The sequence below is a fragment of the Schistocerca gregaria genome, chromosome 1 (genome assembly GCF_023897955.1).
Source record: "Schistocerca gregaria isolate iqSchGreg1 chromosome 1, iqSchGreg1.2, whole genome shotgun sequence".
Taxonomy (NCBI): Eukaryota; Metazoa; Arthropoda; class Insecta; order Orthoptera; family Acrididae; genus Schistocerca; species Schistocerca gregaria.
In genome coordinates this window covers 518,673,019-518,961,376 of record NC_064920.1, presented here as the reverse complement: position 1 = coordinate 518,961,376, position 288,358 = coordinate 518,673,019, and the positions used below count along the sequence as shown (strand labels likewise).

The 288,358-nt window shown below is 43.2% G+C and overlaps 1 protein-coding gene and 1 non-coding gene across 2 annotated transcripts; one reads left to right on the top strand and one right to left on the bottom strand.

Annotated features, from left to right (window-relative positions):
* Positions 1-89,747: 89,747 nt before the first annotated feature.
* Positions 89,748-232,507, bottom strand: LOC126354677 (inter-alpha-trypsin inhibitor heavy chain H4-like). The gene is made up of 17 exons (XM_050004482.1): positions 232,404-232,507; positions 205,484-205,650; positions 205,273-205,383; positions 201,565-201,703; positions 199,861-199,975; positions 195,214-195,374; positions 177,394-177,597; positions 171,315-171,468; positions 156,364-156,707; positions 154,732-155,004; positions 142,311-142,404; positions 141,596-141,637; positions 129,187-129,249; positions 109,094-109,156; positions 99,878-99,996; positions 98,468-98,604; positions 89,748-89,973 (listed from the first exon to the last, which is right to left on the bottom strand). Exons 1-17 carry the CDS (start codon positions 232,482-232,484, stop codon positions 89,919-89,921), a joined length of 2,322 nt encoding a protein of 773 aa, XP_049860439.1. The 5' UTR covers positions 232,485-232,507; the 3' UTR covers positions 89,748-89,918.
* Positions 125,048-125,122, top strand: Trnal-caa (transfer RNA leucine (anticodon CAA)). The gene has a single exon. It is a non-coding gene; the product is annotated as a tRNA-Leu (tRNA).
* Positions 232,508-288,358: the final 55,851 nt, after the last annotated feature.

Here is a 288,358-nt window from a genome sequence, read left to right as displayed (position 1 = left end):
CTGAGACCAAAGAGCATTATTAACTGCAGTAGGAACTTGTGTAGCAGTAGCAGTAAGTTGTGGCTAGCGAGGGGTCTGGTGTATCGTGTTGGCTGGGCCGGTCGTGTGCAGCGATGGCGGAGCCTGAGCGTTGTAGGATAAGGTAAAAGCAGCCTCGCGCATATGTAGTGTTGTTACATCAAGTCCCATGCAAATGTTTTAAAAAAATCTGTTAATAATAATCTTTCTCATAAAAAGTAACTTTTGACATTCATCTCAATTTAAAGAATTCACTAATTTCTCCAATCCTTGGCCATCCCGATTATTGAAAAGAAAAATCAGTTCTTTCCTTTTATATAAGACAAATCTATCGGCCAGCATTGCACTTACCTGCGCCAGGAAAATTTCTTATAGGAGCAGATATATATGCGTTATCCGGCGATCTAATTAAGGTAAGATTTTTCAGTTTATTCAGAATGATGTATCAGGGCCATGACGCATTATTGCTGACGTCCAAAATTTACCAGGTTAAATTGACTGTCAATTATTGAAAGGTTATAAGTGACCCCCTTTTTTTATTGAGAGATTAGTCACATTTTATTATTGATACGTTACGCAATTTTCCTGTTGGTAGGTTATACTGAATGTGAACGACATAATTATATATTTTTTCTGTTGAGAGGTTTATGAATCTTTCTGTTTTTAGATTAGACTAAATGAGAATATTATTCATATTATTTTATTTTGTTGGAAGGTTACGGAAATTATTTTGTGGGGATGTTACAACGTCACTTCGCCGCCTCTCGTGTCAATGACGATGAGATGAAATGATTAGAACAATCGAAGATCTAGTCCAGTTCCCGACCGAAGAAAATCTTCAAACTTAAAGAAGAGCAAAAGGGGTTGGTGGAGTTGGGGGCAGTGAGCGTTCTTCCTGCCCAAATTCGCCTTCATCGGCGACGGCTTCAGCTGCCTTGTAAATGAAAATACCTTCTTCGATATTCCTTTGACATATGACGTTCTTGTCATCATCTGTTACTTTTGTACTATGTCCTTTGTCCTGCTTGTAATCCTCAAATTATGAACTTAAAAACAAAAATCGGGCACATACATAATAACTTAAAATTCTTCACATAAAAGAAATACATGTTAGTGTCTTGACTGGAGAGAGGCAAAAAAATTACGTCACTTCGTTAAATGAATGGAACGGCCCTTTTTATTTGTTTTTCTTTCTTAATTTTTTATAATGTGACGTAGTACCTAAACTAAATCATTTTCACTCAGTTATCATTGTCTTGTCTCTGTTGTTTCTGGGAATTATAACGAACGCAAGATAACGAAAAAGAAAAATGGTTGAAACACACCGTTCACTTACTTCCACACGAATGTTAATTCAACCTTGGCACATGTTTTACATAAACGTGTATTTTTTAAAAAAATTGGCTTAAATTTCCTTATATTTATTTCCCGTTGTTAGATGCTTCGTCGTAAGATATAGCCAAACGTTTTCCTTGCATCTGGTGTCTTCTGTCAGATTGAAATGGATCGTATGTCCCTTAAGCCAAAAATTGCGTTTGTTTTCGCACTGGGGTACGTAACTCCATCCGGATGCAAAGAGTCTGCTGATACGGTCTCGTCTTGTCCCGGGCACATGTGCTAACTTCTGCCGAATGGTTTGTCAGCTGCCCTTTAGTTTTTCACTCACAAATCTGTGTTCTTCAGTATCCGTTAAACTACAATTAGCACACAACGGATACACTGTTAGATGAACGGCGTGCAGTTTGGACTTGGTAGTGTTTTTGTACTCACCGCTTTGTTCCAGGTCGCTTTCACATTCGGAGGTATACTTCCGTGAGTAATGTTTTTCCATATCTTCTTCCAATGGTAATATGGGTATTTCTCTTTTATCATATTTCTATTCTTATATTAAAATAATTTCTGATACATATCTGTCATTTTTGTCCTATTTTTAGCAGCTGGTTTCATTATGATATAGCTAAATTCTATTAAAATTGCTTAAAATTATTAAATCCGTTTGGAGTGTGCCGCACATCCATGGGCGGGTGCAGATGAACAGCAGTGATTTCGCTCCGTAAATGGACCGTTGTGTGGCTTTGTCCACAGTTTGGAAGTGTTACATGCTTATAAAGGTTGTGATTTGAAACTTGCATGAGTGATGTTTAATCCATTGTTCTCTAGAGGGAGGGAGGAAAGGAGGGAGAGTGACGGGGAGAGACATAAAGAGAGAGAGAGAGGGGGGAGGGAGGGAGGGAGGGAGCGAGAGACTGTGAAATTTCACATTGAAAATAATGTCACGACTTAACACAGTGTCCTAATGCCGAAATTATTCTCATAGCTATATTCCTCGGTAATGGTAAAACTTGTGTCATATGAGTAAATTTGGATATTGTGCGTAAACTCGCAAGTCCTACTCTCTGAACCTCGCCCAGCTTCCGTGTGCTGTGTGCTTGGTGCAGAACGGATGGTCGTTAAGATTTTCTTGTAGTCAGCAGCGATGGTGTCTTTTAGGTTACACCTATACTCGATGCCTCACGTTTCCATGTAAGAGTCCAGCTTTATATCGCCGGTGGGTTTCATGGGTAAACCTTGCCCTATGTTCAGTACAGTCTACTTGACTTCGTCTTATTCAGATTTGCCCCTGAAGGTAGTTCAACTCTGCTATGTGCTGGCGCCAACTGATTTGCTGTACGGTGGCGAGCAGTGGCTCAATAACGATATCAAACAAGGTCATCAACATCAGGCAGCTGTGACACATGGAACCACTGACCTCAAAACTTCTCGATTTGATCATAATTCATTATGAACCGTTTTATAGTATTCTAAGTATCGTGTTAATAAACTGTGTTGGGAACGCTATTGCGCTCATTATCTCTAAAATGTTTACGTGACGTTTTACAATGTCGAATGCCTTTCCGATATCTAATGACAATGTTGGGCGTCGAAGTTCAAGATCATCTGCTGTAGCTATAATGTCTTTATAATAAAACTTGATCTGGAAGATCCTTCCCTATACCAGTTTGTTAGGATACGGGGACCACATGTTTTATCGTCGTGAGCCTTTCTACAAAGATACGATCCGTTATTTTGTAGTCATTGTTTAGCTCAGGGATGGGTGGCAGGTTTCCGAGTGCCACACTTTGCATGTTTCTCGGACCAAGTACAACGGTTCCTTCCAAGAAACCTTTGGGAATTTCGCAGCCAGGGAAGCTCGTTATAAACTATAGTAATTTATTAAATACGTGTAATATGTTCGCAGTTGAGCGTATAGACAATAGCGACTACAGAATGACGACAATGAAAATTTTACAAGAATGGTTTCCCAGCATTACAAAGTACAATATCTTAATTAGGAATGCTGATAACGAACAAATTTATGTACGTAAAAATTATGATCAAAGTTTCTAAATGAAACCACTTTATCTGCAATTAACTTTTATCCACTGACTAGAAATTACTGAATACAAGCAAGTAAGGAAATAATTTTGTGTGGGTCTGTTTTAGTTTTACATTGTAAAAAGAATAATAGAAAACTTCTTTATGTGACACAGGAAACAGGAAACTCCAAGATGCTTCTGATGTGCGGAAGAAGATCGGCAACAGCTCGTTTTGAAGGCGCCGATTGGGGATACGCCTTCGTAGAGCAAATGCCGAGCCTTTGATTCTCATGAGAGTAGAGCTGCACATATCAATGCCGCTCACTGGGAAGGCTCCAGCTGTGGGGCAAGTTGTAAAAAAAAATGCTTCCAAAATAGTTAGCGAAAGTGGACTGGTATTTGACGTGTCGTCTCATTATGCAGAGTAGTGTTAGCATTAACGTACAAAAAGCGACCACGTTCTTTTCTCCACCTCTGAAAACATAGATGGTCATTTCCCATTATCTAGGTGACCGCATTCGTCTTTGATGGTGGAAAATACGTCTCGCCCGGGCAGAGGAGCATACTGCGGACGATCAAGCGCGGTGGCACCGGGAGATAAAGGAGCAGTGTCCGGAGGAGAAGGAACCACACGTCCGCCGCCGCACCGCAGACGAGACGGTGTTCGTCCGTGTCGTCCACATTAATCTCAGTTTGAGGGGGTCACGGGGGAGTGGAGGGTGGGGGGTGTCTGCCAGGGCTGACAACGCTACATCGCAGAGTGCTGCCAATACTGGACTTCAACACGGAAGCCAGCAACAGTGTCTTTCGGGATCCACGTTCCTGTTCAATACTCAGGCGCCTTCAGGTGCTGAAACTTATCAAGGGTAGGGAGGAGATCAACTGACACACGATTTCCTACACCAGGTACACCTTGCATGGGTCGTCAAGGGTGAGCGTAGAATTCGGAGTGCAACCGAGTACACTCCTCAGCCAGCGCGAGAACGACTTCGCGCTGGGCAAACGCCGTGCCGCCAGGGTCGGTGACATCACCTCCTGGGACTGCAAACGGTGATCTGACCAGACAGACGTCAGCTAGAATCCAACACGCAGCTGAATTAGCAGCAGTCGACGCTGCTGCAGAATGACGACGACTTACAAACATTCTGAGTAACTAACTGAACTCTAATAACGTTTTATTGGCGTCGTTGACGCTTCACAGGTTCCCAACAGGTACACTGACGTCACGTAGAGGTATCTCCGCTCGGCCCTCTGTACTAAAACCTTCCACAACTTCTCTAAGAAAACCCAGCAGCAAGAGACCAGTCCTCCAAAGAAACTGATTTCTATTTTCTGTAGTTCGCTATAAGAATCTATAACAACTGAATAATAAACTCGTCCTAAGTACACATAGTTCCACCATCAAAATACTTCTTGAATGAAAGCGTACGCCAGTATCCATATCACTAAGCGACTGAAGCAGTCACAATGCCTATCTAATGGCTTTCACGGCCAACAAAAGTTTGATTTACAGTATTTTGTATGTTATAATTATTGACCGAATTTAAAAATTTAAAATTATTTAACAATATATTAATTAAGAGGTTTAACACAGTAATTCAACTATTAAAGTTAGGGACTGTCTATGAATGGGTGATAGAAAAAACAAGCTAAGTCACACTGATCTAATTTTAAGGAAAATTCGTACAGTGTTGCAACAATAAATGTTGGGTCTATTAGAAACCTCTAAGAGGGTGTACTATTTTCTTTTTCCGGCAGTATGTAAGGAGACAGGAACGTTTTCGTAAAGTGGCTAGGACTCAGCACATGACAAAACAGCTGCATTAATATCTAGTATATTTGTTTGTATATTTAAAAAATAAAGTAGCAAACCCTGTTGTATCATAACACATATTGTTGTTTGTTTTATGTCAAAGAGCTTCGGCAGCGCTTACATGGACTCTGGCGATGACCTTTTGATGGCAACGGCAGTAAAATGCGTGCGTCTCAGTTCCCCCTCTCGCTTCACGCCATTGTCATCTGCTGCACTCTGCCATGGAGTAGCTCACGTCACAACAGCAGCAGCATATCCACCGGGTAAAATGTTCGCCAAATGTCCCAGAACATTCCTGCTAGTCAGAATCAATCACTAGAACAGATGAGTTGAAGAGTGACCTTAGCGTCATCTACGTCCTTAACGTTGGAACTCGGGTAACTGTCACTGTGATGAGAAAGGGTGTTACGTGGACAGAATGTGCTTCAAACAGGAAGTGGTCGCTTTTGAACCACCTGCAGATTGAGTGGAGTAAGTGTGATTTACACATAGATGTGTTTTTGTGCAGTAATAGACGCTGTAGATGGTCGACTTACACTGGAAACAGTCTTTTTTTCTCCCTTAATAGGCACTGCATTCACTGCCTACAAGCAACCTAGAGATACAACAATGTAACAACATTTTCCTACCAATGGTTGGATTTGGATCTTTCAATTGGGTGGCCCAACAATTACTCCACAGATTATATATACATGTAGCACTTGCAGACGCTACCATCTCTATAATGCCTCTATACTGAAACAGTTGACGATTCCAACTCCTGACTGAGTTAATGAGCTGGTTTTCTGGTGGTGTCTTCAAGTTTCTAGGTGTTACAATCTGTTGGCGGAGGATATTCTGTCTCATGAGATCAGATAGGAAGCTGCTTCCCCTAAGTTAGTAACAATATTAGTAGGCATATTTCTACCATTGATCTGATTATGATGTCTTGTTAGGCTGCTCAGCGTTATCATGCCAATTGAGAAGTTGGCAACGCCATCAGGGAGGTCTTGTAAGCCAAATATTTGTGTTATAAAACTGTTCAATTACTTTAAGTAAGTTAACGACGTCATATTACGCTATACATAAACAGCAGCACTGCCAATCTTACAGCACTGGCATTAGTTGGTCCAGCTTCATTTCAATTTTTTTGTCCTATCGTAAAGTGTCAATTAATTTTTAACAGTTTCGTATTGTTACGTAAATAATGTGATCCCTTCAATCTATTATGACAGCAGCAAAATATCGTAAAGCAGATAAACCGTGTAAAAATGCTTTATTCCTTGTCACTAAAGTCAGTGCCTGTGCATGTTCTAGAAAAACCAGTAGTGTAACCAGCTGTACAAGGGTTCACCCAGAAGTGGTAAAGAACATCTATGCGGCGGTGTCCGACACCAGCAACGCGTGCCAGAGATAACCCTGGGCGAGTTGACCGCTATACAACGAAACGACAGTCACAAAGAACTATAAATTGATTCTTAAAGAATAATCGTAGCACCCTAAGTTTGTCTAGATTTATGGTTCAGCTATGGTTTTGTGGAAAGAAACAGTCAGTCATTATCGAGGTGCCCAGGAATAAGTAAGCTCGAGTCGGTAAGACGACTGTTGTGTTAGTGCATGTGGGTCGATACGCGTTCACGTATGTCATTATCGATACTTTGCTAGGAGCATCCGGTATCAAGATAGTTGGAGAGTTTCCGTGGATTTTGTCGAAAAGGTTTCGGAAGCTTGCAATGAGTGGATTTATATTTTTAAATGCCATGTTAGATAATGCAGTAACGACATTAGGGCACAATCAGTGGAACTGTTTGATGTATTTTATTTGAAAATAGCTCTTCGTAATTTTGTTTTTTACTTGACGCGTTCTAACATTATGGGTGGTGTCTGTTTGTTCTACACTCCTGGAAATTGAAATAAGAACACCGTGAATTCATTGTCCCAGGAAGGGGAAACTTTATTGACATATTCCTGGGGTCAGATACATCACATGATCACACTGACGGTTCCACAGGCACATAGACACAGGCAACAGAGCATGCACAATGTCGGCACTAGTACAGTGTATATCCACCTTTCGCAGCAATGCAGGCTGCTATTCTCCCATGGAGACGATCGTAGAGATGCTAGATTTAGTCCTGTGGAACGGCTTGCCATGCCATTTCCACCTGGCGCCTCAGTTGGACCAGCGTTCGTGCTGGACGTGCAGACCGCTTGAGACGATGCTTCATCCAGTCCCAAACATGCTCAATGGGGGACAGATCCGGAGATCTTGCTGGCCAGGGTAGTTGACTTACACCTTCTAGAGCACGTTGGGTGGCACGGGATACATGCGGACGTGCATTGTCCTGTTGGAACAGCAAGTTCCCTTGCCGGTCTAGGAATGGTAGAACGATGGGTTCGATGACGGTTTGGATGTACCGTGCACTATTCAGTGTCCCCTCGACGATCACCAGAGGTGTACGGCCAGTGTAGGAGATCGCTCCCCACACCGGGTGTTGGCCCTGTGTGCCTCGGTCGTATGCAGTCCTGATTGTGGCGCTCACCTGCACGGCGCCAAACACGCATACGACCATCATTGGCACCAAGGCAGAAGCGACTCTCATCGCTGAAGACGACACTTCTCCATTCGTCCCTCCATTCACGCCTGTCGCGACACCACTGGAGCCGGGCTGCACGATGTTGGGGCGTGAGCGGAAGACGGCCTAACGGTGTGCGGGACCGTAGCCCAGGTTCATGGAGACGGTTGCGAATGGTCCTCGCCGAAACCCCAGGAGCAACAGTGTCCTTAATTTGCTGGGAAGTGGCGGTGCGGTCCCCTACGGCACTGCGTAGCATCCTACGGTCTTGGCGTGCATCCGTGCGTCGCTGCGGTCCGGTCCCAGGTCGACGGGCACGTGCACCGTCCGCCGACCACTGGCGACAATATCGATGTACTGTGGAGACCTCACGCCCCACGTGTTGAGCAATTCGGCGGTACGTCCACCCGGCCTCCCGCATGCCCACTATACGCCCTCGCTCAAAGTCCGTCAACTGCACATACGGTTCACGTCCACGCTGTCGCGGCATGCTACCAGTGTTAAAGACTGCGATGGAGCTCCGTATGCCACGGCAAACTGGCTGACACTGACGGCGGCGGTGCACAAATGCTGCGCAGCTAGCGCCATTCGACGGCCAACACCGCGGTTCCTGGTGTGTCCGCTGTGCCGTGCGTGTGGTCATTGCTTGTACAGCCCTCTCGCAGTGTCCGGAGCAAGTATGGTGGGTCTGATACACCGGTGTCAATGTGTTCTTTTTTCCATTTCCAGGAGTGTATATCGTGTCTCCCTACCAGTTTCGCCCAACGACGCTCTGAGCGTGTTTTTTAGGGAATTGACTAGATTAAACCTGTGACCTGTTGCTGGTAAGGAGACTCCAGACCACACATGACATGTAGAATTCAGAAAAGTTCCGTGAGACTAGCGATGATATAACCAAATACTTAATGGTTTCAGCGTCAGCTCCACTGCACTCCCTGTAAAAGAATCTTAATACTAACTAAATTTAGTGGAAGGGGTTTAAGGCTTCCCTATTTTTAGTTAGCTGGTAAAATAACGTCGAAAAAGCAGTTAAGTTTACCATTGGAAATTTTATTCTACTCACAAAACATCGTTTATAAATTGCACTATTGATAAAAGGAAATGTTTTAATACAGGATGGTAAAAACCAACTGCGTTCAACAAAAATGTGAACGACTATTCCCTGAATGGGTTTCCAAGTTCTACAATGGATCGAAGGATGACCTATGCCATATCGCATCTATAATCTAGGTTTAATTTAAGTTTCACAAAAGAGAAAACTATCAAAATGGTCTACAGTGACCCTCAATTATCTTTAATTACTTATCTAACTTGTCCTAAATTACAGTGGCTGATGTGACTTCTCAATAACTATATAACAGAAAAATCATCGCGTTTCAGATTTTTACTTCAAGTGGCAAATGTGAACACCATGAGTTTTAATTGACGATCGACACTAGTATTACGTAAAAAGGGGGTGTAACAGATGAGACTTCTGCAGTTCTGAGTGAAGCTTTATGCGCTGTTATGCGGTATCGCGTGTGTTCATTACCTTGTCGTTGGTTAGGCAGCTTCAGGGGGGCAGCGGCCGGCGCAGCAGCCATCCAGCTCGCCGCCTCGGAACTGACTCTTCTCCTAACTTCTCCTTGCTACCATTTACCGAAGTTGGTTTTTAAAAAAACTATCTGGCTGTGTTTTCATCTGAACAATCAGGGTCTCAATGTTAACCTTAAGGTCCGTCTTCAAAAATTCTATCCATTGAGAAACGTTATACTTTTCGTGGTGGGGTAATGTTTTTAAAGTTTGCAACGTAACAGAGACGCGAAAAAGTCTCACACTAAAACTTGCAGCTGGTGTGGTCCTTTTAGCGTTATCATAATATCTATACTGTTCTTCTGGAGGGCTCTATCTTTTAACTTGGGCTGGGGGGTGGTCCTAACGTAACAGAGACGCGAGAAAGTCTCACGCTAAAACTTGCAGCTGGCATTGTCCTAGTGGTTAACTGGCGACGTGGGTGTCCAGTCCGTCCCTTATCGTAGGGCCTTCTAGCTTAACACGGTTCTGCTCTCGGCTTCTGTTCTCGTTTCTCCCCTCGGAACTGCGTCTGTCTCACGGTGGGAAGGTATGACATGCATTTAGGCATTCTTGTGTTAGTCTGTGGTATTCCATTTGCTCACTCGTTACTCGTATTACTTTGGTTAATTTAATGTTACGATTTATTCGGAGCTATGTGACATACTACTGGATTTGCTTATCATGTCAGGGTTTTTATGGAAGGTGTTGGATTTGCCTGATACCTCACCCTGTGATCAAGCGATCTTTGAGTAATAGGCTTAGTGTGACGTTCATGGTATGCTGTGTTAGTTTGAACATTGGTATTTGTGTGTTGTAGCTACGACCGTAAGTGGAAGTTTTAATGCCAACAATTGAGTCTGACGAGGTCCGGTTTGTTGCCTGTGATAGTTTGTTGCACGCGCCTAAGGATTTGGGAGTTTCGTATTGTCTGGAGATTTTAGATGGGCACACTCTAAGGTAGTTGAGCGTTAGCCTTTTGTATACATTTTTGGGAGATATTGTTATTATCAGGTAGTAATTGTTGCACACTGTGGAGTCCTTTATAATCGAGCATCGTTCTCGAGGTTTTCTTGATCATAGGATCATGTACAGTAACAAACAAACCGAAAGTGAATTGTGATTACCGGTGTATTTAGCCCGTACTCATTGTTAGTGACGCTACTACAGAGATTCCCTTGCCTAGTTGAACCATCGAAATACAGAAAATCCAGCAGATACCATTATTCCAGTAGTATGCAACAAGTGACGAATTGGATTTGTAGTGGGTATGCGGGAAGCCAACACCTGCAGTTGTTGAGTGTTTGAAAATCTAAATTTAAGTTGGGTTTCAAAGTGGTTGTGGCGCGTGGATTTTACGTCATGTTTTTCTTTTTGTTATTTCGTTCAGGTGGGGATTAGATTTGTGGTCACTCGCTCACAACAACTTGGTCCTACGCAAAGATTTGTTTCATTTTAAAGAGCTAGAAGAAACTCTGATTCGTCAGAATTAAAAGCAAGTGACCATATTATTATTTTACCCATTATTCTAAATAAACTGAAAGGGAATAATCCAGTTTTGAACGCTGAAAAGGGAGTAAAATAAATGTTGAAAGTTTAATGATCTGACTTATAAAAAGTTGAGCAAGCGTGCTCATGGCAGCTATGTAGTATAAATAAATGAATGACGAATCTTGAAAAAGAAAGCATACAACTGTTTTATAAAAGTTTAACGGCACGAAGTTTACTATTTACATAATTTCTTGTGAATTGGCGTTACACTTAAAAAATATTTTAGTTGACAATTATTAACCAATACTCATAGATTTACTTACGAAAGAATTTTAATTTAGTACAAAAGACTATTTTTAAACTTTATTAGCAAAGGTATTGCTAAAAGGGGTTGTAAATAACAATTGTCTATTTCCATAGTAACAAATGCATCTTTAGCCTGAGACGTCAACTGCTTTATAAAAATAAATGCAGAACATATTTATTCATTTTAAATGCGTAACCGTTGTAATTAGGAACTGGGATTAATTAACTGAAATAGTTTATTACCAATTGCAGCGTTGTTATTATCTGAGTAACGAGTTAAGAGGAATCAGTATTACGTGTAGAGTATGGCTGTCAAGTGTAGTTTTCATTAATAGTAATTTGTACGGGACACTCGCTTAAGGTGTGTTGATGATCGCTATACTTATGTATGAGCTTAAAAAGATCGGTGAGATTTTTATAATATTATAGTGTTCGAAAGCTTATTTACCAATTCGATGAGGTACACGAGCGCTGATTGCATACAGAATTGCTGAAACGGGGTTTCAAAGAACCTGTTGTCTTATGAGAGGTTAGACTGAGGTCTATTGCGCTCTCTACGGATTATTAGCAATTTATTGCATCTACATTTACTTTTACTGGGTTGGGGTGATGCCTGAACGTTTCTTCAGGGCTAGATACGTCGACGTTCGTAGGCGGAAATTCCGGAGCAGTGCAATATAAAATCTCATTTAAAGATAAAAATGAACGCTGAAAGATGATTCTCCATGTTTTCCACACCACCCTCCTCTTCAACCTCAGATTACTAAACAAAATCTATTTCAAATAACGTAAAGAAAAAGCTGAATTCAGTATCTGGTGTGTTAATAAATGTGCTTAAAGAAATGTATCACAAAAATATATTTTTGAGTTATCTTGGTTACATCAGCACTGGAAAAATCGACTTCAAAGCAAGGAACCTAATTAAGTAAGAAGTGGCACACCAAAAAGTGAAGCGAAACGTAATTAGTTTTTGTTGATTGTAAAACATTACTGCACAAACTGATGTGTCGCTATAATTGTAGATTGCCAAAAAAGATGAGGCAATAATGTTACGTGCACAAAGTATCTACTCGTCTTTTCATTTGGTTTATACCATCTGTAAAAGTTAGTTTAGTAGGGTTGTTCTATTCAAGCTTGTTTGTAATAACACATATGGAACATTACGTTTTCAATTTTCCACCAGTTTCGCACTAATACCTTCATTAACAAAAAGTTTATATTTTTCGCTATCTTGGTTTGTCTTCAACTGTTTTGGTAAGTGTGGTTTAAAACAATGTCAACCGCTGTAAAAGTCAATAACTTTTTATTGTCAATGCATTCATCGGCGTTAGCTAATATGTGTGCTACAATAAACATACAGGGCCGGTCTGTTTAGGTAGCCGACGTCTCTGTAGCTTAGACAACTTTTCTAGCCGTCATGTGACAACACACTGAGTACTCAAGTAATGAGAGTAAATGTTTGTTTGAAGAGTGTGGCGGTTATTTAAAGTAATAGCAATAAAAGCTAAGAAAGCAATTATAAGCAAGTCTTTTTCTCCAAGTTATAGTGTTCAAGAACTTGCCTACACTGTCGGCGTGATATTCTTACAAATGAATGAGGCATATAGTAAGTAGTAACACCAAATTACATATAACAGAATACTAATGGAAGAAATAAAGTCTTTGAAATTAATCATGATACTCTGTTAAAAGTTACTGGCGATCTACATTTGTCATGAAATTACATAATCAAAATTCAAGCATGACCACCCGGTGACAGTGTCACTGTAAACAAACAAAACAATGATAAAGTTAATTAGTATGTGTTATACGTTACTGGTGACATGCATTTTAATTATGGCCAAATATTTGATCAAGGTGTGTACGTATCAGCTAGAAGAGAACGTGAACGAAATATACATGTGATGATTACAAAACAGATCATTTTGCTACAGTAAAAACAGAACAAACGATGGGACCAAATGCAAAGTATGGATAGTGCGTGCAGAGTACAATTGTCTGTTATTGCCCTTGTAAACGTTGGACACAGTCCTTTCGTCGCTCGTGACATTTTCGCTCACGAAGATGTGAAGCTTTCTGGGACAGGGGCTACTGTTTTGGTGGCATATGTCACTAGAATCAGACAGGGCGTAGAGTTCGACAGCCGTGGTGTACGCATTCGCCCAGCTCCAAGAGGAGCTAATGCAGTAATTAAAAGTATTTGCATCTTTCTAAGACCTCAGTACGGCAGTTGTTCAATTGCTGGCGGAGCTATCGTACCGTCACAGGTGTCCTGTTAATTCCCAAAGTGGTAGCAATCATCAGAGTTCAGACACGGAAGACATAGTCAGAACGCGTGGTACGGTGGTAGGAGATATGTGAATTGCGCTTCTTAGCTACCTCATATTTGCAGACTAACTTCTGCTGTCAGTGTGCTAAGTTTCTCATGATTGCGGATGCATTCCTCCGATCTTAACAATAAAGTTTGTAATTTTTGGCTGCTTTGGTTTGTGTGAGTATTTGGATAAGCCGATGTGGCTGTGCAGAAGACCAGTCCCCTGTAAATCATCGCTCCTGGCGCCTGAGAACACGACCAGTAGCTCCCGCTTTCCATGGTGTGACGTCACTAGCAGACTTGCCTCGGGCTGCAGCCAAGCGGACGCCCTACTCCTGCTGTTAAACGATTAGTGCCCAGCTGCCAGGTAGCACGCAGTGTTAAGTGTGCCACCACAGAGGCCGTTCCGGAGACTTTACGTGCAGCGCCTCCCTGCTTCCTGGAACCTCACAGCAGTGCCAGGTTCCGCCCGGAACCACACGTCGCTCTCTACGTCATATGGACAGCCGTGATTACAGAGTCGATCAGGAGTTCTCTACGAAACTGCTTTGACGTCTTTTGCAGTTCTGTGTGCATGCAGTGTGACAACCCTGCCTTACGCTCTTCTGTCTTCCTTTGTTTTCCACTTTCATGATTCCCACTGGGTCTGCGTAAGTACTGTAGGCAAGCTAATCATTCGTCGTTGGTACTCGTTCACGAGTGAAGTAAATTATACAGCATCTAAGTATCACCAGCAGAACACAACACGTAGGAAACAATACGGCACCATCTCTCATGGGCTTTTTTATATGTTTTGCACTTCCTAACCAAGTAATGTAATCATTTTCAAAACATACCAGTACACAATATTTATTGGCTTCGTCTCACTGCAAAATAAGTAGATAGTGGCTTACTGCTGCTCTTTAAAACCCATCAGCATGCTAAGTTTCCCACTTGAGAAATACTAGCTGTTCATGTCGAGGCTTTGCAACTTTCACAGCACAGCAAAAACCGAGGATACTTGAATCTTAAAAGCGAATTTGTTGCTATGACGGAAATCATGACAGCAGGCAATATCCTTTGTAGCCCACCAATTCAAAATGTCCAGCAATGTGCCTAGAAGTTACATAATAGCATTGCAAACACAACCCCCCCCCCCTCCCCTCCCCTCCTCAACACATCTAAGATTATGGCAGGGAATTCCTGGCACTTTACAGAGACGTACATAGGAAATGTACTGATTTTTTACCCTCTTCCAGGGAAAGACAATAAATAGGTCATATATGCCAAAGGGGAATGCAATTAGTGATCGGACTGTTAAGGATATTAAGAGACCATTATCGTGGGCAATCATGGCTCTGCTGCACAGCTAAAGTGCGCGTCATTTATGACGGCGGCCGAGTTTAGGTTCGTTCTGCGCATCTGATGTCAGAAAACACAGTCAGCCAATGAACAGAGAACGACGTTGCCATAGCTCGACTGCAGTGCAGAGCACGGACAAGTGACTTCAGTTTTAGAAATGTTCAGTCATAAATAAAGTAATTGAATAAAAGCTGTGTCTTGATAGCAGACTTCCTTTTATAGAAAGTTTGGAAAAAGCATTCTTTATACCAATTGCTTCATATTCCATTCATTAATTAAACCAAACAAGCAATAAGCCTCTTAATTCAGGCGATAGCAAGGAAAGGTGTTTGTATCATTCTCACTAACTTCGAAACAAAATTAAGTCATTAATGGGGGGAAGGTATCAGTCATGAAGATGTGTAAAAATCGAATTTTTGGGCCAAATAATTTTTGCGAAATCAAATGATAAAGTGTGTCAAAACAGTCGAAACAGCACGTGTCTGCACAGGCGAGCAGTGCAATTATGACAAAATCGAGCACATCGCGGAATGCGGAGAGCACGTCTCTGTAGCAGCGAAAGGGTTAATGCTGCTGTGGTGGCTTTACTTCATAAACTGCGCGCTCCCCCCTAAACGTAAGTCTGCGAACTATACTATGGCGCTGCTTCTCTTGGCGCGTACAACTGGCAACGCAGCAATCTCCCGCGTCTGAGCGGGCATGCGCGAACCGCCAAGATAAAAGAATTGAACTATAGTCATGAGTGAGGTAATTCTCTGGCAAATGCCAACAGAACTTCAAAATCACAAAAGTCTCTGTTATTTTCCCGAAGTAATATTGCTCTCATAATGCTTCAATAAACTGTTCGAGAACTCCATTGAATTGCAATCAGTTTGGAAGTGAAACATTATCATCATGTATAAATTGAGAATACTGGAGCGACCACCATCGTTAGCGTCTACAAGACTTATGTTTCTACCTGCCCAAACACTTTGTTGAACTCCTGTCCCCATCCAACAGTATATCTCGGACCACTAATGTTGGATGAATAAAGATAACTGCGAAACTGGTATGTCTTGATTGGCTGGTCTGTAGAGCACTCCACCCACCTTGTGTTTGATGCTAAAGGTCGAGGTACGTTCCTATCGGCAGCTTAACAGGGAAGATTTCAGCGTTGTCCTCCAATAATAATAGGCAGCAAGCAGAAACAGCAGCACGTGATGTTCACTCGGATTTCCCACTTAGTTAGCATCGTCCAGTTCTCACAAGTATCCCAGTAATATGCTCTTTTTCACGGCCTAGGTGGAATCACAGAAAGCTGACTGAGAGCCATTCTCCATTAACTAAACCAAATTCATGAGATGGACGCCGCCAACAAGCAGGTACTCCCAGAGTTAAACTGAAGCAGCTATGAGTAGAGGAAAAAAGTCATTTCCAAGGCTACTGGAAGAAATACATCGCCATGAGACTGTCAGATGCGAGAACTTTTACGAGTTATCCCAGCAAAGCGGAGATCACCAATAGCCGATTAATTACTTCACAACACTGACACTGCGAGGCACGAAAAGTGGGCTGAGACTGTTCAAGGCTTGGATTTTAGAAAGTCAAGCAGAAAGGCTTAATCCTTGCTGAGGCCTACAGGATGGCAGTAGTCCAATGGAACATGTGTGCAACTCTCTACCACAAAATCAAGTAGCTAATAATATTGTATTAAACTCAAGAGCTCCACAAGGTCAAGAGCGTACAATTACGGTTAAGAAAGAGTTCAAGACCGCCGAAGCAAACAGCAACACGAAAACCAATTACTCGATCCCCTTCAGCTTGGAAGAAATTACAGTAACTTATAGTATTCTCAACCCGTTGAAGTGACGATCACTATCTTCTTGTAACAGAGTGCTGTACGCGAGGATTGTCATTCGAGATGTACTACGTCAGTTACAACTCCCAGTTTTTCTATAGTTCTCCTATATGGCGTCTTCTAAAGCTACTTCTCTCACTCAGCTGATGACGTTTCGTCATGTCGTCGTTGTTGATGTGATGCTGTAACTGTGGGCATTGTAGAAAATTCTGCACTATCTTTCAATAATGAGCAATTGATTTTTGTTTCTAGGGATACCACTTGTGCCCTGCTATAATTCGTAACTCAGCGTTGTTAACTTTACGCACGAAGTGTTATCCAACATGCCCTACGTGACACTTGTGTGTGAAAATACCAATTAGCATTGTTTCCCACACTATTCTTAATCAAACGTGGCCACACTACCGTTGGCAGTAATAACGCAATGGTTTTTAACAACTGGATAGAGCCTTAACCTGCAGGACCTTACACTGTGGCAACCGCCACTCCACTTTTTTCATGTACCTTTGTGTTTCAATTACCATTTAGAATGAAAGAGTTAACGCACTAAGGAAAGTCCTTTAGAATGACCTCACGTGCATGACTCTCGCAGAGGCCGCTGCCAGACAACTTTTCAGCGATGACATCAGAGTTTCTGCCTCAAACGTTTTGACTAATCATGGTCGAAAAGGTTCCCTGCAACCCAAAAGCGTCCGCTTCTCTCAGCGAATATGGAGCGGGGCGTTGAGACACCATAAACCCGCTACAATAACACCTCTATCTCGTACAATATCACCAACAATAGGGCTAGTTTTCCATAATTATTACACATTTCCACCCTTAATTTGTTTTTCGAAACGAAATTGTCTCGTTCAATAAAAATACTGAAAAATAAATGAGCCAGGAAATTCTTCGAAATGTCGTTTTAAAATCCTGATAAGAATTCTCATTTAGTAATTTTATACTGCTAACAAAAAAATTCGAAACCCCCAATATTCTACCATTGCGACGCATAAGCTTAAATGGAAAGAAGACAAGCATTTCTGGTTAGATGAGTGTAGGCTAATACCAACAGCAAAAAGAAAAAAAATGCTATAATGAGAATAGGATTCGTTACGATTAGGAAGGTAGGGCAAACAGTTCAGTGATAAGGCTGTCGTCATCAGAATCGACGCAAACCAACATCGACAACGATAATTCAGATATACATGCCGACTTCGCACGCGCAAGATGAAAAAATAAAGTTAGTATATGCAAATATTGAAAGGGTAATTCACTACTTAAAGGTAGATGAAAATCTAATCGTAATTGTGATTGGAATGAGTTCTTAGGGAAAGGCGCAAAAGAAAAGGTTACTTGACAATATGTGCTTGGTACTACGAATTAGAGAGAAGAAAGACCAACTGAGTTCTGCAATAAACTTCAACTGATAGGAGCGAATACTCGGTTTAAGAATCAGAACGAGAAGGAGCTATACATGCGAAAGGTAGGAAGATACTGGAAGTTTTCAGTTAGATTCAATTGTGGCCAGGCAGAGTTTAGGAAATCAGATACTGTATTGTAAGGCGTATCCAGGAGCAGATATAGACCCACATCACAATTTAGTAGTGACGAATAGCAAGCTGAAGCTTAAAAGATCAATCAGGAACAATCTAGGCCCAAAGAAGTGGAATATGGAAGTACTAAGGACTGAAGACATATGGTTGAAGTTGTCTGAGGCTATGTATACTGCGTTAAGAAATAACTCGATAGGCAGTTCAGTTGAAGAAGAGTGGACATCTCTAAAAAGGACAATCACACGAATTGGAAAGAAAACCGTCGGTACAAAGAAGTTAACTGTGAATAAACCATGGGTGACAGAAGAGATACTTCAGTCGATCGATGGAAGAAGGAAGCGGAAAAATATCCTGGGGCACTCGGGAACACACAGATAGCAGTCTATTAGGAATGCAATAAATAGGAAGTGCAAATAAACTAAAGTGAAACGGCTGCATGAAAAATGTGAAGAAATTGAAAAAGAAACGATTGTTGGAAGTATTGACTTAGCATATAGAAACGTCGAAATAAAAGTCGGTGAAATTTAAAGCGAGGGTGATAACATTCAGAGTGAAATGGGATTTCCACTGCTAAATGCAGAGGAGAGGACTGATGGATATAAAGAGTACGCTGAAGGCCTCTGACGGGGAAGACTTGTCTGGTGATGTGATAGAAGAAGAGTCAGGAGTCGATATACAAGGTGGGGCACATAAAAGTGGCCCGGAGAAAAGAGTTCCAGGGCATAAAGAAACACGGCAGACGAAAGGAAATATAGTACTAACCTGACTATATAAGATGTTGAATGTGACCATCTCTCTGCACATTTTGTCCCTGGTCAACAATTTGCTGATGATGGATCGAAGCTGAACTGCAAGAATTGCGGCATTTTCATCCGAAATGTTTTGCTGCAGTTCTGGAAGATCAAGAGGGTTGTTGCTATGCGCCGTAGACTTGAGGGCTCCCCACACAAACAGTCGCACACTGGCAAATCAGGTGACCTGGGTGACCAACTAGGGCCGCGACCAGACTGCCCTTTGATAACAACTCTGTCAGGATTAAAGAATGTGTAAATGTGCTCCAAGGTTCGGACAGTGGTATGGGGAGTTGCTCCATCTTGTTGGAAGTAACGGTAGATCTCTTCTTCCTCCATTAATGCTAGTATTCACTAGTTTGGGCTACTTTTATTTGTACAACCCTGCAGAAGAGATAGTGGATCCACTATTAGAATTTAAAGCGACTTTGGACGATTGAAGATCAAATAAGACAGAAAGGATAGATGGCTTTCCATTGGAATTACTAAAATCATCGTGGGAAGTGGCAATAAAGCGACTGTTCACGTCGGTATGTAGAATATATGAGTGCAGCGATATGACTTTCTGAGAAACATCATCTACACAGGTCCCAAAATTGCAAGGGCTCAAAGGTGCGAGAATTATCGCACAATCAGCTTAAAAGGTCATCATGATATTAACCAAATTGGTTGGGAGCGTCAGTGATATTACTTGTGAAAATTCCTTATGAGAAACAAGTCTCGATCGCAAAGTATCATTATTTAAAATGATTGGTTTCGGGACATACAGTAGGCTGTCATAAGACTGATTGCACTAAAGGTTATAAAGAGCATTGCAATTAAGGAAGTCAGTCTTGCGTAAAACGTACAAAGATTGGATTAAAAAGGAGTAATTTTTTACCCACTTACTAGAGCTAGCGATGTGATGAGCACCTGAATGTTGTCAAGACGATAACCCCTCCAAGTGGCTCTGCTTCCACGAGTTAAATAGTACTTGAAGGCGCGCCAATTTTCTGCAATACGTCAACTGGAACAAGTAGGATCTTAGCTTACAAAAAAAATTATCAAGTGCAAAAGATGTACAAAACTAACAATATAGTTGTATGTTCATGATCATATAAGTGCTGCTGTTTAAATAAGCAGTGCAGGTCGTTAAGAAAACTGCTTAACTTTAAACACAAGTGCACTAACACAAAGGTTGTGTGAGCGTCGAACGCCAACTGGTGCTGCTTGTTGGTACTTCAATGCGACGCCTTTTCCATGAGAATAGCGATGTGTTGGCCGTTACTTGGCAAAGATCGTGCTGTAGCACGCTGTTGTCTGGGCGACGTTGCATAGTGCCTACTAGCGTCCAGAGTTGTATGTATATTACGCCGCTCGCGTGGGCTTGTCAAAGTGTATGCTGTAGGACGCTGTTACCTAGGTGACGTTGTTAGCTGCCTATTGGCGTCCAAAGATGGAAGTACAGTATATAAACGTTTAGAGGCAGACCTCTCCCTAGTCCTGAATCGGTAGAAGTCGGTAAACGTCGGGAGGCTTCGGTAAGCACGCAGTTTCGACTGCTGCCAACATTACGTAGCTGACTGTAGTACAAGGTAGCCATTGTCATCTGCTTCGTTATTGTTTTGTGCTGTACTGTTCTGCGTGTTTTTATTGTGCAGTTGTGCTAAACATTATCAAAATCTCTGGAGTAGCCAACAACCCCTACCGGCAGGCCTACGGATAGAAGGAAACCAGTATTAAGAAGCGATACTCGCAAAATTATATTGCGTGTGATTGAATGCTGGGAAAGGAAAAGGGAGCAGAAAAAATTGCTTCACCCCATTTACAAATCTTCAGTGAGAGCTGCTACATACACAGGACAAAGCATGCTACACTGACCTAAATGTTGAAACATTGTCCATTACTCTTTTCGCGTGTTCGGAGAACAACTCACCAAAGTTTCATTGCAATCGGATGAATGGTTTGTGAGCGCATAGTATTTATACGAACAACATTTAAAGCGAGTTTTACTTCCAAACCTATCGTCTGCTTTCGTGTAAGCATGACGCGCAATTTGTAGTGCCAGCACTGCAACTGGTAGGCGTGCCTTGTGCCCCCCCCCCCCCCCCAAAGGCTCCACTCCCCTCGCCAGACAATGCTTGCTTCCTCCTCTCCCCGCACTCCCATCGCAACTCAACCGTCTTATAGTCAACGCACTGTAGATCATCTGTTCGCATTGAGACGTTGTCCTGGAGGCCGTTACTTCGGTTGGTTCGGCGTTTTCCTCGAAATTTTCAACGTTGTACTTATATAATACTGTGGTTTATAAAATGTTGGGAGAATAAGACAACATTTTCAATAATTATAATGTGTGAATCCACGCCCCCCCCCCCCCCCTCCCCTGTGAACCATGGACCTTGCCGTTGGTAGGGAGGCTTGCGTGCCTCAGCAATACAGGTAGCCATACCGTAGGTGCACCCACAATGGAGCGGTATCTGTTGAGAGCCCAGATAAACGTTTGATTCCTGAAGAGGGGCAGCAGCCTTCTCAATAGTTGCAGCGGCAACAGTCTGGATGATTGACTGATCTGGCCTTGTAACACTAACCAAAACGGCCTTGCTGTGCAGGTACTGCAAACGGCTGAAAGCAAGGGGAAACTACAGCTGTAAGTTTTCCCGAGGGCATGCAGCTTTACTGTATAGTTAAATGATGATGGCGTCCTGTTGGGTAAAATATTCCGGAGGTAAAATAGTCTCCCAATCGGATCTCCGGGCGGGGACTACTCAAGAGAAAGAAAACTGGCGTTCTACGTACCGAAGCCTGGAATGTCAGATCCCTTAATCGGAAAGGTAGGTTAAAAATTTAAAAAAGGGAAATAGGTAGGTTAAAGTTAGATATAGTGGGAATTAGTGAAGTTCGATGGCAGGAGGAACAACACTCCTGGTCAGGTGACTACAGGATTATAAACACAAAATGAAATAGGGGTAATGCAGGAGTAGGTTTAATAATGAATAGGAAAATAGGATTGCAGGTAAGCTACTACAAACAGCATAGTGAACGCCTTATTGTGGCGAAGATACATACAAAGCCCACTCCTACCACACTAGTACAAGTTTATGTGCCAACTAGCTCTGCAGATGACGAAGAAATTGATGAAATGTGTGATGAAATAAAAGAAATTATTCAGATAGGGAAAGGAGACGAAAATTTAATAGTCATTGGTGACTGGAATTCGACAGTAGGAAAAGGGAGAAAATGAAACGTAGTAGGTGAATATGGATTAGGCCTAAGAAATGGAAGAGGAAACCGCCTGGTGGAATTTTGCACAGAGCACAACTTAATCACAGCTAACACTTGGTTCAAGAATCTTAAAAGAAGGTTGTATACATGGAAGAAGCCTGGAGATACTGACAGGTTTCAGATATATTATATAATAATAAGACAGAGATTTAGGAACCAGGTTTTAAATTGGAAGACATTTCCAGCGACAGATGTGGACTCTGACCACAATCTATTGGTTATGTACTGTAGATTAAATTGAAGAACTGCAAAATGGTTGGAATTTAAGGAGATGGGACCTGGATAAACTGACTGAACCAGAGGTTGTACTGAGTTTCAGGAAGAGCATAAGGGAACAATTGAGAGGAATGGGGGAAAGAAATACAGTAGAAGAAGAATGGGTAGCTTTGAGGAATGAAGTAGTGAAGGCAGCAGAGGATCAAGTAGGTAAAAAGACAAGGTCTAGTAGAAATCCTTGGGTAACAGAAGAAATATTGAATTTAATTGATGAAAGAAGAAAATATAAAAATGCAGTAAATGAAATAGGCAATAAGAAATACAAGCGTCTCAAAAATGATATCGACAGGAAGTGCAAAATTGCTAAGCAGGCATGGCTACAGGACAAATGTAAGGATGTAGAGGCTTATCGCACTAGCGGTAAGATAGATATTGCCTACAGGGAACTTAGAGATACCTTTCGAGAAAAGAGAACCACTTGTATGAATATAAAGAGCTCAGATGGAAACCCAGTTCTAAACAAAGAAGGGAAAGCAGAGAGGTGGAAGGAGTATATAGAGGGCCTATACAAGGGCGATGTACTTGAGGAGAATATTATGGAAATGGGAGAGGATGTAGATGAAGATGAAATGGGAGATATTATACTGCGTGAAGAGTTTGACAGAGCACGAAAGATCCGAGTCGAAACAAGGCCCCAGGAGTAGACAACATTCCATTAGAATTACTGACAGCTTTTGGAGAGCCATTCCTGACAAAACTGTACCATCTCGTGAGCAAGATGTATGAGACAGGCGAAATACCCCCATACTTCAAGAAGAATATACTAATTCCAATCCCAAAGAAAGTAGGTGTTGACAGATATGAAAATTACCGCACTATCAGTTTAATAAGTCACGGCTGCAAAATACTAACGCGAATTAATTATAGACGAATGGAAAAACTAGTAGAAGGCGACCTCGGGGAAGATCTGTTTGGATTCCGTAGAAATGATGGAACACGTGACGCAATACTGACCCTACGACTTACCTTAGAAAATAGATTACGTAAAGGCAAACCTACTTTTCTAGCATTTGTAGACTTAGAGAAAGCTTTTGACAATGTTGGCTGGAATACGCTCTTTCAAATCCTGAAGGTGGCAGGGGTAAAATACAGAGAGCGAAACGCTATTTACAATTTGTACAGAAACCAGATGGCAGTTATAAGAGTCGAGGGACATGAAAGGGTAGCAGAGGTTGGGAAGGGAGTGAGACAGGGTTGTAGCCTCTCCCCGATGTTATTCAATCTGTATATTGAGCAAGCACTGAAGGAAACAAAAGAAAAATTCGGAGTAGGTATTAAAATCGATGGGGAAGAAATAAAAACTTTGAGGTTCGCCGATGACATTGCAATTCTGTCAGAGACAGCAAAGGACTTGGAAGAGCAGTTGAACGGAATAGATAGTGTCTTGAAAGGAGGATATAACATTAACACCAATAAAAGCAAAACGAGGATAATAGAATGTAGTCAAATTAAATCGAGTGATGCTGAGGGAATTAGATTAGGAAATGAGACACTTAAAGTAGTAAAGGAGTTTTGCTATTTAGGAAGTAAAATAACTGATGATGGTCGAAGTAGAGACGACATAAAATGTAGACTGGCAATGGCAAGGAAAGCGTTTCTGAAGAAGAGAAATTTGTGAACATCAAGTACAGATTTATGTATCAGGAAGTCGTTTCTGAAAGTATTTGTTTGGAGTGTAGCCATGTATGGACGTGGAACATGGACGATAACTAATTTGGACAAGAAGAGAACAGAAGCTTTCGAAATGTGGTGCTACAGAAGAATGCCGAAGATTAGATGGGTAGATCACATAGCTAATGAGGAAGTATTGAATAAGACTGGGGAGAAGAGAAGCTTGTGGCACAACTTGACTACAAGAAGGGATCGGTTGGTAGGACATGTTCTAAGGCATCAAGGGAATACCAGTTTAGTATTGGAGGGCACCGTGAAGGGTAAAAATCATAGAGGGAGACCAAGAGATGAATACACTAAGCAGATTCAGAAGAATGTGGGTTGCAGTATGTACTGGGAGATGAAGAAGCTTGCACAGGATAGAGTAGCATGGAGAGATGTATCAAACCAGTATCTGGACTGAAGACCACAACAACAACAACAACAATGTGTGAATATATGAGTATAGCATAAGGGCAAAAAATTTTACTGATTAACCGAAATTTGTAATAAGAACTATGCGTTTATGTCAGTTGTAAAATAAATAAAGTGGAGTTTCTAAAAGGTTTGTTTTTAAAATTCAAATTGTTTTTGCAGTCGTGACTATTTCTTCGTAAGTAATAACAAGTTCACGCATCAAAGTTGCTGACAACAACAATATACAAAAGATTGGAAAAGAAAATTGAGGATGCATTAGATGATCAGTTTGTCTTTAAGAAAGGCACCAGAGAGGCAGTTTTCACGTTGCAGTTGATAATGAAAGCAAGACCAAAGAAAAATCAAGACATGTTTATAGGATTAGTCGACCTGGGAAAAGCTTTCGACGATATCAAATGGTGCACAATGTTCGAAATTCTGTGCAAAAAAGGGTTATACACTCCTGGAAATTGAAATAAGAACACCGTGAATTCATTGTCCAAGGAAGGGGAAACTTTATTGACACATTCCTGGGGTCAGATACATCACATGATCACACTGACACAACCACAGGCACATAGACACAGGCAACAGAGCATGCACAATGTCGGCACTAGTACAGTGTATATCCACCTTTCGCAGCAATGCAGGCTGCTATTCTCCCATGGAGACGATTGTAGAGATGCTGGATGTAGTCCTGTGGAACGGCTTGCCATGCCATTTCCACCTGGCGCCTCAGTTGGACCAGCGTTCGTGCTGGACGTGCACACCGCGTGAGACGACGCTTCATCCAGTCCCAAACATGCTGAATGGGGGACAGATCCGGAGATCTTGCTGGCCGGGGTAGTTGACTTACACCTTCTAGAGCACGTTGGGTGGCACGGGATACATGCGGACGTGCATTGTCCTGTTGGAACAGTAAGTTCCCTTGCCAGTCTAGGAATGGTAGAACGATGGGTTCGATGACGGTTTGGATGTACCGTGCACTATTCAGTGTCCCCTCGGCGATCACCAGAGGTGTACGGCCAGTGTAGGAGATCGCTCCCCACACTATGATGCCGAGTGTTGGCCCTGTGTGCCTCGGTGGTATGCAGTCCTGATTGTGGCGCTCACCTGCACGGCGCCAAACACGCATACGACCATCATTGGCACCAAGGCACAAGGGACTCTCATCGCTGAACACGACACGTCTCCATTCGTCCCTCCATTCACGCCTGTCGCGACACCACTGGAGGCGGGTTGCACGATGTTGGGGCGTGAGCAGAAGACGGCCTAACGGTGTGCGGGACCGTCGCCCAGCTTCATGGAGACGGTTGCGAATGGTCCTCGCCGATACCCCAGGAGCAACAGTGTCCCTAATTTGCTGGGAAGTGGCGGTGCGGTCCCCTACGGCACTGCGTAGGATCCTACGGTCTTGGCGTGCATCCGTGCGTCGCTGCGGTCCGGTCTCAGGTCGACGGGCACGTGCACCTTCCGCCGACCACTGGCGACAACATCGATGTACTGTGGAGACCTCACGCCCCACGTGTTGAGCAATTCGGCGGTACGTCCACCCGGCCTCCCGCATGCCCACTATACGCCCTCGCTCAAAGTCCGTCAACTGCACATACGGTACACGTCCACGCTGTCGCGGCCTGCTACCAGTGTTAAAGACTGCGATGGAGCTCCGTATGCCACGGCAAACTGGCTGACACTGACGGCGGCGGTGCACAAATGCTGCGCAGCTAGCGCCATTCGACGGCCAAGACCGCGGTTCCTGGTGTGTCCGCTGTGCCGTGCGTGTGATCATTGCTTGTACAGCCCTCTCGCAGTGTCCGGAGCAAGTATGGTGGGTCTGACACACCGGTGTCAATGTGTTCTTTTTTCCATTTCCAGGAGTGTAGTTATAAGAAGAGACAGGTAATGTACAATATGTACAGGTTGCGGCAGAACCGACTACGCAGCTTCTACCGATTTCCGCTGGGGCTGTGGTGGGGGTAGGCAGTTGCACGTGGTCTGCCTTTGTTCAGTCGTTGACCCCATTTCAGTAGCCACCATGGTCGGGACGGGTGCACATCGTGCTTTTGCCGTTCGCGCTACACAACGAGCTTTTCGGTGACAGTTCAACATTTCACGCAACAATGCCGTTCCTAATGCAAACACAATTCGGTTCTGGATTCCGCAGTTGGAGGAAGCTGGTTGCATACTAGGCTCATTTCACACTGGGATACTTGTGACGGTCACCGCTGACGATCACTGATATACATTCGTTTGAATTGGAGCATTCACACCGGGACACTGCACTGAGTCACCGAGTCACGCTGACCCAGCAGTGACTCACCCTCGCCATATGTGACGCACACCGACACTGTGTTCGCTGCGGTCACTGCCGGACATGCATTAGCTTGTATTGGAGTGTTCACACTGGGACACCGATCACAGACTCAGCAGTGCAGAGTTGCCAACAGACAGGCAGCCGTTGCTGAGCCCAGTGGTTCTCCACACAGTGCAGCCATGAGTTTAGAGTTCATCAACACAGAAGATTTTATAAGTGGAAAGTGGTCCCGTTATTTGGGATATGAAAAGCGATGACTACAGTAACAAAGTCATGAAAATGAAAGCGTGGCAAGAAATTATCACGAAGTTTGTGCCTGATTTCGATGAAAAGAGCATAGACGAAAGAAACAAAATTGGTAAGTTCTATATTCTTTTTTCACTTTAATACCGTACTTTTCGGACCACAAGAATAGCGAAATATATTTTCTACCCCTGCACGAGGCTAGGAGGTTAATAACCTACAAGGAGAATGTTATCCCTCACCCCTTAAGTGTACTGTTATGCAGTCTCAATGCGAGAAGAATGGACAAAATGGGCGAGCGCAGAAACCATGTACTCACCCCTACAGGGCGAATGAAAGTAAAATAAAAGAAATAGTTTTATTTCAACATTTTCATAACAAAACTAAGGGTACGTCTTTTCGTAGTCTAATAAGGCGCTCCACATTATGGTCCGAAAAATACAGTAATATATTATTCAAAACAACAATAATTTACGCATATGTTGTTACTATAATAATGAATTTTATTTATTTACCATACTACTATTGACTTACAAGTTTTTGACACCCGAATGAGAACAGTGCTCGTGCCTGGGTTCTGTTCAATTAGGTACACACAACTGTAATACAAAAAAGTGCATTGTAATTATAATTTTAATTGCATGTTTCAATCAGTTCAGTGAACGCAACAGTATGGTTTGTTACAGTTAATATGGAAATAATTGAACACTGCACATTTCAAATACAATTCCAATGAACATTTAGGCCTAACGACATTAATGTTCTCATAACATTTCTAGCACTTACATTTTTTGCAGTTGCCATGGCACTTCGCCTTCAGGGCTGATGAAGTAGTTTGCGAAATCTTCTCTGATACCGTCCGCAATATTTCCTCCACGGACCAAGCAAGGTGACACGTCCTGCAGTCGCTAAATAGTTAACGTATCCTCAAACTGTATTCCGTCTCGATCACGCACAAAGTTATGGAGGAGGCAACATGTCTTCACAATGGACTCGCCCAAATCTGATTTAATATCCAGTGGACGATAGAAAACGCGCCACTTGTTTGCAAGAATTCCAAAAGTACACTCAATGTACCTTCTAGCTCTGCACAGTCTATAGTTGAACACACGTTTTTTAATGTCTAAATACTTTCCACCATAAGGGCGCAAAATGAATTTTGACAATCCGAAACCTTCATCTCCTGCTAACATGAATGGCATAGGTCTTTCAAACGATAATGGCAGTTGTTTTGGTGCATGTAAATCTAGCGTACCATCTTATAGATTATTATTTAACACTGTATTACGAAACACAGTTGAGTCGGACGATTTCCCATATGCTCCAACGTCTATAAATAAGAATTTGTACGTCGAATCACAAACAGCTAACAACAGAATGGAATTATAGTAGAGTGAACCACTGGAAGTGGGTTTTACAATTCTTATCTGCTTCCCGTCCACTGCACCCACACAATGAGGAAAGTAGGCCCTCTTATGGAATCCTTCAGCTGAGGCAAGCCATAGATCTTTCGAGAGGTCGGGAAAACATTTTGACTTCATTTTACGCCATATGGCAGAGCAAACGTCTCGTATAATATAAGAGATAGTTGATACTCCAGTTCTGTACTGAAAATGTAAGTCCATCATGGATGATCCGGCCCCCAAGCACCTGTAAAAAAAAAAAAGAAAAAGTATATGGAGCAAAACTACAAAATTATGCACTTTACACACAAGCATACACAAAAATGGTTCAAATGGCTCTGAGCACTATGGGACTTTACATCTTTGGTCAACAGTCCCCTAGAACTTAGAACTACTTACACCTAACTAACCTAAGGACATCACACACATCCATGCCCAAGGCAGGATTCGAACCTGCGTCCGTAGCAGTCGCGCGGTTCCGGATTGAGCGCCTTAACCACGAGACCACCGCGGCCGCCCAAGCATACACACGCACGCACACGTAGACATTATAGACAACCAGCTGAAACACCTGGCAACTATAATTTTAATAAATGTTAGTAATTGTACTATGCCTATAACTTTCGCGCAAGTGACAAAGTTTCATCGCAATCGGATGAACGGTACGGCTGTACATAAAATACGAACAAAACCAAACAAAAATTCATTTTTATATATTAGATATTACAATACTATGGTGGTTTTTGTTTGTTGCAGGGACAATGCTTCAAATGAAATGGAAGAGCTTAAGGGCCAGTTATACCAGAGAGTTATTAAGGCAAAAAACAGAAAAGAGTGGTTCTGCAGCAGCTGGTAGGAAGAAGTATATCTACTTCGATCAGCTGCGATTCCTAACAACTGACTGTAAGAACACTACTTCTAGTATTGATAATGATAATGATGAAGACAGAAATGAGTTTGATGAAGGGGAAAATTTAGAGCAGGAGGCACGTGAAAAAACTGCTGAGCGACGGCAAAAAAGGCCACGTGTAAAGAAGAGCCTTGAAGAAGAAGATATCCTATATAACATTTTGAAGGAAAAGTACGCCAGAAAAGACAATTCATCACAGCAAGCCGACGAAGATAGCTTGTTTATGCAGTCTTTAGTACCTGAATTAAAACAATTACCCAGTCATGCAAGACTGAAAGTGAAATCAGATTTGATGAATGTGATTATTAATGCCCAACAATATTACAGCGCTTCTGCTTCCTCTTCGTCCCAAATAGGATTTGCGCCGGTACCAAATTACGCTACGGGGGATCCGCATCACGACCGTGCATATCATGGAACAGTTCAAGGCTGCACTGGAGGACAGACGAGGTTGTCCGATCAGTTACCAGCTGTGTGCTCGCGAGCGGCCTCCGAATATAGTGACTTTTCAACAGCACAGGCAGAGAAACAATGAACTTAAAACTACCAGTGAAAGTTTTACAATATTTTGTAATGTATATTAACACCAGTTAAAATCTGTAAAATGTGCTTTCAATAAAATAAAATAATACTACAGTACCTACCTTAATGTAAGACCAAGTTTTTCCTCTGGTGGGATAGCCTTCCTTAGTATAGTGTCTTTTCCTGTGATTGCCTCTGTCACATTTTCTAGTAGTTCATCAGATGAAGTTTTTGACATTCGAAAATACTGAAAAAACTTCTTCTCAGATTGTCTCACGTCGTCATAAAGGATGTAATACAATCCTTTCTCCAGCCGATCACGTAGCAGTGGATGTATGTGTAATGAACGTTTTGTCTTCATTCTCCTCCTCCTCCTCTTCCTCATTACAAGTACTAACAACAGTTTCTCCTCGCTCGAGTCCATTTCACCAACTAATCAGTTGGCAACAGCTGCAGTGTGGGACACCAGTGACCCAGGAGTGTTCGACGAGCCTCAGCTCACTAAGAATAAATACATATGGCCAAGGCAGATCCATCATAGTGCCAGAAAATGGGCAGCAGGTGTGAACAGCAGTTCAACAATCGCTGCAACTGTTTGCTCGACGACATACTGTTGCATTGGGGATTTCAGACCGCAGTTTCAAAAGGATTCTGCGATGGGATTTGAAGTGCCATCCTTTCAAAATAATGATTGTGCAAGAATTACACCTAGAATACTTTTTCAAGCGTCAAATCTGGGTGAGTAAATGCCTGCTCGGGGCCCTCCGAACGCAGCTTTCTTCAATAGTGACGAGGCACATTTTCATCTTAGTGGGTGTGTGAATAAGCAAACCTTTCGCTACTTGGCTGAAAATAACTCCCTAATTATTCATGAAAGACCGAAACATTCTTTTAAAGTGAAAGTGTGGTGTGCAATATCACAATTTTGGGTGGTAGGCCCTTACATTTTAAGGGGGAACGAGTGACTGTGACAGTGAATTAAACACGTTATGTTTGAATGTTGCAAATTTTTCTGCAACCCAGAATGGACGAGATTGTCGAAGAACACGGACTGGGAGAACTGTGGCTCCAACAGGATGGAGCTACTGCTCGCACAGCTCGAATTTTACCTGATGTTTTGAGAGAAATGTTTCCGGACGCCTCGTCTCTTTGAGGGGTGGCCTGCGCGGTCACCAGATTTCACCATTTGTGATTGCTTTCTTTGGGGATACCTGAAGGAAAAGGTTTTCAAAAGCAGTCCTCACACCCTCCTTAAAACTGCTTAGTTGCTTCTGCCACACTCTATACAGGAGTCAAGAGGGAAATAGTTTATAAGGCAGGGATGTAGTCTTTCGTTGTTTCTGTTCAGTCTATACACCGAAGAAACAATCAATGAAATAAAGTGGGTATTCAAGAGTAGGATTAAAATTCAGGGTGAAAGGATATCAATGATAAGCTTCGCTGATGAAATTGCTGTGCTGAGTGAAAGTGAAGAATCACATGATCGGATGAATGGAATGAACTGTCTAATGAGTACAAAATACGAACTGATAGTAAATCGAAGAAAGACGAAACAAGTGAGGAGTAGCAGAAATGACAACAGCGAGAAACTTAACATCAGGATTGATGGTCACGAGGCAAATGAAGTTAAGGAATTCTACTACCTAACCCATGACGTACCGAGCAAGGAGGACGTCAAAAGCAGACTGGCACTGGCAAAACAGTCATTCACGGCCGAGAGAAGTCTACTAGTATCAAATATAAGCGTTAATTTGAGGAAGAAATTTCTGAGAATCTGAGAATGTACGTTTGGAGCACTGCGTTGTATGGTAGTGAAACATGGATTGTGGGAATACCGCTACCTGTATAGGGTGTGTGAACAAGCAAACCTTTCGCTACTTGGCTGAAAATAACTCCCGAATTATTCATGAAAGACCGAAACATTCTTTTAAAGTGAGAGTGCGGTATGCCATATCACAATTTTGGGTGGTAGGCCCTTACATTTTAATGGGGAACGAGTGACTGTGACAGTGAATTAAACACGTTGTGTTTGAATGTTGCAAATTTTTCTGCAACCCAGAATGGAAGAGATTGTAGAAGAACATGGACTGGGAGACTTGTGGCTCCAACAGGATGAGTTGCTACATAACGATGTTGAAAATTAGGTAAGAACCGATGAGGTCCTGCGTGGAATTGGAAAGGAAAGGAATATGTAGAAAACACTGACAAGGAGAAGGAACATGATGATAAGACATCTCTTCTGCCACAGAACATCTGTTCTGCAACATCACCCTCGCGGTCGGGACTGTTCAAACAGTAAGGAGTCACCACATGAGAAAAAAAGGACAGATCTCAGAAGTTGATGTGACGTGTAACAACCATTAGTAGTGTTACATCTGCATCACATTTCACCATAATACTATCAACGTGTCACATGATGGGAAGGTCGTCACACCCGTTCTTAGACACATTTCACTTTTCTTTTGACGTCTCTCCGATGGTGGTCAGAACCGCGACACCCAGCGTTGTTATGGATCGGTTTTTTTATTCGTGGCAAGGACCCCATTTCGGACATCCAGCGGCTCAGAATCGCTATGGAAGGGCCTCGGGAGATGGCAGTGAAACCAACCCATCCATTGGGGAGCTGATTCCCACACCGCAGTCGAAAACGACAGTACTAAGTGCAGTGAGGAACAGGACGACGTTCTTGCCAACGTTCGACAATTACCCACGCCGATCCCCCTCCCTGGACTATTAAACTCTCCTCTTAGGACACTGTGGGGCTACAACCACACTGATCGTGATGTAGCCTCTTTCGAGTGTAGTGCGACCTAACGTTTTTCTCTGGTAAACAGGATGAATTCACTAGCGAACATTCAAAACATTTGACTGAATTAGAATGTTTTTAATGCTTTCTCAGCCCTCCTTTTTACGGTCTCCTGTGGCGTGATCACGGAGGGGTGCTACATTGACGTGTGCTCGAGTAAAACGGCGAAGGGTTCCTCTAAGAAACCTGTCTGGCAACAGCCTCGGTGAACCCACGCACCTTTATTGAGCAGATTAAAACGTTTAGCTGACTGGTGCACTACCGCTCCTCTAGTGCCACCTAACGGATGTCGAAGGGGTTGCCTGCCCTCTCGCGCAGGAGCAGTCGCGAGGGACCACTCAGCTGAATGGGTGTTGAAGTCTGTGACATGTACATTTTTAATGTGCTCAACAAAGGCACGTGGGTGGCACCCTTAGGGCCCTTGCGTTTTATTCACGCACATATCAATATTGCACCTCTAGGTAATCACGCCACAGGAAGACGCAAAACAAGAGGGCTGAAAAGCAGAAGTATCCTTGGTTGCTTCGGATCACGTTCAAATTATATCGCATGCTTTTGAACCGTGCCTAGTGGATCCACCATGCACACCAGAACAAAAATTGCCGCCGCACTGCACTCCAAGGGGCGAAATCGCGATCAGTTAAGTTGTGGTTCTTTGCTTATGACGACGTGGTGCACGGTAAGGCGTTGAGTGACTGTAGCAAAACGCAAGACGACCCAGTACAATTTCCAGCTGCTGTGATGAATGACAGCTAGCCCTAAATGTGGAAGAATGTAAGTTAATGTGGATGAGTAGGAAAATCAAACCTGTAATGTTCAGATATAGTGTTACTAGTGTCCTGATTGACTGGGCGTAACGTTGCAAAGCGATATGAGATGGAACGAGTTTGTGAGAACTGTGGTAGGGAAGGCGAATGGTCGACCACCATTTTTTGGGAGAATTTTAGAAAAGAGTGGTTCACCTGTAAAGGGGCCCGCATATAGGACGCTGGTGCGATCTATTATTGAGAACTGCTCGAGTGTTAGGGATGCGTATCAGGTCTGATTCAATGAAGACATCGAAGCAATTCAGAGGCGGGCCGCTAGATTTGTTACCGGTATCTTCGAACAACACCTAAGTGTTACGGAAATGAATCGGGAATTCAAATGGAAATCTGTATAGGGAAGGCGACGTTCTTTTCGAGAAACACTGCCGAGAAAATTTAGAGAACCGGTATCTGAAGCTGACTGCGGAACGATTCTACTGCCGCCAGGTAAGGACCACGAAGATAAGATACGAGATATTAGGGCTCATACAGAAGCGTGGCAAGTCGTTTTTTCCACGCTCTATTTGTGAGTGGACAGGGTACCCTGCGCAACGCAGCGCATGGTGTCTTGTGGAGTATCTATTTTTATACAGATGTAGATGTACGGCCATGTGATGTCCGTCGAGAAGGGTTGAATCGTACAGGAGGTGTCAGCAACGTCAAAGGTTGTCATGAACATCGTCCTGTTGCTCACCTTACTGCCAACTCTCTTTTTCGAGTCAAAGTTAGTTAAGATTATCGCGGCTACGGATGGGGTGTTTGCACTGGCGCCCTTTGCGCTACTTAATCAGTCATTTTCATGTCGACTCTGAGCGTCAGTCTGTCTGAAGTGTTTTCCTCTGGTACCTGCCAGAAAATCGCATGATTTCAACTCCGGGTGTTGCGGTTCAGACCTCCATCGCAGAGGTGTCAAAAGATGGGGTGAAATGTGGATAAGTGAGGGGGCGTGCCTACCTTCTCAATGTGTGACACGTCCAGGATGGCGTTGGAAAGGCCTATCGTGAAATTTGGTGCCAGTAACATCATTAGCCCACCTTATGCCTCAAACGAACTTCTGCCTGGCGCAGTGAATGAATGGATGTTATTTTACAGGTTTCTTCCTCACTGTGTGTCAACACTTTTAGTCATTTTACCCACATTCGTTCATTTTAATACGTATAAGGGCGCTGACAACCTCGGCGTTGAGCGCCCGTAAGCTCCAAACACACACATACAGACACACACACACACACACACACACACACACACACACACACACAGACACCTACAGTCAGGACGTTTTACACACACACACTCAGACAAACAGACACACACACACACACACACACACACACACACACACACACACACACACACACACAGACACCTACAGTCAGGACGTTTTTCTGCGTAAGTAGAAACTTTGTTATTTGAAACGTCGCTGATCCCGCGGTTGGTATGGCAGGGGGCCACGCTTTTACTCAATTCAGAGAAAGATTCTAGGCACCTTTGAGGCAAATTTCGAATTTATTCATCACAATGGGTGCCAGTTATGTGTTTTCGAAAATGTGATACATTCTTTTTTGTGGATTCTAGTACTGATTGTTGATCCACTTTAGTACTACCACTACAAACAATAATGTTGTCACTTATTCTAAAATATCAGCTTTACTTTTATAAAGATTTAACCTGTCAGTTTCTGTATGGTATTTTTTCTAGCAACACTTTCCATTTCTTGACGCACTGTCGTCTTCGTTCCACAGACCATTTCCTGTGCCTAAACACTAAACACGATACATCACTAATCTTCCATGTATGAGCACCTTGAATCTAAATGAACACTCTTCGCATATACAGTAAAACTTGCTCAAAACGGAATCGCCTGGGACTAAAATAATTTTCCAAATTGGACAAGTTTCCGGATTACACAAAACTCAATGGGCTACGTAAAATTTGTCAGGTACCATGCACAAAAGTATCAGTAAAATATTTAATTATGCATCTTCTGTATTTAAGTACCTTCATTCCAGCACAGTAATGTTAATTTAGTGTATAGTGGGCAAGAGAACACTGTACTACTACACTAATTGATTTAATACGGCATTTCTAAATTTTTACTCGAACTTTAAATTCGTTTATTATTCTATGTACATACATATTACTCCCATGTTTATTTGCTTTGCATTTAACTGTTTTCGCCACATATCAAAGAGGGAAACTTGTTTTAATTTCCTGTTCAAAATTGTTTTCTTAGGAAGTATTTGGCACCATACAATAGTTCCAACAAGTTGGGAGAAATTGTGTATGCCGTAAATTGCATTACATCGTTTATGCATGCAATGGCTTCTCCGGTTGTATTAATTTTTCTAGGGGTAACATTCTGCTCCTCTTCTTCCTTTGTTTCTTCCTTATCGTCCTGTGTGTCGCGGATTTCTATTAAATCTGTTGCTGTAGTGAGTTGACAGAAAGTCATCCCTTCAAATGTAATCATCAGCATTACATGAAATGTTTCACATTTTCATTAATTCAGCAATTGCTGCCGTATTTTCTTTAGCTTCGATGGCCACGGAAGCGTTTTGTTCTTGAACCCCAAACCCCGCTTTGTTGAAGCACTTGGTGACAGTTTCGGGTTTTATTTCCTTTGCTGCCAACCCAATCAAATTAGAACTATTTGCAGACTATAGAGCTTATAGACGAAGTTTACGTTTTTCTCGCCAGCCATGTCTTACACAAAGTCAAGTGCATAGAAGATGAAATCTGGCTTGATACTTTAGCTTATCTGGTAGACATTTTCTCATGCTTTAGCTTATCTGGTAGACATTTTCTCAAAAATTAACAGCTGAAAATTATCTCTCCATAGGTCAAATATAAACGTTTATATTGTGCAACAGTGTTTCGAACCACTCGCTCAAAAACTTAATTTTTGCGAAAAGTGTTTCAGTAGGTATCAAATCGAGTACTTTGATACCCTTCAAGACTTCCTGGTGGAAAATAATCTTTCTGTGAACGAAAATATCAAAACCATGGTTAAGGAATATATGAAGGGACTTGGAAAAAATTACAGGGAATATTTCCCTATTTTCCTGTTATGTTCAATAATAACAACTGGATAACCAATCCCTCCGAAGAGTCAACACTTGTAGAATCCGCATTAAGTGTAAATGAAATCAGCAAATTCTCGAATTTTCCACTGATTTTCAGTTACAGAAAGGTTATAAATCTCGGTTATTAATTGGTTTTTGGTCAAGTTTAAAGGAGTTCCCAGTGATAGCGAATGGAGCCATAACGGATTATCACCGTTTTCATCCACTAAGTGTGCGCAAAGTCGTTTTATTCATATGCCTATTTGAAAAATAGATGTAGGAAGAGACTTTGTGCTGAAAGTGATCTGAGACTGTAGTTAACTTCTGGGGTTCCTGACTTCAAAGCTCTGTGCCACGGAAAGCAGCGCAACCTTCTCGCTGAATTCCAGGAAAGAGGCGAGTACAATAAAAACTTGTGTTTAATATTGCAAATAGGCTTACACATTATGTAACTTTTAAAACCTAAGTAGAATAACTTTAGGTTTTAACCGTTATAGGTTAAGTTAAAATAAGGTTATTAAACCTTTTGCTTGGAATTAAATTTTATGAATACCTGCTATATGTATATTTACAAGTAAGTGGTCCACCTAACTCGATCGTTCTAGAACAGGTACGAGAGTAGAAAAACGTTAGGAACCTCTGATCTAGTGGATTTAAATCCAATTTGGAGAGCTTCACAGATTGTCACGTCTGTACTCGTGCAGATCATGTTTATAATATATTTATTGAAATTGGCTGAGAGGAGATGGCAGGTTTAAAACGTAAATCACTTCAAAACTGGCAAAATAAAACTGTGATGTGGCAGTCGGTCATGTGAAGCTGTAACGATGGCCTAAGTCAAGACAGTGAAGTGGTGAACATGTGCCAGTCGATTGTACGGAATGAGCGTAGTAACAGTTGTCGACGTAAACGTGGGAGAATGACAGAGGTGAGCTATCTTGTTTGGTCGTACCATGACTACACCTTGAATGAAGGTATCCAGTATTTTCTTGTATTAACGCTGACTATCCAACGCTTCAGCTTCTAGCCAGGTAATGACACAAGAACGGTGGTCGTAAGAAGATTCTTACCCGCAGCTACCGGAGACGAGTGTCATGCATGGTAAACCAAATACGATTTCATGCCCGGCAGGAACTGTTGCTTTCACTGAATGTGGGCCCGCCTTAAACAGTTTCCAACCGAGTACTGCGAAGAGAACTGCATTGGACATGTGGCGTCTGGTAGCTCACAGAGGCCGTTGCTCGCAGCAGCACATCAAATTGCACGTTTGTAATGGGCCAAAAATCACAGAAAATGGACAGTGGCTGACCAGAGGTGCGTGGTGATGTCCGTGGAGTCACTATTATGCCTTTTTTTCAGTTGACTGAAGACGTCGAGTGCATCGATAGCCTAATGAGGCGTTTAACCTGCAGGATACAGTTCAGACCACAAGTGGTTCCGTGATGATTTGTTAGTGTTTTCCCGTACTATGACTTTGGCCCACTCATTCACGTTATGTGAACAGGAACCAGGACGTTTAGTTCAACATTGTAGGTGAACAAGTTGCCCTTTTGCTCAACACGTGATGAATATGCTGTGGACCCTTCCTTCTTCTAAATGACGAAACTCTTGTTTGTAGGCTTTCCTGGTTTTACGGTCATTCAGACACCATATGACATCTCATCAGGCCTAATAAATCATTCAATCTTAATCGCACAGAAAATGTTCAGGACCTTTGGTAACAGCGAATGAGATATTACGACGAACATCTCTGCGATGTTGTTGCGTTGTGCGACCTAATTATCAACGTTTTTAGCTAAGTATGGCATATCTGAGAAACTTGAGGTCCATCTTTTCTTCGCCGAATTGAGAAGTAACTGCAAATGAATTGTTAGAGAATCAGAAGAGAAGGCATAGTAGCTGCAGATATACACTCAAATCGTAATTTGGCACGATGACATGAAGGTTGGAGTTTAAGCGAATCTTTAGGAACAATGTCTCAAGAAGAGGGTTACAGAAGTATTGAATTTGTAATTTTCTGGTGTTGTAGATATGTCGATAATGAATGGCGTGTGCTAATTCACTTGAAGAGGAATAGACCTCCTTAAAAAAGAAGTGGACAAACAATCGAGGAAGGTAACTAGAAAGAAACCTTGGCTAACAGAAGAATTACTTCAATCGATTGACGAAGGAAGAAAAACAGTTCTTCAGAAGAGTAGTATACACGAGTGAGCCAAAACATTATAACCACTTTACTGGATATTGTCTGGGTGGTTAACTAGAAGTGGTGAAACAGCCTAAAAATGGCTCCGAGCACTATGGGGCTTAACATCTGAGGTCATCAGTCTCCTAGAACTTAGAACTACTCAAACCTAACTGGCGTAAGGACATCACACACATCCATGCCCGAGGCAGTATTCGAACCTCTGACCGTAGCGGTCGCGCGGTTCCAGACTGAAGCGCCTAGAACCACTCTGCCACACCGGCCGACGAAACCGTCTAGGAGTCACACTCAGACCGGCCGGTGAAACTGAAAGACAATATGCAAAACGACAGCGAACTGTACCGATTGTTTCCATTTGGCTGTTCCCATCACTATATTAGTGAATTTGTCCTACCATGTGCTCTTTAGAATTTCTCTTTGGTGGAAGCGTTCATGTTTCTCATATTCAGACGATAAAGTAGCCGGATCTCACAGCCATAATGCGAGAAGCAATGAAGAAATGATAACAGCTTCGTACACCAAAGCAGAGTGTTCGTTCAAATATCTATATTCATGACGACCTATTAGGATTACAAACGCTGTATGAACGCATGTTCTTCCCTTCACCATGTCTACATATAGCGTCCTTAGAAATTCTGAGCAGAGAGAAAGTTTTATATACTGATAATAAGTCCAAACCAACCATATGCCCTCTTGGAACTATTCACTACAGTTACACTACTTCACTGTATATGCCCAGAATTAGAATTTCACTCTGCAACAGAATGTGCGCTAATATGAAACTTTCTCGCAGAATAAACTGTGTGCCGAACCGAGACTCGAACTTGGGACCTTTGCCTTTCGCGGGCAAGTGCTCTACCAATTGAACTACCCTCGCACTAGTCAGGCCCCGTCTTCACAGCTTCACGGCTTTACATCTGCCAGTAGCTGGTCTCCTTCCTTCCAAACTTCACAGAGGCTCTCCTGCGAACCTAGCAGAATTAGTACTCCTGGAAGAAAGGATATTGCGAAGGCATGGCTTAACCACAGCCTTGGGATGTTTCCAGAATGAGAATTTCACTCTGCAGAGGAGTGTGCGCTTATATGAAACACGGCAGGAGAGCTTCTGTGAAGTTTGGCAGGTAGGAGACGAGGAACTTGCAGATTAAGGCTGTGAGGACGGGGCTTGAATCGTGCTTGGGTAGCTGAGATGGTAGAGCACTAGCTCACAAGAGGCAAAGGTCCCCATTCTCCGTCCAGCACACAGTTTTAATCCGCCAGGAAGTTTCAGTCTATATGGTTAGCTTTGGATCTAAGTCTGAAATATTTGAAAGGTCCTCCATCGGACCGATGTCTTAGTTAAAGAGCTGGATTATCCTGTGGTATTTCATGGCAAATGCCTGCGAAGCAAGGAGAAAATAATGCCGGTGCCAACACAAAGCCTAAATTCAGATTGCTCGCGACCAGAAATCGATTAGACAAATTATGTGAAAAATGAAGACCTTGCATTAGATAAGCAAAATGCTGTGGACAGCGAAGGCGTTTCAGTTTTGCCCAGAAAGCGGGTATTGGAATTGAGTCATGTGATTCTTTCAGATAACAAATATGAAGTGTGGGAGTTAGTGTTTCTCTCTGAATTTTTCTTGGATTTGACTCCCATATAACATCGTGTTGACTTTATCTCTGGATGTCCCCAAACCATACTGAAAATCTCCGATCATAATCTCCGAAATAACTTGGTTAAGGAAAAAAAATTACGTGCAGTGGATAGCAGCAATATACAACGATTATTGTCAAAGGCACAGACGTCACCATTCCTGAATATCGTTACAATGGTGGTATTTTAAAACGGTCCAGCTACTTCTGGGGTTCCACGATTAACAGGGGAGAGTTCAAAAGCCTCGCTCTTTAGGTAAGCCACGACACTTCACTAACTCGAGTGGAATGTCGACTGAAAGCAGGAGCCTCTCCACAAGGCAGTCTATTTAGAATTCTTGAGATCTTTAATTGTTGAGGATTACGCATCGTTGGCTGTTGACGATGTTGAGGGACCTAGAGGGAAAGTTAGCTGCAGCGAAGGAACTGTTAAAAGCACGGAGAAATGTTACTTCCAGTGTTCAACTGTTTCATAACTGTCCGTTAGAATGGTGAAATTGACAACTGCTTCCAATAGAACGTTGAATATATATATATATATATATATATATATATATATATATATATATATATATATATATATAATTTTTGCTTTCTTGTTTAATTTTGTAGAGCGAATATTGTTTGTATGAAGGTCTCCAGGAAGCTAGTTGAGTATACATATATAGTTTATATGAAGTAAGATTCGAATATAAAGATATAAAATATTGCCTCTTCGCTAGCAAAACACAGCTCAATCATCTAGTGTAAGACTCACAATCGCAGAGCAGAAGAATCGGAACGTTGAGTCGCATAACTAATAAAGTTAAGTAGGTGTGTGTGTGTGCATGAATTCCTAAAGCACCAAATTGCTGAGAGGTCATCGGCCCCTAGACTTACACACTACTTAAACTATTTTATATTAAGAACAACACACACATGGGAGGGGCCGCGCAATCCTTCGCATGGCGCCTTAAACCGCGCGGCCCCTAGGCACGTCTAGTTAAATAGGTTCAATCTCTTCTGACAATAGCTAGATTTCTCCTATTACAATCATGCATTTAAATTTATGACTTACCTGAAATCAAGTTGTAATTTCTTCAGTTCGTCAAAGCATCTCAAGTTGCTCAATTTCCATAAGTGAACAAAACTTTTTTTAAATTAGTATTACCAACAGTCAACAGGAAACTATATTAAACAAATTTATTTATAAAACAAAAATACTATTAGCTACAGTGTTATGACTTAACAAATATAAACGCATTAATTTGAAACACGTTTCCCATCTATGTAATTTCATAAATGATGATGATGATGTCCCATACTTCGAGGAGCGTAGGGCACAATGGGGGAGTTCCACTGTGCCGAGTAGGCAAGGTCCTAGCGGAGGAGGTTTGCCATCGCCTTCCTCCGACCGTAATGAGAATGAATGGCGATTATGATGACACAACAATACCCAGTCATCTCGAGGCAGGGAAAATCCCTGATCCCGCCGGGAATTGAACCCGAGACCCCGTGCGAGGGGAGCGGGAACGCTACCGCAAGACCACGAGCTGCGGATTTCCATAAATGAGTTTGTATTTGTTCTTGGTAACATGGTTATACAGCCCTTGACGCCAATAAACTCACCTACAATGTGTAATATACGTTGTCTTTTGTATGTCCTTTTAGTAATATCCTTGAAACGATGAGTCCAACCACCACAACTCGAACGAACTTGCAAATAAGGATAGAACATCGTTCTTGTAGCAAAATTTGAAGACATGATAAATCGCCATTCCACATATGAATCATCTTTATGCACAGATACATAACACAAAAGGGCGATCGCTAGCAGATTTCTAATGTAAGTATGGCTTTCAGTTCCGGGAATCTACGAAGAGATGTTCGGCTCGCTTTCGATGCATCTCTTTTCATTTAAAGAGAGGGGCTGCATCTTTACGAACTGGAATCTGTCAAGAAAGAAAGGAGTTTGTAATGTATTGGCTGTGGCCTGTAGTAAAGGACCAATCCCGGAATTGTTTCTAGCTTGAGAAACGGAAACCACAGAAAACCATTTTCAAGGTTTCCAGCAGTTGTATTAGAACCACTTCGCCTCCCGAATCCAGGGATTGCTAACTCAGAGCCTCACGGCGTAGAGCAGCCCAGCACGGTGGCGAATTTGGAAAAACTGGTTGTATATTGTTTCCAAATAAAAATAAAAGGAATCACAAAAAAAAGATAGAATTTTGATATTGCATGTTTTTCCTTTAAATCTACATGTTTCATCGTCTGATAGTGCATGAATATATACATATTTTAAGATTTAGTTGTTCCTGGGATTCATGGCTTCAGATATTATAGTATTATAACAGCGTAAATATATCTTAGACGAAATGGGAGGGGCACTCAGGGTACAGTCGGTTCGGGCGAATTGATTCAGCCCACTGAAAAAAATCACTTAGAAACGAACGAATGTGCTGTCATCGCAGAGTATTTCCGCTCTCCAGAACCCCCTTCCCATCCCTCCATATCGGAACCGGTTTACAGAATTGAGTACCGTCCCAGTGATCAGACTGTACGATAATTTTGCCAATAATAATAGAACTCTGAGCAAATTTTTAAGGAAATTCAAAAATCAAATGGTTCAAATGGCTCTGAGCACTATGGGGCTTAACGTCTGGGTCGTCAGTGCTCTAGAACTTAGAACTACTTACTACTTCGAGCCTGCGACCGGAGCGGTTGCGCGGTTCCAGACAGAAGAGCCTAGAAACGCTCTGGCACAGCGGCCGGCAAAGAAATGCAACAATCACCGTTTGGGCAACGTGTTTGTTGATCAACGCGATTTTTGGGCTACACAAGGAATCCAAGTGTATTTTTATGCGCTGATTTTAATTTAATGTTTGTCTGTAACGATCTCTAGCGCTCCTCTGCTTTGTGAAGTACTGAAATATTGCCACCCGAAAGTTCTACCCGTCTCCAAATAACGACTCTAGTGCTAGAGACACGTAAATTAGCTATGACAGTACTGCTTACATATTTTTAAGTTGCCGTAATGCTACTGTGCGGATCAAAATTCGTTTTCCTCTTGTTTCTTATTACAAACTTATCCATTATTAGAAACTATCAGGACGCCACAGAGCACGATAACAATAAACGGTAGCATTTACATTAACTTCAACTGCATGAACTAACACTAATTAACACCTCAAGTAAGGTCAACAATGGACCATATTTGGTCCTGACTAAAGTAGGAACAGGCGATATCAGATAGTGCTATCGACATATCGATAATTTAAATCTATCGATGGCCTTGGTGACTACCGATAGTGCGTATCCCTTTTTCATCGTATGATTGACAGTTAAAATATAAGAACGATCAGAAAGTCTCAGTTTGAAGACCCTACAGTCAAGAATTGATATGCCAGTCAGGCAAAATCGTCGTCGTCATAGAGGTAATCATCCCACAGAAACATCAGATTGAAGATACCCGTTTGGTAATCCGTAACTGCACATCCTTGTCCGACGGGACTCGTTGGTCCTACAAGGCTTTTTTTTTTTTTTTTTTTTTTTTTTTTTTTTTTTTTTTTTAAGGACAAATGGTGGGTGCTCGAGTGTTTCCTTGGCGTAACTTTTGCGTCACAACATTTGCAACCCCTTCGGATCGTTCCACAAAGTTACTTTTAGACATACTTGCTGCCCTATACATCAATTCACCCATAAATGTCTACCAGTGCTCTTCGGCAGCCAAGGCAAGAATAACAGCACGTTGGTCTCGTTTGGACGAATTTGGTAATATCGTCGCCATTTACGAATGTACGTTGGAAAGACAACAATGACACACTAATCCCTTACTTACATGTCAATGCTTATATACCCACATCGGGGTTGGGCTACGTTTCAGATGCGCTGCAGCAACGCCCTCAGACGGAAACTTTTTGACCTCTTCTCGAACCTTTCAATTTCACTACACGGCAACGAGGTCTTGTGTAATTTCATTTAGGTGATATGGGTTTAGCTAAGTCGTTAGAAGGACAAGGAATAAGCCAGCAACGACCGAAACGAAAGGAGTAAATGTCCTGTCGGGTATTGTTCATAATCCATATGTTAACATTTGACCTCCCTTGAATCTTGGAGCAATTTCCAAGTCCAGTCGCGCCTGACGTGGATGTAACACTATAGATTTCTTTGTCACCAAGAAATTTCGGAGACACAGTGTGCTTACCTTTCTTTCTTAATGACATCATTAAAGTCGAAAATATATGGTGTGTATCTTCAGGTTATTAGTAACAGCTCTGCAGATATTTTAGATGATCAATTTAACCAAACGATTCGAAACAAATAAAGGAAATCCGTCTGTTTCAGAAATTTTCGTTGTTTATTATTATTTCTCTCTTCACTTACGTTCCATACACATTACACGTCAAACATGGGCGCTAACACTGCGCAATACTTGACACACACCAGACTAAAGAAATAAATGTCTCATAATGCACCTAAATAAGCCTTACGCTTAGGGTTGCCATATTTACCTGGGACCTCGTCGGGCAGTCTCATATGGGGGCGTAGAACTGAAGTAAAAAGAATTATTTAATATATTTACTTTTTATATAGAATACAATTACATCGAACTTGTTGCGGCAGAAGTACTTGGTACACCATATTTTTCGTAGTATTTCACCTTTTTCATCAACTCTTTTTTCCCTTTTACGTACTTAAAAAAACTCCTTTCGAGTCACCTTGTGGTTAAACGGACACTGTAAGATTGATTCCACAGTCCGTGACAGCAGTCGATTTCTTTCATGAGCCCACTGAGCCGACACCAGTGAAAATACTCCTTCCACAGTGGCGTTGTGTCAGGTAATAGGAAACAAAAACTTACATAATTTTAGCAGTCGGCATTTGAGTTCCGGATTTTCGATTTCCTTAAGAAAGTAAATCCACCTTTCTTCGTCTGAGTGTTCAGACTTCTTTTCTTCCGAGTCAAGCTTAGTTTGTAAAAAGCTCTACAAATACATTTATTCCTGAAAACAATTTTCGCCTGAAATCTTCACACTATTTTTAATAGTATTTTGAAGCATCACCCTAAGTGGGATTTCAGATAGCATCTTCCAATCAAATACTTGATATTCATGAAAGGAAATGGCCCTTTTCTCTAAGTTATCAAATGTTATGGTATAGAAAGCCACTGTCCCTTCCTCAAATTTCGAAACCAAATTGATTATTTCTAGGTTAGGGTCCTCATTCCTTAATTTCTTCAAATTCGTCTTGGTTTGCAAGCCAGTGAAACTGGCAGTCTTCCCTTTATTCGAAAATTTTTGAGTGTCTATTAATATATTTCTTATTTCAGTTACCGAGGCTTTACTCTTCTCCAGTCTTTTTATATTTTTCCAAACAGGCCCAAGCTTGACTGTAGAAACACGAAGCAAAATTCACTAATCGGACTACTGAAAAATAGATGACATTATTTTAGGCGGCCTGTATTCGGCGTAAAAAAAAATTCTGATGGGCATCAACGACAGTCGCGTTGTTCTTGAGTGAGATAGAAGAGTCTAATGATTGACATCAACGTTTAAGCAAAACTCTTTCAGATTCTCTGTACCTACTCTGTATATTAAAAAATAGTTAAATATTTTTATGATGATTATTTCAATATAGACTGTTAAGATTCCAGCAGAGCGCTGTCATTCCTTCTACAAATGTTCCTAGTTCTTCTTTAATTTCGAAAAACATGATCCGTTGGCCGCGTCGATGAAACCCTCCTAAATTGGTATTCCTCCACAAAAAGCGATTAATTTGTATAATGGAATTTGCAGTTGTGTTAAAGCGTCTAGACAAAGCTTTGCAATTGTCTCCGACGTTTCGTTATTCAGCGAATCAAACTTCAATAGCGTCTGTTGGTTTCCGTCCGTTTCAGTAAAGTACTGAACAACGTTTCAGCTTTGCGGTACGATGCGTCGGTGCATGTGCCGTGAAACGATTCTTGCAGTTATTTTGTACATGCTGACACGGACTCTAGTGGGATAATATCTTTCACAATCCCTGTAGATTTGGTCCTGGCTGTAGACTGCTTTCCGTCGACTGTGGATTCAGGATACATTGTGGCATTTGGTTTCACGATACAGTCAATTTAAATAAAGGATTGATTATGCTTGACAACCTTATAAGCTGCTGTTAGTTCTGCAGGAGCAACGAACAATTCTTCCTGGGCATCATGTTTATTATGAATCTCGAAACAGGCTTTGATGTCGATGGTACCGCGAATCTGTTTGTATGATTCTTCGAAGAAATGCGATGGCTGACATCTGCCTTACCTCCGTGAGTTACTGAAGTGAAACAGCTACTTAGCTCGCACAACGTGATTGTGACACTTTTGCACCCGCATTTTTCTTTGACGATACGCAGGATTTTTCTTAAAATCATTCTGATAACTGGAGTATGATTTTTTATTTTCGTTGACTTTACTGAAATTGAACTGTGTGCACCGAATTATTTTAAATGTGACGAATAATTTCACTCTCTTTCCACAACAATGACTTGCTGACGAATCAGCAGTAGAATCAGTCCAATAAGAAATGAACTTATGCCTTGTGATTAAATGAATACGTGGACTGACACTACAGCGAGTGGGAACGTGTCATTTAGAACAAACTCCGTTCTGTTTTGAGGTCTCGGCTTTTTAACTATAAATGCCGAGCTTTTGACCGCTGTGATCTCCTCCATCGTTTTCAGAATTTAATGACCGCCTGGATTGCCATAGTGACCGGCTTAAGCCCAGACCACACCTTCAGCCAATGCTGTATCTGTTGCGCAGCTGAATCGAGCATGAATCTGCACTGCTGCGTTTCAGTCCCGCAACGTGTTCTCATGTCCCCGGAGTGTATTGTAAGTGTAAAGTGATACAAGATTTGAACCCCATCGAAAGGGCATTCTCTGAAACACTGTTGTACAACATTGCAGGTGTGGACGTGTTCAGGGGAAGAAGGGCTCAATTCGGCAAGCAGCCGTCAGTATTGCTGTCTTCGGCTGACGTGGCTGTATTTTATATTTTCCAATACGTGAAGGAATGAAATTACTTTGAAACTAGTTGTAGATATTCAAATGTACAACTGCTTGTGGCATATTACACATATTGAATAAGGAACTGCGGAAAACAAGGACATGCATAAAAATGGAAAAGAAATATACCTGATGGGAACACATGAAATTAAAAGAAAGCAAGGAGAGTGAGTCTTCAAAAAAAATTTAAAAAAATATCATGAATGACTCGGATATGAACCTCTCATGTTTCCCCAACCCGCCAATCGAGAGACAGTTGTAGAACTGATGTAGAAGAATATATGTTACGATACTAGATTATTTTTAAGTTTGTGGTAAGTTCCTATGAGACCAAACTGCTGAGCTCATCGGTCTTTAGGCTTACACATAACCTAACCTAACTTAAACTAACCTACGCTAAGGACGACACACACACCAGTGCCCGAGGGAGGAGTCGAACCTCCGACGGGGGGAGCCGCGCGGACCGTGACGAGGCGCCTCGGATCCCGCGGCTACATCTACATCTACATCTACATGACTACTCTGCAATTCACATTTAAGTGCTTGGCAGAGGGTTCATCGAACCACAATCATACTATCTCTCTACTATTCCACTCCCGAACAGCGAGCGGGAAAAACGAACACGTAAACCTTTCTGTTCGAGCTCTGATTTCTCTTATTTTATTTTGATGATCATTCCTACCTATGTAGGTTGGGCTCAACAAAACATTTTCGCATTCGGAAGAGAAAGTTGGTGACTGAAATTTCGTAAAAAGGTCTCGCTGCGACGAAAAACGTCTATGCTTTAATGACTTCCATCCCAACTCGCGCATCATATCTGCCTCACTCTTTCCTATATAACGTAAAATACAAAACGAGCTGCCCTTTTTTGCACCCCGCGCGATTTACTAGAAAACTGACAACTGTTACGAAATTCAATACGGAATAAAAATAAGGAAATGGGAGCTCTAAATTATTTCTGATTTCCTGTAATTCATTCGGATATCTCTGCAGTGTAGCCTGTAGGCCTAGAAATTGCGATTCTTTTAATTCTAATCTCTGCTCTCCTTGTATAAATGTTCCATCAGAATCTTCCTTGCCAAAACTGCCAGATCAAGTGCATTTTTTAAAATGGCATCATTAAAATTTATGCGAATAGTCACTTGGAAGAACCACTGTCCCACTTATTTGGGATATAGTTTCAGTAAAACACGAAATTTCGCAGCCCATATCCTAAAAACATTTTCAGTAATGCGGTGTGCATGACTTAAGACTATATTTGAATATTCTATCAGCACGTGATAATAATAGGTTGTTGTAGCTAGGATACAGTTTTATGAAATTTGATAACAGAGGAAAGGCATTATCTGGTACAAACACGAAAGGGACGGGGATTTTTCTCCTCGGCAAAGAGGTGATCTGAGGCAATCCCAGTAATCCTTTTTTGTAATGAAGCATTACATATTTAAATACTTCACCATCCTAAATTCTTCCTTGACACCCACATCCAAGTATAAGAAACTGTAGTTGGCATCAGCTACAGCAGGCAATACAATGCTGCAGAACCCGTTATAATAAAAACATGCTTCCGCTGAGTACTGGAGCCACAATCAGTACACGTTTTTCATCGACACTGCCAGCACAGTTATGAAAATTCTATATTATTGAGAAATCGTGAGTCACTGTGAACCATCCAGAGCTCGTGGTGTGGACGTAAAACGTGAAAAATAAGTTCATTCTTATCAGTCTTTACTTTTATGGACCTACCGAAATAAAAAGTGTGAGTGATACGATTTTACAGGGCACACTCACACATACGCTAGTTTTGGTGAATACCATTTCTCGCATATTTAGGGGATTGGACAATAATTATAAAAAATTAAGTTCCTTGCTATGTTCAAATATTTGTTGTTCTTGTGGAAAACAAGTTACCAACCTTCAAGTTTTATTTCAGGAGCTGAATGTTGAAACCAACGATGCGGAAGTGCAAACATAACAGTCTGTGGGGACTTTGTTGCAGACTCACTGAGGACGAGCTGGAGACCAAATATGAAAATAACAGCAAAAAATTATATTACCAGTATTCTATTCAAGTTGCTTATCAAGCGAATGGCGCGAGATACTTCATTCGACCTAATGACAATGTAAACTCTTTTTCTCTACACAACTTCTCATTCCCTCCCCCAATCCAACAGGTATTCAGTTTCTTGCGCGCCGTAACGGCTTCAGCTCCTTCTACCAATTCTGAAAGCGCTTCTCATAGGTTCCCAATCGGTTTGGTGGACATGGTTCATCACACTTGCGTTTGAAGTCCTCTGACTACGGTTTAGAGAGGTCTTCTGTTAACAATTGCAAGTAGATAGCGCTCTAAGACACACACAGAACACGAATTTGTATCAGAGTCAAACGCTGGCTATACCACACAACATGGTCCCGGTGGAAGTTCGAGTCCTCCCTCGAGCATGGGCGTGTGTGTTTGTCCTTAGGATAATTTTGGTGAAGTAGTGTGTAAGCTTAGGGACTGATGACCTTATCTGTTAAGTTCCACAAGATTTCAGACACATTTGAACATTTTTGAACCACACAACTGATACAAACCCAGAAAACAACGGAAAAAAAGATTGTGTCATAACTGATCTGTCGCAACATTCTCTAGACTGCATCATCAGTCTACGATTACATAAAACCTCGTTCCAACCCCTCTCAGATGATTAATCCACCTACTTTCTATCAACCATTAACGCAGATCCACAGATGATTCTTTTTTCCCAGGAAAGCATTAAAGACAGCGGTCAACATGTATGTAACCCTATTACCCTAGTACCCCAACGGCCATACAACAGAATGTTCTTAAAAAGCATACAGTAACTGTGCTGTAAAGTGTTTGTTAAGTGCCACCGCATGATTGTGACTGGTAGAGGGCACAGAGAAGCACATTATAAATACTGTTTTTAGAGTTTAAAACCGTAAACCCACTTTATAAAAATCTATAAGGTGGTTGCCGATAATTTCATGGTCACACCTGGGCTTTTGATGCGACACAAATTTATTTCTATGGATTTGGTGGTCACCCATTTAAACAATATTTTCCAGCTGTCTGATTGCCGTTCACGAGTAATGACTGTTTCCCTGGTTCCCGGTGCTTCGGCGTAAACTTTTTCTCGTATTCCTCTTGCTGTCACATCCTCGTTCCCACGTACAAAAATTTTCCTGCACTACGCAGACGACTGGCAGGTACTCCCTCATTCCCGCTCAATTTCCCAACATTTTGGCGTATTTTCTCTCAATTTAATGCATTTTCCATCAATTTTCACAATTTTATCGATTTTATGTGATTTCCACCCGTGTGATCATGGAATAAATTCTCGCGACGTAATTCACAATTGGAGAACAGTTCTTGGATGTGTGTATGCCTGTGTCGGTTTCAAGTGCCCCCTCCCCCCTCAGACCATACTCGAAACCTACCCCTGGGCCTCCCCGAGCGCTCTTAGGCGTCATGTCGTCACGGCCCGCGTGGCTCCCCACGGCGTAGGTTCCAGTCCCCCATCGGGCATGGGTGTGTGTGTTGTCCTTAGCGTAAGTTAAGTAGTGTGTAAGCTTAGGGACCGATGATGTCAGCAGTTTGGTCCCATAACACGTTACCACAAATTTCCAATACCTTCCAACACCTTCATACACTGCCCCAGACATGCAGTGAATGGATCACCTTCGAATCATACCCCTTGCATGGTTGATCCACCTTCGAACCCTATCCTGAACATAATGCGCGGAGGATCCACGCCCGACCTCTATCTGTGACGTAACGTGTAGTGGATCCACCTACGAGCTCTATCCTGATCCTATGCTGAATCTGCCCTGTACCATGGGGGACCACACATGTGCATGGAAGCATCTAAAGAGGTTGCGTGATGGAAGTGAAGTTGCTAACCAACAGTCTTCGCAGAACGGCAGTTACAGTACTGGAATGAGAATACCGGTCCACATCGTTAGCGTCCGTCGGTACAAGTTCGTAACACACGTTGAACTGTTTGCGAAAGCAAAATATCCAAGTGCATTGATTAAGTGGAACTCGGCTCGTTCTGTTCCTTCATGAGACGTCTAATGTAGCAGGTTTAGTACCTTCCTACTTCCAGTCAGTTACCAATTAAATCGGAGACAATGTTGAAGGAAGGTTGGTTAAAAACAAAGGAAGAATTACGGGATCCATAGAGAGAGGCCATCTAGAGTTTCCCTCAGGGTCCTTAGCCGATAGATTCAACAAAGGGGTAGCTCCTTTCAAAGTAGAGGCCAGGATGTTAGATCTGCGAATCTCTGACTTTATCCTACAAATGTGAGAATAATTTGTGATTCCGTTCCACATATGGGGAGATGACAAATCGTTATAAAATCTTACCGAATTTATACCTCCTCTCTGCTGATGGGTATTTGCTACACAAAGAAACAGTAATGCAGGCTATGTTCATACATATAAGACCCTCACAAAGTAATGGAGTTGGTGGTTTAGCAATGATACAGAAACTGAGAACAAGCTACAATGTCACTAACTGATAGCATCTAAAGACGCATTGTTGACGGGCCAATTCGTCAAGAGTGGTGGTTTGCACCTCGAGTAATTGAGTAAAATGCGTTGAAGTTTCGGAAAACCTGGTGAAATGGCGAAAATTGATGAAAATGAGACATAAAATGTAGATAGGGAGGGTACTTATATGCTCGTTTGGGTGTTTGAAAATCCGTCCATTCCTCCATCAGTGGGGTTGACAACTGATGGTGTGTACTGTCCGTGCTCTACGTGCTTAAGTCCTGCAGAAGACCCCCTCGCTTCACAAGTGGCTATGCATTGTAAGTCATAGAAATGAAATACGCAGCACCCAATGATTTCGGGTCCTGGTGACTACCACCTAGGACACCGAAACTGCAATTACATACTTGGCTGCAATATGCATCACTGATATCAGGAATTAATGGTCTTGGTCTTCTAAAACGTAGAACACCGAGACATATGCTACCCCCATCACTGTGGAAGACAAGATTAAATGTACTGTAGAGATGGTTCAAATGGCTCTAAGCACTATGTGACTTAACATCTGAGGTGATCAGTCCCCTAGAACATAGAACTACTTAAACCTAACTAAGGACATCACACATCCATGCTCGAGGCAGGATTCGGACCTGCGACCGTAGCAGCCGCGTGGCTGTTTGGAAACACTCTACAATGGGGCAAACTCTTGCAGTTTCCAGTTCAGCTGTCTTCCACATTTTTATCAATAAGAAACAGCGCCACTGTTGTTTACATCAAGCATCCTGTGTGTTGTAGGAGCAGCTTAGTTTACACAATGCGAGGTTCACCTTTCTGTGAGTCAATGGATTGAAGAGTGTTAATGTCGATTTAGTACCTGACAGATACCTCCAGCTCATGGTAAAAAAAAAAAAAAAAAAAAAAAAAAAAGTGTGTCCACGGCTGTTGTCATACACTTATTCGATCTATTACAGCAAAAAACAAATGTTTCACACATATTATCAAACAGCTGCTGGTAAACCTTTCGTGATGTGAGGTTGTGGCCCAAGAAACTCTTCTGTTCCTGACGTCACGTCCAGGACTGTGCTGGACATCCTCACAGGCGCTCCTCCGCTGAGTCTGGCCGGTCGGACGTCCCAGAGAGACATACGAGGTCTGTCCACAAAGTGAGTTCCGTTTGGTCATATAAAACAAACTTGTACAGATGCAGAAAATATATTTATCGTAGAGAAATCTACAACTGTTAAACTACTTTTCTACAAAGATTCCGATATTTTATGGACACTTGTATGCCTTCTCCATAGAAAGTTGCCGCCTGTAAATTCAAACACGTGGCAACATTTTCTTTCAGCCCGTCTTCATCACTGATGTGTGGACTACCAAGGACAGGTTTTAGGTGTAAGAAGAGATGAAAGTCGCTAGGAGCGAGGTCCGGGCTGCACGGAGGGTGATCAAACGCGTCCCAGAGCAATTCCCGTAAGAGTTGTTTGTTTCACCTTCTTCCATTTCCTATCACCATACAATATAAACATGACATCATACACATCCGTTGGAGTCACATACACTCAACAGATACGACGCAAGTCTCGCACACTGCGACGAAAATGGTCTCTGCGTACGCGGGGGAAGAGAAGCCTTTCCTATAGCGCGGGTGAAGCTGACTCTCGGGCTCATCCGTCTTGCAACGCCACACAAATCTTCTTTTCGTTATCTTTACCATAGAACATTACATCTGACGAGCATGCAAGTTATCTACTCAGATACTTTTCACTCTGCTACAGAGGTTCAAAACAATGGCTCTGAGCACTATGCGACTTAACTTCTGAGGTCATCAGTCGCCTAGAACTTAGAACTAATTATACCTAACTAACGTAAGGACATCACACACATCCATACCCGAGGCAGGATTCGAACCTGCGACCGTAGCGGTCGCTCGGTTCCAGACTGCAGCGCCTAGAACCGCACGGCCACTCCGGCCGGCAAAATACTGCTACAGAGGATCTTGTATCAGAGATTTTGAATTTTATCTCGTTTCGATACTGATAGTTCCTACCAATACTACAAGTATGTGTGTATTTGCACGCAGCGCCTTGTGGCAGAGAACGCTGACAAGGTCGTTGTGAATACCTCCCACATTAATGAGGACTGACGAGTCACCCACCGGCGCGTCTTGAGCGACGGCCAAGGCCAGCGAGAGCGCTGCGACGAGTGCCTCGTGTCAACTGCCTCCCAGGAGCGCATGCTGTCTGCGAATGGCCGCGGACGCGCGGCCGCCGTCGCCAATCAAAACACCGCCAGCAGTAGCCGGTCCGCATTTGGCTTTCGCAGAATGTGACGTCTCCAGAAGCCCATTCCTGGAAGCATCAGACCGCTGCTGCAGCTTCTACCATCCTCAATGGGCTCACACTATGCATACTTCGTCGTGTCATCACGCGAAATGTCACGTCTCAGCAACTTCTTTTCCCGTGCTGCAAAACACGCCAAGGACTACAGTTGTCGGGGTAGGCGAAATATCATTGCGGCAGCTACTCAAGTAATGAGATTACGAAAGATTTCTACTGTGAGCTGAGGATATAAATAAAATACACTTTCTTTTACGCTACCGGCTCTGCTTCATATAGTATTCACATTTCATTAACAGGTTTGAGTCTCATAAGGAGACGAAACTTCAAATAGATGCATCAATAGGAATTAACACCACGTAAAAGTGTACATCGCAAATTACATTCTTTGTGAGGAGGACATGATATTTATAACCGGTATGTACGCGACAACATGTGTACATACTGTGTTCCAAAATGCCGCGCATAAAAACATAATTTTCTGTTGCTCATACCTCGGGTTCTATTGGTGACCAATATGTAGGGTCAAGTGTTTTGAACAGCCCTTGGACTACGGACCGTTTGTATACACAACAGAATCATTGTATTAATGTCATTATCCTACAAAATGGAGCAGATCGATTGGTTCTTCCTGTATTTGATGTAGTCTACGGGGGACTTGGTGGGACCTATGTAGACACCACTCGTTCCTGAGCGGTCCTTCCGAAAACCTCACAAAACAAAGTTTTTAAGTATTTTCGCCGTCACCAGGGAACCAAAACGCATCCGAACATTACAAGACATCTACGCACAGCAAACGGCTGAAATTTTTAAGAGATAATCATCAGATCCCGATTTCGAATAAGCTTGAAAATTTTCTTTACATCTTTATGGCGTTTCCAAGATGTTCAGAGTTACATTACTTTTCACGTCCAGCTGCAGCAGAGAAAAGAAGGGAACCATTGCAAAAGTGCTCCTATCGTAGCACAAAAAAATGCGAACGAGTACCAGTTTCTTTAAAAGACTCTGACTGAAAAGTGGGGTCTTTCAGCAACTTTAAAATTTTCCCATAACTTTGGCATGCGAACAGTGGTTGTGTTATAGAAAGAGCGAAGAAGACAATGGACGTGAGAGAGAAAGAGAGGGACACAATAGTAGTGGAACATATTTGGCAATGACACAGCAGTGTTAGGAAAAGAGTGTAGGAGACAGTGCCGGGATACCAGGAGGAATAAAGAGAAGGACAAAATGAAAGTGGGTGTGGCCTGTGATAATGAGATATCATATATCAATGGCAAAGACGAAGAGATAGATAGTGACAATGAGAACAGACAACAGCAGTAGGAAGGAAGAAATGAGATATCAGCAGTAAGAGAGAGCAAGAGCTAAATGACACTGAGAGGAGACTACAAGGTGTGGCGCTTAAACCCGGACAAACGAATCTCTTTTTTAAAAGCAAATTTATTAAAAAAAATACAATGAAAATGAAAATGCATTTATATATAAGTAGTGGTATCTTTCAAAAGCAACATTACTCGATGTTACCCTTTCAGCCGCCATGAACGCCTCAAATCTTGTCCTGAAGTGATCGTACCCACTCTTTAAAACAGCGCTGTTAATATTCGATGAATGCTACTTCGATAGCGGTGCGTAGAGATGCGACGTTAGGGTGCCTCGTCTTGTTGGTGACTCTTTCGACTACGCTCCAAACATAGTAGTCGACGGGGCTCAAATCGGGCCTATTCAGGGGCCAGAACTCTTATGACCAGAACATGTCAACGTCATCCGAGAGCCAGCTTTGGACTAAATGGCTCGTATGAGCCTGTGCATCGTCCTGTTGAGAGACATATTGTCTCCCCGAGGCTACAACTGCCGTCCACGGTTTCACGAAATTCGTCGAAACTTGCAGGTAAACTTCTTTTGTGACAATTTGTCCCTTTTCAAAGAAATGTTGCGGCATAATATCACCCTCACTGGACATAACACCTAGTACCTGAACCCCGGACTTCTCCGAAGCATTATACTTCGCCACAATGTCGTAGACAGTTGATCCCCGGTACCCGAAGAATTGAACTATTTCAGTGAACGTCCAGCGAGTAGATTATCGATAATCGTTCCTCTTCGGTTGTACTCCTCACTTGTCCGTAGAATCTCGGCCATTTTGAGATTCTGACTGTTTACTAGTTAGCTATGGCTTTCAAGAACGCTAATCGCGACCTCCGGCGGAACTACGATATGACCAAAAATTCAAATTGAAACTTGTCCGGATTTAAGCACCGCACCCTGTAGCAGTGAGACAGAACGAAGGAGGCTGAGGCTGTGAGGAGGCAATCAGAAAGAGAGAAAGAGAAATGGATAATGACCATAAATCAGGCTCAATGAGTGAGTGGAAAAGGGCAGCTCGGAGTGTATGGTGATGAGCGACTTAGAATGACGGACTAAAGAGTCTGAGGGAGTTACATTTGGGGGAGCTTGTGGCAGTTTGAGGTGAGCAGCATGTTAAAAAAAGTGCGAATATGTTCAAACGCCCAAGTTTTTGGTAAACATTTAAAGGTGGTGAGGAAGGTTGAATGAGGCCGCTGGTACCCCAGTTTTCAGCCAGTCTTTTAAATAAACAGTAGCATATACATATTTTTGTGCTCCCTTAGGGGCATTTTTCCACTGGTAATTATTATTATACGTCGTACTACAAAATTTTACACTGCCATGTGACGTATCATAGTGCAAATAATTACACGGACCGGTACAAACTACACTAAAAATTAAATTTAAAAATAAATAAAGGCATGATAAGTAGGTATACCTGCAGCTGAAGTTGTGTGATCTTTTTAGATCAGCTGCACTTACGTTACGCATATCCATCTGGTTGACTTCCTCAGGTTGCTGTGTGTGTACCAGTTATTCGTACTGAAACACCCAGAACAGAAAAGAGTACACACACACACACACACACACACACACACACACACACACTGCACATCCCCAGCTTCTCCATATCCTTTCTCGTTGTACACATAGTGAGAGAATTAAAGATGTTAACCTTTTTTTTCTAGATATACTTGTATTTTGAATGACATTTTATGCTGTGTTGCTCTATCATGTCCAGTATTATCAGATGCTTATCACTAATTGCAGTCGTTTTGTGCAAACGTGTATTTTTCAGAAAGTAGAAGCCTTTGTCAGTATGAGCAGTTGAAATACGATTGTCTTCTAGAAAATCCATTAATATTAGGATATTTTTCTAATTATTCTTATAATAAGTTATTTTTCATTCTCTTTTATTTCTTTAGACAATGAAATGAATTTAATCTTTTCCGTTGTAGGGCCTTTCTGTGCACTTCTCTATCAAGAATTTTTTTTTTATTTTTACTTCCACAAGTGTGATTAATGAGTTCAGTGAAGAGAGCTTGCTGTATTTTACGTGACGCCTATTGTTATAAGTCTATTCAGACTGCTTTTTAGTTTCAAGCAGTATTGTTTAATACAGATACATCAAGGACTCGTCTTTACGAATAATTATCGCATTAATCTTGTGTTCTTGATTTCCTTGTAATTCTTTAAAGAAATATTGAAATAAATTTTTAAACATGAGGATGGCAGCATCTCTCATTTAGTCTATTCGTGTGCTACATCTAACTATGCCTTTACCGACCGCATTTTGTTGTTGTTGTTGTTGTTGTTGTTGTGGTCTTCAGTCCTGAGACTGGTTTGATGCAGCTCTCCATGCTACTATACCCTATGCAGGCTTCTTCGTCTCCCAGTACTTACTGCAACCTACATTCTTCTGAATCTGCTTTGTGTATTCATCTCTTGGTCTCCCTCTACGATTCTTACCCTCCACGCTGCCCTCCAACGCTAAATTTGTGATCCCTTGATGCCTCAGAACATGTCCTACCAACCGGTCCCTTCTTCTTGTCACGTTGTGCCACAAACTCCTCTTCTCCCCAATTACACTCCTGGAAATGCAAAAAAGAACACATTGACACCGGTGTGTCAGACCCACCATACTTGCTCCGGACACTGCGAGAGGGCTGTACAAGCAATGATCACACGCACGGCACAGCGGACACACCAGGAACCGCGGTGTTGGCCGTCGAATGGCGCTAGCTGCGCAGCATTTGTGCACCGCCGCCGTCAGTGTCAGCCAGTTTGCCGTGGCATACGGAGCTCCATCGCAGTCTTTAACACTGGTAGCATGCCGCGACAGCGTGGACGTGAACCGTATGTGCAGTTGACGGACTTTGAGCGAGGGCGTAAAGTGGGCATGCGGGAGGCCGGGTGGACGTACCGCCGAATTGCTCAACACGTGGGGCGTGAGGTCTCCACAGTACATCGATGTTGTCGCCAGTGGTCGGCGGAAGGTGCACGTGCCCGTCGACCTGGGACCGGACCGCAGCGACGCACGGATGCACGCCAAGACCGTAGTATCCTACGCACTGCCGTAGGGGACCGCACCGCCACTTCCCAGCAAATTAGGGACACTGTTGCTCCTGGGGTATCGGCGAGGACCATTCGCAACCGTCTCCATGAAGCTGGGCTACGGTCCCGCCCACCGTTAGGCCGTCTTCCGCTCACGCCCCAACATCGTGCAGCCCGCCTCCAGTGGTGTCGCGACAGGCGTGAATGGAGGGACGAATGGAGACGTGTCGTCTTCAGCTATGAGAGTCGCTTCTGTCTTGGTGCCAATGATGGTCGTATGCGTGTTTGGCGCCGTACAGGTGAGCGCCACAATCAGGACTGCATACGACCGAGGCACACAGGGTCAACACCCGGCATCATGGTGTGGGGAGCGATCTCCTACACTGGCCGTACACTTCTGGTGATCGTCGAGGGGACACTGAATAGTGCACGGTACATCCAAACCGTCATCGAACCCATCGTTCTACCATTCCTAGACCGGCAAGGGAACTTGCTGTTCCAACAGTACAATGCACGTCCGCATGTATCCCGTGCCACCCAACGTGCTCTACAAGGTGTAAGTCAACTACCCTGGCCAGCAAGATCTCCGGATCTGTCCCCCATTGAGCATGTTTGGGACTGGATGAAGCGTCGTCCCACGCGGTCTGCACGTCCAGCACGAACGCTGGTCCAACTGAGGCGCCAGGTGGAAATGGCATGGCAAGCCGTTCCACATGACTACATCCAACATCTCTACGGTCGTCTCCATGGGAGAATAGCAGCCTGCATTGCTGCGAAAGGTGGATATACACTGTACTAGTGCCGACATTGTGCATGCTCTGTTGCCTGTGTCTATGTGCCTGTGGTTCTGTCGGTGTGATCATGTGATGTATCTGACCCCAGGAATGTGTCAATAAAGTTTCCCCTTCCTGGGACAATGAATTCACGGTGTTCTTATTTCAATTTCCAGGAGTGTATATTCAATACCTCCTCATTAGTTATGTGATCCACCCATCTAAACTTCAGCATTCTTCTCTAGCACCACATTTCGAAAGCTATTATTCCCTTCTTGTCTAAACTATTTAAAACGACTTCCTGACACTTAAATCTATACTTGATGTTCACAAATTTCTCTTCTTCAGAAACGCTTTCCTTGCCATTCCCAGTCTACATTTTATATCCTCTCTACTTCGACCATCATCAGTTATTTTGCTCCCCAAATAGCAAAACTACTTTACTACTTTAAGTGTCTCATTTCCCAATCTAATTCCCTCAGCATCACCCGACTTAATTCGACTACATTCCATTATCCACGTTTTGCTTTTGTTGATGTTCATCTTATACCCTCCTTTCAAGATACTGTGCATTCCGTTCAGCTGCTCCTCCAAGTCCTTTGCTGTCTCCGACAGGATTACAATGTCATCGGCAAGCCTTCTACAAACCTGTCTCACTCCCTTCCCAACCACTGCTTCCCTTTCATCCCCCTCGACTCTTATAACTGCCATCTGGTTTCTGTATAAATTGTAAATAGCCTTTCGCTCCCTGTATTTTATCCCTGCCACCTTCAGGATCTGAAAGAGAGTATTCCAGTGAACATTGTCAAAAGCTTTCTCTATGTCTATAAATGCTAGAAACGTAGGTTTGCCTTTTCTTAATCTAGCTTCTAACATAAGTCGTAGGGTCAGTATTGCCTCACGTGTTCCCATATTTCTACGGAATCCAAACTGATCTTCCCCGAGGTCGGCTTCTATCAGTTTTTCCATTCGTCTGTAAAGAATTCGCGTTAGTATTTTGCAGCCGTGACTTATTAAACTAATAGTTCGGTAATTTTCACATCTGTCAACGCCTGCTTTCTTTGGGATTGGAATTATTATATTCTTCTTGAAGTGTACATTTTGCCCACCAGATGGTAGAGTTTTGTCAGGACTGGCTCTTCTAAGGTTGCCAGTAGTTCTAATGGAATGTTGTCTACTCCCGGGGCCTTGTTTCGATTCAGGTCTTTCAGTGTCTGTGCTCTGTCGAACTCTTCACGCAGTATCATATCTCCCATTTCATCTTTATCTACCTCCTCTTCCATTTCGATAATATTGTCCGCAAGAACATCGCCCCTGTATAGACCCGTTATATACTCCTTCCACCTTTCTGCTTTCCGTTCTTTGCTTAGAACGGGGTTTCCATCTGAGCTCTTGATATTCATACAAGTCGTTCTCGTTTCTCCAAAGGTCCCTTTAATTTTCCTGTAGGCAGTATCTATCTTACCCCTAGAGAGACAAGCCTCTACATCCTTACATTTGTCCTCTAGCCATGCCTGCTTAGCCATTTTGCACTTCCTGTCGATCTCATTTTTGAGACGTTTGTATTTCTTTTTGCCTGCTTCATTTACTGCATTTTTATATTTTCTCCTTTCGTCAAGTAAATTCAATATTTCTTCTGTTACCCAAGGATTTTTACTAGACCTTATCTTTTTACCCACTTGATCCTCTGCTGTCTCCACTACTTCATCCTTCAAAGCTACCCATTCTTCTTCTACTGTATTTCTTTCCCCATTCCTCTCAATTGTTCCCTTATGCTCTCCCTGAAACTCTGTACAACCTCTGGTTTAGTCAGTTTATCCAGGTCCCATCTCCTTAGGTTCCCACCTTTTTGCTGTTTCTTCAGTTTTAATCTGCAGTTCATAACCAATAGGTTGTGGCCAGAGTCCACATCTGCCCCTGGAAATGTCTTACATTTTAAAACCTGGTTCCTAAATATCTGTCTTACCATTAACTAATCTGTCTGACACCTGTCAGTATCTCTAGGCTTCTTCCATGTATACAACCTTCTTTTATGATTCTTGAACCAAGCGTTAGCTATCGATCGCATGTAATAATGCAAAAAGCTATTTATTATTATTTACTATTATATTATGTGTTACATCAAATAGTTTCCTCTTTTGCTGTCCTACCCGATAACATTTCCTTCTTTAGGATAAAATACGCCGTACTACTTTTCATGGTATAGTGTTCGATACTGAAACAATTTACGTACAGCCATCATGTACGTTAAGGACTCAAATAGTTTGTCTTCGATCATGGCGACATATTTATAAAAACCAGTCAAATGAAAAAAGAGACAGATGTAAAAACGTCAGTAAACAGTTTATTATTTCAAAAATAATCGCCATAACTGTTTATACATTTATACGTTATGTATGAACCACATTTGGTTGAAATTGCTCCAGCCGTCCTGAGTTATGCTTTGGTATCACCCCTTTTCACCAAAAGCGGTCAGTAATAGCGGTTTTAGAGGTGTCTTGCTGTTACAGGAAGTGTTTCCAGACAGGAAGTGGCACGTGTGTGTAGAAATTTCAGGTGAGTGTCTATGCACCCCAGTCCCTCACCGGCCGAATCTTGTCTCTAATTCTAAAGGTAAAACGACACCGTGACTGTCACCAGTGAGTCTAGCGACCCCGAAAAGCATGAATTTGATTCTAATACCTCTCGTTATCGAATATTTTTACATGTTACATAGTCTCCATTCGTCCCTTCTCGTAGTGGTGGTTGGGTACTTTATCCACACTATATTTTTATACAAATAATGAGGTATGTTAGCAGGGTGGTCGGAAACAGTTTGACAAGCTTGTAACGGTGTTACAGGGTAGGTTTTGTTGAGGAAGACTTATTAAGGAAAAAAATTAGATACGTTTCTATTTAATTGGCCCTGAACTTAGCCGGTCATGTCCTTGCGCGCGCAAATTGAAGTAGCCAGTCAGAAACAGTGTTGCCAAATGTGTTCTTCATTTTATTTCCTCAAACCGAAGAAGAGAGCGATACGACAACTGGACGCTGAACGGTTGCAACTATCGAACTCGATACCGTACAACAGTTTCCCGCGTTTATTTATTGTCGGTTGCAGCTGTCTGCAAGTACCTCTTTCCCGCAGTGCCTGCTCAAAGTGCGCCCTCTGACTCCGAGGCGACACTCGCCTCGGCCGCCATCATGTTGGAAAGTTGCAAAGCTGGCAGCCGCGGAAGGGTGCCGTGTCCATCACGGCACAACCTTCTTCCCCCAAAACTTCACCGTGGTGTAACACCTTCCTGGTCTGGTAACGCAGAAAGAAAATATTAGTGCCGCCATTGCACGGGGATCTACAGTTAAACCCAATTGCTTGCTGTAGGTGCTACTTTCTTTTAGCATACATTTGTCTCCATTTAAGAATTAAATTTAAAAATGGCGTGAGTAGAGATAGTGAATATGTTACATAACTACTGTATCTTTCTTAAGAATACAAAATGTAACATACACAAAGCAGACAATCATAACTGCACCAATTCGACTGGGCACTCTAATTTAATCATAGCTCAATACTCAACAAGAACAATACTCAACCCTCAGTAGCCATTCGAATTACTATAAAAATTATAACAATTATAAAGTCAAGAACGATGAGTTGTTTCCAAAAGCCGCATACCTGTATGAAGGTGCTTTATTAGCAACTACTGGTTTCACGTCAGCATAGACGAATCTTCAGTTTTACAATGGTTGTCCACACATACGGAAATATAGCCATTGTAAATCTGAAGATGCAGCTATAATGATGCGAATAAAGCATTTCATACAGCTATGCGGCTATTAGAAATACCTCATCATTCTTGACTTTTTAATTGTTATAATTTTATGCTAATTTGAATACCTGTTTAGTGTTGAGAGTTGTTTCTGTTGTTCATAATGTCATTTAGCTCTGGTTACCCACTCCATGATGTTGCTTTCTGTATCGTGACTTATGATGGTACCTAATGGTTACTGTTTATTAGTAGTTGCTCTTCTTAAAAAGCATCCCTTACATAAACTTTAAAAATTTGGGCTATGCATGGATATGTTTAAAAAGAATGGCTCGATGTAATCATAGGCTCGAGCCGCACACGTCTGTTTTCATGCTCCACAGCTAATTCCCGCAAATAATAACCTATAGCTGTGATTCTGCACTCAAATAGTCTATGCATTGGCCAGAATTGCGAGATAATGAAGTACACAGAAATATGAACTAAAAGTTAAATGAACAATAACAGAGGTTCTATGCTAATGTCTGAAATTGATGTAGAACCGTCTGAAACAGACCTTGAAGGCCTATAGGTATCGACCGGACACCGTGTCATCCTCATCCTTTAGGCGTCACCAGATGCAGGGCCACGTGGTGAGCACACCGCTCTCCCGGCCATTGTCAGTTTTCGTGGCTGGTGTCGGTACTTCTCAATTAAGCAGCTTCTCAATTGGCCTCACAAGGGCTGAGTGCATCCCACTTGCTAACAGTACTCGGCAGACCCAGGCAGTGACCCATCCAAGTACTAGACAAGCTCAACAGCACTTAACGTCGGTGATCTGACGGCAACTGTTGTTACCATAGCTCTAATTAATGTAGATGACTGAGAATTATGTTGAATAACGTTTATTCAAGAAAAGACGTCTCAAATGAACAGAAAGTGCTCCGACGGTATTCACGTAACATACAGACACAAAATACTCTTGCCAACTGAGTCCATTTTCTAATCACCATACACGAACATTCACCATGTAATGAAAATATATATATATATATATATATATATATATATATATATATATATATATATATATATATATATATATATAAAAAATCACTATCATTTGAATATTAATAGTAGTAATTCTTTGTTTGCCAGAGAGGCTAGATAAACAAATTATGAATTAATTATATATTGTCTTTGTAATTAGTTTTGAAATGTGGATGAGAGTTAACTCCCTAAGCTTTTGACTTGAAACTGTGACTATGCTTTCATTTCTTTTAATAAAGTGATGTCAAAACAAAAGAGAAAAAACTCTAATAATGCTATACTTACAGTTCTCTTAGGTAATTATGCATTCTGTCTCTCAATGATTAATGATGCAACGTTACTATTAACTGATCAGCAACCAGCAAAATAGCTCTGTACTTAGGTTGGTTACGGGATTATAAATAATTAATAGTCTCTTTCTTGAATTATCACAGAAATTTCTCATTATATACCAAAAGTATAGTTAAAACTCACGTGCTTAAAGCACCAGATAATATTTCATAGGAAGGTTCAATGTCAAGTAATAAAACCTGTAACTCCAGATCGTGGTCTCCTCTCGAATACCAATGCAAGATAACGAGTATAATCTTTTGCAGATGAAATCTTGTACTATAACTAGTAGCCTGCGACCTGGCCTATCTGCCTGGGATGTTATTTGGCAACCTCGAGAAAATCGTAAAGTGAAATATGTTGAATTATTCGTAGCCGACACGTAGCTCGTGGAATCTGAAAGAAAGTTTAGTGTCCTAAATATGAGCTGAAAGAAAATTAATAATTTCTGGTATGGCACCTAACAATGATCAATGTTCCGTTAAGGCCACGTCTACTCAGGACAACCAAGGTTTAAGTTTACAAACAATTATGTCCCATACACCAGTCTGAAGTCATGAGTAACTATATTTTAGTTTTGTGTACAACTTACGTAGACTGCTACAACAAGATGAACATCAGATAATAGATCTTTTCTCTCCATGCCCAAGAACAGAAGAAGTCAACGAGAATAGCAAGTTCAGACATATAATATCGAATGTCCATGGGATATTCATCAAGGCATACATTGCAACATAATACATTTGTTTATTCTTTGGCATGCAGCGTCAACTAATGATACAATATTTATCAATACATGGCATTTACAAACTCCAAATTCATGACCACCCCAGGAGACACAGAACAACCAGCTCAAAAAAATTCAGAGTTCAACATGATTTAAAAATTAACTCACACGATGTAAAGAAAAATAACTCATTCTCTTTCTATCCTCAGATCCTTAACACAAGCGGAAAAAGTTAGAGTCCTACTATGAAGCACATGCAGACCTCTTGAAATACAAAATCAGTTCATAACTTAAAGAAAAGTAGTGGCAGTTCACTATCCAGAATCAAACATCTCCATGATCGAAGACTATCTGTTATCCCAGGCAAGTCTGCCTTCTTCCACAACTTGTGTCAAAGTGTCGTGAGTCACCTCCTTGAGGTCTTCACTCAAGAAGACACAGTCTCTATTTGACTCCCATAGTGTTCCACTACTGTATGCTTTTCCATTAGCTGAAGGCTCTACAGACATGATCTGATTCACGTTGATCACTTCCGAGACTAAGATAATATATTACAACGAAATTTAAATAAAGAAATCATCTACTATGAATATAAGTAATATTTGCCCCACAAATAAATATTATTTGTTTAAATAATCATTTATCTCTTTTTCACAGAAGCATCTTTAGGTTCTCTTTTTCAGTTGTAGCGTCTTCTAACACATCCTATTGATCACTTTTAAATTCGCACAATTTTAGTAGTACTTGCTAACATTTAAATAATGTTGTTGGCAAAATACTAAACTGTTCATTAAATAAACACGAAAGCGCGACAAAATGCGAGATATCGCTCTTGTGTTCATTTGCTGTGTAAATGTGTGATATACGGTGTTCGCCGTGCGGAGTGGCAGTGAGGTTTGAGACGCTATGTAACGGATTGCGCGGCCCTCTCGCCAGGGAATTGAGTCCTTCCGCGGGCATGGGTGTGTGTGTTGTTCTTAGCATAAGTTAGTTTACGTAGTGTGTAAGTCTAGCGACCGATGACCTCAGCAGTTTGGTCACTTAGGAATTCACATACATTTGAACATTTCGAACATATGATGTTCTGACAAAAACTTGCGTAATAAAATAGATATAAAAGACCTCATAAGTCAATAAATAAAATAGATACAGATGAGTGGCTTTCTGAGATGATAGCTATAATGCTATGCTGTCATCCGAGATATATTATACTGAAGTCGCATGAACCGAATAGAAGTTGGTAATTCAGAGGTTCATTGTGTAAATGTTTATTGACTTCTCTAGTTTTAAAGATATTGAAATATTGTTGTGCCACTGCGTGTGCCTCATTTTTCTAAAACCGCAAATGTGTTTAGATATGCATTAATGTATATTTGATTTAAATTATTCAGGTGTCTCAGAGAGCTATAAGAAGCCGTCTTTCAGTTTGTCTCAAAGGCCGCCATTTCTGGGAGCATAGTCGGCTGCCTTAATCTACCGACGCGTTGTCCAAATTCCTCATACCGGATTTTCCGTACGTCCGGTCCTTTACAAACGCACGTGAGCCGCCTGAGGCAGTAGTGGCACCCCATCCGGCCGCATCGTGCTCTTGGCCCTGGGACCTCACAGCTTTGCAAACAAATTCATCTTACCTTGCACCAATTCTAGGCGGCCGGTTTGTTTGCCCACATATGTATAATTTTACAGACTACGGCGAAGATCCGAATTGCCTATCTAGCGATACGCCACTTCCACCTCGGTCTTCCCAGCGTTCAACTATTGGCTTGATTGTCAGTTATTCAGTTTGAATGTTGAATAGACAGGGCTCCAGATACATAATGAATTTCTCAAGAGCAAATATTATGGCGAACGCTTTCAATTAGTAAACTTTGGATCCTCAGTTTAATGGTGAATTCCCCCAACTCATGAAGCTTACCTTCGAATTACGAACTTACGTACACAATAGAATAAGCCAACAAGGTACTGGCACCTGTGATACTACTCTCGTGTAATGTGGGGCCTCAAACGGCTCCTCCTTCGCACTAAGGCAAATAAATGGGAGCAACCGGCGAAACCATAATCCTAGTAGAAACTGTCGGTCTTCCTACACTTACCTTACCCCTATCCCTGGCCTCTAGTCAGTCAGAATCCTCTATGTTCTTTGGCTGGATGCGTGGAAGGTGGCCATTTCCACCCTCCTTAGCAGCCTTCGAATCCTGTACGCGCCTCGAGCATGGATGTGTGTGGTGTCCTTAGGCTAGTTAGGTTTAAATAGTTCTAAGTTCTAGGGGACTGATGACCTGAGAAGATAAGTCCCACAGTGCTGAGAGCCATTTGAACCAATCCTGTACCCGTAAAAATTATTACGAGCTGATACCAGTAAGCGCCCTCTCGTAGAGTCACATGTGTCAAGCTAGAATTTTTGTCTAAGACACATACATAAAATGTGCTTTGGAATAAATGTTCAGTTTTGTTATTTTGTTGCCGATTATAAGGAAGCATTGTTGTTTCTGCATAGCGGTTGACATTTATCTGCCATTAATAGTTTTCCTGAGAATATTTCTCTCATCAAGCACAAAGATTATAATTTTGTTATGCGCTCCATGATATGGTATATCTTTTAATAAAAGTTATTTAATATAAGCCCACGTTTTCACTACCGCTACCTAAACCTCAAATCCTGTGCGGCACGATGTAGCATTCCTTTCATTGCAAAGAGTTAACAGTATTCTAATTAGTCTCCTTGTGAACTTTCAGTTTTTGCTAAGATTCGACAAAAATAATTTAGAATCTCATATTTTAATGGAGCTGTTGACATATGATGCCCGTTTCGATATGTTTCCGCTTTCTTTTGTTTTCTTCATATCAAGTGCTCCCTGATGTTATGAAATATTTAATATCTCTCGTGATACCTTCATACATTTTCGAGTTGTTATAAGGTAAATTAAAGTTCCATTTACTGGCGTCGCTTAGTTATCCGTCTCCTGGTGCAAAATTGTTAAACGTATATTTAAAATGAAGATGCGCAAGAAGAGTTTTTGGAATGTCTAGAATAGGCGTTAGTTCTGCTACGACTGTATAGCACACATCCTTAAGTTTATCTGATTCAGTAGCAATTCTGTTGTCTGTTAATACAATGGCGCCTTCGAAGTTATATTTAGCATACCTACGCTTACGTGATGTTGCAGGATGTCTCATCGTATTATGCATAGTTTTACCGAAACATTATCATTAACAATTTCGCTTAACTTCTTTTAACAACCAAAATTTGTATTCATATATCTGTTAGTAGTGATATCAACGTATATTTTCATCCAAGGATTGTTTGGATGACAGTATTCTGCGTTCTTGGCACGAGCTTCTGATTGAACTGTTTTCTGTTGTTGTAGCGACATACACACATTGTGTTCCTAGAAATCAGTTTCTTTGGAGCACTGACGTCTTGCTGCTAGCTGGTGATAACATTTTTAGAGTGATGGTGGCAGACATAGCTGCAGTTAATACACATGTTCAGGATATTTAAAGTACGCTTCCAAAATACGTCCTAAACCTAAATCATCTGGCGCTTTCATGACATCAGGGCTTACAACTGTTCTTGGTTTTACCCAATCAGAATAGCGTTCTGTAGATGCTAACAGAAAGTGAAGGAAGTTAAATTGAAACGGCTGCATGAGAAAGATGAAGAAACTGGAAGAACTAATTCAGCATATAGAGAAGTCAAAATAACTTTCGGAAAATGTGAGACAAAGGAAACGATCATATGCAGGGAGAAGAACAAGTGTCCACCCTGATAGAAAAATAAATAAATGTCGAATGATATTTGATAAAGCAATATTAGAATCATAGATTAACAGTGCTCTGAAAGACCTGTGATAAAACAAGGTATAAAGGATCAATAACATTCCTTCTTAATTTCGAAAATCATTACGCTAAGTAGTATCCAAAAGATTATATACAGTAGAAACTATGAGACATGAGACACAACAATAGCCTTTTAGAAGAATGCCGTCCACACAATGCCGAAGGTGGTAAGGGAAATTAAATGCAAAGACTACCGTACATTTAACTTGCAATCTCTCACATCTTAGCTGCTGAGTAGAATAGTTTAAAACATAATGAAGATCCGTAGTATGACAGTGTGTTTGGCTTTATTCATTGCAAAGGCACCATAGAAGCAGTTCTTACTCTCTACATACTGTTAGAAAAATAATTTGTGTAAAACGGGGGCGGGGGGAGGGAAAGGAGACAGGAAGTGGCAAATAGACAACAAATCACGAGGACGTTGAGCGAATCTGCTACTCTGAGAGTAAGAGATCAGAGAAGGACAGAAAATCGTGACAACCAACACACATAAGTCAGAAAATTGACTTTGCTTACACGGAGTGTGACAATGACCTTTTGACTGCACGGGCTGTGGAATGAATACCTGCTTCCCCTCTCCATTCACTCCATTCTCTCTTTCTGTGTTCCGTCATGAAGCAACACAATGTCACAAAAGCAACAGCACCTGTTCATCGTAAAATGTTTTCCAGCTATGGAGTTGTATAAGAACCGCTACCAGTCACAATTTAACACGTGACCAATTTCGGGTTTATGCCCATCTTCAGATGATTTGTATTCATATGCACGTTTCCGAACTCAGTGTTGGAGGTCACTGTGTAAACCAAACAGAAATAATGTGATTATGACTAAAGAGATACAAATAAAACATTACAAATTGACTAAGCGAATGTGTTGTAAAATATGTAAGTACTATAATATTTTAAAACACATATCGCTTAGGCATTTCCTAATGTTTCTTTTATGTATATTTACTTGTCATCACATAATCTGTTTTTGATTTAAACAGTGATGTGGATACAAACTAAGGTCACGTTCTCATTCTAATAAGCAAAAAATAGGCAAAGGTTTTTCTAAGACAATGAAAAGACATACGAAGGATCTGTTTGAGGATTATAATTTATCAAACTTTGAACTTTATTTCAGATTTTCAATACAAAGAAAACAAAATGACGCCGATAATTATAATTTGATCAAAGGCCTGTGAGTTTGAAGTACGCAGACTGTGTGGGCCGGCCGGTGTGTCCGAGCTATTCTAGCCGATTCAGTCTGGAACCACGCGACCGATACGGTCGCAGGTTCGAATCCTGCCTCGGCCATGGATGTGTGTGATTTCCTTAGGTTAGTTAAGTTTAAGTAGTTCTAAGTTCTAGGGAACTGATGACCTCAGATGTTAAGTCCCATAGTGCTCAGAGCCATTTGAACCGTTTGACTGCGTGCAGTGTAACTACTTTGGAGTTATCTGATATCAGTAGATACTACATTAGATTTATGGAAGCTCATATCTAACCCCATTGAAATAACTTTAAATTTAACGATATGGTACAAACTCGAGCTTTGAGTTCAATTTTGTGGGTTTTTTCACTCTTTACGGCTTTACAAAAATAGTTAATAATAACAATTTTCATATATTATTGGTATGAGCTCCCAATAAAATTGTTTAGTTTTCGGGGATCAAAGATGGAAGTTAATAGGTTGAACCGTTTTTATTTTATGCTTCACGCAGTTTTTACAAATCTTTTCTCAAAAACTGTTTAAAGTTTAGGGAGAACTTTTATATGTATTATTAGTTCAATTTGCGTAAAAACTACTTGTTATTATGTATATTTGATGTTGCTGAACGTGGCGGACCCAAAATTGTTATGACCAGTTGTGACTAAAATTTTACTAAAAATGTCTTTTCGTTACTAAAGTTTAGTCTGCAATTCCGGGACCGTATATCAATCCTTCCTTTAACTCGGATTGTTCCTGACGAGCAATCGCCTCATTTTGTTGGCGAGAAATGCCTATCTGCTTGAGCTGGATTTTTGCATGCATACGGCAATGTAAATCATTTTGTGAACGTGTTTCACGGCATGACAACTTTTCTACCTGAGCTGGGCGTCTCCAGCTTAGAGCGTCCCACGGCGGCCGTGATACTGCTTTGAACAATGAGCTGCAAAAACCTTCGTAACGTACGGATTAAAAAAAACCTCTTCATCCCAACATTCCAGTCGCATGTACCAGTCAAAGAATGCAACAAAGGAATCGAACTTTCGGCCATTTTGAATGAGAACCTGGCCTTAAATAAAATGAACTTCTATTGTGCCCGTAGCGGTTATTATCCTACACCCTACAAAGGAACAGTCACTGAGTTCAACTGCAAGGATTATGGGTAAAATACGTTTTCCAGATGTTCTAGCAATAACAACGAATGCCAGTGTTATAACATACCCCTTCAGTGGGACAGCTGAGGTGAAGAACGACATCGGCGTCAGTCATGTTACATCACTGTTACCGAGATCGGAACGGGTATCACACTGAATGGACTGTGCTTCAAGCAGAAATTGACGCTTTTGCTTCTTACACAGAGTATGTGAAGTCAGTATGTTTTACAGATACATGTATTTTTTTCTATGACAAAACTTACGAGGCGTGACTAAGGTGACGGAAAATTTTGTTTTTCTACGATAACCTTTAGTTATGCATCAACATCAACTTTTTCCCTTTCAAAGTAACTTCCCTCAAATACAATACACTTGTGCCAGCGCTTTTTCCAATCTTGGAAGTACTTCTGGAACTCTCTTTTCGTTCTGGTATACAGCTTCTTCAGCGATTCTGTTATCATTTCACCAATACTGGAAAAACGAGGTCCTTTGATGCTTTACTTTAGCCTAGGGAACAGAAAGAAATTGCAGGCAGCATATCCCAACAATACTGTGGCTGAGGCAGTATCACGGTTTTATTTTTGGCCAAAAAACCACGAAAAACATTGATGAGTGAGCGGCAGCCTAATCGTGATGCAATTTCCGCTGGTGGTTTTGTCACGGTTCTGGTCATTTTCTTCTGATTCCTTCATGCTTAAGACGCATAACTTAGGGGTCGTATTCCTTATTACCCGTATGACCACGACGCAGCCTCTCATGATGCACAACCCCATTGTACTCGAACTCGTCGAATTTTCTCGGTCTTGGTTCTACAGGAAGTTTCTTTGGAATGACTGGGCCTTGGTTTAGACGGCTTACCCATATACCAATGTTTCGTTACCTTTTATGATTTTCTTTAGAAATTGTGGATCTCTGTGGACTTAATTCAGCAATTCCTGAGCGAAGTCTACGCAACGTCTTTTTTGGTCGAAAATCAACAATTTCGGAACAAACTTTTCTGCTATACAATTCATGCGCAAAACATCTGGTAAACGTGCTCTGCATGAGCAAAGGATATGCCGACATCGTCGGAAAACTGTCTGACAGAGATTCGGCGATTTTCCAGAACCATTTAATTCTTCCACACTGTTTTCAGTAACTGATGACAGGGCGGTCTTCGTCTTCAACGTCTTCTCCACCCAAATGCAATGTTTATACCATTTGTAAGCTCTTGTCTCACTTGTGGCAGATTCGCAGAAAGCCACAGTCGCTACTCTGTTTTTGTATTTTTTGAGCAAAATTTAATGCAATTCTTTGCTCCATCTTTTTCTAAAGTAACAATTCGCCGATCAGTTGAAAGCCTTTTCGACTGTCAATAATAAACTAAATATTCAAAACAGCTGAAAATGCAAACATACATCAGGAACCAACAAGAAGAAAAAAAATTTGAATGACTCGCGCGAAATTAAACAATTCCCGTAACTTTTCGATCACACATCGTAGTTACAGGATGAGTCAAAAATAACTATACGCACTTCCTGGGTGTAATGTATGAATAAAAATACCCGTAAAATAAAGTAGTATGTGAAATTGCTTTCTTCCAGAGTCACGCAGTATAGTAGGGAACACACGTGCAACACAAACATCATAAAATTAATTATTTTCAGAAAGCAACGACGCGAAGGAATCAGAAATTCTGCACAACAACGTACTGCACACCTACTCCAGAACATGTTAATAGTGATGCCTATTTACACGAAGATAGAGACGTGATGGGCGTACTCCTGTTTTATGAAAGTTGCAGGCGCCGTTTGTATCATTCTGCATGGTTCATCTACCATCTGCATCTACCATGGATACTCTGCAAATGCCTGGTGGAGGTTTCATCGAACCACCTTCACAGTAATTCTTTATTTCGATTCTCAAACAGCGCGCAGAATAAACGAACACCTACATCTTTCCGTGCGTGCTTTGATCCCCCTTATTTTATTCTGATGGTCATTTCTCCCTGTGTAGGTCGGCGACAAGAAAATATTTCCGTATGACGAGGAGAAAGTTGGTGATTCAACTGTTTTAATTATGTCCATCCGAAATTCTGTATTACGTCCGTGACACTCTCTCCCCTATTTCTCGATGACACAAAACGTGTTGCTCTTCCTTGAACTTTCTCGATATACTCCATTAATTCTTTCTGGTAAGAATCCCACACCGCGCGGCGGTACTCCAAAAGAGAACGTACAAGCGTAGTGTAGGCAGTCTCTTTTGTATATCTGTTACATTCTCAAAGTGTTCTGCAGACAAAAGATAGTCTTTGTTTCGCCTTCCCTACAACATTTTCTATGTGTTCTTTTCAATTGAAGTTCTTCCTAACTATAATTTCTAGATATTTTAATTGAATTTACGGCTTTTGGATTTGTCTGATTTATTGCGTAACCGCAGTTTAACGGTTCCCTTTCAGCAGTCTTGCGGATGACCTCACACTTTTCATTGTTTAGTGTATATTGCCACCATAAGATATCTTTTATAAATCGTTTTGCAATTTGTTTTGATCTTCGGATGACTTTACTTGCCGATAAACGACAGCATCATCTGCTAAAAATCTAAGATTGTGTCCTAAATCTGTGACCTCTCTGATGAAAGACGTCACATAACTGAGACGATATTTCGCAAGAACGCAGTCTGAGTACATGCCGCTTGTGAGATACAATGTCAAAAGCCTTCTGGAAATCTAAAAATTCCTTAGGCATTTTCAGTCTTCTGCTGTAATTGTGCTACATTCTCAATTTCAAACCATGCTTGAGCTGTTGTAGACGACCCTAAAGGTAGGAGTTCAGGGAGTTAAGATCATGATATCTGGCGGACCATGCAGCTGGTTCTGCACTTATCGGGATAAGCAACGCTGACATACTCTCTTGCTTCTCGATTGAAATATGCAGGGGCAGCGTCGTGCATAAATCATACTTTGGTTCTTGTAGCCTGTGGGACACCATGAAGCAGACCAGCCAGTTCATATTCCAAAAACTGTCTATACACCCAGCCAGTCAGGCACTGTGGAATATCAAACGATCCGCGCAACTGACTGTGCACGATACCAAACTTTCACTACAAAACAACTTTGATATCCTTGTACCGCAACTACGATAGGATCCTCACGCGCCCACACGCGCACATTACGAGCGTTCATGACACCCGAACGAGTTGAGAGGCTCTTATCCGTAAACAGTACTACGACGACCGAACAGTGGATCGGTGATATGGCGCTAAAGTGACAGACAGACTGACAGAAATTCTGATGTCTACAGTAGTCTATAGCGTCATGTACCTTCTGCAGGTGGTACAGATGGAATTGCTGTCATCGATTCAGGCGCCACACTGTCGTTTGAGAAACCCCTACCTTGGCGTACATATGGCGGGTACTTAATTCCAGTTGAGGTCGACCAAACCACGACGCAACGCGAAAACCATATTGCTTTGAACACCTGTCCACAGCTGTGAAGGTCTCATGGTTTGGTACTCTTCTGTTTGGAAACATTTCCATATGCCGTCGTCTTGCAGCTCGTGCACTGCCTTCTGCTGGGCCGTACAGAAGATGCACCCCCTCATATTCACCATCTGAGTGTGTCACCGTATCATACACAATGACTGCACTCAATGTATTACCGACATAATGCATGCATACAATATGGTTGGTGCCGCTACACAGCAACAACGCCATAGAGTACAAAGGAATGCACCAAAATCACGTAAACTTCGTAAGCAATGAAGTCTACATTATCGAGACGTGGTTTTTTTGGTATTAAGGAAAACGTGGAAGGGAGGACCCACAACCTGTTTATTTAACAATATATAATCATAAATTTTTCTGTACAAATTAACAAATTTGTGAAATGAATACGCTTTTACAAAAGAAATCAAAACCATAACAACATGACAATAGTTACAAGTGCCCGGACATGCAGCCCGCCCGTAATCGGCTGAAACAGCGGTGTTTACTACCGCGCTGGACACAGTTACTCTTACTAAATCCCCTCCTGCAACACATTAAAACATATAAGTAATATTTATGACTAGAGTGTTTCAATTACTCAAACAGATGACGTAACTTTTTTTTATTAGATTTGGAAACTGTACGTCGCAAGGTTAGGGGTTAAGATGCGCACCTAAGCTTAAAGGTTAAACAAACTAGTAAACAATCATGACAATGATAACGATTGATTCAAAGCGAGCAACCTTTTCATTTCAATTAACAACATGGTGCGACTGGATCCCAACCCGTCACTTTTGACAATTTTATTATGACCAAAGCCCTGGTGACAGCTGGTTGTTGTCAAAAGTTAAATTGCTTCTCAGTTATGAATACCGCTTTGAAGGAACGTTTTAAGGCATTACATATGAGCACTTACTGCAAGAGAACTCACTCGGTGGAACTACAAGATCCAGTTAAAAATACACCAATAATGACAGGAACGTACAGCTTAGTATAACAGGTAGTTCAGATTATTTCAAATACAATTTAGAATCAAGGAACTGAACCGGTTAATATCTAAATCTGCCCAAAAGACTCCTGTTTGTTTAACGGCAGCGTGCGCATTGGTGCAATTGTTCCGAATGTATTCCCTACCAGGAGCTGATTAATCAAAACATAATGATAGGATGTGAACTACAAACGAGAAAATAATTAGGAGGTCCGGTAGACAGTGACTCCAATCATCACGAGGATTAGAGAATGTTTCTCCTCCTTATCGGCGAGCAGCTCCATGGAGCCGCTGTGCGTCGCTGCAGTTGCTGAGTGGTGGTAATGACAGCCAGGTAGAGTGAGGCAGCCATGCCACGAGCGGGCGTCCGACACAAATGTTGACAACCATTTTTTTTTTCATTTGCTGTATGTATTCCGATCTCTGTCTTCTTCCACAGTTTTTGCTATCTACGGCTTCCTCTAGTACCATGGAAGTCATTCCCTAATGTCTTATCAGATGTCCTATCATCCTGTCCTTCTCTTTGTCGGTGTTTTCCACATATCCCTTTCCTCTTCTATTTTGTGCAAAACCTCCTCATTCCTTATCTTACCAGTCTGCTAAATTTTCAAGATTCTTATGTAGCACAAAATCGAAAATGCATCGATTCTACTTTGCTCCAGATTTGACACAGTTCATGTTTCAGTACCTTACAATGCTGTGCTCCAAACACATTACCAGAAATTTCTTCCTCAAGTAAAGGCCTATGTTTGATACTAGTAGACTTTTTCTTTTATACTTTTTTTAATCGTCGTGACGAGGTATTCAACAAATACCAGTAGCCACATACGTCTTCACGACGGCTGAAAAAAAAAAGAAACAAAAATCATATGTTCAAATCAAATCAAACAGTATAAAACTTGTGTCTCCTACGTGTTTGTGAATTTTGTGAAACATTTTATGAAGCTGGTTTTACCTATGCTTTAAAGATTAACAAAATAACTGGCTAACTGTGAGTGCATCTGGCCTTTTTTTTTTGGATCTCCTGATGTTGAGTTTTAAATGTGACAATAAGTCAGCACAGCAATCTCAATAATTTTTCTTGTATTTTATTTCACTTTATTTTATTCCTACACAGATTGTAAATTTTATTGAAGACCGTAACTGCTTTACTATGAAGACTATGTACTACGTTCCCGCCCAGCTAGCCACGTGGTCTAACGCACAGCTTTCCGAGCGGAAAGGCGCTTCAGTCCTCGGCACGAAGTAAACGTTTGGGATTACTCCCGTCTGGTATGAGACGTTCCCGGGGGGTCCACTGGGGGCCGAACCGCACAACAACCCTGGGTTCGGTGTGGGGCGGCGGTGGGGTGGGTGGACTGCTGTAGTCTGTTGTGGGGTTGTGAACCACTGAGGGCTAAGGCAGGACGAAGCGTCTCCGTCGTTTCTACGTCCCCGGTAATACACACATGTATTGTGTAGTTCTTACAGTCATTGCCACATGACCCACCAATGTGTTCTCTGGAAAGCCTACCTTCATTACACAGTAGTCCTCAATGAACTGTGACAAGAGCCTGAACAACAGGTGAAGACGTCCTAGGGCATAAATAACAGCTGCGAAACTGGTATGTTATTTAATGTACAAGCGATATAGGTTATGTCATACGCCGCAACTTTTGTATGCCTTGTATTTTTAGCATTCATAATGAGTAGTTACTAGGTGAAATCTTTAGATGTGCTCTAATAAAGGTAGAACAGAAACGACGACTGGTTGCTGCTCTTTATTATTTCTAAAGTTATATCACAGTCGTGGAGAGCATTCCACATTCCTAATGGAAGGAAATTCGATCTACAGTTTCGTTTTTGCAATTTCTGATCAACAAGTCTTTCATGCAACGCCCGGAAGAAACACAAAGGGTCCGTTTGTTTCCCATTACAAACGAAATAATTTTAGAATTTGTGACGATTAGAGCGGTCCCTAATTAGTCTGGTATAATATTTGCTTAATCAACACTTATGTAAGAAAATGGTTCAAATGCTTCTGAGCACTATGGGACTTAACTTCTGAGGTCATCAGTCCCATAGAACTTAGAACTACTTAAACATAACTAACCTAAGGACATCACACACATCCATGCCCGAGGCAGGATTCGAACCTGCAACCGTAGCGATCGTGCGGTTCCAGACTGCAGCGCCTAGAACCGCTCGGCCACCAAGGCCGGCAACACTTATGTACAGGGGCAGTAAAATACGAGAAACATACAGTAATCATGTAGCAACACACAAGAGAATAGTCCAGTCCGACATGTCGAGACATGCCTTGAAATTTTTGATACTGGAAGAATGAAATACGCTGTCAAAATTTTAGCTGTCAAGACGCAGGTGCAAGTGTTTTAAAAAATGTTGAAACTGCTTAAGTCGTAGCTCGCCAGGTGGCTGGACCATTGTACACGCCTACCGGAGGTGTAGCAGAATGGACATGCGCAACATGGCAGGAGCATATCCTTGATTGGCGTCGGAAATCTAGGGATGAGTATTATTAAGTTTCGGTCATTGATGACTTACCAGTCGGCATCACCGCATTTTACGAACTGTTTAAGTACAGCACAACAAACAGAGCAACGACCAGCACAACTTCTTGTTATTGTTGGGTCTTCATTCCAAAGACTGGTTTGATGCAGCTCTCGATGCTACTCTATCCTGTGCAAGCCTCTTCACCTCCGAGAAACTACTGCAACCTACATCCTTCTGAATCTGCTTACAGAATATTCCGGTGTAAAGCGCCGGCACGCCGGCCTGGAACGCTACAGCAGGAGGGCTGTAGGACGACGTCAGCGAATAGCACGTTCACTAGGACGGTATCAAGACAAGGGAGGCATCTATACGAAGAGAACATCAGCGCCCCACAGCCTAGACACGTGGCAGTGGAAGACGAACTGTCTTACAAAAAGCTCCAGCAGTGACTTGTGAACTGTTGAGTTTGGCTTGCATTTAACTTGTATATACCGAAGGACTTCGATTATTTGCATGTCGCCATTTGCTTGGGACACCTCTTTGAGAATACGCAAAATTAAGTATTGTCAATTTAACGTCCTGTAATAAATTCCATTAGTATGATTTGCTTGAATTGTTGTCTAGAGATACGAGAAGACAGCTTCCTAGGCACCCTAAATTAAATGAGTGGCCAGTATACTACATTGGCGACGAGTTATAAGAAGAACACAGTGCCTATGGATTTGTTGTGTGTGTGTGTGTGTGTGTTTTGTTGGCACCTTAATTCTCTCTTGTCTTTTCTTTGCAGGGATGTTGACTTGCTTAAACAGTCTCTTATCATGTTTTTGCTAATCAGTGTTTTCAGGTGGGCGTTGCAGTAATTTTCTTGCTTGCCTTGTCTGTTTCTTGCATTTGTCTCTTCCAACATGCCCAACCCCCTTTATCCCAACCCCTGCTCAGGCGCCACAGCTACCAGCATTAGATGCAATGAAATCAAGAAAAGGAATTGATCGAATGGTTGCAAGAGTTTGAAGCCCACGTAATTGCTCACAGTGTACCAGGTACTGTGAAACTTCCCCATTTCTTGTCCACGGTAGGAAGTGTAGTATTCTGTCTGCTACAGAAGTTATTTCCTAACGCCATTGCGAGTGAACTTTCTTATGATCAGATTGTGGGTTTGTTAATTAACTATTATGACCAACAAGTGAATGTCGTAGCAGCTAGGATTCAATTCTTTAATTGTAAAAAGCGGTCAGAACAAACTTATCGTGAGTTGTAACAGATTTGCAGGTTATGATGAGGAAGTGCAAATTCAAACGTGCTTTTGGTGCTTTAGATTCACATGTCATGTTTCGTGATGTGATCGGTACAATGCAACTGATGTCAAACTCAGAAAAGAGATTTTGAAACAGTCCACTCCATCATTTCCACAAGGAGTGCAAATCGTAGATCAGTATGCTCCAGGTGTCCTGTCGTCCAATAAATTTGAGCAGTCGGCAGTGTGTCATGTTAAGTCCCATGTTTGTGACCAACTCATTTGGCAGTGGCAGCTTGCGCTCGGCACTCCGTGTAAACATCTCTCCACACTTCGTAAGCAGATCGCTGAACAGGGGGCTACACAGGCGAACAGAGTTAAGACATGCCTCGGTCTTATTCACGACCCAAATGCCAAGACTGCCCCTTCCGAGAAGCACAGTGCTACGCACGCTGCAACAAAGCACATGTCCAATCCGTATGTTTGCAACGGAACAAACGCAAGAATTCGGCCCATCCACAAAAATCTAGTCACAAGGCCCATGCCATTAATGCAGTATATTCAAAGTCTGCAACAGGCATTAGTTCTATGCCAGTTCAACCAACTTTTTGTTCATTTGGTTCCCTGTGGGAAATGTGGGAAATTTCAGTTGGAACGGGTGCCTCTGTTACATTGCTGATGGCTTATAAAGGACAAGACACTCCCATTCTCTGAAAATGTACTTTGCCCGCCATGTACCGCTCGCATATGTGAACAGTGACTTTTACGGTTCTAAAATCACACGACTATGAGAACATATTTGGTCTTGATTGATTTAATTTGTTTGGCTTTAACATTCATGACAATATGCTGTCAGCGTCTGCATTCCACGCAAAGGTCAGGGTAGCTAGCTTGCTGAAAGAATTTCCAAAACATTTTTTTTCTGAAGCTTTAGGCAAGGCTAACTATTTTGTTGCACATATTACTCTGAAAGGCAATGCTTCGCTGAAATTTTGCGGGGCCAGACCTGTTCCCATTGCATTATGGGACAAAGTCGCTGCTGAACTTAAAGAATTGCAAGACACCGGAGCTATTGCCCCCATACAAGTCCACTAGTTTAGCCCCCCCCCCCCCCTCCCAAACCTTTAAGTCTATCGTCAACCCACTGTGACTGATATTTATCCATTGCTACGTCCAGAGAATCTCATGGAGAGATTAGGCGCTGGTCGCTACTTTTCAAAAATTGATTTGCGCGACACGTATCTTCAAATACCGCTCGATGAAGAATCTCAAAAAATGTGTGTCGTGAATACTCATTTGGGCTTGTTTAAATATTTGCATTTGCTTTTGGCAGTGTTTTCGCACCCGCCATTTTCCAACGGTGTTTGGAACAGCTGATGGCTCCAGCGCCAAAATGTTCAAACCGTTTGGACGATATTGCCGTAGCAGGTAGTACACCTGAAGATCACATTGCAAATTTGCGTGCTTTGTTTCGTGTTTTACATAATGCAGGACTAAAGTGTACACTGGACAAGCACGATTTTTTTTTAAACCTCAGTTGCAGTATCTTGGTCATGTCGTAATCAGTCAAGATGTACATCCTCTTCAGTCGCATTTGTTAAGCATACGAGATTTTCTAGTGTAAGTAGGCTGCTTAGGTTTTTATATTGGTAACGCAAGCCACGGCTGCAAAATACTAACACGAATTCTTTACAGACGAATGGAAAAACTGGTAGATGCAGACCTCGGGGAGGATCAGTTTGGATTCCGTCGAAATGTTGGAACACGTGAGGCAATACTGACGTTACGACTTATCTTAGAAGAAAGATTAAGAAAAGGCAAACCTACGTTTCTAGCATTTGTAGACTTAGAGAACGCTTTTGACAATGTTGACTGGAATACTCTTTTTCAAATTCTAAAGGTGGCAGGGGTAAAATACAGGGAGCGAAAGGCTATTTATAATTTGTACAGAAACCAGATGGCAGTAATAAGAGTCGAGGGGCATGAAAGGGAAGCAGTGGTTGGGAAAGGAGTGAGACAAGGTTGTAGCCTCTCCCCGATGTTGTTCAATCTGTATATTGAGCAAGCAGTAAAGGAAACAAAAGAAAAATTTGGAGTAGGTATTAAAATTCATGGAGACGAAGTAAAAACTTTGAGGTTCGCCGATGACATTGTAATTCTGTCAGAGACAGCAAAGGACTTGGAAGAGCAGTTGAACGGAATGGACAGTGTCTTGAAAGGAGGATATAAGATGAACATTAACAAAAGCAAAACGAGGATAATGGAATGTAGTCAAATTAAATCGGGTGATGCTGAGGGAATTAGATTAGGAAATGAGACACTTAAAGTAGTAAAGGAGTTTTGCTATTTAGGAAGTAAAATAACTGATGATGGTCGAAGTAGAGAGGATATAAAATGTAGACTGGCAATGGCAAGGAAAGCGTTTCTGAAGAAGAGAAATTTGTTAACATCGAATATAGATTTATGTATCAGGAAGTCGTTTCTGAAAGTATTTGTTTGGAGTGTAGCCATGTATGGAAGTGAAACATGGACGATAACTAGTTTGGACAAGAAGAGAATAGAAGCTTTCGAAATGTGGTGCTACAGAAGAATACTGAAGATAAGGTGGATAGATCACGTAACTAATGAGGAGGTATTGAATAGGATTGGGGAGAAGAGAAGTTTGTGGCACAACTTGACTAGAAGAAGGGATCGGTTGGTAGGACATGTTTTGAGGCATCAAGGGATCACAAATTTAGCATTGGAGGGCAGCGTGGAGGGTAAAAATCGTAGAGGGAGACCGAGAGATGAGTACACTAAGCAGATTCAGAAGGATGTAGGTTGCAGTAGGTACTGGGAGATGAAGCAGCTTGCACAGGATAGAGTAGCATGGAGAGCTGCATCAAACCAGTCTCAGGACTGAAGACAACAACAACAACAACAACGCCATGTAGCACTCTATATGAAAATCACTGACTGTGCTGTGTGAAGGCTGTAGTTGATTTGCATTGTTGGAGTATATGCTATTGTAGTGTTGGGCAGTTGGCTGTTAACAGTGCGTAGCGTTGCGCAGATGGAGGTGAGCCGCCAGCGGTGATGGATGTGAGGAGAGAGATGGCGGAGTTTGGAGAGCGGATGATCTCGACGTGTGTCCATCAGAGATTGTAAATTTGTAAGTCTCGATGTCATGAACTGATAAATACACTCCTGGAAATTGAAATAAGAACACCGTGAATTCATTGTCCCAGGAAGGGGAAACTTTATTGACACATTCCTGGGGTCAGATACATCACATGATCACACTGACAGAACCACAGGCACATAGACACAGGCAACAGAGCATGCACAATGTCGGCACTAGTACAGTGTATATCCACCTTCCACAGCAATGCAGGCTGCTATTCTCCCATGGAGACGATCGTAGAGATGCTGGATGTAGTCCTGTGGAACGGCTTGCCATGCCATTTCCACCTGGCGCCTCAGTTGGACCAGCGTTCGTGCTGGATTTGCAGACCGCGTAAGACGACGCTTCATCCAGTCCCAAACATGCTCAATGGGGGACAGATCCGGAGATCTTGCTGGCCAGGGTAGTTGACTTACACCTTCTAGAGCACGTTGGGTGGCACGGGATACATGCGGACGTGCATGGTCCTGTTGGAACAGCAAGTTCCCTTGCCGGTCTAGGAATGGTAGAACGATGGGTTCGATGACGGTTTGGATGTACCGTGCACTATTCAGTGTCCCGTCGACGATCACCAGAGGTGTACGGCCAGTGTAGGAGATCGCTCCCCACACCATGATGCCGGGTGTTGGCCCTGTGTGCCTCGGTCGTATGCAGTCCTGATTGTGGCGCTCACCTGCACGGCGCCAAACACGCATACGACCATCATTGGCACCAAGGCAGAAGCGACTCTCATAGCTGAAGACGACACGTCTCCATTCGTCCCTCCATTCACGCCTGTCGCGACACCACTGGAGGCGGGCTGCACGATGTTGGGGCGTGAGTGGAAGACGGCCTAACGGTGTGCGGGACCGTAGCCCAGCTTCATGGAGTCGGTTGCGAATGGTCCTCGCCGATACCCCAGGAGGAACAGTGTCCCTAATTTGCTGGGAAGTGGCGGTGCGGTCCCCTACGGCACTGCGTAGGATCCTACGGTCTTGGCGTGCATCCGTGCGTCGCTGCGGTCCGGTCCCAGGTCGGCGGGCACGTGCATCTTCCGCCGACCACTGGCGACAACATCGATGTACTGTGGAGACCTCACGCCCCACGTGTTAAGCAATTCGGCGGTACGTCCACCCGGCCTCCCGCATGCCCACTTTACGCCCTCGCTCAAAGTCCGTCAACTGCACATACGGTTCACGTCCACGCTGTCGCGGCATGCTACCAATGTTAAAGACTGCGATGGAACTCCGTATGCCACGGCAAACTGGCTGACACTGACGGCGACGGTGCACAAATGCTGCGCAGCTAGCGCCATTCGACGGCCAACACCGCGGTTCCTGGTGTGTCCGCTGTGTCTTGCGTGTGATCATTGCTTGTACAGCCCTCTCGCAGTGTCCGGAGCACGTATGGTGGGTCTGACACACCGGTGTCAATGTGTTCTTTTTTCCATTTCCAGGAGTGTATATTATAACTTTTGAACACTATTAAGGTAAATATATTGTGTGTTCTTTATCAAGATCTTTCATTTGCCAACTATGCGTATCAGAAGTTAGTCCCTTCAGTGGTTAGAATCTTTTATTTAATGGCGCTCGCTGTATTGCAGTAGTTCGAGTAACGAAGATTTTTGTTAGGTAAGTGATTCGTGAAAGGTATAGGTTATTGTTAGTCAGAGCCATTCTTTTGTAGGGATTTTTGAAAGTCAGATTGTGTTGCGCTAAAAATATTGCGTGTCAGTTTAGTTTTGATCAAAATAAGTAAAGAGAGAAATGTCTGAGTACGTTCACTTCTGCTCAGCTGTTTGAAAATCAGATAACATAAGGGGTTTACCAGCACAGTAATTCAATACTTTTTCTAAGGAGACGTTTCACCAGTTCCCCGCAATGTCACAGAATTGTAGTCAGTCTTGAAAAATGAACTATTGTATTCGGATCGTACCGACAAGTACACAAATCGAAGCTCCAAGAATGTCCCCTTTGTTTGGACAGATGAGTGGCAAGTTGCTTTTCAAAAATTTAAAGCATTGCTCAGTGAGCGATGCTTAGTTCACTTTGATTCTGACAAACCAGTTGCATTTCAAGTTGATGCTTCCTGCAGTGCTTTCGCACAGAACTGATGATAAAGCCTATCACTTTCGCATCAGAAGTGTTGTTCAAAGCTCAGTGTAACGATTCACAAGAGGCTTTGGCTATTGTGTATGGTGGCACCAAATTCCACAACTATTTCTATGGTAGAAAATTCTACGTAGTGACGGATTACAACCCACTGCAGTCCTTTTTTCATCTGACGAAACCTGTTCCATGTCCGAATTGCACAAAAATTGCAAAGATGGGCTTTATTGTTGTCTCAATACCATTTCGAGATTGTGTATCGTCCGACAGCTCAACATGGTAATGCGGACGCACTTTCACGTCTTCAAATTGGCCCTGATACAGATATGACGCTTGTTCTGCATCTTGTTGTCACATTGATACTCAGGATTCTGAATTGCTTTAGTCTTTTCCGCAGAACTATATAAAATTTGCACAGGCCACGGAAGCTGATTCAGATTTGAACATTTTGCTCACTTACATTCGCACATCGTGGCTTCGTTCCTCGCATAGTGCAAAGAACTCTATTGTGCTTCGGTACTTTGCACGTCGGCATAGCCTCACTGTACAGAAAGGTGTGATTCTTGTCCAAGATCACAGTGGACAGTCACGTGTGTTGATCCCTAAAATTTTGCAAAAAGGAGTGTTCTAATTACTCCACCAAGGACACTGGGGGATTGTTCGTAAGAAACAGGTAGCGCAGTGACACTGTACTTGGCAGGGTATGTACACCCAAATAGAAGATATGACGTCAGAGTGTCATGCATGTGCGGATAATCTGTCCGGTCCGCACAAAAATTCTCTGTTTGACCTGTCGCAATCACCATAGCAACGTGTGCACATAGACTTTGTGGGACCTTTTTGGGACACTCGTTGGTTGATTGGTTGACTCGTATAGTAAGTTTCCATTTGCTGTGCCAGTGAACTCGATAACGTCACATAGCACAATTCAGATGTTGTCCTCTACTTTTTGCTCTAAGGTTTACCAGAGCTCATAGTGTCGGACAATGGCCCTCAGTTCACGTCAAATGAATTTGAAACATTTGTGAACGCAATGGCATACAGCTTCTAACTAGGGAACCATTTCATCTACAGTCAAACGGCGAAGCGGATTGTTTTGTTAAAACCTTCAAGCAGCAGATGGCCACACACACTCCAGGGATTAAGCATTGTAAATACTTCTCGCCTCCTATCGTTCGCATCCACGAGATAGACCATCGCCGGTGGAACTGCTTCACGGCCGCCACCATCGGACACTGCATCACCTGCTCCACCCTCCTGAGTACCAATCGCCGCAAGTATCGCTTCGGGCCGATGATATTCTGTTTTACAAGGTTTGTAGCGGCAGCAGACGATGGGCGCGAGGCGAGATCGTCTGTCGACTTAGCACTTGCATTTATCTGATTTCAGGCCCAACCAGGTTACAGGGCCGACATCACAATAAACTTCGCCGCTGTCATGTGCACCGTAATCCTTCGAGGTCTCTTCCCCCAGGTTCACGGATCCCAAAGGCACCGCGGCCACGGCAGATGCCGGAGGATGTCATCACGACACAGCGGGACGATCCCATGGAGACGGAGCCTTCGTCTCCTCCACCTCCTCTCGTCCTGCCGATATAGCTGGACTAGCCCATACCGCAATAAGCCGCCGCCTTCTACATCTGGTTATTGGCCTCCGGAGGTGGACGCATACCCTTCTGGTCGTTTTTTGGGGTCGTTTCCACCAGAACGAAGGCTGGATGGCGGGGTACGACTGGAAGCTTGGCGTCCCCTGCAGCCACAGCTCCCGGTCCAGCGAAGCGTCCATCGTCCTCACTCTCCACCGTTGTCGCGCTCCCAAACGACGACGGTCCGTTGCTTTGGAGAGGAGGAATATTGCGGCGTAACATCAAGCTCCGACACAAGACAGGAGCGGCACCTATACGAGGAGAATATAACCACCCCTGTTCGTCTAATCGCGGGCAGTGGAAGACGACCCGTAGTGCAAGCGCTCCAGCAGTCACTTGTGAACTGTTGTGTTTTGCTTGCATTTAAGTTGTATACACCAAGGCAGATTGTTTATTTGCATGTCGCCACCTCTTTGTGAATACGCAAAGTTGATTATTGTCGATCTAACTCACTGTAATAAACTCCATTAATATGATTTGCTTTAATGGTTGTCTAGCAATCCGAGAAAACAGCTTCCTAGGCGCCCTATATTACACGAGTGGGCAGGATACTGCACTGTATTCCTCTCTTGCTCTCCCTCTACGATTTTTACCCCCCACGCTTCCCTTGATGCCTCAGAATGTATCCTAGCAGCCTATCCATTTTTCTAGTCAGGTTTACCACAAATTTCTCTTCCCCCCAACTCTATTCACTACCTATTCGTCAGTTACGTGATCCATCCAACTAATCTTTATCTTTCTTCTATAACACCACATTTCAAAAGCTTCTATTTTCTTCTAAACTGTTTATCGTCTGTGTTTCACTACGATGCACGGCTACATTTCATGCAAATAATTTCAGGAATGCCTTCCTGACACCTTAATCTATACACAATATTAACAATTTCTCTTCTTGAAAAACGAATTTCTTGCCATTGTCAGTCTACGTTTTATATCCTCCCCACTTCGACATTCATCACTTATTTTGCTTCCCAAATACACACACCAAAAAGTTTTGCATCACCCCAGTACCCAGAACTCATGAAGAGAGATCTTAACTGTGGATATTGTAGCACAGACATAGTCCCTTTGACTGTTCAGATATCACTAAACCCGCCCAAAGATGTACACAACTGTGTATGAGCAGTGCCTATTAGACGATCAGTTCTAGTCATTCCACCAGGAAGGAGGTACACGACTCGTATTGTCTGTAGTTCAACCATACCTAGACGGTCAATGCCGTGGTACGATCGCGTGTGCTTTGTTACTTTGTGCCAGGAAGGGCTCGCAACAAGGGAAGTGTCCAGGTGAATCGACGTGAACCAAGGCGATGTTGTTCGGACATGGAGGAATACAAAAACGCTGGACTGGGACTGCCGATGATATGCCTCCGTCAGGCCGCCCAAGGGCTACTACTCCATTGGATGACCGCTACCTACGGGTTATGACTCGGAGAAACCCTGATAGCAACGCCACCATGTTGAATAAAGCTTTTCGTGCAGCCACAGGACGCCGCCTAGCTTCTCAAACTGTGCGCAGTAGGCTTCATGATGTGCAACCTCACTCCCGACGTCCAAGGCGAGGTCCATCTTTGCAAATATACACACTACAGCGCGGTACAGATGAACCCAACAACATACCGAATTGACTGCTCAGGATTGACATAACGTTCTCTTCACCTATGAGTATCGCATATGCCTTCAACCAGACTAACGTCGGAGACGTGTTTAGTGGTAACCCGGTCAGGCCGAACGCGTTAGACACACTGTCCAGCGAATACAGCAAGGTGGAAGTTCCCTGCTGTTTTTGGGTGGCATTATGTGAGGTCGACTTACGCCGCTGGAAGCCGCCGTAACGGCTCTACAATAAGCGAATGTCATCCTCGGACTGCTAGTGCAATCATATTGGCAGCGTATTGGCGAGACATTCGTCTTCATGGACGACATATCGCGCTCCCATGGTGCACATCTTGTGAATGACTTCTTCAGGATAACGACATAGCTCGACTAGAGTGGCCAGCATGTTCTCCAGAAATGAACACTGTTGAACATGCCTGGGATAGATTGAAAAGGGCTGTTTATGGACGACGTGACCCACCAACCACTCTGAGGGATCTACGCCAGTGGGACAATCTGGACCTACAGTGCCTTGACGGACTTTTGGATAGTATGCCACGACGAATACAGGTGTGCGTCAATGCAAGAGGACGTGCTACTGGTTATTAGAGGTACCGGTGTGTACAGCAATCTGGACCACCACCTCTGAAGGTCTCGCTGTATGGTGGTACAAATGCAATGTGTGGTTTTCATGAGCAATAAAAAGAGCAGAAATGATATTTGGGTTGATCTCTATTCCAATTTTCTGTACAGGTTCCGGAATTCTCAGAACCGAAATGATGGAAAACTTTTTTTGATGTGTGTAGCAAAACTGATCAATTACTTTAAGTGTCTCATTTCCCAGTCTAATTTCCTCAGCATCGACTATATTAGATTATCCTCGTTTTTGTAATATTCGTCTTACACCCTCTTCTCAAGATACGGTCCATTCCGTTCAACTGCTCTTCCAAATCCTTTGCTGTCTCTGACAGAATCGCAATGTCATCGAGAAAACTCAAAATTTTTATTTTTTCTTCCTGGACTTTACTTCCTACTCCAAACTTTTCTTTTGTTTCGTTTTCTGCTTGCGCAATTTCCAGATTGAATAACATCATCAATAGCCTCTCTTCTCAACCATTGCTTCCCGTTTGTGCCCCTTGACTCTTATAATCGCCACCTGGTTTCTGTAAAAATTGTAGATAGCCTTTCGCTCCTTTATTTTATCCCAGCCATCTTTAGAATTTGAAAGAGAGTATTCTAGTCAACATTGCCAAAAGCTTTCTCTAAGTCTACAAATGCCATAAACATAGGTTTGTATATCCTTAACCTGTTTTCTGCAGTTCTTCATAATCCACACTGATGTTTCCAAATATCAGCTTCTTCGTTTCTCCATTCTTCTGTAAAGGATTTCTGTTAGTATTTTGAAACCGTGACTTATTAAACTCATAGTGCAGTACAATTTTGACACCTGTCAGCATCTGCTTTCTTAGGACCTGTAATTGTAATATTCTTCTATATAATCTTCTATATAATATTCTTCTGTATAATCATTTATAGACCTTTCATTTAAGTGAATAGCAACATTATCCTGTTCAGACGGGAATATTAGAGAGGTGCAATGTGTAAACAAAATTAAACATATGTCGCAGCAAACATTTATTTCGTGGAATTTTACAGGATTGGAAAAAAGTTTACTCCTGTGTCTACTAGCTTGGGCTAGCAGTAACCAGATTCACTGTGCATCCGTACACAAGGCCACAAGGCGACCCAGCGACAGACGGACGCTGCGCTGTGAGCAGCAACCACCCCTTCACCCAACGAGGCTGGTGTCCTGCGCCCCGTCTGGACAGCACACTCCAACAAAGCTGCAACAGATTTGTCAGGATTACACACAGAACAAGTACACTCCTCGCATGATATATCGTGAAAGGTAGGGCGAGGGCTGGTGGTGCAGGATAAGATATATGCGTCGCTTCGATCAGTGAGAAAACATGCTGATGATCAGCGCTTAACACAAATTCACGAAGTTCATCGACAACACAGTTAAATGTACTGCGTTATCTGCAATCAACCATCTGAATAACTTAGGACCGTCCAAATATCTAGGAGAATCTATCTGGAGCGCCTGTGTATGCTACGAACGCAGAAATTTAGTTGTCGGCATGGCACAAACCAGTCAACTAAGGAATGCCGGGGAAATTCAATTTACCCACGAAAGAGGTCAATTATATTCTAATGAGACACTTATCAAGTAAGGTTACACGTAAGATATACCGAGAGCTAAGTAAAATAGCTCCAATGCAAGTCTCTACAGACTTTCGGATGTGAGAAAGTCGACACTTCATACCATTCATTCATATTACTTAACTAAGTTGAATTTTACATATTTGCCTTGATAGTATCGTTACAGAAATTCTGAGGCATATGTGACATTGTCCTTTGCGTTGACCACATGCGAATGGAAATGGAAGTGCATGCAGTGATGCAAACAGACTAAGTAACCACCGTCATACAACACATGCTGTCTTTTGGATTACACATGAAAATTCTGATGTAGATATCCGCCGTATTTTTCTCTGTTACGTTTCTATTATACGCACATCAGGAAAGTGTTGCATCAACTCAGTTCCAAGCTCTCCTGAACACTGACGTTGAATGTGTATATTGCATCAATAACACAGTCCATCAGATTGTTAATAGATGCCACTGAACCCGCACAAAGATAGAAACGACCATGCATTCGCACTGCGTGCGACGAAATGGGAAATGCAGGCGATCAAAGAAATGGTTCAAATGGCTCTGAGCACTATGGGACTTAACATCTGTGGTCATCAGTCCCCTAGAACTTATAACTACTTAAACCTAACCTAAGGACATCACACACATCCATGCCCGAGGCAGGATTCGAACCTGCGACCGTAGCGGTCACGTGGTTCCAGACTCAAGCGCCTTAGAACCGCACGACCACACCGTCCGGCTGCAGGCGATCGATTCCAGTCATAACACCAGGAAGGAAGTACACTAGTTGTGTCGTTTGTAGTTTGTCCACGCCTGGGAGGTCAATTCCGAAGTTTGATCGTTATTAGAAAGGGCTCTCATCAAAGGAAGTTTCCAGACGTACCAGAGTGAACCAAAGCGACGTCGTTCGGACATGGAGAAGGTACAGAGATACAGGTATCGTCGATGACTTACCTGGCTCAGGCCGCCCAAAGGCTACTACTGCAGCTGATGACCGCTACTTATACGGATTTCAGTTTGGAGGAACCCTCAGAGAAATTCCATGCTGAGTAATGATTTTCGTGCAACCACAGGACGTCGTGTTTCTGCTCAAACTGTACGAAATAGACTGCATGACGTGCAACATCACCCCAGACGTCCATGACGAAGTCCAACTTTGGCACCTAGACACCTTGCAGCACGGTACAGATGGACCCAACAACATGCCGAATGGAATGGCATTAAGTTCTATTCAAAGATGAGACTCGCAAAAGCCTTCAACCGGACAATCGTTTTTGGAGGCAGTATGGTTAGCATGAACATCTTAGTCACACTGTCCCGCGAGTGCAGCAAGGTGGTAGTTCCCTGATGTTTTGGGTTGGCATTATGTGAGGCCAACGTACGCCTCGGATGGTCACTGATGGCAATGAAACGGCTATACAATACAGGCATGATATGCAGCGTTTAGGAGAGGAACTCGTCTTAATGGACGTCAATTCTCGCGCTTTTCGAGGATGTGTTGTAAATGTGTTCCTTCATGACAACTAAACCGCTGGATTAGAATGGTTAGCAAGTTCTCCAGACATGAACCCTATCGAACATGCCTGGAATACACAGTAATGGGCTGACTTTGGATGAGATGACCCACCAACCTATCTGAGAGTTCTACGGCGTATCGCCGTTGAGGAGTGGGGCAGTCCGAACCAACACTGCCTTGACGATCTAGTGGACAGTTTGACACGACGAATGCAGGTATGCATGAGTGCATGAGGACTTGTTACCAGGTATTAGACATTCCGTCGTACACTCCACTCTGGAATACAAATTCAGAAAGTCTAGATTATTACTGTAGAACTTGCAATTTTTTGTTTTTAGAAAGCTGAAATATTGTTTGTGTAAAGAGTCAGGAACTCCTACAAACATGGTGATGCCAAACTGTTTTGGTGTGTGTATATGTGTGTGTACAGCGTTAGTACGAGTCTAATATTTGGGTTACACATTTCACCAATCAAGAAACCACTGTTAAGAGTCTGCGTAGAAAACCGTGGCCTGTAATGCGCACATGGAAGGGCACGCATGGGTAGAACAGTAATGGTGAGGGCTACGGCCAGGCGTTTAGAAGAAATGCGGAACACTGGAGGGGGAAAGCCATCTAAATTGAAGCCTTCGCTCCCATTTGTTGTAAATATTAAGTGGGGTCCCTCGGCGCCCACAGTTGCGTGGTGACCATTCAGAAATATCTGTCACAATTTATTTTCGCCTGGTATATTAAGCATTAGTAACTTTCAAAGGAGCATCATAAGTGGCGAATTTTGAGTACAACCTTTCACATTTCTCTTTCTGTCACTTAAAATTTGCTTCTCTGGCCAAACATGTTGTGCAAAAATATTGCAAAAAATTCTGAAACAGTAGTTTAATAACTTTATTAAGTGAGGAACTGAGTTAAAGTAAGTACGGCATTGCAGTGACTGTGTTATTCTGATTACGATGTAAAGTTCCTTTGGACATGTATGCATGTCCAAAGCATCAGGCATTGAGGAGACTACAGCCGTTATGAAATACATTAAGCGTGTTCGCAACTGCAAATAAGGACACCCATCAGCTTTAGATTGGTGTGACTTCAATGAAAATTTATGCCGAACGGGGACGCGAGCCTGAGGAAAATTAAGGTGAGCAGCTTATGAAAAAGCACATCGTGAGTACAAAAAACGTGTAATGTCTTCACTTATGTTGTTCCAAAACCCATAACATTCCTCGTTTCACCAGCTATTGATGGCCCTTAAAAATTATATTCTTTCATCTAAAAATTCTGTAGTTAGTGGAATAGCACGGTGGATAATGAAATTTTGTGTAACAACGAATGGCAAAATACTCTCTTCTTTGCATGCTATCATTCTCCAAAACCTCATTTCAATATCTGAAACCGTCTATGAAATATGAGGAATGATGGGTACATTTTCCTCTGGCTTTATCGCTGGCGCGGCCCGATCGGAAATGAGTGTGCTCTGTCAGATCAATTTTCTCGACATTGGTAACTGACAGACACCTCTACGCAAGTCTAAAAAATTAAATATGTTTGATAAATTTCATACGCAGCAACATGCAACATAACATTCATCATACCTACCTCTATTTACCATTGCCAACCTTTCTGAATTTCGCGCAGAGCCTTACTTCTACAAAAGTATCACAATAACTGTGACCATTAACGAAATGATGGGCACATCATCATGAACCTGACAGACAAAGAAAAATGGAACTTTTAACGGGTAGTTTCTGAAAAATCGTTTGAGATAGATTGCAGGGCGTGTGCGTCGATTTTGTCATCGCCGACTGGCCGAAAGGTGGCAGACACTGGTCGCACTGAACTTCCAAGTAAACAAATGAACTCGCCCGGCGCTTTGAATGAAAATTAGCCACTGTGTATCGGCCATCGTATTCTGCGCGGACTCTACATCAGTGCTGACGGGCTTCCTTCGTTCACGCTGTAGATTGCTTCATACTGGTCGACTCGTACTTTCTTCCTGAAGCATGCAGCAGTGTAAGGCAATTAGTGACTTCTTGTTAGTAGATGAAAGGCATGACATTTATACGCAATTGCGAATATGAACTACCAACAACTGTATAATGGAATGATGACAGTGAAAACTTGTACCGGACTGCGATTCGAACCCGAATCTCCCGCTTATCACGAGCGGTCGCCTTACCATTTGGCTATCCGAACACTTCTCACGGTCAGACCCAAACCTCCATATGTCGTCAGCCACAACCTCTACTCGTACATCCATTATAAGGGAGGCATTGCATATGAAAGTTATTTGCCCAGTGTCGGCAGATAAATACAATACTGCAGAGCCTATGTTATTCCGAATCACGAGCCAAAGAAACTGGCACATCTGTCTAATATCGTGTAGGGCCCTGCGAGCATACATAAGTGCCGCAACACGACTAATATCTGAATAGGTGCTGTAGAGAACTGACACCATGAATCCTGCAGCGCTGTCCATAAATCCGTAAGTATACGAGGGGGTGGAGATCTCTTCTGAAGAACACGTTGCAAGGCATCCCAGATATGCTCAATAATGTTCATGTCTGGGGAATCTGGTGGTCAGTGGAGGTGAGTAAACGCAGAAGAGTGATCCTGAAGCCACTCTGTAGCAATTCTGGATGTGTGGGGTGTCGCATTGTCCTGCTGGAATTGCCCAAGTCCGTCGGAATGCACAATGGACCTGAATGGATGCACGTGATCAGTCACATACGTGTGTGCAGCTGGAGTGATACGGCCCCTGATGCGTCTAATTACGACTCTGACAGGTGACACGTATATGACACCTGTCAGAGTCGTAATTAGACGCATCAGGGGCCCTATCACTCCAGCTGCACACACCCCATACCTTCACAGAGTATTCATCAGCTTCAACAGTCCCCTGCCGCCCAGGCAACATGTTTCCAGCCTTTAACAGTCCAACGTCAGTCTTGACTGGCCCAGACGAGACGTAAAGCTTTGTATCTTGTAGTCATCAAGGGTACACGAGTGGGCCTTCTGCTCCGTATGCCCATATCAATGAAGTTTCGTCGAATGGTTCGTACATTGACACTTGTTGATGGGCCGGCATTCAAATCTGCAGCAATTTGCGGAGGAGTTATACTTCTGTCACGCTGAACGAGTCTCTTCAGTTGTCTTTGGTCCCGTTCTCGTAGGATCTTTTTCCGACCTCAGCGATGTCGGAGATTTGATGTTTTACCGGATTCCTGATACTCACGGTACACTCGTGAAATGGTAGTGCGGGAAAATCCCCACTTCATCGCTACCTCGGAGGTGCTGTGTCCCACCTCTCGTGCGCCGACCATAACACCACGTTCGAACTCACTTAAATCTTGATAAGCTGCCATTGTAGTAGCAAAATGCGGCAGACGCTTATCTTATATAGGCCACAGAGGTATACTTCAAGAGTTCCTTCCTTAATTCCACATCAGTAGAGAATTTTCACGAAGAGCCCTGTCTTAACCAGTGTAGACTAATTTTTTTACTACGGCATTCCCAACTTTTCTGTTGAGCAGATCGCTATTCCACTCAATACTATCTCCGTCTTACATCTGTTTTCCCTCCGCTCATTTTCTGCCAAAACATTACACTTAGAATTGCAGTTAATATTCTTTCAACTCTTCCTCAATTTGGCTAGAAGAGCTACAAACAACCTTAGCAATAGTATTTGCCACCTTAGAGATTTTATACGCCTCCCGGAATTTTATTCCGTTTCGTCGTCGGTTCTTCCACCTAGAAGTTGCACAAAAGGCGGTTCACAGCAGCCCCGCCGTACATCTTTCTTCACAAGAACTGTCTTTCTGGTTCCATGATTTCTTTTGCTCCCAGGAACAATGGCTCGTCCCTGTACTGCCACTTCACTATGCTCTGAATTTCGAACATCCTGTTTCAATTTGAATTGACGAAATCTTTCTATTCTCAACGTCTACAAATGTTAGGAAGATACCCTGATTATTTCTCCACCTGTCTTCCATCACTAAGCGTAAAATCAGCACTTCTCGTGCAGTACCTTTGTCCCTCCTGAAATTAAACACGTCTTCGTGTTAATCTTCTCACTTCTACGTAACTCCACTACTGGCCATTAAAATTGCTACACCACGAAGAAGACGTGCTACAGACGCGAAATTTAACAGACAGGAAGAAGATGCTGTGATATGCAAATGATTGGCTTTTCAGAGTATTCACACAAGGTTGGCGCCTGTGGCGACACCTACAACATACCGTCATGAGGAAAGTTTCCAACCGATTTCTCATACACAAACAGCAATTGACCGGCGTTGCCTGGTCAAACGTTGTTGTGATGCCTCGTGTAAGGAGGAGAAATGCGTACCATCACATTTCCGACTTTGATAAAGATCGGATTGTAGCCTAACGCGATTGCGGTTTATCGTATCGCGACATTGCTGCTCGCGTTGGTCGAGATCCAATGACTGTTAGCAGAATATGGAATCGGTAGGTTCAGGAGGGTAATAGGGAACGCCGTGCTGGATCCAAACGGCCTCGTATCACTAGCAGTCGAGATGACAGGCATCTTCTCCGAATGGCTGTAACGGATTGTGCAGCCACGTCTCGACCCCTGAGTCAACAGATGGCGTCCTTTGCAAAACAACAACCATCTGCACGAACAGTTCGACGACGTTTGCAGCAGCCTGGAGTATCAGCTCGGAGACCCTGGCTGCGGTTACCCTTGACGCTGCATCACAGACAGGAGCGCCTGCGATGGTGTACTCAACGATGAACCTGGGTGCAAGAATGGCAAAACGTCATTTTTTCGAATGAATCCAGGTTCTGTTTACAGCATCATGATGGTCGCATCCCTGTTTGGCGACATCAAGGTGAAGGCACATTGGAAGCGTGTATTCGTCGTTGCCATACCGGCGTATCACCCGGTGTGATGGTACGGCATGCCATTGGGTACACGTCTCAGACACCTCTTGTTCGCATTGACGGCACTTTGAACACGACCGCATGTTGCAGGTCCTGTACGGGCCTTTCTGGATACAGAAAATGTTCTACTGCTGCCCTAGCCAGCACATTCTCCAGATCTCTCACCAATTGAAAACGTCTGGTCAATGGTGGCCAAGCAACTGGCTCGTCACAATATGCCACTGACTACTCTTGATGAGCTGTGGTATCGTGTTGAAGCTGCATAGGAAACTGTACCTGCACACGCCATCCAAGATCTATTTGACTCAATGCCCAGGCCTATTAAGGCCGTTATTACGGCCAGAGGTGGTTGTTCTGGGTACTGATTTCGCAGGATCTATGCACCCAAACTGCGTGAAAATGTAATCACATGTCAGACCTAGTATAGTATATTTGTCCACTGAATACCCGTTTATCATCTGAATTTTTTCTAGGAGTAGCAATGTTAATGACCAGTAGTGTACTTCACTCAACCTCCTCTGTCATCTAGTCTTCGTCCGCCCCTACAATTTTCCGCCCCTACAGCAGCTTCCATCGCCGCACCCACTATTCCTGGAAGCCATGACAGATGTCACACTATAATATTCTTCCTCCCAGTAAGGGTCTTTCATAGCCTTCTTTCTACATTTGATCTACATCCATACTCCGCAAGCCACAGTACGATGTGTGCGGTGTGTACCCTGTACCACTGCTGACCGGGCCCTAATTTCTCTTGGAGGTCCGTACGCGAAATGTATGTCTGCGCCAGCAGACCTTTATGTGGTCTCCTTTAGAGATGAACAAAACTTTCCCAAAATTCTCCATACCACAATCCTCACATGCTCGTTCCATTTCATATCGCTTTGCAACGTTACTCCGCAGTATTTAAACGGCGTGACTGTGTGAAGCAGAACACCTCACATATTCTCCTTAGTGCTTCTTCTTTTTCTGTTTCATTTGTCCACTTAAATTTTGACATTCTTAGATACCATCACTTTCAAATGATCCTAGTTTCTTCTCCGTGTTTCTCAGGTCCCACGTTTCAGTTGCATGTGGTGCTATGTTCGAGATATCGACGTTTAGGAATACGGTCCTCACTTATACATAAATGTCTCATACCACAAGAGTTCTTTTGTTGAAGAAATCTTTCTGCCTGAACTAATCTACTTCATTGCTTCTCCTTCCTACTGATTTTCACTACTTTCGCCTCTGGTTTGTTAATCTTTAAGTTTGTTCAGTGTGGATACACTGCGCATTCCTTTCAATAGGCAAAGTTCTTCTTCTATCCAGCTAGAAGGGCTGTATAAGTATAGGCGAGTAAAACAGGTGAGAGCATGCAGAACACTGAATATCAGGTTGACATTTACCGGGTTGCCATATGCGTTTTAAACATGTGATAGAGTGCAATATAGGACTGGTCGTCATGCTGTCAGAACTACTGTTGTCTTGATGTTTACCTGCCGATCGGACCGCTGATAGCGCCAGAGCTTGTATTACAATCTGTGTGCACACCGAGTTCATTAACATATTGCAGACGTCTAGCTGAACTACAAAAAAAAGTCAGCACAATGAAATGCGTATCAGTGCCCAGAGCAAAGAAAGATGGGGAATAGCTTTGGCGGTGCAGTTATTCTTGATTCGTCGCTCTCTTTTTCTTACCTCCATAAACATTGTTAGGAGGAGATACTGACCTGTCATCGACCACGCAGAAGTAGGGCAGAAAGTCATCGAGGCTCCGAGTGAAGTTGGACAGCACGCAGTTGGCCAGGTGGCGGCACTGTCCGGGACCTGCTACAGGGGTTGTGCACTTACGCAGCTGCAACTCTGTCTGGGAAGAAGAGAAAACGTCCCTCAGCTTCGTGGTGGATATAACACAGGACACATTGCAGGCAACATAACAACTCTCTGGTATTTTCGGTATCTTCCCCGAACAAACAGGTGTATATTTCACTAGACAAGAAATTATTGATTTTTACAGACTATTTCCTCCTAGATGCTACATATACTTAATTTTATAAAAAAAATTCAATTCGGGCAGTTCATATGTCACTGAGACCCACTCCTTAACTGTGATGTTTCGCTCGTAATTTTATCAGTGGGTTTTCGTAGTATTTCCTGAAGCAAAATATTTTACTTAATACTGTGTATGAGCCATACGCCTGGCAGACTGGCCACCCTTCTCAAGGCATTGATGTACCAACAGCCTAATCTTGAAGGGGTTACATCAGCAGACGAAAGACCTTCAATCTAGCATGCTGTCTAGGCCAGTAGGAGGCGGTACAAGTGCCACCAGAGATTGCTGGACCTGCAGACCTGTTTGTCACGTGATTACGAATAGTTCCTCTAGTATTTCCACGTGGCCTGGGTATTTGGAGTGGCATAAACTCGCTTCAAGGCGGCTTCCGGTGAGCTCTGGGGCAGACACTGCATGTGCCCACAGTACTTCAGAGTCTTGATTCGAACCTTCACTACATACGACGCTGCACCAGCCACTGCCGACCAAGGGTGCCAGCGTCCGCCTTCACATCACCAGGACATGGCGTCTGCATCGGGAATGACAGGCTGTGGAACTTCACTACATTGTTTTGTTGTACTTCCAAGTCAATATTAACTTTACTGTTTCGTCATTATGGTCTTCAGCCTAACTTTTGATTTTTGTACATTCAGTGCTAACACTGAACTTAAAACTATTGTAATGATAAAGTTTTCTCCAAGAGAGGAGTGTTGTGGTGTATGTACTCGTACTTCTCAATAAAACTGTTCTACATTGTTTACCAGGTCTGTGTTCTCATTGTGCCTCCGTTTAACAGCTTAGTATTACTGAGACGAAACTATCAACAACTGTGTTTTGTTTTGCCAAAAATAATTTGAAATTTTTGACAGCTTGAAAACTCGGCACTCGATAACATACCCCTCGCACCCTCGGAATAGCGCCTCGTGACTGAATTGCCCAGAGAATACGCTTCAACCAAGGCACAGTATCCTCATTATAGTACACCTCTCGGCTTTTTCACCAGACCCTGCATTTAAGTTTTTGTAAAACATTTTCTGTCCAAATTATCTAAAAGACCTGGATAGTAATGAAACTAGTAGCACCTTACCTGGTTGACAGCCAGTTTATAGGACTGCGCAGTTCCATTCACCTCCAGCGTGACGTGTGAGACGTTTTTGAGGCTGTCGATCCAGGCGATGTCAGAGATATTCAGCCTCTTCTGAGGTTCTGTAACAGTAATTATCTTAATGATTAACTGTTTGTCGTCGACTACAGCATGTACTGGCCGGTGTTTTAGACCATTGGAGATCCTAAGGTAGCCCGAACTGTAGGTTATGTTTGTTCCTTCGGTACACAGAAGGGGGCAATCTAATTAGGAAGAGGCCTCCACCTCGAAAGCCACCCTTTTCAACCATGTGTTCATGAACCATCTCTGCACTTAAGTGGTCATTTGTATGAATATCCTGGAATTTGATTTTGAGTTTTCCGTTTATCAGAATAATGACCCTGTAATGTCGTTGCTCACTAATGCATGAATTGACTTGTTTAGACATTTCACACTTTTTGCAGGCAAATATGTGCATTTATTGCTTGGTACATTACTTCAATATGCATGTTTGTGTTGATACTGCTGTTGGCTCTATAACAGTATGTCCACCACCTGACGCTTTTAAAATAATGCTCTTGGGGATACAGTCTAAATTGAGCTCTAATAGGATCTTAAATCAGTCACTTCAATTCTTCTTGCTTCACACTCCTCATAAGCTTTTAAGTTTGAGTTTGCGTTTCCTTCGATTTAATTTTAGCACATATAGCTTCCCTCCATGCATAGTCAGTGTGCTACTTTTCCCACAAATTCTTCCATCAGTGAAAGCCAAACATCATGAAACAACCGAGCTTAATCTGACATAAACACATGACAATGCATTTTTCCCACTTTACTATTCATTTCGTTGAAAAAAATGATAACAGCTGTTGATCAGACCTCCTTAACAAAAGCGCAAGGAAAACCCTGTCTCATGTAACCGAACGTAGGAAGTATAATTACCTCAAAACCATAACCATTAGTTCCATGTGTCCTATCGATGCAAATGCTGTCTCTGCCGTACCCTTCAGAATTACACATTGAGCATTGCTCACAATGATGAGGACAAAGTTCTACTTTCTAAGGAGTGAATGGCCGGCCCCGTTGGCCGAGCCGTTCTGGGCGCTTCAGTCCGGAATCGCGTCATTGCTACGGTCGCAGGTTCGAATCCTGCCTCTGGCATGGATGTGTGTGTTGTCCTTAGGTTTGTTATGTTTAAGTAGTTGTACGTTCTAGGGGACTGATGACTGCAGATGTTAAGTCCCATAGTGCTCAGAGACTTTTGAACCATTTGAAAGAGTGAATGACGTTTGTTGCTGTTATCGCTGGCCTTAATTACGATTACTTTTGTTTATAAATTGTCATTGGCTCATGACCTCAGAACGTATTCGACTACACTTTTCAATGAATATTTCCCTGAACGATAAAATATGAAGAAATGCTATGACATTGACTGAATCACGATTCGACTCGTACTTTCTGACGTAAATTGACAAAGGGCATCTCTCAGCCTGCTTCTTCCAGTCACCGAATTCCTGGAAATAAGCAAATTCTCTCCTGATGCGATCGGCACAGCATGATTCTTAATACATTTTATTCGAAAGGAGTGAAATATTGCACAATGGACATTTCATTTTCGTAGGATTGTTTTCCTATGCAAGTTTGTTTCTTTAGTGGCGCATTCAATTGCGCTAGTTATTGAACTGTTTGGCACACAAACTATACAACTTTTCCACTTTTAATTGCGGAACTGGATGTGACTGTGACATGTGTTCCCTCAGATTCTTGTTACAATCATAACTTCTTCCACATTCTGAATACGTGTATTTCTTTTCTTGATACTTCACATTTAAGATGCTACTGTCATCACAAGAAGGAGAAAATCATCTCATTCACAACTCCTCAAAAAATTCACACGACGACGGCGTAAACTACTCTCTCGATAGATACTCGATAGACCAATAGGCGTCAGGCAGCTACCTGCTAAACATCGCGCGTTTTCCGCTTGCTACTTGCTTGGTGCCGCTTCGGCTCTTTTCGTAAGAGATCGGCTGTGGAGCCGCAGTAGCACCTCAGGCTCTAGGGACAAGTTCAGAGGCGGCGTTCCTGGAAAGTCACGTGAGCCTGGAGCGGCGTCAAGCACAGAGCACAGCAGCCAGGAGGCGAACTTGCTTGATCCCGCAGATCTCCGGCCGCGCATTCGTCTTCAATCCCATTGCTTGCAGACGTCAGCGACGTAGATACAGTTGGTACACATTTCGAACAAGTCTTCGTCCTTAATATACACATAAACATTTACACACACACACAAAGCTTTCTTTTTTTGTCAGGGCCATATTGTCCCAGAATCAAAAATAAATTTCATTGTACAGTTCTGACTGAAGACAAATACCAGGAATAAAAAGCTCGTCCCAAATATCCCCCAATTGGGACACCGGATAGACCCACTGCCATCTCGCTTGGCATCTAGCTGAACAGATCCTAACTCTAAAAAACATCATAAATCAGAGTGTTTTACATTTAGTGACAGAGAATGAAACGGAACGAAAAAGGGGCTCCGACAGCTGCGTTCTCCGTCTTTTACGATGAATTAGCTGACGTCTGTTGTGTCTGTAATTTTGTTAGTACTAAATCCTTTCACGGCTATTTGGAGCTGTCATTTAGAGGAGAAGCAGTTCATAAGAGGTTAATCATCGAACGTGTGCATAAATAATATCGTCATCTCTATCAGAAAACCAAATCCCTACCTTTAACCAATCACGTCGAGAAAAACTCAACGATCAGAAATGCGTTAATCATACAAAACATGTTAGTACACAAAACAAAAGACATTTAACTGTCGAGCTATTACTGTGACATATATCAGCACTTAAAATAAATTCAGACTGAAACAATCATATTATTTACCTAAAACACATCAGTATAAAAAATAAAAGTAAAATTCAAGCCTTCCAGATCTTGACAAGTTTTCTCAAATGAACACAAACACTATTTGTAATGTGACATTTACGTAAACATGCCATACATCAAAGAATGTAAATTCGAAACTATAGTTTTATTGGCCATTTCACAAATGGAATGTCAGTTACGATGATACGAATGTAAGGAAAATACAACATTCAGTCCCATAGCAGAAAGAAATCTTCGAGGCGGCCTAAATCGAAACTGAGTCCCTTCAGTTAGCAATCGGCGGCACTGAACGCGCAGCTACCGAGGAGGACGAAAGCGACACGCCATTTAAAGATTATTACTACTTCCTACTACCTCATGTATCCAATAATGGCTTGTAAGTTTTATCTAAGAGGGCCGAAGACGAACGCGTCATTAGAGGGTAGTGTTGGACATGAGAGGCACGTGGTCATCACACCGATATCCTAGCCGTTAAAGACGGCCATCCGTAGTGGAGTAGCTACTTCACACTCAAGCGCTGTTGAACATTTTTCATTCCGTAGCTCAAAGGATTCGCATTTTTTTTTTCCACCAGCAGGAATTCGCAGCAGTGTCCGATTCAAAATTATATCCTGCTTGTAACTGTGGCATACTGACCACTAAGCCACTACCTGAGTGTATCACAACGGAAAACTATCTAGAGTAAAACACCTCAAGTTGATGCACGAACAAAAGTTACATTGTCTCAACGAGGGCTACCTTCCAGCTTCGTAATTGGTTTGAAATACAAGAACTAAGTGTTTGGTGAAGTCCTATGCGTAAAAAAGGCGAGTGTTTTACCTGTTTGAGTCCGTCGGGCAGGTATCACAGTCGCACAAAATGTATTAAATGATGAAACTCGCACCATCCTCTGTAATTATTGTTTACTTTTCACTATTAGCGAATTTTAATCTATTATACCGTTTTCAAACGGTACTTGACGAATAAGAACAAGTCAGAAAGCTGTCCAGTGGTCAACATACGGAGGGGAAAGAGAAAACTTACGACAAGTAGACGTGCAAACAACTGGTGTGAAAAGAAATTTATTCTTGAAGTCCAAATTAACTATAATAAGTATAGATGTACTATCTAATGCGATATATGAAAATTTGTGCCAGAGCGGGACTCGAACCCTGATTTCCCGCTTGTACTGGCAGGAGAAAACAGACACATTTAGCTTCAGACTGGGTGAAGACAATGTGGGCAGGGATCGAATCCGGAGTCCTGGCCACGATGCCATCCCTCCGCCTCACATAGGGCCTCACATAGGACTGGCCTTTATTTCCAGTTTTAGAAAATAAAACTTGATAAATTCAGAAGGAAACAATTCTTTTCGTCTAGGAAGAACGCAATGAGGGAAGGCTCCGTAACAAGGGGATAAAGAAAACAGAACTATCGTATACCTTGACGAGTAAAGATAAAGTGCAACATACTCGCAAATTAAGCACGACAACGTGGAAGCCTCTGACACTGGCGAAAAACACGGCTTTCGGGATCCTTCTGACACCCTACCACGTGTTGGGCGTAGTGGCTGAGGAGCCATACGAGAGAATAAGTTTTCGTCCGAGGGAAAAAATAAAAGTCCGAACACAGAAGAAGTTCAACCGAGAAAGCAGTTTGAGCTGATTTGCTAAGGAGGCCAGTCGACGGATGCAGTGCCCGTGCACTCGTCCTGTGTGGTAATGCGTCAGGTTGCGTGTCGCAAAGACTATTCGGACGAGGAGCAACGCGACTGAGGCGTTCGCTCTACACTCAGATTATGAATGACCCCATATCACGGGAGGATAGGAATACGAATGTGAAATCACACTGTTTTCCGAATATTAATGGCGCGGCAATTTCAGCAGGGTAGAGGATTGATTGTACTCCAATAGGGAAGCAAAGATTTGGTGGTAAGGTGTGTCAGTTACAAAATGTGGGCTCCCAGAAAACTAGTATATTATGAAATTCACGTATGTGTCGCAATTTAGAGCGGATCCGGCCAACACATGCAGGGGAAGTCAGACTGGCCGGTCGCAGACACTTAAATAAGCGATATGTAATGGAATGAGTAACTTGAGTGTATATTAAGACGTTACGCTGTGTAAATAATGTTGAAGCCTTTACTTTGATAACGGGAAGCTCCAATCCTCCAATGAAAAGGGGCCTCGCTACCACTTCACACTGGAGTAAAAAATATGACTTTTCCATAGGATACCACCGAATAATTGCATCAGTTTGCGTGCTATCATAGTGAGAAGCGTCAACTTTTGTGCAACGTAATATACGTTACAGGAAATATAAGAATCTAAGATCCGTTCTCTGTTAAGGAAGCTAAGGAAGCGAGGTTCGTGTCCACGAATTGCCCCTTTAATTCGATTCGTCACCTTTCACTCATTGGGTGCAGCCATTTTCAGCGGGTAGCGATCCACGGCAATCCCTAACGATTTGCAGCGAACAACCACCGTTGGCCATGGAATGACAACTTGATGAAAACTCCGCAGGCCGGAAATGTACATACCATTCCATAGGAATACCGTTGAGTCTCGGCGATTTTTGTGATGGTGAACCAACAATAAGGTGACACAGACCATCTTGAGTAAAGTCACTCAGAAATTCATCATTTAATGCATGAATAACCACGCAGTACAAGGGAGGATTAAATGCCACATGGCAAAGAAGAGAAAAACTGTGTTTTTAGTGCATGGCAAATAACACCAAACACCTGGAAATTTTGGAATTACAGAAGTCTTTATCAGAAAAGGAGTTGTGCCGTATAGGATTAAGTGTAAGATAACAGATCACGTCAACCACGCACACAAAGTAGCACTTGGTGACGGTCATATTTGGAAACTGACTTCAAGGACCAAATGGTAGCAGATACTTGGAGTCTTTCACATAAACTTGAAACAAACAAGTTGAATCTTCCACTGTATTATCAAACGTGAGACGTACCGATGGAACGATGACGACGGACTGGGAAGCATCAGCGCAGTGCTTACTCAGAGCTTTGCTGCCAGCCGATACGACGATGGACGTTACAGCGTACCACCAGCAACCTCGGTTTGAATTACTAGAGCAGCTTGTGAGTAATAGTGTTGTGATTCCATTTACACAGGAGGTAGCGAAGCTGAAAATAACGCAGTTAAACAAGATGAAAGCACCAGAGCGTGATAGAGTTACTGAAGAAGTGTTGCATCATATATGTAACAGCGTTATTAAACAAATGTCTTTTGTCAGGAAGGTTCCCAGAATCTATAAAAATCTCTAATATCATTAAACTAAAAAAAGAGGAAGGCAGAAATGGAAAGGAACCGAAATCTTACACGCAGATTTGTTGGTAAATGTTCTGCCCTAAGTACAGGAAAAGCTTCTGTGCCGCCGCCTGAGGGACCACAGACAGGTAGTAAGTAGGCGGGAGTCCCCTGCAGTACGTGTCAGTAAAGGAAAGTTCAACAAGGATGCGATAAATGATTCACTGAACATTATAAACACCTCAGACATCAACTATGTTATAGGCGTAGTATGTAGCTAGGGCGTTTGATGATGTATGGTAGCCTGTGGTGTTCAAAAGACTGAAACAGAAGGCCTGTCCTGGGTGTCTCTATCAAAGTCTACGAAACAGGCATGAGCAGTTACAGTGTTCCGGGAAAAAATGTGGAAATCATCACCAGAAGACCACAGGGCTCCGTTTGCGGTCCAGAGTTCTGGGCTGTTGGCATGCCTACAGCCTATGGTATATGCCAGTACAAGAGGTAAATTAGAGGAAAACAGCAGGGTAGTTCTTTAAAGACTGAATAGCTGGTGCTTAGAAAACAGACTAACCATAGCAGCACAAGAAAGAATTTCTATGTTACTAAAAGAAACATTATCAAGAACGAGAAACCTGAGAATCAAAATTAATTATCATCTATCAAAGTCTACGAAACAGGCATGAGCAGTTACAGTGTTCCGGGAAAAAATGTGAAAATCATCACCAGAAGACCACAGGGCTCCGTTTGCGGTCCAGAGTTCTGGGCTGTTGGCATGCCTACAGCCTATGGTATATGCCAGTACAAGAGGTAAATTAGAGGAAAACAGCAGGTTAGTTCTTTAAAGACTGAATAGCTGGTGCTTAGAAAACAGACTAACCATAGCAGCACAAGAAATAATTTCTATGTTACTAAAAGAAACATTATCAAGAACGAGAAACCTGAGAATCAAAATTAATTATCATCTTGTGAAAGGAGTATGTAGGTAAAAAGCAAAAGTTTCATGCGCATATAGATCTACATCTATATCTACATCCATACTCCGCACGCCACCTAACGGTGTGTGATGGGGGACACCTCGAGTACCTCTATCGTTTCTCCCTTCTATTTCCAGTCTCTTACTGTTCGTGGAAAGAAAGATTGTCGGCAAGCCTCTGTGTGGGCTCTAATCTCTTTGATTTTATTCTCATGGTTTCATCGCGAGATATACGTAGGAGGGAGTAACGCTTTCACGATTACTAAATGATCCTGTAACGAAGCGCCCTTATCTCCGTTGGATCTTTTCTATCTATTCTATCAACCCTATCTGGTTCGGATCCCACACTGGTGAGCACTATTCAAGCAGTGGGCGAACAAGTGTACTGTAACCTACTTCCTTTGTTTCCGGACTGCATTTCCTTAGGATTCTTCCAATGAATCTCAGTCTGGCATCTGCTTTACCGACAATTAATTTTATATGGTCATTCCATTTTAAATCACTCCTAATGCCTACTCCTAGATAATTTATGGAATTCCAGTTGCTGACCTGATATATTGCACCTAAATGATAAAGGATCTTTCTTTCCTTGTCCTCTCAGCACATTGCACTTGTCTACATTGCGATTCAATTGCCATTCCCTACATCATGCCTCAGTTCGTTGCAGATCCTCCTGCATTTCAGTACAATTTTCCATTGTTACAACCTCTAGGTATACTACAGCGTTATGCGCAAAAAGCCTCAGTGAACTTCCGATGTTATCCACAAGGTCATATATATATATATTGTGAATGAAATTAAATGAAATGTCGTGTGACGAGGGCCTTTTTTATTTCATTTCTTTCGTCACTGTTCCTTGCATTTCTTCGGGGCGGACGTCCCATGATACCCGTTCAAGTTCATCGTTGATCCATTCACTCAGTTTTTTATACTTTTTTATTTTTTGTTACGGTGGATAGCTAACTCCTAGACTATGGATAGTTTCTAATGCAGTAAGCAATGAGGAAGTGTGGCATAAGCAAAGCTCGCTGACTGCTAAAATACCGTCTTATGAACCGCATGCCAACATGGCTGAGAGACAAGGAAGAAGACGCCATACTTCATGACAACGGGGAGCTCTGTAGTAGAACAGCCACCTACAAAAACCTTCCGGAGGCTGTGAGGAGATGAGCCTCGGGCGGACCAGGAAGGATTTCCTGAGACGCTGACATCCATCTCCCAATCTCCTCACCTTGAGCGGCACAGGGGCATAGCAGCTGGGAATCTTGAGTTGTGCCTCAAAGCATCACCGGATAGCTGTGTGTAGTAGACCAGAAGCATATGCATTTTTTATTCCGGATGAACATATGTGTGTGCGCCAGATGGCCAAATGCTACTATGTAAACTTTTTCATGTTCTAAAAATGATTAATTTTTTTTAATTTTTACGTAGAAAATTTACGCAGATTTTTTCCCCTTAACCACCGTAATGCTTAGTTATACCAACCTCTTTTGAAATTATGCTAAAATTTTATGTGCTATATTCGTGTGGAACATTTGGTCTGTTCTAGTCTCTAGATGACAAAAAGAAAGAAAGTAGCAAATAAATAAACAAATAGACCGGCTACGAACACAGGCTCCTCATCTGGTCTGATTAAATTAGTTATGATCAGATGATGGTTATCACAACCGAAACTTGTCACCACGAATACAACAGGAAGGATGAATGGAACAGAAAAAAGAAAAGGCAGCCCATCAACCGACCTAATCAGTGGAATCGGTTGCCAGTAGCGCTCTTGAAGAATCGCTTCACAAAGATCATGCCACTTTGATGCAAAGCTGTTTTGTTCTTGTGCAGGAGTTTTTCAGGTTTTGCCATTTTTAAACGTGTCTTGAAAACACTTACAGTTACAGTTTTTGACGTTATTGAATGCCAAATTGGTTGTAATAGGTCTTTACCTCGCTCTGTAATGCCCTCATCTTCCTGTACAAAAAAATATGCGGTCTTCTTCATTTAGTTTAATGTGTGGAGTCTAGTGACGTACAGTTTCCCAAATCACCTGATACCTGCTTTTTGTGGAGTTACACTCGATTTAAGTTAATTAAAATAAACACATGTGCAACTTACTTTGAGGAATCTGCTGATGATGCGAAGGTCCGGAATTATGTGAGACGCTCCTCAAAGAAGACACTGTAACACACACAGCAAAAATTATGTCAACTTTTAAGGTACAACTGTGCATTTACTAAAATCTGAACATTGAATCAGGCAGTAGAATCATCATACCTTTTCCACACGATGTAATTTCGGCAGGCAAGTGAATAACCTAGCAGTACATTAAACACAGTGGTCAGTTTACAAACGTGATAGAACCTTAGTGTTTTAGTTAACCGTAGGGTTTTAGCTAAACGTCCCAGAAGAAGTCATCAGCGATATTTTCAGTCTTCTGACTGGTTTGATGTGACCCGCCACCAAATGCTCCCCTGCGTCAAGTTCTTCATCTCAGATTAGCTCTTACATCCGACGTCCTCAATTATTTCTTCGAAATACCACAATAAAAGTATTCCCCTGTATATTTTACCCTCTACATTTCCCTCTGGTACCATGGAAGCTATTCTCTGATGTCTTCAAGCATATCCTGTCATCCTCTCCTTCTTATTGCTTCTTCTTGTCGGTGTTTTCCAAGTGTTCCTTTCTTGTCTATTCTCTTTATACGCGACAGAGTAGCGCTTAAAGCTGCAACAAACCATTGAATACCATAACAACAACTACATCTGTTATTCACGTTAACAGGTCTTATATTTTGTAACGCCTTCAGCATAACGTAACTTTTATTAGGTGAATCTTCAACGACTATCAAATTCATACCGAATTTAAGTAAATCTGACCGTTCACATTGACTGAAGACACTTAAGGGTGAAAAATACCAAGTTTCTGACATCATTATTAGCATACAAATAATACTCTCTTTCATAATTCACTGTACATCCCCAACTTCAGAAGTACACATCCATGTTTTCCAATGTAAACTGCCGCCTTCCATCAGCTGGCACTTCGGGCTTTGCTTATTTCATCGAATACTGAGAAGAATTTCTTTTTTCTTTCAACAGGGCTGCACACACTAACTACAAGCATTTAATTTTCATGATAACTTGCCGTTCCCCCTATGAACCATGGACCTTGCCGTTGGTGAGGAGGCTTGCGTGCCTCAGCGATACAGATAGCCGTACCGTAGGTGCAACCACAACGGAGGGGTATCTGTTGAGAGGCCAGACAAACGTGTGGTTCCTGAAGAGGGGCAGCAGCCTTTTCAGTAGTTGCAAGGGCAACAGTCTGGATAATTGACTGATCTGGCTTTGTAACAATAACCAAAACGGCTTTGCTGTGCTCGTACTGCGAACGGCTGAAAGCAAGAGGAAACTACGGCCGTAATTTTTCCCGAGGGCATGCTGCTTTACTGTATGATTAAATGATGATGGCGTCCTCTTGGGTAAAATATTCTGGAGGTAAAATAGTCCCCCATTCGGAACTCCGGGCGGGGACTACTCAAGAGGATGTCGTTATCAGGAGGAAGAAAATTGGCGTTCTACGGATCGGAGCATGGAATGTCAGATTCCTTAATCGGGCAGGTAGGTTAGAAAATTTAAAAATGGAAATGGATTGGTTAAACTTAGATATAGTGGGAATTAGTGAAGTTCGGTGGCAGGAGGAACAAGACTTTTGGTCAGGTGACTACAGGGTTATAAACACAAAATCAAATAGGGGTAATGCAGGAGTCGGTTTAATAATGAATAGGAAAATAGGAATGCGGGTAAGCTACTACAAACAGCATAGTGAACGCATTATTGTGGCCAAGATAGATACGAAGCCCACACCTTCTACAGTAGTACAAGTTTATATGACAACTAGCTCTGCAGATGATGAAGAAATTGAAGAAGTGTATGATGAAATAAAAGAAATTATTCAGAAAGTGAAGGGAGACGAAAATTTAATAGACATGGGTGACTGGAATTCGAGTGTAGGAAAAGGGAGAGAAGGAAACATAGTAGGTGAATATGGATTGGGGCTAAGAAATGAAACAGGATGCCGCCTGGTAGAATTTTGCACAGAGCACAACTTAATCATAGCTAACACTTGGTTTAAGAATCATGAAAGAAGGTTGTATACGTGAAAGAACCCTGGAGATACTAAAAGGTATCAGATAGATTATATAATGGTAAGGCAGAGATTTAGGAACCAGGTTTTAAATTGTAAGACATTTCCAGGGGCAGATGTGGACTCTGACCACAATCTATTGGTTATGACCTGTAGATTAAAACTGAAGAAACTGCAAAAATGTGGGAAATTAAGGAGATGGGACCTGGATAAACTGAAAGAACCAGAGTTTGTACATAGTTTCAGGGAGAGCATAAGGGAACAATTGACAGGAATGGGGGAAAGAAATACAGTAGAAGAAGAATGGGTAGCTTTGAGGGATGAAGTAGTGAAGGCAGCAGAGGATAAAGTAGGTAAAAAGACGAGGGCTATTAGAAATCCTTGGGTAACAGAAGATATATTGAATTTAACTGATGAAAGGAGAAAATATAAAAATGCAGTAAATGAAGCAGGCAAAAAGAAATACAAACGTCTCAAAAATGAGATCGACAGGAAGTGCAAAATGGCTAAGCAGGCATGGCTAGAGGAAAAATGTAAGGATGTAGAGGCTTATCTCACGAGCGGTAAGATAGATACTGTCTACAGGAAAATTAAAGAGACCTTTGTAGATAAGAGAACCACTTGTATGAACATCAAGAGCTCAGATGGAAACCCAGATCTAAGCAAAGAAGGGAAAGGAGAAAGGTAGAAGGAATATATAGAGGGTCTATACAAGGGCGATGCACTCGAGGACAATTTTATGGAAATGGAAGAGGATGTAGATGAAGATGAAATGGGAGACATGATATTGCGTGAAGAGTTTGACAGAGCCCTGAAAGACCTGAGTCGAAACAAGGTCCCCGGAGTAGACAACATTCCATTGGAACTACTGACGGCCTTGGGAGAGCCAGTCCTCACAAAACTCTACCATCTGGTGAGCAAGATGTTTGAAACAGGCGAAATACCCTCAGACTTCAAGAAGAATATAATAATTCCAATCCCAAAGAAAGCAGGTGTTGACAGATATGAAAATTACCGAACAATCAGTTTAATAAGCCACAGCTGCAAAATACTAACACGATTTCTTTACAGACGAATGGAAAAGCTAGTAGAAGCCGACCTCGGGGAAGGTCAGTTTGGATTCCGTAGAAACACTGGAGCGCTAGAGGCAATACTAACCTTACGACTTACCTTAGATGAAAGATTAAGAAAAGGCAAACCTACGTTTCTAGCATTTGTAGACTTAGAGAAAGCTTTTGACAATGTTGACTGGAATACTCTTTTTCAAATTCTAAAGGTGGCAGGGGTAAAATACAGGGAGCGAAAGGCTATTTTCAATTTGTACAGAAACCAGATGGCAGTTATAAGAGTCGGGGGACATGAAGGGGAAGCCGTGGTCGAGAAGGGAGTAAGACAGGGTTGTAGCCTCTCCCCGATGTTATTCAATGTGTATATTGAGCAAGCAGTAAAGGAAACAAAAGAAAAATTTGGAGTAGGTATTAAAATCCACGGAGAAGAAATAAAAACTTTGAGGTTCGCCGATGACATTGTAATTCTGTCAGAGACATCAAAGGACTTGGAAGAAAAGTTGAATGGAATGGACAGTGTCTTGAAAGGAGGATATAAAATGAACTTCAACAAAATCAAAACGAGTATAATGGAATGTAGTCGAATTAAGTCGGGTGATGCTGAGGGAATTAGATTAGGAAATGAAACACTTGAAGTAGTAAAGGAGTTTTGCTATTTGGGGAGCAAAATAACTGATGATGGACGGAGGATATAAAATGTAGACTGGCAATGGCAAGGAAAGCGTTTCTGAAGAAGAGAAATTTGTTAACATCGAGTATAGATTTAAGTGTCAGGAAGTTATTTCTGAAAGTATTTGTATGGAGTGTAGCCATGTAAGGAAGTGTAACATGGACGATAAATAGTTTGGTCAAGAAGAGAATAGAAGCTTTCGAAATGTGGTGCTACAGAAGAATGCTGAAGTTTAGATGGGTAGATCACATAACTAATGAGGAAGTATTAAATAGGATTGGGGAGAAGAGAAGTTTGTGGCACAACTTGACTAGAAGAAGGGATCGGTTGGTAGGACATGTTCTGAGGCATCAAGGGATCACCAATTTGGTATTGGAGGGCAGCGTGAAGGGTAAAAATCGTATAGGGAGACCAAGAGATGAATACACTAAGCAGATTCAGAAGGATGTAGGTTGCAGTAGGTACTGGGAGATGAAGAAGCTTGCACAGGATAGAGTAGCATGGAGAACTGCATCAAACCAGTCTCAGGACTGAAGGCCGCAACAACAACAAACTTGCATTAGCTTCCACACTGTACACCATGTGATCAAAAGTATACAGACACCTGGCTGAAAATGAGTTACAAGTTCGTGGCACCCTCCATCCCGTTATGCTGGAATTCAGTATGGTGTTGGCCCACCGTTACCCTTGATGAGACCTTCCACTATTCCAGGCATACGCTCAATCAGGTGCTGGAAGGTTTCTTGGGGAATGGCAGCTCTTTCTTGACGGAGTCCTGCACTGAGGAGAGGTATCGATGTCGGTCGGTGAGGCCTGGCACGAAGTCGGCCTTCCAAAACATCCCAAAGGTGTTCTATAGGGTTCAGGTCAGGACACTGTGCAAGCCATTCCACTACAGGGATGTCATTGTCGTGTAATCACTCCGCCACAGGCTATGCATTTGGACAGGTGCTCGATCGTGTTGAAAGATGCAATGGCCATCCCTGAATTAGTCTTCAACAGTGGAAAGCAAGAAGGGGCTTAAAACAACAATGTAGGCCTTTGCTGTGATAGTGCCACGAAAAACAACAAGGGGTGCACGACCCCTCCACGAAAAAGACGACCATACCATAACAATACCGCTTCCGAATTTTGCTGTTGGCGCTACACACGCTGGCACATGACGTCCACCGGGCATTCGCCATACCCACACCCTGCCAAGAACAGGAGCATGTGAGTTTCTTCTTCCTTCTACACAGACCACACAGGAAGAAATTTTGCAACCAGCTACAAAGAACATATTGATGCCCTTCGACTCAAAAACTTAAGTAAGTCCAGTTTTGCATCACATGTTGCTCATCATGAAAACACTGTTGATGATATCAATAACAGTCTTTCTGTGCCCTGAGAAAGGACTACAGATGGACCTGTTTCAACAATTAGAAATTTTCATCCACAAATTAAAATCACCCCAAAAAATTCTGGATGAACAGACTGAGTCAATGCAAAACCTTTTCTTCCAGAATTTCCAGGGTTTCTTGGCAACAAAAAACCACAAAAATGGCAATAATTCATCTTCCTGCATAAATCTTGTTCTCCTTGGTGTGCAACGACTATGATATTCCGTAACTTACAAGAAGTTTTTAATTATGTATTAAATATTCACCTCTAGCTATTTAGCTTTTGTATGCAGTTAGCAACATTTACTGAAATGTAAAATCCATACTCGTTATATTAGTATCGTAATAAAATGCACCTCTTACCAAAGACTATTATGTATTAAAGAGCAGTATCTGTCACATCCATATTCTTTGTAAAAGCATCCAATGTTTACATCATGTGAGCCAATGTGAAACCAAGAGTAGCTCCATACTGTGTTTATTTGTGTACGAAGCTTAATAATGCATGTTATAAGAGCGATCTGATGCGAATAGGACAGGCAGTGGACTGTAATTACGTAAAACATAAAAACTTTCTGATTCGTAAATGTTTCCTCACCGTCATTTCCGCCAGCAGCACCAGCATTGCATCTAGCTACACTTGGTCCACAAGATAATCTTTCTGTAACACCTCCATCTGAAGGTGAGCCTGCAGTGGCCCGAAAACATGTTCATAGCTGAATAAATCGTAAAATAGCGACTGGTTGCATATTTATTACCAGATAAACACCAAAATAAATTAATTGTGGTCAGATGGTTGTTGTCATAATTGAGACCGGTCACCACCAATAAAAAATCAAAATCGTTGAAGTTCCAACATGTTACTAAAATTTCTTTGTCCTTTTCTCTTACGTCCCAATCTTATTTTGACTTCCCACCGCCATTCCCTGATCATCTATCTTGAACAGTCACGAGCGTTCATCCTCACAAAGAAAACACATTTTATTGGTTGAAAAATGGAGACAATAATACCTGTGTCCACCTATTGCTGAAGCATATGCATCCAATGGAATTCATTTGAAACATAAATCATATGCAAAATATATCAACGGTCTTCCGTTGACAACTTCGAAGGGAGTGAGACGAAACGCCATAAAAGAAATTCACGTAAAAGACTGCACGAAAGCGTGTGCATAGGACACTGGCCCCATGATGCGTTAAGTGAGTGGGAATGTGTAACAAAAGTTGGACTTGAAAACAGTGATGAGGAGGGTAAGCAGGACAGGGGCGATGTCTGATCGGAAGACTTTGCATTTATTACAGAATTTACGACTGTACACGGTACTCAGTAATAAGTAATACATGTCTTCCTACAGCTCTAAAGTAAGGGGGAAGGTGAAAGGGGGCCAGAGGGGGGGGGGGGGGGGCGAGGAACCGGTTGGTTAAAACTGATACCGATATTTTAATTCTGAATAACCGATATTTTTCGGTTTTTGTTTCTTCTACGTTAGAGCAGCAGGGTTTTTAATTTTTTACTGATAACCGAGCAAACAAAAACGAAATATTGATCAGTCATAGAAGCAGTGGTAAAATTGGTAAAATATTTCGTCTTTTTAAGAATAAACATAATTAAGACTTTTATCCATTGTGGATAAACATAATTTTTATTCATAAAACTTCCATTTGTTTTAAATATTGCGTTGTCATAGAAAATGGAAAAAGCGATCAGTGCTTTTTGACTAACAATTCCGGCAGAAACGAGCAACAAACACATGACATCTTGTACAGCATTACTGAGGCACTGAAGTCCTTGTTGCCATGTTCCGTGGCATAAGGTACGCGTGCATGTGCAGTGTGCAAGACTTGCCCCCACCTCGTCTGTACAGTAGCTTCTCGCACATAACAGAATGCAAATAGAAAGTAGCTGATCTGTTGCCTGTGTCTACATAACACGCCTTTATATCCTTGTAAATGTTGAAAACGGACAAATTAACACGAAAAACAGAGTTCTTCATCCTCATTCTTCACCATTTAGCACTGACTATCCGCAATGCCCAAACAGTGGTATGATCTCCGATTACGACAAGATTTTCGAGCAGAGTTTCAAAAAATTAGAAATCAGTATCAGAATAGTGGTGACTCCTTGTAGTATTCAACCATGTACCACTTTTCAAGAAAAGCAGTGACCAGTGGACAGACTAAGTTTTCTTTTATTTGCCTATTTAACTTAATATTTTGTCCTATTTATTTTCAAACTGAGTGAGTCAATTTTTTTTCAATGTTTGAACGATTTCTACGTTACCACAGGAAGTAATATGAACAAAAACTGGAAATTGGATATTTCAGAAACTGGTTATTTTGAGCGGTTAAAAAGACATGGAAAAAATGACATAACCGAAAACCGTTTGATCCAGCGATAACCACCTACTGTGTTTGAAGCGTATGGTGCCTGCACTTTTATTTACTCAGTGTAATAATGTATTGATACGGGCTATACCTGCAGTCCAAACTCTCGCATTAGTCCAAAAACATTAATAGCAGCGTCTCCACTGCTGTACAGTACAGTCGTATCACAAAAATAGCACGGCGATTTAACAATACAGGATAAGGGGTGAAAGCACGCTTTTTTCGAGAACGGGAGCGTGTACCTGAGGAAGTAGTAAAATGTAATAATCAGAACTAATGTAATATATTCACAAACGCTATAATGATTTTATTTCACAAACAATGGCAAAATGGCACTTACAGAAGAGGGGGAAGAGGCTTCTTACACTATTCATGCAGTCCTTCATCAATTTTTATATCTAGATTTCTGTGAATATACATCATAACCATTCCGTTTAATCAGTTAACTCCCCCTGTGCTGCTTAAGTCTACAAATACTGTAATGCTGAGAACGAACGCTCAGGTGTCGCTGTAGTTATTGGTATTGTGCAGATACATTTCAAGGTCTTATGGGTCTAGGGAAAAATAATTTCATTTTACCTATTTAAAGTTATAATAAAATAAAATAAGTGAATATCTTCTTGGTTAAGAGAATTTCTTCTCTAAACCTTTGTTTCTCTGATGGAAGTCTCAGGTGATGCATCAACATCAGTAGGCCACTGATCTACTAGAGCGTCAACAGCAGTTCGTAAGTTTTTCCGGTAACAATGTTTGTAAGTTTTTTTGGATCCTCTTCCGGTTTAAAAACTTGTCTTTGAGCTAGCTAATCAAGTAGTCTATGGAAAGATGAAAAACTGATAGCCTAAAGTACTCTCCAAGGCTCTCTGCCTCGAAGTTACGACGCTGTATTTGTCTCTCCGTGGTTCTTGGAATTTCCTGCTAATTCCAGTAAGTTGAGACACAATTTCAGCTTCCTTAGACACTGGATGGAAATTTGCTCGAAAAATTGTCCACTTCCTTTTCTTGATTCACGCACATACCAATCATTGACAGTGTTTACTGGGCGCTGATGACCACGCTGTTTAGCGCCCGTAAACCTCAAACACACACACACACACACACACACAATGTTTACTCGCGTTTTCTATTGCTCATTTGTCCATATTTCGTCTTTCTATGTTGCTGTGGACTTTTTATTCAGAAGCACGCGAACTTTGAATGCTTTCCCTTTGTTATCAATCTGAATGCGCGCGAGCGCCTCTGTGTGTATGTGTGTGTGTGTGTGTGTGTGTGTTTTATTTTGTACTTGTCGATAGTTCTTTTAGAGTGTTGAATCGTGTTTTGTTACATAGTATTGTTTGGTCATTGATGAATTCCAGAATGAGATTTTCACTCTGCAGCGGAGTGTGCGCTGATATGAAACTTCCCGGCAGATTAAAACTGTGTGCCCGACCGAGACTCGAACTCGGGACCTTTGCCTTTCGCGGGCAAGTGCTCTACCAACTGAGCTACCGAAGCACGACTCACGCCCGGTACTCACAGCTTTACTTCTGCCAGTATCCGTCTCCTACCTTCCAAACTTTGCAGAAGCTCTCCTGCGAACCTTGCAGAACTAGCACTCCTGAAAGAAAGGATATTGCGGAGACATGGCTTAGCCACAGCCTGGGGGATGTTTCCAGAATGAGATTTTCACTCTGCAGCGGAGTGTGCGCTGATATGAAACTTCCTGGCAGATTAAAACTGTGTGCCCGACCGAGACTCGAACTCGGGACCTTTGCCTTTCGCGGGCAAGTGCTCTACCAACTGAGCTACCGAAGCACGACTCACGCCCGGTACTCACAGCTTTACTTCTGCCAGTATCCGTCTCCTACCTTCCAAACTTTGCAGAAGCTCTCCTGCGAACCTTGCAGAACTAGCACTCCTGAAAGAAAGGATATTGCGGAGACATGGCTTAGCCACAGCCTGGGGGATGTTTCCAGAATGAGATTTTCACTCTGCAGCGGAGTGTGCGCTGATATGAAACTTCCTGGCAGATTAAAACTGTGTGCCCGACCGAGACTCGAACTCGGGACCTTTGCCTTTCGCGGGCAAGTGCTCTACCAACTGAGCTACCGAAGCACGACTCACGCCCGGTACTCACAGCTTTACTTCTGCCAGTATCCGTCTCCTACCTTCCAAACTTTGCAGAAGCTCTCCTGCGAACCTTGCAGAACTAGCACTCCTGAAAGAAAGGATATTGCGGAGACATGGCTTAGCCACAGCCTGGGGGATGTTTCCAGAATGAGATTTTCACTCTGCAGCGGAGTGTGCGCTGATATGAAACTTCCTGTCAGATTAAAACTGTGTGCCCGACCGAGACTCGAACTCGGGACCTTTGCCTTTCGCGGGCAAGTGCTCTACCAACTGAGCTACCGAAGCACGACTCACGCCCGGTACTCACAGCTTTACTTCTGCCAGTATCCGTCTCCTACCTTCCAAACTTTGCAGAAGCTCTCCTGCGAACCTTGCAGAACTAGCACTCCTGAAAGAAAGGATATTGCGGAGACATGGCTTAGCCACAGCCTGGGGGATGTTTCCAGAATGAGATTTTCACTCTGCAGCGGAGTGTGCGCTGATATGAAACTTCCTGGCAGATTAAAACTGTGTGCCCGACCGAGACTCGAACTCGGGACCTTTGCCTTTCGCGGGCAAGTGCTCTACCAACTGAGCTACCGAAGCACGACTCACGCCCGGTACTCACAGCTTTACTTCTGCCAGTATCCGTCTCCTACCTTCCAAACTTTGCAGAAGCTCTCCTGCGAACCTTGCAGAACTAGCACTCCTGAAAGAAAGGATATTGCGGAGACATGGCTTAGCCACAGCCTGGGGGATGTTTCCAGAATGAGATTTTCACTCTGCAGCGGAGTGTGCGCTGATATGAAACTTCCTGGCAGATTAAAACTGTGTGCCCGACCGAGACTCGAACTCGGGACCTTTGCCTTTCGCGGGCAAGTGCTCTACCAACTGAGCTACCGAAGCACGACTCACGCCCGGTACTCACAGCTTTAATTCTGCCAGTATCCGTCTCCTACCTTCCAAACTTTGCAGAAGCTCTCCTGCGAACCTTGCAGAACTAGCACTCCTGAAAGAAAGGATATTGCGGAGAAATGGCTTAGCCACAGCCTGGGGGATGTTTCCAGAATGAGATTTTCACTCTGCAGCGGAGTGTGCGCTGATATGAAACTTCCTGGCAGATTAAAACTGTGTGCCCGACCGAGACTCGAACTCGGGACCTTTGCCTTTCGCGGGCAAGTGCTCTACCAACTGAGCTACCGAAGCACGACTCACGCCCGGTACTCACAGCTTTACTTCTGCCAGTATCCGTCTCCTACCTTCCAAACTTTGCAGAAGCTCTCCTGCGAACCTTGCAGAACTAGCACTCCTGAAAGAAAGGATATTGCGGAGACATGGCTTAGCCACAGCCTGGGGGATGTTTCCAGAATGAGATTTTCACTCTGCAGCGGAGTGTGCGCTGATATGAAACTTCCTGGCAGATTAAAACTGTGTGCCCGACCGAGACTCGAACTCGGGACCTTTGCCTTTCGCGGGCAAGTGCTCTACCAACTGAGCTACCGAAGCACGACTCACGCCCGGTACTCACAGCTTTACTTCTGCCAGTATCCGTCTCCTACCTTCCAAACTTTGCAGAAGCTCTCCTGCGAACCTTGCAGAACTAGCACTCCTGAAAGAAAGGATATTGCGGAGACATGGCTTAGCCACAGCCCGCTGCAGAGTGAAAATCTCATTCTGGAAACATCCCCCAGGCTGTGGCTAAGCCATGTCTCCGCAATATCCTTTCTTTCAGGAGTACTAGTTCTGCAAGGTTCGCAGGAGAGCTTCTGCAAAGTTTGGAAGGTAGGAGACGGATACTGGCATAAGTAAAGCTGTGAGTACCGGCCGTGAGTCGTGCTTCGGTAGCTCAGTTGGTAGAGCACTTGCCCGCGAAAGGCAAAGGTCCCGAGTTCGAGTCTCGGTCGGGCACACAGTTTTAATCTGCCAGGAAGTTTCATATCAGCGCACACTCCGCTGCAGAGTGAAAATCTCATTCTGGAAACATCCCCCAGGCTATGGCTAAGCCATGTCTCCGCAATATCCTTTCTTTCAGGAGTGCTAGTTCTGCAAGGTTCGCAGGAGAGCTTCTGCAAAGTTTGGAAGGTTGGAGACGGATACTGGCAGAAGTAAAGCTGTGAGTACCGGGCGTGAGTCGTGCTTCGGTAGCTCAGTTGGTAGAGCACTTGCCCGCGAAAGGCAAAGGTCCCGAGTTCGAGTCTCGGTCGGGCACACAGTTTTAATCTGCCAGGAAGTTTCATATCAGCGCACACTCCGCTGCAGAGTGAAAATCTCATTCTGGAAACATCCCCCAGGCTGTGGCTAAGCCATGTCTCCGCAATATCCTTTCTTTCAGGAGTGCTAGTTCTGCAAGGTTCGCAGGAGAGCTTCTGCAAAGTTTGGAAGGTAGGAGACGGATACTGGCAGAAGTAAAGCTGTGAGTACCGGGCGTGAGTCGTGCTTCGGTAGCTCAGTTGGTAGAGCACTTGCCCGCGAAAGGCAAAGGTCCCGAGTTCGAGTCTCGGTCGGGCACACAGTTTTAATCTGCCAGGAAGTTTCATATCAGCGCACACTCCGCTGCAGAGTGAAAATCTCATTCTGGAAACATTCCCCAGGCTGTGGCTAAGCCATGTCTCCGCAATATCCTTTCTTTCAGGAGTGCTAGTTCTGCAAGGTTCGCAGGAGAGCTTCTGCAAAGTTTGGAAGGTAGGAGACGGATACTGGCAGAAGTAAAGCTGTGAGTACCGGGCGTGAGTCGTGCTTCGGTAGCTCAGTTGGTAGAGCACTTGCCCGCGAAAGGCAAAGGTCCCGAGTTCGAGTCTCGGTCGGGCACACAGTTTTAATCTGCCAGGAAGTTTCATATCAGCGCACACTCCGCTGCAGAGTGAAAATCTCATTCTGGAAACATCCCCCAGGCTGTGGCTAAGCCATGTCTCCGCAATATCCTTTCTTTCAGGAGTGCTAGTTCTGCAAGGTTCGCAGGAGAGCTTCTGCAAAGTTTGGAAGGTAGGAGACGGATACTGGCAGAAGTAAAGCTGTGAGTACCGGGCGTGAGTCGTGCTTCGGTAGCTCAGTTGGTAGAGCACTTGCCCGCGAAAGGCAAAGGTCCCGTGTTCGAGTCTCGGTCGGGCACACAGTTTTAATCTGCCAGGAAGTTTCATATCAGCGCACACTCCGCTGCAGAGTGAAAATCTCATTCTGGAAACATCCCCCAGGCTGTGGCTAAGCCATGTCTCCGCCATATCCTTTCTTTCAGGAGTGCTAGTTCTGCAAGGTTCGCAGGAGAGCTTCTGCAAAGTTTGGAAGATAGGAGACGGATACTGGCAGAAGTAAAGCTGTGAGTACCGGGCGTGAGTCGTGCTTCGGTAGCTCAGTTGGTAGAGCACTTGCCCGCGAAAGGCAAAGGTCCCGAGTTCGAGTCTCGGTCGGGCACACAGTTTTAATCTGCCAGGAAGTTTCATATCAGCGCACACTCCGCTGCAGAGTGAAAATCTCATTCTGGAAACATCCCCCAGGCTGTGGCTAAGCCATGTCTCCGCAATATCCTTTCTTTCAGGAGTGCTAGTTCTGCAAGGTTCGCAGGAGAGCTTCTGCAAAGTTTGGAAGGTAGGAGACGGATACTGGCAGAAGTAAAGCTGTGAGTACCGGGCGTGAGTCGTGCTTCGGTAGCTCAGTTGGTAGAGCACTTGCCCGCGAAAGGCAAAGGTCCCGAGTTCGAGTCTCGGTCAGGCACACAGTTTTAATCTGCCAGGAAGTTTCATATCAGCGCACACTCCGCTGCAGAGTGAAAATCTCATTCTGGAAACATCCCCCAGGCTGTGGCTAAGCCATGTCTCCGCAATATCCTTTCTTTCAGGAGTGCTAGTTCTGCAAGGTTCGCAGGAGAGCTTCTGCAAAGTTTGGAAGGTAGGAGACGGATACTGGCAGAAGTAAAGCTGTGAGTACCGGGCGTGAGTCGTGCTTCGGTAGCTCAGTTGGTAGAGCACTTGCCCGCGAAAGGCAAAGGTCCCGAGTTCGAGTCTCGGTCGGGCACACAGTTTTAATCTGCCAGGAAGTTTCATATCAGCGCACACTCCGCTGCAGAGTGAAAATCTCATTCTGGAAACATCCCCCAGGCTGTGGCTAAGCCATGTCTCCGCAATATCCTTTCTTTCAGGAGTGCTAGTTCTGCAAGGTTCGCAGGAGAGCTTCTGCAAAGTTTGGAAGGTAGGAGACGGATACTGGCAGAAGTAAAGCTGTGAGTACCGGGCGTGAGTCGTGCTTCGGTAGCTCAGTTGGTAGAGCACTTGCCCGCGAAAGGCAAAGGTCCCGAGTTCGAGTCTCGGTCGGGCACACAGTTTTAATCTGCCAGGAAGTTTCATATCAGCGCACACTCCGCTGCAGAGTGAAAATCTCGTTCTGGAAACATCCCCCAGGCTGTGGCTAAGCCATGTCTCCGCAATATCCTTTCTTTCAGGAGTGCTAGTTCTGCAAGGTTCGCAGGAGAGCTTCTGCAAAGTTTGGAAGGTAGGAGACGGATACTGGCAGAAGTAAAGCTGTGAGTACCGGGCGTGAGTCGTGCTTCGGTAGCTCAGTTGGTAGAGCACTTGCCCGCGAAAGGCAAAGGTCCCGAGTTCGAGTCTCGGTCGGGCACAAAGTTTTAATCTGCCAGGAAGTTTCATATCAGCGCACACTCCGCTGCAGAGTGAAAATCTCATTCTGGAAACATCCCCCAGGCTATGGCTAAGCCATGTCTCCGCAATATCCTTTCTTTCAGGAGTGCTAGTTCTGCAAGGTTCGCAGGAGAGCTTCTGCAAAGTTTGGAAGGTTGGAGACGGATACTGGCAGAAGTAAAGCTGTGAGTACCGGGCATGAGTCGTGCTTCGGTAGCTCAGTTGGTAGAGCACTTGCCCGCGAAAGGCAAAGGTCCCGAGTTCGAGTCTCGGTCGGGCACACAGTTTTAATCTGCCAGGAAGTTTCATATCAGCGCACACTCCGCTGCAGAGTGAAAATCTCATTCTGGAAACATCCCCCAGGCTGTGGCTAAGCCATGTCTCCGCAATATCCTTTCTTTCAGGAGTGCTAGTTCTGCGAGGTTCGCAGGAGAGCTTCTGCAAAGTTTGGAAGGTAGGAGACGGATACTGGCAGAAGTAAAGCTGTGAGTACCGGGCGTGAGTCGTGCTTCGGTAGCTCAGTTGGTAGAGCACTTGCCCGCGAAAGGCAAAGGTCCCGAGTTCGAGTCTCGGTCGGGCACACAGTTTTAATCTGCCAGGAAGTTTCATATCAGCGCACACTCCGCTGCAGAGTGAAAATCTCATTCTGGAAACATCCCCCAGGCTGTGGCTAAGCCATGTCTCCGCAATATCCTTTCTTTCAGGAGTGCTAGTTCTGCAAGGTTCGCAGGAGAGCTTCTGCAAAGTTTGGAAGGTAGGAGACGGATACTGGCAGAAGTAAAGCTGTGAGTACCGGGCGTGAGTCGTGCTTCGGTAGCTCAGTTGGTAGAGCACTTGCCCGCGAAAGGCAAAGGTCCCGAGTTCGAGTCTCGGTCGGGCACACAGTTTTAATCTGCCAGGAAGTTTCATATCAGCGCACACTCCGCTGCAGAGTGAAAATCTCATTCTGGAAACATCCCCCAGGCTGTGGCTAAGCCATGTCTCCGCAATATCCTTTCTTTCAGGAGTGCTAGTTCTGCAAGGTTCGCAGGAGAGCTTCTGCAAAGTTTGGAAGGTAGGAGACGGATACTGGCAGAAGTAAAGCTGTGAGTACCGGGCGTGAGTCGTGCTTCGGTAGCTCAGTTGGTAGAGCACTTGCCCGCGAAAGGCAAAGGTCCCGAGTTCGAGTCTCGGTCGGGCACACAGTTTTAATCTGCCAGGAAGTTTCATATCAGCGCACACTCCGCTGCAGAGTGAAAATCTCATTCTGGAAACATCCCCCAGGCTATGGCTAAGCCATGTCTCCGCAATATCCTTTCTTTCAGGAGTGCTAGTTCTGCAAGGTTCGCAGGAGAGCTTCTGCAAAGTTTGGAAGGTTGGAGACGGATACTGGCAGAAGTAAAGCTGTGAGTACCGGGCATGAGTCGTGCTTCGGTAGCTCAGTTGGTAGAGCACTTGCCCGCGAAAGGCAAAGGTCCCGAGTTCGAGTCTCGGTCGGGCACACAGTTTTAATCTGCCAGGAAGTTTCATATCAGCGCACACTCCGCTGCAGAGTGAAAATCTCATTCTGGAAACATCCCCCAGGCTGTGGCTAAGCCATGTCTCCGCAATATCCTTTCTTTCAGGAGTGCTAGTTCTGCAAGGTTCGCAGGAGAGCTTCTGCAAAGTTTGGAAGGTAGGAGACGGATACTGGCAGAAGTAAAGCTGTGAGTACCGGGCGTGAGTCGTGCTTCGGTAGCTCAGTTGGTAGAGCACTTGCCCGCAAAAGGCAAAGGTCCCGAGTTCGAGTCTCGGTCGGGCACACAGTTTTAATCTGCCAGGAAGTTTCATATCAGCGCACACTCCGCTGCAGAGTGAAAATCTCATTCTGGAAACATCCCCCAGGCTGTGGCTAAGCCATGTCTCCGCAATATCCTTTCTTTCAGGAGTGCTAGTTCTGCAAGGTTCGCAGGAGAGCTTCTGCAAAGTTTGGAAGGTAGGAGACGGATACTGGCAGAAGTAAAGCTGTGAGTACCGGGCGTGAGTCGTGCTTCGGTAGCTCAGTTGGTAGAGCACTTGCCCGCGAAAGGCAAAGGTCCCGAGTTCGAGTCTCGGTCGGGCACACAGTTTTAATCTGCCAGGAAGTTTCATATCAGCGCACACTCCGCTGCAGAGTGAAAATCTCATTCTGGAAACATCCCCCAGGCTGTGGCTAAGCCATGTCTCCGCAATATCCTTTCTTTCAGGAGTGCTAGTTCTGCAAGGTTCGCAGGAGAGCTTCTGCAAAGTTTGGAAGGTAGGAGACGGGTACTGGCAGAAGTAAAGCTGTGAGTACCGGGCGTGAGTCGTGCTTCGGTAGCTCAGTTGGTAGAGCACTTGCCCGCGAAAGGCAAAGGTCCCGAGTTCGAGTCTCGGTCGGGCACACAGTTTTAATCTGCCAGGAAGTTTCATATCAGCGCACACTCCGCTGCAGAGTGAAAATCTCATTCTGGAAACATCCCCCAGGCTGTGGCTAAGCCATGTCTCCGCAATATCCTTTCTTTCAGGAGTGCTAGTTCTGCAAGGTTCGCAGGAGAGCTTCTGCAAAGTTTGGAAGTAGGAGACGGATACTGGCAGAAGTAAAGCTGTGAGTACCGGGCGTGAGTCGTGCTTCGGTAGCTCAGTTGGTAGAGCACTTGCCCGCGAAAGGCAAAGGTCCCGAGTTCGAGTCTCGGTCGGGCACACAGTTTTAATCTGCCAGGAAGTTTCATATCAGCGCACACTCCGCTGCAGAGTGAAAATCTCATTCTGGAAACATCCCCCAGGCTATGGCTAAGCCATGTCTCCGCAATATCCTTTCTTTCAGGAGTGCTAGTTCTGCAAGGTTCGCAGGAGAGCTTCTGCAAAGTTTGGAAGGTTGGCGACGGATACTGGCAGAAGTAAAGCTGTGAGTACCGGGCATGAGTCGTGCTTCGGTAGCTCAGTTGGTAGAGCACTTGCCCGCGAAAGGCAAAGGTCCCGAGTTCGAGTCTCGGTCGGGCACACAGTTTTAATCTGCCAGGAAGTTTCATATCAGCGCACACTCCGCTGCAGAGTGAAAATCTCATTCTGGAAACATCCCCCAGGCTGTGGCTAAGCCATGTCTCCGCAATATCCTTTCTTTCAGGAGTGCTAGTTCTGCAAGGTTCGCAGGAGAGCTTCTGCAAAGTTTGGAAGGTAGGAGACGGATACTGGCAGAAGTAAAGCTGTGAGTACCGGGCGTGAGTCGTGCTTCGGTAGCTCAGTTGGTAGAGCACTTGCCCGCGAAAGGCAAAGGTCCCGAGTTCGAGTCTCGGTCGGGCACACAGTTTTAATCTGCCAGGAAGTTTCATATCAGCGCACACTCCGCTGCAGAGTGAAAATCTCATTCTGGAAACATCCCCCAGGCTGTGGCTAAGCCATGTCTCCGCAATATCCTTTCTTTCAGGAGTGCTAGTTCTGCAAGGTTCGCAGGAGAGCTTCTGCAAAGTTTGGAAGGTAGGAGACGGATACTGGCAGAAGTAAAGCTGTGAGTACCGGGCGTGAGTCGTGCTTCGGTAGCTCAGTTGGTAGAGCACTTGCCCGCGAAAGGCAAAGGTCCCGAGTTCGAGTCTCGGTCGGGCACACAGTTTTAATCTGCCAGGAAGTTTCATATCAGCGCACACTCCGCTGCAGAGTGAAAATCTCATTCTGGAAACATCCCCCAGGCTGTGGCTAAGCCATGTCTCCGCAATATCCTTTCTTTCAGGAGTGCTAGTTCTGCAAGGTTCGCAGGAGAGCTTCTGCAAAGTTTGGAAGGTAGGAGACGGATACTGGCAGAAGTAAAGCTGTGAGTACCGGGCGTGAGTCGTGCTTCGGTAGCTCAGTTGGTAGAGCACTTGCCCGCGAAAGGCAAAGGTCCCGAGTTCGAGTCTCGGTCGGGCACACAGTTTTAATCTGCCAGGAAGTTTCATTGATGAATTTTTTGCCCAGTGTGCTAGCTTTTTTGATGGCATAATTTTCTTCTGTTGTTAAAAAATGTACCGGTGATTTATGTGTTTTAGATTTTGGAGGTCTGTTTCTGTGACACTGGGGTGCGGTTGTTTTTAATGATGTGATCTGCAAATGTGGAATGCGCGCTGTCGCTTTCCAGTGTTCTTAGAAGTTCTGTGTGTCTAATCGTGAAATTTCAGCATGCTTGTCAGATGTACATTGAATCTAATGTTCCCAGGTAAGCTCTCTTATATCTGCATTTTTAGTGTTGTTGAATATTTTTAATCATTTCTGCAGAGTATTTGTTTCATATGCCACATGTAAACATTGTTTTCTCACGGTGTTTCTTATTCTGTGTGTTACTTTGTTGACAAAAGTGAGGGTGTGCCATGTTTCTTGTTGCCTGTGGTTTCTTCATCTCGTGTGTCGTGTGTGTTCTCTGTTGTATGGTTACTGTTGGTGTGATGTGTCGTGACACTGTTGTGTTCGTTTAGTGTCAGTTGTGTTTTTATTTTATGGTTTGTCTTGTCCTCAGTGTTGATGTCTAGGAAATTTAGTTTGTCTTTTTCAGTTTCAAGGGTGAACTGTATTTTTGGATGAGCAGTTTTGATGGATGTGTGTAACTGCAGTATCTGGTCACATGTTCCTTCTGTCAAGAAAATTATCTCGTCGACATAGTGGTGCAAATGTATTATTTTGTACCATTTTGGATTCATATTTTGTTCAAAGGTTTTGTTTCCGAGGTACCAATATGCAAAAAATGGTTCAAATGACTCTGAGCACTATGGGACTTAACTTCTGAGGTCATCAGTCCCCTAGAGCTTAGAACTACTTAAACCTAACTAACCTAAGGACATCACACACATCCATGCCCGATGCAGTATTCGAACCTGCGACCGTACAGGTCGCGCGGTGCCAGACTGTAGCGCATAGAACCACTCAGCCACTCCGGCCGGCACCAATATGCAGTGCAGTTATTCTCAACAGGGAAAAGCACCTAACAGCTCACAAGCACCTACACAGCTCTTACACAGACAGAATGGAATACCAACGGGCAAAGATGGCTACATACAAGAACTAAACACAGTCGGATAGACTCACACACGAAATGGATAAAAATAAATATTACTGACGGACTAAACCATATAATATAAACACAGGTGACACCAAACAAACACAGCAGTGTCACGACACAAAACACCAGAAACAACCACACAATAGACAACACACAAGGCACAATAGATATAGAAACCTCAAACAATAAGAAAATATGGCACACTCTAACATTTGACTGGATAGGAAACACTGTGATAAAACAAGGCATACTTGTGGCGCATATACTACACAATGGTCAGTGGATAGTACCAGCACAGTACAGAGACGAGGTACTGCAACCACATGGAGGCCTTTCGGGAGTACAATCGCCGCTGACTTCGTTCTACATGGACGATAATTTTCAACTATTCTGCATTGATCTGTTCTGATGGATGAATTCCTCGTATACTCTCCACCTCAAGGACTGACCAGCGAGCTCTTGGTGGCGAATGGAGGCAAGAGGAATAAGAAATGGTATCTTGTCTGTTCCCCTAAGCAATGGAACTGACTGGCAATAGGGCTTTCGAATCACTTCAGAAAGATTATGCCATGTTGATGGAGAGATTTATTGTCTCTGTGCAACAGTTTTTCTAGTTTTGACATTTTTAAATGCGCTTGCATCGGCTTGAGAACTTGAATGCTAAATGGCTTGTGATCTATCTTTCATCATTCTCTAACCCTCCTAAATTCCTTTCAAAAATTATGTTGTTATATACATTTTGTGGACTCTAGTGCAGGACAGTTCCCTAAGTCACACGATACTTACAGTCTGTGGAGTTACATTTAATTTAAGTTAATTAAAATAAATACGTGTGCAACTTACTTTGAGGAATATACTGTTGGTGCGAAGGTCGGTGAGTATGCGGGCGCCTCCTCAAAGCATACGCTGAAACATAAACACAGTGAAGCGTATCGAATGAATGTTAAAAGTGCACGTGTATACTGAATTAGGCAATAAAATCGTTACACATTTCCCACACAATGTAATTTCGAATAAACAAGTAAAAAGCTTAGGAGTGCATCAAACACAACTGTCAGACTGTAAAGTTGATAAAATCGTAGGGTTTTAGCTACACCTTATGGTGTTAGGCAAATGTCCTAGAAGAAATCATCACTGACTTCTTCAGTCTTGACTGGTTTGTTGCAGCCAGTCACAACTTCCTCTCCTGAGTCAACTTCTTCAGGTCAGAGTAGCAGTTGAAGTCTACATCCTCAAATGTTTGCTGCATGTGTTCCAATCTCTGTCTTACTCCAGAGTTTTTACCCTCTTGTACCGTGGAAGTTATTCCCTGATGTCTTAACAATGATTTCGTGTCAGTGTTTCCCATACATTCCTGTCCTCGCCGATTTTGCGGAGAACCTCCTCATTCCATATCTCGCCATTCCACTTAATTTTCAATATTCTTACGAAGCACCGCATTTCAAATGCTTCGCGCCTCTTCTGGTATTCCTACAGCCCATGTTTCTCCACCATACTTTCCGGTTCTCCAAACGTATATTCTCAGAAATTTTTCCCTCAAATTAAGGCCTACGTTTAATATTAGAAGACATTTCTTTACCAGAGCCATTTTTTGAGTGCAGTATTTTTCTCCGTCCGTCATCGGCTATTTTGCTGCCTAGGTAGCAGAATTCCGTAACTTGATAGTGATCACCAATTTCTCATTTCTGCCATTTCTAATTACTTTCGTCTGTCGTCCACTTACACTCAATCCTTATTCTCTACTCATTAGAGTATTCATTCTGCTCAACACATCCTATAATTATTGTTCACTTTCACTGAGAATACCAGTGTGGTCGACGAATCGTGTCATTGATATCCTTCACCTTGAATTTTAATCGCATTCTTGAATCTTTCATTTCCGTCACTGATTCTTCAAAAATGGTTCAAATGTCTCTGAGCACTATGGGACTTAACATCTGTGGTCATCAGTCCCCTAGGACGTAGAACTACTTAAACCTAACTAACCTGAGAACATCACACACAAACATACCCGAGGCAGGATTCGAACCTCCGACCGTAGCGGTCGCGCGGTTCCAGACTGAAGCACCTAGAACCGCTCGGCCATAACAGCCGGCCAACTGCTTCTTTAATGTATACACTGAACAGTAGTTCGAAGACTACATTCCGGCCTTACACTCATTTTAATCCGTCCACTTCTTTATTGATCTTCCACTCTCATTGTTCTCTCTTGGTTCTTGTACATATTGTACGTTACCCGTCTTTTACTGTAGCTTACCCCTATTTTCCTCAGAGTTCCGGACACTTTGCGGCATTTTGCATTGGCCAACGTGTCTTTATTTTTCTTCAGTGTTGCTTCCATTAACAACTGTAAAGTCAGAATTGCTTCTCTCGTGCCTTACCTCTCCTAAAGCCAAAGTGACGGGCATCTAACAGATCATTTTTTTTTCATTTTACCGTAGATTATTGTTGTCAGTAACGTAACTGCATGAACTGTTAAGCTTGCACTTGTCGGGTCTTTCAATCTTAAGAATTATGTAGATAATGTTTCTTTCCCTAAAGTCTGATCGCATATCTTCAGTCTCATACAAGGTACACACCAACGTGAATATTCGTTTTGTCTGTACTCCCCGCATCCCTCCCCCCCCCCCCCCCCCCTTCCGCCCCCAAATGATTTTAGAAATTCCGACGGAAGTCATCTATCCTTCCGATCTTGTTATATTTTAAGTCTTCCAAGTATTTTTTTAAAATTATTATTCTAGTACTGGATCCTCTTCTCTCTTCCTCGTCGACTCCTGTTTCTTCTTATTTCATCACGCCATCAGACAAGTCTTCCCCCTCACAGCAGCCCTCTACCTATCTCCTCTCTTCTCTACATTTAACAGTGGAATTCATAAAGGATGTCTTGACTTTTCCTTAAGCTGAGTTAGTCCTTCCGACAATCGTTCCTTTTTCAGTTTCATCGCATTTTTCACACAGGCATTTCGCCTTAGCTTCCCTCGACTTCCTATTCATTTCATTCCTAAGTCATTTGTATTTCTGTATTCCTGAATTTTCCTGGGATTACTTTCTTCCTTCTTTCGTCGATCAACTGAAATACGAGTATTTCTCCTGTTATCTATGACTTCCCCGCGCCTAATATGTTTCCACAGGACATCTGGCCTATAATTCAAAAATATCCTGATGATATCAGCATTGGCAAAAGTTTCCGGACTTGTCCCTCATTCGGATCTCCGGGAGGGGAGGTCAATGGGGAGGTGAGGAAAAGACTGAATAATCAACGAAAGTCTAGCATTCTATGAGTAGGGAAGCTAAAAAATCTGAAAAGGGGTATGCTATGGCTCAATCTGGATATATTGAACGTCAATGGAGTGAAATAGACAGAAGACAGGATAATATTAACAGCAGCAGAAAGCAGTAGAACCAAAGTAGGATTCGTTATTAATAGGAAGGTATAACAGAGAGTTACTTTGAAATGTTCAGTGATAGGGTTATTCCCATCAGATTCTACAGCAATCCAACAACGACAACAATAGTTCAGGTATATATGCCGGTATACATGCCGACGTCGAAAGCAGAAAATGAAGATAGAAGACGTAAAGGGAGATGAAATCTATTAGTCATGGGTATTGGAATGCGGTTGTAAGGGAAGGAGTGGAAGAAAAGCGCATGAACGCACCCTCGTAGAGGTCTTCAGTGTACTGTTTCCACCTACCCGCTCTCTTGGAATTCCTACTGAACTGTTAATGGGCTCGTTCTTGCTTTTAATTTCTTCGGAGGCTGTTTTTACTTATCTGCATGCTGGGTCAGTCCTGACAATCATTCCTATTTGGATTTCTACACATTTAGCTTCCCAGTATTTCCTGTCTATTTCGCTCTTAACTGACTTGTATTTTTGGACACCTGAATTTTCCTGCACATTTTTGTACTTCCGTCTTTCATCGATCAGCTGCAGTATCTCTTTTAGAATCCACGTTTTCTTCCAACAGTACCAACGTTTTTCTTCTCAATTTCTGTGATTACCCTTTTTGGATACTTCCATTCCTCTTGAATCGAAATGCTTACTGAGCTGTTCCTTAGGGAACTTCAAGCGTATTTCCTCATTCCTTTCGTACCCCTCTTCTTTCCTCATTGATTCTTCCCTGCTGGTCTCTTAAAATTTAGCCTGCTCTTCATTACTGATCTGAGTCTACATCTTTTCCTGGGTGCGCCTTCCAATTCAATATCTGATTTTGGAATCTCTACCTGATCATGATGTAATCTAACATGAACTTTCTAGTATACTCCGGCTTTTCCCAAGTATACCTCCTCATTTGATTCTTGTACAGAGTATCCCCTATTAATTACTCCACGCCCGGGATCCCGGGTTCGATTCCCGGCTGGGTCAGGGATTTTCTCTGCCTCGTGATGACTGGGTGTTGTGTGCTGTCCTTAGGTTAGTTAGGTTTAAGTAGTTCTAAGTTCTAGGGGACTGATGACCATAGATGTTAAGTCCCATAGTGCTCAGAGCCATTTGAGCTATTTTTTATTAATTACTAACGGATATATATTGCAGAACTTAATTAGTCTCTCTCCTCTCTCTTTCCTACTACCAATCCCATGTTCTTCCACAAACCTTTCTTCTACTCCCTCTCCTATTTTTTCCCATTTATTCTAAATGTGAGCAGTGGCAAGGTTCGAACCAGGAACCGAGAACGTTTTGGTTATTAGTCAAGGACGCAATCCCTAGACAAAGGATCGACAATTATTTTTTTAATGTACTCCAATCTACGTATTCCCATGTAGTATTTACCACCTACAGTTTCGTCTGGTACCATGGAAGTTATTCACTGACGTCTAAAAACATATCCTGTCACCTTCTTCTTCTCAATGTTCTCCATATTCTCCTTTCCTCACCGATTCGGTGCTCAACCTCCCTAGTTCTAATCTGTCCATCTAATTTTCAACATCCTTTTAAAGCGCCACATCGCAAACGCAATGATTCTCTTCTTTTCCTTTTTTCCAACAGTCATTCCGTACTCATCAGACTGCTCATTCCTTTCAATACGCTCCGTAATTGTTCTTCAGTTTGAAGGAGGATAATCAACTCCATCAGTGAATCTTGTCATTGATATCCTCACGCCGTTAATTTTAAGCCAACTACCGAATCTTACTTTTATTTCCGTCATTGTTACTTCGACGCATATATTGAATAACAGGAATGAAAGACTGCACACTTGTCTTACTTTTTTTTTTTTCTTACCCGAGCACTTCGTTCTTCGTCTTCCATTTATATTTTTCCCTCTTGGTGTTCGTACATGTGGTGTGGAGTACAGTTTATTTCTCTTTTCTGAGAATTTCAAACGTCTTGCCGCATTTGACATTGTCCTACTCTTTTTCCAGATGGACAAGACCTATTAATGTATGTTACTTTTTCTTAAGTCTTGCTTCCATGAGAAATCACAATATCAGAATAGTCTTTCTGATGACTTTACTGCTATAATCGACTCCGACAGCGGTATGGAATTATCGCTGCTTGAGATATAATGGAAGTGATCGATTGTGGGAGCAAAGTCGTTAGCAACACGTTGCGGCATACTCTTTGATTCGAACCTAACTTGGTACTGCGGAAATTGTATTTTTGTTATATGCAAGACGCAACATTGTTGACTACAGCTTCCGTGGATAACAAACAAACAAACGCGAAATTGTTTTTTCAGATCTCTGTAACAAATCTATCTTTCGAATGTTGTAAGCAGGTAAATCCATTACCTCATATAGCATAACTTACGATCTATAACAACTAAAGATCACAGTACGGTACTAGGTATCGTCGGGAACCTTCTCTTTTGACTTATAACAAAACTGTATCACGTAGGGCCAAAGGCTCCTCAGTGAAATATCAAAATCCAAATAAATGATGTTGTCTAATATATAAAACTTAAGTTACAGGTCCACAGATCGTGTTTAATACCTACAACTGGATTGCAAATGCATCAGAAGAATCAATATTTTTAAAAAAATATTTGGACATATTAATTTCAATAGTTTGTTATCAATGATTTTGGAAATATGATCGTTGCATGAAATCTGAAGACCAGTTTTGGAATTAGCATGACAAATGCTTTGAGGTGATGCCCAACATTTTACAGTCACTTATAATTTTGTAAAAATCACTTTGTTTATTTTGCTAAGATGGCACAAGCAGAAGTTTCAAGAATTGTTGTTACTACTTTTGTATACATTCCAAAAGCTATAATTTGCACATGGCAATCTTTTTTGTGTTAAGAGTATTATAAATCAAAGTACTGCTTGTCACGAGTACTCTGGTGGGGAGAGACACGTCTATATGGCTCTGAGCACTATGGGACTTAACATCTGAGATCATCAGTCCCCTGCACTTAGAAAAACCTAATTAACCTAAGGACATCACGCACATCCATGCCCGAGGCAGTATTCGAACCTGCGACAGTAGCAGCAGCTCGGCTCTGGACTGAAGTGCCTAGAACCGCTCGGTCACAACGGCCGGCTCGACACGCCTATATGTACATTTTTTAAAGACACCAACAGCAGTTCATTGTAGTATGTTATTAGCGTGGATCGCGTGAACTATCACTGATGTAATTTTTGTGAATATCTGGAAAAATTAACTTGGTATCAATGAAAAATTATGGCTGACACTTTTTTATCGTGCGAATCGTGATTTCTGTGAATTGTGTGAGCGATATTTGCCAATAAAGAACATATGATGAATTAATGTTTCGACTTATTTTATTATTCTTGGAACATAGCACAAGAGAACCCAGGCGCTAATCTCCTGGAATGGACTGCAGCCACTTTAAATACATCTGTGTAATCGATAAAATCCACTGAATGGAATTGTGGTGCCATGCTAATGTAAGCGGGCTCAGAGCTTAATTGTTTTTTGTCACCCAGTGATACAACCGCAGAAGTCGGAGATAGACCATGACACCCCCGTCCGCCCCGTCCCTCGCTATGGGAGACGTCGCAGTCAACGTCAGTTCACCTTAAGTGGCGCTATCACATACGTCACACCCATGGACCTCAAGTCATATTACGTGGCGGGACCTCGTGATCCCTAACTGTGATCGTCTGCTGGAGCGGTCACTTTTACTCGGTCCATGCCTACGGAAACATTAGTACACCGGCCTGTTATTCTACGACTACAACTGGCTACGTTTCTAGACTTCCGTGGATTTTGTTTCGGCAGGATGTATTCTCTTTCTGTCAGGTCAACCCTTCATAAACTTAGTTTAACCATGTGCGTATACAGTAGCGCAAAAATAGGAACGTTTTTTCCGACTGCAAATTAATTCTTGTTTTCATATTTACGCCATAGCAAAATGGTTCAATTGGCACTGAGCACTATGGCACTTAGCTGCTGTGGTCATCAGCCCCCTAGAGCTTAGAACTACTTAAACCTAACTAACCTAAGGACATCACACACATCCATGCCCGAGACAGGATTCGAACCTGCGACCGTAAAGTTTCCAAAGTGCTTTCCTTCTTCAGGACTGTTTAGAGTCATGACTGAATTCCTTGATGATGTTGATCATTTTTTTAGACTTTATGGATCACTCTAAAAATTGCAATAAAAAGACCCTTGTAGTTTTGCAGATGTAACTTTGAAGTTGCAGATAACGGCATTAGAACTAATCACACGCTTCGAGGTCGGACCTGTAAGATGGTCATTCCGCACCATCTCCGTTGAATCCTACAGGGGAACGATATAATTTTTGAAGATCTCCTGAAAGAAATCGAAGAAGCCCACAGTACGATGTGGACGTACTCCATAGCACATGTTGTGCACACTTCGCACGCAGTAGTAAGGAGAGCTGGGCTACAGAGTGTAGTGCTGAAACTGTCATTGCAGGACAGCTGGACAGGAGCAGAAACTATAAGCGAACAAGTTACCAGAGCAAACAGAAGATTTGCTCGATACAAAGACTCGTTACAAATAATGCAGCAAGAAATAGAGTCCAGCTCATTGAATAGCAGCGGGATGAGGCTCTCTATACTAAAGCACCAAATGCTGGAGTCGGAATCGCGACTAGAAAGAGCCGCGTAGCGTCATGTAGCGAAGGGGTTCCAAGTGCGAGCGGGCTGTGTGGCTGCCGCCGGCCGTCCTAAGTGCGGCAGCAGAGGTACAGAGGCTCGTGGTACAGAGCGGCAGGAGGCATCGCTCGTCAGGTGCACACTTCGGAGTCCACCGGACCCGCGAGAACCCTGTCGGCGTCGGACGGAAACTTGCAATTTCTTTGCCAGCTTTGACGCCCCTGGGGTGGTGTCGATACATGATACCACACTGCGTAAGCCAGTAGTTTCGGAGCACTCAGTCATGTTGTACAGCCGGTACAAATACAAATTAATTTTCCAGCATTTGTTTCTATTTGACCACTTTGACAAGTTTGTCAATAGATTTGTGCACAGTAGGTATTAAAGTCCATGGAGAAGAAATAAAAACGTTGAGGTTCGCCCATGACATTGTAATTCTTCAGAGACAGCAAAGGACTTGTAAGAGCAGTTGAACGGAATGGACAGTGTGTTCAAAGAAGGATATAAGATGAACATCAACAAAATCAAAACGAGGATAATGGAATGTAGTCGAATTAAGTCGGGTGATGCTGAGGGAATTAGGAAATGAGACACTTAAAGTAGTAAAGGAGTTTTGCTATTTGGGGAGCAAAATAACTGATGATGGTCGAAGTAGAGAGGATATCAAATGTAGACTAGCAATGGCAACGAAAGCATTTCTGAAGAAGAGAAATTTGTTAACATAGAGTATAGATTTAAGTGTCAGGAAGTCGTTTCTGAAAGTATTTGTATGGAGTGTAGCCATGTTTGGAAGTGAAACGTGGACGATAAATAGTTTACACAAGAAGGGAATAGAAGCTTTCGAAATGAGGTGCTACAGAAGAATGCTAAAGATTAGATGGGTAGATCACATAACTAATGAGGAGGTATTGAGTATAATTGGGGAGAAGAGGAGTTTGTGGCACAACTTGACAAGAAGAAGGGACCGGTTGGTAGGACATGTTCTGAGGCATCAAGGGATCACAAATTTAGCATTGGAGGGCAGCGTGGAGGGTAGGAATCGTAGAGGGAGACCAAGAGATGAATACACTAAGCAGATTCAGAAGGATGTAGGTTGCAGTAGGAACTGGGAGATGAAGAAGCTTGCACAGGGTATAGTAGCATGGAGAGCTGCATCAAACCAGTCTCAGGAGTTTAGAGAACAACAATGTTTACCCATATAAGGACGTGTGCACACAGGCTTTTGGATATCCTGATCTTTCTTTAGAAGAATTGATAAGAATTGCTCAGGCTTTAGAATTCACACAAGGAACAGAAAGCGGTTAGAACGCTCAGTCCTTAGTATCCGCGTCACCGCTGGGGCGACGGCAATAACGCTTCGTAAGCGGATCAGAAAAACCGAAGCGTTTCGGTAAACATGCCAGTCCCCGGGAACCTCCCCGTCCCTAAGCACTAAAGGCGACAGGCATGAGGACGGAGCAGCGCAACTTCACGTGCAGCCGGACGGTCGTTCTCTAATCGTAGTTTCACTTCTGAGAACTCATCAACCTAAGCACCCGAACGAAAATATTTGTCCAACTTGTTTCAGCCAACATCCTCGCTCCTGCTGTCCACATTGTTGGCTACCTATTTTGGTTGTGGGATTGAAGGTTACGATAGCAATACATGTAAATCAGCCGCCTCTTGCCGGAGCAGAAATAGAGACACGTCAGTGACAGTCGGTGTGATCCGAAGGAAGCAGCACAAAACAAACACACTTTAATAAACCTGGAAAAGTGAAAAACCTGTAACGTTATTATTAACGTTAGATAGGCGTGCCAGTGCGGCCGCCTTTCAAGTAGATACTTGTTCCCGTCATATCATCGAAGTTTAGCACTGTTTGAGTATGTCGAGTGCTAGTGGCAGTGCAGTACTGACCACATGCCACCCCCCCCCCCCCCCACACCTCCACCACCACCACGTACACTCATCCGATGACGCCTAAGGGCTGAGGATGACACGGCGTCCGTCCTGTTCAGATGCTGTTTGTTTGTTTCGCATAGTAGGAACTAGGATGAGGCTCGCTGCACTAAGTACAAACGATGGTGTCATAGCCACGAGGCTCCAAGTGCAAGTGGGCTGTGTGGCTCCCGCTGGCCGTCCTACTCTGAGCTGGCACACTGCACTCGAAGTCCAGTCATTGGAGACCTGGCTCAGTAGGCGCGCTTCATTGGGACCGCCAGATCCTGTTCCACCACTATCGGCATCTAATAGAAACTTGCGATTCCGTTACCAACTGTGGGACACCAGTGCGGTGGTATAGATATGAAACACGATGATTATACGCATAATTTAGTGGACACACCAAAGAGGAAGTATGAGATGTTTCAGCTAGCCACACAATAGTATATAGTTGTGAAGAACACAAATAAATAGCTTACTTCCTACAATAGCAATTTGATGTATCAGTATAACAGTTCTGTCCACAAAGTAAGATTCATTGTATCTGGTTTTACGTGAACCAGATAGATTTGACAGATTAGTCAACTCAGAGCCTGTTGTCCGAATTGCATTGACTATTTCCGCTGAATTGCATTGACTATTGAGATGATTTGGAACATTTGCATGATGAATCAACTTAGCTGTAGAGATAGATTCACAATGTATTTCAAATTCTGGGCATCCACAGCTATTGAACAGCATGATGTTCAGAAGATTTCCACTGAAAGCCGATAAAATTGTTGTTTTATTGATATACGTCTGGTTTCGTGCCCTGAAATATATTTTAAAATAATTCTCTGTCCCATAGTGGTTCAGAGACAGATCTTATAACGCTTAGACCGATTGATCAAACAAAGAAACGCCCTGATTTTAGTAGAATACCTTATTTGAGCACACTATTCTAAAAAACAGACAAACGCATGAGAGCTAAAACCATAATTACAGCCAGTTTTACTTTCTCGAATCTAGATAGTAAACTCAGGCAGAAGGGGAAAGTTGTGGTAAATGTAATGAGGCGGGTTTATACCACATTACATACAATGAGTGTCCTAAGAAATACACTAAAGCCCCAAAGAAACTGGTGTCGTCATGCGTGTTCAAATACAGAAATATGTAAACAACTCGTGTAGCCTTGATGACTGCACGACACGAAGCTTTACGCCTCGCCTGGGCCCGTCAACACCGACATTGGACTGTTGATGACTGGAAACATGTTGCCTGGTCGGACGAATCTTGCTTAAAATTGTATCGAGTGGATGGACGTGTACGGGTATGGAGACAAACTCATGAATCAGTGAACCCTGCATGTCAGTAAGGGTTCAAATGGTTCAAATGGCTCTGAGCACTATGGGACTCAACTGCTGTGGTCATCAGTCCCCTAGAACTTAGAACTACTTAAACCTAATTAACCTAAGGACATCACACACATCCATGCCCGTGGCAGGATTCGAACCTGCGACCGTAGCAGTCGCACGGTTCCGGACTGCGCGCCTAGAACCGCGAGACCACCGCGGCCGGCGTCAGTAAGGGATTGTTCAAGCTGGTAGGGGCTCTGTAATGGTGTAGGGCATGTGCATTTGGAGTGATATGGGACCGCTGATACGTCTAAATACTACTCTGACAGGTGACACGTCCGTAAGCATCCTGTCTGATCACCTGCCTCCATTCATGTCCATTGTGCATTCCGACGGACTTGGGCAATTCCAACATGACAATGTGACACGCCTCCACGCGTCCAGAATAGCTACTGAGTGGCTCCAGGAACACTCTTCTGAGTTTAAGCACTTCCGCAGGCCACCAAACTCACCAGACATGAACATTATTGAGCTCATCTGGGATGCCTTGCAACGTGCTGTTTAGAAGAGATCTCCATCCCTCATTCTCATTCGGATTTATGGACAGCCCTGCAGGATTCTTTGTGTCAGTTCCCTCCAGCACTACTTCAGACATTAGTCGAGTCCATGCCACGTCACGTTGCGGCAGTTCTGCGTGTTGACGGGGGCTCTACACAATGTTAGGCAGGTTTACACAGTTTCTTCGGCTCTTCTGTGTATATAGGACAAACTGGTAGCTCATTTCGCAAAATATTTTAAGAACACCTTAACTGAAGTAACCCCAGATCAGATTTAACAACACACTGACGTGAAACGGGACGAAGAGTGACAAATCCATTAAAAAAGTTTAAAAATACTTTATGATAAAGAAAAAAACCGTATTTTGAATGTGTTAGTGGAAGTACAATTTTTATATATAAAAATGAGAATGCACATTTCAAGTTGAATAATCAATTAGAATTTAAGCAGCATGTCATTCTAGCTTGTTAATTATTTACGTGACACAATAATAGTACGTAGGAACTTTCATAAATAAACTGGCTTCTAAAGGGAGCGACCCAGCACTCAGCTTGTTAGTCCGTCTTAGTCGCTTGTGCGGGCCGCTTCCACTCTTCATTACACATGGTGCCCTTCCGTCGCACCTGTAAGAAAGTTCCACTTAATGCCAACCTACACCGTAAGTTGCATTGGCCCCGAATAACATTAGTAATGACTATTTCATACCCCATTGGTCTTTTAAAAATATTTCTCTAGCGTCCCCTCAATATACAATATTATTTCCTTCTTTTAGATGGTGGAAAGGATCTAAAACTACGTTATCCACCCACCAGTAATATTTACGAAATTAATGGATCATGTCTTGGTCACCCTTCGTTTGTCAATGTAATGTAGGTAATATTCACTGAATAATACGCGTTGACTAGGAGCGATTGGTGCACCTATGACCTTCAAAATTCTGAGTAAGATATTACCTTTATTAATTTTAATAATCCCCAAAGTTGAAACATTGTATACTTCTCTGTACCATCTATGTTGCTTCTGATGCTGGGGCTACAGGTCGCGAAACCGGTTGTTTACCAATAAAAAAACAATTTTACCAACAATAAACGGACTACTTCTTAACGAGGTGCACAACAGCATCGAAAGCGATCAGTGTGTGTGCAGCTGGGGCCCCCCATAGTGTAGACTGTCCGCCCGGTGCAAGTCATTTTATTTGACGCCACTTCGACGACTTGCGTGTCGATGAGGATGAAATGATGAAGACATCACAACACTAAGTCCCCGAGCGGAGAAAATGCATGATATTCTCTCACGCTGGTCACTCAGCTATCGAGACGGTCACATTGTAAGTAGAAGGCGTACAATCAAATTTTTTTATCGGACATGTTAGGGTACAGGAATAAAAAGTACCAAAGACGACTTACTTGAAGAATATCCATGTCGGAGAGCCGAACGCGCTGGGTATCCTGTAATTAAAAGACACATGCCATTTTACTCAACCAATAACCGATATAGTGTATTAGAAAGTTCTCTAAAGCATAGCCGCACTTATATGCCATTGTATTCAACGAATAATTAATAAGGAACATCAGTAAGTTCTCTAAAGTATGACCGCACGTCTTTCGACCAAAAATTGAGTAATGTATTATGCGTCCTATCTCGAGGAATAGACTGTTTCACCATTACTTAATTTTCTCGATCGAACATTGAACGTTATTTGAACATGTCCTGCACATCTCACAGAGTGGAAGCACGAGCACAGGATTATGAGCGTTGATGTAAATGATTGCTGAAATATTGTGTTCTGATCAGAATAAAAGTTGAGAGACTCCTAAACACGCTAATAGTGAAGAGAAATTTTGGTTTGTTGTGAAAGCTCCTGAAATTTGTGTCTGATAATTAGCAGTCACAACACAGTTACATTTTTCAACAGATAAGTAAGTAATCACAGTAGACTAATTTGATATTTCGAAGTATGAAATCTGTCATCAAACAGCAATTTTCTCTTTTATTTCTTTAAAATGACGCTTTAAAATGACGCGGCAAAGAGCCACCATGTCAAACATAAGATGCTGTGAAAGTTGTTAGTTTGGGAGCGGTTTATTATAAAACCCTTACGATTGAGCTGAATATACTCACCTCTTCGGTTCCCCCCAGCACGTTCCAGGTCCACAGCAGACGTGTCGTTAGGCTTCACCACCACCAATGATGTCACGGGAGTTACGAAGGAGTACTGAAACACACAACAGTGTCATTGGTCTCAACCTATAGATTTCAGAGTTCGCTAGCGTCAACTCCTATATTTCGTGAAAGTCTGTGTCTTTAGTACGGAAAGGAACTTTGATTGCTGTGTTAAATATGGGAGTCTAGTTGATGACCCTTCGCTCAGAGCTCCAGGCAATGTTGGCTTCGGTCTCGCATCCTGGGGCCGTTGCAAATGGGTACCACTGTGGGTACCAAACAGGGAGATTCGAGGGACGCTCAGCACGAGCCACATCTTCCCCGTTCAATCAACTGCTGCGGCTGCCTAGGGTACTGCCAGCACCTGCGGTTGAGTGGGGGGTCGTCCTATGGTGTGGCCTCCCCAGTTCGCTTGACGAACAGGTTTCATCCACTATCTGTAGATGACGAAGTCCTTGAGCCAAATGAAGTCGATCGCCCTGTTCCAGAGAAAGCCCCTCGGCATCATTCAGAGCGTGGGATTGCTGGTAGTAGCGAGCTCCAACATTAGGCGCGTAATGGGGCCTCTTAGGGAAATGGCTGTGAAGGAGGAGAAGGAATTCAGTGTGCACTCTGTGTGCATAGCACGAGGAGTCATTCCAAATATGCAACAGGTGCTTGCGGATACCATGAAGAGCACAGGGTACAGCCAGCTGCAGGTGGTGGCTCATGTTCATACCAACGATGTGAGTCGCTTTGGATTGGAAGAGATTTGATTTTCGGCGGCTTGCTGAAGTAGTAAAGACTACCAGTTTTGTTTGTCTAATGAAGGCGGAGGTCACGACCTGTAGTATAGTCACTGTATACTGTTATCCTTTGGTAGAGAGCAGAGTGGAGGCTCTGAATCAGAGGCTCAGATGCTACTGCGCCCATGTGGCTTGCAGATTCTTCAACTTGCACCATAGGGTGGCGGATTCCTGGGTTTCACTAAATACACTCCTGGAAATTGAAATAAGAACACCGTGAATTCATTGTCCCAGGAAGGGGAAACTTTATTGACACATTCCTGGGGTCACATACATCACATGATCACACTGACAGAACCACAGGCACATAGACACAGGCAACAGAGCATGCACAATGTCGGCACTAGTACAGTGTATATCCACCTTTCGCAGCAATGCAGGCTGCTATTCTGCCATGGAGACGATCGTAGAGATGCTGGATGTAGTCCTGTGGAACAGCTTGCCATGCCATTTCCACCTGGCGCCTCAGTTGGAGCAGCGTTCGTGCTGGACGTGCAGACCGCGTGAGACGACCCTTCATCCAGTCCCAAACATGCTCAATGGGGGACAGATCCGGAGATCTTGCTGGCCAGGGTAGTTGACTTACACCTTCTAGAGCACGTTGGGTGGCACGGGATACATGCGGATGTGCATTGTCCTGTTGGAACAGCAAGTTCCCTTGCCGGTCTAGGAATGGTAGAACGATGGGTTCGATAACGATTTGGATGTACAGTGCACTATTCAGTGTCCCCTCGACGATCACCAGAGGTGTACGGCCAGTGTAGGAGATCGCTCCCCACACCATGTGCCGGGTGTTGGCCCTGTGTGCCTCGGTCGTATGCAGTCCTGATTGTGGCGCTCACCTGCACGGCGCCAAACACGCATACGACCATCATTGGCACCAAAGCAGAAGCGACTCTCATCGCTGAAGACGACACGTCTCCATTCGTCCCTCCATTCACGCCTGTCGCGACACCACTGGAGGCGGGCTGCACGATGTTGGGGCGTGAGCGGAAGACGGCCTAACGGTGTGCGGGACCGTAGCCCAGCTTCATGGAGACGGTTGCGAATGGTCCTCGCCGATACCCCAGGAGCAACAGTGTCCCTAATTTGCTGGGAAGTGGCGGTGCGGTCCCCTACGGCACTGCGTAGAATCCTACAGTCTTGGCGTGCATCCGTGCGTCGCTGCCGTCCGGTCCCAGGTCGACGGGCACATGCACCTTCCGACGACCACTGGCGACAACATCGATGTACTGTGGAGACATTACGCCTCACGTGTTGAGCAATTCGGCGGTACGTCCACCCGGCCTCCCGCATGCCCACTATACGCCCCCGCTCAAAGTCCGTCAACTGCACATACGGTTCACGTCCACGCTGTAGCGGCATGCTACCAGTATTAAAGACTGCGATGGAGCTCCGTATGCCACGGCAAACTGGCTGACACTGACGGCGGCGGTGCACAAATGCTGCGCAGCTAGCGCCATTCGACGGCCAACACCGCGGTTCCTGGTGTGTCCGCTGTGCCGTGCGTGTGATCATTGCTTGTACAGCCCTCTCACAGTGTCCGGAGCAAGTATGGTGGGTCTGACACACCGGTGTCAATGTGTTCTTTTTTCCATTTCCAGGAGTGTATATCAGGAGTCCACTATACACAGGAAGTGGCTAACCGGGTATCATGGCTGTGTGCAGGGGACTGGGTAGTTGTTTTAGATTAAAGGGTCTTGAAAGAACGCAGAAAGAGCTTTAGTTTTGCAGGGTGCAATACGAACACAGGACGAGGGTAGACATAGCAACAATCAGTACGGTAGTAGTGAACTGTCGAAGCTGTGTTCGAAAAGAACCAGAGCTCCAAGCGCTAAAAGAAACTACTGAACCTCAAACTGTTATAGTTACGGTAAGTTGGCTAAAGCCATAAATTAGTTCAGCCGAAATCTTTACCAAGGACCTAACCCTGTTCGGGAACGATAGATTAGAGGCAGTTGGTGATCGAGTGTTTATCGCTGTTGAAAGTAGGTTATCTTGTACACACCTGACCTCATCTCTTAGCAACAGAAAATCCTGACCTGATACGGATCATCATGACAGATACAGGGAATTGTGACCACAAAGTTGTCATAGCTAGAGTAAATATCGTAACAGCCAAACAAATGCAAAATACACCTATTTTACACAAGCAGATAAAATTTCGCTTGACACTTTTGTAAGAGACTTCTCCACTCCTTCCAGTCACTCTGTGTACGCGTAGACCAGATGTGGTTTCAACTCAAAGAAATAGTATGGACGGAAAGTGAGAGATATATATGAAATAAATGAATACGAAGTGATACTGATCCAAATTCGTACATAAAACAGGTCAGAGCACTGTTGAAGAAGCAACGAAGAAAGCATGCTAAATTTAAAAGAAAGCAAAATTCTCAAGATAGACCATGTTTTAATGCAGCTTGAAATTTAGAACTGACCTCAACGCGATATGCCTTTAATGGTTTTCACAACGAAACTCTGTCTTGCAACCTGGCAGAAAATTCAAAAAGTTTCTAGTCGCATGTAAGGCAAGATGTAATCAATACCTTCACTGCGCGGTATCAATGGTTATTTATTGATGACAATGCCACTAAAGCAGAGATCCTAAACACGATTTTATAAAATTCCTTCAGAAAAAAAGACGAAGTAAAGATTGCAGAATTCTAATCAAGAACAGTTTCCAACATGAGAAACTTAAATGTATATATTTTCGGAGGTTCGGAGGTTCGCTCGCTCGTAGAAATATCCGTAAACAAAGATTAGAAAGTTACACAAGTCAGACCAATACCATGAAAGGAAATAGGAATAATCCACTAAATAACAGACTCATATCACTAATATCTATTTGTTGCAGTATTTTGGAATGTATTCTGTGCTCGAACATTATGAATTACCTCGAAGAGAATAATTAATTTTCAAATAGACAACACGAATTCAGTAAACATCGTTCCTTTGAAACCCAACTAGTTCTTTATTCTTGCGAAGTATGAGTGCTGCAGACAGGGGCTGTCGGATTGATTACATATTTTTAGATTGCCAGAAGGCTTTTGATCCACAGCAACTGTTTAGAAGACAATCTGAGCTGTCCGCCTAGATTGTTTGCAGATGATGCTGTCACTCATCGTTATTTAATGTTAGATTACCACATGGAATTGCAAAATGATTTAGGAAAGATATGCGAATGATGCAAAAAGTGAAAACTGACTCTAAGTAATGAAAAGTGTGAAATCATCCACATGAGTACAACAAAAAATCCGCTAAATTTCTGTTACACGATAAACGCTGTAAACACGATTAAATACTTAGGGATTACGGTTACGAAATTGGAATAGTCACATAGATAATGTTCGGAGAAAGCAAACCGAAAACTGCTATTTATTGGAAAAACACTTAGAAAATGTAACAGGTTTACCAAAAAGACCACTTATACTACGCTTGTTCACACTCTTCTGGAGTATTGCTGTGTAGCGTGGAATCCGCATTAGCCAGGATTGACGGAGGACATAGAATAAGTTCAAAGACGGGCGTCTCGTTTTGTATTACCGCTAAATAATGGATAGAGTGCCACGAATTGGGATAGCAGTCATTAAAACAAAGCCGTTTTTCACTGCGGCAGGATCTTCTCATGAAATTTCAATCACCAACTTTCTCACGAGAGCGCAAAATTACTGTGTTGGCGCCCACTTGCGTAGGGAGAAATTATCACCGTAATGAAGTAAGAAAAATCGGAGCTCGCACGGAAATATTTAAGTGTTTGGTTTTCTCGTGCGCTGTCCGAGAGTGGAACGGTAAAAAATTGTCTTGAAGGGGGTTTGACGAACCATCTGCAGGTATTTAATTGTGAATTGCAGAGTAATCGTGTAGTTGGATTATATAATATGAAGGCGTCTAAGATAGCCCCACATGATAAATTCATGTTGTTTTCCCGTCGTTCAGTCTATTCCACCCCCACTTCCATCGTTGTGATAGTATCAAACATGCACCATTGTGGCCAAGAATTTACTTTGTACCTTTTTACTGTCTGCAAGTATTTAATTTGAAGAATACTCCGTATGAAATAACGTTGGCCGAGCAACAAAAATTTATTCAACACAACAAGGAATGAAAGAAATGAGTTGCCAGAGGACATTGGTTCACATCAACTGGGCGAGATGAAAATTTGTGCCAGGCTGGAATTAGAACCTGGGCCTGCTACTTACAGGACATACGTGCTGAAGAGCGGGCACAGCGGCCACCACAACTGCGCGGACTACCCCTGCACGCCTCCCGCCAGACCCAAATTCTCAACTTACGCCACACACTACTTATGTAGTGCCCTTACTTGTTAGCCTCATTACTTTCAGTACAGATGCACAAGAAGCTCGAACCCTTAACGGAATCGGCGAGATGCCCTGAGTAATGAGCCTAATGAGCAGGGGCACTACATCCGTGGCGTATGGTACAAGTTGAGAATTTGGGCCTGTCCTGTAGAACAGACACCAAATATATAAAATTTATTCAATTTCGTGGTATCCTTTCGTATGTGAATAATCAAAGGGCAGCAAAGCTATTAGATGAAGTTTATTATAGCGCTGTCACATAGTTGTTTAGAAGTCGTAACTTTGCTCAATTTGCCCATGGCAGTACACCGTTCTGGGTGCCATCACAGTGTCGCACCAACTACATGCCAGTGCTTGTAAGATGCCGTGCCGTATATACTGACGAGTGAAATAATCATATTACGACTGGAACCCGTTGGTAATTCCTGTGTGCCGGCCGCGTTGGTCTCGCGGTTCTAGGCGCTCAGTCAGGAACCGCGCGGCTCCTACGGTCGCAGGTTCGAATCCTGCCTCGGGCATGGATGTGTGTTATGTCCTTAGGTTAGTTAGGTTTAAATAGTTCTAAGTTCTAGGGGACTGATTACCACAGATGTTAAGTCCCATAGTGCTCAGAGCCATTTGAACCATTTTTTTATTTCCTGTGTGACGAAGTCCTCTCTTTGCTACGACACCAAACTGATTTTGTAGAAGGCATTATCACTGATTCTGTGGACTAGAGATTCGATCCAATTGTGATATCAACTGTTGATTTATTTTACATGGCTTTTATTCCAGAATAAACGGGGATTTTATTAAGAGATTCTTTTTCATTGAAAATTTGAAACCATCCTCCCACGAAGTAATTATCCTAATAGAATATTCGCCTCTGCCGTAACTGTTGTTTGGAAGGAGTTTTGTTTACCATAAATGTTTGCTTTGTAGCGATAAATCAAAGAATGCATTTTAAGGAAAGAGGTACATGGTCCGCCGCTGTACATGGTGTTCTGTGGTAGCTTGCCTTTCGAGCGTTATACGTTGCGTTTTCCCATTAATTTAATTATCAGAAGAGAGTCCTTCCTCTGCGTGGGCACGAAGTGCACCCGCAAAGACTGCAGCCAGGGAGGAGTTTGCACAGAACATCGTCGGCACGTAGAAGCGCTACTGAAAACACTACGGTTAACTATGGAGGGCTACGATCTGCCTTCCTCCTCGTCAGCAAGGAATTTCAGAAAGTCTGCCTGCTGGCTAAGATGATAAATGGATGACTTGGAAGTCTCCGAATACACTGAGATCTGTAGTTGGCATATCAAAGGTTAATTTGGGAAGCTGAGGCCACACCGATCTGGATGATATTCATTGTGACTGTGGAGGAGAACAAACTGTTCATCATACGCTTCATAGCCGACAGTGTCCAGCCTGCTGCTCAGAAGACGCATCTCTTCAAGAAACAGAAAGTGCATTGCAAGTGACCAAGTTTTGGGCTAAAGTAATGTAGTCAAAAATGCATATAATAAGGGTGTTCATAAATTAGTTACAGAAAAGTAAACTTTCATTGTAAGAAGGATAAACAATTTAGGGAAAAGTTTGGCATACCAATGAATGCAGTATACCCTCAATTTTTTGTCCCGCAGAACACTACTTTCGTGTAACGAATTAATAAACACCCTGCACGTACGTTTCTGATACGAGAATAGATAAATTATCAGAGTGTGTCAGGGTTACACTGAACTCTTACATTAGTCAGATAATTGGGGCAGTTCGAAAGAATAGCTTAAAGTCAAGTTATTTACTGTGGAACATAACGCTCTGTAGAACACGGAGCATTTATATCACTGAATAATAACGAAATAGAAGCACGTAAGAAGTAGAAAGTATACTTTCAGAGTGTACTTCCCATTGTAAGGCTCCTTCATTTTCAGTTCGTATATTGAGCACAGGAAGAATGATTGCTTAGCTGCGAAATGGAGAGGGTTGCAGAATATTTCTAGGTTTCTCAGTTAATGCTGGAAAGTCCTTTGGAAGTAGGCTTTTGCGGATCGATTGGCACCTATCGCTAAGGCTTTGCCCGGTCACGTTTCTCGGCACCTTCTTGAAGCTGTCCCACACACAGCGGCTTTCTACACGCCCTTGGCCTTTATTCCTTCCCCTTTTACAACTTAGCCTGCACTTTCAAAGCCACTAGTTAGTAAATGACGGATCATACATTGTACCAGTTTTAGCGATTTTCCGTCCATTCCATTCCTGCATAGAGAAAGGGTTCTCCGGAAAGGTGTTACCACTTATATGTGATTGACTTTTATTTTCTTTTAGTTTTTATTTCTTTTATTTATTTTAATATAAAAGCACACACTATGTACACAAGGCCAAATGAAACTAGTGTACTTCTTCGATCTGTACTCCATCATTATCAAGGCATGTGCTAAGTCTTTTCACCACGCAGGCCATAGCTCGTTCACAAATTTCCGTTGGTTTAGAGCGGACAACTTGTATTACGTGTTCTTTGAGGCCATTAACGTCAGTAGGTCTTCTGGCACAAACGCCTTCTTACACCATTCCCCACAGCCATTAACCACATGGAGTCAGATCGGGTGACTGTGGTGGCCACGCCAAAGGTCCACCTCTTCCAATCGATATGTTGGCCAAAATACTTGTTCAAAACCGGTGGTAGGCAGAAAACATCTTCCGTGATTGTCCTAAATGCTTTCTCCGAAAATTATTTCGAGCAGTTAGTCCACGAACCCACGCGAATTGTAAATGGCTGCGAAAACACACTTTAGCCACAAACAATCCAGAGCTGATAAGAGAGCATTATGACTGATACAGGGATTAGTGATCACAAGGTCGTTGTAGCTAGGCTCGATACCGTTTCTTCCAAATCCACCAGAAACAAACGCAAAATAATTTTATTTAAAAAAGCGGATAAAGTGTCACTAGAAGCCTTCCTAAGAGACAATCTCCATTCCTTCCGAACTGACTATGCAAATGTAGACGAGAAGTGGCTCAAATTCAAAGATATAGTGGCAACAGCAATTGAGAGATTCATACCTCATAAATTGGTAAGAGATGGAACGGATCACCCATGGTACACAAAACAGGTCTGAACGCTGTTGCAGAGGCAACGGAAAAAGCATGCGAAGTTCAGAAGAACGCGAAATCCCGAAGATTGGCTAAAATTTACAGACGCGCGAAATTTGGCACGTACTTCGATGCGAGATGCCTTAAAATAGGTTCCACAACGAAACATTGTCTCGAAATTTGGTAGAAAATTGAAGAAATTCTGGTCGTATGTGAAGTACACAAGCGGCAAGTCGCAGTCAATACCTTCGCTCCGCAGTGCCGATGCTACTGTTACCGACGACTGTGCCGCTAAAGCGGAGTTATTGAACGCAGTTTTCCGAAATTCCTTCACCAGGGAAGACGAATGGAATATTACAGAATTTGAAACACGAACAGCTGCTAGCATGAGTTTCTTAGAAGTAGATGCCTTAGGGGTTGCGAAACAACTCAAATCGCTCGATACGGGCAAGTCTTCAGGTCCAGATTGTATACCGATTAGGTTTCTTTCAGATTACGCTGATACAATAGCTCCCTACTTAGCACTCGTATACAACCGCTCGCTCACCGATAGATCTGTACCTACAGATTGGAAAATCGCGCAGGTCGCACCAGTGTTTAAGAAGGGTATTAGGAGTAATCCATCGAATTACAGACCTACATCATTGACGTCGGTTTGCAGTAGGGTTTTGGAGCATATACTGTATTCAAACATTATGAATCACCTCGAAGGGAACGATCTATTGATACGTAATCAGCATGGTTTCAGAAAACATCGTTCTTGTGCAACGCCTCTTTATTCGCTCGAAGTAATGACCTCTATCGACAAGGGATCTCAAGTTGATTCCGTATTTCTAGATTTCCGGAAAGCTTTTGACACCGTTCCTCACAAGCGACTTCTAATCAAGCTGCGGGCCTATGGGGTGTGCGATAGTTGTGCGACTGGATTCGTGATTTCCTGTCAGGAAGGTTGCAGTTCGTAGTAATAGACGGCAACTCATCGAGTAAAACTGACGTGATATCAGGTGTTCCCCAGGGAAGCGTCCTGGGACCTCGGCTGGTCCTGATCTACACTCCTGGAAATTGAAATAAGAACACCGTGAATCCATTGTCCCAGGAAGGGGAAACTTTATTGACACATTCCTGGGGTCAGATACATCACATGATCACACTGACAGAACCACAGGCACATAGACACAGGCAACAGAGCATGCACAATGTCGGCACTAGTACAGTGTATATCCACCTTTCGCAGCAATGCAGGCTGCTATTCTCCCATGGAGACGATCGTAGAGATGCTGGATGTAGTCCTGTGGAACGGCTTGCCATGCCATTTCCACCTGGCCTCTCAGTTGGACCAGCGTTCGTGCTGGACGTGCAGACCGCGTTAGACGACGCTTCATCCAGTCCCAAACATTCTCAATGGGGGACAGATCCGGAGATCTTGCTGGCCAGGGTAGTTGACTTACACCTTGTAGAGCACGTTGGGTGGCACGGGATACATGCGGACGTGCATTGTCCTGTTGGAACAGCAAGTTCCCTTGCCGGTCTAGGAATGGTAGAACGATGGGTTCGATGACGGTTTGGATGTACAGTGCACTATTCAGTGTCCCCTCGACGATCACCAGAGGTGTACGGCCAGTGTAGGAGATCGCTCCCCACACCATGGTGCCGGGTGTCGGCCCTGTGTGCCTCGGTCGTAGGCAGTCCTGATTGTGGCGCTCACCTGCACGGCGCCAAACACGCATACGACCATCATTGACACCAAGGCAGAAGCGACTCTCATCGCTGAAGACGACACGTCTCCATTCGTCCCTCCATTCAAGCCTGTCGCGACACCACTGGAGGCGGGCTGCACGATGTTGGGGCGTGAGCGGAAGACGGCCTAACGGTGTGCGGGACCGTAGCCCAGCTTCATGGAGACGGTTGCGAATGGTCCTCGCCGATACCCCAGGAGCAACAGTGTCCCTAATTTGCTGGGAAGTCCGTCAACTGCACATACGGTTCACGTCCACGCTGTCGCGGCATGCTACCAGTGTTAAAGACTGCGATGGAGCTCCGTATGCCACGGCGAACTGGATGACACTGACGGCGGCGGTGCACAAATGCTGCGCAGCTAGCGCCATTCGACGGCCAACACCGCGGTTCCTGGTGTGTCCGCTGTGCCGTGCGTGTGATCATTGCTTGTACAGCCCTCTCGCAGTGTCCGGAGCAAGTATGGTGGTTCTGACACACCGGTGTCAATGTGTTCTTTTTTTCCATTTCCAGGAGTGTATATAAATGACCTGGGTGACAATCTGAGCAGTTCTCTTAGGTTGTTCGCAGACGATGCTGTAATTTACCGTCTAGTAAGTTCATTCGAAGACCAGTATTAGTTTCAAAGCGATTTAGAAAAGATTGCTGAATGGTGTTGCAGGTGGCAGTTGACGCTAAATAACGAAAAGTGTGACGTGATCCACATGAGTTCCAAAAGAAATCTCTTGGAATTCGATTACTCGATAAATAGTACAATTCCCAATGCTGTCAATGCAACTAAGTACCTGGGTGTTAAAATTATGAACAACTTCAGTTGGAAAGACCACATAGATAATATTGTGGGGAAGGCCAGCCAAAGGTTGCGTTTCATTGGCAGGACACTTTGAAGATGCAACAAGTTCACTAAAGAGACAGCTTACACTACACTCGTTCGTCCTCTGTTAGAATATTGCTGCGCGGTGTGGGATCCTTACCAGGTGGGATTGACGGAGAACATCGAAAGGGTGCAAAAAAGGGCAGCTCGTTTTGTATTATCACGTAATAGGGGAGAGAGTGTGACAGATATGATACGCGAGTTGGGATGGAAGTCATTAAAGCAAAGACGTTTTTCGTCGCGGCGAGATCTATTTACGAAATTTCAGTCACCAACTTTGTCTTTCGAATGTGAAAATATTTTGTTGAGCCCAACCTACATAGGTAGGAATGATCATCAAACTAAAATAAGAAAAATCAGAGCTCGAACAGAAAGGTTTAGGTGTTCGTTTTTCCCGCGCACTGTTCGGGAGTGGATGGTAGAGAGATAGTATGATTGTGGTTCGATGAACCCTCTGCCAAGCACTTAAATGTGAATTGCAGAGTAGTCATGTAGATGTAGATGTAGCTTCTACCAAATGTTTCATCAAGCTAATGTTGAATCTTTAACGAATAACATGGTGTTGCACCATCTTGCTGGAAGTAACAACAAATGTCTGCAACATATCTAGGTAAGAATTTCCCATTACAGTCTTATCACTGAAAAAATATGGACCAAGTACTCCAAACTTCGAAATGCCTCATCGTACTTTAACTTTCGGAGAGGATCGAATGTACCATTGTATTTCACGGAGATAGTATGTACTCCAAATGACGTAACTGTGCTTATTCACGTTGCCACTGACATGACATGGGGCTTCATCTACCGTTAAAAAAAAATTATTAGGGTGTATGTCCGTTATATCTAATAACACTTCTGCAACTTGTGCAGGAGCAATTTTTCACCGTCAGATAGGGACTGTATCATTTGAATGTGCTACTGCTTCATTCTCAAATCAATCTCAAATCAATGTGGAGAATGTTTTAGATACTTGTCTGCGCCATTTTGGTTTCCAATGCTAATCTCGTACATTATTTTCCTGGACTCCTAATCATTGTACCTGGAACAGCTATGATGTTATATTCAAATACTTCTTGGACGTCCCCTACTCCCTTTACAGTCATTGGCTACATAACAAGTGAGCACAAATTTTCCATGCAGTCGTTAAATGGCTTGAAGAATACTTATGAAACTTTCGCTGATTTTTTTTTTTTTCTCTATTGAGGGTGATAAGACACTTCCATCGAAGCTGCTGCCATTATTCTCTCTTCCAAAGTAGGTCGAGACGTTATGTGTAGTTTGCAACAAAATCTGCAATATGTAGTACTTTATGAGTGGTGACGTCTTTTTGGACAACACTGTATCTATGTGTGCGTTCTTATCTTACTCACATGAACTCTACATGGGATATGTGAGGGACGCAGCAGGTTTGTTGCATTGTTTTCCTCTGATACGAGCACACTGCATTTTTTAAATAGGATGTTTCGAAAACATCATCTCCCAGAATTCACCGATAATGAGGGAATTCTGAGTTCGAACTGACAACGGTGTTTATCAGTTGACCACAGTAAGTACTTAATACTCGTACACAGAACTGAGCAAAATTGCTTACAAATCACTTGAAGCACACTCACTTTCAGAGCGACTTCCTTGGCCCTGTCCTTGAGGGTCTGGTTGGGGGTGGCGGCGTCCATGTCCAGCAGCTGTCGCACAGTGAGGAAGGCCCAGAGGCGCTCCCCAGAGGAGGCCTTCTGCAGCCTGGCAGGCGACCTGTAGCGCTGGCGGCCCTCCCCCACCACCACGGGCTCCAGCAGCGGCGCCGCAGGCTGCAGTCTACCAGACACCACCAGCTCGCTGCCGCGGAACAGCGTAGGGAACCTTGTCCGCGTCAGGGTCTCCTCCTCCACCTGCCAGGCACACATTCATTACTATAGGAGAAATCCGTATGAGGTTTGGTTTGTTCAGTTTGCGGAAAGGAAATGAACACATCAGGTAAAGCTGCATCTGGTAGGCTGGTTGAATTTAATGTACAGCGTTCTGAGTGGCGAATTTCAAAGCTAAATAACTCGAAAACGTCGCAGCTCATCAATGTTTATCGTAACAACCATTTTTCAGCACAACCCCCCCCCCCCCCCCCCCCATGCGACATCCTTACAAACTTTCCAGGCTTTTTCTGTACCGTGCCACGTGCTGGCAATGCCACCAGGGAGCAATCAGTCTCACAGTGGACATTGGTTATAAAGTTTTGACTCCAGAGTGTCCCATATTTGAAGAACAGGGGCTAGTGCACGAACCCAAGTTGAGCTGGCTGAGTTGGTTGACAGCTGTCAGACAGACACTTACTTGCTCGTATTACGAGTATTAGAAATGATATCTTGTTTGCGTCCACTCATGGGCGATGCAACAATCATTAATATCGAATGTTTTTACATATGTGTGGCAAGACAGGCACTGTAACAATATTTGCTTATTGATTAACGTTACCAGATTATATAAACAACTACGATTTCAACTTCAGCAGTTTTCATTTTACTAGAGCGAATTATCCGTAAAAGATACTATGATCTGTAATGAGTGTCACATACAGAGTCACACTTCAAATTGATCTCAAGATGCCTCAGTAATGAGCCGAAACCGATAATGAGTAAAGAAAATTTGCGATCGTGACGTAGGATTTTTATAAACACGTTCCCAGTCTACAGTCACTGGTTCTATTAGCACAACACTCCCTCCCTCCTTTGATATACTGGCTGTTCGGCCTCCCGCCATATGTGGCGAACCATTCGGCATTACCAGAATGAGATTATCACTCTGTAGCGGAGTGTGCGCCGATATGAAACATCCTGGCAGATTAAAACTGTGTGCCGGACTGAGACTCGAACTCGGGACCTTTGCCTTTCGCGGGCAAGTTCACTACTATCTGAGCTACCCAAGCACGACTCACGCCCCGTTCTCACAGCTTTACTTCTGCCAGTACCTCGTGTCCTACCTTCCAAACTTTACAGAAGCTCCCCTCCGAACCTTGCAGAACTAGCACTCCTGAAATAAAGGATATTGCGGAGACATGGCTTAGCCCTTGCCTGGGGGATGTCTCCAGAATGAGATTTTCACTCTGAAGCGGAGTGTGCGCTGATATGAAACAATTCGGCATAACATTAAGATGTCTGGATCTTTCCATCAGACAGTGCGCATTGAAGTGAAATCAAATGAATATATTTTGCAACACCTAGTACGTGGAAGTTGTAGCGTCAGGCACTGGAGCTCACCTGTCCGTCCCCGTACGTGAAGTTGACGTTGGAGAGGAGCGGCGACGCGACCTGCCGGTAGAAGTTGCGCAGCTGCAGGTGCGCGTCCGCCGCCTCGTAGATGCGCCTGCCGAAGCCGCCGTTGCGCAGCGCCAGCCTCCGCAGGAACCCGAAGTCCGCGTCTTCGCCGAACGCCAGCGTAAACAGCGTGGCTCCCCTCACCGCGTTGGCGGCGCTGAAGTCGCGCTCGATGTCGTCCGGCGGCCCGCTGGGCTGTCCGTCCGTCAGCAGCACCAGCTGCGCCGCCCCCGCCGCCTCCTGTGACACGCGCAGCGCCGTCTCCAGCGCGTCGTGCATCGCCGTACCTGCAAGCCGCTGCGTGCTATCAGCGTACCCTCATTCGTACGTTCGATTTCCACAGTTGCCAATGGTTGTTTGGAGCACTGTTTCTACGAAAGTGTACCGAGGACTGTAGGAAAACCGGACAGAAGAGAACTGAAGCGTTTGAACATGGTACTTGTAACCGATTTTATAAGCCTCTCTAGCACGACATGTAAAATTACGTCAAGCTTTCCAAAAGGCTTTGGAAACCGTACCTCAAAAGCGGCTTGTAATGAAATTGCGTCCTTGTGGAATATCGTCTCAGTTATGCGACTGTATTCGTAATTTCCTTTCAGAAAAGAGGCAGTTCGTACTAACTGACGGAATGCCATAACTGAAGCAGAACTGATTTCTGCCGTTCCCCAAGGCTCCCTGCTCTTACTTCTCTATACTGTATAAATGATTTGGGAGACAATCTGAGCAGCCATCTTAGTTGATTGCAGATGACACTGTTGTTTACTGCCAAGCAAAGTCATCAGAATATCAAAACAAATACTAAACGATTCAGAAAACATATCTGTATAGTGTGAAAATTGGCATTTGGTCCTAGTTAATGAAAAGTGTGATGTCATCAACATGAGTGCTAATAGGAATCCACTAAACCTGTGTTACACAATAACTCAGTTGAATCTAAGGGCCGTATCCAGAATAAGATTTTCACTCTGCAGCGGAGTGTGCGCTGATATAAGACTTCCTGGCAGATTAAAACTGTGTGCAGGACAGAGACTCGAACTCGGGACCTTTGCCTTTCGCGGTCAAGTGCTACCCAAGCATGACTCACACCCCGTCCTCATAGATTTACTTCTGGCAGTATCTCGTCTCCTACCTTCCAAACTTTACAGAAGCTCTCCTGCGAAACTTGCAGAACTAGCACTCCTGAAAGAAAGGATATATTAAGTGTGTCGTCGACCAAAAGGACCAAGTACCTCATTATGTGCCATGCATGGAACTGCGTGCTTTGATTACCCAAATGGCGCTTCTGGATACCTGTGAACTGCAGCATGGCGACAGACCGGGTTATACGTATGTAACGGGACACTCGGTGAGTAGACTTGACAGAGTGTATGTGACACGAGCTCTGCGGACGGCGATACTGGATGCCGAGATCTGGCCACCGGCTTTTACGGATCATATGGCGTACGTCTGTAAGATTTCAATAACGCGTCAGAACACATGGCGGAGTAAGGGTCACTGGAAAATGAATAGTGCACTTTTACGTGATGCTGCATGTCGCCGGTCGGTAGAGGCGATCTGGGAGTCCTGAGTGCGCCACCAAAGAGCATACACCTCGGTTTTCCAGTGGTGGATCAAATGCGCAACACCAAGGTTACGAAGAACGTTGATACGGTACAGGGAGGACAAATCGCAGTGGAACCGCACGACGGCGGATTTATATTTCACAGCTCTGAGGGAGCTGATGACCCAACAACCATCGCCTGAAAGGCACACGGCCATGCGCAGAATAAAGGCTAAGTTATTACAGCTGACGAGACTAAGAATGGAAGGGATAACGGTCCGGGCGAGATTGGCGGACACAGTTGCTGCCGAAGCCCCCTCCGTGCACCACGTAGTACGTGAACGCCAACGACGACGAAGGACATTGATCAGGGAACTAATCTCTGAAACTGGCCAGCAAGTTGTGAACCAGCGTGATATTTCGCATGGTTTACTGACTACTTCCGCCAGTTATATAGACCTGTACAAGTGAACCACGAGACACTACATGATGTCATCTCGGAAATGTCTGGATGCAGACACTTTCATCACACCGATAACGGAGGACGAGCTGACAGACGCAATTGCCAGGACAGGACGGCTTCCTAATTGAATTTTACCGCGCCTTTGTATACCACATGGAACGGACCTGGATTCAGATGTACAACGAACTCCTGTTACCGCAGACTGAGATACCTGCCGAACTGACGGAGGGTATCAACATCCCAATACCCAAACTACGCGGTAGCAGAAGGCCAGGAGAGTATAGACCACTCACTCTCTTGAACTGCGACTATAAGACTTTCGCGCGCATCCTTGGGTCTCGCCTGCGGTCTTCAGTTTCTGATAGACTCCTCATAGATTAAACGTGCCTCGGCGGTAAGAGTAACGCACATACGGCGCTCGGTGACTACCGAGATATCATCGCATTAGCAGCGACATGCCGAGTACATGGGGCACTAGTCGCTGTTGACTTCGATCATGCGTTCGACAGAGTGGATCATATCTTTCTGCACGCAGTGATGAGTAGGTTGTGAATCCCACAGGCCTTCATTCTAGCGATCATGCGACTGTTACACATCTTGCGATCAAAGGTCTCGGTGAATGGGCGGGGCACTGATTACAATGCTATTTCAAGGTCAGTTCGTCACGGTTGCCCCCTTTCAATATTTTTGTATGCAATGGCCTTGGAACCCTGTCTATATGGTCTCAGAAGACGGCTGGAGGGAGTGCCGTTGCCACAACTGACCTTTCATTGCCGCGCTTATGCTGACGATGTGATGCTGGTGGCAAGGACAGACGACGAAGTACGTACGCCGTTGGCATGGATACAGCGATACGGGATGACGACTGGAAGCGTGCTTAATCTACAGAAGTCACGCTGCATGAATGTCGGTCGAGGTTTCCAACCGGGGGAGGAAAGCCCGCTCATGTTAATTAAGACCAAAAAACGGCTAGGTGTTACGTTCCACACGGATGTGCAGCGGACAGCAGCGGATAACTACCGACGCATATTGAAGCTGATGCGGACAATGGTGCTGTTACAGAAATTAAGAGCGTTGGATGTGATTCAGAGGGTGACCTATGTTAACGTGTACCTAGCACCGAGACTCACTCACGTAGCGCATGTCCTGCCTTTAACGTGCACAATGGCAACACGGATACAAGCAACTTTCGGAACTTACGTGAGTGTGGAACACATGTTCAAGATCCAATATACGACGCTTACGCTACCGCCTGGAGAGGGTGGACTTGATCTAGAGAACGTATATGAAAAGGCACGGGTGTTATTCGTCAGTACGATTTAACGACAGTGGCGCGGTCAATTCCGCAATATCTCGGGTGCGTTGGCCGATGTACTAGCGCCCTCTTCAACGCTGCCCCCAGTCAATGTGGGCCATATTTCACCGAACATGTCACATTTCAGGTTTTTTTTTTTTCAGCTTAGCTATGTCAGAGAATCCATCCCAACAACACGACTACCGACGACGCGAGATGTATACCAACTCTTACCTGCGCCGGTGCCCCAGAAATACCCTGGAAAAGAAGTACCCAGACAAGAACTGGCGACATATATGGCGCGTTATACGGAACGTTTATCTCCCAACGTCGGTAGGCTCAACATGGTATGTGGTGGTAAATAGGAAGTTCGCAACGAATCAATTGCGGCACGCGATTCGTTTGGCAGACACTCCACTATGTTTAGGCTGCGCAACAGTGGACACTGATGAACATCGCTTAGCATGTAGTGGGACGGCTCCGGTGTGGCACTTGGCACAACAGATTTTGGCGTTCCTGTTACGCTCCGCCCCTCACAGAATTTCAACAGGCACACTTTTTTTCCCCCAAGAATCTTATTTCCCAGTCCAAAAAAACCAATGCAGTGACATGGGTACGGGGAATGGTTGTGGGCTACGTCTATAACGAATCGGAAAAGGACCAAATGGATTTTTGGCATTTTCTCGATGGACACACGAAGCTGCAACAGCATAAGAAATATAGGCAAGACTTTGCTAATTACTTGCGACTTACATTTATCGACCCGCCGGCCAGATGTGGTGTGACGGGTGAGACATGAGATAGACGAAGAAGCCGAGACTGACATAGATCACACTTACGAACCCTTAGTTAATTTCGAGAAGGCGACCCAGTATTACACCAACGTCTGGAGAACGAGTCGATAGATGGCTTTCTTGCTCTATCGAATGTCGGGTCGTGAGCAGGTGTCGCCCCCGACACGAATTTCATTTCATTGCTACAGGACCATGTTTCTTTTGTATTTGTACTATCCGCGATGTCTTCATGTCTTTCATTTGGACATTTTGAGTTTCATTCATTTCCTTACTTAATTAATTTTCTAACTAGCCACTATTTGTCAACATTTGGACATTGTAGACACTATTTATGCGGTAGTACGACAAAATATATGTCAGCAAAGGTTGTAAGTCTGACATTGAATAAAAAATAATAATAATTGGTAGAGCACTTGCTCGCGAAAGGCAAAGGTCCCGAGTTCGAGTCACGGTCCTGCACACAGTTTTAATCTGCCATGAGGTTTCCTAGAAGCCGTAACTTAACTAAATACCTAGGAATTACAATTACGAACAACTTAAAATGGAACGAACACACTGGAAACGTTGCGGCGAAGGAGAACCGAAGATTGCGTTTCGCTGGCAGAACACTCAGAAGATGGATCTACTGAAGAGACTGCCAAGACTAAGCTTGTCCGTTTTCTTTTTGCGTATTGTTGCATGGATTAACGGAGTACATTCAGAAAGGTCAAAGGAGGGCAGCACGTTTTGTACTGTCAAGAAATAGGGGAGAGAGTGTGACGGACATGATACAGGATTTCGGGTGGACATATTAAAGCAAAGCGTTTCTCGTTGCAGCGGGATCTTCTCACGAAATTTCAATCACAGCTTTGTCCTCTGAATGTGAAAATATTTTGTTGACGCCAACCTACATAGGGAGAGCTCTCACTGGAGGATATAGGTGTTCGTTTTCCTTCGGGCTGTTAGAGAGTGGAATAACAGAGAATTATTGTGAAGGTGGTTCGATGATCCCTCTGCCAGGTACTTAAGCGTGAATTTCAGAGTATCCATGGAGATGCAGATGTATATGTAAAACAAAAAAATATTTTTTGTGCTGAAAAAATTAATACTTGAGGAGTTTGTACAAAAAAGTGCATAATTAATATTAAGAGAAATAAGCACAATGTTCGTTTAAAAATAGAGAATGAGCTACTCTGTAGTAGTAGTAGATAGGTCGTAGCTTATAAGCATCTTGTGTCTTCGTGTCTCTTGACATTCTTGTCTGTCTTGTGTATCTTACCGATCTTGTAAGCATGAATTATTTTCGGAGTGTAAAATATGTATGTCAAAGGGATTCGGTTTATTCTTTCATGAGAATTATTCGTCCACATATGAGCTCGAGATGTTAATTTTTCGAGCTCATGACGCTCACTAGCCAAGAATTCACATATGAAATAAGAGATTGAAAACAATTCGACATTTACAGAGAAAGTTAATTTTACTGTTCATAGGGAAAAAAGGGGATACGTTTTTAAAACATAAATATCAGTGATAGTGTGGGAATCCCTTCATTTAATTCCGAAGACTCATTAACGTCGTAGTACTCGATCAGAGACTTCTATTCCCGTAGCCAATTGAACAAGAGTGTGTACAATCACTGGCCCGGCTCTCGGTAAAATTTCAGTGTTATTTATGAACTTCAATTTACTTAATTTTGGGTCGGCGGTAATAAAATATTGTGGAATATTGTGGACTTTGCTTAAGAAAGTGACTAATAAATTAACAACAAGAACAGATAAGCATAAGCACTCTTTCTTATTTTTATGAGGTTACCCCAAACCTGACAATATAAAGCGATAAGAGAAGATTACGCAACCACCCTGGCCACGTCGCAACACCGAGGAGTAAAGTACAACAACACAAAGAAACATCAATCACTGTAGAAGGATGTTGAAAATCAGGTGAACTGATAAAGACTAAAAAGGTTCTCTGCACAATCAGTGACCAGAGAAACACGTGCAAAGATTGACAAGAAGAAGTGACTGGACGGTACATGCGTTATGAGTTCAAGGAACAATTTATATGGTACTTGACGGCCCTGTAGAGGGTTAACGCTGTAGGGGAATTCGGAAATTAGAACGTGTTGTGTATGCGATTTCAGTCTTTCTCGGCATATTCCACTGATGAATTCTTCTCAAGTTATCAGCTGAGTGGTGGCGTCCTCACCACTCGGCTATTAAACCCAGAAGAATTCATCAGAATGTGTTGTGGTCTTCAATTCGACGACTGATCTGAAGCAGCTCTCCATGGTACTCTATTCTGTGCAAGCCTCTTCATCTCCGAATAACTACTGCAATCTACATCCTTCTGAATCTACTTGGTGTATTCATCTCTTGGTTTCCCTCAAATAATAAACTGGTTGTCCCTTATGTCTCAGAATGTGTCCTATCAACCGATCCCTTCTTTTGGTAAAGTTGTGCAACAAATTTGTCTCCAGAATTCTGTTCAGTGCATCCTTATTTGTTACATGATCTACCTGCCTAATCTTTAGCATTGTTCTGTAATATTACACTGCAAAACATTTTACTCCTTTTTATATACACTGTCGTTCATGTTTCGCTTCCATACATGGCTAAATCTAAAAAAAAAAAAAAAAAAAAAAAAAAACTTCAAGAAAGAATTCCTATTCTCGATGTTAGCAAATTTCTTATCTTGAGAAACACTTTTCTTACTATTGGCAGTCTGTACTTTAAAAATCCTCTCTGCTTCAGCCATCACGAGTAATTTTCCTGCCAAAACAGAAAAACTCATCTACTCTTTCTAGTATCTCGTTTCCTACTCTAATCCCTCAGCATCACATGATTTAATTCGACTACATTCCATTATCCTTGTTTTGCTTTAGTTGCTGTTCATCTTACTTCTTCCTTTCAAGTGTCTACAGATTCCGTTCAAAAGCTCTTCTAAGTCAGTGTAATCGGCAAAAGTCAAGGTTTTTATTTCTTCTAAAAATGGTTCAAATGGCTCTGAGCACTATGGGACTTAACATCTGTGGTCATCAGTCCCCTAGAACTTAGAACTACTTAAACCTAACTAACCTAAGGACATCACACACATCCATGCCCGAGGCAGGATTCGAACCTGCGACCGTAGCAATCGCGCGGTTCCGGAGTGAAGCGCCTAGAACCGCTCGGCCACACCGGCCGGCTTTATTTCTTCTATCTCAACTTTTATTCGTGCCCCAAATATTTGTTTGGTTTCCTTTACCGCTTGCTCAATGTACAAGTTGATTAGTATCGGGGATAAGCTACAACCCTCCCTCACTCCCTTCTTAACCACTGCTTCCCTTTCATGCCCCTCGAATCTTATAACTGCTGTCTGGTTTCTGATAGTTGCAAAGAGCCTTTCGCTCCTTCTATTTTACCCCTGCTCCCTTCAGAATTTTAGAGGTAAAAGCAGAATATATCGAGCAAAACATTGGGAACCGTGGGTGCTGGGGCTACTATGAGATGAGGGGACTGGCACAGGAAAGGATTCCGTGAAGCGCTGTTCCAGTCCAGTCATACGACCGACTGGAGCCCTGATATTTAAGTAAGTGTAGACTGTGCACCCACGACATGTAGTAGAGAGATAGCAACGAGGAAGGTGGAAGCGCGCGTATCGGCAGGCGACAGTCAATTGAACTGGCGACGCCGGCGATTCGGAACAGTGGCCAGGACTCGTCAACGAGACTGCGTTTCTGCGCCGGCGCCAAGTTATTTTGCGCGAACTGTACCACCAGTCACCTCGTCACGCAATATTTCACGTAAGCTCAGGCGGAAGTATATCACAGGCTAAAGAAACCTTTTCCAAATTTTACTACACGCAATACAGGGTAATCCAACTATTTAACGCATGGCGATACATCGATAACAATAACAGAGTATGTGGACGAATTTTCAAAATTTCCATCGTTGTCGCCCAAGAGCAGTGAAGCGAAATCTGGTGCATGCATGTTGATGCATAAGTAGATATCTCCTGTCATACGTAAAATGACTGATTGCGTACATCAGCCATTTTATTTGTTAGAAGTTAACAAACGTCGTTTTGTCATAAACACGGAGAAGATTTTGTCAGCGATGAAATCAAAATTATCCAAATGTCAACAATATTCACAGATGGCCTCAGCAGTTCAAAGATACAGCATGTTTGCACGAAAAAAAAATTACCGGTTGGGCACGTTTAACGGCACAAAAAGTTGAAAGAATTACACGTTGTTCTTGTGACCAAGTTGAGTCAAATACGGCATCTAAAAAGTTTGTAAAAATGTTTCGAACATCCTTTAAAATATTCTCGAGTTCTTATAGGTTTATCGGTATATGTTGCAATAGTTATACTAATTTTAAATTACCCCTTACAATCAACTACATAAGATATTCATGTTTATTGGCGCAGTTGATATATAAGCCACGTACCAAAGTGACGTGCGTATAAGAATGCAGCCTTTAGGAGCTTATTATGAATTTATTGTTGTTATACAGGGTGGTTAGAAACAGATTCAAAATCTGTGAGGCAGTTCCACGATAGGCTGCGCAGAGAAGTAATCGTTAAAAAAAAATTCGAATACGTTGTTCCGTTTCCGAGTTAATTAGTATTGAAGTTAGCCAATCATGCCGTTGCGCGCGCAAATTCAAGCGGCCCGCCAGAGATGGTGTCACCACACGTGTTCTTCGTTCGGAAATGAGAGGGATACAAAAATTGGACTTCGGGTGGTAGTAACTATTGAACCAGAGCCAAAGGCTGAACAGCCTCGTGCGCTGTCGTCCTCGCTGTGAGAACAACTGATACTCATTGTGTCTGGCGAGCCGCGTGAATTTGCACACCCAACGGCATGATTGGCTGACTTCAATATTAATTAAGTCGGAAACGGCACAACGTCTCGAAATTCTTCTTAACAATTACTTTTGAGTACAACCTACCCTGCAACACCCTTACACGCTTTTCAGACTGCTTCTAACCACCCAGTATAGGGAGACTTGGAAAAGAAGGTAACTTTCGTGGCTCTTTATTAGGAATACTCTAGCAAAGGGAAATATTAATTTCCTTGTCACAAACTGGCGAAGATTACGCCAGGAGGCCGTTATTTTGTTACTGTTTGCAAAGTTCCTCTTTGCAACCCTGCTGGCGAGTATTTAACGCCAGAGAGATAGCTACGTAATTTATTAATATTTTCCTTAGTGTTTTACTGATTTCGGATTTATTCCCAGTCTTTTTTTCGTTATCAAGCAGTGTGCAGGAACAAGACTACAGGAACAAAGTAGAACTGTGATAACGATACGACACTCTCTAAGAAGAAAGCAAAGCAGGACGACAACCACACTAGTGAAAGATATGAAAAGAAGAAAATTTGCTGAACGAAGTGAAGAGCTTGACGAGGAGCAAAGGACGTCGAAATAAAAGTCAAATTACTTTAAAAAGTGTAGCCTGTTTAGTAGTGTGTCAGACTCTGAAACACACACAGGAGAAGATTTGCAATCCTTGATCTGGTACAACAGCCCATGGTCCTTGGACGGTATCTCACCCTCGTTTAAGTAAATCCTGGAATGGTTCCCGGTCTTTGCTCAGGAAATATGATACATACAAACAGTTAACATTTAATATCACTAAGAACAAAATTGCCACTACTCATAGAGAAATTGCGCACACTACTTCCTTCCCTTTGGTTACCTGACGACAGAAAGCTCATCAGGCCACAGAGTTAAAATTAAAATTTGCCATATCATGAAAACAGTGGACGTCACACGATGGATAAGCGCCAAAAAACGAGAGGTGCAGGATGTTACAGCATCAATGTACTGGATACCTCAAATTCGAAACACCAAACAGACAGTTATTGCAACACTCACCGAGAATCCAACTACCTGCAATATTTGCAACAACACCTAACCCACGTACTCACATAAATGTGAGACACTCCTCCTATTCCAAATAGAAACTGAGTATAGAATAAGAAGGGAAGGAGGTATATTTGGGAAAGGCCGAGACACACGGGAAGATTTCAGTTAGATCACATCATGGTCAGACAGATTCCGAAACTAGATAGAGATTCGGATCACAGTTTTTTAGTGATGAAGAGTAGGCTGAAATTTAAGAGATTAGTCAGAAAGAATCAATATGCAAAGAAGTGGAATACAGACGAACTAAGGTACTGAGAGTTATTCTTGAAGTTCTCCCAGGCTTCACATACTGCAGTAAGGAATAGTTCAGTGAGCACTTCAGCTAGAAGACGAATGGGCATCTCTAAAAGTGGCAATCAAGGAAGTTGGAAAGAAAAACGCAGATACAGAGAAGATAACTGCGAAGAAACCATGAGTAACACAAGAAATACTTCAGCTGATCGACGGAAGAGGAAATGCAAACAATTTTTAGGGAAATTAACGAATAAAAAAATGCAAGTCACAGGAATGGAATGAATTGGCAATGCAGGAAAGCTAGCTCGAAGTGGTTGCATGGAAAATGTGAAGAATTCGAAAAAGAAGTAACTGTCGGAAGGACTAACTCAGCACATAGAAAACGCAAAACGTCCTTCGGTGCCATTAATACCAAGGGTGCAATGAGAATTCCGCTGTTAAATGCAGAGGAAAGAGCGTATAGGTGGAAAGATTACTCTGGAGACATCCATGAGGGGGAAAACATGTCTGACGCCTTGACAGAAGAAGAAACAGGAGTCGATGTGGAAGAGTTAGGGGATCCAATATTAGAATCAGAATTTAAATGAGCTTTGGAACACTTAAGATCGAATAAGACACAAGGGATAGATAATATTCCATCAGAATTTCTAAAATCATTTAGGAAAGTGGCAACATGTTGGTGTATAGAATGTATGAGCCTGGCGATATACCATCTGGCTTTCGGAAAAGCAGCATCCACACGATTCCGAAAAGTGCAAGAAGCAACAAGTGAGAGATTTATTGCACAGTCATGATAACAGCTCATGCATCCTAGTTGATGACAGGAATAATACGCAGAAGAATGGAAAAGAAAAATGCTGATGTGTTGTATGACTCTCATTTTGTGGCTTTAGAAACGGTATCGGCGCCAGAGTGGCAACTCTGGCGTTGCAGTTGATAATGGGAGCAAAGCTAGAGAAAAATCAAGACACGTTCACAGGATTTGTCGACCTGTGCACAGCGTTCGGTAATATCAAATGGTTCAAGATGTTCGAAATTCTGAGAAAAATAGGGATGAGCTATAGCGAGAGACGAGTAATACGACCGATGGACCGAGCCAGCAGGACTAGCCACAGAAAAAGGGCATTCCTGGCCAACACAAGTCTACTAGAATCGAACATCGGCCTTAATTTTGAAGGCAAATTGCTGAGAATTTTTTTTCTGGATCACAGCATTGTATGGTAGTTGAACATGACTGTGGGAAAACTGGAATGGAAAAGAAAAGAAGCATTTGAGATGTGCCGCGACAAAGAATGTAGAAAATTAACTGGACTTACAAGGTAAGGAATGAAGAGGTTCTTCGCAGACTCGGCAAGCAAAGGAATGTTCGGTAAACGCTGATAAGAAGAAGGGACAGGACGGAACGACATCTGTTAAGATATCAGGGAATAACTTCCATTGTACCAAAGGGAGCTGTAGAGTTTAAAAACTATATACAGAGGTTAGGATACATCCAGGACGTGGGTTGGGATCGCAGCTCTGAGATGAAGTGAATGACACGGGTGGGAAATTCGTGGGGGGATGGGGGGCTGAAACCATTCAGAAGACTGATGAATAAAACAAAGGAAAGTAACCGTCTGTCAAAGAAAGAAGTACCAAGACTGCCACATTTCTTTGGTAAAAGTCAGATACTATAGGACAGTACTCCTTAAGCGATTTTTCCCTTCAAAGATGCCTGCATTTACTTTTCAGTCAGTGTGGGTTAGCTGAAGATAGATTTCTGGAGTCTTGAATTAGGTCTTAGGGTCGAGCACGGAGTTGCATGATAGCACTGAGCAGTAATTAATATGACATGTGAGAGTAATTCAAACGATGAGTAAGGTGGGGAAACGTACCGCTGGTGAAGAGACTGTGGTAGGAAATTATTACCGAGGTAACAACGTGATTCAGAGTAAGTGAAACAATTACGGATAACGTAAGCGCGTCATTAATAAGAAATATTAGCTTATGTCATTTACACTAAATCTCTCGGGTATAACTGTACTCTTTAAATCAAGATGAACAGTAAACTACTTTCTATAAATATCATTTAATAACAATCCAAAATACTTGTCCATAGTGAAGGTTTCTATCGAAATAATGGTGAAGAGTGTGAGTAATAACTTCAACTGTTGGGCTTTAGACTTCATGCTTGTCAAATACTCACTTTATTACTTGCTTGACTTGGTCTAAATTATATAACACGGAGTTTCTACTACAGTTGATCATCTGAATTAATATTGCTGATGATTATTTAAATTGAGCAATAACTGCGTGGCTCCTGCCGACAGAGGTTCGAGTCCTCCCTCGGGCATGGGTGTTTGTGTTGTCCAAGGCGTAAGTTAATTTAAGTTAGATTAAGTAGTGTGCAAGCTTAGGGACCGATGACCTAAGCAGTTCGGTCTCATAAGATATTACCAAAAAACTTTTTGTCAACGTTCGTGTTTTTAGTTGTATAAGAACTCCACCACCAAAATAAAAATAATGAAGTCTCATTGCCTTAATTAAACCGGGGCATATAGCATCCGTAAAAACATAGGGACAGGACTAGGGGCTAAAATTTTTCAGAACAGTCCAATAATCACAGGGAAGAAGGGCATGGACGAAATAATTCTTTCCAGTAGGTAACAGGTCAGTTAGTTGTGGAGATACTGCAACATGTCAACATTCAGCATCTTTTCTTTCAGTGACAGTCCATATCTAGTTAGTAATTACCTGGTGTTTATACAGTCCCGAAGCAGCATCCGAAGACAGGTAGTGACCACCGAGTAGGTACATATTGAATAGGGACTGATACTTGCACCAGTGTTACGAGAAAAAACATATAACTCGTTGAATTAAGCTCTTCAGTTTCTCTTGGATAAGACAGCTACAGTAACTCAGGCTGAATTACTTTCGTTCTCTTACCATCAGACACGGAAGAACGTAATTCAACATCTACATCTACATCCATACTCCGCAAGCCACCTGACGGTGTGTGGCGAGGGTACCTTGAGTACCTCTATCGGTTCTCCCTTCTATTCCAGTCTGGTATTGTTCGTGGAAAGAAGGATTGTCGGTATGCTTCTGTGTGGGCTTTAATCTCTTTGATTTTATCCTCATGGTCTCTTCGCGAGATATACATAGGAGGGAGCTATATACTGCTTGACTCTTCGGTGAAGGTAAGTTCTCGAAATTTCAACAAAAGCCCGTACCGAGCTACTGAGAGTCTCTCCTGCAGAGTCTTCCACTGGAGTTTATCTGTCATCTCCGTAACGCTTTCGCGATTACTAAATGATCCTGTAAAGAAACGTGCTGATCTCCGTTGGATCTTCTCTATCACTTCTATTAATCCTATCTGGTGCGGTTCCCACACTGCTGAGCTGTATTCAAGCAGTGGGCGAACAAGTGTACTGTAACCTAATTCCTTTGTTTTCGGACTGCATTTCCTTAGGATTCTTCCAATGAATCTCAGTCTGGCATCTGCTTTACCGACGATCAACTTTATATGATCATTCCATTTTAAATCACCCCTAATGCGTACTCCCATATAATTTATGGAATTAACTGCTTCCAGTGCTGACCTGCTATATTTTAGCTAAATGATAAGGGATCTTTCTTTCTATGTATTCACAGCACATTACACTTTTCTACATTGAGATTCAACTGCCATTCCCTGCACCATGCGTCAATTCGCTGCAGATCCTCCTGCATTTCAGTACAATTTTCCAGTGTTACAACCTCTCGATATACGAAGGCATCATCTGCAAAAAGCATCAGTGAACTTCCGATGTCATCCACGAGGTCATTTATGTATATTGTGAATAGCAACGGTCCTATGACACTCCCCTGCGGCACACCTCAAATCACACTTACTTCGGAAGACTTCACTCCATTGAGAATGCCATGCTGCGTTCTTTTATCTAGGAACTCTTCAATCTAATCACATAATTGGTCTGATAGTCCATTTGCTCTTACTTTGTTCATTAAACGACTGTGGGGAACTGTATCGAACGCCTTGCGGAAGTCAAGAAACACGGCATCTACCTGTAAACCCGTGCCTATGGCCCTCTGAGTCTCGTGGACGAATAGCGCGAGCTGGGTTTCACACGACTGTCTTTTTCGAAGCCCATGCTGGTTCCTACAGAGTAGATTTCTAGTCTCCAGAAAAGTCATTATACTCGAAAATAATACGTGTTCCAAAATTCTACAACTGATCGACGTTAGAGTTATAGGTGTATAGTTCTGCACATCTGTCCGACGTCCCTTCTTGAAAACGGGGATGACCTGTGCCTTTTCCAATCCTTTGGAACGCTACGCTCTTCTAGAGACCTACGGTACACCGCTGCAAAAAGGGGGGCAAGTTCCTTCGCGTACTCTGTGTAAAGTCGAACTAGTATCCCATCAGGTCCAGCGGCCTTTCCTCTTTTGAGTGATTTTAATTGCTTCTCTACCCCTCTGTCGTCTATTTCGATATCTACCATTTTGTCATCTGTGGTATAATGTGCGACATGTTGGTTCTTGTAACATCTGAGCAGTATCAGTCCCTATTCAATACGATATACATTAGGTTGTCACTACAAACCTCCGAAGGATTTTACGAGACTGTACAAACATTGCGCTGAAGTTAATGTCAGAATCTGACAAGGAACTCGGAGTATTCTCAGAGTGCACAGCTCACCTCCCCCGGCCTCCAGAGATGTGACGTAGTCCTTAGCGAGGACGACGTTTTCAGGGGTGGCGGCGACCACAGCGGCGGTGACGTTGAGTGCGCCGGACACGTGCTGGTCTGACGAGGAGGAAGGGACCTTCACGCCGGCACCCGGCCACCACACCTGTCGACAAAGCGAATGTATTCCCCTGTGTAACGCGACACGTTTTCAGAGGGTTGCCGTGAATATATAGAACAAAGGTGTAGAACAGGAGAGATGAAGCTACCAAAAATCACAAATTAATTCACTGTATTCTTTGTGCAACTGTGAGCAAGATGTATATTTTACACTTCCTAAAAAAATGGGAAGTATCCAGAAGACATGGTCGGATATCAATAATACTTCGTACAAACCATTTGCAAATAAATAACTGATTAGATTTGCAATTGAATGTGAGAGGCAGAACAGCCGCCGAGTGCAATATTTTTGTTCGTGATTAGTGGTGTTAACGAGCCTGAGAGGGCCAATAAGAGGCGTGAACAGCGTCAAATATTGACTAATAACTGTGAAGGACATGCAAATGCCGCCTTCTCATGAAAGACAACGTAATGGTACCATGACAGGCTTTGAAAAGGACCTCTTGTCGATCTCCGTTTCGCCAGCTGGTAGAATGGCAAATTATCAAGGTTTGTGTAGCGGTCTGAATTGACAGTAAATCGATGATCGATTACGTGGGAATTCAAGGACAGCGAACTCGTCGCCAAGATTCCCGTCGGCCATGTCTGGTCACCGAACGGAGGATGGCCGTATTGTGCACCAAACATGTTGTAATCCCTTCCACCTGTGTCTGCCAACCTTGAACGAGTAATTGCCTGCCTGCGAAATTCTGTGTCATCCTGCACCAAGGTTTGGAGAACAGCAACAGCCAGAAATGGCAATCAGCATCGTAGGGTGATCTGCAGAAGTATCACACAAAGGCCACGAGGAGGAAATTTCTGAGAATATATGTTTGGCGCGCAGTACTATGTATGGTAGTGAAACGTGGACTGTGGGGAATGTGCTGGTGCAAGCTGTCGCCAGCACACCAATTTTGCCAGTTTCATTATAAGTGCCATAATGTGTGATTCTGTAGTTTCCATACTGTCATTATACTGAAAACAGTGCAATAAAGCTTAACCGCAAATACTATGAAGATGCAGCTACGAACGATTCCCCATTTTATGCGGTAATTACGCTTAGTGACTGGGTGTTGTGCACTTGAGCAAGGAAGCTTAAGCTAAATATATGTGAGCGAAAATAATCGCCATTAAATTTTCTGCCTGTTTTTGTGAGGAAATAAGAATATTGAAATAAATTTAAGAAGTTACATACTATATGTAGTCACAGTCACTATATGTAGTCACACTTCAACAATTTTTGGAATGTCCATTTTTTGGGTAAGCAGTCATTACAAATATAGTATTCGTGGAACTTCTCCAGTATTGGCAGCCTGATTGCAATCAGAGAATCCAACACAGCTGTACTATAACTTTTTGACTTTACCTACTTCTCCACAGATGCAGCAATAGGTTCTTTACAACGCGTTGCGCGACTTCAATGCATCATTAAACAGTTTATAATTATTATCATCAATGACTCTGGTGTTTTGTTCTTACTTATGTTTTTCCTTTTCTTCTCTTCAGGCTGAAGGTTAGGCAGCCATGTATAGTTTCCCCGTTGCTGTTCTTCAAGTCTGTTGCTTCTTGCCATTCATTACTTTTTCCTTCGTTATCAGACTCTTTTCCACGGTGGCGCCGCCTGTTCTCTTTCAGCGCACCATTACTACAGTTTGCCATTAGATACAAACGCGAATAGAATCTGTATGCTTTGCTGTTATATTTATAGAGCAAATCTAAGCAATGACACAATGAATTTCAAGCTCTGAGAATATACTCAGATAAAAGTAAATCAGTAATAATAGTAAACCTACTTTCTTCTTTTCTGTCTGCCGAAAGTAATAGGAAAGTGGCATTTTTCATTTGTCTCACGCATTCCACTATTCAGATGGCGCCTGTATTCTTGTTTCCGTTTGTTACCTTCAGGAATCAGAAGAGGGCAGCAGTACTCAGAAGTTATTTTTATCGCTAACTGCCGGTACTGGATGTGTGTGATTGGCAGCCGCTCACAATCACCCAACTCTGCCTTACTAAAAAATAAAATAAAGTGAAATGAAATAAAATCACGTAGACGGAACAGCTAGTAGCATCTCCTGGAGCATATACACTCCTGGAAATGGAAACAAGAACACATTGACACCGGTGTGTCAGACCCACCATACTTGCTCCGGGCACTGCGAGAGGGCTGTACAAGCAATGATCACACGCACGGCACAGCGGACACACCAGGAACCGCGGTGCTGGCCGTCGAATGGCGCTAGCTGCGCAGCATTTGTGCACCGCCGCCGTCAGTGTCAGCCAGTTTGCCGTGGCATACGGACCTCCATCGCAGTCTTTAACACTGGTAGCATGCCGCGACAGCGTGGACGTGAACCGTATGTGCAGTTGACGGACTTTGAGCGAGGGCGTATAGTGGGCATGCGAGAGGCCGGGTGGACGTACCGCCGAATTGCTCAACACGTGGGGCCTGAGGTCTCCACAGTACATCGATATTGTCGCCAGTGGTCGGCGGAAGGTGCACGTGCCCGTCGACCTGGGACCGGACCGCAGCGACGCACGGATGCACGCCAAGACCGTAGGATCCTACGCAGTGCCGTAGGGGACCGCACCGCCACTTCCCAGCAAATTAGGGACACTGTTGCTCCTGGGGTATCGGCGAGGACCATTCGCAACCGTCTCCATGAAGCTGGGCTACGGTCCCGCACACCGTTAGACCGTCTTCCGCTCACGCCCCAACATCGTGCAGCCCGCCTCCAGTGGTGTCGCGACAGGCTTGAATGGAGGGACGAATGGAGACGTGTCGTCTTCAGCGATGAGAGTCGCTTCTGCCTTGGTGCCAATGATGGTCGTATGCGTGTTTGGCGCCGTGCAGGTGAGCGCCACAATCAGGACTGCATACGACCGAGGCACACAGGGCCAACACCCGGCATCATGGTGTGGGGAGCGATCTCCTACACTGGCCGTACACCTCTGGTGATCGTCGAGGGGACACTGAATAGTGCACGGTACATCCAAACCGTCATCGAACCCATTGTTCTACCATTCCTAGACCGGCAAGGGAACTTGCTGTTCCAACAGGACAATGCACGTCCGCATGTATCCCGTACCACCCAACGTGCTCTAGAAGGTGTAAGTCAACTACCCTGGCCAGCAAGATCTCCGGATCTGTCCCCCATGAGCATGTTGGGACTGGATGAAGCGTCGTCTCACGCAGTCTGCACGTCCAGCTTGAACTCTGGTCCAACTGAGGCGCCAGGTGGAAATGGCATGGCAAGCCGTTCCACAAGGCTACATCCAGCATCTCTACGATCGTCTCCATGGGAGAATAGCAGCCTGCATTGCTGCGAAAGGTGGATATACACTGTACTAGTGCCGACATTGTCCATGCTCTGTTGCCTGTGTCTATGTGCCTGTGGTTCTGTCAGTGTGATCATGTGATGTATCTGACCCCAGGAATGTGTCAATAAGGTTTCCCCTTCCTGGGACAATGAATTCACGGTGTTCTTATTTCAATTTCCAGGAGTGTAGTTAATGTGCCACGGCATTGAATAATACTGAGAAAATAAGTGTCAAAGCTTGCACTCTGTAAAATACCTTATGTAGAATGTTTGTTGAAGTAATGTTTTAAGTATTGATATGAACGTAAACTATGATTATTCTGTACTTAAAACACAAGGCGTCCGTTTTCAGTGGTGCTGTCTAACGATTATGGCATAAAATTGTACAAAAGATTTTTGAAGTTTAATAACAAAATCGTTGTCCTAATTGGAAGATTTGCAATTAAAAGCACATTGACGGTCTTCGCATAGTTGTCGGCCTGTTGTTATCAACTAGCCGCTATGTTACATTAAAAAGTTAACCGCCTAAAAAGGGAAAGCAGTCTTCACTAATCGGAAAGCTCATAAAACACAGGATCGTGAAATCTTCACAGGAAATCACAATGAAAACAAGAAAATGCTTGCAGTTGTCCTTCAGTGTCTAATTTAAGTACGAACTCGAGATTTTTACTTATTCCATCGTAAGGACAATGGCGATAGATGAAGGGATTGAAAGCTCGAGTTTTCTCAAGTTTTACGCATGAAAAACTGAATATTTCATGTAATAAATTCATTGCGAGAAGCCACTGTAAGATGTGAACTATTTGGTTCTTCGAAGTCAGGCAATCACTCATAAAATTAGCGTCGACCAGATACGTCAGTCCCACATTTTTAAGTCTTTGCATATGGTTGTCCATTGCTTCCTCCGATCTGTTACGGCATCTCAAGTGTGTATGTTTGTCGTGTGGATGACTTCGATGAGTGCGTGTACAGTTTGCTGTTGGGTTTGTGTCGTTATGGATGAAAGTAAGGAGCAGTGAGACCCGGTGCCCGCACACAGTCTACTCCCCTCGAATAGCACCAAGGGGACAGCAGTGCCTAATGTCACCATCCGACTCATGGATCAGCATCTACAGTGTCACTTGTCCTCACTCCATGAGGCACTGCTGAAATTTTAGAATTTAATTTACTGATACAAAAGCTGGTGATCACTTTAAACACCATTCCTCGTCACCTTGTCTTAGGAAGTACTGGGCGTAAAAATTTCTACCATCACCAATACTCGAACTGGACACCTCAAAACTGTGTGTTGGATACCTCTGCTATGACGACGGGTTTTAGTTAGACACGAATGAAAATTTACATCCTACTGAAGTCAGTGATTTATCAAAACTGAGGAAAAATGAGTACCATACTACAATTAATATTTGCTTGTTTGGTTAATAGTATGGCACTAAAACAGCACAAAGTAGGAATATAAATTTACTTTGTCATAATAAAAGAGCTACAGATTGGTGTTAAAAGAAAAATCTGTCTATCTTAATTTTAATTCAAAAAGGTATCGTACATAACCCAACAACAAATGGACAGAACACGTGTACACGTGGAACTGCCAGAAAATTCCTTTTGTAACTTATCAAAATTTTTAAAGTTAGTTATAAAACATGGAAAATTTGTAAATGGATTCCTAACAAAAAAGTTTCTCCAAAAAGTAGCAATAGACAATGTGGTAGTATTCTGATATTATATGAATAGCATCCAAAGACACTACAAACATACTTTTTTGTCTGTGGTTGTAATTATTATCAAAATATGTTGAGCTGATAAAGCTGTAAATGCAAAATATTCAATGCATGAATATTGTCCATGTTGCCAAAGTCAGCAGAACAGATTGGGAAATCCATTACCGCGATCAGCTAACTGAAATACGTTATATACTTGTACCATGTTACTGTGTATATGAGGATGATTTACTCGTTTAGGATGTGAGGCATGGTTACGTATGTGCAGGGCAGAAGAAAGAAGATAGAATGCTTTCTTTTGAGGTAATAGTTTAAATTATAGAGTTTGTTTTTGAATAAATGCCTACGTTAAACATCATTATGTTATTAATCATCAAATTTATAAATTTTTATGTACAATTGTAAGTAATAATCGTAAGACAACTTCAGTGAAGACGGAGGTCCTAGATTTAAGTAGAGAATAATAACAGGTTACGTTATGTTAGCACTGAATACGATACTCAAACATTCTACGTAAGTTATTTTACAGAGTCTAAGCTTTGATTCCTCTTTTGTCAGCACAGCTTAACGCAGTGCCATATTAACACCTTGTTTCAGCAGTTGCCACTAGCTGTCCTGTTGCAGCCATGTTTAAAATCTTGTCCTGTCAAAGGTTTTTCAGAGATACGTTTCGTTACGTTTCTTTCCTATTTTTGATAAAGCAGAATTATTGATTCAGCGTACTTTACACATAATTATCTTATTAACATCGCAAAAACTTTTGTCACTGCCTATATGCATAAGGAACCATCCTTGTGAGAAAATAAATTAGTATTAAGGGACAAACACATAATTCCCGAGATATATGAGATCTCCGATGCTTTCGGCCGCACGTAAACGTATGTTCATCCTTACCTGCGATTCAGAGGAGAACGTGATGAGCGTGAAGTTGTCCCGCGGGCGCAGCTCGTCCAGGATGGAGCCCATGGCCTGCCTCAGCTGCTCTATCTTGCGCCCGCCCATCGACCCACTCACGTCCAGCACGAACACGACGTACTTGGGCAGCGGCGGGAGGTCCGGCGGCGAGTAGAAGTGCACGAAGTATCCGTCATCACTCACCTGCTCAGAGGAAATATTGCAACACCGTCGGTGTTCCCTTACAGCAACTGTGGCACAGCGACATGGCAGTACTAAGTAGTAGCCTGGAAAAGCAACGTTATCCAAACGAGAAAGATCTGGTGGCCACAGCGAAAGGAGAGCGCAGATAAAAGTAAACAACTGAGTGCCGTTAGCAATGAAGCAACCTACAACAGAGTAGGCAGTGTCATGCTACAGGGAAAAGGTCCTCCGACGTTGTAAAAGAGAAACGTACATATCTGACTGGTGTCTGTTCTGTCGGACATGTCCGCACAACAGACGCCACTCAGATAGCTACGTTTATGAAAGAAGAGGGGCACGCCTCCACAATGTTTGTTTCAGTGCGGATATATCATCCCAACTCCCATGGAAATCAAGATTTGAAAAGGGATGCTGCATTGCAGTGTGCAGTATGTTAGAAATTTTACTCGGTCAGGGACCACGTCCACGTGTTCGAAGCGGTTGCTGTTCAAGAATCAGTACGAGATCCTCACTCTCCCGCGGTGCAGGGGCGGTTTAGGCTTGTACCATGTCCCTGACAAAGCGATAGCCCTTTTTGTCAGCTCTCAAGGTGCTGTGGCGCCGTTGTCCCACGTTCCTCGCCAACCTGTTGCTGGAAGCCCTAGCACCACACTCTCTCTCGGCCCGTATCTAGCTTACAGACATCCTACCGCCCTTCTTTTCCTTCCGCCATTTTTTCCTCGAACTGTTCTATGTCCGTACTGCTTCACTGCCAACGCGCCTCATGCCTATGCGAACTACAACTTTCTTCACCAACAGAGGACACCGAATGTGGTTGATGGAAAGCATTTCCACGCCGACCGGAGTGCCGTCTGGTTAACGGTATGCGCTCCTTATCTTGCCCCTGACGTCCAGTCTACATGGTACCTTACGGTGAATTAGAAGCAAGTTTACCGGTTATGCCTTCGCGGGATCCACCTTTCCGGACTCGGGATACTTCCCACAAACGACGACGAGCTCCTTGAAAGGGATTTGAGGACACGCAGGTCACTACTTGTTTGCTATCGGCAAGAAAGAGACCTTCATTTTCGGCATATCGAAGCGGAGTCTCTCAATAAGGTGGTTTCCCTTTTGAGCAAAACTTGCCACCCAGTTTGTAGCTTTCGTGCTTGTGGTCGTCCTGACGATATCCTGTGTCCATCACACCCCACCAGTCTTTCAATGTGATCCAGTTATCTTTCATAGGAATATCTTCCTTTAAACTGATCAGGAACTACAGGTCAATCTGAAACGAAGGGGCGTTCATTTTATTTGGGGTGCGCAGAAAAGTCGTACAGACAATGGCACCAATACCGGTATATTTATTCTGTCTGAGAAAGATACCCTTCCAGGAAGATCAAGGTTATATCTTATCAGTGTGACGTGAAGCCATACATCCCACCACCCATGAGGTGCTTTTGGTGCTTGCGTTTTGAGCACATGTCTTCCTGATGCGCGGTGGGCCCTATGTGTGGTGACTGGGGACACCCACCCCACGAGGGGAGCCCCTGTGCTGTACTATCTGTGTGTGTTCAGTGTCACGGCCTTGACTCTCCACGCTCACCAGGCCTCCCAGCTAATAAAAAAGGAAACAAGACAAAGGAGTTACAGGAGTATGGCTGAAGCTCATCAGAAATTTGACCGACTTTGTCCTGTTTGATGACGTCTGCTTTTGCCTCTATTACTTCCTTTCACTATCCTCCCTCTTCTTTACCTCAGTCCAGCCCCCCTCTCTTCTACCTTTTCCTGGGAATTCCCACATCCTTACCTCTGGGTGCCACTCCCCCTCCCTGACCGAAGAAATGCCCCACTTCTACGGCGCCCGCCAATGATAGGGCTCGCTCAGAGGATGCCTCTTTCAGGTCAGAGGCCAGGTGCCACACTTCAGCCAAGGGGCACCCATTTTTTCATAAGATAATTTCAACAGCCATAAAGTTTTTTTTATAAAATGCATTTTAACCAACAGCTGTTTATTTGTACTTTTATATACCGGTTTCAGTTATTAACCATCGTCCAGGATGTAGGGTACAACAGATTTAACTTGATAATTTCGTTATTGTTCAGCTTCAGAGGAGTTTGGAATGATTTAAACTAACCTGTTGTACCCTACATCTTGGACAGTGGCTAATAACTGGAACCGTTAGATGACTAATAGGACAAGTAAACAGCTGATGGTTAAAATACATTTTATAGAATGGCACACACGGTGTGTGTGCCTAGAGTTCGCCTGCTCTCTTTCAGTTCCCGATCTAACAGAAGCCTGCTCTCTCTCTGTGCCCTCCCTCCTCACCTTATGAAAGAGAAGATGAAGAACAAATGGTGACTCAATGTCATAACTGGCTGCAGTCCTTTTGCTTCCCATCTGGATTACCGTTTCTGTCCTTATTCAGTAGAACTATAATGGATACTGCCGTCACCTCCCAGAGTGCAATCCCTTATTGCCCTCTACATAGCAGCTCCAGGAATCTCACTGTTGTAATGCTCAGTCACACACCCTTTGTGGGTTCTGTGCTTTCTGTCGGAAACGGATTGGTCCTTTGAGAGCTGCCAGTGGTGTCCACACTTTGGTCCGTATGGATATTGTTATTACATGGATCCCATTCCATACCACACTGGAAGCAGATGCTGTCCAGGTCCACTTGGACTCTGCAATCACAGTTTGCAATCCTTATCTCCTTCCTGACAGCCCTAACTGGCTTCTTCAGCAGCTCCCCTTTCTCTTCCTCTTCCTTGGGGATTTGAATGCACATCACCTTTTGTGAGGCAGTGCTTTTTCATCTAGTCATGAATTTCTCTCTGATCATTTTCTTTGGGACCAAGACCTGTGTCTTTGTAATAATGGTTCCCCTACTCGTTGTAGTGTTGCACTTTCTCTGCCATTGATCTTTCAGTCTCATCTCCTTCTCTTCTTCCTTCCTTACACTGGTTACAACACGATGACCTGTGGGACAAAGATCACTTCCCGTTGATTATCTCGTACCCTTCCCGCCTCCTGATGACCAGATTACCCCACTGGGCTTTCCATCGTGCCTCTATATACCTCCCAGGCAGTTTCTCCGCAACCTTTACTGAGTTCTATTGATGAAGTCGCCTGTGATCTCAAATGGTTCAAATGGCTCTGAGCACTATGGGTCTTAACTTCTGAGCTCATCAGGGCCGTATAACTTAGAACTACTTAAACCTAACTAACCTAAGGACATCACACTCATCCATGCCCGAGGCAGGATTCGAACCAGCGACCGTAGTGATCGAGCGGGTGCAGACTGTAGCGCCTAGAACCTCTCGGCCACTCCGGCCGGCGCCCATGATCTGTCCAGTAAGATAATACAGGCTGCTGGCGTTGCCATTCCTGACTTGACAGGCCTCGTTCACCGTCGGCCAGTTCCATGGTGGATCATGGCCATTGCTACCACTATCCATTATCGTAGTCGCACCTTGCAACATCTTAAGCGACACTCATCCTCTGCTGGTCTTATTACTTTTAAATCATCATGCCAAAGCCAGTTACCTACTCAAACAGAGAAAATGGGTGTATTGGGAACGCTTTGTCTCCTTTCTAGACTCTTCTGTCTCTTCATCATGAGTGTGGGCTACTCTCCACACCCTACAAGGTTGTCAGTGCCAGTCTTCCATTTCAGGCCTTGCCCTTCCAGGTGGCCTTTGTACAGATCCGTCAGTGCTCATAGAACACCTCATGACCCATTTTGTGATGGGTCAGCATCAGTCTCCTATCAAGCTACCTTCCTTCTCAAGAAACAGTGGTCTGAAGCTTCCCACTTATATTTTATTCCTTGTGAGGTGGGATCCTTCAATGAACCTTTTAATGAATGGAAGCTTCTTCTGGCCCTCTCTTGTTCCCACAGTTCAACTCCTGGCTTGATTTCATACATAACTAATTGCTTCAACACCTCAATTTTCCATGACAGGTGTTTAATTGTATTTGGCTCCAAGGTATTTTCCCCTCTCAATGAAGATATAGTACTAACAGAAAATATTGTGGTTCCTGTCCTTAAGCCTAGCAAGGATCCAGCGACTCTTGATAGTTACCAGTCAGTGAGCCTGACTGACGTCTCCTGTCAGTTAGTAGAACAAATGGCGGCTTGTCAGCTCAATCGGGTCTTTGCCTCTCGAGACCTTTTATCTGCTTACCAGTGCAGCTTTTTGGAGGGGAGGTCTCTAATCAGTCATCTGCTTTGTATGAAAACCGCTATTTGACAGGCCTTTTCTCAGTGTCGCTAACTTATCACAGTCCTCTTCAATCTTCACAAGGAAAACGACAAAGCTTGGGGCCATCATATCCTCCTTACCCTGCTTGAGTGGGGCATTTGGGGCCCCCTTCCAGTTTTTATTTCACCTTTCCTGTCCCACCAGTCATTTGGAGTCTGGGTTGGTATTGTTCTCAGCTCTACGCAGACCCAGGATAATGGCATTCCATAGGGCTCCACATTAAGTGTTCTCCTTTTTCTCATAGCTATTGATGGTCTTGTGGCCTCTGCTGGACCATTGGTATGTGGACGTTTCATGCATTAGGGTTGCCTCCCACTCAGTGGCCTCTGCAGAAGAGAGACTCCAGGATGCCATCCGGTGCGCTTCCACTGTTTTCAATTCTCTCCCTTAAGTCGAGGGTGGTGCATTTCTGTCAACATAATAAAGCCCATCCTGATTTGCAGCTCTACCTCAAAGCCCACCGCCTGACTGTGGTCCCCCAGTTCCGTTTCTTAGGTCTGCTTGCTGACAAGAAGATTACTTGATTGCCCATATTCATCATCTGAAGATTGGATGCTTTCGTAAACTCACTGTTATTCACTTCCTTGCCCATAGCTCTTGGGTGCATATTGTTTGATCATTCTCCGCCTACAATGGGCAGTAGTTCTGTCTCATCTGAACAATGGTTGTCAAGTTTGTGGATCAGTTGCCCCTTCCACGCCGCTCCTCTTGGACCTGGTTCACCATTGTGGTTTCTGTTTAGCAACCAGTGCGTCCCACAGTAGCCCTGGTGAAGGTCTTCTGGTTGCCACTGGGATTCCTCCCCGTTCAATTCTGTAGTCCCATTACTGGTTTCCTATGGCATCACTATCTGCTTTTTCGCTCCTCCTCCTTTCTGTTCTATTCTTTTCATTGCTCTGCACCGTCACACACCCACTGATTCGACTGGGTATACTGGTTGGGCTCCATCTTGCTTCTCTCAGCCTTGAGTTCCATCTCCCCTCCTCATCCTCTTCCTCACATTCTCTCCCGAATGCCCTCCACCCCAACCCCCCCCCCCCTCAATCCTTTGGTTAGTTCCTCAGCCCCAGATTTCTATGGATTTCTGAGGTTTGAAAGCCTTTATTGCTCCAGTGGCGTTCCATAGTTTGCTCTGAAGCCTCTTACTTTTCCCTACACCTTTGGCTCTAAATCCAACGATTATGTGCAACATGCCTTCATGTCTTCTGTTAGCATGGAACACCATCTCTCGCCACCGCGTGTGGTGGTGTTTATTGCGGAATTGATGACAATCTATAGAACCGTCTGCTTCATTAAACAGTCCTCACTCACCCAAGTTCTGTTATGTACATACTAAATGAGTAGCCTCATAGTTTTTGCCGCCACTCCTTGGTTTCTGCCATCCATGACCTTCTCGTTGATCTTGCTGATACTGCTTGTTTGGTTGATTTCCTTTTGGATTCCTGGACACGTAGGTACTGATCGTCTGCCTGAGGGGGCGGCCACCTACCCCCCCCCCCCCCCAATTGCCTGTGACCCCTCTGGGGTGGATTTGGGGCTTTGTATCAAATCCGTTTTTACTCAATCGTGGGCCAGATGTTGGGAGGCTACCTCACTGTCCAATAAACTTGAGACCCACCATAAGGCTTCCTCCCTCTACCTCTCCCAGCTGGAATCTACCATCCTCTGCTTTCTTTGTATTGACCATGCTAGGCCGACCCATGGGTTTTTATGCAATGAGTCACCCACAGGCCTCTCCTTGTGGTGACCCATATTTTGCTGGACTTCCCCCACGTTTTGGCCCTTCACCCTAAACATGTCGTCCCACCGTCCTTGTCTCGGTTGTTAGCAGACGATTATCACATGGTTACATCCGTCCTCAGTTTTCTTCCAAAAAGTGGTTTCTCGACTCAGGTATCAGTCGAAGTTTCCTCTGGAATTTAACTTGGGTAGGCCTTGATTGTGGAGATTTTGACCTTGCCTCCACACCGGCTCTCCCCGCCTTTTCCCTACATTTTGTCTTGTCCATTGTCCTGTTTTGTTTCCCCTGGAGCTATCCGCATTGCATGGTCATAATAGTCCGGTATGGTATGGTTGACGGAACAAGTCGGTGGCGGTGCTCTTCCTGTTTCCATCCACCCCCCTCCTACTTTTTCCTTTTCTTGCTGCCCTCTTTGTTTGCACGTTATCCCTTTACTTTGACTGAACTGTGGTCTTTGTGTTGTTCCCCCCTTGATTACTGCCATCTGAGACCATGGAACCGATGACCTCACTGTCTGATTTCCCTCGCCCCCAAAAAAGTCAGCCAACCACCAACCATAACATTGAACAATACACTACACCTAGGACGTGACTGTTATGCTAAGCAAAAGAAAGTTTTGGAGCACCTTTTGAAGCGGTACTGTGAGTACGCTTTATGAATACTGCAGCTAATGGGCATGTGGAAGGCAACAAGCTTTTTATTCCGATTACTTTTCAATGTGTCACACGTCGTCGTCCTCTCTGTACCTTTCCAGTATGCGTGAGGGCATGATGTATGAATGTCCTCAGCTTAGAAATGTGAAGGACTGTTTAAAAGGATTGTCAGTAGATGCGACAGGCTTCTCGAAAGAGAAACTAGGGAAGCTAAACACGGGGACTCCTTGAGGCATTTCAGAAAGGTCGGTTCTGGGGGCGAAGGTTGGCCTTCAGCCAACAGGAACATGGCAGTTCGAACGACTGCCGGGGTGGCCGGTCCGTAGCGACGCGGATAGTCTGGTAGCCGGGACGTACTAAGGAGCGGACGCAGTGCTGCAGACGCTCCGTCTGGAAGGTGGTAAGACGTGAAATGCAGTACACCACAGCAGATACAGTTCGCGAACCAACTTTCCCTCTTTGGCTCGTCCCACGAGCGTACTTGAAAATTATGTGCTCAAACTTCTCTGTGGGTAACTTCCCAGCTCTAAGCGGACGAGCTTTTGCCTTTATGTAGTAGCGGTATTTTGCATTGTGCTTCGTGGTGTGCTTCATCGTGGCGACTCATGGAAGCGTTGTGCACTGGCGTGCGATACTGAATTCCCTTCATCTCCTCTTTGTGTGTCCATTGATAGGCTGATAATGCGAGACCAATTAGCCATTTTAATACTTGTCAACACCGTTGTTGGTACGGATCAGTGATTCCAAATTATGTTCAATTATAACATCTAAATTTGTAATAAAATTTCAGTCACTTAAAAAAAGCAGAAAAAACGAGTTGGAATTTTCAGACAATTACCTCTCGTCTCCCGAAGCTCAAATCCATAATCGTAATAGTAAGAAGCTCCTTATTACCTTACTAAATAATGTCAAATGAACTAGCATTCCCCCGTTTTTTGTAACACAGTAGGAATGTGTACGTAGGCCTGTAAAAATGTTAACGCTTACGTCCCCCTTTACTGAGTGCGTTGGTTTTGTGTATGTGTCTTGTTACCCGTTGCGTGCACTAGTGTTTTATCAGTAATTAAAAATCAGGGTTGTACTCACACGAAATATCATCACGCACATTCAACAACAGCATCCAGTAGGGGAGATAGGAATATTGTGTCATACTAGTATATGAGCACCAAATAATCAAGCAGGCAAGCAACGCATAACAGCAACGCAAAAAAGAAAGTTGGTTACCGCTCACTTTGTGTGTGTGCGTGCTTTTTTTCCTGAATGCCATAGGCCTACGTAATTCCAAAGTGATTTAACCACTTCTGATTGTGTCCAGTTTTGACATGTGGAATAAATTAGCCGCAGTAGTGGAATACGTACGTCCCATTCTACGACTACAAGAGACGGATTCCGTAAAAGCTAAAACTATCGATAAAGGTACGAACACTTGATTTTGCGTAACTGATCATTCACAATCTAAAATTAATGAGAACAATAAATTATTGCATTTGTATGCAGTGACACTGATGCCCGACTGTCTGTTAAAGAACATAAGCCAAGAATGCTAATCGTCATCGCTGTTTTATTCGTGAATTGTTATAGAAAAATATAGACGAAAAATTAAAAACGATGCGATTAAACACTAATTTAGGGTGACGCATATGAGATTATTTATTTCACCCAAGCAAACAAGGGATGTCTGGGATCCGTTTTCTATGTTTCTTCTTCTCCGCTTCTGCAGCTGCTTTCCTGCGGATACTTAGTGGTACTATATCCATAATTTGGTGCATTTTATTTACAGCAGTTGATCGTAGACAATCGATCACAGTGCGACAAGAGTCGTTCAAACCTGTATCAACGTGTTTGACATATGCAAAACTTTTGCGAGAATGGTTCAGAATACTCCGCTGCGGAGAAACATAGGGCCAGGGCAGATGTTAAAAAAGACTTTTGGCTGTGCGCCCCAGATGGTTCCTGTAAGGAGATGGATGGTGTTGTGTGCCGACACTTCGAGCTTTACTTCTTCGCAGTGAACTTAGAACGGAAGGGAACAGTCCATCCTTACTCCAAGGTATTTGGGAGTTGTTGTTGATGTTGGCTTCAGTCCTGATACTTGTTTTGACGCGGCTCTCCATGCTACTCTACCCTGTGCCAGCTTTTTCATCTCCCAGTACCTACTGCAACCTACATCCTTCTGAATCTGCTTAGTGTATTCATCTCTTGGTCTCCCTCTACGAGTTTTACCCTCCACACTGCCCTCCAGTGCTAAATTTGTGATCCCTTGATGCCTCAAAACATGTCCTACCAACCGGTCCCTTCTTCTTGTCAAGTTGTGCCACAAACTCCTCTTCTCCCCAATACTATTCAATATCTCCTTATTAGTTACGTGATATATCCACCTTATCTTCAGCATTCTTCTGTAGCACCACATTTCGAAAGCTTCTATTCTCTTCTTGTCCAAACTAGTTATCGTCCATGTTTCACTTCCATACATGGCTACACTCCAAACAAATACTTTCAGAAACGACTTTCTGATACATAAATCTATATTCGATGTTGACAAATTTCTCTTCTTCAGAAACGCTTTCCTTGCCATTGCCAGTCTACATTTTATATCCTCTCTACTTCGACCATCATCAGTTATTTTACTTCCTAAATAGCAAAACTCCTTTACTACTTTAAGTGTCTCATTTCCTAATCTAATTCCCTCAGCATCACCCGATTTAATTTGACTACATTCCATTATTCTCGTTTTGCTTTTGTTGATGTTCATCTTATATCCGCCCTTCCAAGACACTGTCCATTCCGTTCAACTGCTCTTCCAGGTCCTTCGCTGTCTCTGACAGAATTACAATGTCATCGGCGAACCTCAAAGTTTTTATTTCTTCCCCATCGATTTTAATACCTACTCCGAATTTTTCTTTTGTTTCCTTCAGTGCTTGCTCAATACACAGATTGAATAACATCGGGGAGAGGCAACAACCCTGTCTCATTCCCTTCCCAACCTCTGCTACCCTTTCATGTCCCTCGACTCTTATAACTGCCATCTTGTTTCTGTACAAATTGTAAATAGCGTTTCGCTCTCTGTATTTTACCCCTGCCACATTCAGAATTTGAAAGAGCGTATTCCAGTCAACATTGTCAAAAGCTTTCTCTAAGTCTACAAATGCCGGAAACGTAGGTTTGCCTTTTCTTAATCTTTCTTCTAAGATAAGTCGTAAAGTCAGTATTGCTTCACGTGTTCCAAAATTTCTACGGAATCCAAACTGATCCTCCCCGAGGTCCGCATCTACCAGTTTTTCCATTCGTCTGTAAAGAATTCGCGTACGTATTTTGCAGCTGTGACTTATTAAACTGATAGTTCGGTAATTTTCACATCTGTCAGCACCTGCTTTCTTTGGGATTGGAATTATTATATTCTTCTTGAAGTCTGAGGGTATTTCGCCTGTCTCATACATCTTGCTCACCCGCTGGTAGAGTTTTGTCATGACTGGCTCTCCCAAGGCCGTCAGTAGTTCTACTGGAATGTTGTCTACTCCTGGGGCCTTGTTTCGACTCAGGTCTTTCAGTGCTCTGTCAAACTCTTCACGCAGTATCTTATCTCCCATATCGTCTTCATCTACATCCTCTTCCATTTCCATAATATTGTCCTCAAGTACATCGTCCTTGTGTAAACCTTCTATATACTACTTCCACCTTTCTGCCTTCCCTTCTTTGCTTTGAACTGGGTTGTCATCTGAGCTCTTGATAATCATACACGTGGTTCTCTTCTCTCCAAAGGTCTCTTTAATTTTCCTGTAGGCAGTATCTATCTGACCCCTAATGAGATAAGCTTCTACATCCTTACATTTGTCCTCTAGCCATCCCTGCTTAGCCATTTTGCACTTCCTGTCGATGTCATTTTTGAGACGTTTGTATTCCTTTTTGCCTGCATCATTTATTTCATTTTTATATTTTCTCCTTTCATCAAAGAAATTCAATATTTCTTCTGTTACCCAAGGATTTCTAGCAGCCCTCGTCTTTTTACCTACTTGATCCTCTGCTGCCTTCACTACTTCATCCCTCAAAGCTACCCATTCTTCTTCATCTGTGTTTCTTTCCCCCATACCTGTCAATTGTTCTCTTATGCCCTCCTTGAAACTCTGTACAACCTCTGTTTCTTTCAGCTTATCCCATGTCCTTAAATTTGCAGTTTCTTCACTTTTAACCTACAGGTCATAACCAGTAGATTGTGGTCAGAGTCTACATCTGCCCCTGCAAATGTCCTATAATTTAAGACCTGATTCCTAAATCTCTGTCTTACCATTATATAATCTATCTGATACCTTTTAGTATCTCCAGGATTCTTCCATGTATACAACCTTCTTTTATGATTCTTGAACCAAGTGTTAGGTATGATTAAGTTATGCTCTGTGCCAAATTCTACCAGACGGCTTCCTCTTTCATTTCTTAGCCCCAATCCATAATCACCTACTATGTTTCCTTCTCTTCCTTTTCCTACTGACGAATTCCAGTCACCCATGACTATTAAATTTTCGTCTCCCTTCACTACCTGAATAATTTCTTCTATCTCAACATACATTTCATCAATTTCTTCATCATCTGCAGAGCTAGTTGGCATATAAACTTGTACTACTGTAGTAGGTGTGGGCTTCGTGACTATCTTGGCCACAATAATGTGTTCACTATGCTGTTTGCAGTAGCTTACACGCATTCCTAATTTCCTATTCATTATTAAACCTACTCCTGCATTACCCTTATTTGATGCTGTGTTTATAACCTGTATTCACAGTCCAAAAGTCCTGGTCCTCCTGCCACCGAACTTCACTAATTCCCACTATATCTAACTTTAACCTATCCATTTCCCATTTTAAATTTTCTAACCTACCTGCCCGATTAAGGGATCTGACATTCCACGCTCCGATCCGTAGAACGCCAGTTTTCTTTCTCCTGATAACGACGTCCTTATGAGTAGTCCCCGCCCGGAGATCCGAATGGGGGACTATTTTACCTCCGGAATATTTTACTCAAGAGGACGCCATCATCATTTAATCATACAGTAAAGCTGCATGTCCTCAGGAAAAATTACGGCTGTAGTTTCCCCTTGCTTTCAGCCGTTCGCAGTACCAGCACAGCAAGGCCGTTTTGGTTAATGTTGCAAGGCCAGAACAGTCAATCATCCAGACTGTTGCCCCTGCAAGTACTGAAAAGGCTGCTGCCCCTCTTCAGGAACTACATGTTTGTCTGGCCTCTCAACAATACCCCTCCGTTGTGGTTGCACCTTCGGTACGGCCATCTGTATCGCTGAGGCACGCAAGCCTCCCCACCAACGGCAAGGTCCATGGTTCATGGGGGGGATTTGGGAGTATCGCAGTTGAATAGCTGTTCTCCTCTCCAAGTAAAGTTCTGTTTTATTTTAGCATTTCTGTTTCATATAGGGTAAACATAAATTTGTGTCTTTCTAGGATTTGGCCTTAGCTGGTTAACATTATACACTCCTGGAAATTGAAATAAGAACACCGTGAATTCATTGTCCCAGGAAGGGGAAACTTTATTGACACATTCCTGGGGTCAGATACATCACATGATCACACTGACAGAACCACAGGCACATAGACACAGGCAACAGAGCATGCACAATGTCGGCACTAGTACAGTGTATATCCACCTTTCGCGGCAATTCAGGCTGCTATTCTCCCATGGAGACGATCGTAGAGATGCTGGATGTAGTCCTGTGGAACGGCTTGCCACGGCGATGGAGCTCCACGGCAAACTGGCCTACACTGACGGCGGCGGTGCGCCATTCGACGGCCAACACCGCGGTTCCTGGTGTGTCTGCTGTGCCGTGCGTGTGATCATTGCTTGTACAGCCCTCTCGCAGTGTCCGGAGCAAGTATGGTGGGTCTGACACACCATTTCCAGGAGTGTAGTACCTAGCCAGCTTTTTGAGAGTTTTTGTTACAGGTTCTGTACCTCCTCAAAGGGTTTACCTTGGGCAGCAATTCCTGTTTCGTAAGCACAAATAAATCCTCTAGTTGGTTGGTTGTTCGTGTGAAAGTTATACAACAGCGGGGATAGTACGATTTCCTGAGGGAAAGTATTTTTCTGAATCCTCCATCGACTTTTTTATTTTGTAGTATGGCGAAGTATCTCCTACTTTGCGGAAAACATTTGATTAACTGTGTTTAAACGACAATCCTTTGTGGCTGGATACAAAATTCTGAGCAGATTTTTCTGGTTGGCCATATCATAAGCTGCAGTGAGTTGTCCGAAAACAACACCTGTGACTTGACTTCTTTCATAACCATTCTCAATGTGTTGTACTATATTAAGGATCTGTTCACAACAAGACATTCCTTGATGGAAGCCTGACTGCTCTCGTGAGCCTTTTGTCGATGTATTCTCATATTCGATTTAGAATCAACCTTTCCAGTATCTTGCACAAATGGCAAAGAAGTGAAACTGGACGAAAGTTTTTGGTTCTGTCGTCTCTTCCCAGGCTTTAGAAGTTCTGCTACTTTGTCTTTGCAACAAATCTTTAGACTTTGCAATTTTGAAATACAGTGTTCATATGATTTAATATCCACTGTTCTGTAGCAGGTCCAAACAATGTAATTTGTTCTGCCCGTAGTATCTCTAAGCCTGCAGCTGTATGGTTCTCATAGACTTGAATACCGTTTTCAGTACGTTTAGGTTGAAAGTAGTAGCGGGGCAGTCTTTCTCATCAGCACACCTCGCGTGATTGGAGTTTATAGATCTTCCCTTTGGCTTACAGTTCAGAACTGACTCATGGACAGTTTTAGCAAGAGTTATCTTCGAGAGATTAGGAGCAGCAGTTGTTGGGTTACTTTGAGGGTATTCTAGAATTTCCATACTTTTCGATTCTTCTCGTTCATATGTAGATTTGGTACTAGGTCGCATCGTTTTTTACTTCTGGAAGCTAATTCAAGATAAGGGAGATCTTCACCTGTTTGGATTCTTTCCTCAGAGGAGGGATCATTCTCTCTAAGAGAGCCTTGAAATCTTGAAGTCCTGGTATGTGGTTCGTTCTTCATCCTCTTGGGATATAGTTGTGAGGCAACTTGAACTTAATTGATATAATCGTCATACATCTCCGGATATGGACCGCGTTTTAGGACTTTCATCTCAAGTTACTGTGTGAAATTCTCCCATTGTTCTTCTTGAAGTAGACAATCTCTTGTTTCACACCTGCTTCATGGGAAGAAATAATAGGTCGATGTTGCATCTGCTTCACTGACTTGCAAACATTCTTACTTACTTGCTGTGCAAGATGTTTACTGACAAAAATGCTATCTAAGTTACATCCACGACGCCATCTGGCACTGCTGAAGGATGGTGACATCTTTAGGTCACTGATTAACACCAGCCCCATTTGTTAATCCCGTCTTCCACTTCTTCTCCAGTTTTATATGTTTCCCTTTAGCCCCGTGATGTACTGTGGCAGTTAAAGTCACCAACTGACTGTGAGTGTAAGTTAGGGAGTTCAAGTGGCTCCATGACGCCGAAGTTAGTTCGGTTACCTACAGAGGTCGCCGTGCATTACTGTATCTCAACCGCCAGGAGTTCTATGTCGTAAAGTGATGTTGGGCCTACTGAAAAGATGTTTGGACCACGCTTTACTGTACACTGCTCTACCAATCGTTGTATTTCATCTTTCACTGATGATATTCATTCCACTAATTTTGTATCAGTTTAAACGTTCGTAAAATAATCATAATCAATTCGAACTCCACAGCTGATTGACGTCAACGTGTGTAACTTACGAGAAACTCAACAACTACACTTATACACATTCATTGTGCTACGGCGGGTCTCGTTCGTTAGACCATTATGACGCCGCGTTCTCACCGTATCTTGATTTAAGACGCCTAGGTGTCTCGTGTAACAGTAGAGGAAAAATCTGGAGATGACTGTCACATAAACATTCCGCCGACCGCTTGGCGGCAGTAGGGCGAGCATTAAGTGCACGAGACACAGCACCCCATATCTCTACCAGGCTTTCGACAGAATGTTTATACGCTGACGACATAAACGAAAGATTTAGGCGAGTTTCTACATCTGAAACATGATGGCTAATCCATTTTCGTGTTAGTAGCATAAGAATCGCTTCAGTATGCGACTATAAGGCTACAAATTATGTTTGGTTTAAGCATACGCTGTGATGATCGTAGGCGTTTGTTACCTTTGAGAGTGGACGTAGCGAGATGGCGTTACTCAAGAACGTGTTTAAGGTGGAAAAGGTACTGTTATCAACACCTCACTGAGTCTGAATACGGTCGGGTAATAAAGCTACCAGGAGATGAATTTTCCTTTTGCAATATTGCAGAAAGACTTGCCAAAAATGAAGCTACTGCGACTGTCATGAGAATATACATTCGCAAAGAGACCGGGCTCCAGATGTCGACAAGGCACTACCAGGAACGAAGACAACCAAGTACGGCGAATGGGTCTGGCGCATCGTAATGCATCTGCAGCAACAATTTGAGGAGCATTTGGCACCTCGCTGACACCACGAACTATTCGATTACTTCAAGAACAGCTCTGAACCACATGCCAGATAGACTGTATTCCCCAGACCCCAGACCACTGCCATTTGTGACATCCATAGTGTCAAGCGAGAGCTAGTTAAAGGGCAGGGCGGACGTCTGTTGTGTATTCTTATGAAAGCTGGTTCTGCCTCGGTGGCTGTGATGGCAATGTGTAGGTTAGGAGGAGGCCAGTTAAGGGCCTGCAACCACCATGTCTTCGTGACAGACTCACTGGACCTACACCTGGAGTTATGGTCTGTGGTGAGATTTCGTAGGACAGCAGGAGCACTCTCGTGGTTATCCCACGCACCCTGACAGCAAATTTGTACGTCAGACTGCTGGTTCGATGTTATGTGCTGCCATTCATGAATGCCACTTCAGGGGGTGTATCCCAATAAGATAACGGTCGGCCACGTATCGCTGTTGCAACCCAGCAAGCTCTAAGGGCGTTGCCATGTTTTCTTGGCCTGCTGGATCACTAGATCTGCCTCCAATCGAGCACATAAGGTGCGTCATAGGACGACAACTCCAGCGTCATCCACAAACAGCATTAACATTTCTTTTATTGACCTACCAGATGCAACAGGCATAGAACTTCATGCCACAAAATGACATGCGGATCTGTACAACACAATGCATGCACGTTTTCATGCTTACATTTAGCATTCTGGCAGCTACACAGGTTCTTAATGTACCTGCATTTCACATTAGCAGTGGCTTATCTCGTGCATACATTAACCTATGATCTTTCAGTGTTAAACATTTAAAAATGTTATTTACACAAATGTATCCCCGAAATTTCATTACTCTGGATTAATTAATTTTTGGTGTTTCGATTTTTTTCCGTCAGAGCATGATCGTCATATCTACACTACTGGCCATTAAAATTGCTGCACCAACAAGATATCCAGATGATAAACGGGTATTCATTGGACAAATATATTATACTAGAACTGACATGCGATTACATTTTCACGCAATTTGGGTGCATAGATCCTGAGAAATCAGTACCTAGAACAACCACCTCTGACCATAATAACGGCCTTGATACGCCTCGACATTGAGTCAAACAGAGCTTTTTTGGGGTGTACAGATACAGCTGCCCATGCAGCTTCAACACGATACCACAGTTCATCAAGAGTAGTCACTGGTGTATTGTGACGAGCCAGTTGCTCGACCACTATTGACGAGACGTTTTCAGTTGGTGGGAGATCTGAAGAATGTGCTGGCCAGGGCAGCAGTCGAACATTTTCTGTATCCAGGAAGGACCGAACATGACCTGCAACATGCGGTCGTGCATTATTCTGCTGAAATGTAGAGTTTTTCAGAGATCGAATGAAGGGTAAAGCCACTGGTCGTAACACATCTGAAATGTAACGTCCACTGTTCAAAGTGCCGTCAATGCGAACAAGAGGTGACCGAGACGTGTAACCAATGGCACCCCATACCATCACGCCGGGTGATACGCCGGTATGGCGATGACGAATTCACGCTTCCAATGTGTGTTCACCGCGATGTCGCCAAACACGGATGCGACCATCATGATACTGTAAACAGAACCTGGATTCATCCTAAAAATTGACGTTTTGCCATTCCTGCACCCAGGTTCGTCGTTGAGTACACCATCGCAGGCACTCCTGTCTGTCATGAAACGTCAAGGGTAATCGCAGCCGTGGTCTCCGAGCTGATAGTCCATGCTGCTGCAAACGTCGTCTAACTGTTCGCGCAGATGGTTGTTGTGTTGCAAACGTCCCCATCTGTTGACTCAGGGATCGAGACGTGGCTGCGCGATCCGTTACAGCGATATGGATAAGATGCCTGTCATCTCGACTGCTAGTGATACGAGGCCGTTGGGACCCAGCACGGCGTTCCGTATTACCCTCCTGAACCGACCGATTCCATATTCTGCTAACAGTCATTGGATCTCGACCATCGCGAGCAGGAATGTCACGATACGATAAACCGCAATCGCGATAGGCTACAATCCGACCTTTAGCAAAGTCGGAAACGTGATGATACGCATTTCTCCACCAGGCATCACAAGAACGTTTCACCAGGCAAGACCCGTTAACTGCTGTTTGTGTATGAGAAATCGGTTGGAAATTTTCCTCATGTCAGCACGTTGTAGGTGTCGCCAACCTCGTGTGAATGCTCTGAAAAGCTAATCATTTGCATATAATAGCATCTTCTTCCTGTCTGTTAAATTTCGCGTCTGTAGCACAATTTCATGGTGTAGCAATTTTAATGGCCAGTAGTTTAGTTTTTGCCTCTATTGTTACACAAGACAACTCGGCATCACGATGATGTTCTAACCAACGAAACCGGTCGTAACACAAAAAATGTGTATCAATGCAGCTTTGGTGGATCGCATTAACTATTATATTGGTATCTAGGTTAAGGACAATGAGCTGCCAGAAATTGTTGATGAAAGACGAGAGGGTTGACTCACGAGTATCTGGTTGGGGCTGTCGGCGTGGTCGACATCGTATCGCACCAGCAGCTGCCCCTGTACGCCCTCCGCCCTCAGCGCCGCCTGCTCCTCCCTGCTGGGAGACCACCGCACCACGGCTGTCGTGGCCGAAGGCCTCTCCATGTGCGCCAGAGGGTTAGCTGCGTGAAGAATCGTATGTACTAAGTGTTACGTCATACTGTTAAATGGTTCTTTATTCACTACTTCAATCCTCATTACTGTAAGAAACTGCAAGTAGGCACCATACAGTTATCCACGAAATGATTTACAGTAAGGTAGATGATTAAGATAAATACAATGTGTGTATTTAGATAATAGTGCTATGCTGACATAGAGATCGAAGAATCCAAGTAATGAAAGCTACTGATCGATGAGATGCGTGAATGCACGTATGGCAGGATTTTGCTACATACACTGACGGAAAGAAAAGATCGGAGCACCAAGTAGCAGTTGCTTGACATAAACGAAAGTTGGTGGACGAGTTTCTGCATCTGAAAGATTATGTCTGTTCAAATTTTGAGGCGGTCACCTAAGAGTGGCACTAGTAGCCTCTCTATGAGGCTGCAAATCATGTTCAAGGGTGAGACTGGACGTCGTAAGCTGATGTCAGTCAAGAATGCCTGCCGGCGGCTGTGGCCGAGCGGTTCTAGGCGCTTCAGTCTGGAACCGTGTGACCGCTACGGTCGCAGGTTCAAATCGTGCCTCGGGCGTGGATGTGTGTGATGTCCTTAGGTTAGTAAGGTTTGAATAGTTCTATGTTTTAGGGGACTGATGACCTGAGATGTTAAGTTCTGTAGTGCTCAGAGCCATTTGAACCATTTTGAACCAATAATGCCTTTAGGACGAGAAAGACCCTTTATCAACACCGGACTGCGTTTCAACGTGATCGTGAAGGTAAGGCTACGAAGAGCTGGGTGTTCTTCCTGCGATATTGCAGAATAACTTGTCAGGAATATACTCACTGACAGCGGTGGTCACGAGAAATTATGGTCGCACGAAGAGCGGACTACGGACGGCCACGTGGCTCTGTCGAGAGGTGTATGGCTCTGGCACATCGTACTGCACCTACACTAGTAACTTAAGCAGCAGTTGTCATCACACCGACACAATGGACTATTACAAATTTGTTACTTCAAAGTCAGCTCTAGCGTGTACTCCACAAACCACCAACATCTGCGACTTCAGTATTGGAGGGCAGGGTGGAGGTATGTTTTGTGTTCTGATGAAGACTGGTTCTGCCTCGGTGCCAGTGATGGCCGTGCTTTGGTTAACAGGAGGCCTCTTAGGATCTGCAACCAACTTGTCCGTTAGCTAGAAACACTGGACCAGGTACATCTGGGGAAATGTTCTGGAGTGCGGTTTCGTCTGACAGATGGAGCACTCTTGTGGTTATCCGATGAGCCCTGACTGCAAACTTTTACGTCAATTCGGTGATTCGATCTGTTGTGCTGGCATTTATGAAAAGCCATCCAGGGGTGTTTTTCAATAGGATAAAGATTGCCCACATTCAACTGTGTTAAGCCAAAATTCTCTGTAGAGTGTTGACATGTTGCCGTGGCCTGTTCAAGGACATATGGGACATCATCGGACGACAATTCCACCATCATCCACAAACAGTACTAAACATCCCTGTGTTGACTGATCGAGTGCAACAGGCATGAAACTCCATCCAGCATACATAAAACACAATGCGTTCATGTTTGCATCCTTGCATTCCACATTCTGGTTGCCACACCGGTTGTCGACATACCAGCATTTCATATTTGCAATGGCTTATCTAGCGGTTTCATTAAGCTCTGAACCTGCAATGATAATCACGTAAATATGTTACTAGACACATGTATTCCTGAAATTTCATTACTCTATTTTAATTACTTTTTGTGTTGCGATTTTTGGCCGTTAGTGTTGTAGTAGTAGCGCCGAGTTTCTGAGCTATTGGGTAAGGAACGGAGAGGGGGGGGGGGGGGGGGGGGAAGACTCTTATTACTGACCACATACGATAGGCAATCGTTAAAGATATCGGCGACGATTCTTAGCACATTTCTTATTACCTATTTTGGCCCTAGCCACCATCAGATCAAAATAAAAGTTTCATGGAAGAGTTAAGTTTTCAGCGAAAGACGCTCAGTTTCTTACAAAATAAATCTCAGTGCCATAGAAAAACTAAATTTAGTAATCATCAATTAATGTTAACATTTTATAATAGATACACTCCTGGAAATGGAAAAAAGAACACATTGACACCGGTGTGTCAGACCCACCATACTTGCTCCGGACACTGCGAGAGGGCTGTACAAGCGATGATCACACGCACGGCACAGCGGACACACCAGGAACCGCGGTGTTGGCCGTCGAATGGCGCTAGCTGCGCAGCATTTGTGCACCGCCGCCGTCAGTGTCAGCCAGTTTGCCGTGGCATACGGAGCTCCATCGCAGTCTTTAACACTGGTAGCATGCCGCGACAGCGTGGACGTGAACCGTATGTGCAGTTGACGGACTTTGAGCGAGGGCGTATAGTGGGCATGCGGGAGGCCGGGTGGACGTACCGCCGAATTGCTCAACACGTGAGGCGTGAGGTCTCCACAGTACATCGATGTTGTCGCCAGTGGTCGGCGGAAGGTGCACGTGCCCGTCGACCTGGAACCGGACCGCAGCGACGCACGGATGCACGCCAAGACCGTAGAATCCTACGCACTGCCGTAGGGGACCACACCGCCACTTCCCAGCAAATTAGGGACACTGTTGCTCCTGGGGTATCGGCGAGGACCATTCGCAACCGTCTCCATGAAACTGGGCTACGGTCCCGCACACCATTAGGCCGTCTTCCGCTCACGCCCCAACATCGTGCAGCCCGCCTCCAGTGGTGTCGCGACAGGCGTGAATGGAGGGACGAATGGAGACGTGTCGTCTTCAGCGATGAGAGTCGCTTCTGCCTTGGTGCCAATGATGGACGTATGCCTGTTTGGCGCCGTGCAGGTGAGCGCCACAATCAGGACTGCATACGACCGAGGCACACAGGGCCAACACCCGGCATCATGGTGTGGGGAGCGATCTCCTACACTGGCCGTACACCTCTGGTGATCGTCGAGGGGATACTGAATAGTGCACGGTACATCCAAACCGTCATCGAACCCATCGTTCTACCATTCCTAGACCGGCAAGGGAACTTGCTGTTCCAACAGGATAATGCACGTCCGTATGTATCCCGTGCCACCCAACGTGCTCTAGAAGGTGTAAGTCAACTACCCCGGCCAGCAAGATCTCCGGATCTGTCCCTCATTGAGCATGTTTGGGACTGGATGAAGCGTCGTCTCACGTGGTCTGCACGTCCAGCACGAACGCTGGTCCAACTGAGGCGCCAGGTGGAAATGGAATGACAAGCCGTTCCACAGGACTACATCCAGCAGCTCTACGATCGTCTCCATGGGAGAATAGCAGCCTGCATTGCTGCAAAACGTGGATATACACTGTACTAGTGCCGACATTGTGCATGCTCTGTTGCCTGTGTCTATGTGCCTGTGGTTCTGTCAGTGTGATCATGTGATGTATCTGACCCCAGGAATGTGTCAATAAAGTTACCCCTTCCTGGGACAATGAATTCACGGTGTTCTTATTTCAATTTCCAGGAGTGTACTTACCGATCCAGTACAGTTTATATGAATTTCTGACATATTTGGCTGTCAGGTAGGTAATGCTCATATACAACATTCTCTGCAGCAACATTTTTATTAATTTAGGTCACTGTCGTCCATTACGACTGCAATGGTCACGGTATCATCGATATTGTACAGTCGATCAATAGAAACGGGTCGCCTGGTCGGATGAACCACATTTCTTGTTACATCAGGTCGATGGTGATGTCAGGGGGCTCGAAACGTACACCGCGGCACGGACACAGACTGGTGGGGCCAGTGTTACACTATGGGGCCGTTGACCCGAATTTCCATGGGACATGTGATGGCAGTCGAAGGCACCAAGGCAGGTGTGGACTCCATGAAGATTATCATGGATCACCTGCATCATCCGTGGTGTCCTTCCCGTCAGTGACAGCATCTTCCCGCAGCATAACTGTCTGTGTCACAGATCCAGAATCTGGTTACAGTGGTTTGAGGGTCGTGACCTAGACCTTACGTTGATGTCTGTCTGCCAAATTCGCCTGATCTGAATTCGCATCTGAGACGCTATCGTGTGCCAGCTGCGCCCTACATATCAACGGCCCTCAATTTTCGAGAATTACCTGGCATGTACGTAGACACCTGGTACCACATACCTGCGGAAGTCTACCAAGGATATGTCGAATCCGTGCCATACAGAATCGCTGCTGGTCCTACAAGCTATTAAGAACGTGATCATAATGTTTTGGCTCGCCAGTGTCTTTCTCCCGTGTGCTATAGCTAAGCAACCAAGTTTTTATCAAACAGTATAAATCATACCTGTTGTCAGTGTGTATTTCATTAAACTCTTCTACACGATACCAAAATACCACACAAAGTTCTAAATGTAAGTTAGGAATGGAGGTGTGAATCAGGTGGTTTTTCCTTCAAGTATATGTCATCTGCCTTCTTCAGTGCATAGACAAAAAATTGCAAATGAAATGGCAGAAGTTGATAGCAGTGGTGTACTTACTAGAGTTCTTCTCTTCGTCTATGACCTCGTTGCTTTGCTGCAGACTGGGGACTTCGAGGAGGGTGATGTCACTCGTCTCGTTGATGTGCACCTCCACAGATAAGTCGTTCACGATCTGTGTCAAAAGATGGAAGTAAAGCGAAAACACTGTCACTGGGTAAACAAAGTTCTATGAAAATTTTCATACACCTAACTTAAATTAAGTTTAACACGTTAGTGACAATAACTGGTAATGTTGAGTATAACCAGATCCTCGATTTTGATTCCACAGATTTCAAGCAAAATTTGTACAACAGGACTTCACAACGCATCTTTCATACTAAAAACATGTATGCAACGCAATTTCGTCTTGCACATGTTTTCAGGACAAAGTGGACGTCAAAGGTCGGCAGTTTGGCAACACTGTAATCACCTGTGCGGCAGTAAAGTCTACTCCAGACGACTGTCATCCTAGCTGCTGAACAAATTATCATTGGTGTGATGGCGCTATTGAAACTTCAACTGTTAAGGCAGGGTGTACGATACCGACTCTGATCAAGCCTGAAATCTCATACGGACTACAGTTCAGAGATAACTTTAAATATTCCATGAAAGCGTTTAATGCATCGAGCCAACGTCACATCAAGTTCTACTCTTCATTTCTTCTATTATCCCTTACAGTTATTCACAAAGAAACTGGACTGCACATTCCCTGTCGTAAATTTGAAGTGCATAAATTAAAATGTCAGTCACAGTAATCTCTATTAGCCACATGTTACTGAACACGTAAATGGTAAAACACTCATCCTAAATAAAGACAAACGGAGACGACATTATAAATCATAACAGCCATCCTTGCGCTACACAAGTTTTTAACTTCATAACAGGTCGGAACAAAGTGACTCCCACCTTGTACAGGACTGGCCTTAAAGGCTCAAGCATTAGTGCATGGCAATGACTTCTACTTTTGGAAATTGGAAATTTGTGGTAAGGTCTTATGGGACCAAAGTGCTGAGGTCATCAGTCCCTAAGCTTACGCACTACTTAATCTAACTTAAACTAACTTACGTTAAGGACAACACGCACACTCACACACACACACACACACACACACACACACACACACACACACACACACACATGCCCGAGGGAGGACTCGAGCCTCCGACGGTGGGAGCCGTGTGGACCGTGACAAGGCGCCCCAGACCGCGCGGCTACCCCGCACGGCACTTCTGTTTTTGGTATCACTGTTAGCTGGGAGACCTTGAGACACAGCTTCAGTCGTCTAACTGAAAATGGTTTTCCTTCCTTCGTAAATATTATACCTATGACTCCAAATCTGTCTCAAATGAATCAGGTTAATATAGCCGTCTGATTTTTATGTCGAAGAAAGTTGACAAATTCCAATGTTAGCATATATTTTCCTCTTGATTAGCACCAAGATCCTAAGCTCAATGTTCCAGTCATGTGGATCTGTCACCACCACCAGGGTCACTTGCCTCCTTTCCATAAAACAGTTCTGAGATTTAACTCGGGCTTTAGCTTGCAGTATCATTTTAGTGTAACGCACAGTGCTTCCAAAGTCTAAGCACTGGTGCAGTTTGGAGTTGAGTGCAACTATGATATACTCAGATAATGCACAACTCATTAACCCACGCGGCTTGTCTGTTCCGTGACAGAATAATAATGACAACTAACTACAGTTAGTGTGTAGAGCTGACATACCTGTCCGGGATTGAGGTTGATGCGCAGGTGGTATGCGCCCAGCTCCCTCTGCAGCAACTCCTCGTACGTCAGATTGAAGGTCACCTTCTTCTGCGCCTCTAAGTTCACCGACACAGATACCACGTTTGAGTCCCTGGTGCTGAAACGTAGAAAAGTTGTATCTGTAAACCAGTATTTTAAGGAAATGATCGTCGCCTAAGGGCTGATTGACATCCAGCCTAACACAATATAAGACGAGAGCTCACTATCAACGTCCTTTGTCAAACTCTGGAAACACTAAGTGCATCGACTGGAACAAAGCCAATTACTTGTATGTGGCAAATTTCTGAGATAGACACTTCCAGCTTACTGCGAGCGCCTTATTGCAGTCTTGCTGTCTAATCTTTTGACGTGTATCTTCGTGCTACTGTTTTTGGATTATCAATCTTCTGATTGGTTCAATGCGACCCTCCCCGAATTCCACTCTTGTTCCAACCGCTTCAGCTCGGAACAGCCTACGTCCTCAGCTATTTGCTAGACATATCCCACCCTCTGACTCCCCCCCCCCCCTCAAAGAGCTTTTACTCTCCACAGGTCCCTTCCCTGATATTCCCCACAAGTGCTACCACCGTTTCTTCTCCTTGTCAGTGTTTTCCATACGTTACTTCATCCACCTGTTCTGGAGAAAACAACCTTTTTGCTTATCTTATAAGTCCCCCTAAGTTTCAAAATTATTCTACAGCTAACGTTCAACGTTCGTCTGCAGCACCACATCTCAAACGCCTCAACCCTCTTCTTTTTCTTTTTCCCAGTACATAATCTACTAACATAAAATGATGTGCTCCAAACGTACGTTCTCAGAAATTTCCTCAGCAGATTAAGGCCAATGTTTGATGCATGTAAACTTCTCTAGGCCAGGAGTGCCTTTATTGCCAGTGATAATCTGCTTTTTATGTTTATTCCTTGCTTCGCTCGTCACACATTGTTTTGCTTCCAAGGTAGCAGAATTCCTAAATTTCCATTAATTCGTAATCCCCAATTTTGATGTTAATTTCGTCGCTAATCTCATTTCTATTACTCCTCGTTTGTTTCACCTTTTTTCTGGATCTACAATCAGTCCATATTTTATAGTCATGAGACTGCTCATTCTGTTCAACACGTTCTGTAATTCTTCTTCATTTTGACTGAGGGTAGTAATGCCATCAATGACATCCTTTCAACCTGAATTTTAATCCAATTTTTAAGTCTTTCTTGTATTTCCGTCATTACTTCTCCGATGTATAGATTGAACAGTAGAGGCGAAAGACTATACTCCTGTCTTACACTCTTTGTAATTCGAGCACTTCATTCTCGGTCTTTTAGCCTTATTGTTCCTTCTTGCTTCTTGTACAAACTGTACATTATCTGTCCCTTTCTGTAGTTTACTTCTATTTTTTTAAGAATTTCGGACATCGTGCACCATTTTACATCGTCGAGCGCCTTTTCGAAGTCGTCAAACCCTTAACACTTGAGTTTTTTAAGTCTTGCTTCCACTATCATTCCCAACATCAGAACTGCCTCCCTGGTAAACTTACTTTTCCGAAAGCTCATATCGCTGCAGACGCACCCTAACCCCCTCCCTCCCCCTCCCAATCGCACACACACTCTACTGTAAATCATCTAAATTGCCGATATGCGCAAAACCCTTATTCATCTCGTCCAGTATGCGTGTGACACCACTTAACAACCCCTTGTCCAGCGTTACTGAAAACCTGGTCCTGTCTCCAACTCCATTTTAACTAGTTTGCGTCCCAGTGCATCGAATGGTCGTAGACACAAAACTTTCCAAAACCAAGTCAATATAAAACTATAGGATGAGCCATTCGTAGCTTTTCTGATCAGTTCTTCAAGGTAGCCACTCACGGCCACTATATTCCATTCACTGAAGCTCGATCAATGCCGCAGAAGTTGTGAAGCGCATCCTTCAAGTATGTTCTACAGAAGTACAGATTGCTGCCCCGGAAGTGAGTTGCTGTTATAATCATTGGTAAGTACCGGGAGATCAAAAAGTCAGTATAAATTTGAAAACTGAATAAATCGAGGAATAATGTAGATAGAGAGATACAAATTGACACATGCTTGGAATGATATGGGGTTTTATTAGAACCAAAAAATACAAAAGTTCAAAAAATGTCCAACAAATGGCGCTTCATCTGATCAGAATAGCAATAATTAGCATAACAAAGTAAGATAAAGCAGAGATGATGTTCTTTACAATATGTCCACCATCATTCCTCAACAATAGCAGTAGTCGAGGAATAATGTTGTGAACAGCACTGTAAAGCATGTCCGGAGTTATGGTGAGGGATTGGCGTCGGATGTTGTCTTTCAGCATCCCTAGGAATATCGGTCGATCACGATACTCTTGCCAATAATCGCACGGATTGAGGTGTGGGGATCTGGGAGGCCAAGCATGACGAAAGTGGCGGCTGAGCACCCGAACATCACCAAACGACGCACGCAAGAGATCTTTCACGCGTCTAGCAATATGGGGTGGAGCGCCATCCTGCATAAACATCGTACGTTCCAGAAGGCGTTTATCACGCAGGCTGGGGATGATGCGATTCTGTAACATATCGGCGTACCTCTCATCCGTCACGGTAGCAGTGACAAAACCAGAATCACGTATTTCCTCGAAGAAAAGAGGCTCGATAACGGTAGATGTGGTAAATCCAACCCATACAGCGACTTTCTCTTCGTGCAATGGAGTTTCTACGACTGTTCTAGGATTTTCGGTAGCCCAAATTCTGCAATTTTGGGCGTTGACAGACCGTCGGAGCGTGAAATTAGCATCGTCGGTCCACAACACGTTACTCAACGAATCGTCATCTTCCGCCATCTTTTGAAACTCCCCCACCGAAAATGCCCTCCGCTTCACAAAATCGCCAGGTGGATTTTGTACGGATAGCATCGGAGGGCACGCCTCAGTGCCAACCAAACAGTGTATGGAATGCCGGTGCGACGTGCGACTGCACGAGCGCTGGCTGACTTTCCCGTGCATAGACGAACCCGCTACAGTCTCCATTTCTTCCTGAACTGTCTCAGCAGCATTACGCCTTGTGCTCGGTCGGCCACTACGGGGTCTATCGTCTAAACAACCCTTGGCTTCGAACTTCGAAATCATTCTCGCCACAGCTTCATTTGTCAACGGACCTTTACCCGTTCGAATCTCCTTCCTATGGCGATAGGATCGTAAAGCTGAACTGGCACATTCCCCATTCTGATTATACAGTTTCACTAAAAGCTCCTTTTCAGGTAACGTCAACATGCTGCGACTGCTGGCGCATCTGACTCTCCCTCTCATTACAGCTCCTTTTATACACGATTATCATGCGCGGTCACTGACGTTTTGCTGTCCAGCGCCATCTGTCGGGCATTTTGTGAACTCTGTTTTTGTTCTAATAAAACCCAATGTGATTCCAAGCATGTGTGTCAATTTTTACCTCTCTATCTACATTATTTCGTGGTTTATCAAGTTTTCAAATTTATACTGGTTTTTTGACCACTCGGTATATCGGTAGTGTTACCCGAGCACCACACACTTTGAGTTTAAGCGCTAAAGTCGGTAACAGCTATTCGTTACTGCCTACTTTCCTACGACAAATGCTCCATATTTCCAAACTTACTAGGCTTCGAGTGCAACATTATTCGTTAACTCTGTGGTAGCAGTAACCACGCTGAGGCCGCTACCTGAGCTGCACGTGCGCGGCGCCCTGCCCGCCCTCCACGGCCTGCCGGTACTCCTGGCGCGCCTCCTCCTTCCCCTTCACGTACGCCTCGTACGCCTTGCCGTCCATCTCTCTGCAACAGCACAACACGACAGTCAAACCATCTCGTGACGCCGTACGGCAGAGGTGCATCACTGGTTGCACGCGTCACTGTTAGAGGGTCTGCAACTCACATGACGAATCCCGATATGAAGGCCGTCTCCGGCAGGACGGCGTCGAAGCTGATTTCTCTGGACACGTTGGCGGTGTTGGCCACCCTGCTGGTGACCACAGTCCTGGCGTACCGGTTCCGCACATGGCTCACCACGTGGAGGCTGTACACGTCCGGCGGTGGATACCCCTGAAACAAGGCCTAAATGTTATGTTACAAGTAAGAAAAAAAGTTATTATTTAAAATCTCACTGACTTTGGAGGCGACTCTCTGGCCATTTTGTGGCAACCAAATCAGAATTTTCAGTGAGTCTTCCTTTTCCTGACCTTGCCCGTGTCTTCGCAGTAGGCTTGTTGAAAGTGTCCATTATAATTGGCCATCGTCCATCTATTTTGTTCTTATGTAGCTTCCTCTCGCGAGCAGCCTTTGCTATTATATCTGTGACACACTCATCCACTTCGTCATTTGCACGGCTGCTTCAGTTATATGAGTCTATCTGCCTGAGGCCTTTGAGGTGTGTACGGCGTAGGCCAACGTCCAGCGAGGGCGACGTCGCCACATCCTTGCAGGTTGTCAGGAAAACAAGGCGCTCTGCTTCAGTCTATTCCGTATGGGCTGTCCCGGGAGTGAAGGTGTGTTTTCCTCGTGTGTGATACGGTCTGTGTGGCTGGCTTGACATACACTGAGAGGGAGTAAGACACGCATGGAAGCAGCAACGGGCTTCGCGCAGATCCCGTTCTGTTTATGTCCTGTTTGATTCGTGCCACTGTTTGGCAAGACCATATCTCATTCACCAAATGTTTTGCTTTATGTATCGCTTTAAATACGCGCTGTAACGGTTTTAAGTGTTAATTACACCTGCTATTGGACATGGTGAGTTGTCCTTAGTCGAGAATAGCTTCAAGGAGACAAAGACGCCAATGTCAAAACCTCACTGAGTTTCAACGAGATCGCGCAGTAGGGCTACGAGAAGCTGGATATTTCTTTTGCCAAACTGCAGAAAGACTTGGCAGGAACGAGCCACTGTATGTGATTGATGGCAGCGGCAGTCACGAGAATGTACAGTCGAAGGAAGACCGCATTCCGGACTTCCATGTGGCACTACACAGAGGGAAGACCACCATATCCGGCATATGACTCTGGGGCGTCGTTCTGCATCTGCAGCGGCAGTTTCAATAACCATTTGCACCAAAATGACGAAACTAAAAATTAGAAATGAGGTAGTTCATGGACAACTCCGAGCCAGACGCCGTGTAGCGTGCATTCCACTCATCACAAACTACCGCCATTTGCGACTTCAGTGGTGTCAAGCGTGAGCTCTTTGGAGGGTAGGGTGGGGGTCTGTTTTTTTTTCTTTATGAAGCTTGTTCTGTCCCTGTCGCCGTGAGGGCCGTGTGTTGGCTAGGAGTAGACGAGTTGGAGGCCTGCAACTAACCTGTCTTCCTAGTACACTCTCTCTACCTACATCTGGGGTCATGGTCTGCCGCACGATTTCATATCACAGTAGTGGTTTCCAAGCACACTAATTGCAAATCTGTACGCCAGTCTGACGATTAGGCCTATTGTGCTGCAATTTATGAACAGCATTCTAGGAAGTGTTTTCTAACCGGATAACGCTGCCCCACTTACGGCTGTTGTAACCCAACATGCTCTACAGTGTGTGAACATGTTGCCTAGGCCTGCTCGATCACCAGATCTGTCTCCAAACGAACACATATGGGATATAATCGGTCGACAACTCCAGCATTAAACGTCCCTTTTTAACCGACCAAGTAGAACAGGCATGGAACTCCATCCCACAAACTGACATCCTGTCGTGTCCCAAGCGTGGGTTTTGCGAGGGATTGAGCGACACGGTTCGTAAACGGGAATTAGCCGGTTGACCTAATTGAGAGGGAGACTTTTGATCTGGCTAAGATGTTAAATTCCCTGGTGTAAAGGTACAAGGCTAGGATGTTGGTAGAAGTAAACTCGTATGGACGTTATAAAAGTTCTAATTTATTCATAAAGAATACAGATCACCCTAACTGCGTAGTGATTGTACCTACAGAATAGCCAAGCCCATTACAGAGACGGTGACTGACTTCCACCGTTCTGGCTGCCTGATAGAACTTTCCAGCACTTTGCTGCCCACACTAGCACCCTACGTCAGAGTCCCGCGGTCGCTGCCTAAACGCTCATCGGCGACTATCTCCAACTGTCTGCCTGCAGCCCGCCCTCAGCCCAAGTCGGCTGCTACTCACGCTGACTACCGTCGCTGCCTAAACCCGAGAGAGAGAGATCCCCGGAGCGGCGTGCCTCCGAGTTTTGTTAGCTCTTCCCCTTCGACCCCGCCAGCGCTTGGCATGACGTAGCGTCGAGTGCAACTTTTCCTTATTAGGGATTGTTTTAGTATTAACTTCAGTACTTTTCTTCAGAAGCTGGGTGGAGGGGTAGAGGGGCCTCTCCCTATATGGTCACGCACTGCGTCCTGAGCCCTTCATTGGCTCCTCATGACGTAGTGCGGTCCCCACCTAGGGCCCTCTTTCTTTCTCTCTCCGCTCCCAGACTTCTCCCTCTAGCCAAGAGTGTTGATACTGTAAGTTATTGCTTATTAAGGGACCTGCCCAGAGCGCCCTTTTTATCTTAATAGCTGAGTCTGCTTCCTTGCTTATCACGCGCAGCTGCCTGGCCGCTTGGACCGCCGCCTCGGCTATCTGGCTGCGTCGTTATCTTTTGTGACCCCTCTGACACGCCTGGCGTCCCCTGTTAACTCTATCTCCCCGTATGATTTCTGGTGTATCGTCTGAGAACAACTGCATTTAGACTTGGCTTTTCTGCGGTTACAACAATCCGACACTTGTACAACTCAATGCATACACGTTTTCATGCTTACATTTAACATTCTGATGGTTACACCGGTTGTTAATGAACCAGCATTTCGCATTTACTGTAGTGTACCTCGCGCTTACCTTTGATCTTGCAGTGTCAATCACTTAAATACGTTATCCCGACAAAGGTATTCCACAAATCTCATTACTCTACATTGATTACTTGCGATTTTTTTCCCTCAGTATACATGGGTGTCCGTAATTAAAGTTTCTGTTTCTTGTAGAAAGACAACGACTGCTCTTAACGACGTTAAATTTGAACAACATGCTATTGACGGAGAGGTTAACGTCATGGAACAAAATAAAATTAATCAAAATTTTACAAGTATGTGATACCGTAAGCATCTTAACGTAAATGATGTCGGCTACAAATGACAGACGAAATGCAATGCGATGGTTATGGTTTGAGTTGCGCATTGCACCATCCGTATTGTTCAATGTGCACGACAGCACACGTTCGGCCCTCAGTGGTTTTGCCACTGTTCATTAGGTAAGCCTGTCCACCATGGCAAGATCGCGTCACTTCGGCCGGGAAAAATCGGTTTTTAGTTTCCTGATGCGAAAAAGAGTATAGAAAGAAATTTGAGATCGGTTTTTAATTGTCCTGAGGTCAAAAACTGCACAAAATGCAAAATGACATATTTTTCTAACTGTCGTGAGACTGGTGCAAGACGTTGTACGTTGTCCACAGTTTTGCGCCACACGTTGAAATCGAAAAACAGCATGTTCGACAACATATCGAAGTTTCTCAGGGTCCACGTTCAGAATGAGTTGCGCAAGTTCAGCTGCGTTTGTAATCGGAGCACTGAACACAGCATCTTTCAGATAACACCACAGCCAGAAATGACACGGATTAAAATCAGGTGATCTGGACGGCCAGACGGTAGGGAAATAACGGCTGACAGTTGAAGCATTCCCTCTGCGATAAACTGCCCTGTCCCGAGAGAGAGTTCGAAGGACACGTAAAGACCGTAGGAGAGGTCTTACCTCAGGAGTGTACTCGATGAGTGGAAGATTTCGTGGGCTGCTTGTAGAGCTCCGACAGCTGCTAGATATAAGCGGTGCAGAACAAGATACAAGTGGTGCAGAATACGGAATTCGGTGAGGATAGTTAAGGAATCAGGGTAGAAAACCTAAGTGCTCCGACATGCTACATAACACTTGATGACTCCTCTGGCACTATCTGCACGTAACTTCTCATCAGTAGCCCATCTGCTACTCTGAAAACCTATCACCGTAGAAACGGGGCTGTCAAGGCTAGTCAAAACTTAGTACGACGTACGGCGACATGCGACGTAGAAACGGTGTCGACTGAAGACTTCGTTGGATTACTCTTACTTCTGTGTCGATTTGCCCCCATTTAAATGGTCCTTGGGCGGGCTTACAGGACACTCTCGGCAGCTAGTCACGTACTCTGTGCTCTTCCAGTACGATATTTGGTCGCATCTGGATACTCCTTCCTGTCGCTGGCTGCGCCTCGGTATGCAGACGGTCGCGTAGCTCCGAGTGTAGCACTCGCACAAGACGCCTCGAGGTCGTTTTGCGCTGTTATCATTTTCAGAGACTGAGGCAATGCTTTCTGGCTTCCCTGTAGTCGGTTTCTGGACAGCCCCAGTGGAAGAAGTCTCAAATTTTCTAATGTATATCTCTGGCGGAACTGAGATTTTGCAACAAAACGATGTCTTCAGCTCGCATCACCTTCGCGAAATAGTTTGGTGCCAGTTGTGCGTGTGGATTTTCCCTGTGTTTCTGCATACTGACTTGTCCTTGACGATGGAAATGGGCTTCGTCTGTCCACAGAATATTCCGTGGCGATTCATTGTCCACTTCCAAGAGAGCGGGAAATTCCAGAGGAACGTTTGTCTTGCTCGCAAGTAAGCAGGATACAACTCCTGAACGTACGTGATATTGTATGAATAGCAATGCCGTGCTCGCAGGCATCTCCAACGTTCGAGCAATTCCCCGTGTATTCCATGTTTGCGTATCACCGGTTGACCGCTCTTGCAATGCTGTGGTGGCATCTTTGACAGACGTCGGGTCAACTGCTTGCCTCCCTCTACGACATTATATTTCAAAAGGTCCTGGCTTTTAGAATTTGGTTCTCATTTGCTCCTATCCCTTAGCAGATATCGAACCAATGTCCCTTTTTTACCCTTGAGCGTCCTAAACTTCTGCAGGGCTGCTAGCGCACAGCCACCGATCTTGTGAAAGACCTTTACCCGCAACACGCGTTCGTGCATGAAGGCAGTCATGTTGGGCGTCTGCGAGCTCAACTGAGGAACAGCCGTGGGCTGCGCATTGTTGGTGTGCATATTCTGACACTTACAGCGTCATCTATTGATCAAACTTTCGTAATTTTTTTCTACGACGTTTTCCCTGAGTCAATATTGTGCTGGTGAAATTTGACGTCATTCTGAGCTGTGGTTCTCCTTCTGCAGCGTATTGATTGTCGAACTTCAATTATGGACACCACGTATATATTCACATATACATAATGGAACGGGTGTTTGTACGTCTCTGCTGAGAGCACAACATTGTAACATTAATCTGACTGTTTTGTGTAGAATCCTTGAGTTGTTGGGATCAAATAATTATTCTAAGTTTCAAAAGGAAATTCCATGTGTTTAGGGTAATTCGTTCGTTATTACACTACTTTTGACATACAGCAGCACTGAATAGTCACGAAAATTGCACTGATGCCTCATGGGGTTATAGAACTGTTGCCCTGTTTTAATTCTTTCGATAGTTCAATTACAACCAAGTCCTCCCCGGCCAATTTATTCGAATATCAAGCATTTCTTTGCTTCAGTAAATTGTTATAGTTTCAGGTTACTGAAGGTAAGTTTCTCTCGAGAGTTCCGTGGCAACAGCTTTTCCGTCGTCTCGTTATTATGCTATGTTGCAACGTTACGTTACTAGATCATCATAATCAATAGACCACTTCAAATGCAATTAAATTTCCGTTGCGTTACGTACGCATGTCTGCCATGAATTACCATCCAGATTTAGGTTTCTCGTGAGTTCTCTAAATCGCTTTAGGCAAATGCCAGGATGGTTTCGTCGAACTTGGGAGGCAAATTTTTTGAGGCGGGACATTGGTGCCAGCTAATTGCTATGTGGGAAATTGCATAAAAACAATAACCAGTACGGTCGGCATAACGTCCCTTGTCGTTAATTCGCTGGCCGATTCGGTCCGGACCGGCGCATCCATGAATCCCAGAAGCGGCGTGCAAATGAGAGCGGCTATCTGGGAGAGTTTTCCTACAGTGAGGTAACACATACGAGGTTTATTCGGGAAGTAAGGAACGATCGATGCTAAATGAAAAGATGAAGTTTTGCACAGGTGTGTTGGGCAGTGTTTTTAGTATGCTCGTCGATCGCGTTACGTCGTTATATTTAGTTCTGAGCACACATGGAGCATGCAAAGATATTTAGAACAATAGTGTGTCCCGCCAAGTACGAGGACCTGGTGAGAAATTTCGCCTGAGCCTATGCACACAACATTACATAACTGTCGTGCGTTTTCTTCTTGAAGAAAATTCTCAGCCGCATTCTGCAGGGCAATGAAGATGTTTCTGCATCGTTTTCAATTGGAAATGTTTGATTACCCACAATACAGCCCGGAATTGTCTCCCTCTGAGGTTCATCTCAGCTCATATGAACTGCTGGCTATGAAGACAACATTTTGGCACAGACAATGAGCTATAGGCCAGAGTAGAGAATTGGCGGACAGCACTGGTGACTGCCTTCTAAAACGATGGTACTGTTGGTAAAACGCTAAGATAAACGTCTAAGCCGGATCGCGACTTTGGAGATAAGTAGCTGGAAGTTGTAGCTAACTGTTGCAAATAAAACAGTTTTGATTTTCACTGTGGTTTCCATTTCGCGACCTATCGTTCCTTACTTCCCGAATAGCCCTCGTAAATAGGTGACAAACCACTGGAAACAGTAATTACCGCAAAATGTCTAAGAGTAGCCGCGCGGAACAACCTGAGAGGCCGTTTACACGTTCCGTTTAGCGCGCTACAAGAGTCCGCAGACTGCCTAATAAACTAAAAACGCTGGAAATGCGCTGTATGTTAAAAAAAGAGCACAGCAAACACGAAAGAACATCAAAGACGAGAGAAAAACTCTCCGTGCGCAGTACTTCAGAGGAAGAGATGTCATTGAGACTACGAATAGAAATGGTACTGGCAGTGAGGAAGTTTACCTGTTGAAACTATAGTTTTTTTATAAACTTCGAATCAACGGTGGCATGGAATCTTAAAGAAGTCTGCATTTCTCGGAAGAACTAATTGATTTTCTAAGCAGTGTCCTGTTTCGTTAAATACAAGGTCGAATAGGAAACGATAATTATACTTGTTCATCCTCAATTAATTTCGAAAAGGGTATTAACGAATAAATATCAGGCTTCCCTTCTCCTTCTGTCTTCTCATGCAGTTTTATTTTTCACCCGTAATGATCGTTTTTACTGTTGTTCACTACCACGGTGTTTAATGCAGTGGCCACAGTGAAAGCAACACTTGCACAATTCCTCTGAGCTCTTTGAGTGTGGTGTACTGACGTGCGCTTTGTGGCCCGTCTAGCCACAACAGTTTAACATTCCAAGCCCTGTTTACGATGTAAATAAGTTCACTATATTAAATTCTCTATTACTGCAGATGAGCAAAGTTAAGGAATGCTATGCTCATGGCTGCCGTTTTCCGTCGCACACTTTCATCCGTGTCAGCCTTCACTACTACTTGTGATACACGCTGTTAAAAGATCTTGCACTTTCTCGCTTCCGGCGCCCCTCTCAGCTTTGAGCCCCTGTATACTATTAAAAACTGGCTCTAAGCTCTATGGGACTTAACATCTGAAGTCACCAGTCACCTACACTTAGAACTACTTAAACCTAACTAACCTAAGGATATCACACACATCCATGCCCGAGGCAGGTTTCGAACCTGCGACCGTAGCAGTCGCGCGGCTCCGGACTGAAGTGCCTAGAACCGCTCCGCCACAGCGTCCGGCAACACCCGTTAAAACATCTAGTACTTGTAGAGGGGACTAGGCATGCAATAATTCAAATTGGGTTCGGAAACGAGGCAGGGGTGGTTACGTCGGACTGGCTGGTATAATTTGACGTCTGTCCTACCTCCGTAACCTGGTTAGAACCTCATTCGCGTGTTATGTGAGTGTCAGAGCAACGTGGTCGAGTACATATTTGCAGAATACACCAATATGAAAGTTCTGTATGGCGAAGCTCAAGGTAATGGAAGAGCTGCTCGTTGCCATTATCAAGATTGTTATCCACAACGTCCGGCTCCATCGCATACCCTTTCCGCCACAATTATACAACGGCTTCGAGGAAGGGATACTTGCACCGTCAGTAGGCAGAACTGAGGTGCTCCAAGGAGACGCCGAACACCCCATGTGGAAGGGGCCGTGCTGCATTTGGTTGAAGAGAACCTATCAACGAGTGCAAGAGTTAATTTTGAAACGTGCCCTTAGAAAAATTATACAAGACTGTGCTTAAACTGACACACAATATTTTTAGCGCAACGCAATCTAACTTTCAATGATCCCTACAAAAGAATGGTCCTGACTAACATTAACCTATACGTTTCACAAATCACTTACCTCACAAAAATCTTGGTTACTCGAACTACTGCAATACAGCGAGCGCCACTACTGCCAGCTAAATAAAAGATTCAAACTACTAAAGGCACTAACTACTGATAGGAATAGTTAGCAAAAGAAAGATTTTGATAGAGAACAAACAATGTATTTACCTTAATAGTGTTCAAAAGTCATAATATATACATATATAGCAATTCATGACATCCAGTCTTACAAATTTCAAAATTCCGCCATCTCTCTCCCCACATCCATCACTGCTGGCGGCTCACCTCCAACTGCGCAACGCTACGCGCTGTTAGCATCCATCTGCCGCTGCCCAACACTACAATGGCAGACAACAGTGCAAACCAGCCACAGACTGCACACGGCACAGCCAGTGATTTTCATACAGAGCGTTACGTGGCGGTTGCGTTACCAATAAAAAAACCTAAACAGCCTACCTACAATTTCTATCGTTATTAATGAATGGAAAGTTGGTACAATACTACGATAAATGTGTAACCCGGATCGGCGATTAGTTTTCAAATGGTTGTAGCACGGAAACAATACGTTTCCCGACATGGGTTCCTATTCAAACTCACGCCCCTCTATGTCCTAGATGTTTGTTACGGGAATTTCCGAACACCCTGGTTGCAACCCCTCTGGCGCCCCTCGCTAATAACCTCGTCGTTCAGCGTAAGTAAGTTCCTTCTGGCGCACCTATAAGTTTGGTGCTTCAAGCAGCCACTCGTATCGCTTTTGGCTCAAATCGGCCCTCACTAAACTGAAAAGTATAGAAAGCCGAAAATCGACAGCATATGTTAACAAGGTACAAAGGTTTTTTGTTTCAATTAGTGAAAACTATCCTTGACAACTGAAAATTTCTATGTACAGATAGTAAAAGGTAGTTTTTCCTTTTAAGTGATAGCAAATAAAAATCCACTGATGATGCTGTAATTTAAGCGAAACATGTCTCGATAAAGAAGGATAAAAATGTGTTCCTGCAAGGAAGGACTAATCTAAAAATCAATTTATTTGAGTTTTGTTTCAGGAGTGGACAAAAACTGAAGGTGTGTATTGTGTATGTGCGTCTATGAGAGTGTATAAGGGAGTCAAATCGATAGCTGACTCGGCATGTGCAGTGTACCTGATCAGCCACTGCCACGCATAGGAAAAGGCCGCCAGAGAACCAGTAAGCATATCGATCTCTGTTTTCGCTAAGTTGTACCACACAGTGTGGTAAATTTCCTGAAGTACACAAACAATTTTTAACATTAATAGCTAGCTTTTAGAAATGGAGTTACAAACTTTTCTATGTCGTTTGAAACAGCCATCGCAATTTACGCTACTGGCCATTAAAATTGCTACGCCAAGAAGAAATGCAGATGATATACGGGTATTCATTGGACAAATATAATATACTAGAACTGACATGTGATAACATTTTCACGCAATTTGGGTGCATAGATCCTGAGAAATCAGTACCCAGAACAACCACCTCTGGCAGTAATAACGGCCTTGATACGCCTGGGCATTGAGTCAAGCAGAGCTTGGATGGAGTGTACAGGTACAGCTGCCCATGCAGCTTCAACACGATACCACAGTTCATCAAGAGTAGTGACTGGCGTATTGTGATGAGCCAGTTGTTCGGCCACCTTTGACCAGACGTTTTCAATTGGTGAGAGATCTGGAGAATGTGCTGGCCAGAGCAGTAGTCGAACATTTTCTGTATCGAAATGGTTCAAATGACTCTGAGCACTATGGGACTCAACTTCTGAGATTATCAGTCCCCTAGAACGTAAAACTATTTAAACCTAACTAACCTAAGGACATCACACACATCCATGCCCGAGGCAGGATTCGAACCTACGACCGTAGCGGTCTCGCAGCTCCAGACTGTAGCGCCTAGAACCGCACAGCCACTCCGGCCGGCACATTTTCTGTATCCAAAATGACCCGTACAGGACCTGCAACATGCGGTCATGCATTATCCTGATCAAATGTAGGGTTTCGCAGGGATCGAATGAAGGATTGAGCCACGGGTCGTAACACATCTGAAATGTAATGTCCACTGTTCAAAGTGCCGTCACTGCGAACAAGAGGTGAGCGAGATGTGTAATCAAAGGCACCCCATACCTTCACGCCGGGTGATAGCACCAGTATGGAAACGACGAATACACGCTTCCAATGTGCGTTCGCCGCGATGTTGCCAAACACGGATGGGACTATCATGATGCTGTAAACAGTACCTGGATTGTTTAGAAAAAAAATGAAGTTTTGCCATTCGTGCACCCAGATTCGTCATTGAGTACACCATCGCAGGCGCTCATGTTTGTGATGCAGCGTCAAGGGTAACCGCAGCCACGGTCTCCGAGTTGATAGTCCATGCTGCTGCAAACGTCGTCGATCTGTTCGTGCAGATGGTTGTTGTCTCTCAAACGTCCCCATCTGTTGACTCAGGGATCGAGACCTGGCTACATGATTCGTTACAGCCATGTGGATAAGATGCCTGTCATCTCGACTGCTAGTGATACGAGGCCGTTAGGATCCAGCACGGCGTTCCGTACTACCCTCCTGAACCCACCGATTCCATATTCTGCTAACAGTCATTGGATCTCGACCAACGCGAGCAGCAACGTCACGATACGATAAACCGCAATCGCGATAGACTACGATCGAACCTTTACCAAAGTCGGAAACCTGATGGTACGCATTTCTCCTCCTTGCACGATGCATTACAACAAGGTTTCACCAGGCAACGCCGGTCAACTGCTGTTTGTGTGTGAGAAATCGGTTGGAAAATTTCCTCATGTCAGCACGTTGTAGGTGTCGCCACAGGCACCAACGTCGTATGAATACTCTGAAAAGCTAATTATTTGCATATCACAGTATCTTCTTCCTCTCGGTTAAATTTCGCGTCTGTAGCACGTCATATTCGTGGTGTAGCAATTTTAATGGTCAGTAGTGTAGTTCAGTGACATAACAAATTGGAATTTGATCGAAGGCCCCACAAACCACCGCCCCACCGTCAGAAGACGTGGTTCTACGAACGCCTGAACCAAACGTCGGCAAACACGTGACTCGTGGTTCGTGTGTACACCTGAGCGCTTGAAGCTCAGTAGTCTGTGCTCTGCTCTTCTAGAGGTCAGTGAAGTTAGCCACAAAGCTATTGAGACTTTCATGATGTCAGCCAAAAAGTGGTTATGGTATCTGTTTACGGTGAATGTCGACAACCTGTGGAGCAGCGATACAGTTTGTGTGATGAAATATGTCCTGATTGTTCCAAAAGCTCACGATCTGTCTTTGCAAGCATTATAAAAAATTTCAAGAAACCGGAAATGTAAAAATAAAGATAAGCCAACGAAAAACAACAGCAGTTGATGACAGAAATGCAAATAACATTAGAACAGCGATAACACACAGCTCACATAATAATAAAGGGTAGCTTGAATGTGTAAGTGGGATCAGGGGAAGGTGCCTTCCGCTAATATTACTTTCTATCGCATTTAATCCTTTCCGCACTTAGCTCCATAATCAGCTTCATGGTAATGACTTCGAAACCAGTTACAATTCTTAGAGTTGTAGCTTCGAAAATTGCAAAGTGGTGCGGCGTCTCTGTGTCACGTTTTGTACACGGGCAAATCGATCTGCGTTACACCACCGGTCGCTTGAAAATCTGCGATTGCTGAAAGAAGTGAACACACAACGAAAGTGGCCTGTCAACGTGGAGTTCAGGCTTCTCAAGAGTATCATCATTTGTCCCTGTTTTAGTGATAGTATCCTAAATCTCCATAAGTTCCTGATAGATACGCTGCAGCAATTCTTGGAACATATCCCTCTGCACATAATGCACTACATGTGGTACCAACATAACGGATGTTCTGCCCATTTCGCACAGATGATTTCAGACAACCTTAACTGAACATTTGAAGATCGTTGGATCGGTGATGCAAGAAATGCCAAATGACTTGCATATTCAGCAAATGACTCTTACAGAACTACGTCAACAGGGCGAGCGTGGAGTACTGCATCCCAAGACAGTATTCGCCATCTGTACGAGGGACTGGGTGCCATAGCCAGCGAGCGCCTGCTATGCCGGCGGCGGAGTTTCACCATGCATGTAATAATATGGGCGTTTCAGCACGGGTCGATGTCTGGTTCCTCAGAACCGTGTGTGCTATGGAAATCACTCCATATGCACTGTTGCAACTATACATCTTGAGAGAATTGGTAAGCTCTAAAAGGGTGAACTAATTTTTTTCTTCAGGCATGTATCAGGAAGCATTCGGTTCATTTATGTGGATTGCAACGTCTGTTCCCGAAGAACCGGTTGAGTTGCAGACACTCCAATTTGGGACATGATGCGACTGAGGTCGCTTCTACATTCACTGGATGTGAAGCTCGCTGGTTGTGTCCTCAATGCTCTAAAGAAGCCGTATTGCTTCTACGTTGGATCTGTCGCAACAGAAAAACGCTCTGACGAGGACATTCTCGTCCATGCCGATCGTGGATTTTTACCTGTCTTTACCACAAACCATGCTGATCTACCGGGAATACATAATATGAAATCCCATGACACAATTCTAGTAGAGCTTTCTGTATCAGGAAGCAGCTTCTATTAATAAGTTAAAAATAGCTACTAACTACTAAAGTTAGCAGTTTCTAGTGGTGTCTAACTTATATTACCATAATCCAGGGTATTTTTAACATGTCATCCACTGACAAATTAGCAACGCGGGATTAGCTGAGCGGTCTAAGGCACTGCAGTCATGGACTGTGCGGCTGGTTCCGGCGGAGGTTCGAGTCCTCCCTCAGGCATGGGTGTGTGTGTTGCCCTTAGGATAATTTAGGTTAAGTAGTGTGTAAGCTTAGGGACTGATGACCTGAGCAGTTAAGTCCCATAAGATTTCATACCCATTACCATTAACCACTGACAAATTATCATTTATGATCTAACACACCGTTGGGAAAAAAGAAATAGTACGCCTGGAAAGCCAACGTCGATTTTGATCCGATAACGCCATAGTCCACCTAGATGGCAGTAGATGTACTGATAATGGATTAACATTGTATGCCAACAGATACCGTAGTTGCACAGCTACCAGAGTGCCATCTGTGTATACCCTTTAATTTGGAATGTTCATAGCCATATGGTTCAGTGTGGTGCAAACGAGTGAAGCAAAACAGGCTACCATGTCACACTCTGTGACCAAAATGGTACTGAAACAGAGGATGACAGACTAAAGGCCGAATTACTAAATGTCTTCTTCCAAAGCTGTTTCACAGAGGAAGACTGCACTGTAGTTCCTTCTCTAGATTGTCGCACAGTTGACAAAATGGTAGATATCGAAATAGACGACAGAGGGATAGAGAAACAATTAAAATCGCTCAAAAGAGGAAAGGCCGCTGGTCCTGATGGAATACCAGTTCGATTTTACACAGAGTACGCGAAGGAACTTGCCCCCCTTCTTGCAGCGGTGTACCGTAGGTCTCTAGAAGAGCGAAGCGTTCCAAAGGATTGGAAAAGGGCACAGGTCATCCCCGTTTTCAAGAAGGGACGTCAAACAGATGTGCAGAACTATAGACCTATATCTCTAACGTCGATCAGTTGTAGAATTTTGGAACACGTATTATGTTCGAGTATAATGTCTTTTCTGGAGGCTAGAAATCTACTCTGTAGGAATCAGCATGGGTTTCGAAAAAGACGGTCGTGTGAAACCCAGCTCTCGCTATTCGCCCACGAGACTCAGAGGGCCTTAGACACGGGTTCACAGGTAGATGCCGTGTTTCTTGACTTCCGCAAGGCGTTTGACACAGTTCCCCACAGTCGTTTAATGAACAAAGTAAGAGCATACGGACTATCAGATCAATTGTGTGATTGGATTGAGGAGTTCCTAGATAACAGAACTCAGCATGTCATTCTCAATGGAGAGAAGTCTTCCGAAGTAAGAGTGATTTCAGGTGTGCCGCAGGGGAGTGTCATAGGACCGTTGCTATTCACAATATACATAAATGACCTGGTGGATGACATCGGAAGTTCACTGAGGCTTTTTGCAGATGATGCTGTGGTGTATCGAGAGGTTGCAACAATGGAAAATTGTACTGAAATGCAGGAGGATCTGCAGCGAATTGACGCATGGTGCAGGGAATGGCAATTGAATCTCAATGTAGACAAGTGTAATGTGATGCGAATACATAGAAAGATAGGTCCCTTATCATTTAGCTACAAAATAGCAGGTCAGCAACTGGAAGTAGTTAATTCCATAAATTATCTGGGAGTACTCATTAGGAGTGATTTAAAATGGAATGAGCATATAAAGTTGATCGTCGGTAAAGCAGGTGCCAGACTGAGATTCATTGGAAGAATCTTAAGGAAATGCAATCCGACAACAAAGGAAGTAGGTTACAGTACGCTTGTTCGTCCAATGCTTGAATACTGCTCAGCAGTGTGGGATCCGCACCAGGTAGGGTTGATAGAAGAGATAGAGAAGATCCAACGGAGAGCAGCGCGCTTCGTTACAGGATCATTTAGTAATTGCGAAAGCGTTACGGAGATGATAGATAAACTCCAGTGGAAGACTCTGCAGGAGAGACGCTCAGTAGCTCGGTACGGGCTTTTGTTAAAGTTTCGAGAACATACCTTCACCGAAGAGTCAAGCAGTATATTGCTCCCTCCTACGTATATCTCGCGAAGAGACCATGAGGATAAAATCAGAGAGATTAGAGCCCACACAGAAGCATACCGACAATCCTTCTTTCCACGTACAATACGAGACTGGAATAGAAGGGAGAACCGATAGAGGTACTCAGGGTACCCTCCGCCACACACCGTCAGGTGGCTTGCGGAGTATGGATGTAGATGTAGATGTAGAGACGCACTCGTGCTTCTCACATCTCACTGAGTGAGTTTGAGAGGGGTTAGATTGTGGCCTTCCGAGTGGCGGGATGGTTCTTTCGGAGAACTGACACACAAGTTGGACATGCTGCGTCAGTTGTGCAATGATGCTGGAAACAGTGCTCATGTAAAGCTTCTCACAACAGTAGACAAAGTTCTGGACGTCCACCCAGAAACGACGCCCACAAGGATCGTTGGATTGTAAGAGCAGCACTGACAAGTCGTACAGCTACAACAGCACAATGAAAGGTCTTGTGAGCCTAGATGTGTTAACACGAACTGTTACGAACCAGTTATTAGCTGTGGGATTTACGGCACGGACGCCTCTAGTCCGTCTTCCACTCATGCCACTGCTCCACGAGTGCGGCCAGAGGATCAGATGCAGGAAGGCGTGGCGCCCCATGGCCTTCAGCGATGAAAGCAGATTCTGCCTGAATGCAAGTGACGCTCGTTTAGCGTACGACGTAGACCTGGTGAGCGCCGTCTCGTAGAGTGCATTCGTCCAACACACACTGGCTTCACCTAAAGCCTTATGGTCTGGGGTGCGATGAACTGGAACTCTACACTTGTCTCCAACAGAGCACACGTGGTATATGATGGGACGAGAAGTAGCTCGTGCGGCACGTCAGCAAACAACTACATGTGGAAGGGAATCAAGAGTGGAATGAGTATCCCAAGACAGTATTTGCCACCTGTACGACCGACTGGATGCAAGTTGTTGTTGTTGTGGTCTTCAGTCCTGAGACTGGTTTTATGCAGCTCTCCATGCTACTCTATCCTGTGCAAGCTTCTTCATCTCCCAGTACCTACTGCAACCTACATCCTTCTGTATATGTTTAGTGTATTCATCTCTTGGTCTCCCTCTACGATTTTTACCCTCCACGCTGCCCTCCAATACTAAATTGGTGATCCCTTGATGCCTCAGAACATGTCCTAAAAACCGATCCCTTCTTCTGGTCAAGTTGTGCCATAAACGTCTCTTCTCCCCAATCCTATTCAATACTTCCTCATTAGTTATGTGATCTAATCTTCGGCATTCTTCTGTAGCACCACATTTCGAAAGCTTCTATTCTCTTCTTGTCCAAACTATTTATCTTCCATGTTTCACTTCCATACATGGCTACATTCCAAACAAATACTTTCAGAAATGACTTCCTGACACTTAAATCTATACTCGATGTTAACAAATTTCTCTTCTTCAGAAACGCTTTCCTTGCCATTGTCAATCTACATTTTATATCCTCTCTACTTCGACCAATATTAGTTGTTTTCCTCCCCAAATAGCAAAACTCCTTTACTACTTTAAGTGTCTCATTTCCTAATCTAATTCCCTCACCATCACCCGACTTAATTCGACTACATTCCATTATCCTCGTTTCAAGACACTGTCCATTTCGTACAACTGCTCTTCCAAGTCCTTTGCTGTCTCTGGCAGAATTACAATGTCATCGGCGAACCTCAAAGTTTTTATTTCTTCTCCATGGATTTTAATACCTACTCCGAATTCTTCTTTTGTTTCCCTCACTGCTTGCTCAATATACAGATTGAATAACATCGGGGAGAGACTACAACCCTGTCTCACTCCCTTCCCAACCACTGCTTCCCTTCCATGTCCCTCGACTCTTATATCTGCCATCTGGTTTCTGTACAAATTGTAAATATCCTTTCGCTCCTTGTATTTTACCCCAGCCACCTTCAGAATTTGAAAGAGAGTATTCCAGTCAACACTGTCAAAAGCTTTCTCTAAGTCTACAAATGCTAGAAACGCAGGTTTGCCCTTCTTTAATCTAGCTTCTAAGATAAGTCGTAGGGTCAGTATTACCTCACGTGTTCCAACATTCCTACGGAATCCAAACTGCTCTTCCCCGAGGTCGGCTTCTACTAGTTTTTCCATTCGTCTGTCAAGAATTCGCGTTAGTATTATTCAGGTGTGACTTATTAAACTGATAGTTCGGTAATTTTCACATCTGTCAACACGTTTCTTTGGGATTGGAATTATTATATTCTTCTTGAAGTCTGAGGGTATTTCACCTGTTTCATACATCTTGCTCACCAGATGGTAGAGTTTTGTCAGGACTGGCTCTCCCAAGGCCGTCAGTAGTTCCAATGGAATGTTGTCTACTCCGTGGGCCTTGTTTCGACTCAGGTCTTTCAGTGCTCTGTCAAACTCTTCACGCAGTATCGTATCTCCCATTTCATCTTCATCTGCATCCTCTTCCATTTCCATAATATTGTCCTCAAGTACATCGCCCATGTATAGACCCTCTATATACTCCTTCCACCTTTCTGCTTTCCCTTCTTTGCTTAGAACTGGGTTTCCATCTGAGCTCTTGATGTTCATACAAGTGGTTCTCTTTTCTCCAAAGGTCTCTTTAATTTTCTTGTAGGCAATACTATCTTACTCCTAGTGAGATAAGCCTCTACATCCTTTCATTTGTCCTCTAGCCATCCCTGTTTAGCCATTTTGCACTTCCTGTCGAAGTCATTTTTGAGACGTTTGTATTCCTTCTTGCTTGTTTCATTTCAAGGATTTCTACTAGCCCTCGTCTTTTTACCTACTTGATCCTCTGCTGCCTTCACTACTTCATCCCTCAGAGCTACCCATTCTTCTTCTACTGTATTTCTTTCCCCCATTCCTGTCAAGTGTTCCCTTATGCTCTCCCTGTAACTCTGTACAACCTCTAGTTTAGTCAGTTTATCCAGGTCCCATCTCCTTAAATTCCCACTTCGATGCCAGACTCAGCGCCAACTTTGCCGCCTCTGAAGCTACACCATGTAACAAAATGAGTGTTTCAGCATGGGTCGATGTCTCTTTATCTATCCTACATGCACTGTTGCAGCTATAAATCTTGATAGAAATGGTAAGCTGTAAAAGGGTGTACTAGTTATTTTCCGGCTGTATATATCCATGTAACAGGCCGCATCCGGTTCATTTATGTGGATCGCAAAGTTTGTTCCCGAAGAGCCGGTTGAGTTGCTGACATTCCGGGTAGTTGGAACAAAATGCGATTGAGGTTGCCTCCGTATTCACTGGATGTGAAGCTCGCTGGTTGTGTCCTCAGTGTTCTAAAGAAGCCGTATTGCTTCTACTTTATATCCTTCGCGACAGAAAAGTGCTCTGAAGAGAACATTCTCATACCTGCCGATCTTGCATTTTTACCTACCTTGACCACAAACAATGCTGATATACCGGCAATACATATGTTGCCATCCCATTATACAATTCTAGTAAAGCTTTCCGTTTTTTGATGTTCTATGTCCGTCCAAACTAAAGTTCTTGTAGTATTGAGTAAATAGCAAATCATGAAATAGTTTTAATTCTTTTTGACGTTCCAGTAATCAAAATTACAACAGCTCCAACCCAGTATTTGAATATTTTTCCTTTGCGATATGCTTTATTACACCATCTACATTTCAGCCTCAGGTCATTTTCAAGTCCTACAAATGTCAACAATCATCTAACTTGTTTGGAACACAACTCATCGTTACAATATATCATGTTTATAAAACCGAAGCTATATACTGTAACTGTGACTTGTGTTCCACACACGTCACTTGACACTTGAAAATGGCCTAAGGCTGAAATCTGTTTCTTATAATAGAGAATATTATTTAGTAAAATGGCCGTTATATCTTTCCAGTAATTGAAGGTCCCTTATCGATTATCGAGTACGTAAAAAAAAACCGATCGACACCCTGTTGTGAAATGAGCAAGGTAGTACTTCCTCTGTAATGTCACTTGAAAAGGCAATCACTTTGTTTTATTACCAAATACGAAACCTGTTATCCCTTGTTATCTTTTGTTATCCCTTTTTGGTATTTGGAACACAATTTTGGACATTCGTAACAATTTGTGGCAGCAGCAGCAATAATAAACTGGCGCTCGTAGTATTTTATGGCACGTTCTAGCGAAGCCCACTTGTAAGAACTCTGTCCCGCAAGTACCTATGTCCGTTTCCAGAATGAATGTGTCGCTCTTTAGCAGTGTGTGGACTGATTTTAAATTTCCTGACAGATTAAAACATTGTACCGAACCGAGACTCGAACCTGAGACCTTTGGCTTTTGCAGGCAAATACTCTGACGGCTGAGCGATTCAAGTACAACTTACGACCCGCCCTCACAGCGAAGGGCAAAGGCAAAGGACCCAGATTGGATTGTGGGTCTGGCACAAAGTTTTAACCTGCCAGGAAGTTCAGATATTCTCATTCGATTTTCAGCTCGACACACACTACTGAGATGCGTGCTTCGGTCGATACAGTGAAACCTTTGGTACGGAGTAAAACAAACTTAACTTTGACCTCTTTCAAAAAAAATTCATTGTGATTCACTGAAGATAAATAAATGGAAACCAGATCACATTTTAACAAGTGTGTAACTTAATTTTCTGAAGATCACAAATCCACAGCGGACGTGTGTAAGTGTTCAGCAACAGTCCGAAAGTCGCTCCACCAACGGTCTCAAGAGAAATACGGCCCTGCAACGAACTTGTCACGAAAGTCAGGTCGTCCGCCACACTTCGCGAACGCATGGCTCCGTACGGAGCCCACGGGAAATTAGTACGTAACAGGAAAGGTACCAAATGAAGACCTTAACATTGTCGTGTGCTGCAGAGAACTTGCATGAAATGCTTTTTTATTCCAGTCTCTGATCACAAATGAATTCTTTAGACGATGACCGGTTTCAGTCTGTAATGACCATCCTCAGATCTAAAATATATACACCTAGTGAGCAGTGTGTCTTTTAACATGAAACAGCAATATGTATCACAATATACTGTCATACAACCAGGGAAATGTAGAGATAAAATATGTTATAACCGCAAATTCACCATAAAAAAGGTTAATAATTTTACATTTGTAACTGCATTTATCTTTTAATGTATCACAATTGGTTTCTATGATAGTCATCAATTTTAATAAGTCTGCTACATGCATTTTATGTAATGTGCTTTTATCAGATTATGTTTTTGCGTAAATGATGACTACATATAAGCAAGCCTACAGCAACGACATCTAGGGAGGGTGTAGGCAAACAGGTTTCTGGATGCTACTGTACTTCAGTAGCTAGTTGGCAATAATCACTATGTGGACGATGTGGCCTATTCTTCACTATATTTTAAATCTATGTGACGATGCTGTGCTGATTATATTTATATGTTTTGACGATACCATTATGGCCGTATCACTTTAGGATATGGTGTAAAAAGGTAGGTTATACCATATTTTATCTGTACATTTCCCTGGTTGTATGACAATATATTGTGATACGCATTGCTGTTTTACGTTAAAAGACACACTGCTCACTAGATGTATATATTTATATATTTTAGATCTGAGGATGGTCATCGTCTAAAGAATTCATTTGTGATCAGAAACTGGAATAAAAAAAGCATTTTACAGTATTGGATCACTGTTTGTATACGCGATTATGTCGCAGTTAGTGGACCATGCATGAATTTAAAAGCGAAACCAAGAATTATTAAACTCGTCTGAAATAGTTACTCGCTCTCCGCCGGAGGCCGCTGCTGGCACTTTTTAAGACATGCAACGTCATGTGCTGAGTGTGGGGTACGTGGCTCGGCCTGTCTTTCTCGTCGGCCTCGCTTCTCCGCGCCTGTTGTCAATAGCTTTCGTCACAGGCTCTCTGAAGTCATGCTTATGCTGCCGCTTTCCCCAACAGCGTCAGTGCGAGAGAAGAGCGTACTGCGCTCCGGTCGCATTTCATAATCAGGAACAAGAAAACAGTGTACAGATAAACGCAACACTCTGTCACAAAACCTGTGTCAAATATAAGACATATCCAACAAAATATTGATTTTTTTCTGTTCCTAACGTGCATAAGTGAGGCCGGAAATATTAGCTCATCGTAAGAACGTGTTATATTTCATGTAGGCTCTTTTGTGTATCGTTCAAGAACGACCACTTTTAAACTGTAGAGAAATTTATCACATTTATGTAAGAACCTGTATTCTGAAATGTATAGTGTGAAAGTAAATCAGAATTTTAGTTATAATTATCCATAAAATTTTAGAATTGTAGAATGTATAATCTTCAGTTTATCTAGTAATTATCATTTTTAACCACCAGATGTGTAGCTGAAACAAGCTCTGAGAGGTTACTTAAAATAAACTATTAAATGTCATAGGACTTCGCAAATTAAGAATGGAAATTTTTTCCTTTAATGTTACTACTGCTGACATAACTTAAACAGCTGTTATGAAATAATCTTTTTAATGAGCAATTTTAGGCAATTTATTTACACTAGAATGCATGTCAGTATTAGCAGATGTTGGTTTAAAAGACAGTCATGTAAAGTTAAGACTGTCGTACCCTGGTGAAACTATAAAATCTTCCGAAAACAAAAAATAAAAAAAAACTGATTTCAGAAGAGGAATGACGAGTTACGAACATTTCAAGAAATATATGTGGATACTACACATGTCATGATTAATTCTGATATGCTTATCCTTTACTTCTCTGACTGCAAACTTAAAACCTAGTGAAACAAAATTAGCAGCAAGTAATAATGTCGGGTGGACAAATCAAAACGAGGCAGATATGAGATGGTTCAAATGGCTCTGAGCACTATGGGACTTAACATCTGTGGTCATCAGTCCCCTAGAACTTAGAACTACTTAAACCTAACTAACCTAAGGACATCACACACATCCATGCCCGAGGCAGGATTCAAACCTGCCACCGTAGCAGTCGCGCGGTTCCGGACTTAGCGCCTTAACCGCGAGAACACGCAGATGTAAGAAAAGCACGTAAACCATTCATTATTTCAAAAGTGATCGCCATAACTGTTAATACAATTATCCCACTGCGAGACAGATTGTGAGACAGACGGCCAATGTCATCATGGACAAGTGTTTGCGATTGCCTACGGAAGCGTGATTCTATTCAGGCATGGACCTCTTCATCCAAGCCGATCTACGGCCACGAATGTCTGTTTTCAGGACTGCAGAAATCTGGAAATCGTACTGTGAGAGACCGCGTCTTAATGGCAGCTGTGTAAAGATGGGATCACATGTTGCCAAGGTTGTTTCGACTGCTCTGCAGAAGTTTCACTGGGAGGCCTCTACACGTCCTTCACACAGTCCCAATCTCTCCTCGTACGACCTCCATACTTTTGAAATCCTAAAGATATAGTTTCGTGGCCGTCGATTTTCTTCAGACGAGGTGATACAGGCTTGGACAAAATCATAGTGCTGTAGGCAACCGCAGACATTTTATCTTGAAAACACTGTGCGTCTTCTCTCAAAGGGCGATAAATGTATGAAGAGTTATGGCGATTACTTTTTAAAAAATAAATATTTTAATTACTTTTGTTTTCCACTTGTCTCGTTTTCATTTAACTGTCACTTGCATAGCATTATACAGGGTGAGGCAGATAAGTCATAACACCCCTTGTATCGGGTATCTCCCCAACCGTAATAGATACAAAGATGCGGTTTGGACAGTGAATTGCAGGGACAGGGGCTACTTGAATACATGACATTTCATGTTTGTGCTCCTTTTTATTACAGAGGTATGAGGGCATCTTCGGTTTTTTAAATGGAACCCTATGTTAAATTTTCGCGTAACATAATGGGCTTGAAAAGACGGTTTCAAATACGTGTACATCATAATATTTAGGCGAATAGCTTTTGAGTCACAGATATGTTCTCGTATCGTGTTCGTCCTTCGAAGAGACTTGTCCGATGCGACCTTTCCTGTTGACCACCGAGGAACTTAACAGGGAAGGAGATGTTTTCAAGCTCCTCGATAACGCCGCAAGGTGACGCACGAGGTAGCTGGGGTAATGAGACATCGCATTTCCGCCACAGTTTCTTGGAGCAGGCATGTACACCAACTAAGAAAAGTTGGATATGCTTCCAGCGTATGGTGAAAGCAGAAGAAATGCTGTTACAGCAATAAAGCGATATGGAGAGCTGTATCCTGATCGTGAGCGTCCTACGCGCCAGCTCCTTGCACGTGTTTGCAAGAAACTACTTGAATCGGGATCATGGAACGAAATACAGAGGACAAGGCAGAAAACTGCAACTGTCGAGGTACATGAAGCCCGTTCTAGCGTTGACGCTACCGTTTCGTCGCAACGTATCGCCTCGGAATGTGGTATAAGTCAGAGAAGTGCTCTACGCATACTGCCCCGGCATAGATTTCACCCACTTCGGCTCTCTTTACATCAAGCACTCTCCGGTGCGGATTTATAACGGCGCCAGGAATTTTGCAGGTTTGTTCTGCAGCGCCTACAAGATGATCCAACGAATTTTCACCGGGTGATTTTTACTGATGAAGCGACTTTCACCGACCACAGTAATTTGAATTTGCATAATATGCATTACTGGTCAACAGAGAACCCTCATTGGCTTCGAAAGGGACAACATCAGCAACCGTGGAGTGTTAACGTGTGGTGCGGCATCGTCGGAGATGTCGTTGTGGGGCCGTACGTCATTCCGGGTATACTAAATGGCAATAACTATGCACAGTTCCTGCGAAACGTTCTGCCCATTTTGCTGGAAGAGGTACCACTCACTACGCGTCAGTGCATGTCGTTCCAACATGACGGCTGTCCCGCTCACTCTTCCCGTGTGGCTACAGAGCTGTTGAACGAAAAGTTCCCGGATTTTTGGATAGGACGACGTGCTGAAGTGAAGTGACCAGCCCGGTCTCCTTATTTGACTCTTCTTGAATTTTTTTTTTTTTTTTTTTTTTTTTTTTTTTTTTTTTTTTTTTTGTGGGGAGCAATCAAACATAAACTGTATGCTCAAAAGCAACTACGCCAGACGATCTGATGCAACGTATCATAGAAGCGTGCACTGATATCTCACGTGACATCCACGCAGCCATTCAGAAATCATTCGAACGGCGACTACAAACGTGCATTGCAGCAGAGGGGCAGAGGGGAAGCATTTAGAGCACATGCTTCAGTAAAGTTTTGTATCATGTACAGTATGTATTTTGCATCTTTATGTGTATTTGTTTCGTATTGTGAGCAATAGTAAATATTTTCAAACAAAAAACAAATACCTACGAAATAATTGTGACCAATAACGGCCTCTTCATTTACATTTGTATTTCTGTTACTTAAAATGTATTAACATCTTGGAGTATTTTAATACTGTATGTTGTCTACTATTTTGGTATCACAGTTGTCAAATAACTGAATAATATTTGCGCGACACTATCAGTTAATTTTTGCGCAAAATATCGCAGTATGTATTACTATTGTCGGGTAAATGGGCGTGTTTGTGTAAGGACTGACTCGCGACGTTTACCATGTACTCTACACAACAAGAAAGGTCACAACGGACAACGCCGCTTCGAAGGACGAAAACGGTACGAGAACATATCTGTGTCTCAAAAACTTTTCGCCTAAATATTATGATACACATATATTTGAAACCATCTTTTTAAGCCCATCATGTTGCGCAAAAATTTAACATGGGGTTCCATTTAAAAAAAACAAACATGACCTCATATCTCTGTAATAAAAAATAGCACAAACATGAAATGTGATGTATTCAAGTAGCCGCTGTCCCTGCAATTCACTGTCCAAACCGCATCTTTGTATCTGTTACGGTTGGGAAGATACGAGGAGCGTTATGACTTAGCTTTCGTTGTTTAACGTTGTTTCCACGAATATTGAGAAGGACTTGATCGATTCACTTCAAAGTTTAAGGCGTTACTCTAATGAACATTCAGACGAACATATAATAGGGAAATGTAGTTTTCAAAATTATCGACAAGTTCTAGATCGATTTACTTCAATTTTTTACACGATACACAATACACGAGTAACAATTCAGAATCACATGGACTACATTTTTTAACGATAATGTACATGTTGTCTGTTAAAACAGCGAGAAGAAAAATGCTGTGCTGCAAAAATATGCATTTACGTTTTGTTTCTTGCTATCACTTCAGACTACGATAGCAAGATATGTGAGCCAATAGACAAACTGTTTCTCACTTACATATTTTTCTCCTTATACATATTTTCAAACAAAAATTGTGTAGACATCGATGCCTTTTTTTCGTTTACCTTCTTGCCAGCGGTTTTACAGAAAACATGTAAGATATATTTATCGATTTTAATTAGAATACTCCAACAAAATTGTCCAAAACTTTTTATTGCTACCCATTGGCAGATTAAAAGTGTACGAAATACTAGGCTGCTATCCTCGCAGATGCAGAGCTGGAAAGGTCTCTTTCTCATAACATATATACCAATGGTCCCAACCGGTTTACTCGCTCATTTTAAGCGATTTCATTTCCCAGTGAAGATGTCGTTTGCAATAACAATAAACAAAGGTCAAGGTGAGGGAGAGGAGTAAGGAAGGGGGAGGGAGAGCGTGGAGGTGATAAACTTAGTGGTGGGGGAGGGGATGGGCAGGAAGAGGGGGAAAGAGTTTTAGGATGTACATCCAATTCCCACACTCATTTAGCAATTCCGAAACACTGCCGCATTGACCAGTAAATCATTAAGTGAATTTCTATGAAAGGGACAAATAGCAGCAATCATAAAGTTTTCTTTACATACGTAAAAAAGTCTCTTTCAAACAGTGAGCTTTCACGAAGTGTCGCAACAAAATTATCTACACCCAGACCTACACTCCGCAAGGCAGTCTATGGTGTGTGGCGAAGGATATTTTGAGTACCGCTGTCGCTTTCCCGTTGTGGTCGCGAAGGGTGTGCGGGGAGAAGGAACGCTGGTAAGCCTCTGCGTGAGCTCGAATCGCTAATTTTCCCTTCGTGGTGTTTTCGCGAGATCAAACAGGATAGCTCTTCTAGGAACTGTTGTTTAACAACAGACCACTCCGTGACGCAGAACGCCTCTGTTGCAGCGCCTGGCACCGGCGTTGGATGAGTATCTCAGTGACCCTTGGTTCGGTCTTCTCTCTTTCCTCTGTGAAGTGGTTCCATTGATTGTTCGGCAATCGAGTCGTTCCGCCTATGTATGCGCAACACGCTCATCCTTAAGTATTTCACCATGTCCTTACTTTTCCACATATGTATAGGACATTGCAATAACATAATGAACAAATTATTATCTACCAAACATAATTACACTTGTATTAGACGTGATTTATTGTCAATATTTGAACGGTATGTTTCTAAATATGACTCATATAAAGAGAAAAAAGACTATAGAACGATGCACAGACTCAGAGCCAGTTCGAGAACATCTTTCCACCCGAGGGACTAATCATTTGGCTCCCCCCTTTTCTCTTGTACACTTTCGGTTAGTTTTCGTTACTAACTGTGATATACACTGTATACAAATCTTGCACTGGGGCGCCCCCCGCGGGCGTACTAATTATGACACGTTCTATACAGAAATTTTAGAATTGTGGCGCGTCCTCTCACCTTGGTGCCCCAAGCGACAGTTTGCGTCGCTGTGGCCTTAAACCGGCTTTGCATAAATTGCAGCTAACATTTGTAGAATTGCAAGCTGAGAAATAAGCGACGCTTCTCAGAAAAAGGCTTAAAACGTATACAGCGTGATACAGAGGTACAAGGGGGTGCCATCCAGGCGCATCTCACTGACTTCTGGCTGAGCGAGAACTCACCGGCACGTCTTGTGAAGAGACCCACGTAGCGACCAAGGCCAGTGCAAGGACCGCAACAGTAGCTGCCGTCTCGGTCCACATGTTGTCTGCGACTGGCCGCAGACGCGCCGCCGCCGCTGTATAAGCACGGACAGCACCCAGCAGCTGACGCGGTTCTGTCCCGGGTTTCTTGGAAACGGCGCCAGCTGCAAGTTCTTAGGAGCTGACAAACATTCTTCTGGGTGGATTAGTGGGCCAATTCTTGTGTATCAACAAAATGCATCTACACTGAATTGGCAGAAGTCGTGAGATGGCTGTCTGCACATATACAGATGGCGGTAGCATTGCGTACACAAGGTATGAAAGAGCAGTGCGTTGGCGGAGCTGTCGTTTGTACTCAGGTAATTTACGTGAAAAATTATGCGACCTGATTGACCGCTCGACCGGAATTATCAGACTTTGAACGCGGAAAGTTAGTTGGTGCTTGACACATAAGACATTCCATTTCGGAAATCGGTGGGGACTCCAATAATTCGAGATCGACAGTGTCAACAGTGTGCCGAGAATACCAAATTTCAGGGATTACCTATCACAACGGACAACGCAGTGGCTGACGGCCTTCACGTAACGACCAAGAGCCCGGGCCTTTGCGTAGAGATCAGTGCTAACAGACAAGCAATACTGCGTGTAACAAGAGCAGAAATAAACGTGAGGCGTACGGAGGATGTATCTGTTGATATAGTGAGGCCAAACATGTCGTTAATAGCTTGTGGCAGCATACGAATGACGTGAATGGCTTTGCTAACAGCACGACATCGCCTACCGCTCGTCTCCTGGACTCGTGACCATATCGGCTGGACGCTGCACGACTGGATCACCGTGGTTTGGTCAGATGATTGCCGGTTTCAGTTGGTAGCAGTTGTAGCGTTCGAGTATGGCGCGGACCCCACGGAGCCATGTAGCCAAGTTGTTAACTAGGCACTGTGCGAGCTCTTGGGGATTCTGTGGGCTGTGTTCACAAGGAATGGATTGGGTCTTCTGGATGTTCGTCTACTTGGAGATCATTTGCCGCCATTCGTGGACGTCATATTCCCAAACAACAATTGAATTTTCATGGATGACAATGCACCATATCACCGGGCCACTTTTGCTCGCGTTTGCTTTGAAGAACTTCCTGAACCATTCGTGCGAATGATTTGACCACCCAAATCACACTACTTGAAGAACATCGAACATTCATGGGGTAATCGACATGTCAGTTAGTGCACAAAATTCTGCACTGGCAACCTGTTAGCAATTATGGACGGTTGTGGGTGCAGCATGCCTCCGTGTTTCTGCAGGGGACTTCCAATGACTTGTTGAGACCATGTCACGTCGAATTGCTACATTACTCCGGGAAAAAGAAGGCCCGACACGTTATTATAAGGTATCAGATGACTTTTTCACCGCTATGTACGTCTGTATATTAGTAGCCTCGTTACAAACACGGCCCATTTAGATGCTTCCGAAATCGATTTTTAGTGAATTCTTACACTAAAGATAATGTAGGATTTTATGACAAAAAGAGTATTTTATGACAAAAAGAGGATGGATGTAAGTTAATTTAGCGTTAGAAAATCTATCGCAGGTAAAAAAACCTAGTTACCAGATTGCATATCGGTAAATCTATACAAAGAAGGCACGTGTTTGGGCAAATCGCACATCGCAGAGATCGACCGTTGATGGCTCGTTATTCCCAAATAATCTGATGAACCGCATGTCACGAAAAGGCTATGTATGGCATTGTGGTTCACTATCTGCAACTCGCTTGTCTAATTGTTAGGCATTGTTGTGTGCTTCCGATTCGCCAAGCACAGATAGAAGATATGAAAGAAATGGTTACGGGAGAATATGGGCTTGGCAGTAGAAATGAGAAAGGAGAAAGAATGAATGAGTCCTGAAATAAATTTTAGATGACAGTAGCAAATACTCTGCTCAAAACTCACGACAGGAGGAGATGGTGTACTTGGAAAAGACCCGACAAACCGGAAAGGTTACAAATGGATTATATTATGGTCAGTAAAAGATTGTGAAATTAGATACTGCACTGCAAGGGGTACCCAACTGTATATTTATCAAATCACAATTTAGTAATGATGAAGGGTAAACTGGAATTGAAGATAATCGTGTGGAAGAAGCTGCGTGGAATGAATACTGTAATGATGAGGGGGGGGGGGGGGACGAAACGCGTTTCAAGTTCGCTAAAGAGGTAGTTTCTACGACGAGGTATAACATACTAGGCAGCTCGGTCGAAGACGAGTGATCTAAAAAATAACAACCACAGATGTTGGAAATACAAATATTGGTAAGAGAAACGTTATACAAAAGAAACCTTGGGTAACAGAGGAAATACTTCAATTGATCAACGAAAGAAAGAAGTGCAAGGTTATTCAGGGAAAGACAGGAATACAATGTATATAAACCATTTAGGAATGAAATAAAAGAGAAGTGTTGGACAGCCAATGAAATGGCTACTGGTCAGATGTGAAGAAGTCGAAACAGAAATGATTTTCGGGATGACTGACTCAGCGTACAGAAAAGTTCAGTCATCGGTGAAATTAAAAGTGATGGTGGTAACATTAAGAGTGCAACGGGAGTGCCACTGTTAAACGAAAAAGAGACAGCAGATGGACTGAAAGAGTTCACTGAAGGACTTTATATGGGACGACGTGCCTCATGATGGAAAAGAAGAAGAAATTAGAGTCGATATGGATGACATAGGAGATCTAGAATTGGAATCAAATTTAAAAGAGCCCTGGAAGGTCTGATATCAAATAAGGCAGATGGGACAGATAACATTCAGTCGGAATTTCTAAAATCGGCCAAACGACTATTCAGTTTGGTGTGCACAATATATGATACCGGCCATGTTCCATCAGACTTTCGGAAAGTCATGCACACAATTCCGAAGACAGCAAGGACAGAGAAGTGGGGGAACTGTCGCTCAATCGACTTAACAGCTCATGTATCCAAGATGCTAACAAGAGTAAGATACAGAAGAATGGAGAAAAAAATTGAGGATCTCATTGATGATGCTGATTTTGACTTTACGGAAGGTTTAAGCAACAGAGATCCAGTTCTGACGTTAAGCGTGATATTGGGAGCAACACTGAAGAAAAATCAAGAGAAGCACAACAGGTTTTGTGGACCTGGAAACAGCGTTCGACAATTTGAAATGGTGCAAGATGTTCGAAATTCTGAGAAAAATAGGAGAAAGCTATAGGGAAAGACGAGTAATATGGAATATGTAAAAGAACAAAGAGGGGTCAGTAAGAATGGAAAGCAAAGAACGAAGTGCTCGGATTGAAAAGGGCCTACGACAAAAATGCAATCTTTCGCCTCTACTGTTGAATTTATACACCGAAGAAATAAAAGGAAGGTTCAAGAGTGGCATTTAAAAACAGAGTGAAAGGATATCAATGATAAGATTTCCTGATGACATTGCTATCCTCATTGAAGATCAGGAAGAACTACAGAATCTGGTGAACGCCATCGCCGGACTAAGGAACACATGTACGCAAAACAAAAAGTGGTGCAAGCCCCCTCAACGAAAAACACGACCTCCCCGTAACACCACCGTCTCCGAATTTTACTGTTGTCACTACACACGCTGTGAGATGACGTTCTCTGGGCATTCGCCATACACACACTTTGCCACATTGTGTACCGTGATTCGCCACTCCACATAACGTTTTTGCACTGATCAATCCGAAAATAACCAGAGCCGTGAGAGGTAGCAGAAATGAGAGAGCGAACAACTTAAAATCAATTTGGGTGATCACGAACTAGACAACGTTAAGGAGCTCCCTACCTTGAATGCAAAATAGCTCCTTATGAATGAAGCAAGAAAGACGTAAAATGGAGACTATCACAGACAAAGGCGGCATTACTGGCCAAAAGAAATCTACTAGTATCAAACATCGATCTTATTCTGAGAAAGAAATTTCTGATAATTTACGTTTGGAGCAAAGCATTGTGACCAGTGAGAAAACCAGAACAGGAGAGAATTGAAGTGTTTGAGGTGTGATGCTACAGAAAAATGCTGAAAATTAGATGAATTGACAGATTAAGGAATGAGAAAGTTCTCTGCAGAATCAACGAGGGAAGCATTGTATGGTGACCAGTGACAAGAAGAAGGAACAGGATGGTAGGATATATGTTAAGACATCAGGGAATATCCTCCATGCTATCAGTTGGAGCTACGAAGGGGAGAAACTGTAGGGGAAGACAATTACTGGAAAACATCCAGCAAATAATTATGTAGGATGCAAGAGCAGCTCTGAGATGAATAGGTTAGCTCATATCTCATTTCATCCAAAACGGACGCACAAATATTTCTTTTTTTTTCTCTTTCTCCAGACTCAGATCCCCGATTTTTGTATAACTTAATTCGTTTACGAGAAATTACAGAAAGTGTGCAAGGCATCTTGAGCTTCATAGCGGCTGACAGACAGCATGCTGATTCTTGACAACATACTAAGGATATTGGGCCACCGTTATCGTTTTAGTAAGAGATTGAAGAGTTAAATAAACAAATGCGTTACAAAAAATTCATATGCATTTTTACGAAAAAGTTTTTGTGCTAATAAAAGCTCAACGTAAGATAAAGCCTGTGGCGTATTCGCGTGATCGGACTGACGCTCTGACGACAGCAAGAGTGCAGCTCTTCTGGCCGCTTTGCCACTAGGCGGGGAAGAGCTGGTGATCTCCTCATCCCGGCCACTTCGTACCCCCAGGAAACGTCCTTGGTGTAAATTTTGACAGGAGGCTGAGAGAAGTCGGCGCCGTTCTGGAGAGATTGGAACGAGGAAAAATCCCGGCCCCCACCCACAGTTGAACCCAGGGCCGCAGACCAGTGCTCTACCCGCTAAACAAACACGGCCGCTTTTTCTGCTAGTATCTACATTAATACTGGATGAAAACAACAAATTAGTCAACAAAATTATTTATAAATTTCAAATTTCCATGAGCATGTCTCAACTTTTTGTTCTTTGTTAAAAAAGGTAACTGTTATATAACAAACCTTAACTGTGGCGTTAAAGATTGACCAGTAGTAAAGTAGCAGACTGCAGATACAAAGCTCTCGAGTTAGATTCCCTAATTTTTATTTGTCACTAGCTCTACCCGGCCACGCTTTGCTGTGGATCAGTCTGCTTAAATGGAAAAGAGAAAGCCCACGTTCCTAATACGTGTGGGAGTTGGATATCTGCCCCAATCTCCTCCTCTCCCGTGTCTCCATCCATCTCCCCATCCCCCTTTCTTTGTCCGTCCCCTCCTCCTCTTCCTTCTCCCTGTCCATCAACTCCTTCCTCTCTCTCTCTGTCCCTCTTCTCCTCCTCTATATCTCCCCATCTCCTCCTCTGTCCATCTCTTCCTTTCCATGTTCTATGTCCATTTACTCACACCCCTCTGTCCTATTCCCCTTCCCCCCCCCCCCTCTCTCTGACCTTGACCCTTGTTTATTGTTATTACAAATTCACACTCTTCAGCGTTATTCTAATAATAAACAAATAAGCCAATAACACAACTTTCCTGTTTGCTGACATCTTTTCACCATTGTATATTATATAAATATTAAAAAGTATATAGCCTATATCTGTCTAAAAGTTTGTTACAGTAACGTGTAAAAATGTGAAGTTAAATCGGAAAGATACATTTTGAGATTTTTGATAGCAATTTTTTGCCTTTGAATATTGCATGTATATATTTAGAATCTATATGTATTAAAAATAAACATATATTCAAGAAGTATATACCTAAAAACACGCCTGTATTAGAATTCAACGTTGTGACCAAACTTCAAAGAAATCTATAGAAATTAAAGGAGATTTCAGATTCTGAAGAAACGAACATCTACGTTTGTACTCGTATAGTTCCAATGGCGAGTGTTTTTATTTACCTATTTTTTAAATATGTGTTATTCATTTCTTTATATATTTAATAATAAGGAAATGTTAAAAAAAATTCAAAAAGCTACATGTACTTGTAATATTAATCATATATTAAAGAATCAGGTACCTAAAAACAAGCTAGTATTATATTTCAGCGGTATGTCAAAATTTCAAAGCAGTCGGCGAGGAACTTTCGGAGATACATGATTTTGTACAAACGAACATCTACACTTTTTATATAGATTTATCATTTTTTTCTCACCTGAGGAAATGTTTGTTAATGCGAGAGCTGCACCAAGGCTCCCAACATAAGTTAAACTGTAACAGCCGAGGTAAGTCATCAGAGGTCGCAGGAAGGCGACGGAAAAGGTGTCCAGCTGGACTATGTCCAGTAAAGCACTGAAATGTTCAAACCACACTTCCGGTTGGTGAAGCTGTACCGTTCCTCATAAGCTTTTGCAAACTGATGTAAAATTGTATTTTTTGGAGGGTTAGCTACCACAATATTTTGTATTTTTTATCTCGCAGAATGCCACGTTTAAAACCGTTGAGCGCCGGTTGCTACGTGCCCCTTTAGTGTGGCAACATCGGAGATCGAACCTGCAGCATGTGTTTCGTCCATAAAATGAGGAGGAATAAATCACAGTAGATCCCAAATTATGGTATTTTTGTTACGTTTTTATGTGATGTGTAACCGTAGCCTGTCACTATGTAACTATAAAACATCTATTGTGTGAAATGTAAAAAAAAATTACAGGAAATATTAACAATATTAGCTCAAAATATTACGCTACACTGTGTAAAACAGCACAAAATCGTCGTGAAACAGTTATTTTAGGATTTCACGTGAAATGTAACGAGAACAGTCATCAGGTACAGTCCCCAGCAGATGTCATATATCTCACGACAACCTAGACGTAAGTCTCCCTCGTACTTAAATAAATTAGAAATATAAAAATTAATTACAGCTCAGTTGTTTCTGTAACTCGTGATACTGAAAATTATGTCTGCAATATCAGTTATACCTCTATAATCCACGAAATTAGGCATTTATATAAAAAATTAAGTCTAACACTCTTCAAGAACTACCGAAAATTATAATTCTCAAACTTTGTATGTGGAGGTACTTCAAAATGCAAAGCTTTCGAAACAGCTGTCTTAATAATCAGTAAATTTTTTAAGCAGTGATAGTGCAACCTTAATTATAATTTCCTTTCATGACATACATTTCACTGCAGGCCCAATAATCGAAAACTAACGACTCCTAATGATTTCAATGTTATTTTCGAAGGCTCTAATGTCGTTTACAAAAGAGAAATGCTCGTTGCACAATCTTCCATCCTGAATTTCCTGACGTTCGCAAGGTATTTTTATAGGTTACAGTCGCAGAATTACGACATCAACTTTGATTCTTTTTTCTAATGAAACTAAATACCTTTTTTCTGTGGCGTTTGAAATAAGCTTCTAAGACTGCTTCAGCGACATAAAATAGTGTCAAGATAACAGCACGGCAAAGTATTGTCAGTCGTCAGGAGAAGACGTTCCATACACGTCTGCCCTGTTACACCAAATGTAAGCAAGCACTAAACTCAGGTACGATTCATGTGTTTATCATCACATCTGTCATACCAAGTGCTCAAAATGATGACGTTGAGCACTGCTAGACGCTATAAAAAGATTCAGGAGAGTCAACAGTGCACAATAAATTTCAGCTTTAGTTAACGGCAGTGAAGGCCCGTCTGATAAGCCAATTTATGCCTACAGGAATCGTCGGTGTTTCCTAACAGAGCTCTTGCTTTAATTTTCACCATAGAAGTCATGAAACATTAAGTTCAGTGGATGTGCTGAGCATTTTGCGCTTCTGGAACTACTGCTTCAATGTCCTCCAAATATTCTCTTAAGAGGGTTCGTCATTACAAATGTGGAAGGGACACCCGTCTTCTTGGTACGACACTGATTGCGTTATGTCCAGTGGGATATCTTGCAATAACTGCGTCAGCATATATTTAGAGTCCCATCAAATAAACAGGACCAATGTTGCGAGTCTTGAAAGACACGCATCGGAAGGTGACAGACCAAAAAGTTGTTGTATTCATTCACTTCTTTAACTCACCGAGGATTTTCAGCTGACAATTAAGTGCATATTAGTGCACCTGTCCTTGGTTTGTAAAAGATGCTTCTTCCTTAAAGAAGATTTTGCATAGTTATAGGGCATCATTTTTCACTTTTCGTAGATAACGTTCGGAGAACTGTAACCAGTTTTGGGTGTCATTGCCATGAAGTTGTAGATCCAGCGAAAATTGAAACGGATGAAATGCGACGGAATGTAATTTTGGCGGAAAACTTGTTTGATTGATCCCTCCCGCACTTCAGAGGTCCATCTTAGTGACATCTGAATTGTATCTTACTGCTGCTAATATGTTAATTTCATTTCTTCCTTCAGTTGCTCTTCTTTTTCTTTGGCGTACTTTATTCCTCACACTTTCAGTTTCTAGAACATTTTTAATGATGTTTGCAAAGACAGATGGTGAGAGCTTGGCACGATGAGAATACTTTTCAGCATTCAAACGCTCCACCGCTCTGATAGTTTGGCGGCATTCGACATGAAGGTATCCAGTTTTTCGTATATCGTATACATTGTCAATGTCTCAGTAGCTTTACCAGCAAGTTAACCCATTGCTACAACAACAGAACACGGACTGATGGGCTTCAAACGCTCAGGTAAACACAAGAACCATCCTGATTTACGTGTTTGCTTACATTTTGTGTAATACGGTAGGCGCATGTGGAACCTCTTCTCCTAAGGGCGGGGCAGTGGTTAGCGACGCTATTATTTTGATACCACTTGATCAAGTGTCATACATGTTACGTCGTCAAGTTTTCTTAGAAGCTTCTTTCAAATATCAGTTGCTGCCGTAATTCGGCGACTATAAACGATGAAAATTACTAGCGGATGTCAGGAAATTCGCCATACTGTCAGCCAGAACTTTGCTAAAAGGCCAACTCAATATTCTGGATATATTTGGGGTGGCAGCGTTAATATAAAAATGGAAATTTCAGGGTGCTTTCAGTAAACAAACACTCGGTTAACAATGAAGAACTGACATGGTTATGAATTGGTAACTAGCTACTGCACAACGAGGAGTTATCTGTCAATGTCAAAAAAATGGCTCTGAGCACTATGGGACTCAACTGCTGTGGTCATTAGTCCCCTAGAACTTAGAACTACTTAAACCTAACTAACCTAAGGACATCACACACATCCATGCCCGAGGCAGGATTCGAACTTGCGACCGTAGCAGTCGCACGGTTCCGGACTGCGCACGTAGAACCGCGAGAGCACCGCGGACGGCGTCTATGTCAAACATAGTATGAACATAAAGTATGACGTTACAGATGTAAGTGAACTGTGACAGAAGCAAAATTTAAAGCTGCAGGTGCAATGCAGCCAGAACAGGAAATTGTAGTTACTTCAGTATATTTCCAGCCAAATCACAATAAAGGCTTGTTTGTGTAATTGCTGGAGAAACTGATATTCTTTCTATTTGAACATAAAAATTATGTAATGTTAATATTTGGTGACATCAATAAGGACATTACGCAAAATAATAGACTTGTTATCCATTTGGTAAATACCTTAAGATTTCTTAACTCTTGTCTAAATGACACACTCACAAGGTGGAAAGTATGCATAGTCTAAACAAAAGTGAATTTGACACAGTCAGACGGTGCATTTCTAACAGAAAGGAAGTCATTAGTCAATCACGATTCAGTCTGTACTTTATTGCAGAACTAGATTTCAGTTTCAGTATACCTACCTTCAGCGCTTATGAAGTTGAGTCACGTCGACTCAGAAGGCTTGTAAATGCACACGTTACTGTACGACCTTAGCATGTATATGCTACGTATATGCTAAGGTCATATAATAAAATGAGCATTTACAACTCTTTTAAGTCTACATGACTACTTCATCCACACTAGCGACAGTCGCTGTCGACAAGGATTCTAATGGAATGCAACTTGAAAACTATGCATTTCTGATCCTAAGGGCTGATGGCTCAGACAACTCTTAACAGTAAAATAATAATTTTAACTTGTACTGAACACAGAAGAATTACATGGCTAACCTATGTCTAAAACCAGTCGATAAGTAAACTGAATTCAATAACATGAAATAAAGTAACGAACACTGCAGACGCTAATGAATCGGTAAACAAATTTTAGATTCGTTAACGGAAAATTTAGAAGCATGTTGTTCTAAACGCTACAAGAAAAAAATCGGAAATGTTTAATATTGTTGTAGTGGAACAACAAGCAACATGAAGGGCAAGCGGGAAAGTGAAACAAGTCCCCAGCTCTAGCAGAAATTGCATATAACATAAGAAGTTACTTGGACAACAGAAAACAGTTAGAGAAAACAAATAACCCAGTTGTAAAGGTGTATCTGAGGGATTTGTTTTTGTTACAATATCGCCTTATATAATCGATTTACTCCCGTTTCTCCAAGTGGTGCAGTGATATGTGGAGAGGAAACAACACTCACCACAAATAATACCATCTCTGAAAATCTGAAACACAGCATGGCTCTACCGATGGAGAGATGTGCAAAATGTGCTGCAGAAACATGGCAGTAAAACTGAAACACTGTATTCAATGAGCATGCTCCCATTCATAATAACAAAACAGTGAATGTATCAACTCACACATCGAAAGCACGCCGTGCTGTGGCAGACAAGCACATGTCATTTGTCTGCTGTACAAGATGAGCAGTATCAGTTATACATTGGTACATGTTTCTTACACTCCCAGATGAGTTATGAATACTAGAGTGAAGTAATTCTGTAGACCAAGTATCCGAGTATAAATAGCAAAAGAACGCTGTCAGGTACATTGCACGACTTAGTTCACGAAAATCATGTAGAGATTGTAGCCTGTTTTTCTACAACTGCCTTGTATACGTTAAAGAAGATGTAAGTTTAACTTACGGACAATTCATCATCATAACACAAGAAGTGGGCATGCAGTAATTGTGCTATAGGCTAGGCTAGCAAATCTACAAATATCTTGGTCCTGTCTACTTCAACAAATTATCTGGAAATGTCTGCACAGTGCAGTAAATAAATTCAAAACTGCTGTTGTGAAATAGATGAAAGTAAATAATTTTAGTCTGCTCAAGAGTTCCTTGAGTCTGTAAAAAATGACCTATACTACTTATGAGAATGAACTACCTACAAATAAACAAGAGCATTAATTTTGTATACCGTAACTATGTATGACATGCTGTGTACCTATTTTATTTCTATCTTCAACTGACCGTCATTTCAAATTTTAATTATCTATTGTCTTTGACGTTCACCTAGCTATGTAGCGTATTTATCTTGAGAACTGCTTTACTGTATAATTACTTACAGCTATTGTCACTTACTTAATTATAGAATTTGTGTATCTCCTATTATTTCCTTGCAGTTGGTGGCCTTTGCGCTAGTAAATTTTTTAAACAATTGGCGGCAGCTAATACATGAATATATATCATTTGTGTTTGAATCAGTTTTTCCGTTGCGATAGTGTATTTCAGACATGACGAAAGTTAGAGCCAACGGAAGCTACCAAGACTGTAGCGCTGCTCTGTTTCGAACTACGGAACTGCTGGTGCGCTTCATGACGTAATCTCCTTCCCGCGGTAGCCGCTAGAGGGCTCTCCGAGGCTAGTACGAGATCGGCTGCGAGCTGCGACTTCTTACCAGGCCGTTCAAACACAGGCTGATCTGTTACCACCTACCATCCGCGTCAACTACGAAAATAACTTAGATATTATTTCGGAATAACGGTCAATCTTTTGCTTCAGTAGCACAGAATTTTTTTGGTGCTCATCAGTATTATGGATATTTTGATTGGCCCCACAATGGAATCCTCTGCCGTGCAAAATTCTTCATCTTACAGTAACAGTGCATCCAAAACCTTCAATTATTTCTTGAATATATTTCAGGCATAAATTTTTCCCGGCGTGTACAATGTTCATTTTTACTTTACATGCAGCCGAATGACCTCGTCGACAACCGCCGATATTCCGACAGGTTCATATTTCAAGCCAAAACTTCAGGAAGGAAGCGCTGTGCAAGGGAATTTAACCCAAGCAATAACAACATACTTTTGATACCGCGCATTACCAGGGGGGAGGGCGGCGGGGGGGGGGGGGGGGGAAGGGTACTTTATGCCCACCGAAGAAAAAGTTAAAAGAAAAACTAAATTCGGTAATTGTTGTTGATTTAATATTAACAACATACTTTTTAAATAAGTACTGATGAGTTAGTAGTGCCAGAACATAAAAGTATCTTTGAACACATCTTGGCAACATAAATAAATGTTCACTAACTTGTACAACTAAATGGAGAGGGGGGACACTTCGTGTCTAACCTAACAAATTTTTTAAATGCAAATTTCCTTAACTGTTGTTGACGTTTATTCTCAACAGCATAACTTTTCAAAGATATGTTGATGTGTCAGTAAGCTTCCGAGCCTGAAAATATAGAAAATGATGTTCAGTGAGGAAAGTGACATCTGCTATTGATACTGAAATTTTTTGGTTAAATTTCACTGCAAAATTTAAATCATTTATGGAATAATGTAGGAGAATTCATTACAAACAATAGACACTAAAAAATTTTAAAATATAAAGTAATTGACTAGATTACTATACATCCAATAGGTGGCCTCAAAGTAGCCCCCCCCCCCCCCCTTGTATGTGAGGTTTAAGACTTCGATTTGCAATTTGCAGAGCGCACACACATACACACACTGTAAACAATAGCGCTAGCACCAACCAAAGATGGGCGACGTCACAAATTATCGATAGTGAAAATAAATAACCAACCTTTTTTCTGACAAGGGAGAGAGCGGTATCCCACGTAGAATTTAAGCAAAAACCACAATCTCTATTTATAAGGTTACTTGCTAACTTAAACTGCTTTCTTAACAAAACTGTCCCAACAGCTGGAAGTGCGTGCCAGAATCTTCGTGTTGTTATATACCGTAGGATGGCTGGTGCCAAGACAATGTTCTGCAATAGCATAACTGATCGGCTGTCGTAAGCGTGTCTGTCGCTTATGCTCGGTACACAGATCCTCCACGGTTCTGATAGCCTTACCAACATATTACACGCCTCCCTGCGAAAGGCAAAAAAGTCTTACAGAAATGGTGATGTAACTGTATTTTCTGGACAACACTACTGAACACACTTTAAGCAGAATGGGTATCCACAGCCTACGGGTTGTTTACAGGCAATATGTCAAAAAAAAATTATCGCTTCATTCAAGCAAATGCTGCCGTTTCCGTCTTCTTTAACAGTTTAATGATTTAAGGACGTCCAATTCTTGAAGCATTGTTGCAGACTTAATAACGCATACAAGCGGTTATTGCACTATTACAGAATACCGTTATGATTAATTCAAAACTCTTATATCATTTCAGTTCATTTTTTGTGTGTCTCTGTGTTGATGTTTTCCATACTGTAATTATAAAGACAAACTCTTTTCCAGAAGAAAATGTTAGCAGGCTGTTATTGACTTTTATTGACTATCAGAGGAAAGTTAGTGTCATAAATGAGAATCAGAGACTGTGTTTGTTCAAATAGATACAGACGCTTGAGTCCCAAATTTATTTACAAAGTGAGTGGAGAGTTTAACGTTCATCACAAGACGGAAAGAGATCTTACAGTTTCAGAAACCTAAGAGTAAAGATTTCATCACCCTGCGGGTTGGTTTTACCATGGTCATGGTCTTGTTGGAGGTGTTATGGCTTGACTTACTCCATGCGGCGTCACAGGCGAACTTCACAAACATTTCCTCTGGATTTTATTAATGTAAATATGTGGTAACACGCTCTGTGAACAGTCCAAATCTAAAGCATAAAACCCCTAGGAACATACTCGTATTAACGGCATCAGAGATGCCACAGTTGTAACCAAAATGTAATCTATAAATAAACAAAGATTATCAATATGTGATCATATAAACAATAGTGCGAGGACCCTCGACCTCACTTTTTTATCCATTTTTTTTTTAATTTGCTCGCTCGCTTTGTTCTCTCGCTCGATTCTGATTTGCACTGACTGTGACCTGATGCCAATTTAGCTGGGTGTTCAGCTTTCGATCTTATCTGGAGAATAAATGTTTAATCAGATTCCAGGAATAATAAAATGTACAGGATTCATGTAAAAGTATTGTGTTCACAGACATTTCTTTTATTTTTCCTGCTTAAGTGTCACCTAGTCGCGGTGGTGACTAAATGTAAGTTGCGTAGCTCCTTTCCTTAGAGGGTTAGAAATTGTTGAATATTTAAATATGGAACCTTTCCTTTTGGCCCGCGTAATGTTCAGGCGCCATTTCATAAGCAGCTCTCTTTTTATCTTTAAATTTCTTTAGAACCTGCAATCATTTTTACATTACGAAGACCAGTTGCAAATTATGTATTCTTTTCCGAAAGGAAACAGCATTATATTTCACGATCAGTTTACTGATTACCAAAAAGAACTGTCTTCCAAACTGGGAGCCGCAGCTGTAGTATAGTTGCTACTGAAATTGTTAAATAGTTCACGAAAAAGCATTAACAACAGAATCATAGAAGCTATATTTAATGGAAAGAGGCCCCAGTTTTCTTAGTCGGTGCACTCATTGCTAATTATTTCAAATCAGAGTATGCGAAAAGTTAATATTTGCATTTCTCTGTTATTTTACGTAACTTCAATTGATTTGAAGAGAGGTGGTGACGTTAAATTCGACTTTCAAACTGACTTCCCACAGCCAGTTGGGTGGAATCTACATTTCTTAACGTGAACTCCCAACCACAAAGAAAACCGGACATTTTCACATTGACAAACGTTGCCAGGGAAGAAGGACGTAAGAAGTAACAGTCAAGAGTCCTGGAACTGACCACTGATCCACGCTCCCGAACATTACATTTAGTCAATACAGAGGGCTGATCTTCACATCCGCCGCGCAATAGCAGTATCACGCCATGTGGAAAGGGTCGATGCGTTTTATTTACGATGGAACGGGTGAAGTGTAGGGCACGGTTGGACTCGCATAAAATTATCTGCTCTTCTCGGTACGCCTTCGCGACTCTCACTACCGAAACTGTTTAAGGAGGGCAGGGTGAAGTTGTAAATAGTGGCTGTTAAAATTCAACTAGGAATTGTGACACGTGTCTATTTTGAAACAGCATGCAATAACAGGTGTTCACTTCTTACACTATAGTCCTACAGTCATTTTCTCTATGCTGCAGACTAGCCGTATAGGAGAAAGCCTACAACTCCTCCTCAGTAGCAGCATAGCTGTTGCCACTATAAGCGTGATTCTAACGTGGTTGTACGAGGGTTGACTGAAAAGTAATGCGTCTACCTTCGTAACTCTTCAACAGTTGGCAGCATTGGTATACGGCAGGTACTGGCTTGTTCCGTAGCCTCTTCTCTACAGCACCAGTTGACGGGAAGCCTCGGCTTTGAACGGTTGTGTTGTTACAGTGTAAAATATGGAACCTAGCGCAAACGGTCGGTCAATGTGATTTAAGCAACGTGCAGTCATTGGATTATTGACAGCAGTACGTGTCACCCCAAAGGAGATTCATCTGAGAATGAATGCAGTTTATGGTGATTGTGTTGATGTGAGTACTGTGAGTCGTTGAGGGAGTAAATTTAAAGATGTTGAGCCGGGAACATCTGACCTGCGTGACAAACAAAGGGTTGGACGGCCTGTGACGGCAATCACCGAGTTTTACAAGCAAAATGTTGACAGATTGATTCAGGAAGATCGTCGTATCACTCAGAGAGAAACTGCAAGCACAATCGGCATTTCACAAGAACGTGTGGATCACATTATTGCTTTACTTGGTTATCGAAGATCTGTGCATTATTGGTACCCCAGGTGCTGACTCCTGAAATGCACAGACTGGAAATTAACCAGGAATTCCTCTCGCATTACGAGAATGAAAGTGACGCCTTCCTCCATTCACTTGTGACAGTAGACGAACGTGGGTAAACCATTACGACTTGGAGACGAAACATCAGTCTATGGAAACAGAGTGTCTACTGCTTCTGTGGCGGCTTCAGAAAACTTGTTCGTATTTGGCAGAAATGTATCCAAATGGCTGGTGACTATGTGGAAAAGTGAATATCGGTAATTAAAGATCACATTCTAAGGATTATTTCTACGTTTGATATATTAAAATATTCCCATCCACCCCAATTGACGAAGGTGGAGGCATTACTTTTCACTCAACTCTCGTACATCAGTGAGCAAGAAATATGATTTTTGATCAACGTATATTTAACTCACGTTTTGCAATCGACATGTCTGCAATTTCAGTAACACAAATGAGACGCAAGTAGTTACTGTCGTAGTCTTCAATCCTAAAATTGGTTTGCTGCAGCTCTCCATGCAAGCCTGTTCAGCTCTGCGTAGCCACTGCAGCCTACATCCATTGGAACCTGCTTATCTTTATTCAAGCCTTTGTCTTTTAACTCCCCCCTCCCCACGCTCCATACTTCCCTCTGTTACCAAATTGGTGAGTCCATGATTCCTCAGGACGTGCCAGTTCCTTCTTCTTGTGACACATATTTGTTTTATCCCCATTTCGGTTCAGTGTCTCATTAGTTTATCAGATAAACGTATCTAATCTACAACATTCTTCCGTAGTAACACATTTCACAATCTTTTATTCTCTTTAACTGCATATCGCTCACTCTTCGCTTACGTCCTAGACAGAACTCTACCCAAGTACTGTCAGAAAAGAATTCCTGACAATTTTGCATTTGAAGTGAAGTTCACATATTCCAGTAACGCTTTTCTTGCTGTTCTCAATTTACATGTTATATTCTGTCTGGTGTGCTGTAGCAAATATCTTCTGTTACCTTAGTAATTCATTCCTAACACAATTCCATCAACATCGACTGATTTGACGCCCCCTACATTCCAGTTTACGAGGGTACTGGTGTATAGTATCTGTAAGTGGTTGTTCTTTGGAGGGCGCCCAGTGGCACAGAGAGTCGCAAGCAGACATTTGTTGAGAGGCTATGGAAGGTGGAGGTTGCTTGAGCCAAAGGCGGTTGCATAGCGAAGGATTTATCTTCATGTTTAATAGTAGTGGCACACAGTTTGAATAAAAGTGTGTTTATGTTTATGCTTTGTGATAAAGGAAATAAATTAAATTTTACCTGTTCTTAATGCGTCTCCATCAGTTGGTACCACACCATTGCATTTAACAATGAACGAAGTCTCGATATACACGGTCAACTGAAACAAAAGGAATGTAACATAATAATCATTAATTAACCTATATAATCTCCAAAGGAGACGGAAGCTTATATTTGGCGACGCGTTTGTCGGACGTCGATTCCTTCGCAATTTTCGGATCGTCGGAGAAGACGGCACAACAAACGGTGAGTGATGCAGCTAATTGCGATCGCGGGGCTTTGTTTCTAATTGCTTTTCACGTTGTACAATAGAAATTAGGAAAGGACCTCTGAACTATGTTAGCGACTGTGATATTTATATGATCTTTTAAATTAAGTGTTGGAACTAACTATTAACGGACAGTCATTTTTGTGAACATTGTTAACATGGCGGACACAACGCAAAACAACAGTGAAGTTATTAATGAGGAGGGACAAGTTAATGCTTTAGTCAATGTAGAATGCGAGTTTGGACTTAACGTAATGAAAGATAGCGGTGTAGTTAGTTTGGATTCAACGATGCCTAGTTCTACATCAGTGAGTAGTCAAACACGGGGTCGAGTGTGAGCACTAACGATCTGATAGTGCAGATGTTGAGAGAAATCAGACAGGAAAGTAGGAACGCCAGTGAAGAAATAAAGAATTTATCAAATGCAATGGTTAACTTGCGAACTGAGCTCACTAATTCACTTAATTAGAAACATAAGAAGCTCCAAAATGTATGTGATACGCGACTTGAAGAACTTGAAAATAAAATGCAAGATCTTAACACAAAGGTTAATGAACAAGATAAACAATCGAGCATGTTAGTTAACAAAGTTCAAGAAAAAGTTAAGGCTCGAAACGATGAAATTTTTAAATTAAGAGAACATGTACAGGCAACAAATAAACAATTGTTAAGTTAGTTCAAGGCGTACAGACGCAATGTACTAAACTGAGTACCGAAATAGGCGAGATTCGTCAAAAGGTAATGTCATCCGAAAATGGTTTGAACAATGTCAATAAAGACCTTATACGTCAGGAAATCAATGCAGCGTACACGAAGTTGATAACAGTGTGGTTAACATACCTCAAGTTATTGTAGGTAATGAATTGAGCTTACGCAACTTTCAAGATTGCGATCCGAAACAAGGTATCCATGCAGTTGCCGTTATTAAGCAATTTAAACACGCGTTTCCAGACATTTTACGGAACGTGCGAAAATTGATACATGCATTATCCACACGAAAGGTGAAGCACATATCTGGGGCATCAGTGTTTCAGAAAATTATTCACAGTACAAAGAATTTGAATATGCATTGTAGAGTAAATTTTGGTTGCGAGAAAGACAATGGGATGTTAAGTCAAAGATTCTTACATCGCCAAACTATGCAAGACATTATGGAACAATGCGTGAATATATGCAGAAATTTGGAATGACAATGCCTTTCTTGATGATCCTGTCAAGAAAGAGGAATTGATGTGAATTTTGATACAGAAGCTACCTTTTGTGGTACGTGAAAAGTTAGCACTCACTCCAAAATTGAACATGGAGCAGACCTGCCTAATGATCGGTAGAATTGATGTACTTAACCATGAACATGAACAGTGCGAGAGAAATAATGACGATCGTCATTCGGGTGGTAACGGCCCACCGCGACAAGAATTTATGACTAATGGAAGACCAAGCAGATTTGATAGAAGAGGGGACGGAAAACAAAGAAGAAATGAGTATGACGCACCGAACATATTTAATTACAATCAGTATTCAGATCGATCACATATGAAGAAAACAGAAGACAACAACGATCACCAGAACAAGAAATGAGCCGAGAGCGTATTCCACAGGAATGTGACCCGGTAAACTAATTCAAGTCTCGAAGACGACCCACTCCGAAACTCAAGTTACAAGAAATGGGTCGGATGTAGCAATTAACGCAATCAAGTGTGAACAAGTAGATGATATTAAAGACGATTTGTAATGAAAATAATGATCAAGAAATCTCAATGCCTTTTGTAGAGGTGGAGGTATGCGGAATTATTGTGGATGCACTACCGGACTCAGCGAGCGAAGCGAGTGCAATTTCAGAAAATCTGTTTTCACAATTAAATAATCTGGTAGCATTTCCAACCTTCCCCGTGAACGGCGTACGTATTGTCAGTGCTGTAGGTAATAGAAGCAAACACATTAAAGGTCAAGCTCTATTGAAGTTTAGAATCAATGAAGACGAATATGAGGAGAGCGTATTAATTGTTGGATCGCTTAGTGTCGGATTAGTTCTTCGAATCGATTGGTTGACTGAAATGAGGTGCAGTATTGGATTTGAAAAGGATTGTCTGCGGACGAGAATAAATAATGTTGAGAAGAAGATAATGTTTAAGGGATTTTTTAATGAAGAAAATAAGGGCGCGTTTCCGAGGAGAAGAGGAACTGGAAACTTTTGATGATTCTGAGGCAGATCCTGCTCTGCGAGAGAAGAATAATGATGAAGATGCTCTAACTGGTATTCGAATCAAGATTCAGACGTAAGTGAACGGAAGCAATAAGAGAGGAATTAATGGAAGTGCCGACACGCGACGTTGACCTATTTTCAAAATTACCTGGATTAATTAAAGGATGTGTTTGCAAAATTAAAGTCAAGGAACATGAACCATTTTGCAGCAAATCATATGCAATACCTTTAGCCAAGAGAGAAGCAGTGAACATGGAAATCAAAAGAATATTGGCGAATCAGATAATTGAGAGATCAGACACTGAATATTCGAGCCCAATACACGCTGTAGGAAAAAGGGACAGTAGAGTACGCATTCTTCTTGACGCTCGCGCAATGAACCGCATTTTTCTACCGCAACGTGATCAGCCTGAAAGTTTAGAATGTCTTTCGCAAAAGTTCAAGTTTGTTGTATAAGTGTCCTGAACTATCACAAGGAAATGTCAATTAGTGAACTGTGTTTAGTTATAAATAGGCTACGTTACTGATATACAAACATTTGGACAATTGTCGGTAGCTATTGTGAGATGTTGAAGATTGTCGTCGGTAGCTGCAGTGAGTGCATTTTATTCTCTGTGTTTGATATTGTGTGACTTTCTCTTATGTCCTGTGACAGGCGCAGCAGTGTACAACAGAGCGACGCTTGTAGCATGTGTTTTGGTTTTCAGGAAGCAGGCAACAGTGCACAGCTAAGCGCGCAGCGCATTAGTCTTTTATTACCTCAGGCTGCCGTAATGTTATTTTATTGTTTTCATGCCTACCTGCCAATGACCTTCGACGCCCGGCGTGATACAGTTTGGGGGAGGAGGAGGTGACTGACGTCACGAACAGGTGACTGGCATCCGGCACTTGTCAACACATCGGGAACGGCGAACCGCGTGGCGGAATCCGGCGATTCTTCGTGGGCATAACAACAGCTCCAAGATGTTCCTGTTTCCAGCGGGGTGGATGTCACTCTTCCCTTGCATCAAACGTCGTAACTGCGTGTGACGACCAGTTCAACACATAGGTCAGTGATAAAAGCAGAGTAGCAAGTGCTGTGTTACGTATAGTTTAGTGAATCCTCAGCGGCGACAATGCCACTCCCCCTAGTGAAATCTTGTGAAGCTTATAGGTAGGGCCCCAAAGCAGAGTACCCAATATTTCCTCATGGAGTGAAAATTGCTCAAGCCAACAAAATGTCTTTTGTTTATAAATGATTCACTCAATGTAACTTGGTTGTAAATGGAAAATATGTCTTTAAAGGTATGTACTGATTTTTGTATAAGTAGTGTGTGTGCTGTGTGCCAATTTACAAATTTCAATAACTAATTGATGAAATGTTTTATGCCTGTAAGTGTAGTTTTGACAGGTGCATAGTGTCAATGCTTTTGTGTATATAGGTTTTGCATTTATATTAGGTTATTTAAAATTAGGCTCATTTATTCAGATTCCATTCCTTAGTGTGTAATTAAGAGCAACCTTTACTAATATGCTTGATATCTCCAACAAAAGGGAAACTGAGTCCGTCACGTTATCTTGTCTTTTTTACATTTTTCTTGCTGATTAACAGACAGTTAGTAAATTATGTGTAAAGTTCTTGCTGTCACTAAATAATTTTCGAATTGCTATATTCATGATCATCTTTAATGAGTGTGGAGATAAGGTTAATTAACATTAGTTATATTTTGAAAGTCATTTGTTCTCAGTATCAGATATTTATTGCAACTACTTTGACATGAAACACTAATTAGTGTAATTTTCAAATTTTAATTTTTTATTGTATAACTTTCACTAGGACTTCTGAGTCCCCTCAAAAGGTAACCTAGCTCTAGTTTTGTTTTGGTGGGGATGTGAGGGTACTGGTGTGTAGTATCTGTAAGTGGTTGTTCTTTGGAGGGCACCCAGTGGCGGAGAGAGTCACAAGCAGAGACAGTTGTTGAGAGGCTGTGGAAGGTGTAGGCTGCATAAGCCAAAGGCGGTTGCGTAGCGAAGGATTTATCTCTATGTTTAATAGTAGTGGTACACAGTTTGAATAACAGTGTGTTTATGTTTGTGCAGTGTGATAAAGGAAATAAATTAAATTTTACCAGTTCTTAATGTGTCTCCATCAGTTAGTACCATGCCATTGCATTTAACAATGAACGAAGTCTCGATATACACTGTCAACTGAAACAAGAGGAATGTAACATAATAATCATTAATTAACCCATATAATCTCCAAAGGAGACGGGAGCTTATAAATTGTAATCTCTTGTACACTTTTTTATGATTTATTTTATAATCTCCACTCCGATCAACTGTTCTTCCGAGTACTTTTATGCGTCTGAGAGCATTACAAGGTCATCGGCAAACCTCATGTTTTTATTTTTTTCCACTGTACCTTATCTGTCTTTCTGAACTTATCCTCGCTCTCGTTTAGTACTTGCTCAATGTATAGACTGGACATTGAGGGTAAGCCTCAACCCTGTCTCACTTCCTTCTCAACCATTGCTTGTCTTTGGTGTTCTTCGGCTCTTATTATAGCAGTTGGCTTTCTGTACAACTTTTAGACTCTCTTGCACTCCCTGTATTTTATGTGTACTACCTTCATACTTTGAGAGAGTGTATCTCAGTCAACATTATCAAAAGCTTTCTCTAAATCTATAAACAGTGTTAAAGTACCTCTTCCTTCCTCAAGATTAGTCATTGGGTCATTATTGCCTTGCGTGCACCTACATTTCTCGAAAGCCCAAAAATTATTACCCCTAAGTGAGTCTACCATTTCCATTCATCCCTAAATAATTGATAACATCGTTCAGAAACAATGACTTACTAAACTGAAAGGTCGGTAAACTCACATTGTCAGCAGCTGTCTTCTTTGATATTGCAATCATTATATTCTTAAGTCCGAAGGTATTTCATATGTCTCTTATATCTTTAATAACAAGCTGAATATTTTCATTATTATTGGGCTCACCAAATGATCCTTTTAATTCCCCAGGAATGGTTCGTGTTTTACATACTTTGTTCTGGCATACTCCCAGCACTTTATCATATTCTTCTAGCAGTATCATATCTCCTATATCCATCTACTTGTTCTTCTTTTACTATAATATAATCTTCAACGTTGTGTCTGTTGTATTGCCGTCCCACGCATTCCTTTGGAATTTCTAAAATAATTGGGACAGCTGAACGACCATACAAGTTGCTTAATAGAATTCATGAGATATGGACTATATCAACACACAATACCATCCAAACAATTCCGAAGTTGGCAAGGCCAGATAATTTGGAGAACTTTCGCACTATCAACTTAGCAACTCATACAGCCAAGTTGATACCAAAATAATACATAGCAGAATGGAAAAAAAGAATTAGTAAGATCGCCATTAGTTTGGCGTTAGGAAGCATAATAGAATAACAGAAGCAGTTCTGAAGCGTCCAATAATGAAAGCAAGGAAAATCAACACACTGTCATAGGAACCGTGGACCTAGAAAAAGCGTTCAAAAACACAAAATGGTGCAATACGTAAGAAATACTCAGTAAAACAGGTATAAGAATGGGGAATGGCGGATAATATCTAATAAATATAAGAACGAAGAGGGAAAAATAAGGATGAAAGACGAAGAATGAAATGTTTGAATTAGAAAGATTACAAGGTTGGGATGTAGTCTTTCGCCCCTACTATTCAATATATGCTTTGAAGAAAGAATTACGTAAATAAAAGACAGTTTCAGGAGTGGGATACAAATTCAGGGTTATAGGATATTAACGATAATATTCTGCTGGAATTGTTCTCAGTTTGATGTAACACAGGTTCCTCAAACTCGAAAGTTCATACAATGCAAGGTCCACCAGTTACTCGTCGACCTGGTCTAAAGGATCCTGTTTTCATAAAGACAAGCACCAGGTTTCTGAAATATGACATGATACGGTAACAACTGTCTCCCTGGAAATCGTTCAGGCGCCTTGCTGTTGGACTGCCTCCTCATAAATGAGGAGCACGACAGCTATCTTGATCAGTCATCAAGAACCTCTCAGTATCAGTAGAAACTTTCGTGTAAACACAACACAGAAAAAGGAGTAATAATGTAAGCATTTGTCCAAAGACGTTGGTACTGCTGGCACTGATGAAGACTAATTCGTCCTAGCTGGAAGATGTAATTATATTCAGAGTCGATTCCAGTCTCAAAGCGTTGTAAATGAAGCAATCAAAACAGTTGTGAACGTGGACCTAAGGGGACGTCCAGCACCTTCAATGTCCAATAGTGGGGGAAGTGCCTTGTGACATTTGTGTAGGATAACAAAAGTGTTTATTTTTATCTCCTTTAATACACAGTGCTTTCACATCCTGCATATTCCTATAGGTTTCATATATATTTCCTGTAGTCATCCATACCTTTGTAGGTATCCTGCATTCTTCGTCACTTAAAATCAATTTGTGTGTGTGTGTGTGTGTGTGTGTGTGTATTATCCAAGGAATTCTACTCGGTGTTGCTTTTCGCGTATTTGACACTCTACAGATTTCACGATTTCAGCTCTGGAAGCTACCCACTTCTTCTATATTCCTTTACCAGTTTCCTAATGCCGTCTTTGTAACTCTCAACAACATCTTGTTCTTTCGATTTACCCATGTCCCATCTTCTTTTCCTTTCTTTCTGCAATCTCTTCGGCTTTAGTCTGTAGCTCTTAACTATGAAATTATGATCAGAACCCACATCGGCCCTGGATATATTTTAAAGTTTAAAATCTGTTTTCGAAATGGTTTTCTTACCATTACATAATTAATCTGAAACCATGTGATGAGTGCTGGTGTCTTCTGCGTACACAACCTTCTTTCATGATTCTTGTACCATTATACAGAAGTGGAACGTGGGGGATAAGTAGCGCAGACAACATTAGAAAATCTAAGTATGGTATATTTTTTAAAAATCTATCAGTGGTAAAACCAACGTTTCATCCACGGTTATAGTGGCCTTCTTACGGTTCTACTGGTGTGTTTTTGCTGTCCAGAGTCAATTATATTTTGTCATGAGTGTCACTGAGTAAGACATTGTTTGAATTTTTTTTAAAGTTGATTTAATTGGTCATATGGGGAGGAAGGTGAAACAACTTTATTGCAATAGGTTACTATGGTGGAGGCAGTAGGTACCTGTTGTATATTGCTACTAGTGTAACCCAATTGGCAGTCATCGGCGAGTGAGGCGTGGGCTCCTGTTTCCCTCCAGCAGGACGCAGGTAGCGCTCGCGTCTCACGTTCCTGGTGCGACTCGTTGGACTCTGTGGGCTGGCAGCCAGGATGGAACAAGCCTGAGTTCATCGTCTCGATTCACCTTGTCAGGGAATGACTTCTCTTATCTTGCTGTTCACCATCCCTGGCTGCTTGGCAAGTATGCCGATTTCGATAAATTTTATTTCGTTGACACAGTCTCTCAGGTGTTCATTCACTACAGACTTATGGTGCTGCCAACGTCGTTCTGGCGTATGAGCGTTTTTATGCTGGTCTGCTGGTCTCGCCAAAGAAGACTTGTCCACACTCAACTTTGTACACGTCTACAACGTTCAAAGCATCTACACTCCTGGAAATGGAGAACAGAACACATTGACACCGGTGTGTCAGACCCACCATACTTGCTCCGGACACTGCGAGAGGGCTGTACAAGCAATGATCACACGCACGGCACAGCGGACACACCAGGAACTGTGATGTTGGCCGTCGAATGGCGCTAGCTACGCAGCATTTGTGCACCGCCACCGTCAGTGTCAGCCAGTTTGCCGTGGCATACGGAGCTCCATCGCAGTCTTTAACACTGGTAGCATGCCGCGACACCGTGGACGTGAACCGTATGTGCAGTTGACGGACTTTGAGCGAGGGCGTATAGTGGGCATGCGGGAGGCCGGGTGGACGTACCGCCGAATTGCTCAACACGTGGGGCGTGAGGTCTCCACAGTACATCGATGTTGTCGCCAGTGGTTGGCGGAAGATGCACGTGCCCGTCGACCTGGGACCGGACCGCAGCGACGCACGGATGCACGCCTACGCAGTGCCGTAGGGGACCGCACCACCACTTCCCAGCAAATTAGGGACACTGTTGCTCCTGGGGTATCGGCGAGGACCATTCGCAACCGTCTCCATGAAGCTGGGCTACGGTCCCGCACACCGTTAGGCCGTCTTCCGCTCACGCCCCAACATCGTGCAGCCCGCCTCCAGTGGTGCCGCGACAGGCGTGGATGGAGGGACGAATGGAGACGTGTCGTCTTCAGCGATGAGAGTCGCTTCTGCCTTGGTGCCAATGATGGTCGTATGCGTGTTTGGCGCCGTGCAGGTGAGCGCCACAATCAGGACTGCATACGACCGAGGCACACAGGGCCAACACCCGGCATCATGGTGTGGGGAGCGATCTCCTACACAGGCCGTACACCTCTGGTGATCGTCGAGGGGACACTGAATAGTGCACGGTACATCCAAACCGTCATCGAACCCATCGTTCTACCATTCCTAGACCGGCAAGGGAACTTGCTGTTCCAACAGGACAATGCACGTCCGCATGTATCCCGTGCCACCCAACGTGCTATAGAAGGTGTAAGTCAACTACCCTGGCCAGCAAGATCTCCGGATCTGTCCCCAATTGAGCATGTTTGGGACTGGATGAAGCGTCGTCTCACGCGGTCTGCACGTCCAGCACGAACGCTGGTCCAAATGAGGCGCCAGGTGGAAATGGCATGGCAAGCCGTTCCACAGGACTACATCCAGCATCTCTACGATCGTCTCCATGGGAGAATAGCAGCCTGCATTGCTGCGAAAGGTGGATATACACTGTACTAGTGCCGACATTGTGCATGCTCTGTTGCCTGTGTCTATGTGCCTGTGGTTCTGTCAGTGTGATCATGTGATGTATCTGACCCCAGGAATGTGTCAATAAAGTTTCCCCTTCCTGGGACAATGAATTCACGGTGATCTTATTTCAGTTTCCAGGAGTGTATCTTGTCCTTGGTGGAGCCTATCACATGCTGGATCTTCTGGCTATTAAAATAAAGTTTCCATTACTTCCGCCTCGAATAAACCATTATCTCAATGTTTGTGTTTAAAATCATAACGTAATTTCATGCCCAGTAAACAGTAATGGTAAAATGTTAGGTTGGTGCAAAAGGTCGTAACATTTTTGTTTTTCATGTTGTAATTCCGGTTGCTGTGGGTTTATGTACCGACAGTCTGCGGCTGGTTGGCATTGATGGAATATTCGCTATTGTAGTGTTGGGCAGTTGGATGTGAACAGCGCGTAACGTTGTGCAGTTGGAGGTGAGCCGCCAGCAGTGGTGGATGTGGGGAGAGAGATGGCGGAGTTTTGAGAGCAGATGATCTGGATGTGTGTCCATCAGAGACAGTAAATTTGTAAGACTGGATGTCATGAACTGATATATACAGGGTGTTTCAAAAATGAACGGTATATTTTGAAACGGCAATAAAAACTAAACGAGCAGCGATAGAAATACACTGTTTGTTGCAATATGCTTGGGACAACAGTACATTTTCAGGCGGACAAACTTTCGAAATTACAGTAGTTACAATTTTCAACAAAAGATGGCGCTGCAAGTGATGTGAAAGATATAGAAGACAACGCAGTCTGTGGGTGCGCCATTCTCTACGTCGTCTTTCTGCTCTTAGCGTGTGCTGTTCACAACGTGCAAGTGTGCTGTGGGCAACATGGTTTATTCCTTAGAACAGAGCATTTTTCTGGTGTTGGAATTCCACCGCCTAGAACACAGTGTTGTTGCAACGAGACGAAGTTTTCAATGGAGGTTTAATGTAACCAAAGTACCGAAAAGCGATACAATAAAGGATCTGTTTGAAAAATTTCAACGGATTGGGAACGTGACGGATGAACGTGCTCGAAAGGTAGGGCGACCGCGTACGGCAACCACAGAGGGCAACGCGCAGCTAGTGCAGCAGGTGATCCAACAGCCGCCTCGGGTTTCCGTTCGCCGTGTTGCAGCTGTGGTCCAAATGGCGCCAACGTCCACGTATCGTCTCATGCGCCAGAGTTTACATCTCTATCCATACAAAATTCAAATGCGGCAACCCCTCAGCGCAGCTACCATTGCTGCACGAGAGACATTCGCTAACGATATAGTGCACAGGATTGATGACGGCGATATGCATGTGGGCAGCATTTGGTTTACTGTCGAAGCTTATTTTTACCTGGACGGCTTCGGCAATAAACAGAACTGGCGCATATGGGGAACCGAAAAGCCCCATGTTGCAGTCCCATCGTCCCTGCATCCTCAAAAAGTACTGGTCTGGGCCGCCATTTCTTCCAAAGGAATCATTGGCCCTTTTTTCAGATCCGAAACGATTACTGCATCACGCTATCTGGACATTCTTCCTGAATTTGTGGCGGTACAAACTGCCTTAGACGACACTGCGAACACCTCGTGGTTTATGCAAGATGGTGCCCGGCCACATCGCATGGCCGACGTCTTTAATTTCCTGAATGAATATTTCGCTGAACGTGTAATTGCTTTGGGCTATCCGAAACATACAGGAGGCGGCGTCTATTGGCCTCCCTATTCGCCAGACATGAACCCCTGTGACTTCTTTCTGTGGGGCCACTTGAAAGACCAGGTGTACCGCCAGAATCCAGAAACAATTGAACAGCTGAAGCAGTACATCTCATCTGCATGTGAAGCCATTCCGCCAGACACGTTGTCAAAGGTTTCGGGTAATTTCATTCAGAGACTACGCCATATTATTGCTACGCATGGTGGATATGTGGAAAATATCGTACTATAGAGTTTCCCAGACTGCAGCGCCATCTGTTGTTGACAATTGTAACTATTCTAATTTCAAAAGTTTGTCTGCCTGAAAATGTACTGTTATCCCAAGCATATTGCAACAAACGGTGTATTTCTATCGCTGCTCGTTTAGTTTGTATTGCCGTTTCAAATATACCGGTCATTTTTGAAACACCCTGTATATATGCCTTTGAACACTATTAAGGTAAATACGTTGTTTGTTCTTTGATTGTCTCTGTTACAGTCATTACCACGAAAAGGTGATCTTTCCCTGCGGTTATTATTACTCTGCCAGTGGTTGTCATATGGGTGGTGTTTGTTTTGGTTACGATTTGCGTTGTACGAACAGCCTTGTCGTGTCCAGTTATTATTTCTTTCATCGCGGCGTTGTGACGGATGTGACATGTAATTGTTGTGTTCCTGTTTTCGCGTCCCGTGATTGTCTGTGTCAATTTTTAATTCTTGTAAGAGTTCCTGAAAAGCTTCATGTCGTCTTTGCAACGTCCTGCCAAAATAATGTGTCTTAAATGTTCAGGTAATTTGATTAAGCAAATGCGGATGAGTTCTGAGATGCTGTATGGGTTTGACAGATACTGATTCTTATGCAACATGTTTTCAAAATATTTCACAAGACTGGAAAATTCAGATTGTTCGAAATGTTTCATCATTATGATGCTATGTTTTACTCGGTCTTTTGTAGCTTGAGACCAATATGCTGAGAGATAGGCATGATAAAATTCTCCTTCACTGTGAGAATCGTGAATGACCGATCGCATTCTCACAGCTGGTTCATTCTCTAAGTAGCCACACATAAATTCTAATCTGTGCTCTAATGACCAGTTGGGAGGAAAACAATGAGAGAATTGATGAAACCACGCTTGTGGATGAATGTCGTGGTCAGAATTCTTAAATGTTCTGAATTTACGTGTACTAATGATCAGCTTATAGTCAAAATCATCATGTCGGCGAGTCGCATATCGGTCATTGTTACTTCGTTTCGGCGGTTCCATCTCAAAATTCGGTGTACCTTGTCAATTTCTTTCATAATTTCCGAAGTGCACTGTGTTATTATTTTGTGGCTGTTCCGTAATTATATGTCCCTCTTGCCTTTTTGGCGCGCGAGTGTCCTCTGATATATGTAGTTCTTGTATTACCTGTGTCAACTGATCTTGTACTTCCCGGATTTCTCTTTTGTACTGTGTATTTATTTGATTTTGATTTAGTTTGAATTTTCTAATTTGTTCATACTCTTCTGTGTCAGTGAAGGCTATCGGTCTTCTGTCATTCAGATCATCATCTACCTTTGTAGATAAGTTAGTGAACTGATCCGAAAGTTCAGCTACTTTCTCCGATAATGAATTGATTTCCTCAGTGTGTTTTTCTGTACCAAGTTTCAGAGTGTCCATTTGTGTTGAAAGCGTATCTACCATGTTCTTGAAGTTTCCTGGAGTTTTTTAAGTTTCGTAACCGAATCGGTAGATGCAACTGAGTCAATTTTAGCTTGCAAGGTGTCGTGATTTTCATGAACAATAGTTTGCAGTTCTTTTATGGCTGCTTGGTTCTGTAATGCATTTTCATGACGCGAAAAAATAGCTTGATTATGCTCACGAATTTGTGTGTTTACGTCATTACAGACTTTTTGGTATTTTTATTCGATTTTAAGCAACTCAGCAGTTAAATCTTTACGAGATTTTTCAGGCGTTTGCTCAATTGTGTTTAACTTTTAAAGCTTTTGTTCCATTGTGTCTAACTTGTGTAGCTGTTGCTGTGTTCGTTCCTGATTTTGTTCCATTCGTTGCATGAACTGCAATAACAATATATTAGTGTCTGGAACTTGTTCCTTTGTGCATATCGGCAGTAAATAACAGGCAACATTCGCATTTTGAAAAGCAGAAAATGTGTCTTGAGTGATTGAGAAACAGGTAATGACGCAAAACCTGAATCTGCAGTATTTGCAAAATTTTGTCCTGTCATTTCGGATTCCTGAGGCGAGCTGTTGCTGACCGATCGATCGACAATGTTTCCCTGTTCACTAATTGTTTCACTGTTTACGCCATTATTTGCCGCCTGGTCAATTTCCCTATGCACTATTACCAAATTACTACTTTGAATGTCTGTTAATTCATTACGCTGTGGTGCTGAAAAGCTACGCTCGTCGTCACTATAATTTCTCAATTTTCTTTGGAGCCTAGTGTTACGTTTTTCACACGCCATAATTCTCACGGATTTCACACGATAACAAGAAAAGCACAATTTGAAGAGGAAAAATAAGAAAACACGTTAACATAGCACTGAAAATAATATCTAGTTAATCGCAAGCTCAGCTGCGAAATACTTGGTGCATATCTACATGCATGCCACAACAATGGAAGATTACAGCCACAAAGGAGATTCTCTCTAAAATTACGGACTACCAATAAACAAAAGCTACACTAATTACACAAAAACTACAAAAAAATCAGAAGATTCCAGTGATTTATCCTCGACTAAGGGTCGAACTATGAAACCTCCCCTTAGAAGAAATTATGAACGATTGCGCTGATGAACCTCTTACGTTATTTGACTTTCAAACAGCTGAGCAAAACTGAACGTGCACAGACATTTCTCTCTTTACTTATTCAGATCATCAATAAACTGACACACAATATTTTTAGCACAACGCAATCTGACTTTCAATAATCCCCACAAAAGAATGGCCCTGACTAAAAATAACCTATACCTTTCATGAATCACTTACCTCATAAAAATCGTTACTCGAACTACTGCAATACAGCGAGCGCCAATACTGCCAGCTAAATAAAAGATTCTAACTACTGTAGTCACTGAGCCGTGTGTACTTCCAACTTTCCACGGCTCGTTTCCTGAGCGTCGTGTGGAGCCAATATTTTTGGTAATCGACAGTGTTTGGGCGCGATCTGGCTCTAGCATCTCGTCGCTGTCTTTTACTGCTTCGCTTCTATTTCGTTTTTCCGCGGTTGTTCAGGGTTGGTCTTTTATGAAGCTCTTTCGTTTGAACTCCCGCCCGTAGTGTACCCACTATCACTTGCGAGTTCTGTCTTTGGTGTACTTAGAAATCGTAGGTTGGTAACACGTCCGACTCGCGTGTTTACTGCAACAGATTCTTTGGCCTGTACTATTTATAGGCGAGCACGGTCAGGTGGGAGGATGTCGCGCAGTGGCCTTCGTGCCTGCTCTGGTGACGTCGACATCCTGCCTTCCGCGTACGGATGTTATCGAACTCGCACTTTTGCACATGGAGGAACGTCTGCCTGGTTGAGGCCCCTCTGTCCGCTCTTCACTGGTTGTCCGCGGGAGGCGGAAGGCAGTCTAACCACCGCCTGCGTCGACGAAGGCAAACAAACAGTAACCATCTTGGAGCGGTGGAGCCGCCGTTCGGCGAGGGTTTGAGTCGGGCAGCAGTTCGGCTGGGACGACGTCCGCCGGGACGACTGGGGACGGCTCAGAATGGTGCCCAGCAGTCCCGGACGAAAGACGAAGTGCGCCGATGGAAAGGAGAAAAGAAGTTAAGTGTGAATGTTTCAAGTTGGTCGTCCTTTGGGATTGAGTTCATCCAGTCGTCTTTCCCGCCTTGTGGCCACCGCCGTGGCAATACTCTGTTCTGTTCACTGGTGCAATTCTGACAGTGCAGATTCCTCCACGCATCGTTGCTAGCCGGTGTAGTGGTGTATTTTGGTAGTTATTTGTGTACGTTTGCACTTCTGTGTTTTGGTAGTTCATCCTCCCGCCCTGTGGTTGCAGAATTTTGGGTGGGGAGTTAGTTCCATGTCTCCCAAGATCTAGTGCTCTATTATTAAGGTTAATATCTAGTTCAGACTAGTGTTCTGTTACTCTCTGGGTATATGTGTCCGCCATACTATTTGCGCTGTATTTATTCTAATTGAGTTTCACTGACAGTAGTTGGGGGTTCGAGTCCTGTCACGGAGCTGATAAGGGGTCACATTGGTTTCGGCTTGTCAGAGTGAGGTTGTTGCCTTAGAGGTCTGTTAACTCCGACATGTCAGCGTTGTCTAGCGCTACCTGGACCTAACGAAGGACATTGTGCTGATTAGGGAATGTTATTACACGTTCTTGTTTTCATTTCGATGTCTGTATTTGTGAAGGCAACCGCATGAAGTAAGATCTGTTCTGAAGCTATGCTGGATCTAGCGCTCTTGATATTTTTGGTTTTGTTTTGATCCCTACTATTTGGGTGTCAGCAATATGGAACTGTTATTAATTTTGGGTTTGAACAGTGGACACGAGGCTAGTCTAGTACGTGTGTAGTGGCATGGCGTCCTCGTAAAGGAAAAAACTTTAGAAGTAACTTCTATTTGCATTAAATATCTTACCTGTCGCTTAAGTAAATATCTGCTCAGTGATTAAGCTAATGGGAGCACCTATCCTAAAAGCAACTAGCGCAATTCTGTTATGGTGGCCCTCGTGCCTTTTTTGGTCCGAAAGATTGTATAAACAGGCTTACATGCTCCGTATCGAACTTCTGGTGTCGTTTTTTTGAGTGATTGTGGATTATTAAAAGTCATTATAGTGCAAACGTTTGTATTTTACGAACCGTGTTTATAAGTTATTAATGTGATTGGCTGGAATTTAATACGAAAGTTTTGGGGCCATAGGTTCTCCAAGTTGAAGCCATGCTGTGTTGTGAATTCATGTATTTATATTTTATAGTCCAATGAGAACTTAAATGTGGTAAACCCACGCTTTGTGACTAATAAGTAAAGATTTAAGAGTGCGTTCACTTAGCGCTTACTTATGTGTTGTATTATTATTATTATTATTATTATTATTATTAAAATTATATTAGGCGTTTCAATTTCTTAAATTAAAGCCTTTCCAATTCGGAAGTGGTGGCCCTCCCATTTTGGGCAATTGTAAGCATCGAAGCAGGATTTACGTAGTTGGTGTTATGTATTGTATGTTATGAATAAATTATTTATGTGTTAAATCACGCTTGATATGTCAATTCCTTGGCCCCGTCCATACATTGGTCGTAGTCTTTTAGTATTAAATGATCAGACCACCGTTCCAGTCACTAATTACTGATAAGCACAGTTAGCAAATGAAAGATTTTGATAGAGAACAAACAATGTATTTACCTTAATAGTGTTCAAAAGTCATAATATATGTATCAGTTCATGACATTCAGTCTTACAAATTTACTGTCTGTGATGGACACATGTCCAGATCATCCGCTCTCAAAACTCCGCCATCTCTCTCCCCACATCCACCACTGCTGGCAGGTCACCTCCGACTGCGCAACGCTATGCGCTGTTCACATCCAGCTGCCCAACACTACAATAGCGAATATTCCAACAATGACACCCAGCCACAGACTGCACACAGCATAGCCAGTCATTTTCATACAGAGCGCTACGTGGCGTTACCAATATAAAACCCTAAACAGCCTACTTACAAATGGTCTTTTTATGCTAACATAAGGAAAAGAAAGGAGCGGTTGAGCCCAAACTAAGTAGCAACTCCCCGTTCAAAGACCGGCGCGCATCCATAAAAGTTAATGCTAATCGTCTGGAGGAACAGCGCCTACTACGAATTGCTTCCCCGAGAGGTAACCATCACAACTGAGACATATTGCAGATGTAATCCAACTGCAAGAACCAGGAGGACTGTGTGAAGTGGAGCTACTCCACGATAACGCCCGCCCGCTTTCTGCTAGATTGGGAAAAACACAATACAGGAGTTGGATTGGTAAGCCATGCCGCACCCACCTTTTCACCTGATCATGGGGCCTGAGAGTTTCACATTTTCCGCTCTTTATCGAATAACCTTCAAGGAACTTACCATTCGGATCAAGATGAGCTGAAAAAAAGGGCTCGAGCAGTTCTTCTCCGCAAACCAACGTGATTTCTACTGTCGCAGATTCGGAAAGTTACCTCAGCGTTGCCGAACTATTGTAAATGCTGAAGGGGAATATATTATTGATGACTGAAGTGTGTGTTATGTGTATCTGTCGTGTTTATTAAACAATTGAAAAACACTACCAACTTCTGCCCCAACCTAATATAAGTGAGTCTATACAGCTCAAGCACACCAGCAGACCCAGCAGAAGGCCTCTGTAGCCATGGTCGAAACATTGTTCCAGCAGTGGTAGTTTTCAATATGACACGGTACCACACTCAGGAAACTTATAAGTCAAGTGACGCCGGCCGCGATAGCACATGGAATTAACTGTACAATAGCTTTCTAACTATGGTGCAGCAGAAGAATACTGAATCTGATATTGTTTGATAGAGTATCTAATGAACAAGTACCATTCAGACTGGAAAGGAAAGATCCTTATAGTAAAACTCGACTAAAAGACGGAATTTATTGCTATGACTCGTCCTCAATTAACAAGTACTACTTTACAGATGTAATGTAGGGGAGCGTGGGGTGTAAAAATTATGGAGTCTAAAATGTAGTAGCATAAATCTAGGGAGCAGTTGCGAAACTGCTTACACCAGACAGACTAGCATGTCGAGCAACAGCAAGCCAATCTTAAGACTGAACATAATCGGTGAAGATTTCTCTTGGACGTTATGGAAGCTGGTGTTGAAACGCAAAAATAAAACTGTGGTACACGTTTATCAAAACATTCCATATTAAAATAACATCTAGCTTACTTTCTCTCGTGTATTTGTTACCTCGTTCGTACCAATGTGATTTGATTGCGATTTTCAGAGAGCTTGTAGATTCTGCCTCCATCACACAAATGTCATCAGTCGATCGATTATGCTTGGTGTAAAATGTGTCTACATATCTAACTTACAAGAACTATATACTGTTAAACAGTCAGAGGCCAAATATTGTTCTTAATAAGGATGCGTGCAATAATATCCCTTCCCTGTAAGATATGTCACTCATATTCTAATTACTTCGCGTCGCATAATGAGTTAAAGGACCAGAGTGTTACGAAAATTATGAGTAACTTCAGACACAGAAAAGCGCTATATATAATTCTTACTCAGAGGACTGTATCTTGCTTGCCGCGTTACTACTGACTGAGATTCTCAGTGTGTGGATGTTACATCTTCTGAACATGGACACTTTTCTTCCATTAGAATTTCTTCCTACGCCTGCGCGGTCTATTTGCACTGTTTTAGCTTTAGTAGTAGCATAGCACAGAATGATTGCCCGTGCAACTACGTCCACGATGGGAGTTCAATAAGTAATGAAACACTTTTTTTTCTGGAAGATTGGTTTTATTCAGGATTCCATACTTTTGCCTACTCTATTGGGTACCAAACCCTACTTTTCAACATAATCTCCGTTCAATGCGAGGGCCTCACGCCACCTTACTGAGAGGACCTGTTGTCCCGCACGATGCCACTCCACTGGTGGTCTTGCTGCATGTGTAACCTCCCGATCATGCGCCTACTGCTTCCCGCGGAGTGCATCCAGCATTGCGCCAAAGAGATGCAAGTCGGATCGTGCGAGATCCAGCTGTAGGGTGTATGAGGGAGAACTGTCCAATGAAGTTCTGTGAGCTCCCCTCGGATGCGCACGCATGTGTGGGTCCTTGCGTTGTCACGGAGAAGGAGAAGTTTGTTTGTATTTTTGTGGCGTCTAACACGTTGAAGTCGTTTCTTCAATTTCCTGAGTGCCGAGCAGCACGCTGTAGATGGGACAGGTTTTCACTGCCTGCTTCCGATGATGACAGACTGCTCGCCCAACGAGTCACCGTGCTTTTCTTCATTGCCAGGTCTCCGTAGACATTCCGCAAGCGTCAATGAATATCTGCGATGCTCTGGTTTTCCACCAAAAGTGCTCTGCATGAAATGCACCTCCGTTTCAGAAGCCATTTTGAAGGCTACGAGTAGCGCCATCACCTATCGGAACTTCATGAAACTCTAGGTGTTGGAGCGTAAATCTTTCATGACGTTCTACGAGAAATTCCATATTTTTCAGCCGAAATTAGCCGTGAAAAGAGATGTGTTTCATTACTTATTCAACGGCCCTTCTACACAGGGTGATTCACACTTCCAGAGGTTGTAGAGGGGACATAGTAGACCAAGTTTTACATAGGAACCAACGTCCGGAAACGTCATCCACTACGGTCGCAGGTTCAAATCCTGCCTCGGGCATGGATGTGTGTGCTGTCCTTAGGTTAGTTACGTTTAAGTAGTTCTAAGTTCTAGGGGACTGATGACCTTAGAAGTTAAGTCCCATAGTGCTCAGAGTCATGTGAACCATTTGAAATGCCATCCAACGACGCTACAAGGTATGAAAGTTATAGACGTATATATTTACAGGCTGTTTCCCTGATGAAGTTACAAGCTATCAAGGATGATGGAGAAGGATAAATGTATCAATTTGAGGTAAGGTTCCCTGTGCCAGAAAAAAACGAGTCGAAAGTTAGAAGCGAAAACCTTCTGATACCTTGAAAGTGGAATACATGTACCGATACTGTTGCTGCTGATTGGATCGTAGGCAACTTTCAGAGGTCGTAGTATGAACCAAAACAAGAAAAAGTCAACATAATCTCTAAAATGCATACCTTAAGAACTGTGTTTCACACTAGCGAAGATGAGCAAGTGCTCACAGCCCCTCAGGTGTGCATTTTAGACATTTTTTCGTGTGTTGAACCATACTACCGCCTCTGCAAGTTGTATCTCCTACATTCTTAACGACAACAGTACTGATACATGTATTCCACTGTCAGAGGCATCAGAAAGGTTTCCGCCTATAACTTTCGACTTGTTCGTTTCCAGTACAGAGATCCTGAAATAGAATAATTTATCCTTCTCCATCATCTTTCAAAGTCTGTAATATCATCACGAAATCACCCTGTATATACATACATTTACAGGCGCTGGCGCCTACAATCGTGACACTCTGTAGCGCCGGCCGCTGTGGCCGAGCTGTTCTAGGTGCTTCAGTCCGGAACCGCGCTGCTGTTACGGTTGCATGTTAGAATCCTGTCTCTGGCGTGGATGTGTGTGATGTCCTTCAGTTTATGAGGTTTAAGTAGTTCTAAGTCTAGGGGTCTGATGATCTCAGATGTAAAGTCCCATAGTGTTTAGAGCCATTTGAACCATTTGAACACCCTGTAGCGTCGTTTCATGACGTTTCCGGAAGTGGATTCCTATGTAGAACTCGATTTATTAAGTCCCTTTACAAACTCTATAAGTACGAGACAAGAATTGTGAAACACACTGTATATGCATTTTTAGTTCGAGTCACAGAGTAGTATATAGCAGGAGGTGGTCCTACAGGGTGTGTCAAATATACTTCTGCAAACTTGCGATAGATTCCTTTCATCAGAACGAGAAAAAAGTTCATGTAACCATATACTGAAAAATCTTTAGTTTACGAGATATTAATGAAAGTCTGTAATTGGAGATCATCAACACATAAACTCATAATAAATGCTCGAAATGTCCTCCTCTTACTTCTCCTGTCCAAATACTGCCTGATTGTTTTGAATGGTTTCGCAGGTCTCTGTGACACGTCGATGAAAAGTTTCTGCATTCGTCTGGTCTATTGCATAGACCAACTGTTTAAGGTCCACCTACAGATAATGATTCGAAGGATTTAGGTCAGGTCGCGTTCTGGACTACCTATTCATGTGCTGATCGTGGCATTACCAACTCTCTCGTCGCAGTATGCACAGAATTTGTCAGAATCCTTGCAAATGCCTGCCGTGCCTTGTCCTCGTTGGATTCTGAAACACATGAGAGACGCTCCCCCTGTTGAGAACAATATTTGTTTCTACTAATGACGCAGGTCAAGCCTGAATACATGATAGAGATGTCGATTCCCTCCCATATCGTGCCCGAAAATTTCGTTGCACCAAGATGTGGGACTGGACCTATGGTGTTAAAATTTTTCGTCAGATATGCGACACCTGAAAAACAGAAAAAACTTCATGAGTTGTCTTGTCACTTGATGTCACTACTGTGTAGTAGATAAATTTATTCAAGTCTAAATTTGCAAAGATAATTTATGGACGCTCTGCATTTCTTCCCTTTTCCATTAATGAACGTCACACTGAAAAGCCACTGCCTATACATTTGTTTAATTTACGATCGCAGCTGTTACGCGACGCTTCTAACGAAGGGAATACTTAGAACGCTCAGAGAAAGTAAGCGCTTGGAATTCAGAAAGTATCTCATTAGGTTATACATGAGGTACACAATACGCGTCTCCTACTGGAACTGCATGAGCATTCTCTTTCCGTTCTCCAGACAACCACACAAGAGCCTTACAGACTACAGGACTAACGTTTGAATGTTTTCAGTTCCGTTGGCTATTCCGGCTTCAGTAAGATTGTACATACTGAAGGAATTCTAAGCGATGAATCATACCATTGCCATGTTACCGACTGTTTTAATAATAATTTACATCTTAGTTTTGCAGTGGACAGTTATCAATTTTTAGAGCTCTTCCCTACAAATATACAACGATCCTTTTTAGTTACACCACTTTCCAACAAACAGAGGTGATGGCAGCTGTATGTCAAGCTTCTATTCGTGAACAAAATGTATATGTAGAGTTAGAACAATGTATAAACTGCTGTATGCGTGCAGTACTTAAGCCTGTTAATAACGCCCCTATAGATATTCAGTCCATAAAAATGGAATTTACAGGGTATCAAAGTATATCATTGCTCCTGCTGGTTTGAATACCACACAAGCGGAGTTTTTAAGCAATTTTGTAGAATGTAAGGAAAATTTAATAAGAAATATAATGACAGTATATTTATTACCGATTTAAAAAATGGTTCAAATGGCTCTGAACACTATGAGACTCAACATCTGAGGTCATCAGTCCCCTAGAACTACTTAAACCTAACTAAGCTAAGGACGACACACACATCCATGCCCGAGGCTGCATTCGAACCTGCGACCGTTCCGGTCGCGCCGTGCCAGACTGAAGAGCCTAGAACCGCTCGGCAACTCCGGCCGGCACTGATTAAAAAACATTAATAAACAATGTCATTTGGTATTTTACTGAAGCACTCCAATGGCAATTTTCTTACATTATTTATGTACAAAGAAAAAAATATATGGCTTTTTACGACCAGCAACATAAAATTTAGCTAATGCATACATAGTATGCAGGATATAAATGCAACTACGATAAACAGGTCATACTATTGCGCGCACACACACACACACACACATACAATGAATATATTCATTCAGCGAATAGCGTGAGTATGGTAAGGCTTCAACACCATTCTCACAAATGAACGGCTTATCACGAAATCACGACAGTCTGACTTCAGTTGCAAATACAGTATGCATTACAAATTTTCCGATTCAAAACAGACTTGCACCACATGTGGAACAGGCAGAGCAGCGCCAGCACCAACACCATCATCACACAGACACACCAAGTAAATCATCAAACACGAGATTCTTGGTGACCGCACGACACTATCACATCTGCGGGCTGCACCTGCATCGGCTCGACATACGTACATTTTGCTACGAAGTCCTACAAACTTCTAGACCTGCAACACATCGACTCGCCCTTCATTAGCCCGATAACCTTACTGTTTACAGGCTTTCTTCCATAACAATTATCTGCCGCATATCCAGACATACCAAATTTGACGGAATTGGACCTTTTGACGTCGTGTGAATCGCACACTTTCAACAAGTAAATGAAGCGTCCAGTATACATATAAGGTAACTTAGTGTCTTCAAAATGAGGTCTTGAAAACTCAAAATGAAACCGGTAAATATGGGATTTAAAAGGAACTAATATGCATATACCTATGTAAACAGGTTTTGAACTGTTCCAAAACCTTATCTCCACAGCAGCCAGTTTATAATCTACCTTGGATATCGACGGTCTTCTGACACGACACTAAACCTGTGTACTGGCTAAATAAATATCATTGTGATTTCAAAGATTTTCAGCGGTTTTCCGGAAAATATCATTTTTCATTAGTTTGTACAAATTCTTCTCAAATAAATACTTTGCAGAAAACCATCTTAATAGTATTTAAATTAACGTTTTTCTTTAACCAGGGAGACCGGTCGAATTTAACAACACGATGGGAGCTACTCAGTCTCATCGCCAGCTTTAAGCTTTGTTGAAAGTATCTGTAATGTATGCTGTATTTTCTTTTTCCTTCCATAGAACTTGGAGACATTCGTTTCCCATCTCTGCACAACATGATGAAGCCGCTCTTTTAAATTTCTACAGCTGTTATGGCGTTTCTGGACAGTTAAATGGTGGATGAATTGGACACACCATTGAGGCGAAAAATCCTCGAGCCTGGTGATTATGGAAACGATCATGGAGACTGCAGTTCTGCTGGTATGAAATGACATAGTGTGGATAGGTCTCAGAAAGCAGCGAGCATCAGTGACCTCGTGTTGGCAATAATTTAAAAAAAAAATTGTTTTCCCACACTTGCTTTACAGATACGAGGGTTATTCGGAAAGTAAGGAACCATGTGTCGCGAAATGGAAAATACAGTGAAAATCTGAAGAAACTTTGTACAGATGCGTTGGACACTGAGTCTATTATGCCCATCGTTAGCATCGTGTTACTCTTTTCAGTTCTGAGCTCACAGTAAGAACGTAAAGATTGGTAGAAATTAGCGTCTCCCGCCAAGTATGAGGACCTGGCGAAAGATTTCGCCTGAAACTATGCAATCCACATAACATAACTATCATGCAGTTCGTTCTACATGACAATTCTCGGCCACACTCTGCAGGGGCAATGAAGAAGCTCCTGCAGCGTTTTTTATGGGAAGTGTTTGATCACTCACAATACAGACCGTAATTGGCTACCCCTGAGATTCATCTCTTCTCAAATGAACCGCTGGCTATGAAGACAATAGTTTGACACAGCGAGCTGCAGTCCTGAGTAGAAAATTGTCGAAAAACACTGTCGGCTGTCTTCTATAACGAGGGAATTGAAAAGTTAGTACAACACTACGACAGATGTCGAAGTCTGAGCGACATCTGTGTAGGGAAGTAGTTGGAAGGTGTAGCTAACTGTTGCAAATAAAACAGTTTTGATTTTGAATGTGGTTTTCATTTCGCTATCCATCGTTTCTTAGTTTCCGAACAGCCCTCGCATATCGAACTGAGAATTTTAATCTTCACTGTTGGAAAAAAAATTAGTACATCTTTTAAGAGGTTGCCCTTTCACTCAAGATTCATTGATGCAACAGTGCATATGGAATACGTGAAATGATTACATTTACTTATAAGTAGCACAAGTGGTTCTGAGGTACCAGGTATTGACCCGTGCTGCAACACCCACATTAGTACGTCGCGTAGCCTCCATGAGCAGAAATGCAGGAGTTGACTTCGGTATCAAGTCGCAGCTTCCAGGGATGTTTCACGTCTTGAAGAGCACTATGATTCTCACAGACAGTGTGTGGTCGAGCAGTATCCTGTTAGAACAATACAGCACCTTGAAAGGTGGCTACACTGAGTCACAGCGCCAGAGATTGCGCCAAAGAGTATTATTCAGTCGCCTCCACTGGCAGTTGCCGCTGAGAAGTTGGTGAGTGCAGTGGTAGTTCTGAGGTAGGCGTGATCTGTGCTTATTGAGATGTCGATAGAGTACTAGTTGTTCTTTTTGGGCAAGACACCATATGTTATTCGATTGGGGATGTTGTAATGATCAGAGTGTATTTCTTGTCAATATATATGAAGGTAAAGAAATTTTTTTATTTCAAATGTCTTATGCCTCTTGGTCACAGGTTCAGTCAGCAAAGCATCTGGCTCGTGTTTTTGTATTACACTGTAATTCTGGTTTCTGTATGCAATTATAGTATTTCTGGTTTTTTTAATTACTTCAGTGTAAATCGTGTTTTAAGCATCTTGTCGTATTGAGGAAGAACCGTGCCAGATGTGTACGTTGAATCACACTTCCACACACAGAACAGCTACATTTGTACTTTTGTTGTTTCGTAGTTTTATAGTTGCTGGGGACTTAATTAATTAATTGTGTTAACGGAAATTTCCTTTCATTCTTTGTTGTTATTCTGTGCAGTCAGATTGCGTACTAATACTAGTAAGGGCCAACCGGTTACGAGACTGTGTAACCGGACAAACAGCGACTAAAATTAAAATTATTAGCATTTTTTTTAATTAAGCCCCCATGCAACCTTCCTGTTGCAGTGCTGTAAGGAATGCAAATGAACGATTCTAATAAAATTCAATGCTACTGGGCGCTGGTTAGCGTCCCTTCCAGAAACACCAATGGTGACTGAGATTTGTAGCTTATCGCTCCCCAGACCGTAAGGCCTGGGGTGCGGCCAGTGCGCTTGGACGAGACAGCGACTCACCAGGTCCACACTGTATGGGCAAACGACCATCACTTACACGCAGGAAGAACCTGCCTTCACCGCTGTAGACCACAGTGCGCCATTCCATCTTGCAAGTAATCGTCTGAGGGCACCAATCGAGCCGCCAATGCCGAAACTATGGTCTGCGTGGAAGACGGGTGTGTGTGCTTATAGTCCCATTGCTAATAACCGGTTTACAACAATTCACGCGTCTCGGCTCGCAAGCCCTCTCATCTACGCTGTGGTGGCTGTACGACCTGCCACTGCTGCCACTACAGTACAACAATCCTGGCGGGCGGTTGTGCTGCATAGACGTCCAGAGGCTCGTCTATGGGTGTGAGATGTTCACTTGACAACTGATACCAGCATGGTTGCACAACTGATACCAGCATGGTTGCACAACTGACGCATCACATCCTGCTTACGTGGGAATTTTCTCAAAGGACCACCCTCCCCAATAGCCACAAGCTGACCTCTTTCTAACTCGCTCAGTTGGCTGTAGGAAGCACATCTCCATAGCTTGGTTCCTTACTTCTTCACACGTCTGCATCACACTAAGCGTTCTGATTTTTGTTTTTTTTTCCTTTGTTGTTATTTCATGCCTCAGCTGAGGCGGGCCGGCAGCGTCTACATACGCCGCTCTTCGGCCAAGAGATACAAAATAGAGACACAGAAGACAGAGAAAACATAAAAAGCATGGTAAAAATCTGAGGAACACTGCACAATAAATTATAAGTCGTTTGTCGGAAGACACTGTACATGAAGTGTGGCATCTTTTGAAGAGACTAAGACATCCAGGTGGAGCTGCAAATGTAATAGAAAACACTGATGGAAAGACTGTACACTAACGGAGAGACACTGATGCACAAAACAACTGGCGACGACCATCAGCGAAGCACTCACACTGACGAAAGGGGGGAGGGGGGAGCTGCCTCCAGGTCAACGGGAGAGGTAAGAGTGCGGGAAGGACGGGGTGCAGCCAGTGGGAGAAAGAAGGGAGAGTGGGGAAGGAGAGAGGGAAGGGGTTGGAAGCCCGGGAAGAGGGGTGGAAGTGGCAAACCTGGGAGAGAGGATGGGGGAAAAGGAAGGTGAGGAAAGAGAGAGGGAGCCCTTGGGGAAAAAGGGGGGAATGGGAGGGGAGAGTCAGAGCTGGTAGGAGGGAGGGATAGATGGATGGGACAAGGATATCATCAGGGAGGGGGAGTTTATCGGAGGCCACCTTGGAAAAGGGTATGGAGGGTGTGAAGAGCAGTGGGGATGCAAGAATACTGGTACAGTAGCAGGCTGATATGGGCAAGGATGGGAGAGACAAGTGGGCTTGCAGGAGGTATAAAGGTTCCGTATCCATTCAAGGAAAAGGAGAAGGTATGGGAAGGGAATCAAGTCGTATAGAATCCGCATGGGGGATGGGAGACGGATGCAATAGGCGATGTGGAGCATGTGGCATTCAAGGATTTGGAGGGACTTACAGTAGGTGGGAGGGGCGGAAATCCAGGTGGGATGGGCATAGCAGAGGATGGGGCGGATGAAGGATTTATAAGTGTGGAGAATGGTGGAGGGGTCCAGACCGCATGTGCAGCCAGAAAGGAGTTTAAAGAGGCAGACTTGGGAACATGCCTTGGCTTGGATCATCCGAATATGGGGCGTCCAGGAAAGGTGACGGTCAAGGGTGAAACAAAGGTACTTGAGGATGGGGGTGAGGTGAATAGGACAGCCATAGATGGTGCCATAAAAATCAAGGAGGTGGAAGGAAGGAGTGGTTTTGCCTACAACGATTGCCTGGGTTTAGGGAGGATTCACCTTTAGCAGCCACTGGTTACACCAAGTTGGAGAAGGTGCTGGGACCATTGCAGGGTGGGGGCATGGGGAAAGGAAGGCAATGTCATCGGCGTACTGGAGAAGGTGGATTGGGGGTGAAGGCGGCGGCGTATCCGCCGTGTATAGAAGGTAGAGAAGAGGGGAGAGGACAGAACCTTGGGGCACACAGATGGAGGGGTAGAAGGTGTAGGAATCCCTATTAAGGATGCTGACATGGGAAGGTCGATGGGAAAGAAAGGAGGCGATCAGACGGACGTAGTTAATAGGAGGGGCGAAGATTTGGAGCTTGAAGAGGAGACCAGAATGTCATACACGGTCGTAGGCACGTTCAAAGTCGAGGGAGAGGAAGATGGCGGAGCGAGCCTTCTTGCTGTGAGCATTACGTATTAAAGGATAGACACAGATAGCACTCTAGTAGATATGCCACTACGCTACGCTACGCTGGAACCATTATCAAAACATCCAGTCTCCCCGAGGTGGGGTACACTGTCATCAAATCAAAATCGACGTGGTCTTTCCAGGTGTCCAGTTTTTACGGCAGTGTACTATTACACAATTTGCGATGAAATGATTTATTATTGCTATAATTAATTGTTTTTCACAAGATTTTGTAATTTAAAACGAGTTCAGTTTCCTTAAAAAAAGGAGTAAACTTATAAAAAAAAGTAAAAAGAGAAGACCGAATCAAAACTTAGATTAATAAAAGAGTATGTTCATTGTGAATCAGATTTCACAAGACAGCAGAATTTAAACGAAAGAAAAATGAACGTGCCCATCATTAATATTCCTTTAGAGATTTTCCACTCACTTCGAAAAATATGCGTTCAGTGATCTGGTCAGTTTTTATACTAGACGCCTCAAACGTCTACAAAATATGTAAGTATGGTTCTCGGTCGAGACATCGGATGCCTGTGTGAAAATTCCACAGTATCTCGTCGGCGCAACTGATCGACGTCTTCAGCTGTGGCGAACATCTGTTTAGGCTGTGACCAATCCATCTATTTACGACAATCAGTGAAGAAACTGCGCAGGCGTAAACGCGCCAAATTTCTGTGACGTAATACAGCAGATTTGCAGATCGGTAGCGGGACAGATAGCGATGCCATCTGTCGGACGACGCCCATGGCGCAGCGGCTGTCAGGCTGCCGTCAGCCGCCCCGCCGCCCTCTGTCGGGGGCCGCCTGCCCAAATACGCGCCCGCGCTGGCGTGCGCCCGTCCTCGCCGCTGTCAGCCAAATACCCACGTCGCCGCCGCAGCGTTCTCCCTCGTACGGTCAACAATTCTTTTTTGCGTTCACTGTGATGTTAACGTGGCCAGCGTTGGATCCCATGACGTGCTGTGTTGGTATTCCGTGTCCCAGTCAAGCATCTTTCTCTAGCAACGAATGTACACTGTTTCTTTAATAGTCATCTCCCTGTACGAAGACGTCCACAACAGAATTTCGGTGTTTTTGTATTCCGTACAATGTCCTGTATTGAGACAATGCCCGACCACTGCAGATTTCACTGGCTCGTCCAGACTCGTGTGTCGTCGATGTTCAGTATTCGGTGCGACAAGTTTATGCTATTTATTACATCCTGTAGCTACAGACAATGTTATACAGGGTGAGTCACCTAACGTTACCGCTGGATATATTTCGTAAACCACATCAAATACTGACGAATCGATTCCACAGACCGAACGTGAGGAGAGGGGCTAGTGTAATTGTTTAATACAAACCATACAAAAATGCACGAAAGTATATTTTTTAACACAAACCTACGTTTATTTTAATGGAACCCCGTTAGCTTTGTTGGTACATCTGAACATATAAACAAATACGTAACCAGTGCCGTTTGTTGCATTGTAAAATGTTAATTACATCCGGAAATATTGTAACGTAAAGTTGACGCTTGAGTACCACTCCTCCGCTGTTCGATCGTGTGTATCGGAGAGCGCAGAATTACGTAGGGATCCAAAGGGAACGGTGATGGATCTTAGGTGCAGAAGAGACTGGAACAGCACATTACGTCCACATGCTGACACCGTTATATTGGTCTTTTTCACTGACGCACAGGTACATTACCATGAGGGGTGAGGTACACGTACACACGTGTTTCCGTTTTCAATTACGAAGTGGAATAGATTGTGTCCCGACATGTCAGGCCAATAGATGTTCAATGTGGTGGCCATCATTTGCTGCACACAATTGCAATCTCTGGCGTAATGAATGTCGTATACGCCGCAGTACATCTGATGTAATATAGCCGCAGGCTGCCACAATACGTTTTTTCATATCCTCTGGGGTTGTAGGCACATCATGGTACACATTCTCCTTTTACGTACCCTACAGAAAGAATTCCAGAGGTGTAAGATCAGGTGAACGGGCTGGCCAATTTATGCGTCCTCCACGTCCTATGAAACGCCCGTCGAACATCCTGTCAAGGGTCAGCCTAGTGTTAATTGCGGAATGTGCAGGTGCACCATCATGCTGATACCACATACGTCGCCGCGTTTCCAGAGGGACATTTTCGAGCAACGTTGGCAGATCATTCTGTAGAAACGCGATGTATGTTGCAGCTGTTTGGGCCCCTGCAATGAAGTGAGGACCAATTGATTCGGCACCATACATTTGCAGTCCACGGTCGCTGTCGCTCTACCTGTCTGAGCCAGCGAGGATTGTCCACCGACCAGTAATGAATGTTCCGTAGATTCACTGCCCCGTGGTTTGTGAAACCCGCTTCATCGGTAAACAGGTAGAACTGCAACGCATTCTCTGTTAATGCCCATTGGCAGAATTGCACTCGATGATTAAAGTCATCACCATGTAATTGCTGATGTAGCGACACATGAAACGGACTCAGTCCACTAGCTCTCGCAATCTCCCGTGTACTCATGTGTGGGTTCATGGCAACAGCAGCTTACATACCAACTGCACCCGCTTCTCCTGTGACGGGCCTGTTACGGACCCGTTTGCGTGCTACGACCATACCTGTTGCATACAGTTGCAGGTAGATGTTTTGCAATGTGCGGCACGTTGGATGCTCTCTGTCCGGGTACCGTTCTGCATACACCCTGCAGGCTTCAGTTGCATTTCGTCGGCACTCTCCATAGATGAGTATCATCTCCGCCTTTTAAGAGTTCGAATACACCATGGTCACAGTTCCTACAACACTACATTATCACAGACGTCTGGTAACACGGTGTACTATAGTTGGTCTGCGGAGACGAATGCAGAATAACGATAGCAGCAAGCGCTACATGCGGACACTGCCACAGCTAGACCAAACCACAACAGAGCACTACAGCCACACTCGTAAACACGGTCGTCATCGTAAACATGTCCCTGCAGATGCCTCTCGCCGACCGTGGCCCCTGTTTGTTACAACATGCAACTGAACGTCGGAGGTTTCGAGCTTCAACATTAGGTTACAATATCTCCGGATGTAATTAACATTTTACAATGCAACAAATGGCACTGATTACGTATTTGTTTATATGTTCAGATGTGCTAACAAAACTAACGTGGTTCAATTTTAAAAAAACGTAGGTTTGTGTTAAAAAACGTGCTTCCGTGCATTTTTGTATGGTTTGTATTAAACAATTATACTAGTCCCTCTCCTCACGTTCGGTCTGTGGAGTCGGTTCGTCAGTATTTGACGTGGTTTACGAAATATATCCAGCGGTAACGTTAGGTGACTCACCCTGTATACACCAGGCCTTCTTGAACATAGATCATCTTGCACTGAGCCTAAAAGAGCGCTGAGTTTCATTGGTGGGCGAAAGACGCATGTAACTATATGTTTTTCCAATAATCTTTTTTTTTCAGAGAAACATCGCCAACGAATGGCAAAACGACCATTCCTTTTTTAATATTTCCAACATTTACGGGCCCTATCAGCAACTGTATAAAAATTAATTTTAAATTAACAACAGCCTCAGTTGCAATGTTTACCTAGATTTACCTAGGTTTCAGTTGGGATAACACAACCTCCTTCAGAATAAAGGGAAATACAATTTGACGTTGTCCATTATGGACAGATCATAGTTCCTTTTACTCAGAAGAAGGTTCGGCTATCCGAACTGAAACCTAGGTAAATCTAGGTAAACATTGCAACTGAGGCTGTTGTTAATTTAAAATTAACATTCCTTTTTTTGTTCATCACTTTATTCCAGCTCATCACTTTCTCTAGTCCGCGCTGGGCATAAGGCAAGGCGAATCTCCCGTTCAAAATACCCATTGTCTGAAAATACGCTATGGAGGTGGCGTAGCTCATCAAATAAGCTGTCAGAATCCAAAATGGCTTATGCTCCGTGGACCAACGTTCCAAGCAAGCTACTTCGTTATGCATGATGGCGACAGCTGGTGTCCCGTTAGTAAAACTCTGTGTGTGCAGCCTGCTTCCTCCTTTCTTCTCACAAACACGCCAGGAAATGTTGTTCGCCGTTTTTCTCCACCACCCTCGTGACTTTCAAATGAAGACAATTTAAGAATTTAAGTGTCGCAGAAATGACGACGCAGTGTCGCAGAGACAGACAACAAAGATGTCATCCACATATTGCCAAAAGCACGTAGGTTCAGACGTCACCTATTGGAGCGCTCTCTTCTCAAAATCTTACATAAAAAGAATGTCCACAGAGGGCTGACAAGGAACCACCCACTGTTAAAAGTATGAGCCACTGAATAAAAATTGTTGAGGTGAACAAATGCTTAAACAAATCGACAACTTTCCCTTCCAGCTTCTCGTCAATAAGCAACAGTGATTCCTGCAATGGCACTTCCGTGAAACGTGAGACCACATCGAAATTAAAGACAATACCTGATAGTACAAGTAAGTTCTTAAGCCAACAGATAAAATCACCTGTATAGCGAATGTTGTACTTACATTTTCCGCCTAAATGGTTCACTTACGTAAAAAAAAAAAGGTTCCAAGCACTAAGGGACTTAATATCTGAGGTCATCAGTCTCCTAGACTTAGAACTACTTAAACCTAACTAACCTAAGAACATCATACACATCCATGCCCGAGGAAGGATTCGAACCTGCGACAGCAGCAGCAGCGCGGTTCCCGACTGAAGCGCCTAGAACCGCTTGGCTACATTGGCCGGCTTTTTTGATCACAATAGCCATACATCAACACGATATCGACCTTTCCCGCCATGGGTAAACGGTCCATTTTAACACGGGTAATGTATCACGAAGCAAATACCGTCCGCGCTGGCGGAATGTTACGTGATACCACGTACTTATACGTTTGTGACTATTACAGCGCCATCTATCACAAAGCGAAAAAGGGGTCCTACTAAAACATTCATATTTCTTAACGTACTACACGAATATGAAATAAAAATTGGGGGCTCCTATTTTAAAAAACGCAGTTGGTACCCGTTTGACCTCTGGCAACGCCATCTGGTTTCCCCCTTAAAGCTATATGAGTTTCGTCCTTTGTAATCTTTTTGTTTGATGCTTATTTCGTGAGATATTTGGCCTGGTTACTGTCAATGGACCACCGTATATAGGGACTTGTTAATTTCGAATTTTCTGCTATCATACGTAGATTCTATTATTGTGTATTTTTTTGTCGTTACATGTGTTGCATATTGGCGCTCCAATATTGCTAACTTGGTCGAAGAGGCAAAGTATTCTTGTGAATCTTATGCAGTCCATATAGTCTGAGGGGAACAGGTGCTTGCTTGGATGTAGAGTATCTTGGCCACAACCTCAGAGATCGTGGTCTTGATGAGAAGCTCTGAAGTTCTTTATCGTATTTGGTCATTGAGTTGTGAGCTTACAAGCTGTGGCAGGAGATTAGAGCGGCAGTTTCCCGCCGCAGAGCACGTGGCTGGCGGTTGTTACGAGGCCGTGGCGAGCGGCTAGCGTGTACGCGGCGTTGGAAAAACCCGAGTGCACGCTTGGCAAGGCCGCATATCGCCGTGTTTGCGCTCTTGGAGAAATTTAAACGCCAAAGAAAAGTAAATAAAAACAAATCTAAGAGTGACACGGAGTCGTGAGTTGCCACTCATAGACTGACAAATATGTAAAACTAAATTATCTAGGTGCGTCACAAAAATATGTAATACTTCGAATGTTACTGTCGTCTTAAAAACTGTAAATTTATGAAAGTTCAAAAGCGAAAATCTTGGCAATGCTTTGGCCGATTAATATGCGCAAAGTGTCTAGGGATGCGGCTAGTAGACCTGCATCGAGCAATCATAGCCGATTTAGCAAAGTGTCCGCCATTTTTGAACGAGAGGTCAGAATATGGTATTCGACAGAGACAAACTTTGTTTATGGTAATAAATAAATTTAAAGAGACGAAACTAGAGGCTGCATTCGAAAGTTTAAAGTGGTAGATGAGTAATTAAATGTGGAATTTTATTTGTTTATTTATGTTTAGTATCAAAAATCTTGGAAAATAAAAATCATGCCACAAGAACATTATTTGTGAAAAAACGTTGGCAGATACAGTAAATTGGTCATAAATTGTGATTTCCCGGAAATTTTCCATATCTTTCAATGTATCATATGTTTTTTGTGTTTCGTTTTAGAATATTCATAATCCTTTTTGTCAAACGTTGTTTTGAGTTAGGCAGTCGTTTCGAGAGTGCATATGGCGGTCATCTTTGATGACAGGGGATTTGGTTTGGAGCGACGCTAAGAGTCAGACGTGCCGCCCATCTGGGGGTAGTAGTGGGTTGGTAGCCACGTTCGGGGACAAGTATGTGTGTAGTGACGATCGAAAGCGATCAAGTGGAGCGCAATATAGTGGTTTCGGACGGCAGACAAGAGCGACATATGAATTTTATAGTGAAGTGTTGTAGCATCACTTATTAATGGCTGCCATTACGTAAGAGTTCCTCAGACTACATTTTAAGTGTTTAGTGAATATATTGAAGAAAAATAAGCTACTTGTTCAAATTATAAATCAAAGTGACTGACACAATATTTTACATTTCACCGCAATACCTGCCTGCATTGTTTTGTTATATTTTATTTCAGTTTAAAAATTGAGTTTACGACAGGTGTGAGCTGACACCCTATGACGAAAAACCTAGCCTAATATTGAGACCAGCCACATCTCTGGGCCACGCAATTAAGCTGAGTGTAACAAATATATATTTTCGTGCCATAACATGTGGGGGGGCTCAAGCCAAACTATTGAAACTTTAATGTGTAGTGGCCATTACAGTTGTAGAGTCCTTGTTTGGAAGGCGATATGCAGAGTCATTCAATAACTGGTTCATATTGTTGACGTACGGCTGTTTGGAGAATATAATAGCTGTGTTACCCTTATCCGCCGGTAAGATCGTAATAGTACAATCATCACACAGGGATCGAGGCGCTGATCTCTCTGCATCCGAAATATTATTCTTGGGAGCGGGCGCCCGTCTCAGAGCACGGCAAGTCTCCAGTCTGACTCCCTTGACAGCTCGATAGGGCAGTTCAAGGATTCCCTGTTCAACAGAGCTAACAATATCCAGAACGGGTCATGTCTTCAGGGTGGGCGCAAAGTTCGGCCCTTCCTCCAAGACTGAAACCAGCGCTTCAGGTAGAGATTTGTCCGTAAGCAGCAGCTTCGCTCTACGACAAAGGCCCTTCATAGCTCTATAGACGGCAATTTTTTTCCATCTACACCCATTTGTGCCTCGTAGTTGGTAGCTGTCAAAAGGGCTGCAGGTGTCAGGGATTTTCTTCATTTGACACGATTTTTAGTAGATAATGAATGTATTAAAACTTCATGCATGCTGCAGCGTTTTTTCATCATTCTCATTGTAGTACAATGATATATGCGTGTAGGTACATTCAACGGCATTGGTGGATACTGTCCGTAAAATGCGTTGAGAATGGAGTTCTCGGCAGAGAAATAATAAATCTGAGCGTCATGCATGATGCGGTAGTTTTTCATGCATCTCCTGAACTATGATAGGTAGGTGGTTCTTATAATGACAGTGAGGCATACGATCAGTTGTCCAGGAAGTAATGGGTTTTTTGCGTCACGTATAAAATTGTAATCCCTGTGATAGGATACTTCTCGACACTGACCAACTTATGGTAATCAAAAATGACAGTTTTAGAGTTTTTCTCCCTCTGCCTTCTCTATAGCTGGAAAAAAGTCCGCGGACGCCCATGGATGTTGCCATTCTTCATCAACAGTACAGCGAGTTCTACAGTGATGGAGTTGTCTGAAAAACATAAGTGAGTGCTGAGATACTTTTTTTAATTTAATTTTGTTGCTCTCTTGCAAAAAATTTAAAAGATATGAGGCTCTACCAGTTAAAACATTGCTCCGGTATTTCCGTACTTGTATTATCAAAAATAAAACGTAGCGCATCAATGTGGATGTCACTTGAAACACAAACTTCCTTAGGGCACCTGGAACCAGTCAGTTCCGGCGTGGTATATCCCCTTCGCATAATGCAGATTCATTTCCACTCATGTATACAACGCCGAGATTTACGCTTGGCACGTGTTTTACATTCGCATGCTGTCAGACGTGCCTGCTCTCAAGACAGCCCTTGTCCTATAGAGGCTGCATCCGAACCCACCGATAGACTTCGAGACGTTCTTCAGAGACATTTTCTATGTAGTACGAGGGACACATGATCTCCCGTGGCTTGTTATAGAATAAAGATAAGGTTATTATCTATCTGGTACGTTACCCTAATCATCATCGCCTGTGACACTTTCTCTTCCCGAATGGTTGTTCTGGCATATCTCGCACGGCTAGTATTTTCTATTAAAATACGGACGGAGGCGGTTTCTCGTAGGAGTGTAAGTGCAGATTTATCGGTACCCGTACTGTAATGCGGTTGCCGTCCCTGAGAGAACGGCTCAGCACGGTGCCGTCGTTTGGCCACCCGCCAACTGCACCCATACGCGAGGTGCAGATCAGCTAATTATTCGTCAGTAAACCAGGCCGTACTGTTGCGTACCACAGTTAACGTACAACTAATAGTGTTGAAAGAAAAAAAACTATTACCCGGCACAGAATCGATTTGGGCAACCAACATTTGATTGCGGTTTTAAAGGAGCTGACCAACATCTGACCACTACTTTACAGGAGGTTTAAGGGAGATATGGTAGCAATAAATTTCAACTGCACTACTTCATCACATTCTCTTGGAATGGGTGACAACGGAGATATAAATATGAAAAAATCTGGCATAGTTTGCTTACCTTTACTCAACTGTGTCATGCGGTATCATATTTTGGGTTAACTCCGCAATCTAGAACAAAGCTTTTAGAGTGCAAAAGAGCGTGAAATAAACTCAGGAATGAGTATTACACTCAAGCATTCTAAATATATTTGTTATATCATGTTCTCTGACATGTTGCACCCCGGCGAGACCCTCCCTTATTTTTGGGTCTGTGGAATGAAAAAAAAGTCTAACCTATACAAACCAATTTATTTGTTCATCGTGTATGACACGCAAATATAATCACAACAAAACTTAACAAATCTCAATATATACGTGTACCCCAAAAGAGCTTTTTGTAAGCTGCAGAAATCTGCAATTTATTATGTTCCTGTACAAATTTAAAAATCTTTCTATTATTATAAACATAATTGATTTCAGTCATAAGCTCTGACTTCATCATTCTAAGGTGCTGCTGTTTCTCTGATCAGTCCTGGTGTGTCGTCCGAACAAGACACAGGCAGGGCAAAGGCACCACAGGCGCAAAGGTACGACCTGGCGCCACCTGTGCGAGTTCCACTAGCACTACGGGCGGCACTGAGGACGCAGATATCGACTTCGCCTCGGCCAGTTGCCGGCCGAGAACAATCCGCCAATAAGAGGACGGCAACGGACAGAAGCGTACTCGGAACACAGAAGAGCAGCTCTCGCCCACTTGGTTATAGATCATCGTCCAGGGCTGGCTTCGACAGGGAGCGTCTTTTAGTGAACTCTTGGAAGTGGATAGACAGTTGTTGTAAATTGCATTTGCTATGTACTGTGAAGTTTACCTACGATTACTTGCACTCAGCCACTGAAAGCCCTTTTATGTTATGTTACATGCAGTGTTGGAGACTTAATCATTCATCAAGTCACAAAGGCAAGCAAACCTTCTAGCTCGTTTGTGTTACTTTGTTACTAATTTGTTGGAGTGTTGTAGAACCTTGGATCTCTTATATCGTTATCTGACCCTGAGGCTTAGCTGAGCAAAAGTGGCAGGGAGAAATTGTCTTAGCGGTATACTGCACCAGGAGCCGCTTCACGAGCTCACAAACTCGGCCTGCCGTAATAACAGTGGAAACTCGGCCATCACGGCAGTAGCAACGACACCTTTACCAAAACTAGTGACGAGGTTTTACAAAAAGTCCATTACGGTTCATAAGAGAAAATACTCTTTCGATGTGTTGCGGAACGTTGTGCTGTGCGAGTCAGCTGAGAAATAAGTAGCTCAACTAGCGTGTTTGAAAGTGAACGAGTCCTTCCGTGTGTTCTGAACCACAGCTGCTGTCTGGCACAAGACAAGTACGTCCGTCGGCTGCCAGTATTGACTGAGGAAGAAGTAATCGTCCCCCTCTCACGACTCCTCTAGAGGCTTAGACTATGTCATTCTTCGCACTCTGCTTGCATTCCTTGAGATAAGCCGACAACCGTCTTCTTTCCGATAGAAGCACGAACAAGACATAGACTATATGTCGACAATAGCATCGATTATTATACAAAATGTTTCGAGATCTGTCGGTCATCAATCATGAACCACTGACAGCACTGCGTGGTATTAATAATTACAATAGTTATCACTGACAAAATATACGGAAGAAAGAGAAGGTCGATTAGGGAGCCGTTGTTGTTGTTGTTGTTGTTGTTGTTGTTGTTGTGGTCTTCAGTCCCGAGACTGGTTTGATGCAGCTCTCCATTTCACTCTATCCTGTGCAAGCTTCTTCATCTCCCAATAATTACTGCAACCTACATCCTTCTTAATCTGCTTACTGTATTCATCTTTTGGTCTCCCTCTACGATTTTTACGCTCCACGCTGACCTCCAATAACAAACTGGTGATCCCTTGATGCCTCGGAACATGTCCTACTAATCGATCCCTTCTTCTTGTCAAGTTGTGCCACAAACTCCTCTTCTCCCCATTCCATTCAATACCTCCTCATTAGTTATGTGATCTACCCATCTAATCTTCAGCATTCTTCTGTAGCACCACATTTCGAAAGCTTCTATTCTTTTCTTGTCCAAACTATTTATCGTCCACGTTTCATTTCCATACATGGCTACACTCCATACAAATACTTCTACAAACGACTTCCTTATACTTAAATCTATACTCGATGTTAACAAATTTCTCTTCTTCAGAAACGCTTTCCTTGCGATTGCCAGTCTGCATTTGATATCCTCTCTACTTCGACCATCATCAGTTATTTTGCTTCCCAAATAGCAAAACTCCTTTAATACTTTAAGCGGCTCATTTCCTAATCTAACACCCACAGCATCTCCCGACTTAATTCGACTGCATTCCATTATCCTCGTTTTGCTTTCATTGATGTTCATCTTACATCTTCC

Coding starts and splice junctions, on each gene's coding strand:
- LOC126354677 (XM_050004482.1), bottom strand. CDS start 232,484: ATGTGGACCGAGACGGCAGCTACTGTTGCGGTCCTTGCACTGGCCTTG. Junction 205,651..232,403: donor TCTCTTCACAAGACGTGCCG/GTGAGTTCTCGC, acceptor GCCTTGTTTCAG/GGGTATCCACCGCCGGACGT. Junction 171,469..177,393: donor CGTTCTCCTCTGAATCGCAG/GTAAGGATGAAC, acceptor CTTTGTCGACAG/GTGTGGTGGCCGGGTGCCGG.